Source organism: Cornus florida, unplaced genomic scaffold (genome assembly GCF_030987335.1).
Source record: "Cornus florida cultivar Cherokee Brave unplaced genomic scaffold, ASM3098733v1 CherokeeBrave_3.0.0_Hap2_Chr06, whole genome shotgun sequence".
NCBI classification, from domain to species: domain Eukaryota; kingdom Viridiplantae; phylum Streptophyta; class Magnoliopsida; order Cornales; family Cornaceae; genus Cornus; species Cornus florida.
In genome coordinates this window covers 100,781,830-101,070,187 of record NW_026775576.1, presented here as the reverse complement: position 1 = coordinate 101,070,187, position 288,358 = coordinate 100,781,830, and the positions used below count along the sequence as shown (strand labels likewise).

Sequence of the window (288,358 nt, the reverse complement as noted above, 5' to 3'; positions counted from 1 at the left end):
TGCCAACTTAATGTACTCTAATCTGTGCCTGGACCTAGTATAAATTAAGCTGTCATGGTGTGTTGATGACGTGCAATGACATTAATAGCATTAAGGAGAGGGTGCTTGTGTAAAGTAAAATTGCTGCTTTTACTTCGTTTGCTTCTCTATAATTAACTTATTTTATTTGCTTAGCCTCGTTAGGTATGCGTTTTGTTTTTGCTGTTTTTGTTTTTGGGTTACTATAGTGTCGCTTTTGGTAACAAAAGCATGTTTGGTGCAGCCTTGTTTTATTTTACACAGTGCTAAAACACTTCGTGAACAGTACCTAAACTCAAAACAAGAAATTGGTGTTTTTGGATATTTTAGTACTATAGCGAGCCAAACACAATTGTAGCGGCCGAAGCAAAATTATACTTATTGCAACATTTTGGCTCACGTACAAAAGCAAAAGTTGAAACATTGTATCCCATTTTGCCCTAGATTTTCTCTCTCCTTTGGCTCTGGCGATTTTGGAGGCGACCGCGATATGTGAAGAAGACGCTTAGTTCATAAAAGGTACAAGTCCTCTGTAGCCCTAGACGTTTGATTTAGTGTTTTTGTAAGTGTTCTTAGGTTTCAATTTGTTCAATTTTGTCTTCGTGAGCAAAGGCGTCGATCTCATTGATCACCTGAAGTCACTTCTCTCCTCCTTCTCTACTCGAGGTCTGTCTACCGGAACTACCGATGCCCTCATCGTCAATGGCAAGCTCTCTAAGCTCCGAACCAAGCATGTGCTTTTTTTTTTTTTTTTTAATCTTTGCTGAGTTAGTCTTGATTCTTGAAATTAATCCAAAGAATTCTTGAAATTAGTTCAAAAGAGTTGAAATTATTGTTTAAGTGCTAGAAATTTCTTCTATTTGGTTGTTGAGAAAATATTTGCAATAAGATAAACAAATAAATTTAATCTATTTATTCTAATGTAAATAGGAGGAAACATAATGGAATTGAAATTTTTTAATGTATCATGTTATATAATTTTTTATTTTTTGAATTTTATTTTGCTGGGTTAGTTTTGACAATAGTTCAAAAGAATTGAAATTATTGTTTAAATTCTTATGTTTGGTTTCTGAGAAAATCTTGGCGAAAAAGATGCACTAAGTTTTTTAATCTAGTTATTCTAAGAGGAAACCGAATGGAATTGAAATTTTTTTAATGTATCATGTTATATTATTTTGGATATGTTAATGTATCATTTTTTTTTTTTTTTTTTTTTCGGTCTTGAAAATAGTTCAAAAGAGTTGAAATTATTGTTTAAAAGTGAATTCCTCTGGTTGGTTGCTGAGAAAATCTTTGCCATAAGATAAACAAAGTTTTTGGATTTCTTTATCGTATTGTAAATAGGATGAAGTGGTATGAAATAGAAATATTTGTTGGTATCATTTTTTTTTAATTGGGTATTTACCCCAATATAGGGGGAATTTACTTTTAGAGAATGTTCGCAAAGAAAAGAAATTAAGTATAATTTTGATATGGAGTGTGAGAATATATTTTGGTGACACTTGACATTGATACAGTGTATGTAACACATTACCAAGAGACATGCACTCTATTGATTGGAACATATATATATGGAAGGTGTTTTTTTGTGCGCGCGCGCAATATGGTTTGAGCTCATTTACCATAAATATCTTAATCCAAAATAACACTTTGAGCTATTATGTGCATGTGCTTCTTATAGTGTAATACAACTGTTATGTTGGGAACTTGGGGTTCAATTTGAGGTCCTCTTCTAAACTTCGGAACTAAACTTGAAAAAAAATTAATCATGTTTCAAACTTACATTACTTCATTGTTTACTGTCATATGCTATAGACAATTGGGTAATGTTTAACTTATATTCTTGGCATGTGCTCTCTGATGTGTAATGTACTACAATGATGGGATTCAATTTGAGGTCATCTTCAAAAATTTGGAACTGAACTTGAAAAAAAGGTATGCGTACTCTAAAGGCTCATAGAATTTTAATGATTGATTAATATATGCGTCTGACCAATGGAGATAACTCATTCAACTTGACTTTTTCATTTCCAGGTCCACTATATATTGTAGACAAGCTGGACTAGTGCTTTTGAGATGTGTTTTTTGCTGCAGTTAGAAGAAAATTGTAATATTTGCTACCATGTATTATTTACAGTTTACCTCTTGTAATAGATAATACAATTGAAGAGTTGTGTATAGAGATTCAAAACAGATTTATGTCAACTTTTAATATAGGTTCGATTATTTGTTCATTATATACAGGTTGTATTTGTATATTGTCATATTGTTATATGCAAGTAACTAGTTTTTATACTCTATTCATACAAAGAAGAGTAGTAGTACTCCAATGCCACAAGTCAGTGTTATTTCCGGTGCCATTGTCAATCAGTTTGGCCATTGTCATCTATGTATTGTTAATGCTTTGCTCCAAACATTTTATGTAGAACTTAAACTTGTTTAATAAATTTGTTGGTTGAATATTTAAGCACTTGTAAATGATTTACTCTCTATTCCACTTATGTTTGCAGTTGGGTTTGTTCTTATTTTTAATGTTGTGTTGGACTATACGGATAAAAAAATTGAAGCAGGTTATTGCAAACAATTTGTAAATAAGTTATTGCAAAAATAATATATATATATATATATATATATATATATATATATATATATATATATATGTTTGTGTGTTTAAATTTATCCATATCTATTAAAAATATGATTATTATTTATATATAAATTAATTTATAAATATACGTAAAATTTATAAAAATAAATTAAAAACAATGATAACCAATTTTTTTTTTTTTTTTTTTTTTTTTTTTTTTGAGTAACCAAACATATTTTGTTTTCAAAATTCTTGAAATGCATAACCTACCAAACATGTTTTTGTTTCCGATATTTTCATAACAAAATATCGTTTTCAAACGTGCTTCTAATTTTTTTTCCAAAATACTCTTACAACAAAAATACTGTTTCTATTTTAGCCAAAAACAAAGCTCATATCAAACGGCCCTTATGCTTCACTTGTTTGGCTTCACTCCCTTCAACAAATTGAAATTTGGTTGTTATTTATGACAGAGTAAGAAGTATATGCATGTGGATGTGGTGTTATAATTTTTCTCATCAGTCGGTAGTTGTAGCATGGAATTGTAATAGGTGAAAGATGGTTACTTTTTTTCCCTACACTTTTGAAATTGCTTTATAAAGTACAATCTGAAAATTGAAAACACAATAGTAAATTATTAATGATATGACACATATATTTTTCATTATATTTCAGAATGAAATTTATCATCTTTAGTTCGTCACTGTTGGTTTCAAATTTGCAATGTACCATTTGCCCTAAAGTATTTTCGCCATGGGATGCAAGGAGAGAATTTGAGTTATCATCCACCATACCATGTAACTTGATTAGCTACTTTCTTCGCAGAAAGATGCTGACCACCAAAAGAAAAAAGATGCTCCAAAGGCTTTTGAGCTTTCAGCTATGTCTCTTCAGACTCTTCTCATGTCTTTTAATTTGCAATTCACCCTTTACGCTCCAATCTCAGTCTGGTTGTAGGGAGAAAAAGTGGGGAGGATATGAGAAAAGTTAGAATGTTTTTGCAGTTACTAGACCAACAATGTAAATAAAAAGTGGTCATAGCGTAAGTCTCATTTGATGTCATCTAATCTGATTGCAAAATAAGCAAGAGATTAGAATGCTAGTGATATTTGAATATTTGAGTGATTTTACATGCCTTCTTAAAGGGATATTTGAATATTTGGTACTCTTCTTCTTACTAATTAGAAAAATAAGTGGCTATTTATATTGGCAATCTTAAAAAAATTTACATGCACTACCGAAACTTTGAAAATATAATATGCATATAAATAATCTCTGAGTTTTGAAATTTGACAAATTAGCTCTGTTTGTCAATTTTGACCATTTTTCTTATAAAAATTCCAAAATAATCTTAAGGGAATTTTAGATTTTTTTAATTTAAAAAAAAGAAAATTTAAGTCAAATAAAATATATAACAAAAATAAAATAAAATATATATTTTAAAAAATACCCTTATTTTTTATCTTATTTATTTATTTTTTAATTTTTGCTTTTTAATTTTTATGCCACAAGCACTAATCAAGTAATCAAGTATTTCCACCTTCAAGGAAATAATAAGCTTGTCCCCACAATTTTTAACTCTCTTTTAAATTATATTAGTTACAATTTAATTTTTGAATAAATTACACTCACACCCCCCCAAGTTTAGGTTAAAGAAAGGTAGTTACAACTTAGGCATTGTTTAGACAATGACACACCCCTAATTTGGTAAATTAAATAATGACACCTCAAATTAAGATAAAAGTACCTTATTGTCATTTGACTTACAAATTTATTAGTTTAACCTTCCCAAAACCGTTTAGTGAACACCATTTTAATATGAGTAATGATAGGAGAGTCGAAAAGGAATCTCCGAATTAGTATCGAATTTGACGTGGCGTGTTAAACAATTATTTTTTAGATACTATTTAAGTAAATGAGGTAAACAAAAACACGTCGGAAAAATCTTTCAGTGTCCTATCATTTTCCTTTTAATATATCTCTCTGGTAGAGCTCCTCATGTTTCTCTGTCTACATATATATATATAAATATACAAACACATGCATACTGATTGATTGGGAGATGCATCAAATTTAAACAGGCGTTAGGAAGCTTGATGTCAGTGTCTGGAGCTTCAAACACAGTGCTTGAAGTTGTGGTCTTTTTATTCAAGAATGTCCATGATCCAATTGCTCGGAAAGGTCATTTTTTCATAACTCCCTTCAAATTGATAGTCATCCATTTTTCTTTATATATATAATTATGTATATCAACTATAACATTAATCCTCACCTTAATTAAAATTTTGAAAATTTCATGTCCAACAGTTTATTCTTCGTTTAAATCATACACAATATTATGGTAATTGCTATCATTGTTTTATTGATTTTTCTATGTACCTTTTATTTTTATTAATAAATTTTCAAGGTTCCGGCCCAATTCTCTAGTCGCCAAACTGTGAGAAAATGGGATTATTGGCGCATATATAATCGTGCACAAAAGCTCTCTAAACCAGGTTTACGGTTTACCTTATCATTTTTTACTTAAACAAGTTACTTTTTTTTTGGAAACTGTTAAATTACTGTTGAGATATGAGTTTTGGACTACAAGGTATTACGCTGTTATTCCATTTGGTCTCTAGAAGTATGTATTTTTATTTTTTCTTTTGGGGTCAAGTAGTTGGAAATGGAAATTAACAGTTTATGGAGTTATATTATAGTACATCAACTTGTCTTGTGATCATAATTTGTGTACACTACTACTGTTATTATGTAATCATCGGATTCATATTAATTTAAATAAGTGAATTCATAAATTAAAGGATAATAAAATGCTTTTACGTTGATTTGGGGTGTCCTTCAATTTATTAAATTTAGAGGTGCCATTGCTTAAAAGGTGCTTAACTTATGACCACCTCTTTAACCCAAATTTGAGGGTGCAAGTGTAATTTATTCTTAATTTTAAATTTTTATTTTTTTATTGTTAAAAAAATTATACTTTAATAAAGACAGTCTTCTACTGAAGAAATAAATAAAAGATCAGATCATTAAACCTGCTCATTTCTTTTAAAATTTTCCTTAAACTAGTGCATAAAAAGACACTGCACCAACTGAAAATGACAGACACTTCCCCTAGAAACGACATTTCTCTGCCGTCCGAACCCATTTTTATATAGCGAAATTAACGCTCATCGCCATGGCCACTTCCTTACTCACTCAATTTCAAGTCTTCAACAAATACCAAAACCATTACCTAAAACAATTCACTTCCAAGTTCCATCCATTATCTCCATTCACTCCTCACAAAACCTAGCTTTCCCTTCAATGGCGTGTTTTTCTTCTTCGCTCTCTTCACCTCATTTTCCAACCGATTCGCTCAAGCTCCGCCGTAGGAATTCGCCGGAAAATCTCTTATCTGTTCGGAGAAGTGTTGTTTCTCTGCCGTTGAATGTATCGGTTAAGAGTTCTTTGTCGCTGAGGCGATGGTGTGGAATTGGAGTGACTCGCGCCTCTACTGAGGTTCTTGATGATCAAATTGTGGAATTGGAGAAGGGGAAAGAGAAAGGGAAGATTCTGAGAGTAGGACTCATCTGCGGAGGTCCCTCTGCGGAGCGTGGAATATCACTCAACTCTGCAAGATCAGTTCTTGATCACATACAGGTATATATATATATACATATTTATATTTATACACACCTAGAAGCCCTAAACAACACAATTCTTACCGGTGAGGTGACGAGGGATCTCTTCCGAAAACAATACTTCCTCCTGCCCTATAAGCTCTGTTGGGTGATGTGGACCAAAGATAAGATGACACGTGTCATAAAGTTAGTATAATATTAAAAATCTTTTTTTGGAACGATATAATATTAAAAATCTTGACGCAATGATTGAATGATACGTTAATTTTGAATTTTAAATATAAGAAAAGAAAAGGAAAGTTAAATTTTTTTTTTTAATATTTTAAATTAAAAATGAACAGTATTAATTCCTAAAAAATGATTTTGTAAACTAATTTTTTTGGTTTAACTATTAATTTAGCAATTAGAAATTTTTTGGTCAATTTATAAATTTTAACTGTTAAATGATTGGTTAAATTTATGAATATATTATAAAATTATCCAAATGTTTTTTCAAATAAAAATAATAATATATTACTATTTTATAGAATGAAGTTTTTTTTTTTTTTTTTTGGAGAAAAAATTAAAATTGACTATCAATGTTCCGTAAATTGCAATTATATAATTATAAATTATAAGGGATAATTAGGAACTAAAATGCAAAATTTTATAAAAAGCTGATAATAGAATTTTTTGGTTATTACAAGGATAAAGTAGGACTTATCCGTGGAAGTATAGATATAAAACCAATCTAGTAATCTGATTCTTATAAGTAGTGCTCTATTAGTTGTTGAGAAATTGAGTAAGAAAAAAAGCAAAAGGAATTCGGAGTACAAGACTGGGCTGAGTTAACTTTTTATATTTTTAGTAGGCCAAATGAACGGAATATAAAAATGGAGCACTTTGGTGTCATATATTCTATTATTAGAGACTGAGGATTAAGCTCTGATTCTTTGTAGTTTATTTGCAGTAAACACTGAAAAATATACTTTTGGTATTTTGACTGTGTGATATGATAGATAAGCAGTAAAGCAGGGGACTGATTCTCTTGTATTGTACCAGGGGGGTGATTTGCATGTAAGCTGCTATTACATTGACTGCAATCTTAATGCATATGCAATATCCTCAGCTCAGGTTTGTTTAGATGCGTTTCTAAAACAATATACATTATCAAGAAATGGTTTTCATTGGGAATTTATATTGCTTTATTGGGAGATTCTGAATTTGAAAACGATAGACAGACCTGTTACGGCTTATTTGAAAACATTTATGTGCTTGTAACTTGGGCATTAAATAAATTAGGTTGTACCAAGATACATATTACATACAGGGTCAAATTGTCGGATGACTTGGTGTTTGCTGGGGAAGTTTTAGGATGTATATGGTGTGAATGCAGAATCCGTAATTTTGTTTTTAAGCTTATATTTGGCTGTAGTTTCACTCTAATTGTCTACTAAATCTTCCATTCTTGTTCATTTTTTGACAAAGCAAGTTTTTTAAAACTCAAAAGTAAAGATAGTATTCTCCAGCTCAGCTCTTGCTTAGTTTTCATGGTCCAGTTGATATTAATTAATGGTATGTGTTTGGCTTATATAGTATTTGTTAGGCCTATCATTTTTGTGTTGCAGTGCCCATTTGAATTTTCTATCTAGTGTCTACTCTTTTTATATTCAGGCAGTTGCTGCTTAATAAGTTTCATGGCCATTGGTAACAAGCTTTCGTTAGATTCAATCCTCTCAAGATATAGAGTAGCCATCTTTTTGGATGATGATTTTTTATTTGAAATTCTGATCGATGGCATGGATATCTTTTTCTTTTGTCTCTATTTATTATTATTATATTATATTTGTTCTTGTTTGTAATTTGTATGAAACTTCTATAGTACTATACAAATCTTTTTATTTTTTGCGTGTTAAATTTTTACTATAGGTATATTCAAACACTCCTGCAGATTTTGATTTCAAACTTGAAAGGTAAGCTGTTTTAACTTTGGTATATACTCTGCAGTTTGTTATTTAAATTTTGTGGATGGCTAATTTTCTGTTTTTGCAGCCTTGCCCAAGGTTTTCAGTCTTTGTCCGACTTTGCAGAACACCTTGCTGCCTCTGTTGACATAGTTTTCCCTGTGATACATGGTCGGTTTGGTGAAGATGGTGGCATTCAGGTGTTACTTATAATGGAACTTGAAAAAATTTATGCATGCTGCAAAATTTTCAAGTCAGAAAAGTGGCAATAATTTACACGATCTTTGTACATGTGGACTTTTTAGGAGCTATTGGAAAAATCAAATATCCCATTCATTGGCACACGTTCAAATGAATGTCGTAAAGCTTTTGACAAGGTAACCTCCTTTAAATTCTCTCTCTCTCTCTCTCTCTCTCTCTCTCTCTCTCTCTCTATTCGAGTACACCATCATTCTCAAACAAAGATAATTCAGAAGCAATGTTTAATCTGAGCCTTATAACAAGTTTTGGGTTCCTAAGCACTGTGAATGGTGGTGGAGGAAGCGTCATTTAATGACCTCAGTTCAATAGATATCAATGCAAACCTATTATATTCGATTAATAACTTCCTTCAAGACTTAATTGAATATCAGGTCTACTTTCATTTTACATGAGAACAAATTGAATGCTTAATCTTACATTTTAGTCCGGAAAAATAAACCATGTCTGATGATGTTAATGTATTAACATGGATCGTATTCCTATTACATTTACCCTTGCCATATTATCTATTTGATTAGCTGATGCCGATGTTTCTTTTTCTTTTTTAACTGTGCAGTTCGAATGCTCATTGGAGCTTGGCAGACAAGGTTTTATTACGGTTCCCAGTTTCCTAGTGCAGGTATTATCTTCAACTGTTTCATGCTTTTATTGATATATATTGAACTGTTATTTCCATATTTCTATTTTTTCTTGGGTCAAATTCGTATGTGTCTGCTATGCATTGGTAGAAATGATACTGGGTAATACTCTCTCTCGCTCATTTTTTACATGTCTGCCCTGTATCGGAAGTTGATATTGCCTGCAAAGAATTGTATGCGACCATATTATGATTTTTGATAAGAAAACTGGGTTGGTTAATCAGAGTTTGCAGATGCAAATTTTGGGCTGTGAAACGTAATAGAAACGGGTGTGGTTGTGAATTTTTTGACCTTGCACATAGGACCCAAAACGCACCAATACACAAAATTTTACCAGGGAATCCAATAAAAATGGATTTCTAATGAGTTTTAGTGATTTTTGTTGAACTTTTAAAGATGTTTTAATACAAATAATGATTTATACATGAATTTTAAGTCTTTTTTGGCAGTAATAATTTACTTTTTACTAAATTCACGAGTAAAAATTCACTTGAACATGAAACAAATGATAATCTATGACATAAAACCCATTAATACATCTTACAACTACATAGTCTCAAATGAGAAGGGAAGTAAAACAATACCTGAAGTGGGGAGGTAAGTTAAGGTTGAAATCACCACAAAAAGGAGTGGCATAGAGGATCTGATCTTGCTGCATATGGGAGTTGCTTTCATCGCGGGTCTACCAAATGGGAGTAAATATGTTCCCATGAAGTAAGACATCATCCTGTCGTGGTGGATCCTGCTGAACATAATAATATGAGGCCATGTCCATTGTTGTGCCTAAGGGATAGGGGTAGCTCTGCTGTGGGCGTGAGTGAGTTTCTTGCCAAAGGTACAAAAAGATATATCAAATATTCAACCCTATCATATTTAAGTCTATTCCTTGACTTTGTGGGGATTAGATTGATAGTTCTCCAATTGGGCTCGCAATTAGATTAATTTGTAGTTTGATAAATTTCTCTCATTCCGTCAAGGCACCATTTAAATGTTATCGATTCTCCCCAAATGTAATCATTCAAATGTTATCGATGTTCTCCAAATGCTTGATATGCTCATTATCTGTATTTGTGTTATCTCCTAGTTGGAAACCTATTGCCGTGCTATTTCTAATTGTATCCTGATATCAAATGCATTAATTTGTCTCTATCTATTTGGTATATATTCACCAGTAGTTGATACTGATAATATCAAATTTAATGCTCTTTGTATTCTATTTCAACGGGTCCAGCTCATGTTAGTATTGAATTTAATTTTGTATGGGTAACGAGTCAGAGCGTCATTTGATATTCAATATAGAGTCAAAATGTAGGAAATGAATTATGCGGTTCTGTTCCAATTTTGTCGTTTCTGAAGTTCAATGTTTCTGCTTACACTACATTTGGCTACAAATGGGCTTGTAGGGAAATGAATGGGAAGAATCTGATCTATCAAAGTGGTTTGAAAGAAACCAACTGGACACTAGCTTTGGGAAAGTTGTGGTAAGCTTAATTCCTTGGTTTTGTGTTTACAATTTGGTAACACTGATGCTGAGATAGTTAAGCCTTTGTAAAGATTCAGGCTTCTTCCTTGTATGATTGCAGGTAAAACCTACGAGAGCAGGGTCAAGCATTGGAGTTACAGTTGCATATGGTGTTATTGATGCTCTCAAGAAAGCTAATGATATTATTTTAGAGGTACTCTCTCTCTCTCTCTCTCAAATTATTCTTGACAGAATCCCCATCTCCTCCCCACACCCCTTCTCAAAAAAAAAAAAAAAAAATCAAAGTTCAAGACAGAAAACTAGGCTCATGCCATTGATGCTATCTAATAAACTACTGATTCTTCTTCTGTTTGGCAGGGAATTGATGATAAAGTCATTGTAGAAATTTTTCTTGAAGGAGGGAGTGAGTTTACTGCCATTGTCCTTGATGTGGGTTCAGGTTCTGACACCCTTCCTATTGTACTACTGCCAACAGAGGTATATTTCCTCTCAACATTTAGCTATTGATTTCATGTCGCTGGAATTTGAAACCCCTGGTTTAGTTTATCGGGTGACATTTATGTAAAATGCATGTCATTCTGAGTTGTGTGTCATGAACATCTTCATGGCTTGGGTCTACTCTTTTGGGATGCCTACATCCACATTCAGATATCTAAAAAGGGAATTGGCATGGTCTTAAAGAGCAGAAAGAGGTAGGAAGTGCAATGTCATTTTTGCAGCTAACTTCTTGAATTTGCTCTAAAAAGAGTTAACATAGAAGTCCCAACGTCCATTTTTAGTTGAAATTTTAGTTCTCCTATTGGAAAGGAACATTTAGTTGATGTGCCAAACTGGTGTTCTATTCCAGAATAACACCTGTATATAGATATGCACATAGTATACTATCTTTTACGTAAAGGATTTCCATTGTAGTAGTATATGTATTATTCTTCCGTTGGTGGCCTACAGATCCTTATCATGGACTTGAGTCTGTTCCATCTTTTTCATGGGTAAGTCTATCCTAATTATAACTTAAGTTAGTTGGATCTTCACTTTTCTAGTGTTCTCTTCTTGGTGATCAATGGTCGTTATTATAAACCTCGAGTTAATGGAACCACACTCTAGTGCAGCTCTCTTAACAATGACCACCAGATTACTTATTAATTGAATTTGATGGATAGACACAAAATAGCTATTGGTACGAGTTAAGGACCTGTATAACTCCATTCCCAGTCTCATAAGCTCTTCAAATCGAATGTTAAAATGCTCTGCTCTTTATAAAGCATTATAAAGTGGCGTTTCCTATCTCCAACTTTTGTCATGTATTTGTTAATATATGTATGTATGTAAGTACCAAGTTCACTTTCGTCCTTTCATTGCCTTGTGTATCTTCTGGAAATTTTTTTCTGTTTCTTTTTTTGGATAGGTTGGATACGACAACAACAAACAACCAAGCATTTTTTCCAAACGACTTGGGGTCGACTACATGAATCCTATGCTTCCATTCCAATCTGTTTAAGGCCATAATCTCAGTCAATCCACATGCTATCATATCCTTCCTTGCTAACTCTACCCATGTTAACTTTGGTTTTCCTCTTCCCCTAGAATGACCCTCAATGTGGACTATGTCACTTTTTGTAACTAGCGTGCTTAAAGGTATTCTTTGCACATGTCCAAACCATCTTAACCTATTTTTTCTCATTTTATATCCAGTTTGTGCTACTTCAACTATTTCCCAAATGTGATCATTTCTGATTCTATTGTTTCTATTCTTTCCGCACATCCATCTCAACATTCACATTTCCGTCACATTCACTTTATGATTATGTTATTTCCTAGTTGCCAAACATTATTTGCCATAAAGTATGGCTGGTCTAATAGCTGTTCGAAAGAACTTCCCTTTCAGTCGTAAGGGCCTATCACAAAATATACTAGATGCACTCCTCCATTTAACCTATCCTGCCTTAATTCTATGATTAACATCATCTCCAATTTCTCATTCATTTTGAATAATTGAGCCTGAATAGGGAAATTGTTCACTATTTTGTACTTCTTGATTCTCAATCCTCACTAAATGCTCACTTGTATTTCTAAATTTATTAAAGTTACACTCCATAAATTTAGTTTTAAATTTTTGTTTATCTTAAACCCTTTTAATTCTAAAGCTTCTCTCCAAACCTCCAATTTGGCATTAATCCTTCTCTACTCTCGACCAAAACAATATCATCGACAAATAACATACACGATGGAATGTCATTTTGGATGTGTTTAATCTGCTCATCCACAGCCAAGGCAAAAAGGTATGGGCTTAATGCAGACCCTTGATGTAAGCCTACAGTAATTAGGAGTTCACTTGTTTCCCAGACATTCTAACTATAGTCACACAACCATCATATATGCCCTTTATTGTGTCAATGTTTCCCTTTATGACTCCTTTCTTTTCTAAAACCCTTCATATTAGATCTCTAGGTACCCTATCATAGGCTTCTCCAAATCAATAAAAACCATATGGAGATATCTCTTCTTCTCTCTATTTCTTTCCATTAGTCTCCTCACTAAGTAAATAGCCTCCATCATTGACCTTCCCAGCATGAATCCAAATTGATTCTCCGACACTTAAGTCTCTCGTTTTCGGGAGATTGGATAAATTAAGAAAATTTGAATCTGTCCAAAATATTTGGATTGTCCTTAAATGGGCAGAAATTTAATGTGGTATGAAATGTGTTGCTGCTCTTTATTCTCATTGGAGTGATAGATTGCCACCGAAAATAATAAAATTGGCTGCTTTGGTTGCAATAGCAAAAATAGAGTATTGTCATAAGCTTGAGGTTCAACGCATTTGTAAAAATGAATAGAATGCGAATGAGCAGTGAAATGTAAGTTATGCTAACCAGTTATGAGATGGAAATCTATGTCGGGTTAGTTGTGTTGTGACTGTTGTATCAGTATATTGCAAAGCTCGGCATTTTATTTGGTTCCTTTGAACACATAGTTATGGAGAATTTGGATTTTCTAGGTTTTTTTTTTTTTTCAAATATTAGACATGTTGAATTCTTCTTGCGATAAAAAAAATAGAATTTTTTAATGTAGTAACACAGTGATATCTTGTGTTCATTTAGAATGGAATGAAAAGTGTTGGAGATAAATTGGCCCTAAGCAGTGTTGTTATGTAGGTCTGGTTTGTAATTAATTTAGTCACTTGTGTTGTTTTGTAGATCTAGTATCATTCATCACAAGGATTAATCCAGTCACTCTATAACAATTACACCCTTACAAGTTGAAACCCTGACTTTTAGTTTCTGTTTCAGAATTTGACATCTACGCATTTTACTTTACGCATTTTACTTCGATTGTTGAATTGCCACAGAGATGGGATTAATATATCAAATCCAAAATAAGTTCAAAATCAAACTGAACTTTATGCATAGGAGGTTTAAATCAACACTTGAGTAAATCCGTGTCACCTTGGAAGTGGAATTCAATTTTGGAAATCTTACATTATTATTATTTTTTTTTCCTAGTTGGTACTCACACACACTTGTCTCTTCTAAGACTTGAACCCCTGACCTCCATTTATGAAGTAAGAGGCTGATACCGCTAGGCCACTGGCCCGTTGGTGAAATCTTACATTATCTTCATCTAGTCTTATATAACTGGGTCCTTGTGTGTAATTGCTACAGCCTAATGGATGATTTATATTTAATTCTATGGCATGGATAATCAGGTGGAACTTCATTCCCATGGCAGTGCTGATGTCAATGAGAAGGATGCCATATTCAACTATCGAAGGAAGTATCTTCCTACACAGCAGGTATAGCAAGAATTGCATCCGAACGATATCTACTGACATTGTTGGTTCCCACATACAATATGTATATATTATTTCAAGGGTGCATGCAATTGTTGCACTTTATTTACAAATTATGCAGTCTGTTTCTGTACTCTAAAATTGATGAGTCCTCATCACTTTTGTTTAGCTGCTGGGATTTTATTTGGACTGTATAGTATGTGATATATTATAGTTTTTGTGCCTTCATTTATTTGCCGTGTGTCTAAAAGGTTCATATTTTGCAGGTTGTTTATCATACTCCACCTCGTTTCCCAATAGATATAATTCAAAGTATTCGTGAAGGAGCATCTATGTTATTCCAACGGCTTGGTCTACGCGATTTTGCTAGAATAGATGGCTGGTTTTTGCCACCTTCTGATCATATATTGTCTTCGTCAGAAAATACATTTGGAAGAACCGATTCGGGTACTGTAATATTTACCGACATCAACTTGGTGAGATGGCTGTCTGATACTCTAGATGTGTTTGATTACTATTAATGATTTTTTGTATGTTACTTTATTAATAATTTGTCGTCTCTCTAGATTAGTGGGATGGAGCAAACTAGCTTCTTATTTCAGCAAGCTTCAAAGGTAATCTCAATTCCGGTTTTGTGTTGTGGTGAAAATTGTAGATTTTGCAAGTCATGGTTCAACACCAGGCCAATCCGTTTTTGATAGTCCCTCTGTCCCAAAATAAGTGTCGCACTTTGGCACTCCAAATTTTTAAGGGGACATATATTTAATCCGTTGCCCCCCTTCAAAATTACAAAACTAACCCAAGAAAATATAAACCTTTACTTTATTGTTTTGAGAAAGTTTTCAAAACCCAAGGACCATTTGGGAAAGTTCAAATTTGGAACATTCTAACAAGGAATGTGGACATTTATTTTGGGACATCCTGAAAAGGAAAGCAGGACACTTATTTTGGGACGAGGGAGTATTTGTTTATCGTTTTCTTCTTTTTTACTTATGAATTATCCTTTATTATGCCACCATTGCATCTTAAGAAGACTTCTTACATTTAGGTTGGATTTTCTCACTCAAACATCCTGAGGACCGTTATTCAACATGCTTGCCTGCGGTTTCCGAGGCTTGCTTCATACTGTAGTGTATCTAGTCCTTCGTCTGGAAGATCAAAATCTTCATTACTCACAGGAGCAATGCCCAAATCTCAAAATGTTCAAAAAGTTTTTGTCATTTTTGGTGGTGACACTTCTGAACGGCAAGTATCTCTTATGAGCGGAACTAATGTTTGGCTCAATTTGCAAGCATTTGATGATGTAAGTGTTCATATTTAGGAGCCGTTAATTTATATAATGTTCAACTGACAAAATGACTGGGTTATTGTTAAAGGTGCCATATGGTATGCAAGTCTCCAATACTATAGAAATATTTAAATCAGTATGAATTGTTTTATTGATGGACTTTTCTAAAGCTGCATATTGAGTATAGTCAACTCGATTCAACTCAACATGGCCTTGTTTCAACTATTTGGGTTAGAATTGAATCATGTGTTTTTTATTCTGCTCTAAGGCCATGATCCCAAATAATTGGGAAAAGGGTTTTTGAGTTGCTCGTACTTGGGAGAAGGGTTTTGAGTTGCTCGTACTCAATACACAGTTTAAAAAATATATATTAAGATTTTAAATTGGTGAATAACTCGATCACTTAGCACATTCATAGAAGTTTCAAATTTTCCATTTGAGTGATGTAAGATGGCAGATACATAGCTATGCACATTAATAATTCACGGATGATGTGAGTTGTCATCTCTATTGGTCATTTCTATTGGAGCTCCTGGGAAAATTGAATATAAGGTTACTAATCACTCTTGTAAATCATGGATTTTCAAGCTTTAGAACACGATGCTCTGTGCAGTCACATTCAATAATTGCTTGTCTTTTGACTTTTTTTCTTTGCTTCTTTGATGTAAGATTTAACAGAGTTATTCTATATATCTATTTGCCAATTTTTATCACCTGTTAAGTCTAATTTTGTCTAAAAAATATTATTGATTCGTAATTAAAGTTACGCTACTTATAAATAAAAATCAATGTGCTAACCTTTCGAATATACCAGTTTAGTTTCAGTATATAGATTGGAAATGATACATACCGATGTCTCCATTTAGATAATTTGGCTTTATTGGGGGAACTCCTTTTGCTAAATTTGAGGCCTTCTCATCAGCTTCTAATGATTTGGTGCTTCATATATATTCTTTTGACGAGTTTTATAACTTGAAATTAAAATAATAATTTTGGTTGTTAAATTCAAAGCCATAATTATAAAAATATAATTGTGATGAAATTTATTAAGAGAGTTCTTGATCAACTTGGGAACATCTGACTTTCATTTGTGAAATATATGTCTTGGTTTTATACTTTTAGCAGCCCAGTCTATTGAATGTCTTGAGAGATTAGAATTGTTTTTAATTTTATGATTTGTGCCTTTCTAATTGATCACTTGAGTCATTGCATTTAACTTTTAATATGGTATGGGATTTGCATTTCTAAAAGGTGCATTTTCTGATTGATGATAATATGTGATTGTCAATTTTGGTGGCTACAGCTTGAAGTAACTCCATGTTTGCTTGCCCCTACAAATGGTTATTCATCTGATGTGAACTCTGATAAGAAGGAAATGGATGTGAGCTCCAGAACAGTTTGGTCATTACCGTAAGTCTGAATCTTCTATTGCTATGCATATACCATATCTTACTGTGATTGGCAATGTTTGCTTGAATACAGATGGTCGTATGTGTATCTTGTTTGTGGTTCTTTGAATTTTATCAAATGATTTGAACCTAGAATAAACTACATTCAATGTGGTAGAGAATTCGGGATACAATCTTTTGTCTAGAGTATTGATATTTCTACAAAGGAATAAGTTATTTAGGTTGAAGAAAATTGTTAGATATTGAGTTTCTCTACCTTTTCCTTCAGTCAAGTTAGTCAGTCTCAACTGTGTTGCATATTTTTTTTTCCCTCTTGTATCAATATAATTTAAAGTATTGTTCACTTAGGGGTGGGAGGGAAATTAAAAGAGTGTTCCGAAAAGTGGACTGTACCTGACTGGTGGGTTGGACCCTGAATGTTGGGAATAAAACTTGGTATGGCTGCTTCAACACTTCAACCACCTTTTTCTTTTTGACCAAATTTTTATTTACGTATAGTTTTTTATAGTTTGATATTTTATCATATACATATGTTAAAAAGGGACTATTGCTTGGTGCAATTATAAAACTCTAGATTGCCAAGTGCGAGAGCCTCAGTTTTAGTCTGAGAGTAGGCACTTTGTATGCAATAATGACAAAGGTTAGATTGTCTCTTGTCGACTTCTCCCAAAACCTTGTCTAGGTGGGACCAACACTTAGTAATGGCCTTTTAATTCTTTAAGAATCATATTTCTCTAAACTCTGCCAATCTTGGCATATCTTATATTTAACAGTATAATGACACAATTTTGAATTTTTTAACTAAGGATTTTTTTGGGTTGGATATAGCTTTACAAGGAGTCGACTAAGACAACCTATGCATGCAGCCAACCCGTAGATGGGATTAAGACTTGTTGAGTTGAGGTTTGTTGAAGACTTCATAATTTATCTATTAATGGTGTCATGGGTTGGATGGTTGAACTTGCTTGGCCTAATGGTGAAGACTTCGCATCCCCTTATTTGGGAGTGTTTTTCTGCTTTCTGGTCTCCTCTACACACTACTCATAATTACCATTGAGACAGATAAGCTACTTCCATATAGATTGTAGTCCATTTGTTCGGGAAATCCCAATGGACTCCAGTTTATGGGAACGTGTTTGAAATCAGAAAGGAAGCATTGGGGATGTCTTGTGACTCCAAGAGGGGTGCTTTGCTTGGGCAGTTAAGACAAGTTTTAATGATGCCTATCTTACTAACCAAATGATAATTGTTCCTGCTGGAGTAGGGATAATCAGATAGATAATATAGTGGTGGTGATGGTTTTGGTGATATGATGGTTCTGGTGCTTATTATGCTATAATGATGCAGTAATTATGACAGTGATGATAATTATGGAAATGATTCTAGTGTTCTGATAATGACAGCAATTACGATTTTATGATTGTGTTTTCACTCAGGGTTATCCACATTACACTTGTAGGTTACAATTTACAGGGCAACAGGACATATTTGGTAATTATTTTTTATCTATTATAAATCTAGGGGGTTCGAGCCTCAGTGGAGGCATGTGTGTGTGAGTACAACTAAGAAAAAAAAATTTGTATCAATTCAGCTGTGAGTATCTTTTTGGAGAAGGGTTGACTGGTCTCTCTCTCTCTCCAAACCAACCCCCCCGGCGCGGATGACAGATAAATGAGAAATTTATGATGAGTTGACTGGCTTTTTTGAAAAGATCCACTCCTAACCTTATGAGTGTTTGTTGGAAATGGTATAATGGCGGTTAATATGTGCCAAATGCATGTTTCATAGACTAACCATGAACTATCTTCATGATCAATCCAGCTGAATCTGTTTCTAAATGGTAATTATAAATGAGATGATAATGCCCAAGTATTAGATTTTTATATTTGAAAATGACAAATGGGTGAGACATTAATAAAACTAATGTGATAATCAAACGATAAGGAGTTTTAATGTTCTAATTGCATCTTGCTGGAAAGGTTGCAGGGTTCATGAAGTATGTGGAAATAATACCTTTTTGTATTCCTTGTTGCTGAATTTATACATCTAATTGTGTGGTCATCAAGAGCGCCAGTAATGCAAGATTTTGGATTGAAATTAAGCATGATGGATGTCTGATTGAAATTTGATTATATGAAACTTTTTGTATCACCATGTTCTACTCATTGTGTGAGCATAGATAAATTTGTGGGTTTGGCTCTTCTCCTATATCTATGTTTTTGTTTAACAATGCTCTTTGTTTGGGTATAGTTACTCCCTTGTGCTGAGGCATACTACAGAAGAAGTTCTTGCTGCATGCATTGAAGCAATTGAACCTGCTCGGGCTGCATTGACGTCTCACTTACGGAACCAAGTGATGGATGAACTTATGGAAGGCTTGAAGAAACACAGTTGGTTCACAGGGTTCGATATATCTGATGCACCACCAATGAGGTTCTCACTGGAGCAGTGGATTAAGCTAGCCAAGGAAGTTCAAGCAACAGTTTTCATTGCAGGTTCCAATTTTTAGCCATAAACTCTTTTAATACTTGCTTACGGATATAGTGTCTATTTTAATATGTGTGTGTCTATTTGTGGTACTTTAGCAATTTAGCTTTAATGTATTTACTGTATCAATACATGTGTTATATTAATTCTGGAATTTTCTGCATTAATGCGTCCGTCATGAAATTTATCTAGTGCGTCATATACTCTGTGTTAAGAACTCTTCCAAGAGGAATGCGACATCTTTATATTTTGATATTTGAAATCAGGGAAGATGAGAAAACATGCTTACGAATAACAAGGTATGGTTGCATATTTTGGTACCACAGTTTTCAATCATTCCTCTGGCATCACTTCCAACTTGGTTACATAGGTATCATATCGGTGATATTACACGTTTCGGTATCTTTAGGTACTGACTGGGTGTTTCCATTTATTATTAAGTACAAGACCTTAGTTGGATAAAAGTTTTGGGAGGGGGGTTTTATGTAGGAGTTATTTTATTTTATTATTGGTGAATAGTAATTATATATTATGCACTTCTCAAGTTGGTTTTTTATGTGGAAATATTCTGTGGCTGATTAATTAGAATCATGTTGAAAATGTACAAGAGCAGAATGTTATGTTTTCTGTTAACTGTGCTGCCTTTCACATGCCTAGTCTAGTCAATATTAATCTCGTGTATGATTTGATAGATTGTGTTGTTCTTTAAATATAAAATCTCTGTAGTTTTAATTTTGATTTTTTGTTTTCTTGACTTGTATTTATACAAACTTTCTAGGAAATATTGAAAAACAGGTGAACGTAGTGGCTAATGTCAATGCTTTTATGGACACTAGTTGAAGCAGGCAAACTGGAACTATTTGTAGTTTAAAGCAATAATGAAATGAAATTTTAGATCGATCTGATTGATTTGTGGTAGGAAGATCTTCAGGCTTTATCTTGCTTTTAAATCTTGTAGATGCAGTTTCATCTTTCAATGTGGCATGTAATTGTGCTTCTTATCAAAAAGTGCAATTCACAGGAAGGCACTAAAGCTATTTTTTCTCCATAATTACTAAAGCTATTTTATATATCCTTCATTCTTTCTAAATCTCATTGTGGTTATGTTGAAGTTAATATGTTTCAAATTGACCTCTACTATAAAAAAGAACTAAATTATGGATAGTCATAGCATTAATAAGGGGTAATTGCTTGGTGCAGTAGATTAGTGGTGGGTGATTGGGTTGCCAATTGTGACAATGAGGGTTCAAGTTTAAAAGTAACCATTTTGTGCAAATAATGTCATATATTATATTTGAGGTCTGTATCCAGTCTGCCCCACCCCCAGGAGACACTTTCGATTGATAGGGACTACACTGGGCAATGTCTTTTTTATAGTCCTAGCATTACTTGGTTGGACTTATTGAGCTCTGGCATAGTAATAGTGGGACTAGGAATCTAATTTTCAATATATTCCGAACAGGATCAGCATTAATAGAAGAATTTCATTACCTTCGCTGGAACTGAGTTCAAGTAACAAGCATTAATATATTGTCTATTTAATAATATGGACAGTGCATGGAGGCATTGGGGAAGATGGTACACTTCAGTCTTTGCTAGAGGCTGAAAGAGTTCCTTATACAGGTATTTTTTATTGACCTGTAGTAGAACATCATAGCTTATGTCGGTGGTGTATAATTGCTTATCTTCTATTTCATATGAGCTGAAGGTCCTGGCATTGTGGCTTCCAAGACCTGTATGGACAAAGTTGCAACATCTCTGGCACTTAAACATGTATGGCAACTATTTATGCATATCCCTGAAGGGCTTTTTTGATGTTTACTTTTTTCATCGTAGTGATATCAACTTGGCTATTATCTTTAGAATTTGACAGTGTTAGGATGCATTGAGATATTAAAACATGAAGAACACAAGAATTGGTTCAGCCACTAGGGCTTAAATCCACGACACACAAAGCCCAAAGGGCTACATCTCTTTCATTACATTCTCTCAAAATTTTGTTTACAATAACTACCTCTATTTATAGGTGAATTGGGGAAGACTTGTAGCTAGAGAATAGAAATTTCTTGCTCTACAAGTATTTTATAATAAAGGAATTACACAGAAAGTCAAATACAAATTTGGCAACAACTTGTTGCCCAAGTATAGCAACGTTTCTGTCAAGGAGTGATTTAAGGGCTTAAATCACTAATATAAATTATTCTCCAACATAAACTATAAGATAACATGATCTGAAAAGGTTGCAATTTTAGCATGAACATGTTATAGAGAAGATATTTATACTTATTAAGATGAATTTAGTAATTATGTCAATCTCACAGGAGCTCATCTTATTATACGAGTCCAAAATTATCTGGATGTACCATAGCTCTACTTCTGGTTAAATAATAATAACTCATAAAAGTAAGTAAGTAATTATTTTACAGGTCATAAGGAAACTAAACAAAAAATTGTTCTCTAACATTCAACTTAAATAATAATGATGCACTGAAAGCACTACATATCCTATTGAAGTTCATTAATATTGTTGGCAGTTCCAGTATTTTCACTGGGGACCACTGTAGCAAACCTTTCTAGATGATTAACAAAAGGGAAATACTAGGATAGCTAGCAGTGTTTGCTATAGGCTTAAAGCTTTATTTCACAGCTATTGTATCTTCATAGCAAGCATTAAATCTCTGTGAATGAACAGCTTGGAAACTTCGGAGTTCTTACCATAAATAAAGATGTACGACGAAAAGAAGACCTAGTCAATATGGAACCATTTGACATTTGGCATGACTTGACCTCAAAGCTTCAATGTGAAACATTATGTGTCAAACCCGCTAGAGATGGATGCTCGACTGGAGTTGCACGGTTATGGTTGGTTTACATCACTTATTTCTATTTTTTGTTTACTGTTAAATGTCTAGAACATTAGTTAAGTTACTGTTTGCTTATGCCTATAATGAATTCTTATTTTTGTCATTTCATTGTCAATCATATGGTGCACACTTGTTTGTCTATACAGCTGTGCTGAGGATCTCTCAGTGTATGTAAAAGCATTAGAGGATGGGCTTCATCGGCTACCTTCTAATAGTTTATCAAAGGTATGGATTCATCTAATCGTTAGAGTGATGTATCCTGTTACTACTTAAATGGTAGGTGCAGAGTTCAAGTGTTGGAATATGGGTACATATCTATTCCCTACTGATAAAGAGAATGTCTCTCGTATCTTCAAATTATGACTTCTTTGCAATTCATTTAAATCATTAATTAGTTATTATGATGTTTACTACCATTCCCTGGAAACATTTGGTTGTTGTTCATTATCATTTTTATTATAAAACAGAATCTACTGAAATAACTATAATATTTTCAATTGATTTGCATATGTTCATAGTATCTTTAGATGGTAGGAAAATATAGTAAATTTTTCAAAATTTCTGTGCTTTAGCGTAATTTAAATTCCATCTTTGACTTACGTTATCATTCAATAATGTACATTTCTCTTACTGATTCATTTAGGCACATGGAGTAGTTGAGATGCCAAACCCTCCGCCAGAGCACTTAATCTTTGAGCCTTTTATTGAGACCGACGAGATAATTGTTTCATCCAAATCCACAAATGAAAATGCAGATCATCTATTGTGGAAAGGACATAGTAGATGGGTAGAGGTAACCGTTGGTGTTACGGGAAATCAAGGATCAATGCACTCGTTGTCACCTAGTGTTACTGTCAAAGAAGCTGGTGATATATTGTCACTTGAGGAAAAATTTCAAGGTATGTCTTCATTCAAACTATGAATAATTGTCACACGGATCAGCATGGTACCTTCTCTGGTGGTTCTGTACTGTTTTTGGTTGCTGCTTGGATGCCTTTTATGCTGAACAAATGGCAACGTTGACCTGTGCCTGAATTGGTTTAAATTTTTTATTTTTTTTTCCCAAAAAGAAAAAGTGGAATAAAAAATTAATGGATATGTGTAAAGAGGGTGATGGATTTTTTCACATGGATGCCAAAATTTGTTCACTTAAAATCTTTACTTGCTATTCTGTTTTAGGTTACTGCTTTCATGTTGTTACTGATACAGATAAATTGACGAGTTTTGAAATTATACTTGTATTTAGAAAGAAAAAAAAAAAAGACTATGCTAGCGGAATTGCGTATTAAGATTGATGCATCAACCTCATTCTTGTTAACATGCTGTTCAACTTTGAATGAGTGTTACTGGCCTATTTTGTGAGTGTTACAGACTTACAGTTCAAACTTGAAGAACGCTTATTTTTTACAAGAGATTTATTCTCCTGCTTATTTTGAAAATATTACATCTGTCCTGAAAGGCATACTTCGTCTTCTTATGTAGTTAATATTTGTTTCGCAGGTGGAACTGGCATCAATCTGACTCCACCTCCATTATCAATCATTCGGTGAGTCAATAATCTTCATTCTACAGAGACTGAATTTCTTCCATGGTTAACAGCTTCAATTATGAAACATCTTATGCTTCTAAGGTAGCTTTTTTTTGTCTTGTTATTTCTTCTATGGCATCAGCCTGTGTACAAAACCGAGAATTTTTAGGTTGTGTATTAGTCAGAAAAAAGAGGTTTCTATAATGTTATGCATGCCATGACAATATTGCCAGAGTTTTATGTTCTGTTGCTATTGCTGATGATGAATTAGATATGAGAATTTAAATTTTCCATTGGTTTCACTGAGGTTGCGTGAAAAGCTTAATTTCCATACAACTAGGGCGTAAAATAAATGGTTTGAAGGTGGACATGATTCCATGCTCCAACATGTCTTTTACGGTGTTAATAGATATTTTTGTAGGAGGAAAATTTGAGGACAAAAAAATTGTTGTTTATTGTATTACGTTGAAAACGATTCCATGTGAGAAGGTTCAACATCTACTTGCATACACCGTTTCTTCTTTTTATATCTTATTTCTGTTTTTCCACTTACTTGAATCAGTCACGACGCATTGGAAAGATGTAAACAACGTATTGAACTTATAGCAAACACTCTGCAGTTAGAAGGGTTTTCACGTATCGATGCATTTGTTAACGTTGACAGTGGTGAGGTATGTTGATTTCCTGAAGGCCCTGCACACACTTCTGCTTTATCTATTGTTGAACCACTTACTTGGGCAAGTTTCATGCGTAATTTTACATCTTTAAAATAAAAGGAAGTTCCATCCTAGGCAATGATCCTAGCAGCCTTGCATTGCTTAAAGTAGTTTCCCAACTCTTCTTCACAATGTCAAGTCATGAATGCATCACGTAAAATATATCTGATGGTGTATCATGTGCTTTATAAAGGGCCTCAAACTCAAAGGATGGTGAGATCCTTCAAATTTCTGGGTTTTGGATGGACCAAAGGAAGGGACACTGAATTCATTTAGTGTTTGTGCAATTAGATTGCATTAATTTAAAGAATTAAGTAATGGTTATGAGCGGTCCCTTTTTTGACTTCACATCATGACCACTCTGTTTAATTGCAGGTACTTGTTATAGAGGTTAACACTGTGCCCGGAATGACACCTTCTACTGTTTTGATTCATCAGGTAATCACCGGATCTCTAACCACCATATATGATGTAGCATTCATTTATGTTCGGAAATGAAATTCAAATGTAGAATTTGAGATGAGATCATTTACTTTTCTTAATCACAATTTATTTAAAATCCAATGTAAAAGAGGGATAGATTGATTCAGTTTCTAGGCTACTCTTACAGATCCCCCACGACTACTATCTCTGCTAATAACCCCTTATCTGTTGGATATTGTGTGTCTCCCAGGCACTAGCAGAGCAACCTCCCATGTATCCTCACCGGTTCTTTCGCACACTGCTTGATTTGGCATCAGAAAGGTCTATGTAAAACTTATTTCTTGTAAGAATAACTCCATTGTTTATCGTCTTTTACAGAACAAACTGTCCTGCAACATTATGAAAACATAAATTTTTTATTTTATTTTATTTTTTTTTATTTGGAGTGAAAATGTAGATGTTAAAATGAATCTCATTTGTTTCTCTTTTTGATGGGAATAAGAACGGGATGTACTGCTTCAAGGATTGTCTTGATCCTTTATTTTCATTTCCTTTAAACATAGGAATAGACGCAGGAATACTGAAAGGTGTAAAATAATTAAACCGATCTCGGAAATTTTGCGTTGTGATATTGGCAATATTGTGTAAAATAATTAAATTGATCTTAGAAATTGTGTTATGATATTGGCAATAATTTTTATTTAACCCAAGTGTTCATCTTTGTTAGAATGTGAACTTCGGAGTTTGAATCTCATCCTCATTTCAGAAGAGGTGAGAAATTAGATGATGAGAAGAAAAAGGTGCTCTCTATATGTCAACAGCTTTAGTATAGCTATTTTTCTCACCAACAAAGGTCATCATCTCTCCATGTCAACAGCCTTACTACAGCTATTTGCTCACCAATAATATACCTTTACACTAACAGACAAATAAATCTCTTTCATATTTCACATTCCTCCTTGTCAAGTTAATTTAATCAGATAAAGTAAAAAGTATCCTTACCTTGTTGAATTAATTTAGTTACATAAGGAGAATATTTTTGTCCGATTTAATCAGATATTTTTTTAACAAAGTTTTTATAAAAGAGTTCTCAAAAACTTAACCAAGCATATTTTTCTCCAATTTTTTAATATTTAGTTAACAGAAATTAGAAAACTATTCTCCAAAAGTTATCTATTTACATCTCTTCTTTTCAGAATGGAATGTAGAAGGTGTAAAAGTTATTTATCAAAAAAAAAAAAAAAACTACTGTAACTAGATCTATTTTTCTGACCGTAATACATTGGTTTTTATTTTTATATTACTTTTTTTGGTATGAAATAAAAAATAAAAAAATGATGTGACACTATACCATCACTCGTCAGAGAATGTATAGTATACTAGCTGGCTCGCTCATTAGTGACGTTGCTGAGAGAGCAACTACCCATACCCATACTTCACCAGGTCATAAAAATGGACGCTACTAAAGAGAAAACCCGAGTCACTTAAATGCTCTGGTGTACTACATCCACTTGAGATGTGACATAACACAACACAGCATGAATTTTCGTAATACATATATGTGTGTGTATATATATTAATCGATTAAGAAATATTCTGATAATGCTACAATAATCTATTTATCATTTGATATTCAAATTGTAGGAGTTATAGATTTACATGCACTTTTTTTTTGGAAAGGGGGTCTAGTAAAACAAAACTAAAATTTCATGAATTAAAAAATTCAGACATACATATACATAATTATATATAGACTAGTACATGGGTGTGTGTATATATGTGTGTGTGTGTGTGAGAGAGATGAAACGAAGAACAGAAGCATCACATTAACTTGTAGTAGTGATACAATATATCAATCAGATTCGACCATTTTCTTGAGGGTTTGCATCATATATCTCACCTTCATCTTCAATGGTTGGGACAGTCAACCACTCATCTAAATATGAGCTTTCATCACTTATTTCATCGAAAGAAAGTGACTCGCCGAGCTTTGAACCATCCGGGCACGGCCTAGGTTGTGGTACCTCGTTGTGCTTACCATCTAAGGCCTTTAGAAACCCTAGCCACCAAGTGTGTGAAGAAGCTAGGTTTTCAGACCACTCAAATTCCAGAGCTTCCATGGGAGGTGATGGTGTGGCAAGCACTGAAGGTGCAGTGGTGGACCATGTAGGCTCAGGGAGAGGCAAAGTGTCCAATAATGAAGAGCAGGAGGAGTAGCTAATTATACCATGGTTGCAACCATTTCCTCTTATAGTAGACCCCCACTTTTGATCAAAAGATGATGCTGAGGCTGATGATGATCTATGAAGCTGCAAGGCATTGACAACCTCTCTCCTAGCTTCAGCCATTTTTTTTTTTCGAAGGTTTGCTTCAGCCATGTTGACAAAACAATCTTTTGTACCTCTTCTTTTATCAGACCTCCTTTCTATGGGCTTTCTTGTGGAGTAGCTTCTCTTAGACTCCATATTTTCATAATTTCTGTAAGGAGTACTTGATAGTTGATAATTTGATACAGATATAATATATATATATATAGAGAGAGAGAGAGAGAGAGAGAGAGAAGAAAACGGGAAAGCTGACAAATGCAAGTGAGGAAGTTAAGGAAGAAAAGATGGGTCAGCAAACGATAACATGTATGTTGACACGTCTTGGGAACTCTGGACACAACCAGCAACAATCAATTCGGTTGTACCTTGTTACCCTTTTGCTTTAATGGCTGAAGGTACAATTTGGGCTCGATAGGCCTCAGTATAGCCCATCCTGTCCATATTTAATTTGGGCAGGCCTCTCCAGCTCAGACTGAAGGTTGGGCTTAGCCTAGCCCCATTAATAAATTTATTGGACGTCTAATAATTCTAAGTGGCCCAATAATTTCCCAATTTGATGTTAGATTCTAGGAGTGGTCAATATCTTAGTTGGGAGTTTTTACACACGTATGGGCTTTGATATGTTTGATACAGGAAGGGATAGAATGTTGAAATAAAAAGGGCATGGGGTTTTCTTCTTAAAAATGACTTAATGTTGCCTCCTCCTTCTAATTAAAAAAATTAATTAAATGGATTAATGGTATTGAGACAATTAGGACACAGACACAATTAACAGCTCCATCTTTTTTTGTGAATTGGTAAGTAATCTAAAAGTGATTACATGCTCAAATGGCTGTGGTGCATGATAATTAAAGTGGATGCGTGGTGTTAAAAACACCCAATTTATGGAGGACTTTGAATAGTAGAAGACAGATCTACAACAACTCATTTGTGTGGTAAAGTATGTTGAGCTTTTTTGACGGGCTTCCAAGTCTAAAAGGAAGTTCAGTAGTGTTGAATTCGCTAGCTGTCCCCACAACCCTAACCACTTTCTTGGAAAATTCATCAATCAATCTCTTTACAATGCACGCCAGTTTAGAGAGAGACAATGGAGTGAGGGATTTTGCTATATCTTGTGAAATTAGGCATTAAAAATTAGCAGATACTACGAAGCCTCACGTGGGTGACTATATCTCCAACCCACATGACACTGTAAATTGTCAATACATACATGAGAGGGAAATGTGGATTCTATATTTGAATACGAGACTCTGACTAAAAACACCTATATATTTGTTGTATATTATTCTGACAAAGACTTAAGATGTATGTGCTGTTAGATAGTTTGATCATTGACACTTGATTTCTACATATATCTATCATTTTATCTTCTGTTTTTCATTTGAATATTTATTCCAACTGAATCTGTAATGTTTTCCCATAACACTGGAAGAACATAGGAATTACATACACTTAGTTGCCAAAAAATAGGAACCTCATGTGGTTTCGAAAGCAACACCGAACAAAATAGTATTTTTCCAATTTTCTAAGGCTATTTTTCAGCAAACAAGAGTGTACAATTTTATGATAAGCGAGGTGTTATTCAGATCTAAACCAAAGACAAGATCAATATTATATTTAAAACTGAAAAGAAGGTTCTTTTTATTAAACATTCCATATATATATATATACACACACTTCATGGATGAATTAATTGACATTGGTTCTTTTAGATAAGATTGTATAACAACTCTCTTCCAAATGAAAGTCAGGAGTTTAGGCAGACAATATATATTAAAATAAAATCTGAAAATATACAAAATATATTGCACTTTGATATAATAAATTTGTACTAAATCAAAATACACAAAAGATAACCATGATCATGGTTAGAGTTCCCTTAAAACAAGAAGCAGCAGTGACCTAAGGACCAATTCAAATATTATTGAATAAATGGTATATCTACAGACTAATTAAAAAAGGATGGTCAGTGTCCTCATTTTCAAGAAGATCTTGTCAACTTTCTTCCCAAGGAATCAAGGATTCATATCTTTTGGTTGATATGGGATCATGAGGCCGGTCAACAATACAGCTTAAATATATTCATTCATTCATTTAATTTAATTATTCATTTGTTTTTTGTTCCAATTAACCCAGCTCTTATTTTAAGGTCATACGTATGCCGACTTTGATTATCACCCTTTCCAACCATGTTCTGTATTGTATTTACTTTGGAGAATATTTCATGATTAACTTATAATATGTGGTGTTAGTGGGGGGAAAACTGCTGATTAGTTGAGCAACATTGCTAGCTAGCTGGTAAATATATATGCATATACATGTGTGTACGTGTCTGGGTATATGTAACGATCATGATCCTTTTTATTAAATAACCAAATTATTGGCGCTTATAGTACTAGGCAACTATCCATGTGCTTAATATATTTGTGCTTAACTATATAACTATACATGTACTTATGTATATATATATATATATATGTGTGCGAACACATTGAGTACCATAATAGAGAAGTAAAAATATATTATAAATATTAGGATAAAGTACAGTAACATCTCTCAAGGTTTGGCAAAAAAGACATCCAAACGAAACTTACATGTTTTTTTCGACAACGACACCCTTTTACATGAAAAATTGACCAAATTATCCTTTAACCGTTTAGAAGACTTTTTTTAACTTTACAATTTAATAAATTGGACCAATCTACCCTTATGAATAATTTATGTATAAAGAAAAAGAAAAAAAAAACTTTATATTGTTCACTTTTTTTTTTTTATATACTTTATAAATGTCCCAACTTTTTAAAAATGTAAACTTGATTTTTTGATTCAATACATATATTTCGAATAAATTATATTTTGTTATTACTTCTTTTCTTTTTCTTTTTCTTTTTAAATTAAGATGTTTAATTCTTTCATCTAAAAAAATTAAACCTATCTCTTTTCCTTAAAAATAAAAAATAAGGTACCAATATAATTTTATCCATCTTAAATTATATATCAAATATTATGCATTTTTCAACATAAAAAAAAATAAGTATCATCTTAACTTTCCTCTTAGGACACTCTAGATTACTTTATTTTTCTTTTTCTTTTTCTTTTTCTTTTTTTGGAACAAATTACAATTAATAAATAATAAAGAATAAAATGTCAAATGTGATAATGAGTGACACTAAAAATGAGTCCATCTTTAATGAGATTTGGAAATTGACATTGCTGAAGCATACATGTCAATAACAGTACCTTGAAATCCCTGGATTATTGGAGCTAGGTAGATGGTGGAGGAAAAATGTAGGGTTAAGTTTGATTCCACCACTTTTAATTAGTACAGTAGGTGTCAAGGGGTGTCTCGTGAGTCCAAATATTAAGCAACCTATAGATTAATCTGATTTTGATCAGTACGTACCAAATTAAATAATAATAAATAATATACTTGAAAAATGAGGAAAGTCCAACTGGAGGTTGGAAAGCTCACTCCACTTTACAGAATTCAACCATATAAACCACACACAAGCAACCCTCTCTGACCTGTAAATCTTTGAAAGGGATTTCGTCGTGATTCATGCCCAACTCTAGAGAGAGAAAGCAGAGATTTTGGAGAGAGAATCTATCCTCTCAGATTTCTCCTACTATTTGATAATGTTAGAATTGGTCAGCATTGCGAGGCAGCTAGTTAAAAAGGACTTCTTGGTTACATAAAGTTTGACCTTGTCCATGAAATTAAGGTCACATCTCTAGGAAGGTTTAATTCCAACTAGATAGATAGATAGGTAGATAGATAGATAGATTCAGTACTCTATGTTGGACTCATTCAATTTTAAACACCTCTCTCTCATTCCTTTCTAGTCTCCCAATACAGGGAATCGTGGTGACTCGGGGAGTCGGCTAAAAGTACTTTAGAAGGCCTAACCTTTTATTTTGTCCATTTTTCTCCTCCAATTTTTTTTTTTTTTTTTTTTTTTCACTCCACTGCCATTCTCTCTCTAAAGCTCACTACAGATAAGTTAGATTTAAGATTTAGTCTCAAATTAATACGCCCCACACAAGATTTAATGCCTATGTTTTCTTTTAAGTAATGATATTTGCGTTAATTATATTGCCAAATATAAGATGTAGGTCCCCCTACTTCCTTATCTCATGTATTAATGATCAGGTCTAACAATTCTGCCTAACTAGTCATATTTCCACTAAGTAGTTAGGCAAAATTGTTAGATCTAATATATCTGATTAGTCAATACATGACAAATATAAGAAATAGGGCCCTCCACTTTCTTATCTCATGCATTAATGACCAATCAAATATAGTAGGTCTATCAATCCTGCTAAACTATTCGGTGCAAATATCATTACTCTTTTCTTTTTTAAGTTTTTGATTCACTTGGTATATTTTATATTATAGTGTTTTCTGTAACAAATTTTGTTAATTTCATATTATATACTCTATTATTGCTCATTTGATGATTTAAATAACAAGTCTAAATTATTAAGCCTTTCTTGCTCTTGCTAACAATGATTTAAAAATTCGTGTATAGGTCAATAAAAATATTAAATTGTCTTGATTTTGATCCGATCAACTGCAAACCGTGGCAACCCCTCTCATACAATTCTCTCAGTTCGTCACTTTGCATATACAAATATTTATGTTTGGCTTGTACATACAATTCAAAAGAAATTTTCTATCAAAAAATAAATTGTATTTAAATATGAAAAAATTTCAACTACAAGCCAACACAGTTCCTTGAGGTGGTAATCCCACCATCCACAACAAGGTTATGACCACTTACATATTTGGACTCATCACTAGCAAGGTAAAGAGCAGCCTCAGCTACATCTTTAGCCCTTAAAGTTGGACCTTTCAAGTTGGCCAGATCTCTCACAAACTCCTCCATCTTCTCCACTTGTTGCTCACAAGGTGTCCCAAACCTCATGCATTCTTCCTCTTCTCCTTCTTCATCACTACTACTCCATGCATTCACAAGCATAGATGTGGCCACCCCAAATGGAGATATACAATTAACCCTAATACCGTACTTCCCCAACTCGCAAGCCGTGTTCTTGGTTAGCCCAACAATTGCATGCTTTGAAGCTGTGTAGCCGTGTGGACCGAGCCCTCCCATGACCGCGGCTACACTGGCCGTCGAAATGATGCACCCCACGCGCCTAGGAATCATCACACGCGCCGCATGCTTCATTCCTAGTGCCACTCCTCGGACGTTTATTCTCATAACTTGATCGAATTCGTCTGGATCAAAATCAACTATGCTCTTGTGCTTTGATTGATTCCCGAGCACCCCGGCATTGTTGAGGAGGATATCGAGCCGGCCATAACGAGAAATTGTTGAGTTAATGAGGTTTTCGATGTCCTCTTCTGAACTAACATCACAATGAACATAGGTGACAGGAGGACCTAATATGTCAGCAAGCATACTTCCAAGAGTGTCCTCAACATCAGCAATGACTACCTTAGCACCATGTCTTGCAAAGAGTCTCACTGTTGCCTCTCCAATCCCCTTAGCACCACCTGTGACAATTGCAATCTTTCCCTCCAACCTACAACATATAGACAAATAAAAAATTGAGATATATACATACATAATATATATATATATATATAGAGAGAGAGAGAGAGAGAGATGTAAAAGAAGCAACTACCTTTTGTGGGAGGGAGAATCGTTTTCCATTGCCATGACATGACTTCCTTGGAAGGTTTTCTCAGACATCACTTGGGCAGGCATGATTAATCACACTACAATAAATGCCAACAAAAACGAGAGAGAGAGAAGCACTAAGAATGCAGTTGGTTAGAGTAGAGAGGGAATTTATAGGGCAGTGGATGGGATGATCAGTAAGGAGGGGTCAGTGGGTTGTTTTTGGGTGGACTAATCTATATTCTCAAGGAAACTTCCTTTGCCAGTGGGTTGTTTTTGGGTGGACTAATCTATATTCTCAAGGAAACTTCCTTTGCCAATCAATGTCTATCCACTTGTCCCTCCAGGACACATATGCATGTCTTGACAATGCCAGTCCATATGACCAAACTACCCTCCATAACCTTAATTCTTATAGTTCAAGAGTTCATTAATTCATCTCCCCAGAGGTAATCTTATATATGAAATTCTAATAATCAAACTCTCTAATCTACAAATAATTTGAACATGCACTAATCAATGAAATGATGATCCAATTTCATCCATCAGAAATGGTTATACCAAAGTGGTAAAGATAAATAGAAGATATCAAATTTTCGAAAGAAATCCGGAGTACGTAAAATATCAATCTTTATATGTGTATTCAAGTTATTTTTTGGAAATAATTGTTTTATGCAATAATTTACTTCAATGGAAAATAAACTTTTATGGAACTTGATAAAAATAGTTTTGACAAGAAATGTAAGTTTTGCAAAAATGAAATTAATGAGAATATTATTGTAGTTTTGTATGCAGTAAATATATAGATACGCATATAATGTAGTTGTTACACGTTATGGATAATGAAATAAAGCGAATTAAATATTAAAGATAATTCAAATCAGTCCTAACGACTCTTCTACGTGCCCGATCATACAAAGAATCAAGTTTTGAAGTTGTCCACAGACTCCACACAAATATATGGATAGAAGGTAAAAATAACAATGAGAGTGAATATTGTAGAGAGCAAGTGTGTATGTCTATCAATCAATTGCTCTCTTGGGCTAAGCTCGCATTTACAGGCTAATAGGCCGGGCTTATGCTTTAAATTCAAAAAAACAAAACTGGCAGAATAAATAGGCCTAAAAACTCAAATGTTAGTAACTCATAAAGTCTATTAACTCATCAGTATAAAATAAGAAAATTTAAAATTTAATTAAATTTCAACACCGTAGTTAAATTTTACCTTAAGGAAAATAATTCTTAGGTTTAATATGGTGCCATTGATAACTTGAAGTGAGGCCTAAAACAAGGTCTCACTTCAAATTTTTAATATGTTGCCATTATATCTTCATCTTTAGATTTTTTAATGGAAGCAATATGTTCAAGAGTTAATTAAGAATACAAAATCTTCTCCGTCTCTCAAAAAAATCAGATATGCTTAAGGTTAAGGATGCCTATAAAATATAAGCATTGCCATTGTATTATTTGAGCTGACAAAAATAATAAAATTAATTAAAGTTCTTCCAATATCCACCAGGAATCTTGTAACTAAGACATACATAATACATAATGTGTGTGTGTGTGCAAGATCTTGATATCAATTTCCAATAAATTTGCATATGGTCAAACTGCATGCCCAATTAAGATATGTTCATCCCAACTGTCATTATACCAAAAAAAAAAAAAAGACACCCAACTAGCTAGTTGATTTTATATAGATTTGAAACTGTTATTTAAATGGATTAAATTCTGCTAGCTAGCTAAGTTTGTTCTTTTTTCTAGATCAATCGAGATCATGATTCATACAGAGTGTATATTCCTTCTTTAGGTACAGTATTAGTACTGGAAGCCGTATGGCCTAAGCACGTGGGGTAGCCAAGATGAGAAATCAACTTGATCGCCTTCATTAATTAACAAGAAAATATGCACAGCTATTCTCCCTAACTTTAGCTAATCTGAATTTCATAGCGAAGTTGCTTCTGTTGTAACAGGGTCATTCAATGATTGATGTGTGCAAGTTGCTTCTGTTGTAACAGGGGGAGAGTTACTGGAGAAAAAAAAAAAAAAAAAATTAGTACTACTATATATCAGTTTACAGTTTAATTCATATGTAATACTATTCTTCCTTTTAACACAACCATATATAATACTATTTTTCCTCTTAACCCAATTCACTTTACAATCCTGGTTCCGCCCCTAATTGTAACTTTAGTTAACGCAAATAAGAAACTCTCCGGTATTCAAGAAATTCATGGAATCAGCTGTTAGTTCCTTTCGTGAATTTGCATACTAGGATGCAATGTGGTGGGAGTCAGAGTGAATCTCACTGTTTAGCAGGAAGGCGACTGAAGTCTTTTACCTAAATATCATTTTTCTTCTCTAATTAAAATGATATAAAATCGTACGAAAAGTTAATTAAGACAATACGTTTTGATAAACTCCATGAAAAAATTGTAGTACTTAAAACATAGTTGTTGGCATCTCTCACTAATTCTAACTTTTATGATTTTTTAAATCACCATGCAGATGTGGTGTTTTTTTTAAAACTCCAAGAGTAAACACTTTTCTCTGACACACAAATTTTGAGAAGAAACTCTCAAAATTTATTATTCTGGTTTTTTTTTTAATATATATAGTGAAATTAGTTGTAGTGCATTGATGTTAGGGTTAAAGGTTTTTTTTATTTTTTTATTTTTTTATTTACAGATTTCTCTCATTAAAATATTTTTGTGTCTCTATTGGGAAGTTGGTAGTAGAGAAGATTATGAGAAATATTGGAGATTCAGGCCCCATATGTATTGACATTAACATTGAAAAATCAGTAGTAATGAAAGTTTGTAGCCATAAAAAGAGACCACAGTGCTCCAAGTTGTTCAATTAAATACAAACACATGGAGCTAAACTAACCATTTCCCTCTAATGCCACTATTAAGGATTTGTTGATTAATAATGTTGTAATTAGGTAGTTGTTAACAGCAATGTTTAACCAATAATTAGGAAAAGATGCGATGCTATGGACGGACCATTATGTTTTGTAAGTGGACAAAGCTTAGTTTATGTAGTGACGGTCTTTATATATTATATATGTTTCTCTTACTAATATATCACCTTAATTTACTAATTACATATGAGACCTAAAATTGGTGAAGTGAATGTTCTTAACTCTATGCTTAATTTCTTTTTCTTAATTAATCTTTCTATTAATTTTGAAAGCTGCTCACCTTTTACTTTCACAAAGAATTAATGTAATTTGTTTTTTTGGTACATTTATACATATTGTTCCCCAGTCCCCAGGGGCGTAACGGCGTTGACAGGGATCCGGGAAGTAAGTTCTTGATGTCTCGCTTTCGAACCGCACTCCTAACTGAAATGGTGCGCATGTTGTAGGGCCGATACAAGTACTCTAAAAATAAATTAAAAAAAAATAAAAAAAATAAAAAAAAAAACAAATTGGACCCATGAATTCCACTCTGCGGAATTGGTCCATCAAATAATTAGTGCCAGTCTATTTTCAATTAGGTCACATTAGATATGCCATTAGTTAATATTACAGAGCATAATCTGCACCTTTCGCGTAATTAATCATATGTTTATAAATTACTAATGGTCCCCTATTAATAAAATTCCACTCACAAAAAAGAAAAAGGAAAAAAAGGTACCACTAACCCTCAAAGCTGATTTATGTAGGTGAGGGTTTTTGTGTTATTAATATTTCTAACATCATGATGATGTTAGATTTTTTTTGGGGGGGGGGGGGGGGGGGGGAGTCAGTATATATAACCAAAAAGAAAGATGTACAGGGTTACCCAACTAGCCCAAGAAGGCAAAAACAGCCCGAAGGCAACAAAGCAAAAACAGGCCCAACCCAAGCAGCCTGAAGCCAACCAAAGAAACATCTTCCCTCCCTCACACTCAGGAACAAAAAATCAAAACAAAGAAGGAAGACAACAAGAGATCAACATCACTCAGATGAAACCTCATCGCCATTGATCAAACTAGGGATTCCCCATTCGGCAGCGATAACTCTCGAGCTGGTGGAGTCCTTAGCCTTGATAGAGAGGAAACGAGAACGAACACAGTCCTCGATGATCTTCCAAACAGCTTGAGGGGGGGTTTTTAAGCCCCAGCACAGGTACGATTATTCCTTTCTTTCCATATAAAATATATTGTAGCAGAGAAGCATAATTTGACTGTGATTGCCTTAATCGATTTACATTCAGCATTCCAAACTGTTCCAATCCATTGTCCCATGAAAAGGAAGCTTCGATCACCACAATACACACCACACGTGTGCTGAACATAATCCCAAATAAAGGAGGAAAACCTGCATTTAAAAAATAAGTAGTCATGGGTCTCCATCTCTTCCATACAGAGAGAGCAGAGGTTATGCTTATCCGATGTCAACCAGACATCGGATAAGTTATCTCTAGTATAGAGTCTGTAATTTAAAGCAAGCCATGTAATGAAGGCATGCCTAGGGATATGTTTGGGAAACCAGATAATATGGTTCCACCTAGAGAGATGAGCTGGTGGTAGAAGGGCATTGTAAGTGTGCTTCAAACTGAACCCCCCTGTAGGAGAGAGAGTCCACACTGCCCTATCTTGTTACCACCATTAATAGGGGGAATGGTTTCATTAGCACCAATAATATTCCTGAAGTAGTTTGGGATTCTCCATTGTCCATGCCTGATCAAACAGCTGACCTTGGATTTAATATCCCAAAGGTGATTAGAGATGGTTGCAAAATCCACTCTATTCCCTGCATGGTGTTTGATAAAAGCCCTAGCCATGCCCTTAAGCTTGAGCAACCTTCTCCAGTTACAAGAGCTAAGTTGGCTAGCCTTAATTTTTCAAAAGCTACTATCCTTGATTAAGTTAGAGTGAACCCAATCATACCAGAGGGATTGGCCATTATCACAAAACAGATTCCAAATGTGCTTGAGAATTGAGATCCTATTAAGGGAAACAATGTTAGGAAGGCCAAGACCACCATAGTTTTTAGGCTTGCACACTGCATAGCAGTTAATCTTTGCTTCAGTGTCCTTTATCTCCTGGCCAGTCCAAAGGAAGTTCTTTAAAACACAATTGATTTGCTTAGTCACCTGAAGAGGAAGCATAAAAATGTTACCCCAATAGGCATGGATGTTGATGAGAATTGATCGAATAAGTTGTAATCTTCCTGCATAAGAAAGAAATCTGGAGGCACAGCTGGAGATTCTAAAAGTGATCTTCTCAACCAAGATTCTACAATCATTAGCAAGAAGCCTAAATGTAGATAGGGGAACACCAAGATATCTAAAAGGGAAGTGCCCAATCTCGAACCCAGAAGCTGTGATCATACCACTCACTGTCTCCAAAGGAATGCCAGCTGTAAAAATGTTGCTCTTGTTCAGGTTAGGCTTGAGGCAAGACAAGCTAGAGAACTTATGAATACTATTAACTAAAATCTCAACGGAGTGTGGGTCTCCATTACAGAAAAGCATAAGATCATCAACACAACATAAGTAAGAAATCTTGTTACTTTTACATCTCCAATGGTACTTGAATTGGGGGTTCTCAGCAATGGCTTTGTTGATAATAGATGAGAGGACATCCATCACAATCACAAAAAGGAAGGGTGATAGTGGATCCCCTTATCTAAGGCCCTTAGAACCTTTAAAGAAACCCTCAAGTTCCCCATTGATGGAAACTGAGAAAGCAGTGGAAGTGATGCAGGCATAAATCCACTGAATGAAATCTGGTGGAAAACATAAAATCCTTAGGCAATCAATTAAGAACTCCTAACAAACAGTGTCATAAGCCTTATGAAGGTCAATCTTAAGAGTACACCTAGGAGTAGAGGTAGTTATACCTTTTCATGAGTTCCTGGACAATAAAAACTCCATCTCCAATCCTCCTATGCTTTATAAAAACTGTTTGGTATTTACCAACAATGTGGGGAAGAATAAGTTGTAGCTTTTTTGCAATAATCTTTGAGATGACTTTATATATGGTGTTACAACAAGAGATTGGTCTAAAGTCCTACATGGATGTTGGGTTAGGAATCTTGGTGATACAAGTAGAGTTGATCTCTCTTAGGAGTTGCCCATTCACAAAAAAATCCCTGACGGCCAAGGAAATGTCATTGCCAATCACAGACCAGGCCTTCTTGAATAAGAGGGCATTTTACCCATCAGGACCAGGAGCTTTTTTATTACTTATAGCAAAAAAACACTTTCTAATTTCCTTAAGGGAAGGAATACCGGTGAGGTTATCAATGATATTTGTAGGTATAGCCTTGTTAAACACCTCTCTGAGATTGTCAATACCAGGATAAGTGTGGGTTTGGCCTCCAAGAAAATTTTGGAAATGGTTGACAACCTCACTCTTGGTAGCTTGAAGAGACTCAGTGGTTTTTCCATTTGCCAATTGTAGCTTTGTAATCTTCTTCCGATTGCATCTGGACCAATTACTTCAGAAAAATGAAACTTAATTAGAATCTCTTGATGTTGGTTGGTCCAATAAAGGGAATTTTCTAAACGAGCAGTCCTTTTGTTCTTTTCTTTTCTTTTCATTTTTTCCTTGTTTTTTTCGATTAATACATATCGTTGACTATAATATATATATTACTAAGAAATTTTGTATACTTTTAATGTGGTTGTTGATGTGATGATCCATTTACAGCATAAATTTTAAAAGAATCAAAAGTTCCTCTTTGTTGCAATAATATATGGTTTAAAATGACAAGCATATTAGAAAAGGATATTATATAGATTTGAGCAGTGATTATATTGATATATGCATGCAACACTTCATCATATTATAAGTTACGAAATTGTATCAAACATATGATTTATTTTTTCTAAAAGTGCATGGCTTGCAAGAACCGATTCTCTTTCTTGAGTTCATGTACGTTGTTGTTTCACTTTTTTTTTTTTTTTTGGGTCCATTATTGGAGTGAGCATAAGTCTAATTCTGCAACAAAGTTTGGTTCATATGAAACTATGCATATCTTGACAACTACAAAGCAGAGTTTGTATATATATATTTTAAATGCCTTTATTTTTGTGGCAGGAACACAATCAAAACATGCTAATAAATCAATAAAAAATATCTTCATGTATGTTCGCCTGCATAAATTGGAGCTTTGGAATTGAAGTGAAATTAATTAAAAAAAAAAAAGTTTAATTTTTGAATTACTTTCTTCAATTCCACCAATTTCAATTTCAATTTCAATTTCAATTTCAATTTCAAAACTCTAATTTCATACACCCGAATATAACCTTAATTAACATAATACCGCATTTAATCATATATAAATGACGAAAACTAAAATTAGAATTGCAACAGGTGTGGCTGAGATGGTGGCTATCTTCCTAAGCTTCTCTCTGTGGAAGTTTGATAGCCACACTTGCATTCAAAGTTGTAGTGGGTTGAATCATTATTGGGCCGACTTGAAAGGACCACAGTTCAATTGTGTGGTTTGTCCACACCTATTTTTAGCCCAAGAATTGACTACCCATCTCTCACCTCAGAGGATGAAAAAAAGTGTGAAAATGATATATATATATACATATATATATATATATATATTAAACGACGGAAATGACTGCTCGGGAAACTAACTGATTTTATAATTATACCTTCACATATTAAAGCAAGGATGTTGCTTGAAGGACAAAGGTGCAGAAAAGAAAAGAAAAAAGGGAGGAGAGCACATTTCCTTTCTCCTTTGCAACTTTTGAACAGAAAATTTTTTGTGAGCCCAAAAAAAAGTCTCCCTCTCTCATCTTCCTTTCCCTTTGCCTTCCTGTTCACCCATTGCTCTCCTTTTCCTTTGTCAAATTCCTTTCGCGCAATTCTCCCTCCTTCAAAAACAAACCATATGACCCTCACTAGCTACATGTTTTGTCCTACGAGAAAAACTGATAGTAAATTATAAACATCATTTTATGAGGAATGTTAATTGCAGTCGCATTGTCATTTCACAGTCGTTGTTAGAATTGGTTAGTTTTAAATACACTAATTACTTAAGTTTCTATTTTAATGAAACTCTATAAACATTACTTTTTTAGACAAACATACCCTTTTAACTTTCTAACCTTTCTTCTTCTCTCCCTTTTTAATCTATTCGTATAGAAATGTGTGCCTGTGTATATATATATATAATAACTTCTTCTATGTGAATGAATTCTGAAAAAGAAAATAAAACTATAGATAGGATAATCCATTCTCAAGAAAAAAAGAGCTAGAACAAAATTCGAAAAGAAAAAAATAATAATAATAAAAAATAAAAAAGAACTTGAAAAGAATCCATATACAAGATAGATTCTAAGAATTTTTAAAAAATACAAAATTAGTTATATATATATATATATACACACGTATATCTATCTTGGTGAATGAATTAATTGTTTTTTTTTTTTTAAAATCCATTTAAACAAGGATAGTTGTAAAAATAAAAAATAAAAACAAAAAGAAACACAGTGTGTGTGTATATATATATATATAGGGAAAACCAAAAAAAAAAAAAGAAGAAGGAAAGAATTCATTCACTCGAGGATAGTTGTAAGAAGAAATATATAATCGATCTCACAATCCATCTTCTACATGGATTCTTTTTTTCTTTTTCTTTTTTTACCTTTCTTTTTATTATTTTCAAGATTTTTTTTTTTTTCAGAATCCATCCATCTCTTATGAATGGATTATACTGTCTACATTTTTTTTTTTACCTTTTTCAATATCCATTCACATAACAGTAGTTATTATATATATATATATATATATATACAATTATACACACACACAGGCACACATTTCTATATGGATAGATTAAAAGATTTCTATATAGATAGATTAAAAGGGGAGAGAAGAAGAAAGGTTAGATAATTTAAAAAGATATATTTGTCTAAAAAAGTAATGTTTGTAGAGTCCCATTAAAATAAAAACTTAAGTAATTAATGTATTTAAAACTAACCAATTCTAACAGCGACTGTGAAATGACAGTTGCTTACGGCGATTGAGATTAGCATTCCTCTCATTTTATTTTTAACGCTTTACAAGAATTCTTACCGTTAAAAGACTGTCATTTGTTTAATTGGATCGTATTCCCCAATATCGTTCTCACCTGGCTGTTTCTGGGCTTGGCCCTATTGTGTTTAGCTTATCAAAAAAGAGGGCCTCGTAGTTAGGCAAACCTGGTCAGAACTGAAAGAGAGTGAAAATAGGCCCATCTAGCTCAACTAATATGAGCTGGAGTCAAACTGGGCTGGGCTGGGTCAAAAAAAAAATGTGGGCTATAATGGTATTTTCTTAATGAGTGCGGGTGTGTGATTGTGTTTCTTATTAATAAAAAAATAAAAAAAATTACCAGAAAAACATTTAAGAGCTTACTTGCTACTTGAGAACTTGTCCATAGACTCTTTAATAGAGAACACACATATATTTATGAATGTGTTATAGTAAAATATTAATGCACATGTGGTCTGCAACTGCACGCTGTTGTTGATAATTGATGTGGGTTATCACTTCATATTACAGTTGATGTGGCCCTTTCACACTAACTGTCGCCTTTCTGTGTAACTTTAATGGAAGGCCCTCACTCCTAAGTGTACTGACACAGTTGCCACGTAAATTTTGGACAAAACTAATAGGTAAACCAAGTTCTGTTTCCTTTTTACAATGATAAAAGGACAAACAATGTTATTTAAAACGAAAATTTAAACTGAAAATGTTTATCCTTCGAATTAGGTGTCAAAGTCCGTGAGAGCACGTGTCCAAATGCTTAGAGGGCTCACAAAACCTCTACTGATTTTTAGTGATTTAATTAGCTAGCCTTTGATTTAGTTGACTTTACCATTTTACCCATATAAATTATCCCAATTTGAATGTGTCATCTGCTGAAAGTTTCTTTGTGAAGCAATCTCAAACTTCAAATTGCAAACAATGGCATTGGAATTTCCATGTGCACATTGAATCCCCCATTCCCCTTGGGACTAAAAATCAACCATATAATACTCACAACTGAAAGTTTCAGTGTGAAGCAATCTCAAGCTTCAAATTGCAAACATTGGCATTAATGGTGCATATTCAATCCCTGCTGTTCCAGCTTGTCACTAAGAATCCCATTTTTCACCAAGCACTCAAGTACAAGAAGTTCCTTTTTTGGTAAATAAACTTCATAACTACCAAAATGGTTAAAAATAGAAAGAAAAAAATAGGGAGTTAGCACATTCTAGTAACCGTCTCTTCTCAACGGTACCCACCTATGGCTTTATATCAATTCTTAAAATAAAATAAATTTTTTTTTTTTTTTTTAAAAAAAAAAAAAGGAGAAAAAAACCTTACCTAACAAGATATTCACGAAATACCTATCTCACCCTTGTCAAGATTAAAATTTCCTTTTACATTTTTTTTTTGGTTCGCTTTACACTCTTTTAAGTTTTGATAAATTACGACCACCTTCCTTAAAGTTTAAACAATTAATATAGTATTAGACCGTTTAAAGTTTGTTATTTTAACCTCTTCTCAGATTTGGCATATGTGCTTTGACACTCTAAAATTTTCTTTCCAAAATACCTGTTAATCAAATTTTATAAAATTTTGTCTTTCCCTTATCCAAAATGTAATATAATATATTATATAATACAAAAATTTACTGACTTCAAGGAGGTACCCTTTTGCATTTCTATCTTTCAGGTCCCCCACTACTTTCATATATCTAAATGCCATTTGTTGCCAATAATACTATCACTTTGGTTGTATATGTCAGTGTGTGTAATGTTTAGCTGCTTTCAACCGGCCTTGAGTTAGATTTACAAAATGAGTACTAGTAATTTATGCCAAATACAAGTAAGCCGATGATCTCTTCTTTATTTATTACATAAATAATTAATTAAAAGTAATAAGGTTAACAATTCATTGTAATAACTTGATGCAAAAATTATTTTTCTTACAAAATTAGCTGTTAAACAAATGTGCATTCCGTAATTAAGCTCCTATAGTTTGTTAGACAATTAGTTGTATAAGAAGTTAAACAATTAAAAAGTGTCCCAACATTGTATATCAAATTTTAACACCAAGAGCAAATGCACAGGATAAAAACTTAAATTTAGCACCTCCTGGTACCATCATTGATCATCATCATCAACAACAACCTCAAAATCTTAAACCATTACAAAATGTATCCAACAATGCATGTCACTGTCTCCAACCGTAACATAAGTTAAACCTTATATATATATATAAAATTCCAAAGTCATCCCTTAAACCAACTTATATATATTTAAACCAACTCACTTACCTGAGGCTTACAAGTCATGGCCATGAAAAAGCTTGGATTGGACCCTAGCTAGCAACCTCCATAGCCATTTGATGTTAAAATAAATAATAATTGGGACTTTCATGTGTAACAAATGATTGGTGGGACACAGTAATACTATGTAGCTAAATACATCAACAACTCCACTAAGAAATTAACAAATAGAGAATTCAAAAAAATTGTGGAGGTCCCTTAAAGAAAATCATTCCTACCACATCAACAAACACATGGCGCAAGAAGTTACTTGGAAGTTTTTGAAATTGGTCTGCCAATGGAGAAGGTTTTGATTGCCATTTCACAAGAGTTAAAAGCATCCCAACAATCAACCAAAGCTTTGAAGCAAAGATTACTTGATTATATCCACGTCAATGGGTTAAAAGTCCTTCAACCCATTATTCATTCTATACAATATTAATATTTCTATATACATTTCTATATAACAATATATATACTATAGTTTATTGAATACATTAATGATACACTTTTTTCATTAATTGGTATACTTAATTTGGTTGTCGCTCCTAGAACAGTGTAGCATGTGTCATTCACCTTGGCCATTGGGTAAAATCAGGACATTTGTCGCTTGCACACTGGGCAGAGAGCCTCCGTTCATTGATTTCTTTATATTTTTACATACATAAACTAATTAAAAAAATTCGGTGTAACAAATCACTTTAAATAAATCAGTTAAAAATCGTTTTCCTTATTTCTACTTTCCTCTCGTATTATTGGAAGAATGAGGGTATTATTTGTGTACAGTGGATTATTGTTTGTTGCATTGTAAAATGTTATATTTGAATTTGAATAGTCATTCTATGCCAAAAAAATATATATATATTTTAATATAAAATACTTTTCTTTTCTTTTTAATAGTTTGAATGTGTGTATGAACATTGTACATAGGTACACACAAATTTAGACTTCATTTAGTAAAAAGATTAGCTCAGTGCACGATATTTCAACGAATCCACTACGAACATGAAAAGATATGCAATTTAGCCTTTCATGAGGATGCATAAAGTTGATTCCTTATTCAAACCATGACCTCCAATCTCTCTATTCAATGTTGGTGCTATACATTTTTCTCGGTAGCTTAATCTTAACAAAGTTACAAAGCAATATACAAAAATTGTGCTTCATGGTCTCAAAGATTCAGATAAGGACCCCATTAGAGAGGAAGAAATATGAGAACCCAAAAAGTGGTAGAAGCTAACAACTATGAAAAAACAAGGAAGGAGCTTGGGAAAAGGCAACTACTACTACCTTTTAAGCAAAAAAAAAAAAAAAGGCAACTACTCATACAACAAAAGCAAAAGACAAACTCTTTTGAAAAGCATGCATTAAGACAACTACCGGACCAAACTTTACAACTTTCTCCACTGAAATTGAAGCTTCCTCCGTCCTCTTGATTCTTTCACACTAAAAAAATCAATTTGTCATTTACATCCCATAAAAAAAAAAAAAAAAAAAAAAAAAAAAAAAAAAAAAAAGAAGAAAAATTTGTCAGTTGTCATTTGTCATTTGTCATTTGTCATTTGTCATTTGTCAATCACTTCCTACCCGTGACTGCTATATTCCAAAGTTTTCATTTATTTTATACCATGTACCCCGTGATCATCAAATCTAGGTTCCTAAAATGGTCACTATAAATTAAGAATTCTTATTGCTATATGGGTTGTATTGACAAGGATGAATTGCCTTACAAACTTGATATTCCACATTATGTAAACAAGGCTACGTATCTAAAACACCTTTAAAATTTACTTTTTAAGCAATTAATATTTCATTTTTATTTTGAATATATAATTTTCTTAAAATTTTAAAAATGTTACTATTTTATAGTCAACCGTTAGAAATGTATCGTTAACAAATCACGTGACTAGCACATGATTAGTTAATTATATTAAATACCAAAAATACCCTTATTTGATTCCAAAAATGCCTTTACCCTCTTTTTATATATATATAAATCTCATCCTCTACTAACATGGTCGTTTAATAAAGGCCATAATAGTCATTTTATATTAACTGAAGTTTTTATTATTTTTTATTTTAATTGTAGAAAGGGCATTTTTTGTATTTCTATCCCTCCATTAACCGGGGAGATCCTTGTTCTCTCCTAAAATAAACTTTAGGGAATTTTTCGAACCTATAAGAAATTATATGAACTATATATATATGTGTGCGCGCGCGCATATCAGGGGTGTTAAATGCTCATTAAACAAGTTGCATGCCTTAAATTTGGAAGTTTTGATGGGCTCTGTTTTATAAATAAATTGCATTAAAATATTAAACAATTTGATTTCTAAGTCACTTGTAGCAGTTATCTCCATATTTTAGTTTATCCATATCCTTTAATTTGTGTGAATTTTGAACTTTTTAACCATTTGAATATTTCTTATAATAAGATATAAGGCTAAAAACATAAAACCCTCTTATTATTTACAAAAACTACATATAACTCCATCAATTATTAAAAAATTCCTTGAACTAACATAAACTATCACGTTGCCCCATTTCCGTTACAGAACCGCTGAGTGATTGCAAAATGACAAAAATGCTCTTGATAGTATATTAATATTTTATAAAAATAAAATTGTGAATTTTAAATGACAATTGTGTCTCCATGTGAAACGATGTCGTATTAGGGTGTATACCCTTCATGTGAAATGATGTCGTGTGGGGGTGTATACCCTTCGTGTGAAATGATATCGTGTGAGTTGTATAATCTAATAAAACGATTTTATGCCCTAAATTGTTGTGTTGTGTTTGTATGTGTGCGCTGATTGTTATGGAGGCGAGTGTTGAGTGCAATCACTGAAAGCGAGTATTGTGGGTGTGTCTTGTGTGTGTAATCGCTCAGTGCTCAAAGATCTTGGTGGATTCTAAGTTGTTCGTGTCATTTTTCTTAGACAAAATAATTCCAGGTATGGACAAACTTTCACCCATTTTCTCGAGATCTTGCCGAATAACAGATTGTATGGTGAAAGAAGACATTTGGACTTCGGCTGATTGCAGTTTAGGGATTAGAATAATCAACTTAGGGCTGACATGAATTACGATTTAAGGCTTCAAATAATCAATTGGGGACTTCAATCGATCAATTACGGCTTCAATGAAGGACTATAACTTCTGTTGCTGCTGTTATGGAGGATACCACACCACTGAAACGAAAGAGAAGAAGATAGCAAAACTGAAACTTTGATCTGTAAAGGCCCGTGCAATTTGTTTTATACTGAGAAGGGCAATTTCGTCATTATGAGAGAACAAGGGTATTTTGGTTAGCATAATGTAATATGTGATGCACGTGATGATCATGTGATATGATCTCGTTAATTTTAGACGATCAACTAATGCGGAGGGAGTGATATGATATACTTTTAAAAATATAAAATGATAATATGATAGTTTATGTACTTGATGGGGTTAGTAGATAATTTTTTTGTAAATAATAGAGGTTTTATGTTTTTAGCCCTAAGATATATATATATATATATATATATAAAACCAAATTTGATCCTCATATATCTATATATATAGATATATTATTTTGATTATATCTATATATATTATTTTGACTCTTGTATCTAACCTAACGCAGGCTTAATAGGTTCACCACCGGATATCTTAATTCCGAATTTTTTATCATTCACATATTTGAACATGGACTTACTATGGAAGCCATTACAATGTATGAAACCTCACAGTCACATTCCTTGTCTCAATCTAGCTGGCCCCACCTTTGTTTCTCCAGTATTAGTCAGCAATCATGAATCGACACGATGAAATGATCATCCCGCGTCTATTGTTTTGTCCCCAGTTCACGTTGTGGGCCCACCATCACACATAAACACACACTCCTAATTTAATAATGCAATATAAAAACTAATCAAAACCATGCCTCCTCAAAAGTTGATTTTTTCTTTTTTTTTTTTTTTTTTTTTTGGTGTTTACCATGTGATATGATGATAGGACTCTAACAAAATAAAATTAATCAAAATTATGCCTAATTAAAAATAAAGATCAATCATCTCTCTTAAGTCCATAAAAAATTATCAGAAATTACACAATAGACCAGCCTCAAGTGAATAAAAGGGAGAACTGGTACATTCATTCCACTTATATAGTCGAGTACTTATCTATTTTTTATTTGGTAAACAACCAATACATATATACATTTCGTTTTACATAGGGCTGTGAGTCGTATCTGTTTTGTATTTTTTATTTTTTTAGTGTATTATAGTGAAACAAAAATACAAAACGTCTTTGTTGTGAATTGAAAAATACTGAAATATTTTTGAAAAATAGATCAAAATCAAAAGTATGAAATTGATGATTCGGGTTGCTTATGTACGGTAACAAAAGTACTGTTCACAAAAAAAAAAAAGAAAAAGAAAAAGAAAACTCTAAAGTGACATTTTTACCTAGCCACTTAATTCTTCAAACTTGCATCATATATTTATCAAACATATTTTTATATTTTTACTTCTAAAAATCTTGCAACAAATGTACCAAACTGGCTTCCATATAGTATTGAACACATTTCCAAATAATATTGAACACATTACTTTTACTTTTGATCAAAGTAAAAGTACAAAATAATTGTGGTTGCCAAATGAGCCCTTAATTTTTTCCTAGGTCCGAATGAGAATAGCTTATTGGCCTGATTTTGGTGTAGAGGCCATCTTCTGTAAAAGTTAATATTCTAGTAAAATGTAAATGAAAGAAACTTTAATTTTTTAACATGCATTTAATTAAGATAAAAAAAAATCAAGAAAAGTTGTGGAAAAATACTATTTAATGATTTTTAGATAGAGTAAAAATATTATGATTTTCCTAAATTGTTCTTTTTTTTTTTTTATTGGTTGGCAAAATTGTCCTTATTTTTATTAAAATAATGGTATAAATAAATATTTTTGGTCTTTTTGAAAAAATAAAACTAAATAAATTATTATGACATTAAACAACCTCGTTATAATAAGGTAAAGTTATATATATATCTACAATAGAGAATCTTACGTTTCATCATGTGTTGCTTCATGTGCTTTTACATAACTTATGCAACAATTCATATCATTTATGCAATAATTTCACATTATTTCTACAACTACTTTAAATCACTTATACAACAATTATATTATATTATTATGTTATAGTGTTCCATTACCTTATTAGGTTGTTGCACTACAATATAATGGATTGAACTAGCAATACAAGACGCAACATAGGATGCACCTCTACAAGAGGGATTCAGATTCTGTACATGTCATCATCTCCTCAGACTTTCAATGGCGCACCTCTACAAGAGGGATTCAGATTATGTACATGTCATAATCTCATCAGACTTTCAATGGCAAGAACTTCATGCACTAGGCTAATCTCTATTAAAAAATAATAATAATAATAAAGAGAGATAGGAAGGATGGAAAGTTTTAGTTTTTCTCAATTTTTTGTCTCTCTATTATTTATTTAAAAAAGACTACTGCAGTTTTTATCTAATCGCAGGCTTAAAGAAGCTAAAAGGTCTTATATTACCTGTCCATTGATTTGCTGATTTTTAATAGTGCATTCAGTGAATAACAATCTATTTCTACTTCTATTATTAACATTAGCAAAATACTGTTTCCAAAAATGAGTGAGAATTGATCATGGTCCGAAGGTGATATCACCGGAACCAAGGATAGAAACATTTTAAGTTACGTATCATCATAATTCAGATCGAAACATTTTAACTTATGCGTTATCATAATTCATATCACACATATATATAAACACACACATACACATACAAGTAATTTTTGTATTATAATACAAGTAATTTTTGCATTGTAATTTATGAGACCACATTAGATACATGATCCAATACAGTGAGAGAGCATAATAAGCGGCACGATGCGCGCTATGCACATAGGCGTACTTTAAGACCACTCACCGTTTCTTTCATTCCCTACAAAATTCTCAGATAAAAATTTAAAATCCTTTTTGTCATTAAAATACACACACATACACATACAATACACTCTCCTGAGTCTTGAGCCTCCTAACCTCTCCGTGAGTGTGTATATATTCATTTCAACTCCGCACCCCGATAAATAAATTCTCTCTCTAAAATTATCTCTCTATATCGATATATGTATCACACATATATATATATGTATGTATTTCGAAGATTATTCATGATGGAAATGTAGTGTAGGAATTGAAGAAGAGAGAGAAAACGAAGTACATATTAGGAAAATTTCGGTTCTGTATCTGATCGGAGAATCGAGAATGCCATTGACTCGGTATCAGATAAGAAATGAGTACAGCTTGGCTGATCCAGAGCTGTACAGAGCAGCTGATAAGGATGATCCCGAAGCTCTGCTTGAAGGCGTGGCCATGGCCGGTCTCGTCGGTGTTTTGCGCCAGTTGGGTGACCTAGCTGAGTGAGTCTCTTTTTTCGTCTCTTGTACTTTATTAGGGTTGAATTAAGTTTGAGTTTTGAAATACTTTGTTTTGAACCAAATGCTATGAAATTAGGGTCTGAATTTGGGTTCGTACTGATAATTGCACAATTTTGGTAATTGAACAATTTGGGTGAAGAAATTGGGATTTTGTTTGGAGTGTGGATTTGAGATCTGTTGGAGTTCGATTTTATTTTTAATTTTTAATTATTGGATTGAATTTTATAATTGGAGATGTTGGCACACTTGGGTTGGGGCTTAAACTGTGGAATGAATCTTTGTTTTGTTTTTGTTTTTGTTGTAATTTGAACAATTGATTGTCTTGCATGAAAAGTTTTTAGAACTAAAGTGGCAAATTAACCCCAAGAAGTAGATTGGGAAACTTAGGGAGACATGCCTTAGGTTTCAGGTGTTTAAAAGAAAAATTAAATTGGAAAATTCAAGCTCCTAATGGCCCACATGGTCGTATTTATAAAGATAGATATAGAGATTGAAATTTTCCATTTAGCATGCAATTTCTCCTATTTATGTTACATTGTTTTTCGGATGTATGCTACAGAAGTTGATGATTTTTGGGTTATTTGATATCGAAATTGATGATATATAAGTGCTGTGATGTCTTGTCTTTTATCTTTCAATATTATGCAATTTTTAATCTCCCTAATCATATTTTAAAGTCCCTTGTAAATTGGCGGAGTTAAGCTCTGATACAAATGCATGATGTCATTTCACCGTATAACATGAGATGGCTCATTCGTCTCCTTTGAGACTTAAGATATCCTTTGAAGGATCTTACTCTACCATAACAACTCAGTTGAGACATGTCTTGCGCAACATCCAAAACTTAATAGTCAGTTGGGTCTTCCTGTTAACCTTATCCAACAAGGTCAGTTGTTCTCCCACCCAACTGCTTAAACTTCATATAGATGTCTTGTTTCTTCCGCACGGCTCAATACACCATGTCCTTTTCCTTTCCCAACCATCAAATGCTAATCATTTGTGGGTTCTTGGGCTGTGACTTAGGTTCCTTCAACAGAATAAAATATGTGCGATTTTTTCTTGTATTCAAGTTATCTAGATTTTCTATCTTGGATCTATGAGTATCCACACATTTATTAAATATTTTTAGAAAAATAAATAAGGTAGTTATAGATCTATGATATGCTTATCTAGAAAAAATTAGGAATCATGTCTTATTACCAGAGGAGCGTGTTGAGAAAGGCAATTTTTACTTTAAGTTTGTATATATAACAGTATACTAATTCAGCATCAGTCTACCTTTGCCTTAGTGGCGTTGGGCCTTAACTCACAAGTCATACGTCCAGGTTTCAAGACTGGTAGAGAGAAGAAAGAAAAAAAAAAAAAAAAAAAAAAACTACTACTTTGGCAATTATTATATTGATCCCTTAGACCTTGTTACCTAATACCTATGCTAGATGTTGGTATTTTGGATTTATTTTGTTGATTTTAATTTTCAAAAGATGCAATAATTCGTTTAAAAGCTATTGAGCCTTACATCAAGCGTATCATTGCGTATTACCCGTCACTGGTCCACAACACGGCAAACAACTCTTCTTAATGGCCCCTGAGTTAATGAATGTTACTGCGACTTTTAACCGTGTCAGTAACTGAGACATGGACTTTGTGTACTTATACAGTGTTCTAGGATAATGTTAGTCCGCCTTACCAGATTAGGTCCCCCCTTTCGAATTATTTTTCAAAAATAATTGGACATTTCTATTGCTTGAAGGTTTCTCTAAGCAATAGTTTGTGAGAGATGGCTGAAGTCTCAAAGGGCTCCCTTATGTTAGCTATCCAACACACTAGCTTCATGTCATTCAACTCACTTTAGCAAATGTCATTGTCATCATAATGTTCGTTCATCTATTTGTTTTAATTTTCAGTTATCACATTTGCCATCGATATGAAGCGACTTACAAGTTCAGTTCACTTATTCCAGTTTCTATTATTAATGTTGAGAATCCAAAGCCAAGCAAGGGAGAAACGAGTTCAACTGAGGCAGACCTGAGGTTATTCTTGTTTGGTTCCTTAATTGAACAAGTTTTAAAGCCAGATCTTAGCACGCTTTGGCTAATAAGAGAATGGGCTACTTGAGAAGCAAAGCCTGAGAGGTGCTATACATTGAATTCCATACGGAAATCAGGATTATGTTGCACAGTATATCATAGGTGTTGCAATATACATAGAGTGCAATACGTGAGTAATGCCGGAAAGACCAAGAAATAAGAGGTAACACAAGTGAACACTGAAGGGATGGAATAGCTTGCCACCCAAAGGAATTCACCCTAGGGATAAAAGAAAGGATACTCTCCACCCTACGGAATGCACTCAAGGGTAAGAGTAAGGATAATAATAAGAAAAACTTTTTTTTTTCCTAGTTGGTACTCACACACACATGCCTCCACTGAGGCTCGAACCCCTGACCTCCCTTTGGGAAGTAGGGGCTTGGTAACGCTAGGCCAAAGTCTCAAATATCACTAATTCATTAAAAGTTACATTGTAGTTTATCAACAAGGGTTTAAATAGAGTTGCATGGAGGATTTCCAAAGCCATTAACACTTTTCAAAACAAACAAGACAAGTTCCAAGCAAAGAAACTGAACAGATGCAAGATTATTTTGACCCAAAACTAACTATGTTTAAATGAGGCCTTAGGGACATGAAAGCCATCAAAAGTAAGTCTAAAAAACCAGAATAGTAAACTAGAAAACTGATCAAAAGGTGCTGGAATCGAGAAGAGAAGTGAGCTGCTCCAGTTAGGTGTGTAATTCCTGGGAACAGATTTCTCGGTCAACAAAAACGACTCTTACTAAAATAAGCATAACTCACTCTACAAAGGTCCGAATTGAACACTTTATTTATTTATTTAGAAAGTAGACTTATAGAACTTTTTAACCATATACGGATCATCTTCTAATTTATTTCCAATTGAATTCGGCATGACCATAAAGTTACAAAAAAATTGCATTCTGTACTTTCTGAAAATATAGACCAATTAATTCCGGGTTGATTGGGCTTTAGCAAGGGACGCTCCAGCATCAGTGAGATATACTGCTAAAGTACTGCCACTTGAGAATCTCGTTGTTCGTTAACTATGATCTAAATATTGTGTCATTATCATACTTCCAGTGGACAACATATAATGATAAAACATTACATGATTTCTTGACTTCCTGCATTGAAAATTTATACTGTTGAGATTATAGCTTGGTACATTGGTAAAATGCTTGGGCTCTCAAGCATAAGAATGCATGTTCAAATCCTGAGAGCAACCACTTTGGGCAAATAATATAAAGGTTAGGTTTGTATCCAATCCACTCCTCGTTACACCTCTTGTCCTTCCTTGATGGATCTTCAAGTCTCTCTCTAGAATAGTGTCAGAGGCATGTATCTGCAGTGCAGATGATTTGTTTCAGTCATCCTCTTCTATGACATTAGTTTCATTCTCACAATTTACTGCAGTTCAATTCTGTGATAGTTATTATTTTAAAAGTTCTGACATAAAAATCTGTATGATTTCCTTTTGTTTGTGATTGCTGAAGGTTTGCTGCCGAGATATTCCATGACTTGCATGAAGAAGTGATGGCGACTGCTGCAAGAGGCCATGGTCTAATGGTTCGTGTGCAACAGCTTGAAGCAGATTTTCCTTCAGTTGAGAGAGCTTTTCTGTCCCAAACCAGTCATACATTATTTTTTTCCAATCCAGGTTAGAATACTCTCCTAATGTATCTGCTCAAATTTTAGATCTTGTGTCCTTGCCTCCTTGGGGCAACCTCAATATGTTTTCATTTTTTTATCTTAAAGCAGTACTTTTTTTTTGTGTTCCTTTTTGTCTCATTGCACTTTGCTCCCATCTTAAAATGGCCTTCTGCTTTTAAATTAGGGGTAAAATCATAAAACCACCCTTAGCCCCCCTATACTATAAAAAATATGCACATAACCCCCAACAGAATCAAATAACCTCCAAAACTAACAAAACTTATCATGTTACTCCATAATTGTGCTAAGTCGATTGTGAAATAACAAAATTGACCTTACTATTTAATGTTAAATTAAAATCATTATAATTGTTATTTTAAAATTACAAATCTAACCTTCATGGGGTCCATTCGAATTGAAAACAAACACTCACTAAATAAAAAAACACATTAAATTTCAATTGGAATGGACCCCATGAACGTTAAATTTGTAATTTTAAAATAATAATTATTAGCATTTCAATTTAACATTAAATAGCAAGGTCGATTCGTCATTTCATTACCCAGTTAGTACGGATATGGGTTAACTTGATAAGTTTTGTTAGTTCGGGGGTTATTTGATTCTGTCAGGGGTTATATGCATATTTTTAATAGTGGAAGGGGGTTTTATGATTTTTTTTTTTTTGATAAGTAAAATTTATTAAAAGCGCTCAAAAGGGGAGCAAAACCCAAAGAAACACACGAGGCCAAAAGCGCCTCAAGCCTTCAAAGAGGCCAAAAAAACAACAATCTCCTCTACAGATCGATAATCTCTCCCTGAGACCCAACAAAAAAGAGTGAAAATAATAGAGAACTTAAGCATAGAGATAGGCTTCTCCTTTCCATTGAAATATCTCCGATTTCTCTCGAGCCAAATGCACCACCAAATACAAAGAGGCGTAGCCCTCCAGGCGTTCCGAATGAGAGCCCCCACTGAAAAGCCTCTTCAAGCCTTAATCAACCCTCTAGAGGATCTAGGCATAACCCAAGGGATCCCAAACAACCCAAGCATCAAATCCCAACAGCCCCTAGCCATGGTGCAATGTAATAGAATGTGATCCACTGTCTCCTCATCTCGCAGGCACAAATAACCGCGATTAACTACCACCTGATTCCTCCTTCTCAAATTATCTTGGGTTAATATCCTACTCAAGACAGAAGTCCAAGCAAAGAAAGCCACCTTGAGAGGAGCCTTGGAGCGCCAAATAGACTTCCAAGGGAAAGGGCCTCCAGAGCTAGCCGTAAGACACATGAAAAAGGACCGAACCTCGAAGTGACCCCAACGATTAGGATCCCAAAGCCAACAATCAGAATCCCCAGCTGTAATCACCTGACGGTACAAAAGCTCCAAAAAATGAGTGACCTCCTCAATTTCCCAGTCCTGAAAGTGCCTCCTAAACTGAACATCCCAAGTCAGTCTCCCGTTATTAAGATGATAACAATCAACCACCATGGCCTGCCTATGAGAAGCAATCCTGTAGAGTCGAGGGAAAGCGAGAGCATGAAGCTGATCAGCTTAATGTTATGCAAGTGAATCCATGATTATTTATTCTAAAGCACATTGATTGGGTCTATTGAAGAGCTTTCTCTTGTCCAAAGAAAAACTAAATGCATCATATTACATTAGAAACGTCATAGTAATGCGGATGCATAAATTTATTGCAGGTGTTGACTGGCATCCTAATCTGCGTATGGATCAAAATCTGATTTCACAAGGAGATTTACCTCGATTTGTAATGGACTCTTATGAAGAATGCCGGGGTCCTCCTCGGTTATTCCTTCTCGACAAGTATGATGTTTGATTTGTGTTTACCTGAGCAATATCACATAAAGTAAAAGCACGTCTTCGAGAATGAAAATCTTATAAAAAATTATGTGGCTTGTAACAGGTTTGATGTTGCGGGTGCTGGGGCATGTCTCAAGCGCTACACTGATCCGTCATTCTTTAAAGTGGAAGTATCATCCTCTGGAATGACAAATGCAGAAATTCAGAGGGAGAAGAAAATCCGCAAAGCTAAGGTAAATTAATGAAAAGAACATCTTAATGGACACAATATTTGTTGCAATCACCGTGACTCCAGAAAGTAGTGCTTTGCTTCTGGTTCAATTTTCTGCTCCCGCCCCTTTCTGCCCAATTATTATCCTTGGTCTGTTTGCTTAACTCTCGAAAATGAGTCAAAATCTTCTTTACTGAAATCACCAGATCTATATTTCTGTAATCAAACAAAATCAAAGTAAATTAAATCAAGCCACATGAATTCTATCTTGAGAATATATGTTCCAATGCTCCTGGTGTTAATTACCCTGAATACCGAGGTTTGATTTGACGAGATCTCTCTCATTGGTAAATTAAATCAGTTTTTACGAAAAACAAGAGTAATTTGTTCTCCCAGGATTAAAAGCTATTTGCTTTAGCAATGATAAGGAAGTATCACATGCCAGATTTAGTTGATATAATCTTATTGGCAATCCTGTTTGATCTTGAGTCTCACTCAAATGACTCGGTAAATCATCTATGGATTAATATGTTACATAGATTGCCTAATTCTATCACTATTTGTAAATAATATTTTATATTATAGCATATAGATTATTTGTGTCTCTTATATACAAGGCTCAGTCTATGAACCTAAATCATTCATCAGGAAACTGTGGGCCTAAATCCATCTCATGGATCTAATAATACACAAATTACCCATGGTATGCATTAATGACAATAAATAGTAAATCTTATTTATTAATTAAATGAAAAGGTCTAATACATGAATGTCATTAAGGGCATTCAATCCCAACATAAGGTGATTAGATATTGTCTCATTCTTTGAGGCTTATCGTCAAAAGTGAGCCTCAATGAGAACACCTCAAGGTTTAACCTTGAAACGTAAGCAACCTGCACTAGGTATTTGACTCACATCTTAATGTCACAGTAAAATATAGGTCAGTAGGCATTGTGTAGGGAGGGTAAGATTGGAAACAGACTTTATATTTTTAATTATTTTTGCACAAAATGGTTGCTATCATTCTTGAACCCACCTCATGCTTTATATCCTAGCAATGACCTCTATGTTACCATACTTAATCTATTTTAATTAGATATAAGTCTCTTTTGTGACTTAGTAGGATTAAAATTTTTACAGTTTGGTTTTCCAACTTAGATTTTTTAGTGAAGGTTGAATGAGCACAATGCACCACAAATGACTTGCAACTTATGTGGTTTTTAAACAATTAAATTTATTGCATATATTGATAAGTTTTGTTGCTTTTTCATTGTAATTGCTTATTTTTGTTCCCATTTTTCTAATTTATGTTAAATAAAATCAAGAAATTATGATTCTGTTCTCTTAACTGCATAAGCTACCGTTTAATCTTGTTTGATGATAACAAACTTCACCTCTGCCTCAAAATTTTCTGAACTTCTAATGCGATTTGTTATATAACTTATGGAAAACATATATGCGGTGCTTTATTGTACTCAAATTGTCAATTGTCTGAGAACCTTTAGTCTTTCCATTTCTCTTTTGATTGACGAAAACTCTGGACATGTATTCTGCCATTTTTCTTGGTCACTCTTAATTTTAGATTAGTTCATATGCGGCTAAAGGAACTTTTTGTTCCTTGTTAATTCTGGGAAGTATTGGTTTACGGGTTTGGCAGACCAGTTCATTAGATTTTTCTTGTGCAAAACGCATCTTGCAACTTGAGAATACAAAGTTCTTTAGTGTTCAAAATTGTAATCATTGCAAATATCCAAAATGCATATTTTTTCCTTTATTTTTCTGCTAAGCTACTCCTTTATTGTTTCCAGAAGAAAGGATCACGCTGGAGAAATGGAGAAACACCCGACATTTTACCAGCATCACATGCAAAGTGAGTCCTCCATTTTTACATGCGTGAAGATATTTCCTTTGGATATTCTACTGCAAATGTTTTACGTGCATATGTTTTTTTTTTTTTTTTTGACTAATATCGCATTGTGATTGTGCAGACTGCATCAGTTATTTCTAGAGGAGCGTGTTGCAAATGGTACTACTGACCCTGCACGTCGTGTGAAGCTGAAGAGAAGGCTCAATGGATTTCCATTTGATTCTAGAACTGGGAAAAGTTACATGGAGAAATTTTTGAAGACTCCTTCACCCGAGCATAAGGTGGTTCATGAAGTCACTGTTAGTTCCCCGCCCTTGAAATTACCATCCCATATTACTAATGAATCAGGGCTTGAAATAGTTGAAATCAGTACAGCGAGTCCTCATGAAGAACCATTGCAGAGAAAGAGAAGTCCATATTCATCTCCTCATATAGAGGAGACTATACTAGAATCATCAATGAGCGAGTTGAATGAGGAAGTTATGGATAGAATATCAAAGGTGCACAACCTCAGTTTTGAAGCGGATAATATTCTTTCTACACTTGATGAGGTGGTAGATGAGAAGGAAATTGCAGTTGATGGGGAAAGCAGAACAGAAGACAGTAGGGATAGTTACCAATCTGATGACATTGCAAGTGAGATAGATGCTTACATGGATGCCCTTACTACAATGGAATCAGAAATGGAAACGGACACCGAGTATAAAGCCAAGAATGAGGTAGCCATCTTAAATATTGAAAAGCAGGGGTCAGATTCTGACGGAAATGATAAACAGGAGCTTCAACCTCATTTTTCAGATTCTCAATCATTAGGGAACTCCATTGCATCTGATGATGTGGTTAACTCATCCAAAAAAGAATTATCTAGTTTTTCCTGTTCTGATTCTCTAAGCAATTTGGCCGAGAATACACCATTGGATGTTGATGTTTCTGCTAAAGTTTTTCCATTCACTGAAATTTGTGAAGCTGAGGTCGTAAATATGTCATCTGACCTGCAATTTGTCAAAGAGGAAACTCCAGAGACCCAACTAACAGAGCATGTGGTCCCCAGTGGACCATGTGTTGAGATCCCAAATTACAGGTCTGAATTTGGAGAACCATCTTCTAGTTCGTGTCTTACAGATGCAACTCCAACCCTTCTGCCTGTAGATCCGGGAGCAAGCTGGAGGGAATGTGCAGTTGTGGAACCAGAATTGGATGAAATATCCTCTGGCTGTAATGAACCTGCTGCTGAATTTATTTGTACTGAAGAAAATACGATAAATATGGGTGATAATTTACCATGTACACCTAATCTTTCTGATGTTCCTTCCCAGACAAGAGATGATTTGCTCCCTATGGTGTCCACTGAAAACCATCCTCTGGACGAGTTAGATGATGAGGATCCGAACGTCTTTTCTGATGCTTCACTGCACTTCTTGAACATCTCAGAGCTGTCTTGTGAAAAGAAAAACAGTGAAAGTTCATTGGACTATGTTCTCCAAACAGAATACTCAGAAGACAATTGTAGCAAAAATTTGGTTGATGGTCAGATTAATTCGCCACCCTCGGTTACTTCACATACAGAAGAACAGGCTCTTGATTCAGCCTTGCCAGAACTAGAAAATTGTAATTCAGATGCAAAGCAAGGTGGCATTGTTCCCAAAGTAGATGATGCTATTCCATTAGCTGGGGAGATAACAATGAACTTAACTCCTGTAGGAGATAATCCACAGGCTTGTAACGTCACAGAGCCGCAAATCATGGAAAGAACAGATGATGTTTCGCCATCTGAACTTGATTCAGCGGAAGTGTGCATTTCATATTCTGGGGAGAAGAATCTTGATGGCGCTTTTAGCACTACAGGTGGTGAGGAAACAGATGTACTCTCCCTCAGCATTGATATGGTTGGAAACGATGCTGCACCTCTTGAATTTGCTTTTGATTGTCCTAAATCTCCAGATCCTGCACCAGATATCAAGGTTCATATACCCTTAAATGATATAGGAACTGAAACAGCTCAATCTGAAGCTGTTGCTGTGGATTCAGCTGCTGCAAGCACTGATGATGATAATGATGGTGAAAATTGTGTTAATTATTTCTCTACCAATCTCACAGGGTCCCAAGAAGTTCCTCTTTCTGGTCTTGGGGATTCAAATCAGAATGGATTGGAAAGCCACGAGGCATGTCTTCCAGTGCATCTTAAACAATCAGACGGAGAGAAGGAAGTTGATCAACAGGCAATTGCTTCACCAGAATTTGACTCCATTCCGTGCAATAAAATCTTTTATGATCATTCCTACGCAGAATTGATCGATGATGTTTCTGATTCATTTATGGCTGCAGATACTGAAAATGGTTCCCACCCTAATGATGCTGCTGCAGTCCTATCATCTTCAAATCAAAACGGCCGAGATTCAAAATCTCTCTCTCTCCAGCAGAGTAATATGATCGAGAATTCAGTAGATTCTCTATCTTCACTGACCCATTACCTTGCTGAGCTAAGAATTCCTGTGGAGCAAAAGGTTGAGTTACAAGCTACTCAGCTTGATAAGGAATGTCCACATGCAGGTGAAGCTAGTTCTGAATCGTCAATTCAGTTGGAACAGATACAACCTCCAAATCATTTGGATCATGAAATATGCATTGATGCTTCCTCTGAATTTCATCCAGCACATCCTCCAAGCCAGCCTTCACTGTCAGAGTTGTTACCACAGTCGATCTGCAAGAAAGACATCTCTGAGCAAGACAGCGATCCATTAATTTCAGTCTTTCCAGCATTTGGCCTGTTTCCTGAGGCAAATCAAATCAATTTAGAGGAGATGCCTCCATTGCCACCTCTTCCCCCTGTCCAATGGAGGACAGGAAAGACTCAACATGCTTCCCAAGCTTCGGAGAGAGACTTGGTGCAGAATAATATGGAACCATTTCCAACAAGTTTGCCATCTACAGCTTATGAAAAAGTTCAATTGGGTTATCCGGCAGTGAAGGGAGAAATTACCCAACCTTCAAACCCATTTTCGCCACTGTCAGCTGCAAAAGATGAGAATTCTCAACATGTTTATGAAAACTTAGCGGGTACTATGGCGCATTCCAATCCATTCTCATTTCAAGTGCCAACCATTGTTGATCATGGGAATAGTCACGATGATATCCACACTTCAGGAAGAACACAATCCATGAACCCATTCTTAATGTTGCCATCAATATATGATGAGAGAACGCAGCGTGGTTTCCTTGGTTTAGAGGGTGCAACAGTACAACCTAGTTTGAATCCTTTCTCAACTGTAACAAGTGTTGAAGATACAGCTTCTACACATGCTTCCAGGTCTTTGCAGGAAAAACTAATCCAGCCTCTGGATCAATTAGCACCAGAAACAGGCTCCTGTGTAATTTCGAATGTGAAAGTGATGAATCCTCCTGACACCGCTGTGCCACCACCAGCGACGGAAGAGGAGCAGCCCCATCATGTCTTCCAAACTTCAGAGAGGGAAACTTCATGGTCATCAAGTATATCCATTCCACTTACGGCTTCTGAAGATGGAAAGGCAAACGAAAATCGGCCAATTAAGCTTCCCAGACCGCGAAACCCTCTCATTGATGCCGTTGCTGCCCATGGTAAAAGCAAGGTAAGATATGGTTGCAGTACCCCTCCTTTCGTCACCTTTTCCAAAACGAGCACAAGGTTTTGCTACGAGGTACATGCTTTCTAATGATTTGAGTTGTGCAGTTGAGGAAGGTAACAGAACGAGTTAGGCCTCAAGTTGAACAGAAGGTAGATGAAAGGGATTCACTACTGGAACAAATACGAACCAAGGTAAACCTGACAATTTTTTTTAAAAGTTTGTTATTTACATAAATTCTCCATTTTAAGACCAATTATGCGCTGACAATCAAACTTAATCGGGTTCCATCAGTCTTTCAACTTGAAACCTGCGGTGGTGACAAGACCCAGCATTCAGGGTCCTAAAACCAATTTGAAAGTTGCTGCCATTTTGGAGAAAGCAAATGCAATTCGCCAGGTCTTTATCTTTCTCTCTCTCTAGAGTTTCAATATGTTCCACTGCATTATGAGAATGATGAATGTTTATTGTAGGCATTTGCTGGAAGCGATGAAGATGATGATGCAGATAGTTGGAGTGATTCGTAAAAAGTTTTGCTCTAGGGCTACTCTTCCACTGAGTTTATTGCCATGAAGTGTACAGGAATGTGATTTTTTAAGCTCCCAGCTTTCAGTAAGGGTTTTTAGCCGTGTCAATTGCCATGAACATGACGGAGGATATTTGTTCTCTCCCTTGCATGGATTGGAAATTTCTGCAGTATGTTGTACTCTCTCTCTCTCAAGGAAGTTTCATTGTTGGTGGCTGTGTCCTGCCCACAGAAATAATGTGGGGGGTTAAAATACATTTGTGTGTGACAGATGAGGTCCAGCGTGCAAGCGCTTAATCGCTCAATTTCTGTTTAGGTTTTAGTGGGTATATATATGGTGGCACAAGATATGATTTGTAAAATATGTCGTATGCATTTTTGTATCTGGTATATAAACACTGCTGTAATTTGGATTCTCTAATCCATGCTCCTCTTTTCCACCCTTTTAAGTAATTCATGCGCTTCTTGCCAAGAAATGGCTTCCCATTTCTGTAGATTATACATATATGAATGTCCCTAACTATTTAATGCTGCAGAAGATTGAGTTTTTGTTCATTCATTCGGATAATGATGTAGTTACTAGTTGGTGTCTGGTTAATTATTTACATATATATGTATATATATATAATAAAAAGTGTAATTACAGGAGAAGTTATTTAATACACTGTTCTGTTATATTTTGTTACCTGAAAACAATAAAAACTACAGTGTGTTTTCTGGAAACAGGGAAAAAAGAAAGTATTATACTACGTATGTAATATCTCTACCTTTGATTTTGTGTTAAAAAATCATTCAATCAACCAAACGAAATTTCAAATTATTTTTATTTTGAAGGAATTTTTTTTCTTTCTAAAATGTTTGTTTTTTTACCTGAAACCCGCTTAATAAGATTGACTACCTTTTTATTTTTCGAAAGATAAGATTGATTACTTGGCCACCACTGGCCAGTTGGCATTGCGCCGTCTGAGAAGAAAACAAGCCTAATAGGTGAGAAATTATTGGGTGTATCACTATACTTCTTCTCTTTCCATCTTCTGTTTTGTGTCAAGTCAACGTTATCTGTACGACGTCGTCTCTCCTCCTTCCTTGCAAATTCAGCTTTTCCTTTGAAAACCCGTCCAAGATCCCAAATTCTGTACAAAGTATTCAAATCTTCTTCCCCATCAAGAAATACTCACACAAATCTATATATATATATATATATATAATATTCATATACTTTTTGGTCTTCTTTCTATATATATATATATAGATGCGTGTGTATAAATTTCTCTTCATTTTATGGGAAAATCATTTTCCATATTTGTAACAGCTAAGCTACAACAACTCACTGGAACGAGAGCACAATTTTTCAGCACTTCCCAACTTACAGGACCCCCACCGCGGAACCGATTGACTTCGCCAGAAACAGCCGTAGTAGGCGGCGGAGCGAGGCGGCAGAGGTCCAAGAAGAAGATGGAGAACAGCAATAGCAGCAGCGGCGGTGAGCCACAGAGCCACCGTATGCCGCTGTCGCAGGTGGTTTCCGATTGTGTGAAGCGGTGGTTCCATGACACCCTCAAGGAGGCCAAAGCCGGCGATGTATCCATGCAGGTGTTGGTGGGTCAGATGTATTTCAGCGGTTATGGTGTCCCCAGAGATGCCCAAAAGGTCAATTTTTCTTAGTTTCTTTTTTATTTCATAAAAAATAATTTACACATACATGTTCATATTTTTAGATATAGGTATATATGTAAAAATGTGTGTATATTATATTTCTGTGTGTGTATCAAGTGATTTAAATGTATATTATGTGGTTCTGGAGTTTGGTAGTTCTTGTTTTTGGGCTATTACGGAGTTCATGTAAGACGTTAGACTCTGTTGAATTGCTGACAAAAATTGACTAAAAGACGAAGATAATTAAAATTTTAATACTAAATTTTAATGTTTCTTTTAGTTTCGTTAGAATAAAATTGTGAATTTCACTTTTACCTCCAATTGGTTGCTATGAAAAATGAGGGCAAGAAATAGAGTTAAAATCTGAATCTTGTATTCTAATTTTTTATTTTTGGTTAAAGAATTGAATGACCCCATGCCAGTGGTTGCATTAGACTAAGGTGTTAGTTTGGCTTTGATGTCCTAGGTCCCAAATAATGAGATTTTTTGGCTGTAAATTACAGTTACCTCCCCTCCTATTACACGAAATTACATAAACCTCTCATACGTGTTTAAAAATTACACTGCCCCTCCTTGTCAGGCATTGTTGGTGGACAACATTAATGAATCATGTTTTAAATGGTTTCTTTTTTGAGTTATTAAACATTGTGAAAAGATCATAATGCCTTCTCATTAATAATGAGAATAATTGCTAATGGATACTCAGAGAATATTAGGACTAGGGTTTATTGTTTGGAGAGAACGATTGAGAGGGAAAATCAATGTGATAGGATTTGTGAGGAGTAAATCAATGTGATTATCTAGTAAGAACTACGACAAGATTGATTATTTTAAAATTAAATGTGGTGGTGTTCGTTAGTTTGGCATTGACACACAAAATCAATGGCAGTGTCAAACAATTCTCGTGTTAACCGAAACATTCAATCAATAGTGAAGCACTCAAATCATTGAAGCATGCATTAATCTATTCCATAAACATCACAATTTAATAACAATTACCAATTTATTAGCTGCAACTTTGTTACCGTCGCCATGTCCAATTCATGACAAGTGACAACCTTTGTGAGAACTTTCAAGAACCATTTTGGTAATTGGAATGGTGGTGATAGTTGCTTGTGATGGGTCCGAGTGATATAGAATATTGGATTGTTGAATGGTAATGGTGAATTTGGTGATGGTGGCGTCGGAGAGATGGTATACTGTTGGTGGAGCATTCAGGTATGGTTTATCTATGGGTTGTTGTGTTGATGAGAGGCCAAGTATGTGTATTTGGATTCTTTCTCTCCTCCATCTCTCTATCCACTCTTTCTATATCCTATTAAGGTATGAGTTTCTCTCTGGTTCTTTCTAGCAAATGATTTTGATTTATGTTCTCTGAACAAAATCTAATTACATTTGTACATACGCATGCACACGCGCAACTATAATATTTTTACATATCTACAAAACTTGTGTCTTTTGGCCTGAACTATAGGCTTTGGGTGTGAGAGATGGAGGGCCTTAGAAATTGAGAGAAGTATCAGAACCCAATGGTTTCAATGATACTTATCTTCTGTTAAAAAGAAGGGTTAATGGTGGTACTCACAATAAGAGGAGAGAGAAGTGAAAATGATTGTTGTTATCCTCACACTCGTTTTAGGGGCATATTTGACGTATGAAATCATTTTAAATGAGGTTAATATGGTCATTCTACTTGAGTCAATGAGGACAGTAGTATCTTTTTACACATTTCAGGGAAAAATGACATTATACAAATTTTTAATATGGTCATTCTACTTGAGTCAATGAGGACAGTAGTATCTTTTTACACATTTCAGGGACAAAATGACATTATACAAATTTTTACAATTTTACTGGCATAAGCAAATCATATTGTTCAACAGACAAAGTGTGACAAAAGCATAAGCCTCATGGATAGCAAGTGTAATTTCTTAATTCATAGGGGAGGTCTTTGTAATTTCGCCTTACCAGATGAAAGGTCAGTTTAAGTTAATCTTTTCTTTTATAGGGTTAATGGACAATTTAAAGAGTCAAATTTTTTAAGTTTGTATAATTTCTCCTACTATTCCACATCAAACAGAAGGGCAATTTTGGGTTTGAGAATGTTGTATTTTTTATTTTCTTATCATTTTTATTCTCTCTTGTTTTTCCTATTTCATATTTTCTTATTACAATCGACTTTGAACTATGTTCATTTCTCATTACCGGCTTTATGTTTTTGAACTATTTTTGTTTCGCGTATTGATTCCATCTGTGGGATTCAGGGAAGACTTTGGATGTCAAGAGCTTCAAGAGTTCGATCTTCGGTTTGGAAAGTTAGCACTAAACGTCCAGGTAATCTCTCTCTATCTCTCACTCTCTCTCTGGTTTTGCTGTTATTAATTGTGTTATGTTTGATGCTTTTTTTCTGTTTTGTTTTTCTGATTGACCTTTGTTAGGTTATAATGCAAGTGATTCCGATTCAGATGAATCGAAAGGTGACTCTTGATAAGACCAACTTCACATTTCTGTCCAATACAGTTTGAAAGTAAGTTAAAATCTTTAGTGTTTCATTTGCTTTTGGCTTCTTTTCTTTAATTTTATTGTTGGCAAAGCATTCAACTTAGTATTGCATGAACTCTGAGCTGATGACTCCTACTCGGTTGTGTTGCTTATTATGTGTTTTGATAATAGCCTTTTGTATATACTACTTATTGACAACTAAGTGCATTCAGGATTTACTTTCCAAAGAAAAAAAGTGCAAAATCTGTTTGACAAGCTATATGCCATAATTTGTCTTTGTTGTTTTGCCTTCTGTGTGCTCCTGCTGTTGCAATTCAAATTTCCTTTGTATTTTGGTATTTTAAATTTTTTTTGCGTTAGGTACTATCTTTATACCTCTGCTGCTGCAATACTCATGTTCCTAGGGAGGTGGTTCTCCTAGTTTCTTCCTGAGATCCAGGTGGAAATTTCTGCTATTACGCAGCCAATTCCTTAGTATCAGAGTGTTCTTTGCTTCAGTTTAGGTGCCCCATGCATGATATATTCAAGTATTTCTTCTGTTTGAGCTTGCAGTTATTGTTTTGTTTATTGGTTATTTGGTTGCTGCTGGTAATGAATTGTAGCAATGGATAAAACTGCATGTGAAGTGTATATCATTTTCATATTCTATTGATATAGAAAAGGTAACTTGCAATAAACCCCCCAAAACTATTAAGTATATTTGCAAAAAAACCTCCTTGAACTAAATTTTTAACGGATAACATCCTAAACAATTCAAAATTTGGCAAACAATCCCTTGTCGTCAGATGTCAGTTAAAAGTATAACGGAATTTAGTCATGTACTGGGCTCACGGCTAAACATTTTACTAGTATGACTATTATACCCTTATATAATTAATTTGCCCATGGATGGCCCATATGTAATGATGCAATAATTGTAGATCCAACTCATTTCCTATTCTTTTGATCAATCAGAAAAGTCGACTTTACCCTTAATAAATTTAAAGTCTCTATATTACCCTCATTATCTTTCTATTTCACTTCTCCCTTGTTAGAATCAGAGAACCAAAGATGCCTTGCTTGGTCTTCTCTCTGCTTTCTCTCCCTTATCTTTTAGTTTCTCTCATCAAACTTTCGAAACAATTGGTCCAACTTTTTCATGTTTCTTCGCAACGAGAACCAAATAAATGTGAACTGCAAGCCTAAAATATGTTCTAGTGTCTATATATCTTCAAATTCGATAGAGTTGCAGAAGGCCGCGGTGGGAAGGAATGGCTAAGAAGAGAACATTTGGGTACTGGAGATAAATATAGGCATGTTGTCTTGGGTTCTAGGGAGAGAAAGCTCTCCAAAAGATTTCTCAGGGTTTCTTAAGGAATAAGATGAAATTAAACTGGGAAGTTTAATGGGTATGCTAAATGGATCGGTTAGTCTTAAAACAGGTGGAACTTTCTATTTTCTTTTTTAGTTGAAAAGTTTTAAAGACACAATGCAAAGTTTAATTGTATGACTAGATACTAGATCAAAAAAAATTAAAGAAATTAATAAAATGACGTCGTTTAATTAAGGTTATTTTAGTAATTTCTCATCACACACAATGACAATCTAATGCAGTGGCCTGATTTGCGCAATTTGACACTTTAGGGGGGTTATTTGCAACATCAGGGTTATTTTTTAATTTTTTTTTTGTAATTTACCTTATAATACTTTAATGTTCCTAAGGTATTACTAGAAGTACTTTAATAATACTAACAATATATATATTTTTAAATATCTCGTGTTATTAGAAGGTTCTATAAAATACCTTCACATGAGAAATAAATTACACTTAGTAATTTTAACAATGCTTGATTGATTCATAGGAAATACTTTAATACCAGGATGGTGTCCTCATTTGGTGCCTCTCACTTGTTCATTTGGTGCCACTCGCTTTTTCATCCTTGATAAGTAGCTTTTTCATCCTTGATAAGTAACTTACAGATAGTTTGATTCCTCCCCAGGCATTCAAATATAGAGAACATTTTAATTTGTGATCTGGGGAGTCTGGGACGCTGCTTCCGAATGCTGTGGGTTAGCAAATCCATGTGTATGTATAGACACATAGGGGATTTGCCAATCTACTTTAGCTTTTAGGGATTAGTCGAGTTCCATTACCAATAAAGGAAAACGGTCTTTTTGCAAGAGGTTTCAATTGCTATTAGTTTTGCTACTTTACATTTTTATCCTTTTTATTTCCCTCTTAAATCCCGTCATCTTTTACATTTCTGAAATCTCAGTCACATTTATGTCATCATGAAGTTAAAAAGGGGAAGAGAGGTAAAAAGTTGGTTCTGCACGGCTTGCCTGAATTTGATGACGAGTTCGTTCAGCAAAGGAGTTTTTGGTTCAAGAAGAAAAAGATTTCCACATGCAGGATTCTGGATTGGCATGACCTTTACAATTTCAATCTCAACAATTTAAGGAGCAAGTTTAGGTCATACATATTGGAAAGATATAGTCAGATTTCCTACTGAAATTTGCCATAACCTACTTTTCGGATGTGATGAGTCACCTAACATCTTCTTTCTCTTTCTCTTTTTGTTTTGTTTTGTTTTGTGTTTTGTGAATTTTTTTTTTTTTTCTCATATCTAGAGTTTCAACTTATGCTATATTGTCTATTTAAAGCCATAAAATGAATCATGCTTCATCTTTTACGCATGAATATTTATTTTCATGCAGAAAGCTTGATTCAACGTTGTAATATATCTTTGCAGCTTTCACTGGAGGTAACCTGGCAAATGGCTATTCATTACTGAAAAATTAATCCCAATCGGATAAGTTGATTTTTCTGTTGTTTATAAGGAAAACCCTAGCATCCTGCCTTGAAAATCTCTAAACTTGGTTGCTTTTGTTAGGAACATTAGGACAATATATCCTTCCTTCATGGTTATACATCAATTCTCAAATATCCATATGTGATATTTCTTCTGACTGAGGTTGCAGGCATGATTGCGTACTTAGTGTTTGAAATTATATTTGCAGTCATAATCATGGCTATTATTTCTCCTTTGAGACCGAATGTATGTAGCTAAGAGGGATCATGTTTATGATGCACAATGCTGAGCTGTCAAGAAACCACAAAAATGGGTGTGTGTGAGAGAGTTGGATGCGGAAGGTTTGAGCGTTTCAAGTCTTCCTGGGAGCTATAATGGATGTGTATGTGAGAGTTGGATGCACAACTTACCTACCGGGGAAAAAAAATAATAATAAAAAATTGAATGATTGCAAATTAAGTTGGATGGGTGGCAAGATAATGCAGCATAAAATTAGGAGTGATTGCAACTGTGTGAAGTCGAGAGATGATACTGTTGAGGACGATAAGGTGCAACAGTACACTAATGACCTTATGATTGAAGTGCAGCGAGTACTTGAGGAATTTTTTTGGAAGTTCTTGAGGAATTGTGGGAACTGGGGGGTTCCATTCAACTATAGTCCAATAGGAAATCAGTCTCAGCAGGCACTAAGGGGGAAGCTTAGAGATGGAATTGGTGTGAAGATGGGTGGAGGGAAAGAAAGATAGTGGTTCAATGTTGAGGGAATTTAAATAATGGCATTTGATTGAATACTGAATAGAAGAAATGTGTCTTTATATGGTTGATTGGTGACAATGGACTGAGTAAATTCTTGCAGATAATTGAGACGATACTTGATTGATTTCAAAATACTCTTTTTGCTTTAATAAACTGTGATTCAGTTCGTACATTGCTGGGATTAACAGATCATTATCTCAACTTAGTTTTAGCTGCGTGTCATGCATAATCATTGGGGGTGGCTCATCTTTTGTTATAAGGTGTTTATTAAAAGAAAAAGAATGTGGTATTCAAACACCAGAAAAAGCATAGCATGTTATGAGAATGTTGAGGGAGTGGAATGCAGGAAGTATTTTTTGAAAAGTGAATATTTTGCCTAGCTTAATAATCATACATAAGGATAATTCAATCTTATATGAGTCTTCTATTTTGCAGGGTCCATGGCTGTGCGTATGTTCGCTTACCATGAAGGTGCCTGTGGCGATCTCCGTACATTCTGTTAAATTTGTTTGTTGAATCCAGATTTATATGATGTGCAGATATGTTATTGTACAATTATTTAGTTTCTATCTCATAATGTTTACAATCCACTTGATGAGCAAGGGTTTTTGGTAATATTCACTACTGGTGGATTGCTACTGGTGATCTTTACCTTGCTAAATGTTAATATATATCATATATGTTGGGGATGGGAAATGTGTGAATTTGATTAACAAATGATGGTTGATATCATTATTGATGAGTGAATTATTATTTTAAGCCGGGAATATATATATATATATATATATATATATATATATATATATATTATTTTAAGCATTATTGTCTTTCATCATGTTATATATATAACAAATGATGGTTGATATCATTATTGATGAGTGAATTATTATTTTAAGCCGGGAATATATATATATATATATATATATATATATATATATATATATTATTTTAAGCATTATTGTCTTTCATCATGTTATATATATATATATATATAACATGATGAAAGACAATAATGCTTAAAATAATATATATATATATATATATATATATATATATATTATTTTAAGCATTATTGTCTTTCATCATGTTAGTGTTTGACATGTTCAAACAGGAAACAATAAATAGCACGAACTCTGCTAGTTTGGGTTTTGGTGATGATGTTACACACTATCAACACAACTCAATAATATGATTCTTATTTTTTCATTCTACTCCATCCAACGCCATAATATTAGCAAATAACATCTTATGGTATCCTTGATTACTAATTATTGTCAGGTTAACTTTGGCTTTTTCATTCTCCTAGGATTAGCAACGGTCTTCTTGACTAACTCAGTTGGCCGATCTTTTTTGTACACGTCCAATTCGTTTCTCTATGTACCATACGATCACTAACCATTCTGTATAATGGCCTTTATAGTTTCCATATTTGATTCCAGAAAAGTTAGGTGGGGCTTGAGCTGTGGTATTTTATTATTATTATTATTATTTTATTTAAGTAAGCTGTTTTTAGTTGTCTGGTTTTGGTGCCGTGTAAAAACTGTAAAGCACGTAATAATACATTTGGAATCTTTTTTTTCTTTTCTTTTTTTGTCCTCTTGTGAATCATTATTTTGATTTTTTAACAATTTGAATTTACGTCCATTAAATTTGAATCTTTGATTTTTTACTTTTAAAAATTAAAAAAGTAATATTTCTCCGTGGTGTTTCGCAAAGGATGACAAAACCCTTTTTAATACCGCGGGGACAGTGTTCTCAGAGAGGATGAAAAATACACTGACAAATTGACAATATTGATTACATGTGACAAATTGACAATTGGGATTTACTCACAAAATCCAAGTTGTGTTAAATAAGTAATATTAAAGAGAGTAAAGAATCAATGTTGTGATTAGCAGTGGCATTAATTTATAGTAGCTGATTTGACTTCAAATTATATATATAATGGGTGTGTATACCTAAGTACTCTTGTCTCTTGTTAATAATCAGTTGGCTTCAGCCCCATGTGAGGCCTTGACCATTGTGTTCCAAAAGAAAAGATCAAGAAATGAATTTAACCCAAAAAAAAAAAAAAATCCACAAATGAATATAAAACGGCACTCATAATCCAACCACCCAGTCGCTCATTGGAGTGAAATACTAAGAAAAGCGAGAAACAAAATACGGTAAATAAATAAATAAAGGACAATATTTATGTTTTTACGAGTGTGGGACTTACACAACCGTCAATTACATGTGTGGTACAATCTTATTAGATTATTCACAAAGCAATTTTTCTTTTTTTGACTAATGATATAGCAAAATGGCTTTGCTGTGGGCTTTTTATTTGATAGAATTCACATCAAATTTCACACAGTCGAGTAACGTTTGAGTTCACATATTAAGGACTCAATGTGTATATTTTTGTATTTTTTTAAAAAGTAAAGATATGTAAGACGAATAATAATATAATAAAATAGAAAGTAAAAAAAAAAGAGTGCAAGATAGAGCACATCAACATAATTATTGACATAGTGAAGAATCAACATTTGGTGTTACACATCAGATGCAATTATTATAATCTTGTTATATGACACATTTATACTGATACTCAATAAAAGATATTTATTATTATTATTTACAAAAAAATATAATGTGTGGTAACAAAATTATGTCACATGAGGAAGATGGTGCAGGTGTCACTGGTGATATGGTTTTGTTTTAGATTGAGCACCCACATTGCTCACGTTAGAGTGGACTCCAAATTTTGGCCTCGTGTTTTTCCAACATGCACCACGTTACCCCATTGCGTTCTTCTGAAGCTGATCAAAATACTACATAAATGGATCACCTACTAGAGGTGTACAATAATCATTATTCACGAGTCAACATCAAAACCCGAATCATATTCACTAGCATCACGAAGAAGACAAACAACATTAGTGGTGTGAATACAATTTCAGAGTGCATGTTCAGGCTCAGGAATCAGAAGAAAAAGAAGCTCCTGAGTGTTAATGATGAGAGACCCATTGCTATCCCAACAACAGACGCCACCTTATCCTTCGTCCCTTCTCACATATTTATATGTTGGCCACTTCTTAGCAAGATGGGGTGCAAGGTCGATCTCTCTCTGTCTCTCTAAAAGTTGGTTTATTTTTTTGAATCATTTTCTGGTTAGGGTTTACTTTTGTTCTTTAATTTTCTCAATGATACTGAAATGGTGTTTTGATTATGATTGTTAGGCCTGTGTTATTATTAGAGTGCATTTTTTTATTTTTATTATTATTTTTTTTACTAATTTCATTCAAATTTGATGAAATAGTTTTTGAGAATTCTTTTTTATTTTTGGAAGGATTTATTTCACAATTGATTTATTTGGGATTTTATTTTTAATAATAATTTGTGTTCTCTTCTTTCTCGTACAACTTGTTTATTTTGTTCGGACCTTACTTTTGTTGTTTCCTTTCGTTTTTATTTTACCATATATATATATATATATATATTTCACAATTTACGTTTTGGAATACCTTCAAGTTTGGACTGGGTGTATTCGTTCATTTTTGCCCTTTTTCCCACTCATTATGAGTGAATTATGGGTGAAAATCAATTTGAGCCCTGAACTGGGAAAAAGCATCCTCTTTCATTTTTCCCAATTTATGACTGAATATTGAATTACAAAATTTGATATGATATCAGTGGTTTGGACTAATTTGCAAAAACCTAGAAGGAAAAAAAAAGGAAAAATAAAAAAAACACAATATGATGATGTTGACACTACAGTTTAATCCTTCTGAATATAGTAGTTTTTACCCAAAAAAAAAAAAAAAAAATGAAAAAAATTGATCTTCAGGAATAAGAAGATGAACCTGAGGATCTTCCTTTCCTTATACGTGTGCACAAGAAAATGAAGTGAAGCACGGGAATCACAGATTACCTTGAATTTGATTCCACTGAATTCTTCAAGTAAATGGTTCTGTGAGCCATTTAAAGGTCATCCACCTTAATATTTCGTTCTAGTCAAATGAACTCGATGGATTCAATGGCTAGGATCCTTCAACTCGGGCAATTTTGTCTATAACGTCAATCCTATGCAATAACTACCAAATGGATTCCTTGCGTACTTCCAATCTTCTGATATTCAATGTTGGATTCCTTTTGAATTTCCTCTTGTTTGCAGAATGTGGGAATTCTCTGTTGGTTTATACATGATTAATATTTGGCCAGACTCTTTACTTCTTACCGCTGTTTATGGTGTGGTGGAATCTGCATCTACTGCGTTGTTTGGCCCCCTCATTGGACAATGGGTAGATAAATTGACATATGTGAAGGTTTGTTCCGATGCTTTTTTAGTGACCCCGGACATTATATCAAAATTTTAAATTTTATTCTTATTTGCTTCAATGTCACAATGAATTAGTAAAATTTCAAAGAACTCTTGGCATATCACAGAAATTTTGCTCGAGTTATCAAGTTTATTGAAATTATTCAAATTACTCAAAAATAAAAAAATAAAAAAAATAAATGGCCACATAGAAAATGAACATACATGAATAATTCATGGATTTAAACTTTGGCACTTCAGTGGGGTTCCTGTTAATTGTTGACTGCCACTCTTGGTCTGCGGTGTTGAAAAAATTTTCTATTGGTTTCTTGAACGTTCATGTCTCCTTGCCAATAGGTGCAATTAAGTGGACCAGTGACAGAAGCAATACAAGTTTGGTCATCTCAAGGATAGAATTTTGAAAAATAAACAGTTTTCTGAAAATTTCTATTGTATAATGTTACAGACTTGGGTTGGTTAGATATACTGAAGACAAATGATACAATTGAATTTCGTATTGGCAGGTTCTCCAACTTTGGCTGTTAACACAAAATCTCTCATTTATGGTAGCTGGAGGCACAGTAATTGGGTTGCTGGTTTACCCAAACTTGAAGCTTACGAATTTAACGGCTTTCATCTCACTTGTCATATTGACCAATATCTCTGGAGCTGTTGGTGTTCTTTCCACTCTTGCTGGAACCATTTTAATCGAAAGAGAATGGTGACTCCATTAATAAGTTTCTATGAACAAAAAATTGAATACAGATTGACTCACATAGTATTGATTTTATCTTGTTTTCTTAATATTAGAAGTTTGATCTACAATTGTACCTATCATTATATACCTTATTTCCTTTTACAAATTGGATATCAGTTTAACATAACCAGCATTTTCAATCTTACAGCAACCATTTTGCCCCCAAATTGTTGCAAGAATCCAAGGCTTCTTTTTTCTCCTTAGAGAGCAGCATTTATGTTTGAATCACTCTAACGCAGCCAAACTTATGTTCAAATTGCAGGGTGGTGGTGTTATCAGAAGGCCACCCTCCAGAACTACAGATAAAGATGAATACAGTTATCAGACGGATTGATTTAGTCTGCAAACTATTTGCACCTGTGGCTACTGGCTTCATTATTAGCTTTGTGTCATTAGAAGCATCTTCACTGACTTTAGCACTCTGGAATGTTATATCTGTTTTCGTGCAATATTGGCTTCTAATGTCTGTGTACAATGGGATACCGGCTTTAAGCGAAAGAAACCAGAAAAGGATCTCAAGACTTTTACCAGTTGATGTGGAAGAGAGCCCGTCTTCTTCGCAGGAGAAAAAGAGCTTGATTTCTTATGATGGAAATGATTTAGAGTTGGATAGAAACTGCTTGAAAAGGAAAATAATTGTGTGGTTTTCCAGTATTCCGTATGTTGGTGCATGGAGAGTGTACTTACAGCAAGATGTGGTACTCCCAGGATTAGCTCTTGCTATATTGTATTTTACCGTCCTCAGGTGAACCACTTAACAAAATTGATATGTGAAAGGAAATATATATATTACATGTTCTGTTTTAAGGGTGTGCCAAGAAACAAAACTTCAGGATAGGGTGACTTCTTAGTTCTTATGATCTATTTTGAATGTCTTATAAATAACTTAGAGAAACAAAGATAAAATGTGAGAAATGTGGCATTGGAAATAACATTTTATGAGATTCCTCTTTCAAATTTGCTTCCTAATGTCCTCCCAAAAGACAACTGATACTGGCAGTGTTATAGCATCAGAGTTTAATGGTAGTTTAAAGTTGCTTCCTAATACACACAAGATAATTTTTTTCTCTCTAAAAATATTTGTTTCTTAATGCCTTTGGGATTGAACTCACGATCCTACTAAATTTGCTATTGCAGCTTTGGAACCTTGATGACTGCTGCATTGGAATGGGATGGTATACCTGCATATGTTATTGGGATTGCTCGCGGAATAAGCGCTACCATAGGAATAGCTGCAACATTTCTGTACCCTATCTTACAATCTCACGTCTCAACACTTCGAACAGGACTCTGGTCCATCTGGTCTCAGGTATTAAGTTCGCTGGACAGGGAATGAGGTCATTGTGATCCTCTTAGAGACATTTGAATAAAACCAGTGGGAAATCATTGCTGTTTCCATGTGAACCCTTTCTTTGTTCAATTAATTTCTAGCTGATCCCTAGTTCTATCAATTTTTATTTTTGGTGTCTCTGTTGTTCTTGTGCAGTGGACTTGCCTCTTAGTATGTGTTGCTTCAACATTTATCCAAAATAACCTTATAGCAGCGTATATTTTGATGGGTGGAGTAGCATTATCACGCCTCGGATTGTGGATGTTTGACTTATCTGTCATTCAACAAATGCAGGTAATGAAGAGAAGAAATCATATCAAATGACAATTTCTCTTTATATGATCATATGATTCTCTTTCTTTCAATATGAAGAAAAGTCATGTTTACTTTCTTTTACCTACTTGGGTATAGGACCAAGTTCCTGAATCTGATCGTTGTGTTGTGGGAGGTGTTCAAAATTCACTGCAGTCAGTTTTCGACTTGATGACTTATTTTATGGGTATAATCATCTCCAATCCCCAGGTGATTGTCCTTTGGCATTATTATTATTATTATTATTATTATTTGACAATTTAAATGGAATGCTAATTTATGCCTGCTCATAGTCTCGAATGGTTGTCCCTGTAGTTTTGTGTTCTTATGATGTAAATGTACAAATAGGTTAAACAACTACACTAAGACTTGCTAGCATCCGTGCATATACAGTGTTCTTAAAGGCGCGCTTAGGCTCCAGGCGCAACACTAGCGATTGTTGTGTGCCCATTTGCGCCTTTGACAACATTTGTGCCTTTAATATGGAGTATGAATATGCTTTAATAGTAATTTATTTTTTCAATTGTGCGCCTCGTTTCACTCAGTTGCGCTCCTCACCTTGTGCCTAGCGTCTAGGCTCCAAAGGACCTCTATTGTCTTGGGCCTTTGATAACACTGCTACATGTGAAATTTGTGCACGGATTATAGTGGAGAGCAAGGCGTCCATGCCTCCCCGCCCCCCTTCCCCTCCTTCCAAAATAAATAAATAAAATGGAAAACACCTTGTACATGGAGACACTAGAAGGATTTTCCACTCAGCCCCCCAAAAGCCCATTAGTCCATTACTGATATAAGCCTGACTTCCTATGATCCTTCCTTTCTCATTGTCAACATGCACTTTTACTTTGCAAGTTGCTATATGAGTTGTGTATGTAAGTTGCTATATTTTAAAACTATAATGTTCCAAAATTGATAAAAATCTGCATGAATTCCGCCAGTATCATTTTTTCCTTTCAGAACTAATTCATTAATTCTTCATGAGTTTTGGAGATTTTAAAAGGGTAAAAAGCATTATAGAACAATAACAACAGTAATTGAAAGCAAAAGCTGAAAAATCCTTTATTACAATTATATGAAGAAAAAAAAATGTTTTAAATCCGTAGTTCTTTGCTGTGGAGAAGGAAATGTATAAATTGTATTTTCATTTGCATGGGGGAAAAAAAAAAAAAAAACTGGTGAAAAATGTAAAGCCTCATAGGGATTATGAGGGAATTGAACATCCCGCCAAATTCGAATTATAGAAAAATTGTAGGCTGACATTCTAAAGTTTATTCTTAACGGCAATTTTTAAATCTCATGGTTTGCATATTTTTATTTATTAATCTTAAATTGGCTACTTCTTACCTGTGCCATTTGGCCTATTAGCTTTTGCTTTCTCAAAGTACTCGCACCCGCTTCCCCTTTTAGTAACTTTGAATCTAAACATTAGACATCAATGAGTTGTAACAAGATTCTGTGTGTGTGTGTGTGTGTGTGTGTGTGTGTGTGTGCACATAAGAATCATGAATTGCTTGATGACATTCATAATGCATTCAAGTAACAGTGGTTTCAAGTTTTGTCTTAAAATAAATAGTGAGAAGGACAAAGAACAATAAAACAAAAGCATCTCATAAACTTTTTGGGACTTAATAATGTGAAATCATCTCTCCTGTTTCAGAAGTACAGTCATTCTTGAAAGTTATTATCACTTACTTTCTGCTGCTGCACTCTTACTCAGGATTTCTGGGAGTTGACAATGTTGTCCTTTGTGTTGGTGACAATGGCTGCAACCCTCTACAGTCTACACATCTATCTTGTCCGGAAGCACCTCTTCCACTTTGAGAAGCTTTTACTGTTGTTCCATGGTTTGTAAGATCATCATAGATTCATATTATAATAAAAATTGTAAATCTCTTGATCTTTGTGGACATGAATATGCAAGCTTGTTTTAATGATCCATGTTCTTTGTATGTAATTGACATAGTATTGATTCTATGCAATAGTGAAGGCTTTTGATCAAGTTGTTCCTCTTAATCTATATTTGGTTTGCAAATTTAGTCTTGCAAAGTAAAAGACAATGTAAAGCATATAATTTTCCCCTTCTTGGTTCCCATGGAAAACAGGGACCACAAGAGAATATGAGAAAAGGCAATGTGAAATTTATTAAATTTTTCTTTTTCTTTTTCTTTTTTTTTTTCCTAATTTCAGCCACTTTTTGAGAAATTGTTACTTTCTACCTTGATTTAAGCTAATTATCTTCGTTTTGCTTAAGACGGGATGCTAAAATTTGGTGTAATTTTGTATAAAATGACTGCTCGTAGACTCGAACATGCATATTCATACTTGTGACCGAGTAATGTTGCAATAATAAGGAGCACTATTTTGTTTTTGGTTTTGCCTTTTCTTTTTCCTTTCCTTTCCTTGTCCTCACTATATAGTTTGCCTTCTTATTTTCCGTTTCCTTGTCCTTACTAAATTCCTTTAAAAAAAATTGGAAAGGAATTATGTGCCTGAGGTAGCTGAACTTTGGTATAATATAATGTGTTAGGTCAGATGGACAAGCAACTAATCCATGGAATGAAGATAACAAATGTTTTTAACCTAGAGCAGTTCACGGTTGACTTGTTAAGCCGACTTTTAAAAGTACTAAAAGGCAATGAATTAATAAATAAGAAAAAAGAACTTTTGGGAAATGTAACTAAACAAATACTTTAAAATTTGAAGTGATCTTTTAATACCACAATTTAACAAATAAATGGTCTGATAAACAAAACCATATGTTAACATAAAACAATAACTAGGTAACAAAAGTACAATAAAAAAAGACGGAAAAACCTCATGGCGGGGTAGATTTCTCTAATTCTTATATATTAAGAGTAATTACTTGATCCAGGTTGCTTTAGAGCTGCATGTATCTAAACTTCATGTGATGTGATTTTTGGTCACAAAATTTATTTCTTTAAGGTTTATCGACAACTAAAGTTTGACCTTTTCTTTTTGGCCTTCTTAATGCTACCACCATTAATCAAAATCTATATATATATATATGTGTGTGTGTGTGTGATAACTTATAATTCATAAAACGCCCAGGCGAATCAATTTATTCTTAATTGACTTAAGCTTCCAATATTTCCTACAATATTTTTAAAGATAGTAAAAGCAGTATTTGAAAAAGAGAGAGTATTATATATATATATATATGATAACTTACAATTCAATAAACGTTGAGTCGAATCAATTCATTCTTAACTGACTTAAGCTTTCAATATTTTCTATAATTTTTTTAAAGATAGCAAAAGTTGCATTTAAAAAAGAGAGAGTATTTAAGTCAACATCTGTTGAAGAATTTAAATAGTAAAATTACAACTTCTTTAATCGCTTAAGTTTTTAGCTAGAGACAACAACAAACTACTTAAACCACTGTGGTGCTAAATTCATCACCTAGGTTTAGGGTTTGGCCTAAATGAATTGATAGTATATTGTAGGATTAGAGAGTGAATAAGTGGTGTCTCAATCTTGAAGCTTCTTGACATTCAACTCTAGTAGAATTTCTGCAACTCTTGCATCAGTTAAACCTACCTTTTAATTGCTGCAAATATGTATTTTACTGGTCAAATTGATCCACTTTGATCCCAGGAAAATAATTTAAAAAGTGTGACAGTGAGTATCCTGGGTATCAAAGTAAGTCCCAACTGCTTTTTGATTCATATTCAGGTAATGACTCAATAGGATATAATACCAAAAGAACATGACAAGATCATATACACTTTGATAAAGTGTGTGTGTCTATATATATATATATATATATATAACTCAACTGTTTTATATATATATATATATACCACAAGAAACAGCCCGTGCAGATTATTAACTCAACTGTTTTAAAATCTTTGGGTGTTTCCCTTAGGTTTTCTGTTTGAAACTCGATAAAAAATGATTTTAAATGATGGGCATGATTTGTGAACGAGTCCAATGTTAAGAAAAAACAATTACAACTATGATTATGCTTAGCAATAAAAGGAAATGTCCTCTCGTCATCAATGCCTTATCTTGAGTGTATCCATTGGCAAAAATATGGAACTAGGTGACTTTCAATATGTAAAATCAAATTTTGTTATATTTATAATCCATTTTCATCAACTGATTTCCCAGGCAATAGATCCACAAGTACCCAAGATTTATTATTTTGTAATGATGAAAGTGGTCAAAGTGAATCCAATTGGAATTTATCTAAACCATAGAGGTTGGTTCAACTCTATTAGTCACTGACTTGGTTTCGATTTCTAAAGTAGTGCAATTATTAGGATTAGTTTGGTTCGTAGTTTATAGATTCAAGCTAATCCCTTCAACTTGTAGCGCTTTGTAATTAAGTTTCTTTTAAATATTTTTTTTTTCCCAAAAAATTCCTCAACTAATCAAGGAATATTTTGAATTATTGTCAAAAATGCTCCCACCAAGTTAAGGAGGATTCGCTCAATTCTGTGAATACAGTTAAATACATGCAAAAAGTCTTATATATTTATTATTTTTTTGAACTTTTAATAGTTGCACTCATAACAATGAATTTTAATTATTTTTTTTAACTAAAAATATGATGATACATATAACAAAAAATATAAATTCAAATATTATTATACAAATAAAAAAAAAAAACAAAAACTTTTAGCTAAATTTATGCCATGGGCCGAATTATAATAAACTCACTCATGACTGGACTTGGTGGGGGTATTTTAGTAAAAGTAATCCCCCGGGTTAAGTTGAGGGGTTTTTTTGACCAATAAATAAATATATAGGAATTTAATGCAAAACCCTACAATTCAAGGAAAGTTAAAAGCAATTTACTGGATTAAAAAATTTTAATTTATCCAAATCGAACCCTAAGTACTTATACATGTGAATATTTATTTTCATTTGATTAGATGGTAACTTGTTACCATCAGGTTGGCCCTTGCACTACATTGACTCAAGGTGTGTGTGTGTATTTTCTTCAAGTTTAATAACTTTTTTGTGATAGCTAGAGTAATGACGGGATTAAAAAGTTATTTTGTTTAATATATATATTGGTATTTTATAGGTTTCACTACTCACTTTCCTATCTAACCAAGCATGTAGTCCTTTGACGTAGTCCTCTTCCTTATCCATTATAGTAGCAATTATGATACCAACATTAATCGATAGGTATCTTCAGAAATTTGTAAATTTTACTTTTGCGTAGATTATATTTTTTAGAAGTGTAATGATTTCACCAAAAGAATCCAGAGAGCATTCTCGTGTGCTCATAGCATTCTCCTGTGCTCATAAATTATTATAATAACCTTTGGATATCTTTTAGCATCTTATTCATTATCATATAGATAGTTTGTGTGGTCCTCCTTGAATTTTTCATCTATACTTTCGATATTATATATACTTTCATTATCATCATGAGAATCATAAACACTAAAATAAATAAAGATTCTATAGGATTTACAAGTTTTACTACAAACAAAAAATTAACCAATATATATATTAGACAAGAAATACCTAACGCCACAGGTATTACTAATACCATAAATGATGACTATTTTTTGTTGGAGTTTTTATTTTTTTACCCATTCACACCAACTTCATAACATGAGTGAGATTTAAGTCTCAAATTTTCGCAACGAAAAAAATTCAAACCCGCTCGACACACTGAATATAGTTCGCTATACTATCCAACTGCGATATGATCACATAAGCAAATTGGCAGATTTTAGAAAACAAGAATTATAATTTTGAGCTGGCATTGTTTAAGATTGATTTGATTTAACTTTATCCATTAAATTCGAACCTGTAACTTTCATGGCTTGTTATCAAAGTGGTCACAAAAGCAACTTGATTGAATTTAGATTTAATTAATGTTGCTTACTGCATGGATGAAAACTTACTTAAGCAGACAATTAGTTGACTTAAAATTGTATATAATTACCAACAGGCATGTAACTTAACGATGTAGAGTTCGAATTTCAGTGAAGGGTATGTGAGTACCAATTAAAAAATAATAATAATAATAATTGTATATAATTACAATTAGATGAAAATTGTACACTATATTTAATTATTTACTATGCCTAAGCTCTTTTTGTGAAGTTTTTGGGCTTTATGTCTTATTTTTTCAGCCCAAGCTCAAAGCACACATTGTAAATTACCATTGTACTTATACAACCACACACCCACCCACCCACCCCCACTCACACACCAAAAACAAAAAAAAAAAAACCCGTAGATTAAATTTGATTTTTGACATAAAATATGCATTTCTTTCCCCTGGTCTAATAAGGTTGGGAGGATCTTATAGCACAACTACTTACAAATTGTCCCAGCGTTTGTGCCATTTTTTTATATTATTTTCTTCCCACTTTGGTATTCAGAAGTGTGAGAATTTTGGGCTTACCAATCATATTTTATTATAAAATACTAACCGGTTGGTCAAGTGACATTACAAGTAAGTGCTCCTAAAATTTGTAAAACATATAAGAAATCTTTCTAAACTAGTAGGCTATAGAATAATTCATTAAACATATTTTTTTATTGAATTATATTGATACTGGTAGAATTTCAGTCTTATACTATGTTTGGTGGAAAGGAATAATTGAGGAAGGATAAAATAGAGCACGGATAAAAGAAGGAAACGAAAGAGGGTGGAAGCTTCTCCCCTCACCCACGCATACAAAATAAAAAATAAAAAAAAATCCCTATCTATTAATACAAAATATCATTTTTAGCCTTAGTCATCTACAAAATTATAAATATTCAATTTCTTTCTTTCCAATCAAACAAAATAAAGTGTTGTATGTTATTCATTCCATCTAACCAATCAAACAGTGATATTGCGTTTGGTGTGCAGGAATAAAATGAAATACAAGTGGAATGGAATGTGAATGAGAATGATAATGAAATAAAATGTTCATTCTCATTCTATTGTTTGGTTGTAAATATGAAATGTGTAGGAATGAAATGATAATAACCATTTTAGTGTTTAGTTGGACCAATTTAAGATTTAGAATGGAATAAATTTCAAATTGAGTTCTTTAAAATATCCCTCTTAGTAACAAATAAATTAAATTAACAAAATGAAATTTTTCTATGAATTTTTGGAAGGCAGTGGAGGTGGAAAGTAGTAGTGGTGTTGTGGTGTTGGAAGGCGGTGGTGGTGGCAATGTTGGAAAGGGGCTACAGCGGTATTGGTGGAATACAGTGGCAGTGGTGTGGTGGTGGTGATGGTGGAAGAAGATTGTGGTATAGATGGCGATGGTGGAAACCAATGAAGGTGACTGTGGTAATGGTGGAAGGCAGTAGAGGTGGCGGTGGCGAAGGCGATGGCGGTGGTGGTGGTAGTGGAGAAATGAGTGGTAGTGGTGGAAGGTAGTGGTGGCAGTGAAAGGTAGTGGTGGAAGGCGATAACTGTGGTGAAAGACGGCAATAGTGGTGAAAGGTGGTGGCGGTGGTGAAAAGTGGTAGCGATGGTAATGGTGGTGGAGAAATGAGTGGTAGTGGTAGAAGGCGATGGTAGCAGTGAAAGATAGTGGTGGAAGGCGTTGGCTGTGGTGAAAGACAGTAGCGATGGTAAACAGCGGTGGAAGGTGGTGGTGGTCAAAGGTGGTGGCGGCAGTGGTGGTGGAAGACGATGGTTATGGTGAAATGTGGTGGCAGTGATGGTAGTGGAAAGTGGTGAAAGGCAGTGGCGGCAGTGGCGGTGGAAGGCAGTGGCGGTGGTGGTGGTGGAAAGTGGTGGTGGGGAAAGGTGGTGGCAGTGGTGAAAAGCGATGGTGGTGGCGGTAGAGGTGGTGAAAAGCGATGGTGGTGGTGGTGGTAGTGGAAGGTGGTGGCGGTAGAGGTGGTAAAAAATAGTGGTGATGGTGGTAGTGGTTACAGCAAAGGAAGGTAGTGTCGGTAGTTAAATGCAGTGGTGGTGGAAAGCGGTGGACGATGGTGGTGGTGGTGATGAAAGGTGGAGGTAGTTATGGTTGTGGTGGAAGGTAGTTGTGATTTTTGGACTTAGAACATGAGGATTATTTTGGGAAGTCGATTTAAAAAAAAAAAAAATGGAATTATGTGCCTGAGGTGGCTGAACTTTGGTGTAATATAACGTCTTAGGTCAGATGGACAAGCAACTAATCCATGGAATGAAGATTTTATATGTTTTTAACCTAGAGCTGTTCATGGTTGACTTGTTAAGAGGACTTTTAGTAGTACTAAAAGGCAATGAATTAATAAATAAGAAAAAAGAACTTTTGGGAAATGTAACTAAACAAATATAAAATTTGAAGTGATCTTTTAATACAACAATTTAACAAGTAGATGGTCTGATAAACAAAACCATATGTTAACATAAAAACAATATGTAGGTAACATCATTCCAAAAAATATATATGTAGGTAACAGAAGTACAATTAGAAAGACGAAAATACCTCATTGCTATCCAGGTTTCTCTGAATTTTTAAATATTAACAGTAATTACTTGATTCAGGTTGCTTTAGAGCCGCGTGTATCTAAACTTCATGTGATGTGATTTTTGGTCACAAAATTTATTTCTCAAGGTTTATCGACAGCTAACGTTTGACCTTTTCTTTTTGGCCCTCTTAATGCCACAACTATCAATCAAAATCAATCAATAAATAAATATATATATATATATATATATATATATATATATATATATGATAACTTACAGTTGAGTCAAATCAATTCATTCTTAAAACCTATTTAGCTGGGCTTTCTGTAACCTCAAAACGGGCTTCTAAATACAAAAAGTCCTTTACTAATAATAAAGAGCGTTTGGTAAAATTTCTGAAATGGACTTTTAAAAAGTCTCAGTGGTTTAGAAGCCCGATTGACCAAAGCCAATAAAACATGCTTCCTAATCGACTTCCCACAAAATATACAGTTTTTTAAGTAATAAATATAAAATTTCAATATTGCCCATTATTTAATCTATTTTTATTTCTGAATTTCATTGCAAACTTTTATCTTTCTATTTTTGCATCATCTTCTTCCTTCGTTCTCTACCCAAAAATTTTAAAAAATAATGCTGAGCAAAATTTCACAGGACTTCATTGAAAAAAATATTATTGAAAAACGATTCAACAAAGGAAGAACAAAAAGACTGAGCAGTTGTAGGAAAAAATAATATTGCCTCCTATTTGACTTCATAGTCTGAACAGTTCTAAGATTTATAAACTCTCATCCAAACTTTAATTCTATGTAGAATTTTAAATAATTTTTTTTCCTCTCAAAAAAAAAATACACACACATATATATATATACACACACACACACACACACACACAATATATATATATATGTGTGTGTGTGTGTGTGTGTGTGTGTGTGTGTCTATATAATTTTTCTTTTTCTTTTTTGAAGGCTACCCATTCCGCTGTTAAAGTGATTTATAAATATAAATAAGAATAAAAATAGAATATTTTTGCTGCCATCTCTCTCTTTTGTTTATTTTTCTTTCCTTTTCTTTTTTCCATCTCTTTCAACTTCTATCATGTAGTCAAGGAAAAAAAAAAAATTCTACCATGTAGATTGGGTTAAATTTGTATATCCTGATCTTCAGTATACTAATTAATCGTTGCTATATCATTTGCAATTTCACTCCATCACTTTAATTATGATTTCTTTTTCTTTCATTCTTTGTACATTCCAATTAAACTCTTTACTATTATTCATGGTGTTATTCATGGTTTATTAAGGATATAATTATCAAGTTAAATTATGTTAATTGTTAAAAGAGTTTCAAAAAATTTATTTTAGAAAGAGAAAGCTCCGCCAAACAGGGCGTTAAACTTCTAATATTTTTTACATTCTTTTTAAAGATAACAAAAACTGTATTTAAAAACGGGAATATTAAGTCAACATCTGTTGAATGATTGAAATTGTAAAATTACAACTTCTTTAATCACTTGTGTTTTTAAAGACAACGACAAACTACTTAAATCAGTGTGGTGCTAAAATTCAATAATGAATAACTCATCACATAGGTTTAGGGTTTGGACTAAATGAATTGATCGTATATTGTAGGATTAGAGAGTGAATAAGTGGTGTCTCAATCTTGAAGCTTCTTGACATTCAACTCTAGTAGAATTAATTTCTGCAACTCTTGCATCAGTTAAACCTACCTTTTAATTACTCCAAATATGTATTTGACTGGTCAAATTGATCCACTTCGATCCCAAGAAACTAATTTAAAAAGTGCGACAGTGAGTATCTGGGTATCAAAGTAAGTCCAACTGCTTTTTGATTCATATTCAGGTAATGACTCAATAGGATATATATATATTTATATATATATATATAGACTTTCTTTAGTAACACTCCACAAGAAACAGCCCGTGCAGATTATCAACTCAACTGTTTTAAAGTCTTTGGGTGTTTCCCTAAAGTTTTCGGTTTGAAACTCGATCAAAAATATAAAGTCTTTGGGTGTTTCCCTAAGGTTTTCGATTTGAAACTCGATCAAAAATGATTTTAAACGATGCGAATGATTTGCGAGAGAGTCCAATGTGGAGAAAAAGCAATTACAACTATGATTATGCTAGCAATAAAAGGAAATGTCCTCTCGTCAACAATGCCTTATCTTGAACATTGGCAAAAATATGGAACTAGTAGTGACTTTCAATATGTAAAATCAAAATTTGTTATATTTATAATCCATTTTCATCAACTGATTTCCCATCCACAAGTCCCCAAGATTTATTATTTTGTAATGACGTAAGAGCATCTCTGTAGCTATCTCAAAGGGCCTCTCAAAGTCAAAATATAACAGGTAAATGAAAATAATACACTCCATTGAACTCTCAAAAGACCTCTCATATTTTCAGATTGTCAAAAATATTGTCATATATAACAGCTTTTAACAATTTTTAAGAGGTCACTTTTTTTCTCATACGGTGTTGTTTACCAAATTATAGCAGGTGGATGAAAATAATATATTCCAAATAGCATTTTGGATGAAATGCATCATTGGAACAAAATTGCTAAAATATAATATTTTGGCACTGTAACTCCTCTCAAAATATAACTTTGGCATGAAAAAATAGCATTTTTACATTAGAAATGATCTAAGTGGTCAAAGTGAATCCAATCTGAATTAACCTAAACCATATAGCTTGGTTCAACTCTATTAGTCACTGATTTGGTTTTGATTTCAAAATTAGTGCAACTATTAGGATCGGTTTGGTTCGTAATTTATAGATTAAAGGTAATCCCTTCAACTTGTAACGCTCTGTAACTAAGTTTCTTTTAAATGTTTCAAAAAATCCCTCAACTAATCAAGGAATATTTTGAATTATTGTCAAAAATGCTCCCACCAAGTTAAGGAGGATTCGCTCAATTTTGTGAATTCAGTTAAATACATGCAAAAAATCTAATATGTTTACTTATATTACTTTTTTAAACTTTTAATAGTTGCACTCATATCTATGAATTTTAATTATTATTTTATGTTTTTTTTAAATTAAGAGGCTGTTTGGCATGTGTTTTGTTTTGTTTTAGGCCTGCTACAGTAACCCCTTTCAAGCCTAAAACATGTTTGGCTTGGTTTGTTGTGTTTTAAACAGTTTTTAAATAATTTCAAAAATGGGTCCAAAATATGAAACACCATTTTGGTGTTTTTCGTTACTTCGGTACTGTTTGGGCTATATTACACTGTGGCGGAGGAAACAATCTGCTCATTTAACTGTAGCAGAGGAAACATTTATAAAAGGTAAATTTGGTCATTTTCTAGGGTTTTGGGTGCAGCTTCTCTTTGGCGATTTTGGGTGACTCGCAAATCATCTCAGCCTCTCGAATCGCCTCTAACTCTATTCTCGTTCTCAACTTTGAACTTGCCCTTTCACTGTCTCTGCAACTGTAAACTACAAAATCTACAAGAATCAAAAGTTCAAAACCCATATACTTCAGTTTATCTATCAGTTTGCAAAAATCAAAAGTTCAAACCTATATCAAAACCCATATCGGCATATCATTTCAGATTGTTCAAAAAATCAAAACCCGTATCTTTTAGTTTCCATCGCCCGCTGTTCTAGTTCGGGTTTGCCGTTAAGAAGCTTCAGCCACTGGCCCGCTGTCTCTCAACTCTCAAAACCCATATCGGCATATCATTTCAAATTGTTTTAATTTTTTTTTTTCTAAATCAATTAATCAAGGTCTGTAATTCTTGTTTTAATTTTTTTTTTTTTTTGGCTAAATCTATTTGAAATCAAGGTCTATAATCCTTGTTTTAAATTTTTTTTTGGCTAAATCAATTAATCTATCGAAATAATTTTTTTTTTTTTGGCTACATCTGTTTTAATTTATGATCTTTTTCATATAATTTTTATTTTATTTTATGAATTTTAGTTATAAATATTTGTGAAGATAATGACTGAAACAAGGCAGGATTTGTAAATAACTTGTAAACAAGATAATAAAATTGAAAATAGGTTATTGCAAAAAAAAAAATTAGGGCTTTTATATGAAAAAATATTGACAATATTTGAATTATTAAAATGTGCTTTCTAGACATTTTTGTAAATAAATTATTAAATTTAATGATATAAATTTACCATTTCATAAAATGTGACATTGTAACACTTAGAGTGACCAAACATGTTTTGCATGTTTTTGTTTCTGATATTTCCACAGCAAAACATTGTTTTCAAATGTGCTTATGAATTTTTTCCAAAACACTCCTATAATAAAAACACTGTTTCTGTTTTAGCCAAAAACAAAGCGCAAGCCAAACGGGTCCTAAAAGTATAGTGATGCATATAACGAAAAATATAAATTCAAATATTATTATTCAAGAAAGAAAGAAAAGAATATATATATATATATATATATATAGGAATCCCCGGTTAAGTTGAGGGTTTTTTTGACCAATAAATAAATATATAGGAATTTAATGCAAAACCCTACAATTCAAGGAAAGTTAAATGCTATTTACTGGATTAAAAAAATTATAAAAAAATTAATTTATTCAAATCGAACCCTAAGTACTTATACATGTGAATATTTATTTTCATTTGATTAGATGGTAACTTTTGTTACCATAGGGTTGCATCTTGCATCACATTGAATCAAGGTGTGTGTGTGTGTATATTGCTGGGGTTTTTATTATTTTTTTCTAAAAGACAAGAAAAATCTTTTTACTAGTAACAAATGGAATTCGAACCCACACTTAGCTGAATTTACGAAACAAGAATTATAATTTTGGGCTGGCATTGTTTAAGATTGATTTGATTTACTTTATCCTTTAAATGGAACCTGTAACTTTCATGGCTTGTTATCAAAGTGGTCACAAAAGCTACTTGATAGAATTTAGATTTAATTAATGTTGCTTAGTGCACGGATGATGTTGCTTAGTGCACGGATGAAAACTTACTTAAATAGACAACTAGTTGACTTAAAATTGTATACAATTACAACTAGATGAAAATTGTACTGTATATTTACTTTGCCTGAACTCTTTTTGTGAAGTTTTTGGGCTTTATGACTTGTTTTTTCAGCCCAAGTTGAAAGCACGATGTAATTGCCATTATAATTATACAATTTGCTTTAATTATTCGGGGAAAAAAAAAAAACTTAGATCAAAATTGATTTTTGACATAAAATATGCATTTCTTTCCGCTGGTCTGATAAGGTGGGGAGCATGTTATGGTACTACTTATAAATTGTCTTAGTCTTTGTGCCATTTTTTATATAACTTTCTTCTCACTTTGGTATTCAGAAGATTGAGAATTTTGGGCTTAGCAATCATATATTAAGAGAAATATTCGGAACATTGTAATAGCATGTACTTCCTTAAATGGCATAAAAAAATGATTTTGTTATAGAATACTAACCGGTTGGTCAAGTGACATTACAAGTGGTCTTAAAATTTGTAAAACATATAAGAAATCTTTCTAAACTAGTAGGCTATAGAATAATTCATTAAACATATATTTTTTATTGAATTATATTGATATTGGTAGAATTTCAGTGTTATACTATGTTTGGTGGAAAGGAATAATTGAGGAAGGATGAAATAGAGCAAGGAGGGTGGAAGCTTCTCTCCTCACCCATATACATTGAAAATAATAATAATAATAATAATAAATAAATAAAAAACACACACACTAATCTATAAATACAAAATATCATTTTTAGCCTTAGTCATCTACAAAATTATAAAAATTCAATTCCTTTATTTCCAATCAACCAAAATAAAGTATCATCTTGTCCTCTTAGTTATTCATTATATCTAACCAACCAAACAACGGTGTTGCGTTTGGTGTGCAAAAATGAAATAGAATGAGAATGAGAATGGAATGAAATGGATATTCTCATTCTATTGTTTGGTTGTAAATATAAAATGTTTAGGAATGAAATGATAATAATCATTCTAGTGTTTAGTTGGACCAACTTAAAATTTAGAATGAATAAATTTCAAATTGAGTTCTCCAAAATATCCTTCTTAGTAACAAATAAATTAAATTAACAAAATGACATTCTTTTATAATTTTTTTAAAAAAAGAATAAATGGTGGCAGTGGCAGTGGCGATGGTGGTGGCAATGGTGGAAAGCGACGACAACGATGTTGGTGGAACGCGATGAGAGTAGTGTGGTGGTGGAAGGAGATAGTGGTGTAGATGACGATGGTGAAAACCAATGGAAGTGACTGTGGTAGTGGTGGAAGGTAATTGGCGGCGGCGGCGGTGATGGTGAAAGGCGGTGGAGGTGGTAGAAGGCGATGGCAGTGATGGTGGAAAAATGAGTGGTAGTGGTAGAAGGCGGTGGTGGCAGTGAAAGGTAGTGGTGGAAGGCGATGGTTATGGTGAAAGACGGTAATTGTGATAAAAGGCGGTGGTGGAAGGCGGTAGTGGTGAAAGGCGATGGTGGAAGACAATGGTTGTGGTGAAATGTGGCGGCAATGGTGATGGTGGTGAAAGGCGATGGTAATGGTGTTGGTGGAAGGTGGTGGTGGGGAAAGGTGATGGCGATAGTGGTGGTGGTGGTAACAGTGGTGAAAGACGAATGTGGTGGTTGTTTAGGGTAAAGGAAGGCAGTGTCGGTGGTTAAAGACAGTAGTGGTGGAAAGCGGTGGGCGATGGTAGTGGTGGAAGGCGGCGGTGGTGCTGAAAAACAGTGGAGGTGATTGTGGTGGAAGGTGGTGATGATTTTTAAACTTGGAATAAGAGGATTTTTTAAGAAATTAACTTTTTTAAAAAAAAAAAAAAATTATTTAGGAATGAAATAATCATTCCATATATTTAATTATGAAATGAATTTTCATTTCAATAAAATAGTCATTCTCATTTTAAATTGTATAGTAAATAAAAGCACAGTTGAAATGGACATTTCATGAGAGCAACACTGCTTTAGCATTTTTTTTTTTCAACTATTTTCCTCTCTCTCTACCGCAGAGCATCAATAAAAAAATTAAAAAAGAAAAAGGTAAATATCATGGGTGGGCCACTGATTGACATATACTATGACATACTTAAACAGTACTTGTTTTTGTGATAGATCCTTTGCAAATGAAAATGAAATTATATAATTAATTTGAGTTTAATCTCAACTCCATTTTAGTTGTTGCCTAGAGTTGGCAGTTGGAACCTGCATGAGTCGCCACCTCCCTGAATAAAAGTTGTCCCCTTCTCTTTTTGACTCTAATTAAGCCTGCCCTACACCCATCCACACAACTAATATTCCATCTCTATCTCTCTCTAACTTTCTCTCTCTAGCCGCTCTTATCAGTGGGTAAGGTTGGTACTCTCGCAACGTCATTCATAGGTACGGCAATACCTCCCCACAAAAATAAAATATCTTATTACCATTTTGGTTAATAAATATATATATATTGGCACAGCTCAACCTTATGCTTATGACCATCAAAGAAAATATTATATCATATATACACATATAGAAATATATTCTGTATCGACGATCGTACCGTCCGCACTTGGATATGTCCTTCCCCGAATACTTTCTCCACCGCGTGAATGGGTCTACGTGTGACCTAACATGAGAAAATGACATTTCCACGTCCTAAACTGCCCCTCTCAACATCCCTTATTTACGCTGCACACTTTCTGTCCTTTTGCCGTACGGAGCTGTCATTATTTCTCAAAACACGCAAATACCCCTACCCCTTCTCACCAATTACCAAATTTTTTTTGAAACATTTAATAAGGTTCATAATATTTCAATTTAAAAAAACGTAATTTCAACTAAGTTTATAATTTCATGAATAATATTAGTCTTTTCAAGTTTCAACATTGTCCTTTCTCATTAATGACTTATAATGCTATTTTCTTATTCAAATACTAACTATGCCTTTTAGCTCTAATTTATAATTATTATCAATTTACAAAAATAATAAAAATCATATAATTTTAATTGCCACCACAATAAACAATTTCCTCAAATATTTAACAAGTTACTTAAATTTTAACCAATTATAATTGGAATAAATAAGTCCAAAAAATTCAACAAATTTTTTCCCATAAAGTGTAACTAATGGGAGATGAGCTTATTATACAATCTTTTTACTATTTTTTTTATAGTCTATTAAGATTAAAACATATTATTTGACTTTTTTTCTCACAACAAAGATTATTATTTTATCAATAAAAATTAATCGAGATGATATAATTTTTTTTTATAAAAAAAATATAGTGTTTGAACTTGATTTTTTCTTCTCCCAATAAAGATTATTATTTCATTAATACAAATTAATCAAGATGATGTAATCTCTTTTAAAAAAAGAGATATTAGTGTCCCAATAATATTAGTACGTTTGATTAATTTCTCAAAAATAATTATCAATTTTGTATTTAAAATCAACAAGAGATGATGACTGGAGAAATATTGGATTTCACTCTCAGGGGTCAATTATGTCTTTACACAAGAGGTAGGACATCCCCATACGGTCCATACCAAACTTTTTGAAAAAGCCAAAAGGACAATGTTGTAATTTTGAATATTCTTCTTCCTCACTCAGTTATCAACTGCCCCGCCCATATGCCAGTGTTTTTCTGTTAACAGTTGCATCAAATTCCTCCAACGTCTCTCTGTTAGTAATTTACCCATAGAAATTCCGAAACACCTCAAGTACATATACCTATGCATATATCTTGACCATCTTCACCATCGTATTCTCCTCCATTTCCTAAACCCCATTACCCGACTTTTCTTCAACACCCTTTTCTCAGCATCATCAACAGAGTCACCAACTTTCAGCTGTGAAATCCTCAAAAACCTTGGTCAAAGTCGTTCAAGACCCTAAATCTTCGATCTCTATAGCAATGAAGAAGCAAAAATCAAATGATGGGTTGATATGCAACCACTTTGATCGTCTCTCTGAGGAAATCATTTTATCGATCCTTGATTGTCTCAATGACAACCCACTTGACAAGAAGTCATTTTCTCTTGTATGCAGATCCTTCTATGGCATCGAGTCTCGGCATCGAAAAACCCTAAAGCCACTTCGTTCCGATCATTTAACCACGACCCTGAAACGGTACCCCCATGTGACCAAACTCGATCTCTCTCTGTGTCCTCGAATTACAGACGATTCACTCACTATTATATCGGTTTTTTGTAAGAAAATGTTAAGGTCGATCGATCTTTCGAGATCCAAGTTTTTTACTCATCTGGGTGTGTCGAATCTGGTTATGTATTGTCCAAATCTGGTTGAACTTGATCTGTCAAACGCGACCGAGTTAAGGGACACGGCTGCGGCTGCGATTGCCGAGGCAAAGAATTTGGAGATGTTGTGTTTGGCGAGGTGTAAATCGATTACTGATATAGGGATTGGGTGTATAGCTGTTGGGTGTAGGAAGCTGAGGTTGATCAATTTGAAATGGTGTATGGGTGTTGGTGATTTAGGTGTGGGTTTGATTGCTGTTAAATGCAAGGAAATTCGCAGTTTGGATCTTTCTTACTTGCCGGTAATTAAATTCTCTTTTTCTTTTGGATTTATGTTTCATTATTGTTGTGCTCTGTCTGTGTTCAACTTTTATAGTCTTCCGTCTATGATTTTTTTTTTTTTATTTATTTATTTTGTATTTTTGGTTATCTAATTTGAATCCAACATGCCTTGTAGGTATGTGTTTGCATTTCATTCCTGATTAGTTTTTCCTTGGCCTTAGTCAAATAGATGCTTTAAATTCATTCCATGGTATGTATGATTAGTGGAGATGCTATGTCATTTTCTTTTTTGAAATATTGGAATCTATGCTTTATGTTGAAAGATTGTTGTTTCTATTTTTGGATTTTATTGATTTTCATTTGCTACAGTTGTGTCCATTGATTTAATGATTGAGTAAGCCAATGGTTATATTTGTGTTTTCTTACTCTCATTTCGTTTGCATCATATGTCAAGATGATCACTATTTTACATCATGTCTAAAGATTATATGTATCTGTCGATTCTGTTATGTTGATTTCTTATGTTAAAAATAATCTTGGTAGTAATGGTCATAATAGTTGGCATGCATATATTGAAATTGGATGTGCAATGGAGTATCACATTGCAACTCAATCTTATTGCCTTTCCATTTTCCATTTTCATAATCCTGCTGCGCGGTGCTAAAGTTCGCCATGATGTCTGTTTAGCAGGTTCATGTATATGAACTGAAATCTGACAAATGTGGATAAACGTTTAACCAAATAGAAAATTTTTAAGTTTTAGACGGTGACTCAACAGGCTAAATCCAATTTTTTTTCTCTTTTTTTTTTTTCTCCTAAATTTCTCTGGCTATATGTGGTCCATCTTTTAGCTGAACAAGTCTTTGTCCATCTCTTTCTTATTTACTACTGGATGTACTGTGTAAAAAACTTGTATGGGTTTTTCTTATATGTTTTCTTGTAGTGCAGATTACAAATAAATGCTTACCACCGATCTTGAAATTACAACATCTTGAAGATTTGGTCCTAGAAGGGTGCTTCGGTGTTGATGATGACGGCCTTGCAGTCCTCAAACAAGGGTGTAAATCGCTAAAGGTATCTCTTTTAAAAAATTAATTGAACTTGTAATGTCCTGACATATCCCTCTTTTCTTTTATGAAAAAATTGCATCACTTTTTCTTTTTTCTTTTTCCTAGTTAATAGCATCACTATTCATATATATATATGTATATATATATATTTCCTAAATAACTATTCATAATTATTATATCTGAAATCCAAGCATGAAGAAGTCTCAATCAAAATTATCTATTATGGGTTATGTGTGTAACCCAGTGTGTGCAAAAATGATATGACCTTTCACATTATGTTGGGGAGAGTTACCCATTGGGGCTCTTAAGTATTCTATTATTTGTTCTCTCTTTAGTTGGGGTATGGGGAGAGATTGTTCTTCTGTAGAGGAGTTTTTGGATTTTTTGGGGTCTTTAGATCCTTAGGTTTTCTCTTTTCTTTTGCTCTTGGTTCTTGTACAGCCCTTGGGATGCGTTCCCCTCTTGAACGCTTTCTAATACAATTTTACTTATCCAAAAAAAACACATTACGTTGCATAAAGTTGCTGCTTTGGGACTCGAACTAAAGTTGTCACGCCTGTTAACCTGAGCTTTTACCAGTCCACTAAGCAATGACCTCTCATTAAATATTAGTTTATGCTATTTGAAAAAAAAAAATTTGGTTATGGTAAGCATGAAGTTGTAAGGCCAACCCAAGTAAAGGCTTACAGCCAAATGAAGGAAATGGCATAACTGATTCACTGTTTACATTACATACATAAATTTTTTTTGATAAGTCACTGTTTACATTACATATTCCCAGCAACATTGCAAAAAGCACAGCTTAAGGTACCAAATTTACTTCTGTAGTAAACATTGTCATTGAATGTATATAATTGTACATCTTTTGGTTTGTTTATTTAATATGATGTAAAAAACCTAGCAATTATATCCAGGAAAAGTTTTATTTGCATCTGATTGAAATTCAACTACCATTCTTTTGAAAATAAGTATTTGATCATTAACTGTTAACTTTACGTTTCCTTCAACAGACACTGGATATGTCAAGTTGCCAGAATGTCAGTCATGTAGGCTTGTCTTCTTTAACAAGTGGCACTGTATGTATACAGCAACTTATCTTAGCGTACGGCTGTCCTGTAAGTTTCTTTAACTCCGTTGCCTTCCAATATTGAAAGGTTCTTTTTTCACTTATCTTATACAATTTGGTGGTGCTTCAGGTAACTCCTGCTCTTGCTGATAGTTTGCAAAAGCTTTCCATGTTGCAATCAATCAAACTAGATGGTTGCATGATCACTTGTTCTGGACTTAAGTCTATAGGAAATTGGTGTGTATCTTTGAGGGAGATAAGCTTAAGTAAATGCTTGGGAGTTACAGATGAAGGTCTCTCCTCCCTCGTGACAAAACACAAGGACTTGAGGAAGCTAGATCTCACATGTTGCCGCAAGATAACCTATGATTCGATTTCCCACATTACAAATTCTTGCACCTCCCTCACTTCCCTCAGGATGGAGTCATGTACAATGGTTCCAAGAGAAGCTTTTGTATTGATTGGACAGCATTGCCATTCTCTTGAGGAACTTGACCTTACAGATAATGAAATTGGCGATGAAGGTACCCTTTCTCCATACAATAGTTCATGTTGGAACTAGAGTATCTATTGGCGTACTAATACCATTTGTGCATGCAGGTCTGAAGTCCATCTCAAGATGTTCCAAACTCTCGAGCTTGAAACTAGGAATCTGCCTTAACATAACTGATGAAGGGCTTACCCATATTGGAATGCGCTGTTCAAAACTTATAGAACTCGATTTGTACAGGTTTGAGACTTGCAATCTTGACTTTTATGGGTTTCTAAGTTTATTTTAAGGAAATATGGCCTATGGTGCTTAGTGTAGTGAACTTTGACTTCTTTGGTACTTCCTATGAGTGTCTTTGTAATAAATAGAGAGTAAAATGGTAAATTTAGAAATAATTGAATTAAGGGACATTTCTATTACTACATTATACATATTAGGATATTTATCCTTACATAATTGGTTAAATTAAGATTTAAAAGTTTGCCTAATTAAAAAATATTTTTAATAAATTAATAATTTTGTAAGATCAAAGGTATGAAGGAATCCTACATTCTCCAATTATGGCGTTGAAAATTTTGTGTTGGTGTAACACCTGAATAATGCTCAGGGATTCTGCATAATTAGGCAAGTTAAATTTAATTTGAAATAGTAACTGAGTTTTGTAGAGATCATTGATTTGAAGTGATTTATTATTACTCCATTGTCACTTCTCAGTGCCACCTTTTTCTGTTCTTGCATAATCATTTGCATGTGGTTCTTTTATATAGGTCAGCAGGAATAACAGACTTGGGCATTTCAGTAGTTGCTCGTTGTTGCACTGCACTTGAAATGATCAACATAGCCTATTGTAAAGATATTACTGACAGTTCCTTATTATCATTGTCAAAATGTTCGAAGTTGAGCACACTTGAAAGTCGAGGATGTCTTCTTATCACATCTTTCGGTCTAGCAGCTATTGCTGTGGGATGTAAGCTACTCACCAAGCTAGACATAAAGAAGTGCTACAACATTAATGATGCTGGAATGATTCCACTCGCGCGCTTTTGTCATAAACTTGGACAAGTAAACTTCGTCTCTTTTCCTTCCTTGTTCGGGAATACAACGGGCTGACTGCAAAGGTTGACATCTAACAGTTAGAGGTTCACTTATTTGTATGCAGATAAATTTGTCATATAGCTCTGTCACAGACGTGGGACTCTTGGCACTTGCCAGTATCAGCTGCTTACAGAGCATTACCATCTTACACTTGAAGAATTTAACTCCAAGTGGACTAACTGCTGCATTATTGGCATGTGGAAGGCTTACAAAGGTGAAGCTCCATGCATCCTTTAAATCATTGTTACCAAAACCTCTTCTCCAGCATCTAGAAGCCCGAGGCTGTGTTTTTCAATGGAGAGATAAAGTGTTTCAGGTATGTCCCTTTTACTTGTCACGGTGTCCACCTTTTCTTCTTTTTTCTTATAATTGGAGTTTTGGGGGATTAAGCCTAATTTGTTTGTCGTTATTGTTAGAATAGGGGAAAATATGAAAATCAACTGTCCCTTAACAACTGTTATTTTAGTATTGATGAATGATGATTGTATTCATTAGTGTACTTTCTCTATATGATATTTCTACACAAATAGAGGTTCATATGTTGTAATCTAAAGTAATGGATTCTTAGTTGTTATTCAAATGTTAGTTTGCAAGTGCAAGGCTTGGACAATCATGTCATGCCAACCTAGAAGCATGCCAAATTAGATGGACTAGTTTATACAACTATGATTGTCATTATAGTACTTACCAAAAAAAAAAAAGAAATCATTATAACATATTTTATATAATATATATGTGCAAGGTTATGTTATGATATTGGAATTACTTTGTTTGTGATTGGCAGGCTGAATTAGATCCGATTTGTTGGAAACTACAGCCGCAAGATATTTATTAAAGATGTGCGAAAGGTTCTATCAGTTGAGAAGGTTCACTCTCTTGTAGATGAAGACCCACTCTGAAAAAAGGCAAAGCCTAGAGTGCATGTATAAGAATTTGGGGTCTGTTCCCTTTTTCACTTACAAAATTTGAACACGTGGCCTTCAATCAAAGGTACCAAGAAGGTCATGAGAATAATTTGTTTGGAAGAATTATGTTGTCCAACCTACTCTGTAATTTACTGTCTAATTTAAATACATGTCGAATAATTTGTTTGGAAGAATTGTGTTGTCCAACCTACTCTGTAATTTACTGTCTAATTTAAATACATGTCTATACGGTTTTTATATTCTTCAAAATTGTTCTGTAAGCAGAGGAGCCATTTTGCAACTAGATGCATATGCAGTTTCTACTGTGTGGGACCATTTTGTTGCATGTCTTTGGAATAATTATATATAGAAGTCAAGGTTTTGAAAAATAACAATCATTTTTATACTGTATCCTCCTGTGCTTATCTGCAATGTCGCGGAGAGGTCACATGGGACAGCAAAAATATTCCTTCAAGAACTTGGAATAAATCAAGTTCTTAGCCATGTGCTCAATCATGCATATGCATTACTTTACTTCACAGTTGCTAACCTGAGCACGATAAAAGGTCAAACATGCATGTGCATTTGTCTGTGCGGAGAGAGAGAGAGAGTGGCATATGCAAAACGAGGTGGCATCTCTTCACATGAATAACATGCAGATCAAGCGAGAATTTTGTGCAGAACTTGTACTACATAGAATCTGACTCGAGAATTTGTGGGTGTGCATAAGTGTGAATGATGTGGACCGTTAAATGCGATACAGAATCCGAATTTGAGAATTTGTGGGTGTGCATCAAAACCACGAGGTCTTTCTAGAAAGTGATTATATCTGTTCCACTAGACGTTTTTGGTCCGTTGTCTGCATCAGTACCATTTAATGATGGTAATAGAGTTTTAGTTGCACCAGTGATGACCGGTCCAGAATTCCAGTCACCCCTTCCTCCTCACTCGTCCAATGACTGTTTCTAATGTGGTTGGTAGCCATTGACTGTATCTACACAGAGTATAGAGATAAGTTTGGCTTACAAAGTTGATATCAGCCCTGGTTTGGATTTGGAGGAGAGACAATCTTTATGTGAACACAATTTTTTACTTCATTTGATCCCATTTTTAAACTCAAAAAATCGAGTGAAACACTGCATCCTCATCAAGCAACACAGCTTCTTCATCCTCACTCCCATCACCATCACCATCACCACTACCAACTTGAACTCCATTCTATCTTTTCTCCAACCTCTTCAATTCCCTCTTTCTCTCCTCAAAATTAACACCACTTTTTCTATATTTCTTTAATTCAACTTTAATTTCATCCACATTCTTCATTTCCTTGAAACCCTTTTCTAATTTCCCATTTTTGATCTTTGATTCACCATCAATTTCAACTCTACTCTTACTTTCTTCAACCCAGGACTCTCTCTCCCCCATCAACAGAAACATCCCCTTTTCTATCACCTAAATTCACACCAGTCTTTACAACTTCTTCAACCACCACATTCTTACCACCACCACCACAGCCAGAAACAGCCAAAAACTCGGAATCGGAATCAAAAGCACCAACAGACCCGGAATTCCCAAAACCCTCAACCTAGCCCTATCATTTTTATCCCATTTTTTCTCTGTTCTCAGTCAAAGACAAACCACTACCTCAGACTCCTAGCCGCCTTCTTTTTGACTCATTGTACCGTCTAACTTCGGCTACTGCCACTTTGCTATAATCCATCACTCAACATCATCCAAACCACCTATCCTTCTCTAACAGAGCACACATCCGTGAAAATCAAATCAAATATATATAATATTATATTTTGCAATACCACACACACTCTCACCATCTCACTCAGTGTGTGTGTGTGTATATATATACACCGGGGGATTATACATACGTGTGTTTTCTCTCCCTAAGAGCAGGTTCAGGGCTCGCTGAAGTCCAATTTCTGCAAGTCAAAGGCTTTTTGGACGCACAATGCCCTAGCTAAAATAGTGGGGCCCAATTTCCCTCGCGGGCCGGCTCACGGTATTCAGTGACCCGGCCCGCAATCGCTGAATTATTTTTTTTAATTTTTTTTCGGCATCAAAATGGCGTCGTTTTTGGTTGTCTGTTATGTTTTGCTTAAGATACTGTTTGGCAGTTTTTTTTATAAAAAAAAAAACCTAAAAATAGGTTATTTTGAGCTTTTCTTTTAAACTAAAAAATAAAATAAAATTTATTAAATAAAAAATATATTGTTTAGGCTTTGTCTGTGAAAAATAAATTTTATTTGGGCCAAAAATAAATTAAAACTGCTTTTTTTTTTTTTTTTCCCCTTAAAATTTTTTTTTATATATTTGTTTGCTTTAAATTTTCAATGTGTTCCGCAAATAATGCATTTGGCCGTTAAAGCACTGTTTAACTGACACAAATAGTGCCTTAACGGCTATAATTTTTTTAAAAATATATAAAAAAAATTTTAAAAAAACTTTTTATAAAAAAAATATTTAAAATTACAAATTCATCTACTTATTTCCATAGGATTTTGTAATGATTATTTTCTTATTCCAATTCCTTATTTTTAATCTTAAAAAACCATTACATAATAAAAATTTTAGTACACGAAATGTCGTAACATCTTAAAAGCAAACAAAATGCAACATAAATTAAACATTTTCATCACCATCGCAGTTCCACAAATTTTCCATCAAATCATTCCTCAATCGCGTATTTGCCTCTCTGTTGCGAATCTGAAGTTAGCGAGATGTGTACCGCTGAAACCGATGGGCATTGACTTAAAGTGGGAATCGGGATTGCATCCTCTTGTGGCGAAGTCCATCTTCCAACATTTGTGTGACGTTCATCTTCAATGATCATATTGTGAAGGATGATGCACGTTTTCATTATGAGGCGCAAGTCATCTTTCTCCCATTAATGCATTAGTCCTTGTGTTATTGCCTACTTGATCTGCAATACCCCAAAAGCCCGTTCCACATCTTTCATGCATACCTCTTGTTGCTGAGCAAACAATTTTTCTTTTCCAGTGGTTGGGTACGGGATGGTCTGCATCAAAGTTGCCTACTTAGGGTATATACCATCAGACACGTAATACCCCATTCTATAGTGATATCCATTCACTACATAATTAACCAGAGGTAATTGGCCATTGATGATACCGTTGAATACTGGGGAATGATCCAATACATTTATATCATTGTGTGATACGGCATTCCAAAGAATGCATGCCAGATCCACAAATCTTGTGAGGCAACTGCTTCCAATATGAGAGTATTCTTGCCAGATCGTCCCCTATGCGTGCCATGCCACTCCACTAAGCAATTCTTCCACTCCAAGTGCATACAGTCGATAGAACCAAGCATACCCGAAAATCCTCTCTATTCCCCTTCTCTGCATACACAGCAACAATAGTATTACAAAATGCCTTCAAGCATTTAATGGCAGTGCTCTTGTCGATTTTAATATACTTATCATAGTGATCGGTTGCACAACCATATGCGAGTATACGAACAACAGTTGTCATCTTCTGTATAGAAGACAACCCCAGACGACCAGTTGCATCCTTTTTTTGGACAAAGTAATCATCATAAACTTTGACATCATTAAGGATACGAAGAAAAAGTTCTCGTCGCATCCTGAATCGCCTGTGAAAGTACTCCGGTGGATATGTGCAATTCTCGTTGAAGTAATCTTTCATTAGCTGATAGTGACTTACCTCTCGATCACAATGAATGTACCACTTCTTTTTACGGACTTGAAATATTTGCTCAACTATCTCTGGATTTACTGAATTCATAATCTCATAGAATTCGTCTTGATCCTGTTGAATCAACGCCCCAAAAGAATCATCTTCCAAAGAGGATGACGAGGAAGATGAAGAATTAGAGTCTGCCAAAGGAAAAGTTTGTGATGCCGAAGCCATTGGAATTTCAAAATTAAAAAAGATGAATGATGATAGTTTGCTACAATGGAGAAAGATGAATGTAGTAATGAGTTTCAGATGAGCAAATGAGTATTCTTTATATAAGATGAAAAATATAACCGTTACGAATATATCCGTTTAGGAAAAGTTAAAAAAATATTAATTTTAATTTTTTATTATTATTATTTTTTAAGAGCAAAAATTTAGAGAGTCTGATAAAGTGCATATTTCTGGAGAGTGAAAGTTGACGTGGCTCTTAGAATTACTGACGTGGCTATGAAAAAAACTGATGTGATATTTTTAGAGAGTCCAAATTCGGAGAGGCCGGTGCAAATGGCTTAAAGAAAAGTCTCACTTAATTTTTCGAGAAAGAGTTTGTGTTCTTAAATATGAGCATTGAATGAAGGGAAAGTAAATGGGGTTGTTGAACCCAGCTACCACAACCGACGATCTGGGACAGATCTATAGTGGATTTAGTGGGGCCCGAATTCTTTTGTTTTTGTATTATATGTTTCTTAATTTTTATTTTTTTTAATTACATATTTATAAATTGTTAACATTTTTTTTTTGGTTAAAAATAAATTTTTAACATTGTTCTTACAAAAAAAAAAAAAAAAATCACTATATAAATTTGTCAGTTCTTATATAGGATTTTAGGTCTGCGGCAACCAACTTTCAGTTGCTCTTGTGAGGCTACCCATCGTCAAAAATATAATTTTATCTCTTTCTGATTAGAATTGTGTTTTGGAGAACAAATCTACTGATCCGAAAATGAAACACAATGGGCGTTGGTGTTAATTGAGCTCACATCCTTTGCCTTTTCATTTTGATTTATTTCTCAAGGAATGTAACTGATGAAATTTTTATTCACCAGAGACGGGCTAAAATTGCATTACTGTTTTTAAGGTTATAAGCATTATGTTTGGTATGTGTTGTGTCCATTCTTTATAATACTTTTGATGTACATGGCATGGTCAATGCTATAACATGACGAATTAGATCCATTTCCTTACTTTTCTTTTCTGTGCACAATCCAAACGTTCACGCATTATGGAAGCTGATGTTTTATCAAACAATAGTCTGATTTTGAGAAGTCAAATTAAAAATTTATCAGAATGACTTGATGTGTAGTAAATTATTGAATATACAGTACACCAGAGAATAAGCAATGACAACTTTCGATCCTATGAAAATTTGTTACTTAGGGTATGATCAATACCATACAATCAGGGATAGATTATCAAGAGCAGAGCGAGGGGTTCAGGCTGTTCAGCCGCCATTGATTTTTATTTTGTTGGCTCTATTTGTTTGTTTGTATGTAAAATATTTTTAAAACATTATTTTTTAGATAAAATATTTTTATTTTTTTTATATTTGACAAAAGTTTAAGCCGAAATTGAAATTTAGCCCATCTAGTAAGATGTGTAAAATAATTTGTTTAAAATTATGATAATAGATAAGTCCTAATAGATAATAGACGTATATATAGATGAGTCCTAATTTGCTAGCATAGATACTTATGTGAAACTTATCCAGAATAATTGTAAATGTAGTCAATGAATCAATTAATGTAAATTACTTTATTTATTATAATAACATAAAATATATATATTAATTAAAGGTCTGACGAGTAATGTTTTGACAATGGAAGTAGATTTATTATTATTATTATTATTATGGTCACTAGCGTTTAACACCTTGTATAATATGTATATATTATCTCCGTCTCAAATTAGATATTTTATTTGGGGATCCATGATTCACAAAGGACATTTTTTTTTTTTTGGATAAAGGGAGTAATTCATACAATTCTTTATGGGTTCGGAGGATTCCGTTTCATTTTAATGAAGTAATAAAAATAGTAAAAAATTTAGTTAATGTAAAATGACTATTATGGTCTTTATTAAACAAATTCGAAACGTTATTTTTCGCGAATTTAAATAGTAAAATATAGTAAAGAAAATTTAGTTAAAAATTAGTAAAAAATTCAGTTAAAAAGGGATATTTTTGGTATTTAATATAATTAATTAGTCATATGCAATTAATGAGAGACATATGATTTGTTAACCCTACTTTTTTAATTGTTGGCTATCGAAAAATTTTATTTTACAATATTTTTAAATTTTTAAAAAAGTCATATACTAAAAGTAAAAGAAAATAATTATTTGTTCAAAAAATAAACCTGATGGGCGTTTTATCATTTAAAATTAAACAAATAGTTATGTGTTAAGCCAGGATTCTCCTGGATCGTTTTTTTGGGTCCCAAAAAGTAAAAGGAGAGAGAGTTTACTAGTTCTTCTAGATCATTGACACCGAAAATTGGATGAGCGGATGAGCTTGTATGGAGAGATTCTTCTAGATCACTTATCAGAGCTGCAGCTACCTGGAAGGTCCCAGTCTTTGTTTATGTCCACGTGGTGACAACATATCAAATGTCACAATGACCTTTATACCCTCAAAATGAGAGAGAACCCAACCGGTCTCTGCCATCTGTAAATATGTTAATGGCTGTGCTTGAAATCTTTGAAGTCTATGTTGTAGTAGTTAAAAGTCAAGACTGTAAAAGTTTAGGAGGAAAACAAGTCTTTCATTCCAAAATCTTTCAACAGACACGTGCCACAATGTTTGTATTCGGTATTCCCCAATAGATTGAATGTCGCTCCAGACTTTCCCAATAAGAATAATTTCACCAGTGAATCTCATTTGGGTGGTGTGTGTGACACCCTGTTCACTGCATTGAAAGCTATAAATTTCTGTGTGTGTGTGTATATATATATATATATATATATATATATATATTGTCATATATTGTTTTCGTTCATTTACATCAACATAATAATTTTAAATCGTCAGAGTTTTACATTGACAATTCACAAACAATATAAGTACGTTCAATTTTTTATTTTAATAGGATTATAGCATTATAACATAGTGTAATATATTATAGGACTGTTGCATTTTTAATAGGGTTAAATGTTAAAATTCTCTTTATAATATATAAAATGTGTAATTCACCTCTATTGTTCATAAAATTCCCCTATATTTTAGGGTTTGTGCAAATTGCAATTCACCTCTATTGTTCATGAAATTAGGTCAATTTAGTAATTGAAATGTCCAAACTACCCATATAATAAAATAAAAAATATATAAAATACAATAATAAAAAATCAAAATATCCACCCTCTACTCTAATTTATTTTTTCTTTTTTAGGAATGTCTCTCTCTCCCCTTTATTTCTCTATGTGTTTTCACTTTTTAGTAGGACTCTCTTTCTAGCAACTTTCATATTTGTTTGACGTCTCTTTATCTTCTCTTTTTCAGCAACTTCCATATATTTATTAATTTTGTTATATATATATATATATATGAGATGCAAAATCTTCAAGAGAGATGCAATCAACCCATAGTAACTAACTTTAGAAGCACAATCTTTCTCTTTCTTTCTCTAACATCTGGGAGTACTTAGAAGCACAATCTTTCTCTTTCTCTCTCCAATATATAGGAGTGGGCGTGGTTGCAATGGTATATATAACAATGTTTAAAAAATTTAGGGTAAAGTGCAGAAAACCCCTCATCAACTTGTAACTTTTTCTAGTAAACTCGTCTAATATTTTGTCAAAGAACCCTCTCGACTTGTAGCCGTTTCCAATAGTCTAATTTTTTAACCAAAAAAACTCCCATCAACTATCTAAGAGATAAAAGAGTTGATATTTGGACCAAAATACCCTTTTATTTAAATCTTAATTTTTCCGAACTTCAAAATTCATATCTCACAAACCATACATCCAAATATTGCAAGTAATATATGCACGGAAAACTTCTAAAACAAGGATTCCAAGAATATAAGATTTGTTTAACAAAACTTTATAACCAAAGAAAAAATAGACAATCTAAAAATCTACTATAACAATCTTATTTTATTTTATTTTTTATAAAATATTTGCAAGAAAATTTTCAGAATTATTCATTTTCATATGGAACATAACATATAAAAAAATTAGTCCCAATAGAGACCGAATATTTATTTTTATTTTTTTTAAATGGTGAGTTTATAAAAAAAAAAAATGAAAATACCTTAACGCAAAATATGATACCTCATGAAATCGATTTCTGTTGGGACTAATTTTTTTTATATATTCGGCTCCATATGTAAATGAATAATTCTGAATTTTTTTTGCAAATATCTCAAGTATTTTATTTTTTAAAAATAAAATAAGATTATTAGAGTAGATTTTTAGATTGCCTATTTCTCTCTAGTTATGAAGGTTTGTTGTACAAGTCTCATAAATTTTAAATGTACGGTTTGTGAGATAAAAAATTTTGAAGTTTAGGAGAATTAAGATTTAAATAAAAAGACATTTTGGTCCAAATATCAATTCTTTTACCCTCCTTTAGATAGTTGAGGAGGTTCTTTAGTAAAAAATTAGACAAGGGAGATTTATTGAAAAAAGGCTACAAGTGAAGGAGGATCCTTTGGTAAAAAAATAGACAAGAGAATTTACTGACAAATACTACAAGTCAAGAGGAATTTTTGGAATGTAAAAGCTACTAGTATCAAAATGATACTTTCGCTCAATCACTATAACATCCAATCACATGCACCGATGAACAACCAAGAGGGGACACTTGAACTTATGCATCTCAAGATCCATGGTCATAAACTAAAACTTAAGCAAATTGAAATGATGCCAAAACCAAAAACCAACACAATATTTATCTTATTTCAAAAGTGTACACAACACATATTGAAAATAATTATCTTCAGGAATATCAATAATCTTTATATTTCAACTTCTACAAAATAAGCAAGTTCATTGTTTGTCATCTCCATGTCTTCACCAATTAAATATTTCTTGGTATTAGTTTCGTGTTATATATATATATATATATATATATATATATATATATATAATCTTGAAATTTTACATAATTTTTTTTATTGAAGTAGTAATTTTCCAACTATAATACATGTTTTTTTTTTTTTTCCTTTTCTTGTCAAAGTAGAGATTTTTCGACGAGAGTTAATTGGTTCTTGCTCAAGTTGAAATAGACGCGATGAAAATGTGTAGTAATATTCTATACGTAGAGAGAGAAAGAGAGATGAGACACGGGTTAGAGAGAGAAAGAAAAAGAGACATTTTCTTTTTTTTTTTTTTTTTATCTTACATTAGAAGGGCATTTTAGGATTTTTATAAATAAAAAAATTGGTCAAAATTGATTATTAAGGAATAATTTACTTTAAAGGTTAATAATACTGGGATTTATATGCACTTAATTTTGTTTCTTTTACAGCGAGAGAGTTTTTTTACACTTAATCCTTTTTAATAAAAATTTGTTGTATAACTATTATATTATTATTATAAAAATGATACATATGGTTATATAATGTGTTGCATTGTAATATAATCTGTTGTATAGCTAATTTACTAAAAGACCGAGGAAAAAAACAAAAAAAAATTTCTAAAGACCGGAGAGGTTCAGGTGTTGTGTGGAGTCCTATAATGTATATAGGCACACTGCTATGCATATGGTGTTACACGTGTGCTGGTGCACTGGGTGGTGGTGTTCTCGTATGTAGAAAATGAATTCTCCTCCCGTTTGATTCAGCCGCCAAGTCAGTCAAACCCACAAACTCTGACCAGAAATATTTTCCACGGTCAAATTAAGTTCTCTGAAGAAGTTTGATCAAGACCTTAACCACTGCGCCTTCTCTTTTAACCCCCTCCCCCACCCCCATCCCTTCTCTATAATTTCCATCTCTCTCTCTCTCTCTCCCTCTCTCATTTCTCTCTCTAAACTACAATACATGGGTTCCTCGGGTGGCAGCAGATTGAACACTTCTCCTCCCACCTTCTCTTTTTCATCCCAATTCTCATCTTTCAGTGACCTCCTTGCTAGTGGAAATAGTAATGAAGATGATCAGAAAACTACATTCGGTTGGGGACTTTCCGATCGAAACGACGTCGAAATTCCGAAGTTCAAGTCTATTCCACCTCCCTCACTACCCCTTTCTCCTCCTCCTGTCTCTCCTTCATCTTTCCTTGCTTTCCCTCCTAATACTAGTAGTCTAAGCCCCACTAATTGGCTCTTGGATTCACCTGCTTTCCTCTCTTCTAATGTAAGCATATAATCTAACTTTTTTGTATACTTTTTCATGGTCTCATATATATATATATATATATATATATATGTTATGGTACTTGTTTTCAATTTTCTATGACTTTTTATTGTTGCTGGACTAATGGGTTTCTGTTTTTTGTTATGTTTGTTTAGATTCTTCCAACACCAACCGCTGGGGCTTTTGCTGGTCTGGACTTCAAGGATGAGGAAAAGCGCTTTTCTGATTTCTCTTTCCAACCCCAAACAAGGCCTAATTCTTCATCTTCAGCATCCTTATTTCAGTCATCTGCCAAAATGGATTCATCGGTATGTTTCATTCTTTCCTGCTGTTAAATTTGTATGAGTAATTTGAATTCTCTAATTCACTATTTTTGTATCTATTATTTATGTTTGTGTTGTCAAATTCTTAAATTTAATCGCTATTTCGTCTCTATTACATGCGTGTGTTGTTCTTGAGATTCCGGAGAAGGCCTTTTGTGATGGTTTGTCCATGCACTTTTCAAAAGTCAACCTTGTTGAATTTCCCGTTTTGTCACTACAAAGTAATGTCAATTTGTCTCTATTTAAATAATAACTATATGTGGAATTATCCTTGTTATACAAAGTTACAAATTAATTGAGACGAACAGTGCAGTCTCACGCTGTTAAAGGGATTAACTCTTGTTTGTTCATTTAAAAAGCAAGTCAAACTGGACCATAATTGTGAGTTTACTTATTAAATGAATCATGCTTAAAAAATCATAGACTTTGGTAAAGTATTATGACCACGTGCACAAGGACTGAGTCATAATTTTTATTCAGAAGGGCACATTGTACATAATAAATACATATAAATTAATATTTATGTAGTATATATACAAATAGGTAAATAAATATAGATAGAGGTTGATATTTTTGGAATGAGGTAAATTAATAAATTACATATATAAAATATAATGAAACAATTTAAGAAAACATATAAAGTATGCCAGGGAAGGAGAAATTTGAGAGGGGCACTTTTACACATTTTCAAAAAATATATAGCTGTTTTAGGAAAATACATATATATATATATTAAATAAGGAAAGGAAAAAATCCAGGAGGGGCACGTGCACCCGATCCTATACTGGCTCCGTCACTGCACACGCATAATCATTTATTTATTTATTATTATTATTATTTTTATTTTGAAAGATCTTCATAGACACAGATTGATATAGAGGAAGAAAATAAAGTATAAATATGAAAATTTATTTTTTTATTCTGAAAGATCTTCATAGCCACTGATTGATATAGAGGAAGAAAATAAAGTATAAACATGAAATACATTAAAATTTTATTAAAAGTTTAAATGATATTTTTAAAAGCTCAAAAGACTTGAGTCATCTCACGGTGCCGAGTCCAAGATCATTATTCTAAATTTGTTACAAGTCCAAATTGAAACACCAAGTTCAATTACAAATGAAAAAGCACGAACAATCTGGAGTTTAGTTTGACTGAGATTCATTTGTACTGTTAATGCTTCAAAATTGCAAATCATAATTTTGTTTGGAGTATTATAAAATTTTAAATTGAAGATGGGGAGGTTAAATATGCTTTTCATTGAGAGATGTAAAAAAAAGTTCATTGAAGTATGAAAGATATTCTTTTCGGTAATTTACATTATGAAAAGATCCAAAGTTGGAATTAATTTATTACATTTATATATTCCTTTGTTAAAAAAAAAATATTGCCTCTAAGAAAACCTACATAATTATCCTTGAACAGGAAGAATCTCTCAAAGGAAAACCAGAAGGATGGAGTTTCAATGAATCAACAAAACAAACAGAATTCACAACAGAGAGAACCAAAGTGAAACCAGAATTTGCCCCGAGTCAGAGTTTCTCCCCTGAAATCACCACAACCCAAACAAACATGCATAACAATGCTGCTGCTCTCCAGTCCAACCATGTCCAACACACTCAACCATCAATGGGTATTAGAGAGCAAAGAAGAGCAGAAGATGGATATAATTGGAGAAAATACGGACAAAAACAAGTGAAAGGAAGCGAAAATCCGCGCAGCTATTACAAGTGCACACACCCTAATTGTCCAACCAAGAAGAAAGTCGAGAGAGCTATTTCGGATGGACATATAACTGAGATAGTGTACAAGGGAAGCCACAACCATCCCAAACCTCAGTCGACTAGAAGATCATCTTCACAATCAATTCAACCTTCGGCATATGCCAGCTCAGAAATGTCGAATCAATCAAATTCACTACTTGGAAATGGACAAATGGAGTCTGTGGCCACACCAGAGAATTCTTCAGCTTCTTTTGGTGAGGATGACTTCAATCAAGGCTCTCCAATGAGTAAATCAGGAGAAGACAATGAAAACGAACCGGAGGCCAAAAGATGGTAGGCTTAAAACTTTGTTAGTTTGGAGTGCTTTGTATTAATGAAATTGGAATGTGTTTTAACTAATTCTTGTTTACGTTTGCAGGAAGGGAGAGAATGAAAATGAGGCTATATCAGCTTCTGGGAGTAGAACCGTCCGAGAACCTAGAATTGTTGTTCAAACAACAAGTGACATTGACATTCTGGATGATGGATATAGATGGAGAAAATATGGACAAAAAGTAGTCAAGGGCAATCCGAATCCAAGGTATACATTCTGTTTTATGAAGAATAAATTCTGATGGATACTTCTCTTATAGAGGCCATTTAAAACTTTTAACCAACACTGACTGTTATGAACTTGGTTTCTTATGCTCTGCAACTTTTCCTATCTGCAGGAGCTACTACAAATGCACGTATGTGGGTTGTCCGGTGAGGAAGCACGTTGAGCGAGCATCCCATGATGTGAGGGCTGTGATAACCACTTACGAAGGGAAACACAACCATGACGTTCCTGCACCACGCGGTAGTGGTGGTTATGCTGTGAATAGACCGTCCGGTAATGGCAACTGCAATGCGCCCATGGCCATTAGGCCAATGCCAGTAGCCAATAATATGAACCCTACAACAAATTACTCAAATCCCCTTCTCAATACAAGGATGCCAACAACAAAAGTTCAGGCACCATACACATTAGAGATGCTGCAGAGCCCCGGGAGTTTCGGATTCTCTGGGTTCGGGAACTCGACAGACTCCCACATGAACCAAGCACAATTTACAGATAATGGGTTCCCCAAAACCAAGGAGGAACCTAAGGATGACTTCTTTGACAACTTTCTGTGCTGAGATTCCTTGGGAGAAGATTCTGGAAACAATGAGTTTCATCAATGACTTTAGTTTTTGTAGTGTGTAACCGCATAGGATTTTGGCTATGTAAAGGATAGATCTCCTATAAAAGGAGTTGAGATTCATTTGTTCATTTGTTTTGAGGTCCTCTTAAGTTTAGAACACTGGGCCTCTTTTACTTTATGTTAGTTATATCATGTTCAATTCTTGCATTTTCATATTGCAGATAATAATTTGTTAAAAAGCCTCTATTTCTTGGTATTTCTTTTCATCTGTCATGCTTGTAAGATTTACACACTTGCAAGTTATTGCTAAATAATTACTACACGCTAATCTCTAAAGCGTGACTAGATTACTACAATTTTTCGCGCGGGCACACGCGCACAATTTTTTCTTAAATTTGAACAAAATTTTCAGCTTTGGGTAATAACATTAAGAAGACGGTTGTTAGGTGCATGAACGAGTTTCTGAATCATACCAGGGAAAAGATCCAACAATTCGTGACAATTTTTTAATTGACTGGACAACTTTTTGTGAGCAACTTCGGCACACATAAAAAGTCGCTGCAAAGATTATAGGGCAATAAAGAAAGAGAGAGAAAAAAATATAGAGAAAAAGAGAGAGAAGTTCCAAAACGACACATTTTAATTGAACAAAGTAACTTCATAACATGATGAAAGTTCTACATTGTGAATAACTGCACAGGGAAGGACAAAAATCTATCCAATCATGAATCACAGAGGAAGAAAATGGGTGACATCGAATCGACACTCGAAACAGGTATGAAGAACAACCGCAAAAGCCTATATGCAAAACAAATATACATAAACAATGTATGGAGTACGTGGACGACACAAATCAAGGAACAGAATACACACAGAATTGTCAAACAAAATAGATTACTTAGATGTAAGACCGGTTTGATAGTTTGTATCCTGAAATGATGGCAGAGACTGCCAGTACTAGGAATGCCAAGAATTCCATGCTAATTGCGGCTGCTGAGGAGTCTGTGAATATGTTGTCTGTCCCCTCTCTCATCCTATTTGTCATGGGAACCGCCGACGATGCTGCAGATATTAGCAGGTATGCCACAATCTGCAAACGCAGAACTTGCCAAATTCGTTAACATTTATTTAACACACGCACACATAAATATAATAATAATAACAATAAATAAAATAACATGAGTCCAAATATTAATGATAGTTACTATGTATAATATGCTATAACTAAACTTACAAACTAAGATAAATGAGGTAGTGAAGCAAATTTATATAACTGACTCAATTGAATTACAACATTTCCGTACATAGATTGGTAATTTTCAAATAAAAAAGAAATAGAAAAGGAACTTTCCACCAAATTTAAACTTCAATAATCAACTCCGGCAAATTATTTATATATGCATATAATAATATATACGAGAATACTTTTGCCTAGTTGCCACATGCCAATGATAACTAATAACGGAAAAAGTTGGAAGTAACGAATCCGGTTTGCCAGTTGTCATCATCATGAGCTTAACTCTTTCTGTTTTCTTGTTCCTTGTGATTGTAGAATTCACCAGAAATACAGGTGTTGTAGGTCCAGTGGGCGTATCATGAGTTGGGTCCAGTTTCAGACCAACTGTATAGCCGTCGGATTTACCTTTTTTTTTTTTTTTTTGGGGGAAGAAAACTCACACATCTATTTGTTCTCACGCCAACTTCAACTGTCGCCGTTCCAAAGGTTGAGGACATACTAATAGACTACAACCTTTAGGGTGATCCTTTTGGGACGGATTCACATTCACCCTCTCATCAATTGATGAAATTATTTCGATGGACACAAAATCCATGAAAACAAACTCATTGTCTTATTAGTTATTACCCATTTCTTATTAGTGCAATAGTACTGTAAATAAACCAAATTGTACATTAAAAAATTCAAGGTCAAATCAATGGTAAGTTTGCACAAATTCGTTAATTTAGGAAATAAGTTGATTGTGAAGGCAATTAAGACAGTTGGGTACTGTAGAATCATGAAACGATTGGTGGGCATTTATGACATTTCAATTTTCCGGGAAAAGATATTTCCTTTCCAGTAAAGCCTGAGTGACTTGAAATTCCAGATGTATCTCTCCAAAAATCAAAAGCCATCCCAAAACATTGTTCCCATAAATTCAAAACAAAAATAAAATTTCATTGAATTCGATAAATTGATAGAGGAAAACACCAACCTGATCACCAAAGAAGTCGACCAACGCCATATTCCGCCGGGAAAATGATTCTTTTGCAGTCCAAAGTTCATGAATTTGTCTGAAAGATTGCGCCCCTGTATATAGGCTGGATAAAATTGCGATGGCCAACACATACCTGTAATTCAATTTCATATTTCATTCATATTTAACATACAACAGTCCGATATTTTGAAGAATCAGACACACATATACATACATATCATTCAAATGTATATATAAATATATTCGTTTAGGGACCTTTATTTTTCATGCCAAGTCTATAATTCACTTCATATTCAATATATAAAAATTCGAAATTTTAGAGGATTCCAAATTATATATCATGAATATATTTATGTAGAATGGTGAAAATGAGTGATTGATTTTACCTATATTCTTCATATTTGTCGAAATCTTTCCAATCACCATGTTGATTAGTGGCCATGATAATGAAAGCGAGCAGAGAGAAAATCAACCCCAATCCACGCAACGCTAGAGACCCTTTCTTCAGAAAATCCTCTCTCTTCCATCGCCTCACGATCTCCGTCACCCCTTGCCCGCCTTGCTCAGTCGCAGGCGTCTGGTTCTCTACGTCTACAGACGGTGGGGCCGACGGCAGAGGCTTCCCCGGCGATTTCGGAGCCTTTTCCGATGCTGGGTTGTCAAGATTCGACATCTTCGGTTGATTTCGAGCGTTAACTGTTAACTGTACGAAGAAAACTACGCTTGATGTTGAAGAAATATCGAAGAAGAAGAAGATAGGACAAGTTGTAGTTTTGAGTTTTGACGAGTCCGTGAAGACAAGAAATGAGAATTATACTTTAATGACAACTTAGCAGTTTGTGTATATATATATATATTTAATATATGTACCCACCCTGTTCAGAAGCTACCATGAAATTAATCTAATGGTGACGTGTCAAACTACCAGGTGTAGGGTACAGTAATAAGAAAAATTATTAGCTGGTCCGGCAATCACAACATGGATAACAAAATACTTAATAAAACTATCATATTTACTTACTTGAAGATTTTGGTCAAAAAAATATATATAATTTTGAATCATTAAAAAAAAAATTTCAAAACCTAATGTCGGTAAAAAGAAAAGAAGAGGTGTGAAGAGAAAATAGGAATGAATGAACAAATTTCTTTTGTTCGTTAGAGATGATATAAGGAAACTTTTAAAAATATTCATCCGCTCAAAAATGGGCAGAAGAAAATAAGAAAGACAAATGAACTATTATAGAAGTTTTAAATTAAATACTATTTTAATTTATACAAGTTTTAAATTACAGTACCATACTATATAAATTACAATATTATAAATATTATTGGATATAATGATAAAAACAATTACATTTTTTTCTTTCCTTTTCTTCTAACGAATATAGTAAATTACAAGCTTATTCTTTTCTCTTCTATCCAATTGAACAAAAAGATAAAAATATATAGTGATGTCTCATCCATCCTATCTTTTCTCCTTGTTTTCTTTCCTAAAGAACAAAGCATTAAATCAAGTGTGGGAGTATGCAGTATGCACCATGTAGTACCCACAAAAAATGATTAAAAGCTCACATTTGTAGATGATTCACATGTGTGAACAATTCCAGCCATCTGAAACAATACGGCACCCTATTATTACACCATATCAATTTACAAAATAACAAGAATAACTTTACCACAAGCGAACGAGTTAAGTGGGAGTGCTCTTTGGAGTAGGCCTTTTTTTTTTTTTTTTTTTTTTTCGTTTTATATAGCAAACTTTGTTTGACACGGTCCAAGGTCTAGAGGGTTCAGAACTAAAAATTGGCGAGCTATAGCAAAATAAGGTGGAGTGGACTTGAGCAGTTCGGAGTTATGGTCACTATTGTTTACATTATATTTGGAAGCATGAAATTAACATTTTAAATTTAGAATTAGAAAAAGATTAATTCGAACTTTAAAATTTATTTTCGTTTACTATAGATATCATGACAACAATTCCATGCTACAAATGTTCATAATCATAAATAATATTCGTTTTATTGAGTTGGATTCCTATTAAATTGAAGGGTGTTGTGCAAAACAGCAAACTAGAGGCGATTTCATAATTGGTTAAAGGCTCAATAGATGGATGGGCTGGCCCATGTAGGTTGAATTTTAGAAGCCTAGTCGACATAAATGAGCCTTAAGCCTAGTTTGTATCCTAAGGGTCGGCCTTAGAAAACTAATCTCCAAGCCCAAATTTTGTGCGCCATGTTGGACAACTTGATCTAAACTGTCAGCTTGGGCTCAGGCCCAGTTAGCCAATCTATTTTTGAGAAGCTACAGATATTTATGGGAACCATTGTTTAGACTTTAGCCTAGTGGTATAACATGGATTCAAATCTCAGAATTCAAAGCTTAAGTTTGTAGTTAATCCCACTTGTTCCTGCTGAAAATAAACTTGATTTTAGAATTTTAATAGTAATTAGTATTTTCAAGTATTTGGTATACATGATGCATGTATGCATTTCATGTTAGTGGGGTAGTAAATAGTCTTGATGGAGAAGGTTATGTAAAGACTAAGAGGGATGGAAATTAAGCCTCCTCCTAAATACTATGTTAGTAGGAGTTATGATACTATGGTTATGTTAGTGGGAGTTACGGACATTTAAATGTAATTGGTTATATATGTTTAATTCTATATAAACTCGTGGACCTATTTTACATGATAGTAGAGAATAAGATGATTAGTAAAAGTGAAATAAAAATATTTTCTTCCATTTTATTCTCTTCCGAAATATTGAGTGTTGTGTGTCTAGCCCACTTATTTCCAACAAAGTGGTATAAGAGCAAAAGCCAACAAAGTGGTATCAGAGCCAAGTTCCATATCAGATTCAGGTTTCATGTTCAGAGCCTAAACGATCCTGAAGGCCTGACAGAGTTGATCCTAGAAGTTTCAACATTTTGAGAAACACAGAGCCAAGTTTCATGTTCTGAGTCTAGACGACCTGAAGGCCTGACGAAGTTGATCCTAGAAGGTTCAACATTTTGAGAAAAACATGTTTCTCCTTACTTATGATGTTGAAAAGGGAAAAATGTATTTTCTTAGTGAGAAAATGATGTTTTTTAATTACAAGAAAATGAGAATCATCATGACTTCATACCTCAAAATATGTGATTTATGGAATGTTGTTAGAAAAGAGCCAAAGAATAGCATGTCTAACAAGCTTCGTGTGAAAAAAAAATATAAAACATTGGTAGTATTGCAAAAGGTAATACATCAAGAAATTTGGGAGTATTTTGAAGAGTACAAAACCCCATGTTGTGTTTGGAAGATGCTCGAGACCATCGTTTCTAATCATAGAGGTGAATCACTACCCATGGAGTATTGGGTACAATGCTTTGAGGATGATAAGTTTACGAAGGTTGATTATGAAAGTTTAAATGACAAATTTATGGAGAATGAAGATGCATACAACATAAATGAAATTGAAGAAATTGAAAATTTAAAAGTTGAAGGCCAAAGTGAAATGATGAATAAGGAAGAGATAAAGAAAGGTGTTGAAGAGGAGATTGAAAAAGTGAAAGAGATTGAAGGGGAAAGAGAAGTTAAAGAAAAAGAAAGTGCTAAAGAAGAGGCAAAAGTTGATGAAATTGGTGAGTTAACAATTTCAGGTATGGTTCTAAATTCGAATTTCAAATAAGTTAGATATAACTTATTTGATAAAATATTGATTTTTTCATATTTATCTCAACTAGAAAACAAAATCAAATATTATGATAATTATGTTCATAATGTGGAGAATGACAAACTTCACTTAAAGAAAGTTGTTCCAAAGAAGTTTGTGATTGAAGCTCAAGATGATAAGAAATTCTCAAATTATTTTTTAAAAAATAGTTTAGAGAATTTTGTAATTGACACAGGTTGGGTGAATATGGAGTTATTTTTTTACTCTAAAGAAGAAGCATATGTGAAGTTGAAGAGCCAAAAAAAATTCAAGAAAAAAAAAAAGATAGATGATGCATTTGTATAAAGAGGATGATATATGATTATGTAAAGATATCAAATAAACATTTGAAGATTTTTCACAAGCCATATACATTAATGAAAATGGCCAAGAAGATTGTTGTAGTTAAAGGAGGTGGAATTCAAGACAAAGTAACAAACTTTTTATCGAGCCCCCAAAATCAATAAGAAGCTTACTTTCAAGTTACAAAATCAAGTTTAAAGGGGGTGTTGAAATATTTTAGTAGTAATCAGTATTTTCAAGTATTTGGTATACATGATACATGTGTGCATTTCATGTTAGTGGGGGTAGTAAATGGACTTGATGGAGAAGGTTATGTAAGACTAAAATGTATGGAATTAAGACTCCTAAATATTATGTTAGTGAGAGTTATGCTACTAATGATTATGTTAGTGGGAGTAATGGGAGTTATGGACATTTAAATGTAATTGGTTACATATGTCTAATTCTATATAAACTTATGTAATAGACCTATTTTATATGAGAGTATAAGAATAAAATGAATTAGTAGAAGTGAAATAAAAATATTTTACTCCATTTTATTCTCTTCCTAAATATTGAGTGTCGTGTGTTTACTTAGTCCAACAAAGTGGTATCAGAGCAAAAATCAACAATTCCAACGCCATCGATTAACAAGAAACAGACGGCATAATGATCTTTTTATTATTATTTATTTATATACCATTCTTGCTGTGTAAATTATAATATTTTGGCTAATTAAAATTGAATGACTACAAGATTCATTTTGTTGTACAATAAAAAGACATCCCTATATGTATAAACAACTAAATCGCTCAAACTTGATTAAATAAGTTGAACTTTTTGGTAAATATAAGGGTTAAGTGCAAAAAAACCCTTGATATATAGGGTTTGTGCAAAACTAGTCCCTACTTTTTGAAATGTGCATGTTAGTCCATAAAATTCAAAAAATGTGCAAATAAGCCCCTCTGACCTTTTTTTGATAAAAACTATATATGAAAAACTCTATTTTACCCTTTTGATTTCCATTTTGCCCCTCACCCATATGTGCATGAAGATGGGCAATGCCCATTTTTGCAGGTTAAACCCGTTTCTATTATCAGTCAAATCTCACACATATATACTCTATATCTTTCTCAATTTGTCTCTCTCTCCTGTTCATGATTTTAGGGCCTTTGTTCATCCTCAGCTACCTCGACGGAGATTTGATTCCACCACTCACCCATATCTTTGTATTAAATCTGAAAAGCATTGCTCTATATATAAAACGAGTGTGTATTTATTTGATTCCACCGCTCATCTATATCCTAGACAGATGGGAACCAATGCTTTCTTTAGCTGGCAAAGAATCAATTTTTTTTTCCTCTTTTTTTCAACCACAAGCCTTAAACCAGTTTGTACTTTAGGCAATGGTAACCGGATCTTCCTTTGGACGAAAAGAGCAATACTTTAAAGATGTAAACAACATTAAAGTAAAGTTATTGAAGATGTAAACAACATTAAAGTGGGCATTCAACGCTGTCTTCAACATATTCACCCCCACATACTCAATTCAGAACCTAAGTTATAAATGATTCAAGAATTCTCTTTCAGACCAAATGTGCAATGTACTCTTGAATCACCAAGTACAGGTACACCACTATCTCCAAAAATCATCATGGCCGTGGTCACCACCGCCGTGAGCCACTAATCATGAATATGCCGTCGCCGTGAACCACCTCACCGCCGTGATTAAACCTGAAACTCGCCGCGAACCAACCTCGCCGTTGCTGTCGGAGTTACTGCGATAGCGCGTCAGATCTACTCGCACCAACAACAGAGGCGCGTCACGTTCACGCTTCGCCCTCAATATCACGCACGTTCACGCGTCGCCCTCAATATCACGCACGCGTCGCCATCTGCCGCTGCTCTCTGCTATTCTCGCCCTCAACTCCGCTACGACTGTTCACACCACTCCAGAACCCTATTCATCTTCAAATAAAACCTCTTCTTTGACGGCGCTGGCTCCGAGCTCTCCTCCATACCGCCAACTTGCTTACAGATCCAAGATCCTCCAAGAACCATCCTTCACCGTCCTCATCTCTGTCGGACTCTTGCATCATCGTTTCTCTTCACCGTTCTCACGAACAGGAAAGATAAACAGTGAGAGAAAAAGAGAGAGAGATAGAGTTGATACTTGTGAGATTTGAGGGGAAACGGGTTTAACCCACAAAAATAGGCAACATCCAACATAGGAATTTGTTACACAATTTGGACAAAAGGGTCATTTTACATGGTCTGTATTTATAATCATTAAATTATTCAACTGAAGTGAGGGTATTATTGTCATTTTACACCACTCAGAGACCTATTTGCACTAAATTGATAGTATAATAGGTTTTTTACCACACAGGAACTGATATGCACTATATCGATAGTAAAAAAAAAAAAAAATTACACTTAACCCTAAATATAAATTGGTTCAACTTCCTTCATTTTACCTTTTTAATTAATCTGAATCTTGATAGAAACTATTTTTGGTTTTGAACTAACTTTCTCACCTTATTAAGCGCATTCTACATATTGAAATTAATTTATTATATATATTTTTTTATTGAAAATATATATATATATATATATATATATATAATCCTAACTTTTTCGTTTTTTTATCTTTTATTATATAATATATGTATATATATATATATATATATATATAGTTTTTGATTGTTTTATTATGGTGTACAACTATCTCATGATTTGGCTTTGTCAAGAACAGTGGTGGCTTCCAAAGCCAATGCATGTTATATACGTACAAACATATAGTATTGTATTATTTATAATTTTACATTATTTTATCTTTCGAAAAAAAATAATAATAATTTTACATTATTTTGTTATAATGTAGCAGCACTATATGGTTTAGCTTGTCAGAATGTCACGCCCCAAAATCTTAAATACATGACTTGTCTAGTATTTAAATCTGGCATGACTTTCTTTACACATCCACAACTTTACAAAAAAAAAAATAATAATAATAATAATAATAATAATAATTAAATAAAGAAGTATATGTAAATCACTCACTAATTTATTAAATCGATACAACTATAGTAACAATCAACCTTGTCACAATAATTCATGACAACTGGACAAAATAAACTAAAACCCAAAATAAATCGTCATTCTTATTACAATGCGAAAATTGAACTAAACCAAATAATACGAAAAGCTAGCCAAAATCCATCACCATTATGTGATCCCATCACGTTCATACTCAACGTGTACCTGAAATGTGATAATGGGGTGAGCTCACAAGCTCAGCAATAAATGCTAAACACAATCATCTTTCAGCAAATTAACCTTACATTATATTCCTGTATATATAAGCAACTCAAATAAGTTCATTATTCAAATGTGTATAACCCAGTTAATTATAAACTTAATAGATAACCATCTTTTATTTTTAATAAATCTGCTTATCTTACATGAGCCCCAGGCTCCAGTCCAATAAAGTGGTGTGAATCGTATAGTCCCTGACTATCAAAAACACACGTGTGGCTGGATTGTACGTCTACTCCCCAGATGATCCCTGATCACATCCACACAATAAGGGCTCATTAGACCCATGGCCATAACAAAAGGGTAGTTCACTCCCGTAGGCGGTCCTGACCGTGTTCAACAAATTCATCATTGGGTTACCCCTTGACTATAGCTCCGTTAAGTTCAATTATCCCAATTAAAAACCAAAGCATTGATTAATTTAATTAATGCTCTTTAACCTTTAAAATAATCATAACTCATAAATTCATGAGTTCACCAAACACTGTAAATAAATAAATAATTAATTATCGTATACATCACATACCTAAAATCTTAGTTTCCTATCCTACAGTCAACTCTAAAAAAAACTACAATAACCTCCCATTGATTTGCTATTTAACAGCACTCTCATTCACTTAACCTAATGATTACTAATTCTATTCACTAATAATGATTCAAGTGCTATAATTGAGTCTTTTGATTCCTTAGTTAAAAAACTGGTCACTATGGCATATATGTATCTATAAGTAGACATCAATGGCTTATTTAATTATACTTAACACCTTCCAACTGCTCCAACACATACCCATCACATTTATGAAATCAACACATAATCCAGACTACTAATTAATCTACAACTACACCTTTTGATCCATTACGCTCAAGTACGAATCATTGAGATCAATACCTACTAATTTATTTATATATAAGTACATAATGGTAATAACAATCTACCCTGTCTAGATCATAACAGTGCATATGTAAGACAAGTACGTAAACCCAAAATAATTACTAAGAATTGTTCACCGCTAAAAACATGCTTAAACAATCATGAATTATCCCACATATATATTACTTAAGTTGATCAATCAATCTAAATCCTCCCTAGTCAAAATCTCCACATATATAATACTTCATACATACGTGATTAAAACTTACTGGATAATGAAAGAAAAACACAACTAAAATTTCTCATCCCTTTATTTATTTAAAATAAAATCATATGCATTACTCCACATATAAAAATATATGCAAGTATAAGTACTAATCCCAGTAATCTAATAACATGTAGAATATGTTTCATACATTCGAACTCATCCACGATCAATTCACATTGACTAGTCTTTTCCTTTTAATCCCTTTCTTAACACAATCCACCATTTAACTCCCAAGATAATTGTCTGGATTAAAAAGAAATAAGTACACTTATACTACTATATTCATCATCTTAATGACGGATCATAATATTATAATAATCCTAAGAATATGAAACAAATCAAGTTATAAATAATATATGAGTAAACATTAAGCAAGGTTAACTTGTCTGGGGTAATAATTAATTATTCCCTCCTACGCGAATGGCAGATTATCGTTCCTTTCCCCGGTTACTGCAGACGTCAGATAACTCTCTCACTGGGTCTCCGTCCTATCACGCTGTATCGTGCCAATATTGTTTCTTTGATGAAAATAACGTAGTAAAGAGTTATAGAAATATGTGGTGAGATATAGAGAGTGTGGTGAGATAATATAGCAATTTAAATTTTTTAAAATTTAAATTATTTAACCAACTCTATCACAATATCTTGTTTATATTCAAACAGATATAACACCTAAATTAAATTAAATTAATATATATATATATATATATATATATATATATATATATATATATATTTTTTACACGGGTCTTACACAGAAACAGTGGTAGCTCCCAGAGACAAATGTATATTTTATGGTCACATGGGGTGGGGACATGTACTTTTTATTGTTAACCTGTCATGGGCCCATGGGCCAACAATCCATGTATTTCGGTCGGTCCGGCATGACCATCTTTGTCAGTATCTATGGGACAATACTATTACCGGGCCCATACGAGCCCAGCAACGTCCAACCATATTTTGGATTTTTTATCTTCCATTTCCGAATTAGGAATATTAGCTGTAGTTGCAGGGTGTCTATCACATGGACAATTTAAATTGGGATTGCCAAAAATGTTGTCTCATAACTTTCTCAAATTTTCAATTAATGGCCAAAACTAGTTCCTTTTTTGCCTAATGAAACGTTATCAACGTTTCCATGAAAAATAAATAAAAAAATGAAACTATTCTATAATGAATTTCATGAAGAAAAAAAAAAGGAAAAAAAAAACTCTTTGTGACTATTCTTTTGCAAGTTTTCACCCTCTTTTAGATTAAGAGTAATGTAACATGTGTCTCTTAATTAAATAATTGAGTATTCCGGTGAGAAACACTAACTCTAATATCAATTGTTACTCCATTTGGCAATAATTTGGGAGCTGGTAATGAGGAAATAAAATAAAAAGAAAGTGACAATAACAATTTGTTCTTTTTATAAAATTACGAAGTGATAAAGTGATACCTAATCTCTCTCTTTTTATTTTTTATTTTTCTTTATAAAATTCTAAAACAAATATACACAGAGCCATACTATTGCTCTAACCGACATCACTTAAAAAAAGAAAGAATCATACTATCTAAATTAATATCCATTCATTGATAAGTGTTTTTAAATTTATTTCCCTTCTTTTTGTTCAACCAAACATATACTTCGTCACTTAATTGTACCAAGTTCTGAAATATATATTTATTTTAATAGAATTAAATTTTTGTCATTTGTTACAAAGTTGGAGGTCCCAATTTTTTATTTCTTACTCTATTTTACTAAAATTATATTCTTAATTGCTAATAGCAAACTATAAATCTGATTAATTTAAAGATGTAGACGTAACGGCATCGATAACTGTCATCAATTTACTTTACAGAGGAAAGAGCAGTTTATAATTTGGGATAAGATCAAAGGGTTGGATAACAACTAAATAAAATGTGGGTCCACTCAAAATCTAATCTAATCTGTAAAGCACAAAAGAAATGCAACGACAAGGCCTAGAACTTTCTCTCCTTATTAAAGAATAATATGATTAGGATTAAGAAAAGAAAAGAGAAGACGCAAGAAATTATTAACCAAATAAATTGTTTACATCTTAGGAACCATATTCTCATTAGAGGGCCCCATTTTCTCTAATTTTGATACTTTGTGTCTTGTCTTTTTTAGTCCAACTTGTTTTGGAATGGGTTAACTTCCACAAGCAATTTTCTACTTGGCGTTTGCATCAAACAAAGTGTGGTGATGCGTTTCTTTTCGTTTGCTAGTGTTTTCGATGTGCTCGAATCAGCTTCATGCATTTATAGCAAATGGGTTAGCAACTTGATCGGTGGAAGGGGAGTTGTGGTGGGGTCAAGGCATCGAGTCGGCTGTGGAGTCTTCTACCTACACAAAAAAAATAATCACAAAGGATCTGTCAAATAAAACTTTTTTATTATTATATAATTAATGCAAAAGTCTTCTTATTGAATGAAGAGATTGAATAATGGCAATTTGTGTTGAGTTAATTAACTTTTTTTTTTTTAATTCTAATTTTTATTTTTAAGATATTAATTCAATTTTTTCAAACATAACAATACTAATCTTTCAACATTTAGGGAGCTAAATCTTTCATATACTCATCTAATTTTTTTTTTCTTTTCTATAAAAAGAAGTATAAGGATTTGTTGAGGGCAGCAGAAGCATAAGAACATAAACATCCAAACACAAGATGTACGTGTTTGATTAAATCGGACTTACCTTCATAAATGAGAAGATTTTATAAATAGTTGAGAAATTTTCACTTGTACACAAACTATTGATTCAAAGTTCTTTTATGTGTGTTTCAAGAAACTCCCTCTCACCACGGTATTCACCCTATGAAACTCATAACTCACTCTATCCATTAACTCCTCCTTTCCTTCTCATAATCAAAATTTAATTTCTTACATAAGAATTACAATTGCCTAATGCTCAATACTTGTCTAATAAAAAGTTATCAAATAAAATAAAATTTTAATATAAAATTGGAAATTGAAACACAATACTTTATTTTGCTAGTCCAAATCACAATTAGGACAAGTGTGACTCAATTTCTAACAAATGAAGAGCAACAATGGTGAGAGTCGTCCTTCAACTTCCGAGAAGGCACAGTCGCAACTGCTGAGTAGCATTCTTCCTAATAGATGTATGCATACCATAAATGGTCATAATTGGGTATTGTAAAAATTTAGATAAAATGGTATATATAGTCGTGATTGTGAGGGTTTGATTGATTGTTTGTATCTAATTCCAAATTCCAAAGGTCTGATCTCATTCACGGGTGTGGAAAACGGAAGCCACATTAAAAGAAGAGCAAACATCAGAATTCAGTAGCTGATGAGATCCATCACGACTCTCTGCACTGTACACTTCGAAGCCATTCTTTGTTTGTTTTCAGTGATAAGCAAACAGCAGATTGGTATCAACCATTAAAATGCATTTGAAATCCCCTAATGTCCACCGGTGGGGTTTTAAGTCATTTCCTTTCTCTAAATCAAAGTCTCCTTAACTAAATGTGATCATTCAATTAATTGAAGTATATTAGTACTATTATTTTCATGACCTTATTATTTCTTTTAATAGGATTATCAATGCCCTTAAATATGTACTCCAATCCCAACATTTCGAATCCCCTTTTTCAACAACTCACAACCATGTGTGGTGAACTGTGTGATAAGGACATCAATGGAGTTCCACTCACTATAACTTGCGGACATTGTAATTTGTAACCAAATATTTTATCAATCTTTATCTTGAATTTGGTTTTATGAAAAATAAATAAATAAATAAATGGTAAAGTTTTAGCTTTGCTTGACTTGTAAAAGAGATAAACTTACTAATCCTGTCAATAGAGTTAATTTATGACAACAGCCATAAGCATAACTTTGCACATTTAATTATTAAATTAAAATAATATTTTTAAAAAATAAAAATAAAAAATTAGGTAAAAGATCAAATGAATCATTAATGTATTTTATAAAGAGTTACAAACTTTTGTCACACCAATTTGTTACGGTGAATTGCCAAATTTACTTATCTTAATTGATTCATATATGCAACAAATAAAGAAATGAGACCCTCCACTTATTTGTATTATATATAAATAATCAATCATAAATTTTAGATAAGGTAATTCACTGTAATAAATCGGGAGCGAGTATCACTACCCTTACCTAAATAACATTACTTTTTTATTTTATTTATTTATTCTTGTTAAAGTTAAAAAGTTTAGAACATTAAAGGTTAAGTTCTTATAGAAACAAAATATTAAAAAAAATAATAATAAAGCTAAAATTTATCATCTACTTTTTAGGGTATGGACAAATTCTAATTTGATAAAAATGATTTCCAAATTTATTCTTTTACGTAGTATTTGTTAAAAAAAATAAAAATAAAAATTTGTCCCACTATATTAGCGAATGGGAATCTTCAATAATTACTGAAAAGAATTGGGATCTACAATTGCATTTGAAGTTTAGTGTAAGGTTGAGAAAAGGGGTTTGACTATTTGGAATCCGAATTCTCCTCCATCCCATCAAAGGCAGTAACAATTAGTTGCCGTGATGAGAGGGAGACGAACGCACATTGGTAATGGTGTCTCCCCCACTGTATCAATCTCGCGCCGGACCACATAGAAGTTGTTGAGAGGCGTGAAAAGCAATTACTCGTAGTCTGAGATGGCCGTTGAATCCGGTATACTGTGTGTGAATGCACGTGGACCCACACGCTGCCACTTTCCTAACGGAACTATTAAAGACAACGAATTTCTAGAACCAAGTGGCAAAAGCAAAAGTGGGACCAACGTTTGTTGCTCACGTGGCACGCGTATGACAGCTGGGAAACAACTTATCATTCGTGGATTTATAAGAAAAAAGAAAATAATAATCGGTGGATGGAAGTAATAAATTCTCTCCCCCCTCTCCTTTTTGTCCTTGTATTTTCTCCTACTAAATGACATTGGCATTACCTTTTTTTTTTTTTTTTTTTTTTTTTTTGTGTTTGTTCAATATAAATAAAATTCCCAATTTTTTCGAATTGTACTCATGATTATAGATTTTTCATTTCTCTAAATAAGCTATTAATGACAAGATTGATTTGTTTTTCTCTAGTAATGCGAATTTTTGAAAACTTTCAAAAATAAAAAAACGACATTTTAATATCATAATATGTAGTGTATTGATAAATATAATATGTAATATATTATTATTAAATAATATTTATTTAAAAATTGTCATTTTTGCTTTTTTAATACAAAATTACTAATTAAATTATTATATTTAAGTTTGGTTAAAATATTCAAATATATATATATATATATAGACACACACGCGCGCGCGAGTAGTGATCTCTTGCTTTCCATGGAGTAAGAAAATTCTTCCGCACATTCTATAGTGATGGTCACATTCCAAATCCACCTTCCTTTTAATATAAAACTACTATCACTATTTTTAGTTTCCAAATTTAATATTTACCAATAAAATTAATTATAACAAAAAAAGGTAAGTACTAAAAAATAAAAATAAAAAATGATAGTATAACAATAGCAGTATTAAATAAAATAATAAGAAATATAACTAATTTACAAAGGAAATCTGAAATTTCATAGAATAATAGTTTGTTTTGTTGTGAATCTCCTCATTAAGTCAATAAACTTTTGTTTTTATAGTAGAACTAGAAAAAAATTATTGTGCGACTTACTATGACAGAAGAAAAATTGGAATGTATTTACAACTAGTTAGAATTTGTGACAAAGGGTAAGAAAATTCTTCCGCACATTCTATAGTGATGGTCACATTCCAAATCCACCTTCCTTTTAATATAAAACTACTATCACTATTTTTAGTTTCCAAATTTAATATTTATCAATAAAATTAATTATAACAAAAAAAGGTAAGTACTAAAAAATAAAAATAAAAAATGATAGTATAACAATAGCATTATTAAAGAAAATAATAAGAAATATAACTAATTTACAAAGGAAATCTGAAATTTCATAGAATAATAGTTTGTTTTGTTGTGAATCTCCTCATTGAGTCAATAAACTTTTGTTTTTATAGTAGAACTAGAAAAAAATTATTGTGCGACTTACTATGACAGATGAAAAATTGGAATGTATTTACAACTAGTTAGAATTTGTGACAAAAGGTAAGAGAAAAATAGATTGAATTTCTAATTTTTAAATAGCATGCATTTAGGAAGGTATACAATAATTTAAATTATAATAAATTAATTTTTTTATGGGTGAAATGTTATGCAATAATGCAAATTACAAATTACATTACGTTGATCAAGTGTATAAAAAAGTAGAGATTTTATTTTCGATGTTTCATTGTTTTGTATGTCAATAGTAAACATACAAATTTATACTAACAAAAGTTAATAAAACTAAAAATAATTAAAGAAAAAAAGATAATAGAACCCGAGTTAGAAAACCCTATAGAATAAAAGCTAAAAAAAGAATATGAAAAGTTTCACCACCTTCCTAAATAAAGGTAAAATACATATGTAATATTTATTGTGGGTGTAACTTAACGAAAGAAACAAAAAAATTAGTGTTGTAAAAAATGGGAATGAAAAAGAAAAAAAATGTTAAATTATTTAAAAATGAGTAGTGATACTCACACGGAAAACTTCCAGTGAATTCCTAATTGAATTATTTTTCATTGGTTATTGATGTTAAATACAAGTAAAAGTAAGTGGATGACCCCACTCCCTTATTTGTTGCATAAATGACCAATTAAAAATAGTAAGTCTAGCAATTCACTACAACTATTCGGTGCAAAAATTATTTTTCTTTGAGAATATAAATCTTTTGTGTCCAATATTAAGTTTTTGTATTGGTTAGGGTTTAATAAAAAAAAAAAATGGATGAGGAGAGAGGTTAAAAAAAAAAAAAAAGAGTCATTCAATCATATAAATTAGTCTTTGGAACTAATATTAAATTTCTATATTGGTTAGAGTTTAATTAAAAAAAGTGAATGAGGAGGAAGAGAAAAAAAAAAAAAAAAGGAAGAAGTTATTTTAGGATATAAATCCTTTGGGTCTGATATTAAATTTATCTATGGATTAGTTTTTAATAATATTAAGAAATAAATATAACATAACTTATACAAAGAAATTATAAATAAATAAAAATGTGTGTGTGTATATATGTAAATCTGATGTGTCATAATAGATTTATACAAAAAAAAAAAAAAAATTAGATTATTTATTTTTAGCTCCAGCAATTGTTTTATACTTTTGCGTAAAAATATATCTCCCAATAACATGCCACCAGTGTCATGTCTGGACCCCACATAATTTTTACAAATCTACTTAATATATGGTTGAATGTTGTATAAATTATACAATAATTTTACACATTGGTGATGTGGCAGTGTGTCTTAACAAACTGGTGGAGATAAAAAAAATTTACATATCATATGTGGCCGTGTATATTTTACACAAAAGAATATTTTAATATACACAAAAGAGTATTTTAACATACTACTAGAAATGCTTTTAGTCAACCGTTTAAGTCTCCTAAAGCTCCAGTAAGCAACGAGTATGCCCGACTAATCTGGCTCGGAATTTATTTTCGTCTCTATTAATAAACTATTAACGAGGAGATAAAATTTGTTTTTTTCTTTCTAGGTAATGTGAATTGTGAAAGATTTTTAGTATGACCAAGAGCATTTCCAGTTGTTGCGTGTGTGTGTATATATATATATATTTGTATAAATCTGATGTGTCATAGTAAATTTATACAAAAATTTTGGACTACTCATCTTTAGCTCTGGTGTTAAAATGTATATGCGAATAACAACCAACCACTTGTCTTGCTAGAACACTACACAACTTTTACAAACTTACTTAATATGACACTACACAACTTTTACAAACATATTTAATATAGAGTTGATTAGTTAATAAAATTAGAAATAGTGAAGAAAAAAAAAATGAAATATGCTGATGTGGTTGAGTATAAAGATTATGTGAAATAGACGACAATTTTGCACATTGGTGATATTATAATGTATATCTTAACATATTGCTGGAGATAAAAATAAAAAATAAAAAATTACACATTATACCTTACACAAAAGAGTATTTTAACAGACTGCTTGAAATGCTGTAAATAAACTATTAACGAGGAGATAGAATTTAGGGATTATTACATATAAATGGTACTAATGACCAATATTTACCCGTCGATAGAGTCAATGTCTTATAGTTTCTAAAAAATGAACACATAAAAAAACATTGTTTACCCCAAAGAGGTACTATATTTAGGTACATAGGTACCACTTTTTGTGCTCCACAAAAAAGTGGTACCTGATGCACAAGAGTGGTACCTATGTGAATACAAGTGGTACCTTTATTTCTAAAATAAAAGTAGTACCTAATGCACAAAAAGTGGTACATATTTGTAGGGGTAGCAAATTACGACATGACCCGCCAACACGACTCGAACACGACACGAGATAAGCGGGTTTGGGTTGACCTTAAATGGGTTTGGGTTATAAACAGGTTGATACGATTAACCCGTTTACTTAACCGTGTCGAGTTAGGATTGAGGAAGTTCAACACGTGTAACCCGTTTAACTCAACATGTCATAATCATGAATATGACCTATGTAATATGTTACTTGTTTAAATCCAATTACTATAGACAGTTAAGTCATTTTAACATAAACCTTGACTACGCCTTATGATCATGATTATGACCAGCGAACACGAATTGCCACCCATACCTCTGTGATATGATAGTGAATAGTATTTTTTTATATCCACCTCAGAATTTTGATCAATTTTATTTTTTTGAAACTATGATTTTAACTTCATCAAATAATAAATTTGAGCCATTAACACTATTTATATGTAATAATCGCAAGAGTTTATCTTTTTCCTTCTGAGTAATGTGAATTTGTGAAAGATTTTCAGCAAGTCTGAAATTTATTGTCGTTGCTATAGATAAACTATCAATGAGGAGATGAATTTATTTTTTCTCTTTTAAGTAATGTGAATCATGGCCAAGTGTTCCTTGTGCGTGAGAGAATGAGCCAAGAACGGCAGTTAAATAAATAACTTTTGTTCCTGAAATTGGGTCATCGGCTAATTCTTTATTTATTACTTGGGGGTTGACTTTAGTTAATCTAATTTATAATTTTTCTTTATTCTTGCGGCTTGCTTATGACCTTCCATAATTTCACAGTTGGAGATTAATTAGTGCATTCTAATTATAATTTACTTACTAGTTAGTAATTTAGTATCATAAATTCATAATATAAGCTTTACCATTTTTAATGAAATTGTTAAAAATGAATGGTATAAATTTTTTTTTGGAAAAAATTATTTCATTCCTTTTAATGATCATTCTGAAGTGTTTTTTTTTATTTTTTTTAATTTTATTTTATTTTTATATATTTTTATTAATGATAAAATTCTGGTATTTATTAATTTCACAAGAGTAATGCTAGACTTCCCACGGATTTTTCACACTTCAATCATCTGTTTTACAAGGACTCTTTCTCTTTATTTGGAACTAAATTCTTTTTAAATTTAAATTTAGATTGTAATTAAAAACAATTATATTTTGACCGTTTGGAACAGATTGAAATTTGTAGGAAAGAATTTGAATTTAAATACATTTTGTCTCTTTGGGATAAAGACACAACACATTTGTAAATGAGATTTGCAAAAGTCGTTGATAAAAGAATAATTTTGTACTACGTAATTACATTCCAAATCCCCTCAAGTACTAGTATCATTTTACTCCGAATTTCTTTACCTTGCCAAATTTTCTTTTAAATCTCATACATTTTTAAAATCCACCATTCCAAACAAGTTAAAAATAAAAAAATAAAAAAATAAAAAAAAAAATTAGCTGTGTTTGGAACTGGGGATTTCATGGAAATTGGATTTCAAAAGGGAAATGACTTGCTTGGAATGGTGGAACTTTAAAAGGGAATGGGATTTTATGGGATTTCAAAGAAAATTTTAAAATGTAGAGAAATTCTAAAAAAATAATGGTAGGATTTGAAGGGATTTGGTGTGTAATACCAAGATTATCTTTCAATTCCTTTGTAAAAATTATCATTCTAGCAACTTTCTTTATAATTGTCACATCTCTTAATTCCAAATAGTATAAAATTTAGGGTAGTGATACTCACACTGAACACTGACAGTAAATTGTCTAACTAAATAATTTAACCATCCACTTCCTTCTTTGTTGTATAATTGACTAATTAAAAGGATAAATCTAACAATTCACCTAGATTTACTGCAACTATTTTGTGCAAGAATCATTTTCCTAAAATTTATTTTATTTTCAATTTCTTTTTATAAATTCAATATGAAAAATGATTATAATTACAATTAATTGCTAAATCTACTAATTTAATTGATCAATTTATACAATAAATAAAAAAATAAAATCCTACACTATATTTGATATAAATAGTAAACTAAAAATTATTTGACAATTCACTGTTCAGTATATATCAAACGTCAGATAAGAATCCTATTCTATTTTAATTACAATCCAAATTTTATTTTTTTATTCCAAACAAAGCGATCCTAGTGGTCATCGCGTGTCATCGAAACAGTCCAGGTGTAAATGTTGAAGATTATTTTTGAGAATTTGACTCCTACACAAAATCCATATGTTTTCTTAAATAATCATGGCCCCACCTTCCATGCAAAGTGCCAACGTATCAAAAACGTGTGGGGACCACTTTACCGAAATGGCAAATTTAGAATACCCAAAATACCCCGCTATTTCTCAAGAAATTTCCCATAAACATATAATAGTATATAATACGGAGTATGTTAATACTAAAAAAAAATTCAATTACTACTATTTAAGTGTTTGTTCTATTGAATATATTTGATTTTTTCTTTTTCTTTTTTTTAAAAATTACACTCAGTCTCCCCATTTATTTAGAGAGAAAAAATTATAATAATACCATTTAGACTAGTGGATGGTTGATAAAATAACTATCTCGTAAAATCAAATAAATTTTTTAGTGATTCGAACTCCAATTACCGTTGTACGCATTACACTTAAATTTAGAAAAAAATAACAAAATAGTTATCAATTTATAGGCCATTTTTAAAATTTCACCTCATCAATTTTAATTTTGTTATGTAAGGTTTCCATACTTTGATAAGGTGAGGTGGCAATTTCGGAAAGTGAAAGTTTCCTCTACATTTCTGTTTCAAGTCCTTGCGGTTACAGGCTGTTCCGGTCACCCCGTCCGCGTCGTCTTCTCCGCTTATAGTTATATCTTCTCTCATTGCCCTAACCGCTTTCCGCTATTCGTTAACCCTAAACCAGCAATCGAAGCCTAGAAGAGAGAGAGAGAGGAGAGAATAGAGATTCGACATAGATGAAAATCCAAAACAACCCATGAGATCGAGTTTCTATACAAAACCCGGCATGTCTTCCCGTTTCGCCCCTCAAAATCTTCTCCATTTGCGATTCTGCTACCCCCAATCCCACCGTATCCTCGTCGGCGCAAACCACACTTCCGCCCGATTCTGTTCCCGCTAAACCCCCTTTCCTTCTCCCCCTCTCTCTAGAATTTGCATTTTCTGATTGAATTTCTGCACATACACAAATACACACACATATACATACAGTTATACAAGGATAACAATGGAGCCGGGTACGGGCAAGCCAAGCTTCCTGAGAAACATCACGGTTCGAGTTTTCTTCTTTTGCGTCCTCATAATATGCCTTCGATTCGCTTATGTTGTCACTATAAGAGGCGAATCATGCGATCTCGGTGATTTCTGTTTCTTCTCTTTGTCGGAAAATCTCAACCTCGTCGCCGTCACCGGCGTCGAACAGATTGCCACTTCTTCGGCAATTATCGGAAACAACATCCGATTAGCTTCCGGCGAAGTCGTCCGGGGTGATTTGTGGGCCACCAGGGACCGCCGAAAAGCGATCCAGTTCTATTCATCCGTGTTTCAGGATCTGATCGCCGACGGCTATCTTTCGCCGGAGTCGAAGTCACTCTGCGTCGAAACACCGGTCGGAGAAGACGTGGTCGCTTTGATGGAGATCGGCGTTTCGGACTCGATCGGAATTTTCAAGAAGGCGTCAAAGCCGCTGGTGATTTCAGGTCAGGCAATTCGTCAGCCGTTCGACGAAAATACCTTTGATTTCATCTTCTCCGGTGCCGGCGGTCTAGATAAATCGGCAAAACCAGGTGAATTCGCGGCAGAGATAGCGAGGACGCTTAAGCCCGAAGGGTTTTTGGTCGTCCACACGGCATCGAAAGATACGTATAGCTTCAATTCTTTTATTGATTTGTTTAATTGCTGTAAATTTATACGGTCTCGTGACATTGACGGATTCAATTCATCAATGCCATACATTCGTGAAATAGTTATGAAGAAAGAAACTGATATTTCTGGTCATGGGTTGATCAAACTATATGGCAATTCTGTGAACAAGTGCTCTGTTCCTGGGTACAAACAAGAATTGGTCCGGAAAGCTGAACCATTGATTAGAGAAGAACCCTTGAAACCATGGATTACACTGAAGAAGAATATAAAGAATGTAAAGTATCTTCCATCAATGGCTGATATTAATTTTAAGCCAAGGTATGTCTATGTTGATGTTGGAGCTCGTAGCTATGGCTCGAGTATTGGGAGTTGGTTCAAAAAGCAATACCCAAAGCAAAATAAAACCTTTGAGATTTATGCAATTGAGGCTGATAACACTTTTCACGAAGAGTATCAGCACAAGAAAGGGGTCAATTTGTTGCCATATGCTGCTTGGGTGAAGAATGAGACATTGTTCTTTGAGATTAATCGAGACCCCGGTCAGGGGAAGGAAGCAAAAGGTAGAGGAATGGGTCGGATTCAACCGGCAGAGTCATCATCAGCTAGTTCTTCCAATGCCGATGTGGATGAGATCCAGGGGTTTGATTTTGCGAATTGGTTGAAGAACACCGTATCAGAAAAGGACTTTGTGGTGATGAAGATGGATGTAGAAGGGACTGAATTTGATTTGATACCCAAGTTGTTTGAGACCGGAGCAATTTGTTTGATTGATGAGATCTTTCTTGAGTGCCATTATAACAGGTGGCAGAGATGCTGCCCAGGTGAGAGGTCATCCAAATATCAGAAGACATATGGTCAATGCTTGGATCTGTTTACTTCTCTCAGAGAAAGTGGAGTTCTTGTTCATCAATGGTGGTGACCGGTACCAATCTATATTGATCCTTATTTTACAGTGAATAAATTGTAGCCTTTCAATTCCTTTACTTGTAAACCAAGCTCTATTTTTATTAGATGTTTCCCCTTTACCTTGGTTTTTAATGCTTTATGAATGTTCACTCAGAGGAAATTATTTTTAGATTTGATTAACATAATATACTTGGATTTAAGGCAATACAAATGAAAGTGCAATTTCTATATTGATAATTTGATATTGATCATTGACATTCATGTATATCCCCTTTGAGAGTAATGCTATCGTAACAGTTTTTTGAGATCTGTGAGTCATTTAATAAATCTTTCAATTATAAGGGTCTCACGATAGCATTATAGGGGAGCTGCAGAGGTTGGATTTTCTTGCAATCAGATGGATTCAAATTCTGATGCAATGTCTCTTTAGAATCTCATTCTTTTGTTCTGTTAATGGCTCTTATATGTAGTCTTCTTTCCAACCGGAGTGATAGAGAGAGTCATTGTGCAGGTGAAAATCCGAGTTCTGCAAATTCTTGTCCATATTTATGTATTTGAGAATGTGCATGATATTTTTGCCCTGTTTTGATCTAACTCGAGTTTCAAACATGAGGTCTGGTCATTGTATTAACCTGGTTCTGTTCAAAACAATGCACCCAAAAGACAACACTAAAATCCCAATTAGAACTTGAATCCTCTATATCCATTTGAAAAAATGAAAAAGAGGATTCAAGTAAACGACCAACTGTTGATCAAACAAGTGTTTTGTAATTAGGCAAATTAGTGTATTTCTCTCCAGTCTTGAGTGCTAAATATGACCAGGCAAATTGGTCTATAGTCTCCATTGCTAAGTGGTTTCTTCGAATCTGGGTGAGGAACTCGTTAGAGAATAGGTAGAACATTCATGTTCTTTTAAGATTATCTATAATTTTTTTGGCACGTTCACTTAACATAAATGCTGCAAATTCTCGCTAAGAGTTTCATAGAATTTCAGCTGGACTTTCAGATTTTTTACGTTAGCATTGAGGCATGTTAGAACGAAGTGGCAATGGAAGGCCAGGGAAGGTGGGATATTAAATGATGTGTGTATGTGTGTGAGAGAGAGTATTGTGAATCACAAAGTTGTTCCTATTAAGACTCATATTTGTTTTGTATGAGAGCAAGAGAGAGACCGAAGGGATTAAGACTTATATTTGTTTTGAATGAGAGCAAGTGAGAGACAAAGGGATTAAGACTTATATTTTGTTTTGTATGAGAACAAAGGGATTAAGACACATTTGTTTTGTATGAGAGCAAGAGAGACCACAGGGGGTCCAAAATCAACAAAGACAAAGTGATCCTTTTAAACATGGGGAGTTCGTTTTTGAACATGGTAAGCTATAGTTACAGATATTTGAATCATAATATTTAGATATGATGGGTGATTGTAGGTAGCCGGCTGGGTGAAAGGAAACCATATATATATACTAAACTTACATCTTCTTAGACCGAATGTGTGACCACATGTCTGTATCCAGCCTGCTCATTTTGGAAATAATTTGTGAACAATAAAAAAAAATATTTCATTTTCAATCCAATTATTTTCTTTACTTTTCCAAAATTTAATTCCAGAAGAATTTGTTTCAAAAAAAAAAAAAAAAGACTTCCCTCACAATGCCTTTTTTATTTTTTTGAATAATCAATTAAAAATTTTTAAAAGTAAACAAGTTCTAAAAGATAAAATATAACCTATTTAAACACTCAACGAAATCACTATAATTTAAGGAGATAGAATAGTTGGTTAATAATCATATAGTAAATAAAATTAATTTTATTGCCATCCCTTTAGCCTTACCAAATAACCTATTTAAACACTCAACGGAATCACTCTAATTTAAGGAGATAGAATAGTTGGTTAATAACCATATAGTGAGTAAAATTAATCACTCTAATTTAAGGAGATAGTGTTGGCTTTTTCTCTGATACCGCTTTGTTAGAAATAGTGGCATAGATACACACACAACACTATAATATTTAAGAAGAGAATAGGATATGGAGGAATACTTTTACTAGTAAAATGGAGGAAAAATACTTTTATTTCACTTGGTTGAAAATGGGTAAAATATATGGGTTTATATAGGCTTCAAAATATAAATGTAAATGAAAATTAACACCTCACTGACATATCATTTAGTAGGCAAAACTCCCACTAACCTACTAACCCACTAACATGACCATTACTAGTTGTAACTCTCATGCCCCCCACTAACTCCAATAAAAAAACTCACATAAATATAAAATTAAATATCAAATAAAAAACATACATAACCTTCAAAGACATTTAAAAATATAATCAAGTTTAATTTCTAACACCCCCGCTAAACTTGATTTTTTTTCAACTCCAAACAAACTCCTTCACTTGTGAAATTCTGCAAACTTGAGGGCTTGGTGAAAATATCCACAATTTGATCTTGTGACTTGATGAACTTGAGCTTCACCTCCTTATTGGTTATACATTCTCTAATGAAATGAAATCTTGTATCAATATGCTTGCTTCGTGCATAAAACACCGGATTCTTGGCCAAAGCAATTGCTGCTTTGTTGTCCATAAAAATCTCCGTTGACTCTTTTTGTCGCATGTGCAATTTCTTCAACAAATTCCTCAACGAAATTGCTTGACAAACACATGAACTGGCTGCAACATATTCCGCTTCACAAGTTGAGAGGGTGACAATGGGCTGCTTCTTTGAACACCATGTAAAAGCAGTATTTCCCATGGAAAAACAATAGCCCGAAGTACTTTTTCTATCATCCAAATCTCTGACCCAATCACTATCATAACAGCCCACAAGCTTGGAATTATTAGAAAATGAATAGAATAACTCAAAATCAAGAGTACCATTGATGTAACGAAGAATCCTCTTAGCCGCCTTGTAATGAGTTATGATGGGTCTTTCCATAAACCTACTAACAAGCCCAACAGCAAATAATATGTCCGGCCTTGTGCATGTTAAGTATCTCAAGCTTCCAACAAGACTTTTGAAAAATGCTGGATCCACCATCTCTTCATCTTTATCTCTCAACAATTTAATTCCAACTTCCATGGGTGTGTTCACCAATTTACAATCTTCCATCTTGAATTTCTTGAGAATTTCCTTAGCATAACCTTCTTGGTGAATGAAAATTCCATCATTCATTTGCTTGACCTCAATACCAAGATAACAAGTCATGATGCCAATGTCCGTCATCTTGAACTATCGAGCCATAGCCTTCTTGAAATCTTCAAACATTTTTGGATTGCTACCTGTGAAGATTAAATCATCCACATACAAGCAAACAAAAAATACATCGCCATTCTAACTTACTTTGGAGTAAAGAGTATGTTCATATGGTCACTTTGAAAAATTATTGTCTTGAAAATATTTGTTAATTCACTTATTCGACGCCCATGATGCTTGCTTCAAGCCATATAAAGCCTTCTTCAATTTCAAGACTTCGTTTTCTTGCCATTTTACAACATAGCACATGGGTTGTTGAACATACACTTCTTCTTCAAGAAACCCATTCAAGAAAGCTGATTTCACATCCATTTGGTGGATTCTCCAATTGTTTTAGGCTGCCAAAGAAATTCACAATCTAATTGTTTCCAAAAGAGCTACGAGTGCAAATACCTCATCATAGTCAATTCCGGGCTTTTGGTTGTACCCCTTAGCAACCAATCTTGCTTTATATTTTTCAACTTCACCATTTGCGTTCTTCTTTGCTTTATACACCCATTTGACACCAATTGTCTTTTGCTCTTTTGGAAGTGTTGCAAGCTCCCATGTGTCATTCTTCTCTATGGATTTAATTTCTTCATCCATAGCATTTCTCCATTTTTGGTCTTGTGTCGCCTCTTTAAATCCTACGGATTCACAATTCGTAAAGAGACAAAAAAGTGTTAGATCACTTAACCTTTCTGTTACCTCATCCATTTCATCTATATGTCACGAAGACTCTTCATGCGAAGTGGTGGTGTGTCACTTGAACTTGATGATGATGGAGTTGATTGATCTTGAATTGATGGTGGTGGATGTGATGTTGGTGGAGAAATGGGCTGTTCCATGCCTTCAATTTGCGTTCTTCTTTGCTTTATACACCCATTTGACACCAATTGTCTTTTGCTCTTTTGGAAGTGTTGCAAGCTCCCATGTGTCATTCTTCTCTATGGATTTAATTTCTTCATCCATAGCATTTCTCCATTTTTGGTCTTGTGCCGCCTCTTTAAATCCTACGGATTCACAATTCGTAAAGAAACAAAAAAGTGTTAGATCACTTAACCTTTCTGTTACCTCATCCATTTCATCTATATGTCACGAAGACTCTTCATGCGAAGTGGTGGTGTATCACTTGAACTTGATGATGATGGAGTTGATTGATCTTGAATTGATGGTGGTGGAGGTGATGTTGGTGGAGAAATGGGCTGTTCCATGCCTTCATTTTCTTACTCCTCATCCGAAATTGGAAAAATATTATAATCTTCATTTGGAGTGTTCCAATCCCATATGGCTCCCTCTTTGAATTCAATATCTCTACTAATGACAATCTTTCCATTGCTTGGATTGTACAATTTGTAGCCTTTGGACTTGCATCATAGCCAATGAACACCATTTTTTCACTTTTGTTGTCTAACTTGGTCCTCCTTTCATCCGGTATGTGCACATGGGCAATGCTCCCAAAAACCCACAAATGAGAGACACTTGGCTTTCTTTCGCTCCATATTTCTTGTGATGTTTTGTTTTGCACACTTCTTGTGATGGCCCTGGTTTTTCAAGCCAGTGTGTCATGTGATGGACCGAAGATTGACCCAATAACGGATCCGAATGCGGAAGCGAAAACAGCAAACAAGACTCTAAGAAGTCAAAATGACCTTCCATGAGGTTGTGGAACTTAATGAGAACTGATGCGGAAGCAAAAGATTGAAAATATGAAAAATAAGCCCCCAGGGGCAAAATAGTCATTTCTGAAAACTGTAGATTCGGGTCCCACCGAGCACACCGCTGGAAGGACAACGAAAAACTAATCAAGATAGACTCAAGAATTGCATGACGACGAAAAACGGACACTTAAAGCTTTAAGGGAAAACTGGTAATTATCCAGAAATATCCGGGTGTAACCAAGCACACCGTTGGACAGAGGACGAAAAATTAATCAAGTTAAAAAAAAAATTCACTTGAATCGGAGTCCAGACGAAGGAGAAAAGCCCAAAAGAAGAATTGACGTCGCGGCGGCCTGACGAGGGGCCATGACAGCCCCATGCGCACGCCGCACGCGCGCGCCCATGCACGCCGCACGCGCGCTGGGTGTACCATGGCTTGCAGCGGCCCATAAAGCTGCTGTGTTTTTTTTTTTCCAGAAAATTTCAGAACAGAGGCTGAATTTGGAGGCCTAGATGAATTTTTTTATAAAAACACAAAGAAGAAACCCCCCTCAAAATTGAGTTTTCTACGTGACCTTCGAGAGAATTAAAAAAAAACTCACTGCAAAATGGCCAAAATGCCCTCCCAAGAAATCTAGTCAAAAGAGCTAAAAAATTACTAAAATAAAACTGGAAGCTGAAACTTCACGAGGGATTTTCGGTACCAAGACGATGTTTTCTGGAAAAACACGAAGAAGAAACCCCCCCCTAAAATCACGTTTTCTAAGCGACTATGTCGAAAGAAGAAAATAAAACTGATATGAAATGTCTATAATGCCCCTAGAACAGATTATGCAACAAAATTGAAAAATGATTCCATAGGCTCAAATCACAAAGGAAAGGGTTTTTCCCGTAAACGATCATGCACGCAGACGTAAATGGAAACTAAAATTGACAAATAATTTCAAATTACCGTTTGCCCTTGGCCAAACTTCAAACATGATTAATGAGATCCTACGAAAGAATAAAAATGAAATTCCCACACTCGATACAAAAGTTATGACACAATGTCTAAGCATTTTTCAACATTTTCATATTAAGCCTTGAAAACGAAAGTGCATAGAAAGCAAGCTACATGTCATTGGCTTCCGGCCTCATCTCGTACATGTTAAATACATTTTAAAGAGTGTACTTATGTACACATTACAAAAATAGAATCAAATTTACATATTTTGACATATAAAGCTATAAATGGTATTTCAAGCCAACATTTACAAGAAATGAGAACTTCAAGTCTACAAATCATCCAAGCATGATGTGAATCCCGAATCTTGATCCCGGTACCTAAAAAATGTCCCTACTACGTGGGTGAGTAACATAAAGTTGCTCGTAGGAGATGAACATGCATCGACCTAGCATTTTACAATTCTATCATCTTAAGGTGAAACATGTTAGAGGGGCTCATGCCACCTAACGTCTATGTCAAAGTGAGACTCAGGGATCATCCTAAGCTACTCATACAATTGAAATGAACTACGGCATACAAGTATACATGCTCAAATACACTAAACCGTATTAAAACATAATACACGACATTCAAGTACACATGCTCACAAGTATACTAAATCATGTTAAACGGGATAAGCAATATCTAGCATACATACACAAGTATAAGATATATGAATAGAGTACTCATAAATCAAGTATATAAACATAAGTATACTAAGCTAAACACATATGCACAAGACAAGTATACATGGCACAAGTATACAAAAATGAAATTCGCACACACAAGACAAGCATACTAAGCGTAAATACTCTAGATAGAGTTTAGATACACCAATAAGGATACAAGTTCAAGTATACAGTTTCAAGTATACTAAATGAGATCAAAATATATAGGCAAGCACCAATTCTCAAGTTACAAGTAATCCATGATTAACAACTTGAAATTAAATGCCAAATCAAAGTAGAAAGACTAGGACATGTGGTCACTAGACCAAGCAAGTCTTTCCAGGTAATTACGACCCACAAGGCACCACTTAATGCGTACATGCATAAGTTATTCTAGGCAATTACGACCCACAAGGTATTACCTAGTGTGCACTTATGACTTAGAAGACTTTTATCTCCGCACTAGAGCCAAACCCTAGCTATCACGTGAAATATGTCCTTACAAGCTTTCCAAAATCAATAAATCCAAAACTTATACAAAAATTAATAAGTTAGACCAAACTTATACCAAATCCACTAATGCATAAAACCATCTTCCATGCACAAATAAGGTTGAATCCACACAAACCATGTCCTATAATTCAAGTCTAGATAGCATATGACATGTCAAGCCTCCAATATGCAATTTATACACCAAACAAGAATATTTTACAACAATTGAACCACATTACCACACTAAGCCACAAGTACTAAATAAGTCCCAATTTGGTAAGTAACTTCCAAGGTAAACAATTGTAATATTCTAACAAGTTATACACCTACAAAAGATATATCTAAACAAGCTATGCAAGTCAATGATATTCTATATCATGCTAAGTCTAATTACCATTTCAAGAGGTCTCAAGTACTAATTCTACATCAAATTAGTAACATGCTCACAAGGTGATTAAATAGACTACATTTCAAGGGATTATCAACCTATTACCTCCAATATCAATTTAAGTGACCAACACACTTAAAATAAAATTAATTAAGCTCATTAATTAATTTTTCTCTAGATTTTCAAACATATCCAAATGTCCTCAATTTAATATATGTTAAAGAACTCACCAAGGCCTACATTAATATCACATTACAAGTTGGTTTCATACTTGATACAACTATGTGAATTAATCTTTCACAAAAGATAAATATTAAATAAGTTTTGCAATTCTTACTCAAATGCTCCAAATTTAATATATGTTACACAACTTACCAAGGCCTAATTTACTAGCATGACACAATTTAATTCTAAACTATATATCATCATTAGAATTAAATCCTAAACAAAGAAAATAAATAAATTAAATTCTAAAAAGTTGAACAAGGTATGCTTACAAATTGTATATGCTTATAAAACAATCAATACAACAATAATATAAACCTAAGACATCCCCTACCTCAATTTGAGATGAAAATCTCAAAAGCCCACCGAAAAAAAAGTGCTCCGAATCCGACTATACCGAAGGGTTTTGTCGGGGACAACACGATCTACATGAACCCACAAGAAGCCCCATCAAAATCACAACTTGACTTCAAACCCGAACTCAAAATTTGGCGAAAAATGGGTTCTAATAAGGGGGAAAGATGCGCGTGGTCAAAACAAACACAAAACGCGAAGGCACTTCGACTTTTTAACAAAGGGAAGAAGGTTCAAATGAAAGAAGAAGGGTGGCAGCCCCATTGGGCTGCCATAACAGGTTCTGATCGTGCATGAAGTGGGGAGAAGATGACTTTTTTATTTTAAGTCCCCCTAAAAGTGCCCCGAATAGGTCCCGTCGGGTCCGGAAAAGTAAAATTTGAGCAGACGCACTCAAACGGCAAAACTTCGTGAACGAAAAAGATTCAAAATGAGAAAATATGAACAACGGAAGAAACGGCGTCAAAAACTGAGTTCCGAACAGAGAGATATGCCCTGAACAAGTTCGGCGCCAACCGGGGCCAGAAACCCTAAAACTGAAGAAAAACAACCAAAAGGAAATTCCAAGAATTTACGAGTCAACAAAAAGTGAAAATGAATCTCGTATGAGGATCCAGGCTCCAGACGAAATATTTTACGATAACTTTCATTAATTACAAAATGGCCGCTCCAAAAAGGGTTAACTGCACTAATGCCCCAGAATGAAAATATTTTCCAAAAATATTTTCTTAAAAACCATTGAAATAAAATATCTTCAAAAGATATTTACGAAAAATACCCCAAGAAAAGAAAATAATTCCAAAGAACTTTGCATCCATACCCCTATGGACACTGGGAGTAACCAGAGTACTTTCTTACAAAAGTAAAGATACGTATTTCGTGGCAACCACTTAGAATGAAGATACGTGAAGTCAAAAACCAACTCCGAACACAAGGAGTTAGGTTACGCCAACAAAGTGACAAACGGGGAAAAGACAGAATAGGGAAAATGACAAAACATGGAAAAGGACGAAAAGTGAATAGTGTCGGAAAACAAAAAATATGGAAATGACTCGATCCTCAAAGGAAGTTGTCAAACCAAAGGAAAAAGTCTCAGAAACCATTTCCGAGCACTCAAGACGACACTAAGCGACGAGAAACTGAATTCAGACAAGAAATTTCAACGAAAAAAATTCATCCGTGAAATTCTGAGGAAAAAGAAAAGAAAGGAAATGACCGGGTCATTACACTTCTAGCGGGACACCGGTTGGACAAGTACACTGCACAATCAACCGCTCCAGCCTAAAATTCTTTAGGCATTTCCTTACTTTTCAACATGTTTCGAGCCATATTGAGAATAGTTATATTATTCCTTTCTACAACTCCATTTTGTTGGGGCGATCTCGGAACCGTTAAAGGATGGTGAATTCCACTTTTTTCACAAAAATTTTTTAAATTATTTGATGTGAATTCACCACCTCTATCGGATCGGAGAGCTTTTACATCATAACCACTTAGTTTTCAACAAGTACCTTAAATTTCTTAAAAATTCCATACACCTCTGATTTTTGTTTTAGAAAATACACCCATATTTTTTAGCTAAAATCATTAGTGAATAATAAAAAATAATTATTTTTACCAAATGATGATGGAGAAATTGGACCACAAACATCCGAATGGATAAGTTGTAGTGGCGCCGTAGCTCTTGTGGTAGCTTCTTTAGGAAAAATTTTCCTTGATTGCTTTCCAACAAGACATCCTTCACATAATTGATTTGGATTGTTAATGAAAGGCAATCACTTCACCATCTTCTTTTTGGCCAAGAACTCTAATCCTACAAAATTCAAGTGCCCAAGTCTCAAGTGCTAAAGCCAAGTTAAATCATTAAAACAAGCCTTCAAACATTTAGCCTCGTCAGCTTGAATATTTAGCAAAAACATCCGATTCTTTGTCATTAGAACCTTGGCAATCAAATTACCCAATGGGTCTCTTATCAAAAGACTACAATCCTTCATGAAAATATTGTAGCCTTTTTCTAAGAGTTGTCCAAAACTCAAAATATTGTTTTTCATGTTAGGCACATAATAAACATTAAAGATAAATTGATGATGCCCATTCCTCAAACGAATCAATATTTTACATTTCCCTCTTACCGAAATTTGTGATAAGTCTCCAAATGTCACCTTGTCATTTATTGACTCATCAATATCAACGAACTTCTCGTTACTACCACACATATGGTTGCTAGCACTGGTGTCAAGATACCACATATCTCCTTCACTCCTTTCACCTTTATATGCCAACAACAAAGTAGGCTCCATTTTTTCATCAACATAATTAACCTTTTATTCAACATCGTTAGCAACATCTATACATTTTGAAGCATAATGACCATACTTTTGACAATTATAACATTGAATTTAAGACTTATCATACCTTTTTCCATATGACCTTGAGTAATTTCCTCTACCACGACCTCTTATTTTTTAAGAGTCATGAATTTTTTCTTCATTGTTGGTTATGTGTTGACCACTTCTTTCTCCTCTTCCACGGTATCTTCCTCTTCCTCGGCCACATGCATTTCCACTTCCTTGGCCCCTTTGTTTTCTTCCATGTTTTTAATTTTTTTTTCGTTCAACGAAAACTTTATTTGTAACACTTGCTCCAAAGTTTCTTGTTTCTTCACCACCTTTTTTTCATAAGCTTGCAACGAACCCATGAGTTAATCAACAGTCATGGAATCCAAATCCTTTGACTCTTCAATGGCTACAATAATGTAGTTGAATTTGGAATCCAATGACCGAATGATCTTTTCGACGACCCTTGTATCAGTCATGGTGGTTTCGCCATATCTCCTTAGTTGATTTACAATAGCCAGGACCCTCGAAAAATAATCTAAAAATGATTCAGATTCCTTCATATGCAATGCTTCAAATTCACCTTGTAACGTTTGGAGGCGAACCTTCTTCACTTTATCAACTCCTTAGAAGGAATTTTGAAGAATCTCCCATAGTTGTTTTGCATTTTCTGCACTAGCAACTTTTTGTAGCATTCCATCATCCAAACAATGATGGATGGTCATCACCACCTTTTGGTCCTTCTTTCTCATGGCTTGTAAAACATCTTTTTCGGCTTGAGACAAAGTTACCTCATCTTCTGGCTCATCATAACTTTTAGAAACAACTTCCCACACATCTTGTGCTCCCAAAATTACCTTCATATGGATACACCAATTTTCATAGTTATCTTTGGTGAATCGAGGCATTTGAAATGGAACCGAATTGTTTGCCATTTCTTCTCTCTCACACAAACTATCTCTGATACCACTTTGTTGGAAATAGTGCCCTAGTTACACACACAACATTATACTCTTTGGAAGAGAATAAAAATGGAGGAAAAATACTTTTATTTCACTTAATTGAAAATAAGTAAAATACATGGGTTTATATAGGTTTCAAAATATAAATGTAAATGAAAATTAACATACCACTAACATATCATTTAGTAGGCAAAACTCCAATTAACCCACTAACATGACCATTACTAGTTGTAACCCACTAACATGACCAATACTTGGAAAATTATTTCACTTCTACTAATTCATCTTATTCTTCTACTCATTCAACTTTTCTCCCCACTAACTCCAATAAAAGACTCGCATAAACATAAAATTAAATATCAAATAAACAACATCCATAACCTTCAAAGACATTTAAAAATATAATCAAGTTTAATTTCTAACACCCTTCCTTAAACTTAATTTTTTTTCAACTCCAAGCAAACTCCTTAACTTGTGAAATTCTGCAAACTTGAGGGGCTTGGTGAAAATATCCGCAATTTGATCTTGTGACTTGATGAACTTGAGTTCCACCTCCTTTTTGGTTATCTATTCTCTAATGAAATGAAATCTTGTATCAATATGCTTACTTCGTTCATGAAACACTGGATTCTTGGCCAAAGCAGTTGCTGATTTGTTGTCCACAAAAATCTCTGTTGACTCTTCTTGTAGCATGTGTAATTTTTTCAACAAATTCTTCAACCAAATTGCTTAACAAACACATGAAGTGGCTGCAACATATTTCGCTTCACAAGTTGGAAGGGTGACAATGGGTTGCTTCTTTGAACACCATGTAAAAGCAGTATTTCCCATTAAAAAATAATAGCCCGAAGTACTTTTTCTATCATCCAAATCTTCGACCCAATCGCTATCACAATAACCCAAAAGTTTGAAATCATTAGAAAATGAATAGAATAACCCAAAATCAAGGGTACCTTTGATGTAACGAAGAATCCTCTTAGCCACTTTGAAATGAGTTATGGTGGGTCTACTAACAAGCCTAACCGTAAATAATATGTCCGGCTTTGTGCAAGTTAAGTATCTCAAGCTTCCAACAAGACTTTTGAAAAATGTTGGATCCACTATCTCTCCATCTTTATCTCTTGACAATTTAATTCCAACTTCCATAGGCGTGTTCACCAATTTACAATCTTCCATCTTGAATTTCTTGAGAATTTCCTTAGCATAGCCTTCTTGGTGAATGAAAATTCCATCCTTCATTTGCTTGACCTCAATGCCAAGATAATAAGCCATGATGCCAATGTCCGTCATCTCAAACTCTCGAGCCATAACCTTCTTAAAATTTTCAAACATTTTTGGATTGCTACCTATGAAGATTAAATCATCTACATATAAGAAAACAAAAAATATATCTCCATTATCACTTAATTTGGAGTAAAGAGTATGTTCATATGGGCATTTTGAAAAATTATAATCTTGAAAATATTTGTCAATTCGCTTATTCCACGCCCTTGGTGCTTGCTTCAAGCCATATAAAGCTTTCTTCAATATCAAGACTTTGTTTTCTTGCTCCTTTATAACATAGCCTATGGGTTGTTGAACATACATCTCTTCTTCAATAAACCCATTCAAAAAAACCGATTTCAAATCCATTTGGTGGATTCTCCAATTATTTTGGGCTACCAAAGAAATTCACAATCTAATTGTTTCCAAACGAGCTACAGGTGCAAATACCTCATCATAGTTAATTCCGGGCTTTTGGTTGTACCCCTTGGTGACTAATCTTGCTTTATATTTTTCAACTTCACCATTTGCATTCTTCTTTGCTTTATACACCCATTTGACACAAATTGCCTTTTGCTCTTTTGCAAGTGTACCAAGCCCCCATGTATCATTCTTCTCTATGGATTTAATTTCTTCATCCATAGCATTTCTCCATTTTTTTGTCATGTGCCACCTTTTCAAATCCTACGGGTTCACAATCCGCAAAGAGACAAAAAAGTGTATGATCATATAACCTTTCCGTTACCTCATCCGTTTCGTCATATATGTCACGAAGACTCCTCATGCGAAGTGGTGGTGTGTCACTTGAACTTGATGATGATGGAGTTGATTGATCTTGAATTGATGGTGGTGGAGGTGATGTTGGTGGAGAAATGGGCTGCTCCATGCTTTCATTTTCTTACTCCTCATCCGAAATTGGAAAAATATTATAATCTTCATTTGGAGTGTTACAATCCAATGTGGCTCCCTCTTCGAATTCAACATCTCTACTAATGACAATATTCCCATTGCTTGGATTGTACAACTTGTAGCCTTTGGAACTTGCATCATAGCCAATGAATACCATTTTTTCACTTTTGTTATCTAACTTGGTTCTCCTTTCATCTGGCACGTGCACATGGGCAATGCTCCCAAAAACCCGCAAATGAAAGACACTTGGCTTTCTTCCGCTCCATGTTTCTTGTGGTGTTTTGTTTTGCACACTTCTAGTAGGACACCGGTTGGACAAGTACACCGCACAATCAACCGCTTCAGCCCAAAATTCTTTAAGCATTTCCTTATTTTTCAACATGCTTCAAGCCATATTGGGAATGGTTCTGTTCTTCCTTTCTGCAACTGTATTTTGTTGGGGTGATCTTAGAACCATTAAAGGATGGTGAATTCCATTTTCTTCACAAAATTTTTGGAAATTATTTGATGTGAATTCACCACCTTTATCGGATCAAAGAGCCTTTACATCATAGCCACTTTGTTTTTCAAAAGTGCTTTAAATTTCTTAAAAATTCCATACACCTCCGATTTTTGTTTAAGAAAATACACCCATATTTTTCAGCTAAAATCGTCAGTGAATAATAAAAAATAATTATTCTTACCAAATGATGATGGAGAAATTGGACCACAAACATCCGAATGAATAAGTTGTAGTGGCGCTATAGCTCTTGTGGTAGTTTCTTTAGGAAAACTTTTCCTTGATTGCTTTCCAACGAGACATCATTCACATAATTGATTTGGATTATTAATGAAAGGCAATCCCTTCACCATCTTCTTTTTGGCCAACAACTCTAATCCTCCAAAATTCAAGTGCCCAAGTCTCAAGTGCCAAAGCCAAGTTAAATCATTAAAACAAGCCTTCAAACATTTAGCCTCGTCAGCTTGAATGTTTAGCAAAAACATCCGGTTCTTTGTCATTGGAACCTTGGCAATCAAATTACCCAATGGATCTCTTATCGAAAGATTGTATCCTTCATGAAAATATTGTAGCATTTTTCTAAGAGTTGTCCCAAACTCAAAATATTGTTCTTCATGTTAGGCACATAATAAACATTAGAGATAAATTGATGATGCTCATTCCTGAAACGAATCAATATTTTACCTTTCCCACTTACCGAAATTTGTGATAAGTCTCCAAATGTCACCTTACCATTTATTAATTCATCAATATCAACGAACTTCTCTTTGCTACCCCACATATGGCTGCTAGCACTGGTGTCAAGATACCACACATCTTCTTGATCACTCATTTCACCTTTGTATGCCAACAACAAAGTTAACTCTACTTCTTCATTAACAAAATTAGCCTTTTCTTTAACATCATTAGCAACATTTTTACATTCCGAAGCATAATGACCATACTTTTGACAATTGTAACATTGAATTTGAGACTTATCATACCTCCTTCCATATGACCTTGAGTAATTTCCTCTACCACGACCTCTTATTTGTTGTGAGTTGTGGATTTTTTCTTCATTGTTTGTTATGTGTTGACCGCTTCTTTCTCTTCTTCCACGGCCACGTGCATTTCCATATCCTCGGCCCCTTTAATTTCCTCTATGTTTTTCGTCTTTTTCGTTCAACGAAAACTTTGTTTGTAGTACTTGCTCCAAAGCTTCTTGTCTCTTCACCACCTTTTCTTCATGAGCTTGCAACGAACCCATGAGTTGATCAACAGTCATGGAATCCAAATCCTTTAACTCTTCAATGGCTACAACAATGTAGTTGAATTTGGAATCCAACGACCGAATGATCTTTTCAACGACCCTTGAATCAGTCATGGTGGTTTCGCCATATCTCCTTTGTTGATTTACAATAGCTAGGACCCTCGAAAAATAATCTGAAATTGATTCAGATTCCTTCACATGCAATGCTTCAAATTCACCCCGTAACGTTTGGAAGCGAACCTTTATCACTTTATCAACTCCTTGGAAGGAATTTTGAAGAATCTCCTATAGTTGCTTTGCATTTTCTTCACTAGGAACTCGTTGTAGCATTCCATCATCTAAACATTGATAGATGGTCATCACCGCCTTTTGGTCCTTCTTTTTCATGGCTTGTAAAACATCTTTTTCGACTTGAGACAAAGTTGTCTCATCTTCTAGCTTATCATAACCTTTGGAAACAACTTCCCACACATCTTGTGCTCCCAAAATTGCCTTCATACGTATACACCAATTTTCATTGTTATCTTTGGTGAATCGAGACATTTGAAATGGAACCGAATTGTTTGCCATTTCTTCTCTCTCTCACAAACTAGATTTGATACCTCTTTGTTGGCTTTTTCTCTGATACCACTTTGTTGTAAATAGTGGCCTAAATACACACACAACACTATAATATTTAGGAAGAGAATAGGATATGGAGGAATACTTGGAAAATTATTTCACTTCTATTAATTCATCTTATTATTCTACTCATACAACTTTTCTCCCCACTAACTCCAATAAAAGACTCACATAAACATAAAATTAAACATCAAATAAAAAACATTCATAACTTTCACAGACATTTAAAAATATAATCAAGTTTAATTTCTAACAGAATCTTAAAAACAAAATATCTATGGTGTGTTACAAAAGCCGCTACGTCCCTCCCCCACCTTCGTTTTCATTCTACAGGGAGCTTTAAGAAGCCTAATCCAGATACTCGCGGAGACCCAACAAGAGCTTCGTTTTCCGTCACTTTTTAAAATGCTTGGAATTGGTTAATTAAAATGCTTGTTTGTGTGCTTTAATCTCCATTTTCCAGAGAATGTGGGTTTCTTATTATTCTGTCACAATGCTTTACGGATGTTACTTCCCATATCAAAGCAATTTACAAGGCAAACAGAAAAAAAAAAATTAATAATAATAATAAAATTTTTAGAGAGAATGCAAATACGCACGTGGAAAAAAAAATTAAAGATATAAACCATAAATAGGATTCTTTACAAAAAAGGGAAAAAAAAACTGAATGATCTTTGAAGTCCATGCAAGGACAAGCAAGGATCCAAGGCCAATGAATTTCCAGATCAACACTTACAGTTGCAAAATAAATAAATAAATAATCAGGAAGTGAATCCAATCAAGGTTTATAGAAGCATTTTTTTTGGTAATAAATAAATAAATAATCAGGAAGTGAATCCAATCAAGGTTTATAGAAGCATTTTTTTGGTAATCCATAATTCCGTATGACAAGAGCATATGCGTAGCCATTTCTTCCGAACACTTTGTTATATTAAGAAAAAATATTTTGTTTGAGCCAAGACCTCAATTCGGGCATTGGAACTCTTTGGACGATTGCTTCATTCTGTTACTTACCATCCTTTCCACCCCCAATCTTATTATGGATGTCACATCGAGAAATGATCTAATAGATATATTTTGTTGATATATTTTGTTGAATTTCTAGAGAGAGGAGTGGAAGAAGGGATTTTGTTGAATTTCTTGTAAACTTTTATATATGTACACATATATTTTAATGGATATTTTGGTAGGGGTACTTAAGTCATTTTATAAATAAAAAAATCATCAATTCAAAGTCAAAGAGACAACAATGTCTTTTTAAGTTTTGGGTGTAAGTTAAAAGATGGACAAAAATTTTAATATATCTAATAGTAATTTTTGAGAAGTGATTTAATATGATATTTGGCCGATGTCACTAAAATTAAAATGTCACTAATTTTTTTTGTAAATATGTCAAAATTTTAGAACATTGAAGAATTAATTTGTAGAAGTTGGTAATTCTAGAATAGTAGGAAATTTTGTAAAATATGTAAATACCTAGATATTTAGATAGATATTTAGGTAATATATATATATATATATATATATATTCTTTAACTTACAAAGAATCCCATTACATATAGGTTGGAGTTTCATTTCTAACTATAAAATTTTGAAAATGTGTATAAGTTGGAGTTGAGAGAAATGACTATATTTATACGTCGTATATATCCAAGAATAGTTTGTACGTAGTACAACATATCCTAAATAATATTAACACGCAGAAAGTTGTCTGTTACACTGTGGTCTTAATGATGTAGGAACTTGTAATGACACGTTTTTAGTATTAATATACTTTCTATTTTTACTTTCTATTTATTATTTTTTTTAGTAATCTTTGTATCATAATTCGATCTTTCAGAACCAACAAATTTTTTGTTTTGAGCGATAAACTAGTATTGTGTGATTGAAAATTAACATAAAAAATAAATAAAAAACACAAAGAAAAATGAAACAATAATTTATATGCGACATCACAAGTAGGGATGGCAATGGGGCAGTTTGGGACAGGTTTCCCATTCCCCATCCCCGCCCCGTTTAATTTTAGTACCCCAAAACCGCCCCATAACCAGTTCATTTTTTCCCTCTAATCTTCGTAACCGCCCCCGCCCCATCCCCACTTGCCCCGCCCCCGCCCCATAACCGATTAGGGCAAATCATTTCAGCCTTCCCAATGGCTTCCATCTTTATTCTCATTCTCAACTCCCCTCTCTCTCTCTCTCTCTCCAATTGCAAACTACAAAATCTACAAGAATTAAAAGGTCAAAACCCAACTCTGAACTTGCCCTTTCTCTTGCTCTCTCTCTCTGCAACTGCAAACTACAAAATCTACAAGAATCAGAAGGTCAAGACCCATATATTTCAGCCTTCCCAATTGCCTCTATCTCTATTCTCGTTCTCAACTCTGAACTTGCCCTATCTCTCTCTGCAACTGCAAACTACAAAATCTACAAGAATCAGAAGGTCAAAACCCATATATTTCAACCTCCCCAATCGCCTCCATCTCTATTCTCGTTCTCAACTCTGAACTTGCCCTCTGTGTCTCTCTCTCTGCAACTGCAAGCTACAAAATCTACAAGAATCAGAAGGTCAAAACCCATATATTTCAGCCTCCCCAATCGCCTCCATCTCTATTCTCGTTCTCAACTCTAAACTTACTCCCTCTCTCTCTCTCTCTCTGCAACTGCAAACTACAAAATCTACAAGAATCAGAAGGTCAAAACCCATATATTCAATGATGGGTTTGAGAGAGAGCTTAGAGTTGCACGGCTGCCGAGTGCCTCCTCAATAACAAAATGGAAGTGATGAAGTGTAGGGTTTCCATTAGATAGATATATATATATATATATATATATATATATATATATATATATATATAGTGAAGGTTAATTTGGTAAATATATTAACATAGGTGGGTAAATTAGTAATTTAACATATTAAATGGGGCGGTTGCGGGACGGGTTTGGGTCGGGGATCTTAGTCCCCCGCCCTGCAACCAACCGGGTTTTTTTTTTTTTTTTTTAACCCCATCCCTACCCCATTTAAGTAAACGGTTCTCCAAACCCGCTTTAAATGGGGCGGGGGCGGGGCGGTTCCTCACCGGGTTGAGATTTTTGCCACCCCTAATCACAAAAGGCATAGTTAATTCAAACTTTTAGAAAAAAAAAAAAAAAAAAAAACAATAATTTACATGCGAAATCACAAGAAGCATAGTTACTTCAAACTTTTTGGAAAAATAAATAAATAAACACACAATCAATGGTAGAGTCCCAGTAAACCTATCCTTATTAGGCATTTGAAAGGGGTCTGAGATGAGATCAGTTCGAGTGGCCAAACTGGGGCCTCTCTGTGAGTTTGTGGAAAGCCTTGAAGGCCACGAGGCATCGAAGAATGCATTTTGAGACTCTTCTCCTTAAGCAAAGAGGATCGAATACTTGGTTTGCCGTAGAGGACGAGCTGCAGAGAAATGAAACAATAATTTACATGCAACATCACAAGAGACATAGTTGCTTCAAACTTTTTGGAATAATAATAATAATAATAATAATAATTCACCCTAAAGATTAGACCGAACTTGTCTAGTTAATGAAATTAGGTGTAACAAATTGGAAGCTTGAACCGGCTAATTAGGTGCCATTTAAAAATAATAATAATAATAAGGATAATAAGGATAATTATAACCATAATCAAAGTGAACGGAGAATATCTAAGGAATAACTAATTGATGTTGGGGGTTCATTTCAAGTTCTTAGGCATGCTCTACACAATTATTCTCAGAGGTTCTTTCTTATATCATAAAATATTGTGAACCCACTATGCACACAACCTTAGCCTCAGTCCAAGACTCCAAGGTCCAGGGTAACCAAACGTGCATTTATGCAATTTTAACACGACAAGATAGAAAACAACTTAATAATATCACTTGAGAGAGCTTTGTTAACATAATTACAACGGTGATATATAACCATTTTGAGTACAATTTAGATCAAGCATCTTGGGCATCATATATGTTTAAGTTGTTGCTATTAAAGTTTTTGCAGTTGGACATTGAGCTGGTCTAATTGATCCATCTCCCGTGCTCAAGATCAATCACTATTCGCGCGCTTAATATGTGTTTGAAGAGTTGGAATCTCAACGGTACAACATGGTGCTTACCGTGCTTGTATGCCAGAAGACTTTTAATAACTATATACAGTCACAGAAGTGACATGGTTTATTACATGCTACATGTCATCTATGCATAAACTGTTGGGATTTATATGCCCTAGTATAGCAAATTCCCATTTGGATTATAGTGACATATGTTTCTGACGTTTCTGAAATATTTATGCTTTATACAATGTATTATGTTTCGATTCATTATAGAATTGAAAGTGTCCACTTGATTACAAGACATGAATATAAATAGTAATCATAAATTGTTCATAGTCAGTAATTATGGATGAACTCATAATTAATTAAGACTTGAACTGGATCCGCGCTAGGTTGAGATATATTGCGAGAGTCATCGTATGCAATTGCTCTCTATCACTGTCATTACATTTGACTCTTAAGCATGAAAAAAGTATAGACTCTTTTATTAATTAATAATTATTTTGATTTGTTCGGCGGATACTTCGGGATTCTTAAACCGACACTTTGGGTAGTTATGTAATTAATAGTTAGAGGGTTATATTTTCAATATTTACATCATTGCTACTTGTATTTATTTTGTATTGATTATGGTTGATCACAATGTAAATTCGAAAGCCTTCGTGTGTTTTTAGACAAAATGATTTATTATATATTTATATATTTAAATTAGTATTTTTGTCAGACAAATGTTTTATTGTGATCGAGTCAGAAATAATTAAAGTACCAAAATAAATATATTAATTAAGTAGTCGAATTGATGGCTTTATTTATCCGATAACTAATTATGCATAGAGGTCAAAATGCAACATTGACTTAGAAGTTATTTATTATTTAATTGGAGTTCAATTAATTTCTTTTAGTGGAGAAGAAATTAATTTATGAATTAATTGAATTGAGTCCATGTACCGAGCAATTATTAATTCATTGTAACCAATAAAATAATAAGCCTAAAGGATTCTCACTCATAACCCAACTTGATATTGGAATCATATTAGATTTGAGACATATGAATTAGAGATTGAGAAGGATTTATTGTTTCATTTTTTTTATCTTTATGTTGCCTATAAATATACATGGTCTATTTATATTTTAGGGGTGATTTTTTGAAGAATGAAAAAGGAATCTATTTTCTCTCTCTAGAAAATTAGGGTTAATGTTCTCATCTAATAGAGGCTCCCACAAGCCTAATTTTCCAAGGTCATTCATGGAGGCTTATGAGTGATTCCTAAAGGCAAAATAATAACCAAGAAGATGGAGATCCAAGGAGAAGGCATCTTACTAACGGATCTACAACAAGCGAGAACATTCACTTTAGAGGAAAGATTTGAAAGTTTACTCAGACCTTTGATGTAAATATTCAATCTGTTAATTGAATGCTACATCATATTTTATTTTTGCATAAAACTTGTCTCTATGTGATGAATCAAGATCTATGAATCAAATTCACTCGAAAAGTTTTTAAAACTTGCACGTTTCCCAACATAAACATTACAAACACACTTGCACAAACATGGTCCTATATAGTTACAGGATCAGATGACTATTACCTTAATTTACAGTCTACTCTAATCATATCTAAAGTCCAACTACATACACCCATTTTATTTTAAAACCATATATAGGCACATCGTTTATTATTAGTCTTCATTGTCCCAGAGGGCCAGAGGTCTTCCACGCTCCTAAAAGGCCCATCAGTTTTGTTCACAAAGAAACTTTCACCATCCACCACCCGTTTCTGCACCCATACAAATAAATTAATGACATCCATGAAATGCCATTACTACTATATCACACATACACACACACACACACACACACACACACACACACATCATCTGTTCAGTAATACCTGATCTGCGAAGTTGCTAAGAATTTGGAAGTCTTGCTCTGGAATTTCCCACCCAAACACATTAATGTTCTCTTTTATCCTATCGGGGTTGCTTGATTTGGGGATCACACTTGTTCTTCCCTGGAGAGCCCACTTAATAAGCACTTGGTCAGGGCTCTTGTTCAGCTTCCGTGCTATCCTCTGCACCGTCGGATCATGGATCAGATCTCGTCCACCTTGCGAACCTAAGGGTGAATATGCCTGAAAATATGAATTACACAATAAGAGTAACACAACTGTGCTAATATATGATTTTTATACCATAAAATACCAGATGATTAGCCTAGGTTTGGTGGTGGGAAGTGCGACTAGAGCTACCCATTTCATCAAAATAATTACATACATATATAATTATTGATGAAAAACAGAGTATGTTTCATCTTATTGTGACATGGATGCCCCTCTCCTTGCAAGCCTCCAGCATCTTATCGTTCCTCCATCCCGGGTGCATCTCCATCTACCAAACAAAACAAGAGTGTGTGTGTGTGTGTGTGTGTGTGTGTGTCTATATATGAGATGTGTTGGGAAATGTGCTAGTTTTAAAAACTTTTTGAGGGATTTTGATTCATAGATCTTGATTCATCACATAGAGACAAGTTTTATGCAAAAATAAAATATGATGTATCATTCAAATAACAGATTGAATACTTACATCAAAGGTCTGAGTAAACCTTTAAATCTTTCCTCTAAAGTGAATGTTCTCACTTATTGTAGATCCCTTAGCAAGTTGCCTTCTCCTTGGATCTCCATCTCTTTGGTAATTGTTTTGCCTTTAGGAATCACTCATAAGCCTCCATGAATGACCTTGGAAAACTAGGCTTGTGGGAGCCTCCATTAGATGAGAACATAAACCCTAATTTTCTAGAGAGAGAAAATATATTCCTTTTTCCTTCTCATAAAAATCACCTCTAAATTATACATAGACCATGTATATATATAGGCAACATAAAGATAAAGAAAAGGAAACAATAACTCCTTCTCAATCTCTAATATACAAGTCTCAAATCTAATAGGATTCCAATATCAAGTTGGGCTATGAGTGAGAATCCTTTGGGCTTATTATTTTATTGGCTATAATGAATTAATAATTGGCCCGGTCCATGGACCCAATTCAATTAATTCATAAATTAATTTCTACTCCACTAAAAGAAATTAATTGAACTCTAATTAAATAATAAATAACCTCTAAGTCAATATTACACTTTGACCCCTCTATGCATAATTAGTTATTGGATAAATAAAGCCATCAATCCGATTATTTAATTAATATATTTATTTTGGTACCATTGATTATTTCTGACTCGATCACAATAAAACATTTGTTTGACAAAAATAATAATTTAAATAAATAAATATATAATAAATCATTTTGTCTAAAAACACACGACGGCCTTCGAATTTACTTTGTGATCAACCATAATCAATACAAAATAAATACAAGTAGCAATGATGCAAATAATGAAAATATAACCCTCTAACTATTAATTACATAACTACCCAAAGTGTCGGTCTAAGGATCCCAAAGAATCCGTCAAACAAATCAAAGTAATTATTAATTAATAAAAGAGTCTATACTTTTCTTATGCTTAAGAGTCAAATGTCAAGATGGTGAAAGGGAGCAATTGCATAAGACGACTCTCGCAATCTATCTCAACCTAACGCAAATCCAGTTCAAATTTTAATTAATTATGAGTCCATTCACAATTACCGACTATGAATCATTTATGATTCCTATTTATATTCATGTATTGATCGCCATCACATACATATATAAATATCTCTTGTAATCAAGTGGACACTATCAATTCTATAATGAACATAATACATTGAATTCACCAATTGTATAAAGTATAAATATTTCAGAAACGTCAGGAATTTATGTCACATTAATCCAGAGAGGAATTTGTTATGCTAGGGCATATAAATCCCAACAGCTCCGACTTGCCCTCATTGCCAATTCAAATTGCATCTAACTCTAATGTTATCCAAATGACGATCAAAATTATTGATCAATGACACCCTTATTAATAGATCAACAAAGTTGTGTTCCAATGCAATGCTCCAGCCACGAGTACATTTTCTTGCCGGACAATATCATGTAGAACATGATACTTCCTCCCAGTGTATCTTGTTCCTCTATGGAACCTTGGGTCATTGGTTTGGACTACTCCTACACTATTATCGCAATATAGCTCGATAGGTAGGGTAGTATGCTGCACAACCTCTAAATCAGTGAGATCAAACCAAAAAAGCTTCCATTGCCACCTTTAAGCCTGCAATGTACTCCACCTGCAGGTTTAAGTCAGTAGTTGAAATCTGCTTAAACAATCTACTAACTGATTTCCCTTCCATTGAGTGAACATACACTAAGTCATGAACCTCATAGTATCTATTTCTGATTGAAAATCAGAACTAGCATGCCTGACTAGGACCATATCATCACATCCACAAATGAGTATGATATCATTGGTTCTCCTTAGGTACTTAATAATATTTTTCACAACAGACCAGTTATCAAGTCCAGGATTGGACTGATATCTTCTGACTATCCCTATAATGTAGTGGATGTCCTATTTGGTATAGACCATGGCATATATGAGACTCCCATATGCCAAAGCATACAGTTCCAGTCTCATTTGCTCAATCTCCTCTGATAGTCTTGGAAAACTACTTACTAGAAAGAGCAATCCATATCAATAAAACAAAAACTCATTCTTTGAGTTTTGCATACCAAACCTGGTCAAAACTTTATCAATGTAGGATTATTAAGATAAGCCTATTTTCCTTTTAACCTGATTTTGCAAAAGCTTGATCCTAGGAATATAGCTTACATCTTGAAAATCCTTCATTTAAAAGTAATTGAACAACTACCTCTTAATTGATGACATCATTCTAAATGAGTAGGATGTCATCAATATATATATATAGAATCAGAAAAATAATGACATTCCCTTGTACACTCATGATTTATTCACTAAGAAATCTTCTGGTATCTTTTTGTAGATTAACTTGCCTTCCATAGGTATCACCCTACTAGAATGTTCTACAAGATCCCAGAATTTATTAGAATACATAGATTCCAACTCTGATTTCATAGTAACTCGCCAAAACGATCTGTATCCATATCGGTTCACGCTTCCGTGTAGCTTACTGGGTCCAACTCATGTTTAACAGGGATGTCCATAATGGTCTCACCTAAAAACATGATTCTATCGGATTGGATGATAATCCTCCCACTACCTCAACGAACCGATGCAGGAATCTGTGTACTAGAAGATACTGACGCATCAATAGGGAATTCATATATTATTCTCAATCTCTATAATAAGTGTGTTCATATATGGTACATCTGGTACTCATACCATATTTTCTAACACTATGCTACTAGGTATGTGATTCATAATATGATTCTCCTATAGATAAACAGTGAGTGTAAACAATCAACTTTTATCATTGAGATTATAAAATAATCCGTCCTAGTGACTTTTAGAGTAGCTATCAAATCTATCATGCGTATGATCTGTTTCCAACTTACTTGTCCATATCAAGCGCACATGTGCTAGACTACCCTATATGTGCATGTGATTTAAACTAAGATTTAGTCAAAAACACAGCTCAAACGGTATCCTTGAGACAGACTAAGATGGAATGCAATTCATAATGTGCATCGATATCATTAACGCTAAACTCTTAAATGAGAGAGATAATGTAGCATAACAATTCATAGATCTAACCATGTTAAGCGGAAATTTTGTTATTCCTATTTGACACCTCAATCCATTGAGCGTCAATTGCGGAAAACTGGTACACAATACCCTCATTGACTATATAGTCTTTGCACTATCCCAAGAAATACTCATATCCACGATCAGATCGAAGTGTTTTGATAAGTTTACCTAATCTGTGCTCCACGTCAGTCTTAACACTTTTGGAATATACCAAAAATTTAAGACTTGTGTTGCATCAGATAAATTTATCCAAAATGTGAGTAATCTTGCTTGGATGTTCATAAGACCACACGTGTCTGTGTGCACCGACTCCAATTGTCCTTTATGTCTATTTCATCTGGCTGATTAAGCCCTTAGAGTTATCTATCCTTCAAAACAGGATTCACAAGTTTGGATTAGGCTCCTCTGCCTCACTAGGTAATAAACCTTCTTTGACCAATCTTTGAATCTTATTTTGATTGATTACAACCCAATAATAGACACTAAAAATACAATGAGTCAGGAATAACAATTTTTCTTTTAACATTCAATCTAGAAGATGCAACATTAGTTTCTATATCCTGCAAATCTTAAGAGTTTGTGATTATAGTACATTAACCATCTTTCAATGCACCAGAAGTAATCGCATATCTATTCAATTTTATAAAACCAATATTACAAAATAACAATCCAGTTTTTATAAATCACAAGTGAAACAAGAATTAGATAGCGTCTAACTTCTATGCATAAAGATAGTTCTCTAATACTAATACTCTCTAATTTCATATGTAATACTCCCACTGACTTAGCTACAACCTTGACATCAGGTCAAGTACAAATATATTCCATATCATCAAGGCTTTTGGATTCCTGAAATCCTTGCAACGAATTGTAAAAATGTTTAGTGGCTCTAGAATCTATCCATCAGGAATTAATAGATGCAACCACATAACATGGCTCATTGATTAAATATATATTTTTCTATGCCACGTCATTGCTTAGGCAGTTCGTCCTTTAGTGTTTTAGTTAGCGACAAAAGAAACAGTTTTCTTCGCCCTCAACATACACTGCCTTATTCCCTTTAACTTTTTGGATACCTATGTTTTGTGCTAGCCTAGTCCTATTATCATCCTTCTTCTTTACTTTGCCCTTCCACTTGGGCCTAGAAGAAGATGGTATAGACTAGATTAGATTGATAAGAATGCCTATACTTTTGATTATCCCTTTATTTGTTACCAATTCTATAAGAATATCAGCGAGTGTGAACTCAAATTAATTCCTTATTTAGTTCACTCTAAAAGAGCCGAACCAGTTTGGTAACAAGGCAATAATCATGTCAATTTGAAACTTACCACCCAAGTCAGCCCTATAGATCTCCAGCTCATTTTTAAATAATAAACTATCATTTTCCAAAATTCGATCTCATACTGGAGTTCCTTAGGCTATCTTGATGGTGTTCAAGTTTGACATAGTACGTAGGCATACGCCCTATCTAATCTCACTAAAACATCTCATTAAGTATCTTAAAGTAAATGAATTAAGTATAGGAGTATTAAATACATTTTGTACCCTTACGTTGTGAATAAAATATCTAAGTTCCTTTTCCAATCATTATAAAAAAGGTCCACATACATTGAATATGTTAGCAAGCAGATAACATGGATTAGACATAATTAATCTGAATATAAATGCATTCATACAATATGTAAGGTGAATTATTAATACTGTCATGTATATTTAAAATTAAAATGAGTTTGTTAACCACATAATATAATAAATCTCAATTTAATAAGATTTCATTATCACTATTGGTGAACAATCCATTTTAATTAATGCGGGTCCCTCAACTCCGTAGCATCATAAATCACACAATCAATATGTCAATCACTTAACCTGATGGAGGAGTTCATTATTACTATTGTTGGGATTCATTTGCTAGTAAGTGAGCACTTCCATTAAAATAATAATATATGGGTCCCTTAACCACTGCATGAAAAATCAGATAACCAATACGCTAATAACTTATTCGGTTGGCGAAGTTCATTATTGCTATTAGTAGGAAAATCCCATCATCTCCCATATCTCTTAAGACAATGCCTTGTCTATCTATATGAAATGATTCCCGATTATGTTTAGCCTTTCTAAAATCACATAGTGTAGACCACTCCGTTGGGGAGCTAACACTATTTATTTTAGATTGAGTGTATAACTTTATTAAAGCTCTAATGAAAAATAAAAACATTAAATATCTTGCTATTATAATCTAGACTCTTTAAATCATGCGTAGGGCCTTATTTTTAAAGATCTAATTACAATGAACATTTAATATTTTAATTTTCATGAGACAATCATTCTTGTAATTTTAAGACTCTTCAAATCATGCGTGGGGCCTTATTTTTGAAGATCTAATTACAATGGTTTTAATAACGAAGGCCATAGGGCAATGTATAAAAATCCCCACTCCCACTCAATTTTTAATCAATTATAATTAGGGTTTTCATTTTATTCATTTACATGATATAATGCATGCAAAACGTCTTGATTTTAATCCAATTAAATTTAGAAAATATTTGGACTTTAAACGATTCACTAATATTTAATTTGAGGCACACTATTAAAAAATAATTTTCAAAAATAATTTTTCGTTTCCCAATAAGTGCCCTCTAATTAATTAGTAATCAAATCCAATTAATTTTCATAATTTAATTAATATAAATCAAGTCATTTAATTAAATATCATGGATCCAATGCATGAATAATTATAATAAATAATTAATTATTCAATGCATCAAATAAATAAATAAATAAATAACTGACAGAAGCAATTTAAATGGCCAATGGATTCAGCTTTTAACATTTAAATACTATTCTAGTTATTCTGGCGACCACTAACGGCTGGTTTACACCTGTAGGGAGCTTGAACGCACTAGGAGAAGCAAAAAACAGCGCTTGGGAAGCGACCGGAGGACCCTGCACGCGCTGGCACGTGCTAGAGGGTGCAGTAGGGCGTGGCACGCGCTCCAATGCGCCTCCACGCTCTCACGCGAGCCTGGAAGGGGCTGCAGCGCGTGTGGACGCGCCCCCACGTACGTGCACGCGCGCGTGAAGGATGAAAGCTTGCATGGCGCGTGCTCCTCATGCGGCAGAATGTTTCTTTGTTGCGTTGACTCACACGCGTCGTTATTGGGCGTTCATGGCTCACCATAAACCAGCACCTCACTTGATCCGACCTCTCATGTTGATTTCAATCAGTGGCTACCTCATGTGATTGCACCTACTTGTGGTGTTACGCGAAGCACTGAATCATTTGACATTCCTTCCGGTAGGACCTTTACCGCCGGCGAGCCTCCGGTCACCGAAAATTCGCCGAAAAATTCCAGAAAATATTTTAAAAATCCCAGAAAATTAAATTAAGGCCCTAAAAATTCCAGAAAATTCCGGAAGCCTAATATAACCCTTTTGGACCTTCTTGAAGATTCATAACATCCTTTGATGAAGATTACATGGCTTTAAATAAATTTACAATTTGAAATACAATGGAAAAAATTAAATTACATCATTGAACTTTCAAACGGCTAAATCAAAGCCTTAATTACATTTATTCAAAGATAAAATTACATTCAATTGACCTATAAGTTTCATCCATGGCCCAAACACACATCATCATCCATTCACAATTATACATACATCATCATGTATCAATATATTAAATCATACATCAATATATATATATATAATTTGGATCCATGATGATGATTTTGATAAAAATATAATCTCTAGTAATGAATCAAACCATGCTCTGATACCACTGTTGGGAAACGTGCTAGTTTTAAAAACTTTTTGAGGAATTTTGATTCATAGATCTTGATTCATCACATAAAGACAAGTTTTATGCAAAAATAAAATATGATGTATCATTCAAATAACAAATTGAATACTTACATCAAATGTCTGAGTAAACCTTTAAATCTTTCCTCTAAAGTGAATGTTCTCACTTATTGTAGATCCCTTAGCAAGTTGCCTTCTCCTTGGATCTCTATCTCCTTGGTAATTGTTTTGCCTTTAGAAATCACTCATAAGCCTCCATGAATGACCTTGGAAAATTAGGCTTGTGGGAGCCTCCATTAGATAAGAACATAAACCCTAATTTTCTAGAGAGAGAAAATATTTTTTTTTTTCCTTCTCATAAAAATCACCCCTAAAATAGACATAGACCATGTATATATATAGACAACATAAAGATAAAGAAAAGGAAACAATAACTCCTTCTCAATCTCTAATATACATGTCTTAAATCAATAGGATTCCAATATCAAGTTGGGCTATGAGTGAGAATCCTTTGGGCTTATTATTTTATTGGCTATAATGAATTAATAATTGGCCCGGTTCATGGACCCAATTCAATTAATTCATAAATTAATTTCTACTCCACTAAAAGAAATTAATTGAACTCCAATTAAATAATAAATAACCTCTAAGTCAATATTACACTTTGACCCCTCTATGCATAATGATAAGTGCTTAAATGTTGCACATTTCAGAACCTAAGCTAGGGTATTTCAGTCTTTGCATCTATCTTAAGTTTATGTTTTAGTCCTAATTTATGTTTATGTGTATTTCAGGGCAATAAAGTTAAAATGAGTTAAGAACGGTCCAATTAAGCCTTTTTGGAGTTAAGCAAAGATTTTCAGAAAATGGCACAAAGCGGTCAATCTCGGGCCTTTGATGATGTTCCCAAAGATGGAGAAGCAAACCAAATAGCCCGGGGCAAAAATGGAGCTGAATAAGGCTTAAAGGAATTTTCCAACCCTGGGGAATCGATCCCCCAGGGTGGGGGATCAATCCCCCAGGACTTGGCAACATTGCATATTTTTATTTTAATGTTTGGGCTTATTTTGTAACCTAGTGGGCTTTAATAGGTTTATTACTTAAGCCCAGTAAGGCCCATTGTTTTTAGGGTTAGTATTTATTAGTTTAGTGATTTATTATTTGGATAATTAAGTTATTTTTATTTCTTTTTTTTAATCTGTATCGTGATATCGTTCTCTCGGGAAGAAAACGAAAGGAAGAAAAAAAGCGAGGGTTTCAAGAATATTTTTTACAGAGGCTTTGTCTATAGTTGAAGGAAGAAGAAGAGGGGCCAAAAGATGGAGATAGGACTTGTTGACACCATGATCATCTCCTCCATGAGCTAGTTCTTCACTTAGGGCTTGGATGAGCCCTAAGTTCATGTAACCCTAACCTTTGAATTCTTTTCTTGGGGAATTATTATGTTGTAATTAAATTGTTTGGCCTTACGATTTCTTAATATATACATGCTTGATTTGATAAATTAGGGTTTGTATTGATAAATTCTTCCATTGAAATCTCCAATTGATTGTATGTCTATGTATGATTAATTAGGGATTTTATTCTTCATTAGATGATTAGAATTTAATTCTTCCATTGATTCTATATGAAAATTGCATGTCTATGTGTGATTGATTTAGAATTATACTCTACACTAGATACTTCTTTTAGTTGTGTTTAGTGATGGCTATAGCATGAGACTTAGTTGATACAACTGTCAATTAATTTGATGGATAAAGGCTTAATCATGATAGATTGTTTTACAAATTAGCTTATTTGTCATTAGTTAATTGTAGTAAAGTAGGCAATCTGTGCTTGATTATTTTAATCCATGCTTCTAATTACAATTAGTATTATCTTCTTGATTGATATGTGCTCTTATTGGATACATTTGTGAATGTGTATGGTGGGTTATGACGTAGTCTTGAATGGGTTCTACACTTTAGTTTAATTGTCATTAGGTAGACAATTCATTCTTGATGTTGATAATCTATGCTTACAATTGTGATTTGTGATGATAATGTGACCACATCTATAATTACACTAATAAATTCCCCATTAATTGAAAGCATATGGTTAATTGCATGGGCTTAGTGGTGAATCCTAACCCTAAGACTCTCTTCCTATCTCTTTAATTCTTAGTTTAATGTCATTTCTATTTTCATGCTTTTAATTGAATTTTAGTTTAATCACTCTACCAAAATATTTTTCTCTCACACTCTTTCTCTCTCTCTCTCCTCTCTTTTGCAATCTAATTAGCATTAAAATCAAGTTTAGTCCCAACACGTGTTCAATCCCTTGGGTTCGATCCCTTCTCACTTCATACTACATAGTATAAGTGTCTAGCGGTTTACAAATGCAAACTATGATGCCCGCTTGATACCATTTCCAAAACCAAAGTGTTGTGCATTATTTTGTGCACACGCTCGGGTCGCATCATAATTTTGGCGCCGTTGCCGGGGATTGACGGTTTAGTTGGAATTAAATTAGGCATTAGGGCTAATTTAATTGTTTTCTTAAAATTACTATTTTCTTACTAATCCCCCTTGTTCAATTAGGTACTTGAAAAGAAAAGGAGCAAGCATTGGATTTTAGCACCTTCGTAACAATGTTGCTAGGGACTTTTGTAAGCTTCCTTGAATTTCTTTTATTATAATTGTTCAATTCTCTGTATGCTTGCGAGATAGCCCTTGTCGAGGCTATCACATTGTTTAAATTCTTGTCCAAGCATAAGCCCAAAAGAAGGCTACTACTTTCTTGATAGAATTGGCCCGTGTGGAGGCAATTTAATTTTGTGCATTGATATAACATGAGAGTATGGGAACATCGTATGTGGAGGTGGTGAATTGTTGTTGATTTTTGTTGTAGTTTGTTGTGAAGTTGTTGTGGTCTAATCTTGAATCATCCATTCGGTGTTAGGAGGTAGTTCTAGGAGAATTCTTCCCATTCTTGATTATCCCACACTTAATGGAAAACCAATTTTAATATCTAGGGAATATGGATAATCTAGGTGAGTATTACTCTCTTAATGGGCATCCACCCTTGAGAATTCCCCATCCTAATGTGTTGCCACAACCCAATCAAGTGCAACAACCTCCAATAATGCCAATCCATCTTCAAGATCATGTAGTGAATCCCCCCAATCATCAATTATCTCTTCGGGATCACTACACTTCCAATGTATACAATGCATCAACATGCATCCGGTTGCCAAACTTTCGGGCAACCCATTATGAAATTAAGCCCGCAACCATCCAAATGTGCCCCATTTTCTATGGGGTAAACAATGAAGAACCATATAAACATTTGGATGAGTTTTTGGAAGTTTGTTCAACCGTGAAAATCACGGACCTTCCGGAAGAAGTCTTAAAAATGAAGCTTTTCCCTTTCACTCTTCGGGAAAAGGCTAAATATTGGTTCAATAACTTGAGGGCAAATTCAATCACATCTTGGGCTCAACTACAATATGAATTCCTAAAAAAATTTTACCCTACAAGTAGAACCGATGCTATGAGAGCTTCTATCCGTGAATTCTCCCAAAATGAGGGAGAACCTTTGCATGAAGCATGGGAGCGTTTGAACGATTTGCTACGGAAGTGTCCACATCACGACATTCCTAAGTGGCAATTAGTTCGTTGCTTCTATGAAAGCTTATCCGATACCCAAAAAGGTATGGTTGATGCTTCATGTGGAGGAGCCTATTTGGACAAAAATGAAGATGATGTGTGGCATCTTTTTGATCGCATGAGCGAAAATTCAATGCATCGTTCTTCATCATCCCGATTTGGCCAAAACTTGAATGAAGGAGGGAAGAAAACCTCCAGTCTTTCTCAAGTGGAAAGTTCTATGGAAATTGCCGCCGAAGTCAAAAATCTTACTCAAAGGTTTGATAAATTTCTTTTGAGCCAAAACTCGGCAATTCAATCATCCAACTCTTTCCATTCTCAAAATGTGATGTGCATGACTTGCTCTAGTTATACTCACAATACTTTCAATTGTCCTCTTGGACAAGTTTTTCCGAGTGAATATCAAGAACAAGTCAATGCTGTTTTCATTCATCCGGGAAGTAATCCAAATTCTAACTCCTACAATTCTGGATGGAGTGATCCTAACTTTTCTTGGAGAAATCAAGGAGGAGGTATCATTCCTCCTATTCATAAAAATTCCCAAGAAAAGTATGTGCCTCCCCACCTCCGAAATGCAAATTCTCAAGCATACCACTCTCCATCTTATCCTCTTCCAAATGTGAATCAATTCTCTAATTCTCATTCTTCAAATCATCAATCTTATTCTCATCCACCTCAAGAGCCTCCTAGGAATCCCACTTTTGAGGATAAGGTTTTAGAAGCTTTGGGTGATCTTCAAAAGGAAAATCAAGTGTTTCATTCACATTCTCAATCAATTGCAAAACTTGAAGCCCAAATTGGGCAAATGGCTAAATCAATAAAAAAAAAAAGGGCCTATTCAACCTGAGATTAACCGAAAGGCATACTCCATTTCCACCTTGAGGAGTGGGAGAAAAATTGATAATAAAGTTGAGAGACCTAGTGAAATAAGTGTTCCAATGCAACCAAGTGTTAGCTCGTCTACAATTCCCAATTCCATTCCTACTTCACTAGAGTCAAATGGTCACATTAAGGAGCCAATTCCATCATCATCATCTTCCTCCCATGCAGAGAAGCCTTATGAGCCAAAAGCTTCATTTCCTCAAGCTTTAAACTCTACTCCATTTTCGAGGCAAGAAGGAAAAATCCATGACATGATGGAAGTTTTTGAACAAGTTAAAATCAACCTTCCTCTTCTTGATGCTATTCGCCAAATTCCACCATATGCCAAGTTCTTGAAGGACTTGTGTACTCAAAAGAAGAAGAACAAGGGACCAAGCCCAAAGAAAGTACTTCTCACGGAGCAAGCAAGCTCTATCATTAAGCTTAGCACCCCACCTAAGTTCAAAGACCCTGGCGCTCCAACCATCTCTTGTACCATAGGGAACCATGAGGTAAAAAGGGCACTTCTTGACTTAGGGGCTAGTGTTAACGTTATTCCTTACTCCGTGTATCTTCAATTAGGTTTGGGAAATCTTAAGCCAACTTCGGTAGTTATTCAACTCGCCGATAGGTCTACAAAACAACCAAGGGGAATTGTTGAGGACATCCTCATCAAAGTCGACAAATTCTATTTCCCAGTTGATTTTGTTGTGCTTGACACTAAGCCGGTTCCCAATCCAACCACTTACATTCCCATCATTTTAGGAAGACCATTTCTTGCCACCGCTAATGGGACAATCAATTGTAGGTCCGGCATTATGGACATCTCTTTTGGCAATATGATGGTTAAGCTTAATGTGTTTAACACGAGCCAACATCCTATCAATGAAGGCGAGTGTTTCATGGTGAATATCTTAGATGAAATTGTTGAAGAAGTCATTCCTTCCATTCCTTCTGAAGATCCTCTTGAGGCATGCCTCTCTCACTTCAACATGGACACATTTGACATTGAAAGCTCTATATATGAAGTGAATTCTCTAATGGATTCTGTAGCCATCTTAGACTTCCTGCCATGGAAAAACTCAAAAGAACCTCTCCCTTCAATCGCAAGTACTCTTTCTTATCAAGAAGAGGAAGAAGTGGTAAGTACGCCAATGTCCAATCCAATTTATGAGGACATTCCTTATAATATTGAGCATGAAGTCATTGAGGCGACCTTAGTGAAGGAGGAGAAAGTGATCAATGTGGAAGTTGACAAAAATGATGAAGAGATTGAGTTTCTTAATAATCTAACCGAGCCTTTGAAAGACATTACCTTGCCAAGTGCAAGGCCGCTCATTATGGACTTTATTTTCAAAACCGTGGATGAGAGGAAACAAATTGCATCTTTCACCATTTCTTTCCAAATCATTCTTTTGGGAGATGTATTCATTGTTGCGAGAGAAGATCCATCGGGAAAAATAGATAAACGAATCAATGAGGATGTCTCATATCCAATTTTTGATTCTTTCGACTAGTGAGTCGCCCCAACGTCTTGCTAGAGACGTTAAACACTAGTTGTTCGTAGAATTTTTTAAAAAAAAAAATAAAAAAAAAAAATACATTATATTATTATTTTGTTTTCTTTTCCTTTTGTACATTTATGTATTTTTAAATTCAAAAAGAAAAAAAAAAAAAAATTGTTGTGATGGATAGGATAAGTTGGTATTTGATTTTATTTTAATTTTTAGTAGTATTATTTTAATTTTAATTTTTATATATATTTAATTTTAGTATATATATTTTTCTTTTTAGTTTTACTTAAAAAAAAATTTTAAGTTGGTAAGTGATTTTATTTTAATTTTATTTATTATTATTTTTATTTTTATCTATTTTTCATTTCAGGGTATATATTTTTTTTAGTTATTAATTTTATTTTTATTTTTTATTTTTAGTGTATATATTAAAAAATAAATAAATTAAAAAAAAAAAAAAAAAAAAAAGCAGCAAAAGATGGATCACCATCTTGGCAGAGAGCAACAAAAAAATGTCCCAAGTAGATTGATCCCCCAATCACTTGGATCGATCCCTTTTTACCTATGTCGCCACTTTCTCATTCCGCAGTGAAGGGCCAATTTTGTGTCTAAAATTATCGATCCCCTTAACTGATGGATCGAGCCCGTTAGCTTGCCTTCCCATCTCTCTCTCGTCTGCATTCACTGCCAACCCTCAAATCTCTTAACCCAAATTCTTCGACCATCCTCTCTATTCGATCCTCTCTGTTCTATCCTCTCTTGCGCCGTGTTGAAGAGGTCGTTCAACCGCGTCACTGTTGGGTGGTGGGTTATTTCCCGGCGATTTTACTTCGCCGTTCTCTGTCGCATCTGGGCCAGCGATCGCCGCTGGGTTTTTCTCCGAGATCGCGGCTATACAACTTTCCAGCGTCGGCTGGGTCTTTCCGGCGGGTGTGTTAATCGCTGTATTTCTCCGACGAGGTTGGGTCGCCGAGATTACATCGCCGCGGCTGATTTTTCTTTTCCGGCGCGTTTGGCTTGGTTCTCTGGCGTCTGCGGCTGTTGGGTCGCCGAGATTACATCGTCGCGGTTGGTTCGTTCGCCGGCTTGTTCGCTTCACCGGCAGTTTAGGCGTTGGGTTGTGGATTTCGCCGACTGTGGGTTACGTTTGAGGCTGTTGGGTAGAGATTTCGCCGGCTTGTTCGCTGCGCCGGCGACGCGGCTGTTCGTCTTCCGGCGTCGCCTCTGTTCGTCTTTCTGGCGTCCCATCTGTTCGTTTTCCAGCGATTCGCGGCTGGGTTCGTCAACGATTCGCGGCTGCTCGTTCTCCGGCATCGCGGCTGTGTTTCTCTGGCAATTTCGGCTGGATCTCTCCGGCGCTTTCGACTGGGATCTTCGCCGGCGAGTTTGCAGGTTCCTTCCGGCCGTGCTTCATTCTCCGGCGAGCACGTGTTGTCAATAAATAAAAAAAATAAAAAATAAAAGAAAAAGAAAAAGAAAAGATAAGAAAAGAAAAGAAAAAAAAATTAAATAATAATAAAAAATGAAAAAAATTAAATTAAATAATAATAATAATAATAATAATAAAAAATAAGAAAAAGACAAAAAATTAAAAAAAAATAAAAAAAAAGTGTTAAATTGATGATTAAAAATAAATAAATAAAAACAAAAAAAAAAGGACTTGATTATTTTTAAAAAAAATGTGCATTCATGATAAAAAAAAAAAAAACAAAAAAAACAAAAAAAAAAAAAAATTTAATTAAATTGTTGACTCAAACTAAATAAATAATAAAAAAAAAAACCAATTCAGTAGATTTTGAAATAATGTTTTTATTTATTTAATTATTTATTTTAAAATGTCCAAAAAAAAAAAAAAAAATCAAAATTTTTCAAAGTCGCATTCCGTCTTACTAAAGACGTTAAATTTAGTCCATGTTATTTATTTATTATGTCTTGTATACTTATTCTTTTTCACAAAAAAAAATAAAAAAAAATAAAAAATATGTTACTAGTGTACCCTTATGCTTGGTTATACATGTTCATCTTTTATCCAGGGTTTCATCTCATATCTCTTTGCATCCTGTTCTATATTGTTTTTGATTGTATGCATTGCTTATCCTATATGATATTTGATGTAAGTTTGCTAGTATGGTTCTACGGCTAAGTTTTTGCATCCAAGTTTGAGGGAGACCTCTTTCGTCATGGATCATTGCCGGGCGTCATTAACTTTTGCCATCACGGTATACTCTTTCCATTTCTTTCATTGTTCTCATTGCACATTGAGGACAATGTGCAATTTAAGTTTGGGGGTAAGGTAGCCTTGTTACATTCTACTTTAAGTTGAGCTTTAAATGCATGATTGAGATTTGAGATGTATTTGGCAATGATTTTGAACTTTTGAAGCATAGTACTTTTAAAAAAACAAGTTGTTAAAGTCTAATACTTCTTGTGTGCTCTAGGATGCCATTTAGGGGTAAATTTTTAATTTTTGATATCATGTTTGGTCTTGTGGTACACATCATCTTGTTGGTTGAAAATGCTTTGAGAGTTGATTCTAGAATTCTACATTTGCACTTGCGCACATTAGCATTCAATTTGTGGGGTACATGCTTAGTTGATTATTGTCTTGGTTTATCCCAATTGAGCTAGTATGTTTTGGAAGCTTTCATTCTTGATAAAATGACCTTGCAAAGAAAAAAAATAAAAGCACTCACCAAAGGTGAGGAACAAAAAAAAAAAAAAAAAAAAAAAAACTGCATTCTTTCAACATGTCAACTGATTAAAAAGGAAGACAAGGAAAGAATGTAAGATGTATGATTAGTTTGAGTTCGTAGCCTAGTCATTCCGAGTCATTACGCCCTTAGGAGTGTCTTTACACTTAACGCCCTAAGACCATCTGGTTTGGGAGTCGTTCGCTCAACGCTTGTTACATGGGGTGATTAGAGAGCTTAAGGAACTTGGACATTGCACATGGTCATACATATATATATATAAAATTGATTAAATCAAATAAAAAAAAATGTTTGATTGAATAACAAGGTTCATTCAATGTCTTGATGTCTGGTACTATATCTGTATGCTAGTTTGAGGGTAAGGCTATGCCATTACTTTGATTTGCTAGGATAGCAACACATTTTGATGCCGGTTCACTAAAAAAGGATGATAAAATTGATTCAATTTGCATGATTAACTTGCTTGATGTGTGGAGGACCATTTTTGCTTACATGATGTTGAAATATTGAGAATAGCTTAGAAATGGCAGAAATTTGCATACTTGAAGTAGTCTACTTTAAACACTTATTTGATATGTGTCGTTACTTCTCAAGTAAGAAAGAGCTGTTGATGTTTGTGGGTACCATTTCTGAAAACCCTCACGAGACTTCACTCGTCCACTAGGGGTAACCTAGGGGTTTAAAAGGCTTGTTGCATATGCTAAATGCAACCGTGATCCCTACGAAAGTGGTGTTATCTTTATTTGCTTAATTAGTTCATAGTTGTATATATGTTTGTTTCATTTCCATGTTGTAGTTCATTGCTAGGGACTAGCAATATCTAAGTTTGGGGGTGTGATAAGTGCTTAAATGTTGCACATTTCAGAACCTAAGCTAGGGTATTTCAGTCTTTGCATCTATCTTAAGTTTATGTTTTAGTCCTAATTTATGTTTATGTGTATTTCAGGGCAATAAAGTTAAAATGAGTTAAGAACGGTCCAATTAAGCCTTTTTGGAGTTAAGCAAAGATTTTCAGAAAATGGCACAAAGCGGTCAATCTCGGGCCTTTGATGATGTTCCCAAAGATGGAGAAGCAAACCAAATAGCCCGGGGCAAAAATGGAGCTGAATAAGGCTTAAAGGAATTTTCCAACCCTGGGGGATCGATCCCCCAGGGTGGGGGATCAATCCCCCAGGACTTGGCAACATTGCATATTTTTATTTTAATGTTTGGGCTTATTTTGTAACCTAGTGGGCTTTAATAGGTTTATTACTTAAGCCCAGTAAGGCCCATTGTTTTTAGGGTTAGTATTTATTAGTTTAGTGATTTATTATTTGGAGAATTAAGTTATTTTTATTTCTTTTTTTTAATCTGTATCGTGATATCGTTCTCTCAGGAAGAAAACGAAAGGAAGAAAAAAAGCGAGGGTTTCAAGAATATTTTTTACAGAGGCTTTGTCTACAGTTGAAGGAAGAAGAAGAAGGGCCAAAAGATGGAGATAGGACTTGTTGACACCATGATCATCTCCTCCATGAGCTAGTTCTTCACTTAGGGCTTGGATGAGCCCTAAGTTCATGTAACCCTAACCTTTATATTTCTTTTCTTAGGGAATTATTATGTTGTAATTAAATTGTTTGGCCTTACGATTTCTTAATATATACATGCTTGATTTGATAAATTAGGGTTTGTATTGATAAATTCTTCCATTGAAATCTCCAATTGATTGTATGTCTATGTATGATTAATTAGGGATTTTATTCTTCATTAGATGATTAGAATTTAATTCTTCCATTGATTCTATATGAAAATTGCATGTCTGGGTGTGATTGATTTAGAATTATACTCTACACTAGATACTTCTTTTAGTTGTGTTTAGTGATGGCCATAGCATGAGACTTAGTTGATACAACTGTCAATTAATTTGATGGATAAAGGCTTAATCATGATAGATTGTTTTACAAATTAGCTTATTTGTCATTAGTTAATTGTAGTAAAGTAGGCAATCTGTGCTTGATTGTTTTAATCCATGCTTCTAATTACAATTAGTATTATCTTCTTGATTGATATGTGCTCTTATTGGATACATTTGTGAATGTGTATGGTGGGTTATGACGTAGTCTTGAATGGGTTCTACACTTTAGTTTAATTGTCATTAGGTAGACAATTCATTCTTGATGTTGATAATCTATGCTTACAATTGTGATTTGTGATGATAATGTAACCACATCTATAATTACACTAATAAATTCCCCATTAATTGAAAGCATATGGTTAATTGCATGGGCTTAGTGGTGAATCCTAACCCTAAGACTCTCTTCCTATCTCTTTAATTCTTAGTTTAATGTCATTTCTATTTTCATGCTTTTAATTGAATTTTAGTTTAATCACTCTACCAAAATATTTTTCTCTCACACTCTTTCTCTCTCTCTCTCCTCTCTTTTACAATCTAATTAGCATTAAAATCAAGTTTAGTCCCAACACGTGTTCAATCCCTTGGGTTCGATCCCTTCTCACTTCATACTACATAGTATAAGTGTCTAGCGGTTTACAAATGTAAACTATGATGCCCGCTTGATACCATTTCCAAAACCAAAGTGTTGTGCATTATTTTGTGCACACGCTCGGGTCGCATCACATAATTAGTTATCGGATAAATAAAGCCATCAATCCGACTACTTAATTAATATATTTATTTTGGTACCATTGATTATTTCTGACTCGATCACAATAAAACATTTGTTTGACAAAAATAATAATTTAAATAAATAAATATATAATGAATCATTTTGCCTAAAAACACACGAAGGCCTTCGAATTTATTTTGTGATCAACCATAATCAATACAAAATAAATACAAGTAGTAATGATGCAAATATTGAAAATATAACTCTCTAACTATTAATTACATAACTACCCAAAGTGTCAGTCTAAGGATCCTGAAGAATCCGCTGAACAAATCAAAGTAATTATTAATTAATAAAAGAGTTTATACTTTTCTCATGCTTAAAAGTCAAATGCCATGACGGTGAAAGGGAGCAATTGCATACGATGGCTCACGCAATCTATCTCAACCTAACGCGAGTCCAGTTCAAATCTTAATTAATTATGAGTTCATCCATAATTACCGACTATGAACCATTTATGATTACTATTTATATTCATGTATTGATTGCCATCATATACATATATAAATATCTTTTGTAATCAAGTGGACACTATCAATTCTATAATGAACATAATACATTGAATTCACCAATTGTATAAAGTATAAATATTTCAGAAACATCAGGAACTTATGTCACATTAATCCAGAGAGGAATTTGCTATGCTAGGGCATACAAATCCCAACAAGATGATGATGCCACTTTGTGGGTTCAAGTAATGAGAATCTTCTATTCTTCGGTCTCTATTACAAAACTGAAACAGGGCTTTAATTAATCATCTCACTTGACACACAGAAGGCATTGTCTGAGCAAAACTCAGAAGTTTATTGAGCTTCTTAATCGTGTAATTGCATATGCCAATGTCTCTAACAAGATTTTCCTTGACAAGCTTCTCCATTTCTCTCCAAACTCCTTCCATGTCGAACTCCAAAACTTCGCCAGCCTTTGGAGGCATGCTGGCTCCATCTTTCAGATGAACCGGCCAATGGATCTGTAGGGCAATCACAACACACTCTTGGTTCTCAATAAAGAGCTTGCAATAATCATATATGAGAGAGAGTAAAAAAAAAAAAAAAAAAAAACAATTTATAATTTTACCAGATAGAGATCAAGGTAGTCAAGTTGTAGTTCCTGAAGAGTTTTCATCAGTGCAGGTCTAACCCCCTCCGGAGACAAATCTGTGCACCTATATTTTACCATCACAAAAATTCACAAAATGCGTCATTAATTTGCACTCTACCATTCAATCTATAGAGCAACTTAAACTGATTTAAGAGTGGGATCAATCTGTGTACCATATCTTAGATGTGATGAAAAGATCCCGCCTCTCCACTCCTGTGTTGATGGCCGCCTTAATTGCAAACCCTACCTGAAATATATATATATATATGCATAGAGAGAGTATCATGAATCACAAAAGTGACAAATATATATATATATATATAGGAATCATAAAATATAGATATTGAGGTCATTATATGCGACGGTAGACAGATGAGTGAAAATAAACTATATAGATAGATACTAAAACTTACGTCTTCTTGAACTCCATACACTGGAGCTGTATCCACATGTCTGTATCCAACCTGCATTCATATTAAAATAAACAACCGTGTTATTACCTCTCTTATGAAATAAGATTATAAACATCAATTTGATTCCAAAATAATTTCACTCCAATCTCAGGAGACAGAATAGTAGGTTAACAACTACACCATACAGTGAAAAGTCTCCTTCTAAAACAAGATTTTCGTATCACTAATTACATGTCCAATTAAATAATAAAAACAGTTAATCTATTTTCTTAATAAAGGGTTGAGAAGAATTCTGCAGAAGGAACGGAGAATTTTATAATATTGTAGAGTTTGTTGCTAAAAGTTGGTTGATTCTAGAATAGCATAAAATTTGTACATATGGAGATATCTAGACGTCCATTGTATAATGTATATAGGTAGAGTCTCATTTGAGAGTGAGTGAAAAGTGAAAATTTTGCAGTCACCACTTTTAGTGAGAAAATACCTCAACAATAGCAGTGAAGACGGAGTTAGCGGCTTGAGCACCAGATCTCCATGTTCCCAATCCAACAGCAGGTATGGTGTGACCGCTGGGTAGTCTAAACGTTTCTACATGTTAATTCTGTGGAGTAAACGTTGCCTTAGACATTCTTTTCTCTGTGACAGAGTCGTGAAATTTTATATATATATATATATATATATATATATATATATACACACACACACGATTATGAACACAGTCGGTTCTAAATCTATATACAGAAAAATTGGTAAGAAAACATAAATACACCACGAACAGAAAAATATTGCATGGAGGACACGTTCGAAATTAAAATGCCATGTTGCACATACTAACATACAGATGTCCCTTTCAACACGCTGCCTGCTTCTTTTATCAGAAAATATTATACACCGACAACTTGAATCTTGTCAATTTTTAATTTTATTTTTTTTAAGTACACAAAACGAGGTAATTATCAGTAGGGATAGCCATGGATCAGATTAGGCATAAATTTTAATCCGATCCGCTCGTAACAGATTGGGAGATTTCGAATTCGCCACCCATCCGTTAGCCTACGAATCGGATCGGATCGGATCGGATCCAATCCGCAGATCTCATCTCCATCTCCATCTCCATCTCCATCTCCATTTTCTTCTCCAATCTCTCTTTGGGTTCATGTGGTTACGCAATCTTTTCGCATGCGTCTAATCCACCGATTTTCTTCTTCTCCGATCTCTTCTTAGGGTCATTCTTTCTTCTTCAACTCTCTCTCATCATCATCATCAACAACAAATGAGACCCAAACCTTTCCATCACGTTGATTTTCTTTTTCAAATCATTCTCAATCTCATCGATTCATCATCAACGAGAACAAGAACAATCAGCTGTTGGTAGTCTCTGATTTCTTCGGTCGCAACCGAACCCTAAATCTGAAAGAAATTTAAACCGATTCAACGGACTCTTCACTAGCCATGTGACCTTGGTTCGCTGTGATCTCCCTCTCGAGAGAGGACTTGTTCAATTCCAAGCAACACTGTGGTCTCCAGATGCTTATTTCAGATCCAGATGCTTAAAGATTATTTCAGATTCAATTACTGGGGACTTGTTCTAACACTGAAAAGATGAAGCTAATAGCTAGGCTAATAGCTATGTGTGCTTAATGAATTGTTTTTCTGATTTCTCTTTGCTCTACAAATCTGTGGGTGGTCCACTGGTCAACTCCCAAAGTAATAAATAATTAATAATTAATTATATTGTATAATATATATATATATATATATATATATACATACGGATTAGCCACGGATCGGATCGGATTTTTGACAGGATAATCCGTAATCCGATCCGTGAACTACGGATTCACATTTTTTTAATCCACCACCGATCCGTGGGTTTAGCAATCCGATCCGATCCGTACGAATCAGATCCACGGATTCGCGGATTTTTTGCCCAGTCCTAATTATCAGTTATGTTTAAATTAACTAATTAAAATTTGAAATAAAATTATAAATCAATTACAATGTAATTTTTTAATAATAAGTAGTATTAGTTTTTGGTATATATTTTGAGAAAAATATAATTTGAAAAATGAAAAGAAAATTTACAACCTTAATAATTAGAAATGAAAAATTAACAAGAAATATGAAATACACATCAAAGAGAAAATGATAAATTGAGAAAAAATATTGTGAAAGAGTTAATTTTTAAAGATTAATGATACGGTCTCACCTTGAAGGTTAGCAACGAATGGTACCATTTTGGGGAGGAAGTAAATCCACAATGAAGGTGAACATAACAAACAGAGAATAAGTAGCTAAGGACAAAACAATTAAGTAGTTGATTGATGTTGGGAACACCATCCACTTTATTCATTTCAATTTTTTATTTTTTATTTTTATTTTTATTTTTATTTCTCTCATTCTGTCCAAAACTCACATATTTTCTCATTAACCAAACATTATTGTGTAAGCTGTGGGAAAGTATGATGTACTCTTTTAGATAATGCACATTTTGATTGATTGTTTATCTTTCTAGAATTTGTTTTATTTGATTGACTGGGAATTTGTCCTGCAATGCCTTTTGGGAAGATGGATTCACTGTCATTTTATTTGGAGCTTATAAAAGGGACTGCAAAGTTCAATGTTACGGTGTTAAAAAAAAAAAATGTTTATTTTCAATGTTTGTAGCGCCATGAGAGGATGAACATTTACTTAATTTGGGTAGATATTATGAAGTCTATAAATGTAAGCCGGAAGAAATAACAAAGGTTAGGGACTCGGCATATGAATATCGGACACGTTAGTACATGGAAAAACGAAGTATCATCCATGCATAATTAAACATTACAAACACAGTTACACAACAAACATTAATAAACGTTCCTCCGTAGTTACATTATCAGACAGACCACTACTTTTACATTCCACTCATGTCTAAAGTACCAAGCTCCATACCCTCCCAGACAAATATATAAAGTATCATGAAACACAAAGTTACAAATGTGCACCGACGGGAAGAGCTCCTGATCCATGTTGTAGAGGCGACCTTGGTGATTCGATAGTGGTGAAAATTGCTGCAAGGGCCGATGCAAAGGATAGAATGGCAGTTGAACGTGTGGCTGGAAGAACTCCTGATCCATATATGGTATTGAAAATCCAATGGTGGCATGTGGTATTGGATTCCATATATTGTATTTATGGAATGCCCTTTATTCCACTTCTCTTTCTATGAATCAAATTCCCATGCCCACACACCACCATCGGATTTTTTATACAACATGGATCAAAAGTTCTTCGGCCACTCAGATTCAAGAGCCATTCTATCCTTTGCAACCGTCGCCTGCAGCAAATTCCACCACTATTGAATCACCAACATTTGTGTTGCCCGCACAACATGGTTCAGGAATTCTGCCAGTCCATTTATATTATTTTGCTAGACTTCAAATCGGTTATATACATTTTCTTGAACATACACGCCGAAGCTGTATCCACGTGTCCATCCACCCTGCATTCATATTAAAACAAGTCATTTTTTCACACTCTTACCAAATAACATGATAAACATTATTTTCATACCTTTATAAATTTATCAGGAAGTCTTATGCATAGTCGTACATGCCAGCTAAAAAATTCTAGAACATTATAAAGTTTTGTAGACTTTGTAAATATATATGTGAAAGAATTCTAGAGACTAATCTTAGCTATTAATGGTCTCTGAGCAAGAGATTCATATATATATATATATATATAAGACAGAAGTAACAAGAAGCTACAAAAGTGAGACTGAGAGTGAAATAAGATCATTAGTACTAGGTAAGAGATTAAATAGCTGGAAATACCTTAACAATCGTTCATCTTTGTACCAGATCTGTAAGGTGGAAAACTGCAAATATGATATGAACGATAGTATAACCGCTCTTTCCTATTATTCTGTAAACAGAGAGGTTCAAAAACTAAATACTTCTCTCTGTATTAATATACAAATCGAAAGCATAACATTTCTACACGTAGCCTTATATGTGTCAAAAGTTGACATAACATTTCTACACGGAGCACTATATTTGTGATGTGTCAAAATACACTTATATATTTAGTTGGCCCATTACCGCACAATTATTTTCAAAGGTTCCAACTTAATCATAATATTGTAAGCCCACTAGCTTCCAAATTCAAAACCCAACCTGTCATGGGGCATAAAATAATGGTAGCCCAACTGGCCAAGGTCCAGACCAGGTGTACCATGAACTCCAATCTATTCAATCATATTAAAAAGCTGAATCAGGGTATGTGTAGCCGTTTTAGTATTAGCACAACTTTCACATCTAAGAAAAAAACAAAAAACATTCAATGTTATCACTTGATAAAATTTTGTTGGAACATATTTACAATGGTGATATAGAAGCTTTGTTTTTTTAGTACAATTTAAATCCCTTTAAGTAAGACTAAGTTGGTATCATATATGTTTTAAGTTGGTATCAAAATTTTATAGTGGCCTTGAGTTGGTATGATGGATCCATCCTACGCAAGATCCATTAATTCCTCTGCGATACAAACATGGTTGTTTGATGCATGCACATGTATTATAATGGTAAGAGGTATATCCATATCAAATATGTCCCTCCCAAAGGAGCGTTAGGCCTTTTTGCTAATGCTATGTTTGATTGAAGGGAATGATTAAGAGACCACAGAAACGCCTGTATTCAACATTCCACATCCAATGGGAGTGTTATCAAGTACTATATTCCCATGGAAATGAGAATGCCTTCTTCAATGGGAGTGATGGGGACAAGAGGAGTGTGGCTATCATCATGTTGACGGCATTCTTCCACATCCAACGATACAGAAGAGCATGCACTAAAGAGGATCATAGAGAGTACACAACATCCCTTTTACAAAAGAGAAAACAACATTTGCATTGGAGGCTGTAACAGTTCCATGATGCTTGAGAGAGATATAATGAGCTTTTAAGAAGGTGTCCACACCATATTATTGCACAATGGCACTTAATATAGATTTTCGGAACATGGATAGATGAGATAATAGAAGGATGAAACTTTTTGTGTTTGGTTGGAGGGAAGTGAAGAGAAGGAGGACCTTTCTTCAATTTTTTTTTTTTCTATCCCTTCAATTTTGAGGGGAAGGGAGGAGAGAGAAAATGAATAACTACCGATAAATATACAATTTTCAATTTTAACATTTTAAAAAAAAATTCAAATAGATATTTAGCTTTTTTTTTTTATGGAGTTATCCTTTTATTATTTTATAAGTGAGGTTAAATTGATAAACAATATATAAAAACTCTCTTTCCTTTCCTTTTAACCAAAAAAAAAAAAAGCATCATTCAATACATCCTTTCTATTATCCATTTCATTCAACCAAACAAAAAATGAGAGAGACACATTCTCTTTCTTAGGAATTCCTCATCCATCCATCCCCCTATCTCTTCCATCAATTTTTCCATCCCTCAAACCAAACGAAACATAACTGTTTGGCGAATAAGATTAAGCCTCCAAAGGGTAAAAAACTATCTTGCCTTATTTTTTTCCATTTGATATTTTAGTTACGGTTCTGTTTCAGTTTGCTTAAATCTTGAACATTATCAACCACTTTATGAAGTTATAATGTCTGGTACTTTCATTTCCCATTAAACTTCCATGAAGAAACATTGAAGTATCATGTAAAGATTATTTTGAAAACTTTGATTCTTAAGAAACATTGAAGTATCCGAAAACTAGAGATTATTTTTTAACTCATTCCTTTGAGCAGTGTGTATATACGCCAGGGCAATACTATAGCTAAACATTAACAAACTATTTAATGGAGATAAAAACTCGGGTGGAGATTAATGGAATTAATTACTGTAGAGATCGAATTTTCTACCCGATGGACTCAAATTCTGATGCAATGCCTCTTTAGAATCTCATAATTTGTTCCATTAATGGCACTTATATAGTGTCTGTTTCTCATTTTTTTCATTTTTCGAATTTATTTATTTTCTCGTTTCGTTGTACACGTCAGACACTGTGGAATATGCCGTGTGAGTTCTGAAAGTTGGTACCCTTTTCTTGCCCGATGCCATGTATGAATATTACATGCATATCAATGCCATGAAGATTCACACATTTAAACCACAATCTTAATTACATACTTTAGAAATAATTAACATGATAATTTCTCATACAATCAACTCATCAATTATAGCATTTTAAATATGTAGAGCATGTAATAACATCATTCAAGCATATATCTTCATAAAACTACAAGTAACATATAATTCTACATATTGTCACATAAACATTGATGTTATACCTTAACAAAAATCATAATCAAAGCATGTTATAACACAAAATAGGAGAATAACTCACAAAAACCCAATGGATTGAATTTTAGAACCCCTACCTCAAAATTAGAGAAAAGCCCTAAATCTAACCCCAAATCTCAAAATTTCAAAGTGGTCCAAATGACAATCGGCTCCAATTAACTTGAAGCTTTGGTCATGCTCTTTAACTTTGTCTTTCAGTGGCAAAGTCAAAATCTATAAGTAAATAGATGAAATCAAGGCTTGATTTTAGAGAGTGAGAGAATCTGTGGCTGGGAGAGAAAAATGAGGAAAGAAAATGATTTGGAAATTTGTTTGCGAAAACCAGATGGCAATGAGTTGTTTTGTATCTGTGGCATTAATGGGACCTAGAGAGAATTAGGAAAACTGCTCTAGCGTGATTGAGCTACCTAGGTCCCAAATGACGCTAAGGAGTTGTCTAAGATCAGGAATAGTTAGCTAATCCTTCTCTTATGGTGCCATGGGCCGGGTTGGTTTGAAATTGTTGGATTTGGTAATGGTTTGAAAAGTAACGGGAGTGTCATTTCATTACATTGGCATTGCATTATATGGCATTACGTTTTCGTAGGTTTTGTCGGATTAGTATGGTGATTTATCTTCCCCAAATGAGGATGATCCCTTCTCTATTTTCTATGTTTTGTTTGGATTCACGAAATCATTAAGAGATGGATTTTAGGCACTTCCTGCTTAACCGTTGTACTCACCCAATTATAACCATTATTCAGGTCACGGGAAAAAAATGGCGGACGACATTCCTTCACAAGCTTAAGTGGGACTAGATGATTATTTTTGGCATCTTTTGTAACCAGATCTTAATTTTGTAAAGCCTTGGCACATGACATGTATAAGCTTTGTAAATTGTGGCATTGTAAATGTAACTATGTACCTTTTTCTTTTCTTTTTTTATGTAACTTTAAGTCTTGTAATGGCTATTAAAGTATGCGTGAACCATGTTGCCACTTTGGGATGAATTGAATGAAAATGAACAATTTTAATGACCAGATGTTTAACCCAAATAACAAACATATAGAGCGAGAAAGAGATGAGAAATAGAATGGGAAAATTCTTATCTGAAATGGGTCTTTGTTTTAAGATTCTTAAACAGAGAGAGAGAAAAAAAATATAGAGAAAGATGAGGGTTCGAAATGGGTCAAGTCTAAAATGGGTCTCTCAGCACATAAATGTGCCCTGATTCTGCAAATGGTGAGAAAGAGAGTAAATTTCAGATTGGTAATGGTTAGAGAGATGAGATGGAATTAAAAGTAAGAATCGTTTAGTTAATTTTAGAAAGTATTTAAGGGTAATTTGGTCTCCATATATTCATGATCAGTAAAAGTTGACAAATTTGTAATTACTTCTGCCTAAAATATTTTTTGATGAGTTTATTTTTTGGTGTTTACATTCTAATAAGTAAGGCTTGCTAATGTGTTTTTTATTAAATTAACCCTAGAATCTAACATGAAAGCAAACCAATATCTACCTAATCTTTAATTGATTTTTTTTTTCCTTTTTTTCAGAAGTTATCTTTAATTGAATTGAACATAAAAGAGAAACCTAAGTTACATAAATTGAAATTACGTACCATAGTTCAATAATCAGGTAAAAAAAAAGCTTGTTTTGTTTTAAAAGGGAATAGTAAAAAGTATATTTTTATGTGATTAAACTTTTAAGTAATAGTATATAATATAATGTACATATATTTACCATGTATGTTTGTATATATATTATTCCTCTTCATCCTTAGATTAAATATAATTATCAATGTTATTCAAAAGAAATTCTAGCGTATAATATTTCTCTTTTCTTGTGGAAAAAAAAAAAAAAAAAAAAAGAAGGTGGGAGAAGAATGAATTGGAATTCAATAATTAGATAGACAATTATGATATTAAAAATATAAAAATTAAGTATTCTTTGATTTTAAATAAAATAGAAAGTGGAGAATCTTAGTATATTCGTTAAGGGCTAATGTCTGCTCCCTATAACCATGAAGATAACGAGTTTTTATTTATTTTCCTCTTCTATAACTATGAAGATTATGAGTATTTTTATTCATTTTTCCCTTTTTGTTTCCATTTTTTTTGAAGGAAAGGTAAATAGATGGACATAAAATTGAAAGATACCCTTTTTCCCCTTATTTCTCTAAACAAAATTCTCAAAGAACCATTTCCTTCCTTGATTGACATTTTACTCTCTTTTTTCCCAGCACTCTCTTGACATTATCCTCTTCCCAAACACAGTAGAAAAATTCAAGCTCACACTAAAGCCCGTGATCTACCTGATACGCTATCCCAGACCTTCCAAAACCCGCCCCACCAAACTTCAGCGACCGGTCAATTTCCTCCTTCCGCTTTCTTCTTTTCGATAACCCAAAAAGTAAGCAAAGCAACAGATTTCGAAACCACCAAACAATCCTTTTCTCTTTTCTTTTTTTCTTTTTCTTTTTCACATCCACACCTCTCTCTCTCCCTCTCTCCCTACTAAAATTTATACATTACATCAATATTGCCATTAAAATTACATTGTGCCAAACAAATAAAAAAATTCATAATATATAGCAGTACTAGAGGCCGAATTAGTCGTATGAAAATAAAGTTAAAAAAAAAAAAAAAAAAATTTATAATGCAATACTTTTTCCAACAAAAGAATTCTTGTGAAGATATAGATCTAAGAAGATTATATTTATTATTGATTATATAATAAATAAGCGTATAAAAAGAAATAAATAATAAAGAACTACTATATTTATAATTTTTGAACCAGAGTATGAACTTCCAAAAACAAGGATGTCCCCAGTCCCCACATAGTTCAGGCTCTGGTGGCCACAATCTACATGTCCTAACGATAGTTGTCAACTTACTTGAAATGACGAAAGAAATAATCTATAGTGTTATATGGGTCATCACAAATGATGTGTCGTCATCATACAGTTGGATGTATCAATCATATAATAACATGTCAACTGCCAAAAAAAACTGATCAGTTTTTTCTGAGAATGTTTATTAATCTTCAAATGTTTCTCTTTACATGTATTGTTCATGTCCTTAAAACTCTCAATCCAACAACTATAAATAACTGATGCCCTAGTCATAGAATAATTTGTGCAAATATATGTTGGTATGATGGTTCCCAGAATCGGTTCAAAACGATTTAACCCTAAAACACTGATAAACCGCATACGGAATCAAATCCAACTTGGTATATACGAGATGCGTGTGGGAAACAATCCAAATATGAAAGGCTATAGCATTTGGTTCGCTTAAATTACAAAATACATACATATTCCAATGAAGAGAGAAACACATGCACATGCCTGATCAAAGTTAATTTGCTTTTCTTCTATATTAAGCGATATGATACCACCATTTTATACATCATAGTAGTACAATCAAGTAGGTAAAAAGTTATTGATAAAAGAAACTAGATTTATATATATATAGATTAAGTTCACATTTCACAAGCATAACTGAACTAAACCCCCCAGATAGAACAAAACACGAGTAAACAAAAGGTAGTTAACCCTAGTTCTTCATTAAAAGCTACTAGATTGTTGTGGATTTGCGGACTACGTATCTGTAAGCTGCAACCTTCCTCTTCCTTGAGCCGGTGTTATCGACGGACAACACCATTTTGCCAGCCTCTTTCGCAGTAAACGAGTTGTGAATTGCCTCTTCGGCAGGGGCAATCCTCCTCGGCTTCTCGACAGCAATGGTGTAGCTACCTTCCGCAATCGGCACAAACTCAGCACTGTATTCCAAATCCCAGCATCCCACCACTATGTCCCATGTAATTGTTGCACCGGCCTAATTACCCAAATAAACAACAACAATCATAATTAGGAACAAATTTATCATAAGCTGTTTCAGGTTATTTATCATACTCTCAATAAAACAAACTATAATATTTCAATTGTAACAAGCACAAGAACTTATTCCAGCTGGCAATGTGAACTCTTATACTTTAAATGGGTAGTTTAACAATGCGAATAAATACATGTCCTCTATTAGCAAGTTTGTTCAAATCATACCAAATTATTATGTTGAAATTAACAATGAATGCAAATCAATGAAGGGATACAGATGAAGTTAATGAATACAGAAGGAAAAATGATGGAAATTCAAGGCCCTTTGATGGAAGTTCAAAATTTATGAACCTCGATGCCCTCAATCTGGATGTTGACTTTCTCTCCACCTTTGACCGTGAACTCGGACGCTGGTTTTGGAGGACCATTCTGCAAATCACTGGATCGACTCAGTCCACCATATTGAACTGGAATATCCTCTGGTCTTATAAACCTGAACCGACAACAAAACTCTCTTCAAATTCCATTCAATTAAACCTTAAAATGGAGAATAAACCAATTTTTTTTTAGTAAGTAACACATCCAAAGTTAGAACCTTCACCCTTCTTCAGAAGGGGAAAATAATAACAATAAACAAACAAATTAACCAGAAGAATTTAAAAGGCCCATTCCATGTCATACACAAGAAAACAATACACAAATGTATATAGAATATATATAGAGAGACAGAGAGACAGCTCTTAATTCTTTCAACAGATTAGTAAAAGACAAACCTAGAATGAAAAATATACAAGCATAAATTAATTGAATCCTGCAAGTGGGAAATTTCAAAACAAACCAGATACGAGCAAAGTAATTAATGATATGCAGAAAACTTTTTTCAGATCGAAAATGTTGTGAGAAATTAAAGTAGAATGAGTTTAAAAAAAAAAAAAAAAAAAAAAAAAGTCTTACTTGTAAAGGCTCTCCGGAACATTCCCTTCCTTTGAGATCACGAACTTGCTTTTAGTTCGCTGAGTTAGGAACGGACTGAACATTGAATACAACATACTAAAGTACCATGGAACATTGATGAAAATCTATACCCAAAAAACCCACCAAAGAAAAAGAAAATAATTAGCAAATCAGATAACAAATTTAAACAGTGAAAAAAAAAAATTAAACTAAAAAAACGTGGGTACCTTACGGGCGACCATTTCAGGGTAATTATCTTGGAAGAGAGAGAGGATGTGATTAGAGGCGACCCTAAGCTCTCTTTTGGGCATGTCTTTGAGATCAGTGACCTGAATGAGGGAGTTAACCCCACCTGGCTTGAAATGCAGAAGCTTGATCCCTTTCTCAAGGACTTGAACTCTCCATCTCAGGAATTTCTTGAGCTTCTCATCATCCCCAAATATCCTCTCATACATGTCCTTGTCTTTGAACACCCCATAAGCATTGTAACACACAGGGTGTCCCTCTCTGTCATACCCATTCATGTACGCCACGACCCCTTCGAGCTCTTTGAAACCCAAGTCTTCGTCCACAATGTTATCTGCATTGAACTCTTTTCGCCATTCAAGGCACTTGAGAAGCATCGGAAGCGAATCCGAGACCCTGAAGTCTCGGGCTCGGAGAAATTTGAGAAGTATCACATCTGCTCTCTCGTCTCCACCCAGAAGAGGAACATCCCACATCGAATCGGGGCCGTGAGCAGTCATGAGCTTGTCTTTGAGCTCTTGAAGTGCTCTTCTCTCTGAGGATTTGAGGTGGGAGACGAAGTATGTGTCTTCTTTGAATGATGGGGTGCGTAGTGTTGCAGCCTCCATTAGAGAAGTGACGAAGTTTTTCTTGAAAGGTTGAGGCTTTGGAGAGGACTCTGGTTGTGGGTTGTCTTGGAATTGAAGGATTTGGTGGGTTGAAATGGGCGATGGGGCTTCCATTGATAGATTTGGGAGAGACCCAGATGGAAGGACTCTATGAAGATCAAGAACAAAATTCAGATTGCAGTGAGAGAGAGAAGGAAATAAAGCAATGCGTTGTTGTTGTGTTTATATGTGTCTGTTCAAAGATAAGAGCTCAGAGAGACATTGCTTTCGAATCAGTTCTGAATTGCAGAGGTTTCTCCTAGTGTGATTGCAGGTAATGAGAGAGTGACGGATGAACAGAGCCAAGCAGGGACAGGGAGGAAGGGAGAGAGAAAAGAGAGAAATTTTCTAGAGAGAGAGAGAGTATTGTCCTTCAGTAAGGAGTAGAGAGAGAAAGACAATGGGTTACCATGAATTATTGTGCTCGAAGTGACATAATTATAGTGTAGTGTTTGTGTGTGTAGCCGCGAGGAAAGTTTGAAGTTTCAAAAGCGGCTTTAAAACAGAGCGATCACATGAGATGTGCGAGCGAGGCAAATTTGAATGGAAGACAGTTGTTTTCACGCTTTGAGAGAGCGCGTGATTGGAGGCTTAGAATTAGCCGAGCCGATAGTGGCTTAGGTGAGCCGTGACATCAAAACAAGTCAAAATTACCGTGGAGAGTGAAAGGTGTCATCGGCGGCTAGGATGGCAAGTTGGGTTGGCAATTGGTGTTCGCAGGTAGTAATCCTGTCGTGTCTATATAAGAGTATTCTACTAAACAGTTCAACTCGAACACAATCTATTTAATAATCGTGTCAAGAACCTTCAACACTAACTCGACCTGTTTATTAAACGAGGTACATGTCTAACTCGTTTAATGATCAATTTAATAAATTTAAATATTTTATTATTTAAATTATTAATAATACTCTATAAAACATTAAATACTAGAAAAATATAAGTATCAATCTAACCAAATTACTAAATAGTCTCTAATCTACAAAAGAATAAATTATAAGATAAAAGTTTAGATAGTTATTTTCGAACTTAAATAGAAATTTGTTTATGACACGTACAATTAAATGGGTACAAATAGGTTATGCGGGTTCAACTCCTCAACCCAAACACGATACGATTAACTAAACAATTGTATCGACTCTTTTATGACCCAAACCCATTGAAGGTCAACATAAACCCGTTTAACTCGTATCGTGTTCGAGTTATGCTGACAAGTCGTGTCAAACTTTGTCACCTCTAGTTTTAATTATTTTATCATATTCGCCCTAAACACATTTATGGGATTACCAAATCTGTCCTATAAGAGACAGATCGGGAGAAATTGTCATCCCTGTAAGCTTCTTTAGGTACAAAAAGAAAACACAAAGACACATAATGTGATTAAGTGAACTATGTATGAATTTACAAGTAAGTATATTTTGTATATAATATTTCTTTAACAAAGAATGAATATTACCTTAATCAAATGTGGTATCCCAATTTTACAAGAAAAAAGAAAATTCATTGAAAATTTTGATAATATATTGATAATTGAATGAATGATTATATACAAAATCTCTTCTTTATGAAAGTTGAAACCATTCAAAAATAATTGGGTCCACCTGCCTGTTTAACCTTTTGACGATCAAACGAACCTTTAAACTACATTTGCGAAAACTGAATCAACAGCTTTCTTAATTTCTTTTATTTTTGTACTAAATTTCCTTCAATCCCAAATTCAAATTACAGGATTAATTTATTCTTCTTATTGAAATAAAATATATATAATAAAAAAAATTATACTAATTTGATGACATATTTTTTATTGAATTTGTATAAATTTACCTTTAATTTTTTAATTAATTGTTTAAATAAATATCTTAAGTATAAAATTTTAAAACAATTTAAGTAATTTTTAAATTTTTAATGAATACATTGCATAAAAAAAAAGAACGTATTTTTTATTTAAGTAATTTATTAATTTTTTATGAATACGAAGTATGAAAAAAATAATAATAATAAAATAAAATTTACTGTAAACTTTTTTAAACTAAGTATAATAAGTTTTTTTTATAAATAGTAAAATTTTAATAATAAGTTAATATTTTAGAAAATGATAGTTATAATTTTTTTAATGATAAATTGATATTAATAATAATAAAATAAATAGTATAATTAATATTTAGATAAAAAAAAAAAGGTTAATAAAATAATTTGATAATAAATAATAAATTTAATGATAAAAAATAAGATAATTTTTTTATGTTGAGTTTAAATAAAATAATCGTACAAGGGTTTTTTTTTTTTTTTTTTTTTTTTTTTAACCCGACACAGAATAGTATAGGACAAGCACATATATGTATACTATAGGGAGAAAGAAAGTTGGAGGTGGAGTGAAGAGGAGGTGATAATAATTGACAATGGTACCAGTTTTCAGGCATAGGGGTCAGGAGCCCTAACCCCTCAAGCACGGGTGTTGTGTGTCGTTTCTGTGGTTCCCTCTCTCTCTCTCTCTCTCTCTCTCTCCTCGTTGGTCTCAATTGGGGTCCACTTTCTTTGAATACATACCCAAGTGAACTTGGTGGGGGCAGGGTGAGTAAAAATTAGATTAATATTGTAACGACAGTTCTCTTTCTTCAGGGTGCGCGTGACCGGCTGGTCGGAGCTGTACATATTATACAGATTCAATGAGTCGGTGCATTGTGCCGCCCGACACACCCAATATTAATTTCATAAATAAAAGGAATAATTTTTTTTTTTTTAAGTTTAACATGAAAATAGATTTTTTAGAATTTATAAAATGTCAAATTAATTATTTAATAAATTTTTTTTCATTAAAAGATTTTCATGATAATTACTCCCTCAATCCCAAAATACATGATTATTTTAAAAATTGTGACTCATATTTTTTTAAAACAAAGCAAGTATTAAAATAAAATTTTATTAAATATATGATGCTGGCCAATAATATAATTTGACATGTCAAATCTCATAGAAATAAAAGTAATAAATATTAAATGATATATCAGTATCTAATAATTAGTTTAAAATTTCAAAAGAGATGTATGTAATTTATTTTAAATTTTGTATACTATATTTATTTATTTTATTTTTTAAAAGATAATTAAGATATATTAGCCCGAAAGAATCACTGTGATAGTATTATTATTAATTTTGTCCTATACAGTGTATTTGATGTAATTTTGTTTCATATTCTACTATGATTAAAGTATTGTCCTTTTTAGGTTCAACCTCCATCTGGATTCTGATTGACGTACCACTCGAGTAATGTTGGATAGTTTTCATCATCTAATTTGTTTTCACCATTATTTGACTGTGAGTAGCGAGTACTAATTGCTATTTCTCGTTTATTTCAGTCATATTTTGTTGTTTCTTTACCGAAAATACACACTTTATTCTACCTTAGTCTTTTACAACTTATGCACACTTTATCATGAAAAGATGTATTTTCTTTGTAAAATTAGTGTATAGCCAAACCTAGGACTACAATCCCTTGAATCAAATTCAATGTTATTTTAGTTTTATTTATTTATTTTTGACTCAAATGAGATTTAAACTAAAGTTTATGCAATTAAGCTCAAATTAATTAGTTAAGGTATTCGTCCGCTCGTGCTTGAGTTTGCAATACATATTATTATTATTTTTTTACATTTTTACTAGCTTATGTTATTAATAAATGAATAATGATATTTAAATATTAAAAAAAAAAACCCATACTAAATATGTATTCCTGAAAAAAAATTAGAATACCATTATTCATAAGTTTATTTATTTGTTTATTTATTTTTGACTCGATTAGACTTAAGAGTGACTTCAAATTTATAAGTTCAGGTGTTGGTTGGTCATGTTTGAGCTTACAATTCATATTACTTTATATTGTTTACTAGCTTATGTACCAATAAATTAATAATAATTTTTAAATATTAAAAAAATACCTACTTAAATATGTATTATCCAGACAAATGGATGACCATAATTGGAACTCTGATTTTTGAAGATTTTTTATTTGTAAATTAGCTATTTTTGTATGTACTATTTCACATGCTCTTTTATTTGACACAATTATGAAATAATTATACCTTAACCTCTTGGGTTAGGAGATATGACCTAATGTTGTGCTAATTACCAACTTCAGGGACCTAGCAAATTGATTAGGGAGTCATTGGTTTGAGTTCTAATTTGAAATGGTCTTATTACTGACAGCGAAAGAGACCTTTCGGCTCATTTTTGGAGGTAAAGATAGAATATTTGCTTTGGATTCTAAAAACAAGGGAAAAAATGTGAAAATGTTTGCGGATTGGGATGGGAATATTTGGGGATCCGAATAATTAAAGGGAAAGGCATGCGGTTAGGGTACTAATGCTTGTTTTAGGACCCATTAATCATTTTACTCACCAAAACCATTATGGGTAATTACCCATTTTGAATATTAAAATATGGGTCTAACAAGTGAGGTGATAATTTTTTTAAAAAAAGGGAAGAAAATACCGGCATAGTTTTAGTACTCATGGTTAATAATTTTTCCTCAAGCCTACAAATTTTTAGAGAGAGAAAACTCTAATGAGGAAACAAATCTCAATTGATTGACTTCGATTGTGGCCAACACTGCTTAGTGAGATCAAAACTAATATAATTGCGATCAATATTCCAATCAAAAGAAATTTGTGATTTAGGTTCCACCATCTTAACATATATTAAATTTTTTATTAACTTTATCAATTCAAACTTTTATAATTATATTGTAAATTATAATTATTCGTGTCAAGTATTAATCACAAATAAACATACTATAATATTTGTGCAAGAATATTAAAACACAAATCATAATCAACCTGAAATTCAACTCATTATTTTCAAGTGTTTATAATACATAAATAAATAGTTAAATATAAATTTTTCGAAGATAATAAATCTTGTAGTGATCAAGTCGGTGTGGAGATGAGTTTCTCTCTCTTAGTTTTTGCACATGTGGACATTATACGCCCATAGGTGTTCTTTAGTATGTTTACATAATTGATGTGATATATGGGTTGAGAAAAGAACAAATAGAAAAATACTTTTTTAATATTTAATTATTAAAAAAATAATTTATAATTAAACTAAATAATATAATACTAATTACATATTTATTTACTTAGCCATTAAATAATAAAAATATATCACATGTCTAAATTAAGGACACAATTAATAAATAATCTTACATTATTCTTTACATATATAACTAATACTCCGTATATAATATCTGACGTCGAGAAATAACCTAAATGAGATGAGGTGTAGTGGTGTACCTCGAAATATTCATTATTCTTTTCGACCTTTTATCACGAGAATATCAAATTACCATTTATCTTTATTCATTTTATCTCTATTGCTCCTCTCTCTCTCTCTCTCTCTCTCTCTATCTCTCACACACACACACACAAGGGATAATATATTTTTATTAAAATAAAAATTAAAAAGAAACAAAAAAAAGAAAAAATTAAAAAGTGAGCTGTTCGGATAGGTACAAGCCCAATGGATCATGGAAATTGATGAAAAATTATACAATAGTTTCAGCTTTAGAAGAAATTTCGAAGTACCCTTTCATCTTTGGCTTCCATGTCTTGCTTGAATCAAAATTACTTTTGCCTTTTGGACAAACCTGGGTTGGTTTGCTCCACTTTAATCATCACTTTCAAAAAAGGTTATTACTGTCTTAATCATGTTGAATTTTAAAGCCAAAATATTTAACTTTAATAATCACTGGTTAAAAACTACCTGCAATATAAGCGTGCTATGTGTCTAATATATTATTATTGATAATAACAACAAACAATAGTAATAATTAATAATGATAGTAAATCATTGTAGCACAGTAACATTGTTTCTCAACCAGTTATATAACTTTTCTTTATTAACATTGAAAGGGCCTTAATTAACTCCAACCATCAACTATTTCTCTTAATTCAACATTTTACATAGAACAATTATTTCTCTCCCATGCGGATATGATGATATTGATTAGGAGATGGCTTCATGGTTTCATTGTGTTTATGTAATCCCATCAGAATATTTCAAATTAAAATTAAATTCTACTTAATTATTGCTAGTAACTTTGAGAATTGTAGATTAAATTCACATGGAATAATCTATGTACGTTTAAAATTTGTAATGGAGTATCGATTTGAAATTTTGAAGGCTTTCGATATTGATTAGGGCGTTTGGACCGGTCTAAAAAACTCTGTTTTATTGTTTTGCTATATTATTTTTAATTCAACATCAATTCTGAATTTCATTGATTTATTTGGTTATTATTCTTGTTATTAGGGTAAAGAGCAAAAAAAAAAAAAAAAAAAAAAAAAAAATTCTTAAACTTTTGTTTTTTTGCAAATAATCATTTTAAACTAGACTATTGATTTGTTGTAATTAAGGACAAATCCAAGATTATTTTATCCTTTCTTATTAAATTATTTTTATCATCTTATGTCTTATCTAAATATTAATCATACAATTAATTATAATTTTATTATTATTATCAATTTATCATAAAAAAAATAATAATAAATTTGTAACTACTATTTTCTAAATTAATTATTTGATTATTAAAATACTATTTATGATGAAAAAATTATTATACTCGGTTTTAAATTTTTTAACATCAAAAAATATTTTTTTTCATACAAAATAGTCATAAAAATTAATAAATTACTTAAATGAAAATACATTAATTTTAATGCAATATGTCATTAAAATTTAAGAAATTACTTAAGTTGTTTTAAAATTTTCTACTAAAGATTTTTATTTAAAAAGTGAAAGGTAAATGCACACAAATTTAAGGGATAATATGTCATCAAATTAATATGAAAATATTTTCATAATTTATTTCAATAAGAAAAATAGATTAAGTACAATTTAATAAGAAATGACACTATTGTCATTTAATGAAAAATAGTCTAGATATTGGGACATTTTCTAATAAAATGTGATAGTTTGGGGGTATTATGCAAAAAAATATATTTTAAAAGGGTTATTTGTAAATTCGGGCATAGTTAAAGAGAATTTTTTGCACTTTAACTTATTATTATTATAATTATAATTAATACTAATATCATTCTTTAAAAAAAATCGTAATTCAAATATATAGCAAGAGACTTGAACTCTTAACCTTTTATTTAGAACTCTTATTTGTGGAGCCAAGAGACCGTACTTAGAAATCTTTTATACGAGTAGCTTTTTAGGCCATCTAGTCACGACTTAGGGGTGGCCATGGATCGGATCGGTCGTTTTTTTCTCTGCTCTTTTTTAGTTATTTGAGTTATTTCATATTTGGCTAGATTTAGGTTTTGTTTAAATAAAAAGTCGATTCTAGTAATAAATGTTATAAAACTAATTGTATAATCCTTGCTAAAAAAAAAAAAATAGAAAAAGTAGGATACATTAGGAGTTCATACATACACACACACACATATATATATATATGCCAATTACTAAAAAGTAAAATATTACTATAATATTAATATATATATATATATATATAAATAATACGAATTGCCCACGGATTTGCCATGAATCAAATTAACGGATCGAATCAAATTTTTAATGGTCTAATTCATGAATTACGAATTTAATTTTTTTAAATTCGCAACTAACCCATGAACGGAGCGATCAGATCCGATTTACGAATTGACGAATTTTTTTGCCCCACCGTGTGAATGGAAAGCAGTGAGGTGAGAATTTATTATGCCAAACTCGGAAACCTGAACAGCAATATCATTTCTTGACGAAGGAAGGAGAAATATCAGTCGTACCGAATGAAATCAGTGTAGGGTTTGTGTGTGAAAGCATTGCTGAAAAGTATGGCCCATGGTACTTATTTCAAAAAAGTGATTCCAATTCTTAAGCAAAGTGTAATTACTAAAATGAATGGTCTAAAAGTGAAAGATGAATTTTACTTTTGCAGCAATGGCAGCTGTAGGACCCTGATGTCTTTTTCTTTTTTGTCACGATTTCATGTACCATGAGATAAGTGATAGTTAACTATTCTGCATCTAAGTTAAGAATTTAATCCGAAAATAAGTTAAAGTTTTTTTTTTTTTTTTTTTTTTTTTTTTTTTTTTTTTATGGTATAAATGATGCTGAAGTAGCATAAAGTGTTCAACAAAAATAGTCAACTTGTTTTTAATTTTTTTTCAAAAATCAACAATCTAAAAAAAGAATATATATATATATATATAGATATGTATGGTTAATAAATAAATTCCCTTAAAATAAAATTAAGAGTAAAAAACTTTTGATTATTTAAGAATTCAAAAATAAAACAATGAACATTATTCCAAATGTGATGATCTCTCTTTAAGAAAACTTAAAACATCTGGTTTTGATAGGGACAATTTTATAAATATACATTTATTTGAACCTAAAAATGAAATACTGTAAAAAAATCCAAATTAAAGAAATATTTTGAATAATCTAATAACCACATAAGTTGATGAGATGGGTCTCACCTCGATTACACAAGACTCTAGTGAACGAAACTAGTCACAACTACAATGGTAGCGATAGTAACGAATGCAACCATTTATGGCAAAAAATAGAAGTAAATCCACAGTGAATGTGAACAACATTGCAAACAGAGAATCAGAGAGATTCATAAGATGTATGGGACTAAACAATGAAGTGATTGATTGATATTGGGATACCCACCCAACTTTATTCATTTCAAGTTCCTAGGCCCATCACCACACAATTATTTTCAAAGGTTCCTTCTTAAATTATAATTTTGTGGACCCACTAGCTTTCAAATTCAAAACCCAGCATCACCCTCAGCCCATAAAATAATGGCAGCCCAACTGCCCTAGGTCCAGGTGTACTTTGAACTCGTATAATATATCCAATCTTATCAACCAAAATATCCAATCTTATCAACCAAAAGTTTGAAGAAACATTCTTAAAGTATATTTTGCGTGACACTTCTACCTTTTATTTAAAAAATTTATAAAAAATATTTCTAATCTTTTTATATTGTGCAAAAATACTCTTTCTGACATAAAATAGTACTGTAATACCCGTTTTACCCTTTTATTCTTTCGAAAATGTCCAAAGGGATATATATGCTACTAATTTCATAATATAGAGGTGTTATATGCACATTACCTTATATATATATATATATATATATATATATATTTTTTTTTTTTTGAAACTTTTTTCTCTATATATATCTCTTAACATTTTTTTTTAAAACTTTGAGAATTTGTAGAATAATGATTTGAATTTTTTAGATTCCAGTTTACTCTTTTCTACTAAAATCTGTTTTATTTAGTTTGCACTTTATTTTTATTTTGTAATTTTATCTTTACTTTTCTTTTATACTTTTATTTTTATTTTATATTTTTATCTTTACTTGTCCATTATCGGAATTCTCCAATAGTGTCATTTTTGGTTATTTTATAAAATTATTTATTTTTATATATCTTACAAAATGGTTCAGTAAGGGTTATTTAGTCAACTTATAGTTTAAATTTGTCAGATGGACCTATTTGCACCAAATTGAAACTTTAAAGGTGTTTTTTGCATGAAAGGGCGTTCTCCAATCCTTGTTAGTCATTTTACAAAATTATTTATTTTTATATATTTTATAAAATGGTTTAGTAAGGATAATTTAGTCAACTTATGTTTAAAGTTGTCAGAAGGACTTATTTGCACTAAATTGAAACTTTAGGGGTGTTTTTTGCACGTGAGGGGTGTGATATGCACTATAAATATACTTTAGAGGTATTTTCTGCACTTGACCCAAAGTTTTATATCCACACAATTTTAAATATGCCAATATATAAAAAAACGCAATGTTATCACTTGATAAAGGTTTATATATATATCCCTCGGGTAAGAGTAAGTTGGGCATAATATATGTTTAAGTTGTCATTAAAAATTTATACCTATGAGTGGTGGGATTCATCTAATGTGGTATAGCGTGGAGAATCTATACAGAGCTTGAACATTGTATGATCCTAATTTAGTGAATAGGGAGATCAAGAAAGAGGTCAAAAGCCTCATGTCTACATTGTTTGGACTACCCAATTTAAAACATTTGTGGGTAAGTAAGTTAAATTTGCATGTTTATTGGGGGAATGAAAAAAAAAAAAAAAAAAACCTTGTGACTACATGGATATGGCCTATCTTTGATGTGGATTTAAGGGTAACTTTATGTTAATTTTGTTGATGACTGCATTGTATTATTATAAGTTTTAATAATACGTGCATTTCATGTGCCTTTTTTTCACCTATTTCATAACACTGTTAATTTCTCTTTTTTAAACCGACTTCCTCCACATCTACATGCGGTGCTCCTTCTCTCTAAATACAAGGACTTGTCGTATAACTCGAAAGATGCTAAAAAAAAAAAAAATTATTTTTATTTTTTTTCTTTTCGGTAGGTAAAATCAGAACAAATTACTTTTTTCTAATTTTCTTTCCTTACCTTTTAAATTACCAATTGGTGTACATAGCACAAATAACTCTTTTCTCCATTCCAGCCATTGCAATCAGATGAAATCTTAGTCTTTCATAATAAAAATAAAAAAATTACCTTACATAAACATATATTTTTTATTTTTATTTTTTTATCTCTTGAATATCTACTTAATACATCTAGTTTAAAATTAATATGATTATAGAGTTAGCACAAAAAAAAAAATTATTTTTTGATTTTTTTGATAGCACGTACATTGCACGTGTCGCTTTTCTTCTATTTATAACACTATCCATTTCTATTTTTAAATTGACTTCCTCCACATCTGCACTTATATATATATTTATATATCCACTTAAGGTCATTTTTGGAGTTCTAAGAGAAAAGAGGGCTACGAGGTCATTTGATAGGAGAGAGGGCATAAAAAGAGAAAATTGGATATTTTAAAGCAACACATAGTATGAGCCAGCCATCTCTCATTTATCTACTCTCTCTAAAACATTTAAGATTTATTTTCTCTCTCTAAAACCTTTGAGATCTACTTTCTCTATCTCTCTAAATTTGAGTCCCTCCAGGTTCAATTTTGGAGAAGGTGCAATAGGAAAGTGTTTTGGGCTCGTAATTCTCCACAATACCACGATTTCGAAATTCAATTTGGTGATTTTCATCTTGATGGTTGATTTGAGTTTGCTTCAAAGTTTGAGATAGAGATGTGTTAAGTAATTTAAATTATGGTTATTTAGATTTATGAGTTGGGTGTGGTGTTAAACATGTTATATGATTAATTTTGAAATATTATATATGTATGATGAAAACATACTTTATACTTGATTAAATTATCTCACACGATTTATTATGATCATATATGATCTAAATATGATTTATAGTGAGTTTTGTATTGTAAATTAGTTTTGATGTGAGCTATGTGATGGATTTTCTTTTTAGTTATTTTATTTTATAATATGAGCTTTAAAAATACTGTGTATTGTTGAAATTATCATTAAAAGGAAAGATATAGGGTCAAGTGCAAAAAACACTCCTATAATATGCTTATAGTGTATATTGCACCCCTCCAGTGTAAAAAGCACCCATAAACTATGACATTTGTGCAAATAGGTCCTATTTATAAAAATTGGACTAAAATGCCCTTAACAACACATTTTATAATATATATATAAATATATATTTTGTGAAATGACTAAAAAAGGCTTGGCCCTACTTCTTCTTCACCTTGGTGGTTGCTAAGGGAAGAGAAGACTGAGAAGATACATATATATACAGATATATATACACATATACACATTCTGGGGGACTAATGAATAGCTATTTTAGAATGAAAATAGACTTTCATAACTACATAATAGAATATAGATGAAACCAAGATCGCACTTCCTTTCTTTGATTCCTGAGTTTTGTTTACCCAGTTCATCTCTCTTCTTTCTTTTTAAGACTTTATATCTAGTGAGAGTGGCCCACTTAACACTAACCCCATCTCGATTTTCCTAATGCTTATCAATTGTAAAAAATGAAAAAGAAATATCCATAGCAGGCAATGAGTTTTTAAACAGAAAGGAATCTAAGAAATAAGAGTTCACTGGACAGCTACATATTTATTGTAAATTTATATATATATATATATATATATATATATATATATATATATATATATACTGTGATGTTTCTGATTTTCGCAATTTTTACTTTTCAAAATTTTGGTCGTTACAAGGGCATTTTTGTCTTTTGCCGTTTTGCGTGCCAAAAACTGTGGAGTGTGCCGGTTGTGTCCGAGAGCTGTTTGGGACATTTCACTGAGTTCAGGACTCTTTGAAATGCAAGAGTGATCATTTTTGCATTTTTCAATTTTTCGACCGAACGGTCCCACTCGTGTGGGACCCGTTACCAGAATTGTCAAGTATGGGGATTTTAGTTGGATTCATTTACACCATATTTATTTTATTTAATGTGTTGCATATGGTTATGATTTAATGTGTATATATGTATGTGTGTGGTGTAAATAAAAAACAAAAGAAAAAGGAAAAATAAAAAGAAAATGGTGGGACCCACCAATATCAAACTTAAGTCTAAGAGACCATTAGTTGGTCTCTCATTTCTCTGTTCTTTTCCGCTGGTCTCTCTCACTCTCTCGCAAGCTTCTGTTTTTCTTTTCTTTTTCTTCTTCAAACTTCAATCCTAGATTTCTCTTTCAACTTTTGGTATTTTTAAATGCCGTTTGTGGCAAAATAAAGCTCACAACGAGACCTTCAAATCCATACCAGTAATTTCAGCTTTTGGCCACTCTAGGATGTCCGAAAATTGGGACCCATTTTGAGGGTTTTTGCATCCTAAGAGGTAGGGGTCTCTAATTCCCATTTTTCTTGCACCTGTGTGAATTTTCTACTATAATCCATGTTAAGTATGTTTAATTTGAGTTGATTGTTTTTTTAAAAAAAATTGATTTACTTGGGTATGTGAAGCATGTTATTGGGTGTATTGTTGAATTTGTATAGAAAGTATGTTTAAATGTTAATTTTTCATGCTTATTATGTTGTTGAATTGGCTAGAAATGATATATGAAAATTTAGGAAAATTTCCTTAAAATTACTTGTCATGCTTCATTATTGATTTCTATATGTTATTGTGTTGACAAAATTGCTAGAAATGATACATGGAAGCTTATGGAAATTTTCTTATAATTATTGTAATTTCTTTATGTTATTGTGTTGACAAAATTGTTAAAAATGATACATAGAAGCTTATGAAAATTTTCTAAGAATTATTGTAAAGTATGCTTAATATGTTAATAACCCTAATTTTAAAAGGCTATTCCTGGAATTTAGTTTATTGTTTATTTGCATTTTATATGATTATTTGCGTAATTATTTTATTTAATTATTTGCTTAATGGTTTTATTTCTTTAATTAGTCATGTTATGTAATTATTTGCTTAGTTGTTTTCATTTAATTGTATTTAGGTAATTATTTATTTAATTATTTTTATTTAATTGTGTTTAGTTAATTGTTTAATCGATTTTATTTAATGGAAATGGAATTTAGTTTTTCTGATTTACATGTGAATTTAAGTTTGCAATTCACATGGGTGGCCGACGTAGGTATATATCCTAGGTTGGTTTATGGGCCGAGATGAGCTCTGGCTTTAAGGTTAAAAGGATTAGGGTTCAGAGTTAAGCTTATAAATATATCACATGCGGTAAGCCTAGGGTTTTCGATTCATAGCAGTTAGCTCATAGACGTGAATTGAGTTCTGTAAAAACACAGAAACTATGAGGTACAGAGGGAGAACAGAGAGAGATAGGAGATGAAGGCTAGGTGGGAGTAAGGAGGAAGGAACGTGGTTTGTGGAACAGCAGTGGGGTGTTGAACGGACAATACAGAAACTGGGAATTAGAGTTTCAAGTCTGAAATTCAAAGGCAAGTTCTTTTCTTTCTCCTTCCCTTTGCCTGTGTTCTGTGCACCTAGATATCCTCTAGGGGATTAATTGGACAATAAGTGAACCATGTATGATTGTTGTCTGATATATTTGATTTCCTGTTGTCGGTGAAATTAATCTGAAATTGTTCTGTCATATATGGTTTTGTATGTCTCTGTTTCTGCATAAAAACGTTCATCTGTTTTAAATCTTTTATTGAACCTTCTGCACTAAACCATGAACTTAATCATCACTAGATGTAAAATAAGACCTGTAAGCTCAAAGTAGAGGAGGAATAGTAGGGTTCAAGTAGCCGGAGACGGAGGGGATGAGTTGAAACAGAGCAGCAGGAGGTCGGAGGCTCTCAAAAAGGGGTGAGAGTTGGCTCCATAGATATGGGAGCCAGCTCCCACACAATTAGAGCCGGCTCCAATGACCTTGGAGCCGGCTCTAAGCATTCTAGAGCCTGCTCCCACAATTTGGAGCAGGCTCTCTCTCAAATAAACTTTCTGATTTTTTTTTTTTTTTTAACGAGTAATTTGAGACTGTAGGAGTTAGGGACTATTTGGACTAAGCCTGGGACTTCACAGAATGTTTAAAAAGGTAGTCTTAGGTCTTAATAAGACCTTTAGTTGATGAAAGTTTAATTCTAGTCAACGGAACAACGGTATAAAATTATTGGGTTGCCTATACTGTTAACGGATGAAAGATGGATTAAATTGCTTAATTAAATTTTAGCAATGTATTAGGAGGTAGGATGTTTATAAAACCTGTTTTAAATGCATTATAAGGTCCTTTATTTATTACTTGTGATCTATACATGCTTTGGGATGCTAATTGTCGAAATAATAAATCTTTTCTACAATTAAGTGGATTACGGTTGAATTTCAATTGTTAGAATAATGAAACCTTTTATGCAATTATCTGGATATTAGTTTGGACTGTAAATTACTCAGTTATGATTTGTATGTTGTAAATTTACATGGATATGGAGGATTGTGTGCACCGGTATGGGACGGTGGCACACTAGGGACGGTTTGGCTTCAAAACACTTAGACCGAGCCTACCGGATTAATGGAATGGATTGTAAAATATTGAATCCAACCATGTGTTTGAGTTAAATCAACTGACTAAGTTGAGACTTCCTAGATTAAGTGGTTGTAGTTAAGCCACATCAGCTGAATAAGTTGAGTACTTATCTGGATGGTGTTTAGTATGTCTTCTCAATAAATAATTGAATGACATACTATGGTTTCGGATGGATTTTAAATATATGATTATGGTTCCACGATATGAGCTTGAGTCTTAGAGTCATTGGTTATGGTGCGTATATGTAGTGGGTGCGTAGCTGGATATAATAGATAGGTGTACCCTGTTAGGTCTAGGTACTCATGCCCACCTTTGGGTGCGTTTTCGCGTGATACCTTCTATTCAGGTTGAGACCCCTACTGTAGTCCAGTGAATGTCCTTAGTGTGGATATATATGTATATTTATGGATTATCTAAATATGTTGAGGGTATCTAGGGTATATCTGCGTATCGGGCACTGTATGGATTGTAGTTAGATTAGGACTTGCATGTGGGCCTGACCCACTCTCTCATTTTTCAGGTGCTCTCCAGTTCCAAGGTTAGAGCTTGGTCGTGTTGGTCGTGCAGAGCAGATACAGACTTCCATTCCACCGACTACGTAGGACTGCTTCTTTATTTGCTTTGGATCTTGCTTTAGTTATTTTAGTTTTCAGTTTGGATTATTATTAGGGGTCCACTAGAGATGAATTCCCGAGTTGTAATCATGGAGGTTTTGGCAGTTGGATTTTATTAAGTTTTATCAGTTTGAGGATTTTACATTAGTATTCTTTTCAACTTTTAATATTTATTCTTATTTCGTTTTTGTAATCTGTGTTCGTTTTTAAATATTAATTGTTTGATATTCCCTCGGGTTTGGCTCTGGGCCTGATCAACCTGCATCTCGGATCCGAGAGGTATCTCACCTATGGTGCTTAATAATTTATTAAAAATTTTATGTGGAAGTATGTTAATTGTGTGATAATAATTCTTTCCATTTTCATAGTATTAAAGAGAGATGTGATATGCATTCATAGTATGGGCATGAAAAATGGTACAAAGAACTGTTTTGAAATGAAAAAGGGGTGTTGGAAAAAAAAGATTTGAGAAAAGAATTTTGTGAAAACCCGGACGCCAAGGGGGTACCGAAGGTCCATGGCGTTAATATAGCCTAGAGGGAATTAGGGAGCTCGCCCAAGCTTGGTTGAGCTATCTGGGCCCAAATAACGCCGCGGGGGTACCAAGGGTCAGGAACAGCAGCCAATCATTCTCTCGTCGCTGAGGGGTTACCGAAGGGGGTTACATTAATGATTTGAAAAGTGAAGAATGGAAGTGATTTTAAGTATGGAGAGCGACATTTATGGCATCACATATTATGGCACGGCATTGTTATTTTGAAATTGGATTTGATGTTGTATTCTTTCCCGGCTTAGTATGATCCCTATTTTCTATTTCTATTCAATGTTTGGATTCACGTGACTACAAGAGGTGGGTCTTAGGCGCTACCTACTAAGAAATTTGCTCACCCCATTACATTTAACATTTTTCAGGACACGGATGGCAGGTGGCGAACGACGCTCCTCTACAGGGTTCGATGGGTTAGTAGACCATTTTGACATACTTTGTACTTATAATCTTATTTTATTATTTATTTATTTATTATTACTTATTTTTTTTGTAAATCTGGAATGACACGTATAATAAGTATTGACGTAGGAAAGAATACTGTTTTCCCCAGTTGACCTCGGGTTCGGTTAAGGACCCGGCTAACGGTTCGGACCTACGGGTTCGGGTCATTACATATACATATATATACACATATATAGTCGTTACATATACACACACACACATATATATATATATATATATACACACACGTCACCGGGGAGGGAGTGAGGATATCAACGTCGCCGGGGAGTGGAGGAGATAAAGATGAGGCGTCACCGAGGATGGAGATAAGACGGAGGCGTCACAAGCTCACGGCCAAACCAGTCCTCTTGATAGCCGATCACTGGAATTGCTGTTTGCTGCCATCGCCACCAACCGTACTATTCACAGCAATCCTAGATTGAAATAGTTTATGAATATAGGCTAAAATATAAAAGATTAGCCACTGGGTTACTCGAATCAAGGGAAGTTCAAGAAATTGAAGTGGCCAATTTATAAATTAAGCAATCACTACAAGACTGGGAAAAAACATTCAAGTATAAATCTGAAAGCTAGAACTGCTGTGTAATTTGCCCAGTGAAACAGCTGCCAAAGTGAGCATATCTGCCCAATGAAACCAAAGAAACCCCAAATGAAACTTTATTAGACAGTCCAACTCAACCACTTCATCAGGCTTATGATTGTTGTGAACCTCGTCTTTCTACTTCTTCCCCAACCACAAGCTCTAAAACGCCATCAACCTTGTGAACACATACCTCTTCGGCAACCTCTTCCGACCGTCTGCGACCTCCACCTCTAACCTTGGCATCAACAAAATCAGTTTGGTAGGGGATTTTTGGAAGAGTAAAAGGGTAAAATGGGCATTATATTAATTGAGGGGTATTTTCGCACAAATTGAAAAGAATATGGGTGTTTTTTGCATACCTTTTTAAATAGGGGGTAAAAATGCTATGAAAGGTATACTTGAGGGGTGTTTCTTGCACTTACCCCAAAGATAAATCACGTGAGAGCGCTATATATAGAATTAGCTTGAAATTATATGCATGCGATGCTTAAATATGTTTTGATGTTCTATTGTGCGCAATGTGTTTGTTAAAATGTTTAAGAGGTATTTTTTAGCCATAAGTGTTAATACAATGAATTGCATTGAACTTGCCTTGTATTGGAAAGCATACCACGGTATTAGCATATATAGAGCACGTGCTAGATGTTTAATTGCATTGAAATGTGCTTGTGAGATGCCTTAAATGCGAATTTTGTGATATTGTGTCGCTTTGTGGAATTATTTGTAGGTTGTGTTGTTGGCTATTCAATTACTTATTGTTTATAGAATAAGCTGTGAGATTACAATAAACCAGGACATCATTATTGGTCATTTAATTACTCCTTGTGATAAAATGAGGTTTGAGATCTTAATATGATTACATTGTTGATAAAATGTATACTTACTTACTCATCGTTATTGACACGAGTCTTGAGGTTTTAATATGTGGATATTGACGTTGTATATGTATTAAATTGCTTATCGTTGATGAAATGAAGTAGTTATAACTCATAAATATCTACCTTGTTTAAATACTTGAAATTGATGCTTTGGAACTATAGCCGTGACGTTGAGTGAGAGTATAATAATCCACTCTGCCATATAGTATGATATTATTTGCTTTGGGCCTGAGCATGCACGATTTTTCTCTTGAGTTTTACCCCAAAATGCCTCATACTATTTGGAGATAACATGACCACATATTAGCACTTCACATTTCCCTTACCCAAGCGATGTGGGATTATGCAACTTGTAACTCGCCTGGTATAGTAGCTCGCCCAGTGCCTATTCACACTTGCCTATATCATACCCGCCCACATTGGTCATCACATAGAGTATATGGTGCATGACCCACTGTTGCATTGTTTGACATGATGTATTGTTTATAGATTCACGAGACATAGGTTAAGTTGTTTAATATATATATATATATATATATATATATATATATATATATATATCTTACTGGGCATCTTTGCTTACCCTTTCACTTTTTAGGTAAAGAAGCCTTTACAGAGGATATTCTAACTTGTTAGAAATGGTTTTTGCTTCTTGTTGTTTTGTGGACACATGTTACTCTATTTTGGATATATTACGATGTAGGTGGATTTAATCCTTTTGAAACTTATTATAAATTTTTAATATTTGATCTCCATGTTCGTAGCCTTGTGGTGACAATTTCTCAATTTAGTTAAGGTTTATAATGAGGCCGTAACAGCTCTTCACTTCTATTTGGCGAATGTATGAAATAGAGATGTATTGTTGCTTATTACTGGTTTACAACATGTCTTAAATATAATTTAGTCCATTCATGACAAGTTAGAAGTGAATTCATTAAACTAGCATGTTATGACTTGAAAAAGGCCTTGTTGGTATCTCATTTAGGTTTATAATTACATGGAGTTGTACTATATTCTTGAGACCATTTTTATTCTTGATGATTCTCCATATTTAGGAACTTGTCAAGGTCTTTTGAATGTCTATTGTCCATTAGGTTTGGTTCATGTTAAGATTGTGTTGGGATTGAACACATTGTTTTTGGTTGAGATGGAGATACAAAAGAAGTTACACTCGATTGTTGGGGAAAGACAATCAGCTATAAGTGGTATTTCAATATTCCAGTATGCACGTGTTTCCGAATTTAGGGGACAATTGGTTGTCCTCAAAGGACAGTCAATTGTACATTATTCATTATATATTTGTTTTTGTTCTTTAAACCCATGACTTGGAAGCTGTTTGGGAGGGGGAGTTGTCTAAGGACCCTATGTGATACCCCTCGGATCCGAGACACTGGTTGATCAGGCCCAGGCCCAAACCCGAGGGATATTAAACAATTAATATGTAACCGAACACAGAATACAAGATAAAAATAAGAAATAAAAATAATAAGCTGAAAGAATGCTAATTGAAAATCCTTAAAATAATATAATTATTGAAATCTGTTAAATCCAAACTCCATAGGTTTACAACTTGGGAATCTATCCATTGGACCTCTTATTAAAGATTTTCAAACCGGAACTAAAATAATGGAAATAAAATCTAAAGCTAGCATAAAGAAGACTCCTACATAATCGGAGGAATGAATATCCGTATCTGCTCTGCACGTCCAAGCTCTAACCCTGGAACTGACGAACACCTGAAAAATAAAGAAGTGGGTCAGGCCCACATGCAAGTCCTGATCTACTACAATCCATATAGTAATCTGATACGCAGATACATCCTAGGAAGACTCAACAATATCTAGAGTAGTCCATATAAGTATATAGTAAACACTATAGGACGCTCGCTAGTCCAGTAGGTCTGTATCAGCCTGAATAGAAGGCAACATGCAAATACGCACCCTAAGGTGGGCATGAGTACTTAGACCTACCAGGGAACAACACCTATGTCCAGTTATCCATCCTAAGCGATATACGTGCCCTAACCATGGTCATGAGACTCAAGCTCATACCACAACACCATATAATATATATATAAAGTCCGTACTCCTCCTAATATAAAATATCATCCAACCTTGTAGTGGTTTGATATAATGTATAACGCATTCATCCTGAAACCAAAAGTAGGTCACTCAATTCACAATTGATATGACACATGTAGGTGAAGGACTTAACCTTACAATTAATCCATACCTTAATCCAAATTAGGTAGAATTTAGTGTTTTAACTAGTCCATACCCAGTATGTCACTGTCCCATACCGGTACATACAGTCCAATCCATCCAACATAATTATTAAGATAATTACTGTTATTTATCAACCATTATCCCAAATATGCATAAATACAATTTAATACATATCACATGACGTTAAGAAAATCATTACAGAACCTAAGCATCACATTCCATCCATTAAAGTTGCTAATATGAGTCATAGCACTCAAGTCTTCCATAAGATCCATAAATTGATAGAATTTACAAAGTATACTTATCAATTTATTCCATATCAAGAATAGATGAATTCAAGTATTTATTATTCTTATACTTCTGTTTAAATACAACCAAACAGTAATAAAATATATATGCCAGAAAAATTCCAAGTTCCAGTATGTAGTTTTAAATGTTCAAAACAATTAGCAACTCCCGATATTTCTTAAATTTAATTTGCTCCAATCCTTAACCCAATCATGGATTAATATTTCCCTTAGTATAAAAGGTTTATTCTAGACCCAACAACAATTTAAAACAATTTAAATAAAGTTCCAAGAACCTATACAGACCAAACAGTGCACAGAAACCAAATTTAGTGCGTTCAACTGAGAGCAGGCTCATTCAAAACAAAGAGCCTACTCTTTTTTTCAAAAGAGCCTGCTCCATTGATCTAGGAGCCGACTCCTAGATGCTAGAGTCGGCTCCACCTTCCTTTGGAGCCGGCTCTAAGGTAGAAAGAGTCGGCTCCTCCTCTTCTTGGAGCCTGCTCTTCTCCCCTTAGTTGCCGTCGTCCGTACTGCTGCATCTTCTTCGACTGCGGTGTTTTCCAGACCTCTGTAAGGTTCTTAATGGTTGTTCTAGGGTTCAATATTAGTTCTAGGGTAATCTTAACCCATGGTTAACCAATCCTAACTTGTATAGAACACAACCCTTTTTGAAACAAACAATTACAGAATTCTTAGTTCTAAACTAATTCGATTCAAAATAGATTTCTTCGATGAAATTTGAATACTGTTTTTACTACTTGATTCAGAGTTTAATCTCAGTCCCAGATTAATTACTAATCATCAGTACACAATCATGATCTCAACTTAATCAAAAATTAAACATAAACACCGAGAAGAACAAATAACATAAAACATCAAGGTTTATGCAAATCTCTTATTTCAATAAGATTAATATAATTCATACATGCATACAAGACTTGATATCATGTTGGTTTAATCCGTTTTTAGCCTTTAATTAATCCCTGGAGTCTAACCAGGCATGCACAGAACACGAATTAAAGGGAAAGAGAAGAACAAGACTTTCCTTGAGTTTCAGACTTTGAAACTCTAATTCCACAATTTCTGTATTCTCCCTTGAACTGCTCTGCCAATTCCCCAAGGTCACGCTCTGTTTCTTAGCACCCCCTTGTGTTACAGACGTAACCTTATGTTCGTCTAAAACCCTAAACCCCACTACGTGTATGTATTTATAGACTTAAACATTAACCCTAATCCATAAATAACTTGGCCCATTGAACAAACTAGGTTTAAAACAGTGTCGGCTACTTATGTGTATACCATATATGCAACCAACCCTACTGTAACGTGAAGTTAGAAAACAATTACTTTTAATTAAATAATTTCATACCATTAAATCAATAATTAACACAATTACATAAAATAAAAAAAAATAAATAAATAAACAAATAAAAATAATTAAATAAATAAACAATTAAAGCAAAACAAAAAGCCAATTAATAAACAATTAAAGAATTAAAAAAAATTCAATTAAAACAATAAATTAAATACCAGGACTATCCTTTTGAAATTAGGGGTATTACATCCTAAAGTGAGTATTTTGGGCATGTTTTGGGACCTAATTGGGGGTTGTTTAGTGACAAGAATAAGCCAATTTATCTTTCTTTAATTGAGTTGTTTTCAAACCCATTTAAGCTTGCATTGTGAAGGAAAATAGCTCATTTCAATTCGATTGTTTTCAAATGATTACGAAACTTTCCAATGGTATTGTGAAACATAAAAATGGTTTACTCAAGTTACTTTGAGGTTGAAAACATTATTTTCCGCACTTGCCCTTTCTTCTTTATTTTATTTCCAAAGGAGATTTAAAATGACCCTTTCATGTATTTTATTTTTCCATGCATGCTATGGTGTAACGTATGGTTGTTAAATGAATTTCTCCTCTTTGTAGGAGTCCTCCTTCCCATAGGAGTTCCCCTTCTCGTTAGAGTGATCCATATCTCCTTTTTACTGTTGTGCTTTATCGCTCCTTCCTTTTCCCCTTTCTCATCCTTTATCAATTCCACTGTCTTCGTGTTCGATTTCTTTTTTGATCTTTTCTGATCTTGTGTGATTGAGATGAATTCTTCTTCTCTCTGTCTCCCCTCTGGTTTGTTTGGCCGGAAGGGTATAAGGAAGTTGTGGGATTTAAAGTTGAGGATTTCGCACAATGGATGGATTGAGACCTAATCTTTGCTGCTCTTCTTTTTTGATCCGGGTATTGGGCCTCTTTCTTTTGTTTTTTTGTCTATTGTGCTGTGTTTCTTGGTGTTTGTTGTTTTCAAGGTATTATACTTACCTTGTTTTTCCTCTTCCCGTGGTTTTTCGGTCATCGCAATAATAGGCGATGTTTGTTTTGGGAGGTTGTTGATTATGGGGATGCAGAATCGCCGAGGCTGTATTTGTCCTTGTTGTATTGGTGTCGGCGACGTATACTAGCTAATTATCCACGTCTTTTTGAGCACATCTGGCCGCCAATGTTAATCAATCTTGAGAGGGCCATGTTTATGTTTCATTAGATTTGGAGTTTTAAGGCCTATGTTCTGTTGGTTCATGGCCATAATGCAGTAGTTTGTTTACCGGACCTCTGTTCTGCCCCAATCAGCACTATGCTTATTCCGACCGCCAGTGACTATGGGTAGTGGTGGACGTTGCCGGACTGAATGGCCAGGTTAGTACATACTCGATGTGGATATTTGTTGTTACTAACTATGCTTGGTGGGGGTACTATGTTGTAGATGGAGCTCATGATGATGAAGCCTATGCGGATGCCAGCACGCCGACGATCTCTCGATCTATTTCGTTATGGCTATGTGCTGCACTGTTCCGTTGTCCTTGTTTGTCGCCTCGTCCTGTGTGGTGTTAGTTATGGGCCCACCTGTCAAAGATAGTAATGACGGTAATAATAGTGCGTGGGGAAGACGCCATTCCAGCAATTTTTGGTGTGTTTGGCCCATTAATTGTGGTTATTACTGATGTTGTTCAGTATATGGATGGGCTGGTGGCGTTGTCCAATGGGCTTAATGATTAGTTATTTGTGCTTTTGGGTTTGCAATGTATTTGGGTGTATCTTTTATGGTGGCTTTGTATGTGGGCTGTTGTTGGGTGGATCCCTTATTTGTGTTTACAACAGCTGAACTATTGATAAGCGCTGAATACTGTATATTCAAGCGCCCTAAATTACATTAACAAAGTCCATTAAGTGATTATTTTAGGAAGATTAACTCCATTTGCATGTTTTTGTGCATTTTCAGGTTAAAGTGCAAAAAGGAAGCAAAAATGATGCCTTGTGGAATTTTGAACAAAAAGGGGTGCCATTTCTGAATTTCTGGCAGCAGTGATCCTGACTTTTGTCGCCATTTTTGACCTAGCAAACTCAAGAACTGGACTTCTATCATAACATGAAAGATGTAGATCTCTGAATTAGCTTTCTAAATCTTCAAGCAGATTATCATTCAAAGTTCGGAGCAGAGAGTTATGATCTTCTTAACAGAGGTGCGCAGAACTGCCTGGCAGCACTGAAGTACTGCCTTTCTCCCCATTTTCGAACAACCAGAATTGAGAATTGGGTCTTCATCAAAACATGAAGTTTTTAAAGCACTGAATCAGCTCTCCAAATCTTCAAACAGATCATCATTCGGAGTTTGGGGCACAAAGTTATAGCAGTTTTACCAAAGTAGGTCAGTGCTGAGAAAGAAGAGCATGTTGCACATTGCACTAATTTAGAGTGCTCGAGACCACTTTTCGAGTGCTAGAAAATCAGGCAGATTGCACTCGGAAATGGCTCAATTTCAGCCACTTGCACATTGGTTTCCTCAATGCCATCTTCCTTCTTTATGAAGTGGTTGGAGGTGTTCCTTGGAGGAGAGAGAGGGTTTTGTTGGAGAATAAAAGGCTACCAAAGGCCACACATTTGTTATGCTTCATTTTGGGAAGATAGAGGAAAGAGAAGAGAGCAAGGAAAGAGAGTTCTTCAAGCTAACAAAGGGAAGCTCGAAAATTGGAGATGGAGTTCAAGCTTCTTCTTCATTCTAAGGCTCCAATGGGTAACTAACTCTTCTTCTAGGGAGGTGATGAAGCCTCCCTTGTAAGCATACTCTAGTTTTGTTCTTAATTTGGGGAATGAAGTATGTATGTGGTATTTTTTTCATAATCTAGAGCTCTACACATGTTGTAATGGATCTTAAATTCTATTAATGATTATGTTGAGTTTTATCATCTTGTTTTAGGTTATATTCTCTCATGATTTTATAGCTTGCATCTTCATAGTGGGAATGGAGATGAGATTATGAAATGGTTTTCTTGGCATGTCTTGTGAAGGTTTTGATAGTCCATTCCTAGGAACGATGAACCATACTACACCCCTAGTTTAATATAATTAAGTAGATGGTTCATACCAACCGTGGATGGATTATACTTAGTCTTTGATTACGTGTGCATTTACCATACAAAGTAAGGGATTTGATAGGCCATTCCTAAGGGATTATACTTAGATGGTTTATACTTAGCTCTTGATTGTATGAACTTCTTGAAGATAGTGTAGTTATCATGCATCTCTACATATCATGGTCATTTACATAAGTAGCTCCCCAAGTTAATTGCAAGGTAGCATGTTTATGAGGTGTGTGGTGGATTCATTTCCCTAGTCCTCTCCACCTAAGTTTCACTCCTTTTAATCTCCTTCCATTTATTATTTTATGCATTGATAAGCGCCGAATATTATATATTCAAGCGCCCTAAATTGCATTAGTAAAGTCCGTTGTATGTTAATTTATGTAGATTATCTTCATTTCTATGTTTTTATGCATTTTCAGGTTCATTGGCCAAAATGGAACAAGAATAAGGCCTTGTGGAATCTTGAGCAACAAAAGGTGCCAATGCTGAATTCTGGCAGCAGTAGAACCTGGACTTTGCTCGCCATTTTGACCTTCCAAACTCGAGAACTGGACTTCCCTCATAACATGAAAGATTTAGAGCTCTGAATTAGCTTTCTAAATCTTCAAACGGTTTGTCATTCGGAGCTCGGAGCAGAGAGTTATGGCCTTGTTACCAGAGGTGCGCAGAACTGCCTGGCAGCAATGAAATTCTGCCTTGATCTTCATTTTTGACCAACCATCCTTAAGAATTGGATCTCTACCAAAACATAAAATATTTAGAGCTCTGAATTAGCTTTCTAAATCTTCAAACGGTTCATCATTCGGAGTTCGGAGCGCAAAGTTATAGCTGTTTAACCAAAGTAGGTCTGGGCGGAACAAGTGAAGCATGGAGCTTTTTACACTAAATTCGAGTGCTCGAGGCCTTGCTTAGAGTGCTCGAATTTTGGGCAGAATGCCCTTCGGAAATGGCTCATTTCAGCCCACTTGCACCTTGGTTTCTTCATTTTGTTTTCCTCTTTAATGAAGTGGTTGGAGATGTTGGTTGGTGGCCTTTTGGTGGTAGATAAGAGGGATAAGAGCCACACAATACATTAAGCTTCATATTCTACAAGATTAGAGGAGAGAGAAGAGAGCAAGAAGGAGGAGTTCTTGAAGCTTCAAGGAGGGTGCACGAAAATGGAGATGAGGATCAAGCTTCTTCTTCAATCTAGGGCCACCATGGGTAACTAAACCCTCTTCTAGGGAGGTGATGAAGCCCTCTCTAGTAAGCATGTTCTAGCCTTAGTTTATTTTGGGGAAAATGATGTATATATGTGATTATTTCACAATCTAGAGTTACACTTGATGTAATGAACATAATTTCTTATAAATGATTATGATGAATGTATTATCTTGTCTTAGATCATATTTTCTCATGATTGTATGCCTTGCATTTCTATAGTGACATTGGAAATGAGATTGTGAAATGGGTTTCTTGGCATGTTGTATGAGAATCTTGATATTCCATAGCTTAGGACCCTCCTTTGATGGACTATTCTTGACTCTTGACTTCATGTGCTCCTATCATGTGATTAAAGGCTTGATAATCTCTAACTTAGTAAGCATGTCCAAGGCTACACACTAGTTTAGGTAGTTCAAACATGTGCATCTTTGATAGGTTATACTTGCCATTGATTTCATGAATTTCTTGAAGGAATGTAGCAATTTTGGTTGTAGCATTCCATGGTCACATATTTATGTTGTTTCCCCAATTTAGCTCTAATCTAGCATGTGTTTAGGGATGGAGCGGATTCATTTCCTTAGGTTTCTCTACTTGTATTATATCTCTTTACTTCCTAGCACATTACTATTTTATGCATTCTAAGTTCTAAATTTAAGTGACAAACAACCAATCTAAATTTTTGCCATACTCTTGCTTGTGGAGGCCATTTTAGTGCCAAAAAGACCGTTAACAAAGTTCTTCAAAGCGGATTCTTTTGGCCTACCTTGTTTCGGGATGCATACAATTTTTGCAAATCGTGTGAACGATGTCAAAAACTTGGATCCATGTCCCGTAGGGACATGATGCCCCTCACCAACATTTTAATTGTTGAAATTTTTGATGTGTGGGGGATTGACTTCATGGGACCATTTCCATCTTCTTATGGCTATGAGTACATCCTTGTAGCGGTGGATTATGTGTCTAAATGGGTTGAAGCCGAGGCTACCAAAACCGATGATCATAAAGTCGTGATCCATTTCATTCAGTCTCACATCTTTAGTCGTTTTGGTACGCCCCGAGCAATCATTAGTGATGGCGGATCTCATTTCCGAAATCGTTATCTAAAATCCGTCCTTGCTAGGTATTCCGTCATTCATAAGGTTGCTACACCTTACCACCCTCAAACGAGTGGTCAAGTAGAGATTTCTAACCGGGAGATTAAGCACATTTTGGAAAAAACGGTTAGACCGGACCGCAAAGATTAGTCAGTAAGGCTAAACGATGCGCTTTGGGCTTACCGGACAGCTTATAAGACACCCATTGGCATGTCACCATATCGACTTGTCTTTGGCAAAGCATGTCATCTCCCGGTAGAATTAGAGCACCGTGCTTATTGGGCCATAAAAAGGTTCAATTTTGATCTCAAACAAGCCGGCTCTAATCGTGCGTTGCAATTAAATGAACTTGAGGAATTACGTAATGACGCGTATGAAAGCGCAAAAATTTACAAGGCAAAGACTAAAGCTTTTCATGACAAACACATCGTCAAGAAGTCTTTTGCCCCGGGACAAAAGGTCTGGCTTTTCAATTCCCGCTTGAAACTCTTTCCCGGTAAACTCCGGTCAAGATGGGATGGTCCATACATTGTCACTACCGTCTTTCCTCATGGAGCAATCGAACTTCATGATCCTGTAAGTGGATCACTCTTCAAGGTAAATGGCCAAAGGCTTAAGCCTTGCATTGACGGCACCATCCTAACCCGAAAAGTTGAGGAAATCCTCTTGACGGATCCAATTTATGAGGATTAGTGCCTGATCTAGCTTTGTCTAACTATCGACAATAAATTTAGTAAAGCAAGGGAAACAATTCTTTCAATTTCCAAGCTTCCTTCTCTTTGAAATTGCTCGTGCCTTGCAAAATTTTCTGGGAAACGGTGTAGAAATGCCAAAATTTAACTTTCTCTGGAACTATCTTAAGTTGTGTTCCACATTTTTAGACTGGCTTCTTAGACCTTCTTCATTCTTGTTTTCATTCCCGGAAGTTTTTGGCTCTATCAGGCAATTTTCTCGGACTTTCGACATGGCTCTCACATGCATAGCCTCTTATCTTCAATGCATTGTTGGATCATGGTTTCTCAAAATCATCCATGCATTCGAGAGAAGTCGAAAAGTTTTCCAACTTTTTCTCAAAATCATCCATGCATTGGATTGGAATAATGTGCCAAGTTTCAAATTTTCCATGCATGGCTTGAATTTAGGACTGACATGCAAAATTTTCAAAAATTCTCTATGCTTGAAATATTCATTTTTGAGAATTCCATCCATTTTGCATCATGTTGCAATGTATCAAGGCTTGGAAAGTTTTCCATTGATCTATATAAAAAATATATATATATATATATATATATATAAATCAATAAATAAATAAATAATCATTAATCACCTCTTTATATATATACATATTTTTATCATACTCATAATCATAATGCATGCAGCTTTGATGCCAACATGATGCACAGTTTATTCATGCATGCAAAGGAACTCGCATTGTATTAAGTTCAGGTTCCAGAACTTGCATTGCATGAAATGGTCAAGAAATGTTAGAGTTCAGGTTCACATGTTGCATTAAAGCACCATTGCATTGCATTCATGCATTGTTTTAATCCTCATGCAAGCTTTGAGTGCTCCAGTTTTCCTCCCAAGCTTCATTCATCTGAACTCCTCCTCCCCAACACTCAAGCCACTGCATGCAACATCTTGATTGCTCTTCAAATGCCCTCATAAACTTTGCACTCACATGCACTCATCAGTGGAGCTCACTGTCCAGGCTTCGAGCCCTCGAAGTTGAGCTTCGAGTGCTCGAAATTCTCTCACCCACAGACCCCAACTCTCTGCCTTACTTTCGAGCAATCCCAACCCCCTTCCGAGTGCCCAAGTTTCTTAACCCAACTCACTGCCCAAATTTCGAGCACTCGAAGCCAAGCTTCGAGTGCTCGACCTCCATCAACAAACCACCCCCCAACCCATGCAGACCAACTTCCACAAACCACCAACCTGCATCCATCTTACAACCTCTCTCGGCTGCCTTCAATTCGAGTGCTCGCAGGCTCAGTTCGAGCACTCGAATCAATCAACCCACAACCCTGCATGCATGCATGCAAGCCCATGCATGCATGCCCCTCAACCAGCCACCCTCCAATCACCTCACCAACTCCACCTCAACCCCACCTCCCCATCCCGACATCATCTCTCTCCACACCACCAAACACACACCTCTCGGCATTCCCCAACCCAACCCTCACCACCCTGCATGCCACCACATATCCAATGCCATGCATGAACAACCTTCCAACCCTCAACCCCATCAACCATGCAACCCACTCCCATGCACAACCTCACCCCCACGCTCATCAACCAAACCAACCCAACAACCCACCTCCATCTCCTCTCAACCCACATCCATGCATGCCCATGCATGCAAGACCACCCAACACCATCCCAACCCCATGCACACACCAACACAAGCAACCCACCCTCATAACCATCTCTCTTCTCAGCCTCCACCAAACCACTCCATCTCACTCTCAACTTCAACCTCACCCCTACCCATGCATTGCAACCCACCTCTCTCTCTCATCAACCCACTTAAACCAACCACCATCAACCTACCCCAACCCTCCTCTTCCCCACAACCAAAACCAACTCTCCTCCATGCAAGCAACCATGCATTGCAAACCCTCTACAAAACACCACCCTCACCACCACCTCGCCTGTACACCCCATGCATGCAACCCACCTCTCACAATACCCACTTCCCTCCCATGCATGCAACACACCATGCCAACCATCTACACAACAAACCCACCACACCAACCCAAACCAAACCCTCTCTGCCGATTTCTAGAGCACTCGAAGCTAAGCTTCGAGTGCTCGCCATTGCCCGACCTCTCTCACCCAAACCAGCCGAGGCCACTGCCCCTATTTTGAGCACTTGAAGGCACCCTTCGAGTGCTCGAACCAAGCCTCTCTCTCCCTCCCTTTTAAAACCACACCCCCTCACTCTCACTCACCCCTCTCGCCACCATCCCCCCAACCACCTTACTCCCCTTGCATGCAAGCCCCATGCATGCACCTCACAACCCCCTCATCTTCCATCATCCACCCTCACCATCTCTCGGTTTCTCACTTTCCAACACCCCCAATGCATGAACCACCCCATGCATTCCTCTCTCGGTTCTCTCTCTTCAACATCACCCACCTCAACCATTTTCTCAACCCACATAACCAACACCCAAACCAATCCACCCCTTCTCTCTTTCATCCCCACCACCCCATCATCTCACCTCCCTCTTCCTGCCTTCTTTCTTACTCTCGGATACACTGAAATTCAGGTCTGTGTCCTCTTCATTTGTTTTTCTTTTCCTTTGTTCATTCATGGTGTTTTACAAGGAGGATGGGCTTGTAATGTTGGAGTTTAGTTCTGTTGATGCTTTGTTGTTGATTTGTTGATAATAGGGCTTGTTTGCTTGTCAAAAATTTTGGGTTTCATCATCTACCCCACTCATTTTCACCTTCTCCTTTTTGTGGTGCACGCCAGGTGTTCGCTGAAATTTCTCAACCAAGTCCACCTCTCTAAATGTCTCGTGCCGGTCCTTCTCGCCCTCCTAGACCCTCTTCGGGTGCCCGTGCTGTCACTCGTGAGCGACCACGTGATCCTTGGGATCGCAAACAACTCAACTACGAACTCTCATTTCTGCTCACGGATGCCTTTGACATTCTACCCACAACTTCGTGGGCTGTAGCCGAATTGACTAACCGGCGTCTGCAGCACATTTACGCACCCCTTGCCAGGGTTGCCTACCCCCGTGTAGTGCGCCTCTTCTACCAGAATCTCCAATGCCCTGAAGAGCCACCCATTTCTCTCACTACATCCATTGATGGCACCACCTATGCTTTCACTATGACTGACATCATTCAGGTTTCTGGTTGCCCCATTGAGTGCCCTGATGACATTGTCAATCGTGAAAATCTCCCTTTATATGAGGAGCTGGATACATTAACTGTGGAGCAGATTGCCGCTGCCCTTTGTCCTGTTGACGATCCTACCAGGCCCCGGTCTTTTATCCGCAAACCAATCTTCCGGAACGCCTGTGGTTCATTGAAACTGTCTTCAAGCACAATGTCTGCCCTTTGGTGCATAGCACTGAGCGTCGGGGCCTCCTTTTGCAAGCCTTATATGCCATGGACCAAGGCCAATGGTTCTCCATCCCAGAGCTCATTTGGACCACATTTATGAAGTTTTGGCATGATGCTCATAATGCACGGGTTCCGCGAGTTGAAAATCGAAAATTGCCTTTGCCGTTTTTCATCACTCGGCTCCTTCAGCACAAGGGTTTCATTGTTCCTCCCCATGAACCAAAAGGCGAAAAGATTAAAATTTTTACCCAGCGCCGGTGGATCAATGTTCTTAGCCATTCTAGTACCCCTCAGCCTGCTGCCCCCCTGTTCATCCACGCTCCACCTCCTCCTCCTTCTGAGGATGTTTCCACCGCCACAGCCGCTACAAGGGTAGAGCCTCCGGTCGACTCTCACCAGGACCAGGCTTTCATCCGGGCTAGCTTTGCCGGTATTCATGAGCGACTGGATCGTTTTGAGAATTCTTTGTCCGCGTACACTCGGACTCTGTGTGAGACTTCTTCACGTGCTGAAGAAGATCGTTGTCTTGCTGCTGAAGACCGCCGTGTCGCCACTGAGGAACGTCGTTTGGCCTCCGCTGAACGGCGTTAGACTCAATCTCTCCTCCATTCCATCCTCGCCCGTTTACCCTCTGCACCGTAGCTTGTTGCGAGTGTTGGACCTTATCTTTTTGTTTCATATGTACCTGTTTCTCTTGTATCTTTTGTTTTCCTTTTGACCTGTAAGAATTTGCTATGTATAGGTTGCTCTAGTAGACATGATCCCTGTACAGCTCTTTTTTGTAATCATGTAAACTCTTTTTGCAATACAAATTCTTTCTGTTCTGTTAACTTTCGGTACATTCTTTTTTTGTATTTATGCTTGTGCTATTAATGCTGTTTGTGGTTGTTTCTTTTTGTTCTTCATGTTGCTCTCCAGGTTGCGCAGTCCAATTCAAGTTTGGGGGTTTTTGTATCAAGATGCCGTTTCCTCCCCCTGGGTATTGTTGTTCCTTTTTTTTTACTCTTTGTCATTTTTGTCTCTAACTTGCATCCATGTCCCACATTGAGGACACTGTGTAGTTTAAGTTTGGGGGTGCATCAAAGCATTCTTGGCATAGTTTTGGTATCATATTTTTGTAAAGCAATGATAGTGTAACTTGGAACTTGTCGGAGACAAAGCATATGTTTAATACCTTGTGTATAGAAGCAATTGAGAAATTTTTAAAAATAAAGAAATTTGAATTTGATGTGATCATGCAAATACAATGTATTCTGTATAAATGCCTCAATTAGATTCTTGCTGGATTTACACTCTTATAAGCTTCACAATGCACAGATGCACATTGGAAACTTAACTGTGAGGCATGCAACTTGATTGACCTTGACCTTGGCCTAGTTAATCTGATTTGATGAACCTGATAGATGAATACCTTTGGCATGTATCTAAAAAAAAAAAAAAAATGACTAGTTGAAGTTCGTAGCCTTTCCAACTCGAGCTATTAAGCCATAGGAGTGTCTCTACACTTAGCACCCTAAAGCCATCTGGTTTGGGAGTTGTTGGCCTAACGCTTGCTACAAGGGTTGGTTAGAAAGCTTAAGGGACTTAAACATTGCACGGTCATTCAAAAAAAAAAAAAAATTGTAATAAACATGGTTCGTTGGAGTTCGTAGCCTTTCCAACTTGAGCTATTAAGCCCTAGGAGTGTCTCTACACTTAACACCCTAAAGCCATCTGGTTTGGGAGCTATTGGCCTAACGCTTGCTACAAGGGTTGGTTAGAAATCTTAAGGGACTTCAGCATTGCACAACCATCTTATGTTTCACTTCTGAGTTACAATAAATTGTCAACAAGCAACAAAAGTTGTCTTGTAAATAAAATCATGCCTTAGGGACCTCATTTAAAGGGGAATTCAATGATTTGAAAACTTGTGCTTTGGAATTGGAAAAGAAAGTAAAAGCCGCATGTTGAGAATCCAATTCACTTTCACTGGAGTTTGAGTTATTTCCATTTAAGAGATGACAATTGAATTATTTATATGGACTATGATGTTGATGCATGCATGTTGAAATGTTTTTTCCCAATTTTTGTATCAATGCTTCATATATGCAAGGTAGTCTTCCCAATGATCCCGTCTCCAGCTCTTTATCTGTTTCAAGTTGTATTTGAGCTATATTTATGTTTATCTTTGCCATGGTGAATATTTTTGTAATAGCATTCCCATGTTTTCATTCCATTGAACTTTGCATTTTGGTTTTGCTAAGGGACTAGCAAAATGTAAGTTTGGGGGTGTGATAAGCGCTGAATACTGTATATTCAAGCGCCCTAAATTACATTAACAAAGTCCATTAAATGATTATTTTAGGAAGATTAACTCCATTTGCATGTTTTTGTGCATTTTCAGGTTAAAGTGCAAAAAGGAAGCAAAAATGATGCCTTGTGGAATTTTGAACAAAAAGGGGTGCCATTTCTGAATTTCTGGCAGCAGTGATCCTGACTTTTGTCGCCATTTTCGACCTAGCAAACTCAAGAACTGGACTTCCATCATAACATGAAAGATGTAGATCTCTGAATCAGCTTTCCAAATCTTCAAGCAGATCATCATTCGGAGTTCGGAGCAGAGAGTTATGATCTTCTTAACAGAGGTGCGCAGAACTGCCTGGCAGCACTGAAGTACTGCCTTTCTCCCCATTTTCGACCAACTAGAATTGATAATTGGGCCTTCATCAAAACATGAAGTTTTTAAACCACTGAATCAGCTCTCCAAATCTTCAAACAGATCATCATTCGGAGTTCGGGACACAAAGTTATAACAGTTTTACCAAAGTAGGTCAGTGCTGAGCAAGAAGAGCATGTTGCACATTGCACTAATTTAGAGTGCTCGAGACCACTTTTCGAGTGCTCGAAAATCAGGCAGATTGCACTCGGAAATGGCTCAATTTCAGCCACTTGCACATTGGTTTCCTCAATGCCATCTTCCTTCTTTATGAAGTGGTTGGAAGTGTTCCTTGGAGGAGAGAGAGGGTTTTGTTGGAGAATAAAAGGCTACCAAAGGCCACACATTTGTTATGCTTCATTTTGGGAAGATAGAGGAGAGAGAAGAGAGCAAGGAAAGAGAGTTCTTCAAGCTAACAAAGGGAAGCTCGAAAATTGGAGATGGAGTTCAAGCTTCTTCTTCATTCTAAGGCTCCAATGGGTAACTAACTCTTCTTCTAGGGAGGTGATGAAGCCTCCCTTGTAAGCATACTCTAGTTTTGTTCTTAATTTGGGGAATGAAGTATGTAAGTGGTATTTTTTCATAATCTAGAGCTCTACACACGTTGTAATAGATCTTAAATTCTATTAATGATTATGTTGAGTTTTATCATCTTGTTTTAGGTTATATTCTCTCATGATTTTATAGCTTGCATCTTCATAGTGGGAATGGAGATGAGATTATGAAATGGTTTTCTTGGCATGTCTTGTGAAGGTTTTGATAGTCCATTCCTAGGAACGATGAACCATACTACACCCCTAGTTTAATGTAATTAAGTAGATGGTTCATACCAACCGTGGATGGATTATACTTAGTCTTTGATTACATGTGCATTTACCATACAAAGTAAGGGATTTGATAGGCCATTCCTAGGGGATTATACTTAGATGGTTTATACTTAGCTCTTGATTGTATAAACTTCTTGAAGATAGTGTAGTTATCATGCATCTCTACATATCATGGTCATTTACATAAGTAGCTCCCCAAGTTAATTGCAAGCTAGAATGTTTATGAGGTGTGTGGTGGATTCATTTCCCTAGTCCTCTCCACCTAAGTTTCACTCCTTTTAATCTCCTTCCATTTATTATTTTATGCATCTTTACATTTCTAGCTTAGTGACAAACCAATCAACAACTCTTTATTACACCTTATCACTCTAAAATGACTCTAGACAATTAGGTTGTCATAGATTAGCGCAGTCCCAGTGGTTCGACTTACCCGACCAATAGCCCTATTTTACAATGATTCGTGCTATTGCGAAGGTTGATGTATAGTTGATCAACCGATCAACTATGTAATCCTCATGTGATGTAATCTTGTCTTGTTTGCCAGGGTAAAAAAAAAAAAAAAAAAAAAAGTACGGTTGCTAAATGAACGAATAGTGAGATTCATTGTCTCATGTGTGATTGGGGATTTTGTCAACCCCGTAGGTTGAAGAGGTAAGGTTTACTTCCGCATTAGGTGACTCGGGTGTTAGGTTTAGTTTCCTTTCATTTTCACTCATATACTAGGTCTTTAGGATTTGTAGCGTGACAAATATATTTAATACTGTAAGAATGCATACACATGTGTGTATGTGTTTATAAATATACATCTAGATACATAATAGGATATTTTTTTTATAAAAAAAAATTTATGAATTGATTGGTATTTCTATTTTATTGTAGTATATAGGTTCATGAATTGTTACAAGGTAACTTTTCTTGAATTAAGTCATGAATAATTTGGTGGGTTTTTCAGGGCACTGAGAGATTACAGGGGTTTTAGCGAGGGTAAAGTTTGTATAAATTTCTTTTGCAACCTCATTTATCAATTGTTTGAATTATTATGTTTCTTGCTCTCTTAGTCTGTGTCAATTTCACATAGTACTACAAAATATATCATTTAACTAAATTTAAGAGGTTTGAGAAAAAAAATTATATGAATGATTTAGCAACAAAGAACATGTGACCAAATGGGCAATAGCCCAACTGGTACAAACCCATCTCTTCAAAGGAGAAGTCGGGGGGTTCGAGCCTCAGTAGGAGTATGAGTATAGACAACTAGTTCACATATAATTTGGATTCTTTATCAACAGTTTACATTTTTATAACTAAAATTGCTAGGAAAGGAGCACAATGTAGTAACTAAAAATATATGGTAAATAATAGATAATTGATACTTCATTTATTATATTTTAAAATAAAAAATTGACTTCAAGTTTCACTTTCTATCAATTTTATTTTGTTAATTATTCAGTAATTATAGGGTATTTTGTTAATTATTCAGTAAATTTCTAAAGTTTTTATGGGTGCAACATTTTTTTTAAAGACAAATACTAACGTCCACAAGTACTCATTATGAGACTCCAACCCTCGTATCTTATTTAGAAAAGAGTGGTTATACCAAATGGACTAATATTTTACTTCACTTGTATCAATTAATCATTTGTAGATTTATATCTTTATTTAAATTATTAATATTATTGTATTAGTTTGTCAATATTGTCAATGGTACACAATATATATATATATATTTCTAAAATTTTCAAATTCGAGATCAATTATTTTCTAGAAATTTCAAATTCGAGGTTAAAAACACCAACTGAAAATACAATAGTACAATGTATGTTTCCACTTTTTCAGGGATTAATATAACAAAAGCATACCTGCCCAGCATTGGCCAGCAGCCCAAGTGCTTACCAAATAATGGGCGCGAATCCTTTCCATGGCACCTCTCACTGGATGGTGTCCATAGCAGATCCAATGACTCTGATGAAGCCATGTCACCCACAGTTGCCTTGTCATTGTCCAATAAGCGCCAACTCAGCATGTGAATTAAAAAAGTTTCTAAACTCAATTTTGTTTTACCATGTACAAATACCGTATACAAAAATATTTTATTCAGTTATATATGGGACCCAATTCAGTAAAAACTCAATTAACTTTTACTTTTTCTCTTCTGTTCGTCTTCTTCATGCTTCTGTTCTATTCTTCTTCCTTCATCCTCCTCTGATTTTTCACCAACACCAAATACCTTCATCCTCATGTGGGTAATGGAATTGACTAGATAAAATAATGGAATTGATTTCAATTGATTTTATGTTTCCTCCTATTCCCATAAATATATATATATACACGTTTTAAAGTGGAATTGATTTGTCTGATAAATGATGGTGACCACAAAAAACCCATGGTTTCTTCTTTGCATAGTTGGAAAGAGAGAGACAAACGAGAGAACCAGATTTGGGGAAGAAAGATAGGGAAGAGAGAACTGGGTTTAGATCGTTAAGGCAATGTTTGTCTTGGCATTATTTCCCTAATTTTTTTTTTATTTTTCATTTAACTGAAATATGATTTCCTTTTTTTAATTGGTGTGGCCCAATTTTGACCGCTAGATCAATTAGCGGTAATGATGTATACTCATCATGAGAGATGATTCTGGTTTGGTAATTAATGGATAATGATCTTGAATTTAAAGATGGTGATCAAAATTTGGGAGGAAATATGGGATAAAAACTTATTTATTGAAAAATAGATCTAAATACCAAAGGAAATTTTGTGTATATGCATTATATATCTCAATCTTTTGACAAATTAAAATTTTGTTTAATTACATTAAAAAAAAATAAAAATAAATTTTGTGCAATCATTCTATTTACAACACAACATATTTAGAATTACAACAAATTTACCTATCCATTATGCATCTCAAAACATATTTGAGATGCATAATCGATAAGTAAATTTAGAATTTTAGATTACAATAAATAAGAATCACAAATTCTTACAACATGTATCATGTATGAATTGAATATTGTATCATAATATTTTCATAATACATATCAAAAATAAATTTAGAATTTTAGATTACAATAAATAAGAATCACAAGTTGTTACAACATGTATCATGTATGAATTGAATATTATATCAGAATATTTTCATAACACATATAAAAAATATACTTCACAAAGTATCGTCTTCCTTTCAGTTGTTGATTAATAAAATTTGATTTTGAAAAAAAAAAAACTATTTTGCTAACAATGAGGTAAAATAGCAATTTTAAATCAAGATATGTATAGGTAAGTATTCATTATGTTTTAGACATTAATTTATATGATAAGTGAAACGTGTTACAAGTAATTTGTGATGCTAGATATAATTTACGTTTGAAACATGTTAAGCTTAAGTTGTGTAACATGTTTTCACTTTTGACAATGGGACAATCTTCCACTCATAAAAGAAAGTTGATGGATTTATTTTATCCCATTCTTTTTTATATTATTGTTGTATTATAAACTTCATAAATGATATATGTTACAATTAAGTTGAGATGTATCATATAATTAATTTTTGAAACATTATACTTTAAAGTTGTGATGTTTTCAAGATATGTTTGTTTAATATTACGTAGTTTAATGTTTGTTTAGCATGTTATTATTTTTTCACTTTTTTCTACTTATTTAAAAGCTATCATTACCAAAGGAAATTTTGTATATATGCATTATATATCTCAATCTTTGACAAATTAAAATTTTGTGTAATTACATTCTAAAAAAAACAAATTTTTGCTACTTGTTTAAAAGCTGTCATTACCAAAGGAAATTTTTGTGTATATGCATTATATTGTATCTCAATCTTTTGACAAATTAAAATTTTGTGTAATTACATTACCAAAAAAAATAAATTTGTGCAATCATTCTATATACAAAACAACATAGCCTCAAAACATTCACTCCCCCAAATCTTGCCTCAATTAGTTGGAATCAACAATTCAACCAAAAATATATATATATATATATACAAAAAATGAAAATTTCAAATCCACAAGCTACCCTCCCCCATATCTACAATATCAACATCAAACTACCGACCAAAAAAAAAAAAAAAAAAATCAAATCAAATCAAAGAATAGCATTCACAATCAACGCCGATTTCTATTCGGTAACCCAGAAACTTGATTCAAGTTTTTGTGACCAAATCACAAACTCTCTGCTGCAGTTTTAGTCCATTAACGAGCCTTCCAACATCGGTGAGCAGAACCAACCAAACCAATCCCAGCAACCTCCATTGTTTTTGGCCAAGCTTCATTCACATCATTAATGTTCGGCGAAGTTAATGATGGTGGTCCACGGCGAAGTTAATGATGGTGGTCCATTGTTTCCGGCCCAGCTCCATTGACTTCGATTTCAGAGGAAAAAACACCTGAACGAAGCTTAGTTATTTGCCAGATAGATAGACAGAGGGATAGACTATTTCAGAAGCTCCGGATTCTTCATGACTTCAATTTCAGAGGGAGAGAGAGCTAAATTTAAGAGGAAAATAATTATACAAAAGTTGAGGATAAACATTTTAGCTTTGGGGGGGAAATAAGAAATCAGTTTTGGAGAGAAATTTAAGATCGTATGTATACAGAAGTGTATAAAACTCTTGTACAGATACATAATTAGTATTATATACATAAGAAATAAATATTATATTTACCAAGGTGCCACATCACGAAGTTATTAAAGCAGCCACGTCAGCAATGGACACCCTCTAGTGAGAGGATGAATTTTTTCCCCAAATAATGGGCCAAAGTATGGAAACCAAAACAAGATCATTTTGACCTGATGCTTTTAAAGAATAATGTATTACAGTCAATTCAAATTTGGCATCACCTCTAATCTGGTATGATTCCTTCACGTATAAGATGTGAACTCCATCTATAAGAATTAAGTTTCAATGTCTGCCTTTATCTTTTTTGGGATAATATCTTTTAGAGTAATCAATAATTCGCCATGGATCGCATATAATTTTTCAGTTACTAAACCTATGGGAGTGCCAAAAAAATTAAAAAAATAAATGTCTCACTTTTTCATATCTAGCTATCTCACAATAATTGTGCCACCTCAAAAATTTGTGTTTAATATTTTACAGTATTCCAAATTTAGACTACTTATAAAAATAATTAAATATCAAATATTGACGCCTAAATAAATTTGATAATTTATTAACTATCGATATAATAAAAAATATTAAACCTAGCGTTAGTTTGCAAAATAAGACGTTAAATACCAGCCATGCCTTTACCACAACCAATAGTTTGTTTATTTTCCAAAAATGACACGAAGCCTAGAATCTTCTCTATCCTTCCACGTTTCCACCATTCCCCTCGAGCATTTTAACTTGATCCTCTCTATTACCAAACACGTTTTCTACTAATAGTCCTACTACTAGAGTGTACTGTGTACATTGCACACAAAACTACAAAGTTGATGCCCCACACTACACTGCGCCGGGGGTGCTGCTTTTCACCGCCTCTTGATTTCTATTACTGTCATCTGTTCCGTTCCGCGATTCATCTGACAGTTTCTTCCCCTCCAAGGTCATTTCATTGAACTTCCCACTCAGGTTAAAAACAGTAATCTCTCTCCCCCCCCACCCTCTCACTCTCTCTCTCTATATATAAAACATATAATGCATTTGTTCTTTCAAATCGGTAGGTTGTTTAGCAATGGACTCGTTCTTGCTCTGATAGTTGCGGTGATTTTAAATTTTTAGGGTTTTGTGCATTTGTCATTTGGATATCAAAATCAGATTGTGAGATACGCTTTTCCTGGTGTCTTACTTTACCTTTTTTTTTCCTTCGATTTGGCGGGTTGTTCAGCACGGTCTTCTGCTTTGATGTCCTGAAATGAGTTCTAATTTGATCATCGTCTACTTCTAGGGTTTATTCAATGTGTATTGAATTATGATTTTCAGTCTTGAAAGCTACTAAATACGCCTGGGAAACGCATTTGTTCTGTTTATATACATAAAGCATCAAAATATGTGTGTGGTTTTGGGTGAGATGATGCTTGTAGCAATCCCTTGTTCGCTGGCACTTTTTTTTTTCCCCTCCTGTACTTTCCCTTTTCTCCTTTCTGGTTTAATACTTTTTTATTTGCTTGCTAAGACATGTAACAATGAACTCAGATGAGAAAGAAATAATGAGATTGTTTTGTTTCACTTCAAAGAATAGAAGAGTAAATATATAGAGACTTGGAGGAAATAAGGGAAAGGATGTGGCTTACTGCTAACTTAGGCTTTTTTATGATGTCCTTTGACCTTGTTCTGATGCTGTTATTGGTACATGAGACGTTGCGGAAGATTGAATAAGATAACATTGGAAAGGTCTCGGTAGATGATGGGATTTGGCCGCATTAATATTTCCAAAAATTAACAACAATTGCTTCTAAATCTCCATTGATTGAAGTTCTGGTAATTATATGTACATTGGTTTGAGCACTTAAAAATCCTTTTGTTTACGGAAATATAATTTCTAATGTTTAGAGTCCAGAGAAGATCTGGTTTGTAGGACTTTGTAGTAATCAAAGTTAAGTTTAAAACAATGCTTGTGAAAGTGATTTGGAGCTATTGGTTTGCAATGTTGTCTCTGTTGATTTCTGTGACTGTTTGTTTTTATCAAATTATGAAATGTGGACTTTTTGTACATAATGGTTGTATCAATTGAGATGTAATATCTACTCTTCTATACATTATAATTACCAGTAGGCATTGTAGATGAATTCAATAAAAAGGGATGAAAAGGCAGAAGATTTAGGCATTTGTGATTATTATGGTAAAGATGTGCCTCTAGCAAATAGGATTTTCTTGAATTTGTCATGTTGAACTTCAAGTTCTCTTATTGAAATTAGTTATATGGTAAAATTGAATCACAACATTTCATACGCGGAGGCATACAATTTTTTCTTCCCCTGAAATAGTCAACTCAAATTCCACATTGCCTTTACAGCATTCCTAACAAGGAATTCTTTATCAGAACCTCATATTTGTTTGTTTATTTATTTTTGATGTTTGACAACATATAGAATAGGAAGTAATGCTCATGTTTTATATCTTAACATATCCTTGCACACCTTTTGAGACATTAATTGATAATTGTGTTAGTTTATCCATATATATTTTTTCCTTGGCGATAGTTTGTAGTATGCACATTTGCGAGCATCAGAAAATAGAGTGCAGTATGCACATTTGCGACTGTATTGCATCAGAATACTTCTTTTTTCAGTTCAGGATTATAACAGTTTCATCTTTTGCAGGATGGGGGCAGCGAGAAGAACACAGAACGTAATACCAAACAATAATGCACCTTCCTCTCCATCCCATGCAACCAGCCTTGCATCCACTAGAAATTTGAGCAAGATTCACCTTGGCGGTGTCATTTTTGGTTGCACTAACAGTACCAAAAAAGAATGTCTTTTCAAACAACTCTTTGGTCAGTTGACAATATTCAGTTAGCAACTTATACCTTCCATTTGCATACTAATCTTTTATTTTTAATGCTGTCAAAGCGTTTCTATGTAGGAATAATATGAGTTGTGCACATCATTCTATATTTTATGAGCTTAGGTTTCTTTTCAGCAGCATGATAAATGCTACTTTTGCTTTAGTTCCTATTTCTAGCTCCAGGACTCATGAATATGTTCCAAAAATATCACAGGCTTACCAGTTCATCACTTTTCATATGTAAAGAATATTGATCCAGGACTGCCGCTGTTTTTATTCAACTACAGTGATAGGAAACTTCATGGCATCTTTGAGGCTGCTAGCTCTGGTCAAATGAATATTAATTCATATGCCTGGGCTGCAGATGGTTCAGAAAGAACTCAATACCCTGCTCAGGTATAATATGAGTTTTTTCCCTTACATGGTTGAGTTGTTTATTGCTTTCTAATGTTATGTCTGATACATGCTGGGTTGTGATCAAGTGAATGCTTGGGCACTGATAATTTTCTGTTTATTCACTAAGGTTCAAATCCGCATGCGGCTACAGTGCCACCCACTTTCTGAAGACCAGTTTAAACCAGTAATTGTAGACAACTACTTCAAGCATAGCCATTTCTGGTTTGAGTTAGACCATGCTCAAACAAATAGGTTGTTGTGCTTACTATCAGCCTCAGCAGTTGCTCCGAGTACCTCTGCACCACAGAATACAACGAAGTGGAGGACTCTATTTCAAGCCCCACAATCACCTGATCGGAGAAATGAAAGTGAAAGCTTTAGGCTTCCATCTGAAGAGGTTTCTGGTTATTCCTATAATTCAAATGGGAGTTTGGGTTCTTCAGATGGCAACAACCAGCCATTGGAAGTTTGCTTAGAGAAGCAGGTGGTTGAGAAAGATGAGAAGGACCTTATATACATGAAACTAAAAGAACTGGCTCTTAATCGTGAAAGCTCTAATTCATCTTTAAGTATGACTGGTAGTTTGGAAGATACTGTTGCTGTAAATGACATGCACTTGGATCTTGAGGCACAGAAAATTTCACAAGAGAAGAATGAAGAAAGTCTTGTCAACTCATTTGATTATCCTTCCATCATATCTCAGGTACTTCATGATGGCAGTTCTGCACCTGCGCATAATTCGTATCACGGCCATTTCTGTTATATTTTGTTTTATTTACATATGTTATTTATTTTTATTTTTATATGTATATATGCAGTTGATTCAAGAAATGAAAGAATTGAAGGCTTTTAAAACAGAACAAGTTCAAAAGATGGCTTATTTAGAGCAGAAGCTGGTATATCTCGTCATGTCATTGATTTTAAATTTTGCAAGTCTCTGTAAAGTTTTTCTGCCATTACTCTAGTTGACAAATATTAAATCACAATTGCACAAAAATTTCTGTCACTTTTCCGGGCCTCTTTCCATGATTGGCGACATAAAAAAAAAGTGTACAAGAAGAAAATTTTGTGACTATTCAGAATTAGGTTGAGAAAGCTAGAGATGAAGGTTGTGGTGGCCATGGACAAACATTAATGTGGAACTGAAATAAAGATAAGTAGAGCAAGAGAAGATATACAAAGATGATTGGAAGAAAAGCAGTTAGTCAAAAGGTTGATCTTTTTTAAAGTGGATACAAATGGCTGAAAATGGCTTTAATTGGTTATCATAGTGGATGTAAATTTTTTAATCTCAAGTAAATGATAGAATCTTAAAGAAGAAATATTGTGGTACCTAGAAGTTTGGATGAGCAATAATAGTTACTATGGGATCAAAATATACATTTGTAGAAAAGGGTTATAAAGCTAACACCAAGACAGAAAACTTGAATTTTTGAAGATTTTTTGGCTTTATCTCATGTATGGTGCTATTGTTCTCTTCAATTTATGTGGATCTTTCATATTTATTTTCAGTTATTGCTACTGGCATAACTTGTTTGGAGCCTGTGGATGATATCAGTTGATTATTATGTTGTTGGAGATTGGGAAAACTCCTTGATATCTTTGCCTTGCAAATTGTTTTAGGATGAAAAATGCTAATATCAGTTTTGTTCTCGCTTTTAAGGCTTATGACTTGAGGTTCAGCTCAACACAAGTTGCAAGGCTCAAAACTAGGTTTAAAAAAAAATATAATGAGGCTTAAGCAACAGAAGTATCTTTAACATGCTTTGGTCCTTGAAACTTGTCTTATATCCGAGCCTTTGAGATTTACATGACAAACAAAGGGCACTTTTATCACAAACTTGAGACTTGGATACATACTCCCTCTCTTCTATTCTTAATTTTTCTACTGTATGCCAATCAATGATTCTAAGACCAAAAAAAATAAAAAAATAAAAAAAAAATCACTGGAATCATAAGTTTTTGGAATTTTATGCAACTGGGTTTAAAACTAAGGTTATTATATATTTTCTTGTAATGGCTTGTTTGAATCCACATTCACGATGATTATCTGATAGTAGGTTTGTACCGCTGTAAGTTTATCACCCCAAAATTTTTTTAGCTTCACGCTGATAACTTATTTGTCAAACTTGCATTGGTTGTTGAAATAGCCAATGAAACCAACCATACAAAAATAAGTGTGATCCTTAAAGTTTTGGACTTCAATTTAGTGCCATAACTTGGGTTTATTTTTTTGTAACTTATTGTCGTTCTTCATTTGATACAATTTATTGTCCTTTAATTTCTAATTTCTAACTGCCTCACAATAATTCAAAATTATGGTACTTTTGCCCTAGGCTATGTGCTATTATTTGCTTCATACAAGGACAAAGGTTTTGACCCTGTTTTTGCCTTGTAAAACTATGTATGCTATGTTCCTATGTTGTGGTTAAGTGCTGCAAATCTATTGCATGCCTCCAGTTATGTTTTAGATGAAACCTCTTGCGCTGGCATTGCAGGATTACTCAGAAATACAAATTCGACAGCTAAAAGATCGATGTATGATGTTGGAATCTACATCAAATCCTTCCATAGAATTTGTTAATGAGACGGTGATGGAGTCTTTTAATGAGCTTAATCTGGATCTTGATGAATGGATATTTCTTGTGGGGGGATATGATGGTGTATCATGGTTATCAGCACTGAATTCCTTCTCACCATCACATGATGTGATAAAATCTTTTAAGTCAATGAATTCGCTTCGTTGTTATGCCTCAGTTGCAAAGCTGAATGGTGAGCTTTATGTATTTGGTGGTGGAAATGGATCTTCGTGGTATGACACAGGTATTAGAATGTACCTCTCTTCTCTCTCCTTCCCCCCCCCCCCCCCCCCCCCCAACACACACACACACTTAAATATTTTTTCACTGACCTTGCTATTGTCTTTCTATGAAGTCGAATCATATAACCCAGCTAATAATCAGTGGTCTTGCCGACCTTCGTTAAAAGACAAAAAGGGAAGCTTAGCTGGTGCTACTCTAAATAACAAAATTTTTGCACTTGGTGGTGGAAATGGGATTGAATGCTTTTCAGATGTTGAAATGTTTGATATAGATGTTGGGCGTTGGATCTCTACACAGTCAATGCTACAAAAGGTAATGCCTATAATTTCTTATGGTGCATCATTTAGGTGAGTTAATGTATCCACTTCTCAAAATTTAGTCTAATCGTAAAGGACAAAATTTCAAATTAACTATATGGAAATAGTCGGCCATGGATTTGAAGAATTTTCTGCCTGAGTTCCTGTAGAAAATAAAGGCTTCACATGGCCACTGTGACTTCTTGCTTGCTTTACTTACTAGAAGTCAATCCATGCTTGAGAATGCTTGCTTTTAAATCAATTTTATTTAGCGAATGTCATAACCCTTATGTCATATTGAGTGGTATCATTTTAATTCAAATTTGGTTTATGGACATTCTCATTAACCAAATTTTGGGCAATATTGTAACAGATGATGGTAGGAAACAGAAAAACTGTAATACTGTTGGTTCATGGCCCCTTCGATGTTGTGGCCTGAATTTGGTTTTGGGTCGTGTTGTGACCATTTTCGACTGGATGACCCATTGTATTTTTTTGGACCCCTTTTTTTGCCTGCGATCGTGGACCCTGTCTTAGTACTCTCTTGTAACCCGATACATAAGGGCCTTTAGGGTTTGGAGTGGGATATTGAGAGACTGAAAATCGCAAAAAGGAGAGTGAGAGTCAAAGCTAGGGTTTGGGAGTTGAAACTTGTAATCTTCTGATTTTCACATAGTGAAACCTTTCGCCGGATCTTCACCGTGGATGTAGACACGACTTGTGTCGAACCACACTTTATTTTTGTCGTGTTTTGCGATTGTTTCTTGGGTTCGTTGCGTTTGTAGTAACAGCCCCAAATATTGGAATAAGTAATTACTCAAGGTATATAACTTCTAAGAAAATATGAAATTCATATAACTTTTAGTGCCACCACAAGCCCATGTTTTCAGGACTACCTTGACATGGCAATTAAAAAGCAATAATTGGAGGATTTAAAAACAGTAATCCCCAATAGTTTCCAGCCTTGCAACTTCTGTGCTCTTTTTCCCCTTGATTTGTATTTTATGAGTACTTCATTATTCTTTTTTAGTTCACGTTTATTAACCTGTATATACTTTCGGATGCCTTATTTTTGTATTCAGATTTCATGTTTGTACAATCTATAATATGTAGTCCTTTGGTATGCTTTACAGCGATTCGCTCTTGCTGCAGCGGAGCTCAATGGCGCACTGTATGCTGTTGGTGGATATGATGGAAAGGATTACTTGACGTAAGATATCAAGCCACTTTCTTTATTGTTCCTCTTGCTGAACTGTGCACATGCAGGGATGCAAACACATTCATGTATATTCATTAATATATCTTCAGATGGCTTGAGTTTTGAATATATAGGGGCTTGGTACCTGTTTTTCCTTGCCATAGTTATTAATAACAATGCATCATGACCGTGGGGTGATCTAATTATTTGTTGCTGGCTGCTCTACTCTTCTTTAAAGACTTACAGCCAAGAGTAATAATTATGCAGCATACTCGATGAATCATATTCTTTAACCCTATTGAATATTCAGTGTAATTCATAAGTTGACTGTTGATTACTTTCATTAAATACGTGTTATGCTTGATTCTAAATGTTTGCAATAATATAGTATATATTTAAAATGCACATGATTATAGCTTTTCATCATTGTTCTATGTAATGAAAGAACATATGTGCATTGATTTACCTGACCCTCTTGGTTGATCTGCCAAAATATCCATTTTTTAATTTTTTTATTAGCTTTCCATTGCATATCTTAAATCGTTTCAATTGTACATTGATTTAATGAATTCATATGCAAATTGGAAGGAGATTTGTACATTGATTTAGCTAATCCACTGAATTTAGATGCTAAGAAATTCTTTTATTTTGATCTTCACTATTGTGGGCTTCTCTATTACTATTTTTTTTGCATATCTTAAATCGTTTCAATTGTACATTGATTTAATGAATTCATATGCAAATTGGAAGGAGATTTGTACATTGATTTAGCTAATCCACTGAATTTAGATGCTAAGAAATTCTTTTATTTTGATCTTCACTATTGTGGGCTTCTCTATTACTATTTTTTTTCTTTCTATTTTTTTATTTAATATGTATTATTAATGCAAACATGACTTAGTTCAATGAGGGTCAAGCATTGCGCTTAGGCTGTAGGAGACCTTGTGATGGAGACCAGTGGCAGCAACGGATAAATGGTGTATAAAGGCGTGGAAAAGAGAATTCTAAGGCCCAGCCCAGACTTGGCATATGCTAGATGATGTGGGATCCACTTGGATCACACCTCTCATATTTGTGAATTACTTGCAATGAAAATTCATAAGGCATTTGTTCGTTCATTCACTGATTAAACAAAGATTAAACCCCGTTTTTTTATAGAAATTCTACTCATGACTCAGAACTTTCACACAGGTAGTCCATAAGACCAGAACACTTAACGTGACTTTTGGACTTGCATCGTAATGGAGGTAATCAATAAGGCTATTCCTTTCTCTTTGAGTTTATATCTATATTTCTACCATTAAACCTCATACTCAACCCTGATTGCCTGAATTATTAGTTAAGTTAAGCTGTTTGTGGCTCCTTAAAAGTCAGACATCACCTTGATGCTGGAGTGTGCCTTGAACCTTTAATAGCTATGGTGGGATAACTTTTGGCATTATATGCACAAAGTGGATACTCGCAGTGTTTGAACCCATTTTATCACACTTGAAACCCATGCTTTTACCACCGTACCTAAGTCAACAATTTTTCAAACTTTCTTGGCATGCCAATTGTATGACTTGAATCCAGAAGCTTTTATTGTTTGTATTCAGCTACGTTTATCGTTGAAAAGTGAAAAGCTTTATGTCATGCCTCACAGCATTTTGGAAGGTTATGCCATGCAGAAATCACATGGGTGCATGGCAAGTCCACTCTAGAGTCTTTTGGATTAGTATAGGGGACACTTCATAAATGTGGAAATATCTAAGGTATTTTGTAAGATTATGAGGAGTTGGGAATGTTATTCTTATTAGCATTGTCTGTCTGGTCCAAATCTGATTAGTTTTATAAAGTTTATCTTAGTGCGTAAGTCGCTAACTGAGTAGGTAGATACAATCCTACTAGGTTAGGTTATCTTGAGGAGGTGGAAATGTTCTTAGCACTCTCTGGTCCAAATCTGATTATTTTTGTAAAGTTTATTATAGTCATCCGCTGAGGAGGTAGATACATTCTAGTAGGTTAAGAAATCATTTGCATCCATGCAGGGTCCCTAGTACCAAGACCTGCAAATTGTAAAGATATGTTGGGTAATACATTTCACAGAATATATAATTGTGTCGTGTTTAGACAGATGGGGTTTGGGTTGTACATCCATATTTGTCACATGAATGGTTGTTTTGGATATTTTTTTGGAAACATATTATGATGACAAATCCATCAACTTGAACCAAGTTGAACGGAGTCATTAATGAAGTGGTTGATAACTCACAAATGGTGTAATCTTAGAAAGATCAAGAACAAAAAGTCAACCTATGTCTTCTATTGCTGTGAATATCTATTTTTTCTATGTTTTTCACCTTTCGAGGCTATGGAATATCACGTGAGTCCATTCCTCTAAGCTCTACTCTACATTCAAGAGAGCTCCAGAAAAAAAGGGGAAAGGAAAGATCATAGTTCCTACTCAGTGTTTAAAGGACACAAGCAATGAGTGGGAGACTTGGCAGAGATATCCAAGCCCAAAATCGGACCTGATTTAGGGATACCATTGCCCTATAATCTTTTATATTGATCTCAACCATTCCGCTCATCGGCCATTGCGTAGTGGAATAAAGGAATCAATATCTAGTCAACCGGTTTTCAATTTTATTATTACTGGTTCTACTTGTTTTAAACATGATGAAAGTTCTATTTGTTCTGAACTAATATAATATAATCTATATACACACACATATATATGCAGAGGGAGAGCCTTCTATAGAAACAAACAAGCCCTGCAATGGAGGCCTCTAGGATAAAAAATGATCGTCCCATTAGGCAGTCATTCTATTTTTTATAACACGAACAGTTCTCTCCATTAGCATCTTTCAAAATGGTTTCTGAAAATTTTCTACTTTCTTTAGGTCTGCTGAAAGATTTGACCCCAGAGAACATTCCTGGACCAGAATTGAGAGTATGAACACCAAGAGGGGCTGTCACTCATTGGCTGTTTTGAATGAAAAACTGTAAGTTCATTTATTTATTTGTTATTTGTTTCACTCTACTATCACTTTTTTTTTTTTTCCTTTTTCCCTGCTGGATGCAACAGCAAGGGCTACACAGCAGAAGTTTACACTTTACACTTGCCCAGAAATTTACCATGCCCATCGTGTTCTTCTATCACGACCTGAACTTTGTAAATTTCCCCAAGGAGCACGCGATACCACCTGAGCTTTAGACGAATGGTGGTTCACTCAGCTGTTTGGTTGTGCTCAATTAATCACCTTGCACATGGGTGTCCTTGAATTTTCTTAGATCGTCCACTATATTAGATTCAGAACTTTTTTTCATTTCATTTATATGTTTTTCAGAGTTTGAATTTATTACACGTTGAAACATCTAGCACACATCCTGCAAGGTTCCATCCATATTTCTGTTCTCTTTGGGTCTGTTTGGCATCCGTTTTGTGTTTCTGTTTTCATCCGGAACAGAAATAATGTTTTTGTTGTCAAGTGTGTTCAATAGTGATTGGAAGCTGTTTGAGAGTTTCTTTCTTTGTTTTTTTTTTTTTGAGCGGGAGGGGGGGCATTGTTCACCGCAACAGTGCGAAAAATTAGGAAACACCTATTTCTTGTTTCCGATTTGGGCCTCTTTTTGGTAACAAACATGGTACTATTCAAATTGCAACAAAAGTTACCAAACGCACCGCGCGCCGCGGTGTTTTGCTTCGCTACAATACACCACCCGCAGCACTAAACACGAAACAAAAGCGGTTGCCAAACAAGCCCTTGGTCTAAAATCTCAGAACTGTACTGTTTCCAGTTCTATTACTTCTTGTAGTAAAAATAAAAAAATATGGACTGTCATCTTTATTGCTGCCAAGTGGCCCAAAGAACACCCAAAATTAGAGAGGTAAATACTTATTCTTCAAATTAGAGAGGTGTTTTGCTTTGCTACAATACACCACCCGCAACACAAAACATGAAACAAAAGCGGTTGCCAAACAAGCCCTTGGTCTAAAATCTCAGAACTGTACTGTTTCCAGTTCTATTACTAAAAAAATCTGGACTGTCATCTTTATCGCTGCCAAGTGGCCCAAAGAACACCCAAAATTAGAGAGGTAAGTACTTATTCTTCAGATTGAGATCACAATAATGAGGAAAGGGGATATAGCCTATTGGGAATTCTATATTATCATGGATTAGAAATTTATAGATAAATTGTAAAAAGCATGTTTGTGATGAATATAAGATGGACAAATCCTTCTGCAGATACGTTATTGGTGGTTATGATGGAATGGAAATGATTCCAAGCATTGAAATATACGATCCTCGTCTAGGGTCATGGATGAATGGGGAGCCAATGAACCTATCCAGGGGGTATTCTGCTGCCACTGCTTTTAAGGAATCTATTTATGTAATTGGAGGGGTTAAAGCTGGCGAGAACATTGTAGACATAGTACGTCAAATTTTTCCATGGCTTTTTCTTTGAGATTTTGTGTGGCATCAGTCTTGTCAGCTAATTTGTACCTTGCTATTATGACAGGTTGAACGTTACGAGGAGGGCAAGGGTTGGCAAGTAACCAACCTAAAGGCCATTGGGAGAAGGAGCTTCTCCTCGGCTATTGTTTTATGATGGAAAGGGAAGCGCCATAATGAGAAGTTGCCTCATCTTCATAGATGCAGTGACACTAATCCCTACCTGGATCTAAAAATCTCCATTGGAGGACTCAACTCTAATCTTTCAGGAGGTTGTAATTTGGGATGCTTCCATGGATCTTTTTCACAACTCTTGAACAAACAACTTTCTTGGCATTACTCATCTGCAAAACATACTATAGATTTCTACACAATTACACTCGAGATCATCTGAATCTGAATCTTTGCACATGAATAAACCATTTTGTGAAGTAAAAACACACCTGATTTGATAGTGTAATTTGTTTTTCTCTTCCCTTTTATTCTTTTCTTGCTTTTTTGATGAAATTAATGCTCATTTCCTTCATTGGCCCCCCTCTTTCAATTAAAAAAATGCCTACTTTATGGCGTTCTATTAAATGATTCATTTATTGACAGAAAACTCCCAGGTGAAAACAATGTTACCAAGGTTTTAGCAAACAGTTTTACAAGTAATAATAGCAGTATATGAATCTGAGAGACTGCAAATGCAAGCTTTCTGCCCTGAAGATGGGCTTCTCCAAGATTTATTGAATTTTATACAACTATAAAAATAAATTAATAAAAAATATTGTTTATGCAAGAATTATATCATACATTTTTTGTTCCTTTAGCTTGCCCAAAATGAGGCTGTACAAGTAGAACAAAAAGAAAAACAGAACTCATCTGATCTTAAAATGCAAGATGAACTGGTCCTCTTCTGGGCTCTTCGGCTTTTTGGTAGGGAGTTCGACTTTTGGTAGGCAAGAAAGGAAAAAAAGAAAAGACAAAAAGAATGCAAGATGCTCAGGAGCTGTTACCAAAAAGGGTTTTGGCAATGAATCTACCATAACATGATAACCACCAGTTTATCGGCTCTATCAGCTGATCTCCATAGCACAGAGATCAAGCTTGGGAGGTAAAAACAATATAAACCAAGTCTGAACCCAGAATGCAGCCAATCTGGAGGCCCAAGCAACATTCTTGATCACAAAAATCATAACAGATGCTTCTGCTATATGATGACGTGAATACAAATAAGTTGTGTAGCACAAGACTTCTGCTTATGTGGCAAGACTTTTTCAGCGTCCTTTAAAACACAGCACCATCATAAAAAGAAATTAGTAGATGACATCAAATCAAATAAATTTCAACACTACAATTTTAAGAAATAAACTGAGCACTTCTGAATGGATTGTGGAGAATGAAGAATAAATAAATAAATAAATTTTATGTCAGTTCCTCACAAGAAGCTGCTGCAATGCTGTTCTAACCTTTGGGGTGAGCCAACCTACCAATATGAAAATGCAGGGACCACATAATATCAAATTAATTAAAACACTCCGAAAAAGTAATAATTGTCCCCTACACTTACCCATTGAAGAATTAAACAGCAGATATGCAATTGATGCAAAAGTCTCCAAGCCCTTCAAGGTCTCACTAAAACTTTGCGAACGACAATTTTCAGACAATGAGAAGTTACTGCTGCGCTTATTTTTTAAACATCATCATTCTGGAAAGAAAGAACCGGCAACTTGAACTCCAACTGGCAACTTGAACTCCAACTGACGAAATAATATCAGTCATCACTAAAAATTCCTCTCTGTTGCCCATACACAAAGCAAGAATATTTTTAGTCCAAGAAGCCATTATTGGCTGATATAGACCCCCTCTCAGGATAAAACATGGTTTTATCACCCTTCATTTAAGTGGTAAAAGCACGTGTTTCTTTTCATTGCACTCTGTCTATCCAAGCAACATAAAAGTGACACTTACTATTTAACAGCCACAGAAAGATAGACTTCTTTTTCCTTGCAAAGATACGTCAGCTCACATTTTGGCCCCCAACAGCCATTAAACAAACCCACATCATCCTCGGATGAGCATTCCAAACCTACACAAACTCTCAAAGCAAAAGAACTTACTTTCGGGGTTTTGTAGAAGGGCGCAACATATGTAAATTTCCTGATTTTATCACAACCTCCAAATTGGTCCAAATCCAGAAAAGTAAATTCAGTTAACTCCTCACACACAGTCATTCTCAACCACAACCGATTCTCACTCAATATATTATACAAAGTGATCTCTAAAGGTATGCCAACGGGTAGTCCTGAAATGAAAGGAAATGGATTTTCAATGTCATTATCATGAATATTCAATTCTGCCTTTATATGCTTGAATTTTCCACATAACACAAACTGATTCAGAGAAAAAACCCCAGCTAACTTCTGAAACAGAAGTGGACTGTGGGAAGACCCATCGGTAAGGGTACCAAAATCACACAACAATTTCTTGAGCTCAATCACAAAATTGGAAGGTTCGACAGATCCTTCTCCATGGAGAAATTCTACCTGCGAAATTGTAGAATACAGTTTCTTCAAAGCAGTACCATTGAAGCAGGCTTCAACACTAGATAGTCTCAGTGTACAATATAGAAGTATCAGTTCCAACACATGCAACTCCTCTTCTTTACTCAACCCAATGAACCTATACTTCATTTCTTTAAGGCTCCTGTCTAGTTTTGCCAAAACAAGGGCCAAATCTCCTATTCCATGGGAGCAGTGCTTTCTTGGAAACACAAAGTGCACCCATGTCCTCGCAAGCTGTTTCATGAACCGTAGATATTGTAATGTAAAAAATACTGCGCTGGCAAATGGGCCAACGGTAAATGTGGCCAACTCCTCCTTCCAACTCCTGCATCGCATGTGCCATAGAATCAGAACAATTAGCAAAACAGAAACATGTAGCAAATCTGTCCATATAATAGATGCACATTATAGAAAGCGGCATGAAATATAAGGCCCACCAAAGGCACCTCAAAAGTGAAAAGAAGGGTGGAACAATGATTACATATCATAACATATAGAATAAATAGAGAAATTTAAATATTTGATGCTTAGGTTATAGAATGAGGTTTATATGTTTGGCCATCATGGTCTCTGCTGTGGTAGATGTCACTCATACCACAAATGGCCGAACTTTTGACCATGGGCCTGAAGCAAAAACATAGATGCATATATTTTCATCTAGAGAGAAGTTCGGTACTTGTATTTTTCTTCATTGAAACCAATTGACTGCAAATTTAGTGGGGAAATAAGCAGGATAAAATGATTTTTTTTCAGATCAAGGACACTACAAGGACTATGCAAAATGTAAGCCCTAACCTAAAGTAAAGCCAAAAGAAGTTATGTAGAGGATACAGAAATAATTTATTGCAACCTCAACATCTTTAGTACTTCATCAGTGTATCCAAATTGTATCAACTGCCACAGATCTTCGACCTTTGAAAAGATAAACTTCACAGACTTTGTTACTTCATGATTTTCCAACTGGTAATCTACAGGTGAAGTTGCTATATTTCTTGGTTTCCATGTTTTCCAATAATGAATTTCTGAGGCCCCTTCCCCTAATTGCTGCAAATGAATCCCAGCAGGACTAACTATTGCAGCATCGGTATTATTACCAACACCACTTTCAACCACATGCAAGAATGGCTCTTCCTCTTTGAAGTAAAATTCTGCAGCAGAAAAATCTTTGCTTCTACTGCAATGAGACAAATAAGCCAAAAGGGTATTCTGGTCCACAACATCACATAAAGCACGAGAGATCCTCCCTAACAGTGTAACTGCATAAGAAAATAGTATAGGTGGAATACTGCAAATATGCTGATCACTCGAGAGTGGAACGGAGATGCCCAGAACTAGCAATGCAGCTACTCTTGCACTATCAAATCCTAACTTGCCTTCACAAGAAGGCCCTATCTGAAACATATACACAAAGGAAAAAAGAGAACAGAAATCATGTCAGTTAATCTGATATGCATCAGTGTAATAACCTGATATGAAAGGGGACAAAAGGAAACATGAAAAGGTCTTAAACTTGTTGCACACATTCTAGCATTCTTACACAGACAAGAACTTAAAGAGATCAGTAGGGAAGACTAAAACTAAATAGTTCATGGTTTCCTCCACAAGTAGCTAAACAGAATGTTCTCACAATTGATTTTATTATTAATCAAATATATATTTTATTCAGCGAAGAGATATACTATACATAATATACTACATATGCTTGATTGCTGTCACATGAATTTGACCATACTCTTTTGCAATACTACTTCATATATTGTCGTGCACAGATTTGATTTCCCTTACTAAACCAAACTTGTATAACCAACCCCACCTTCTTTCCTTAATCCACAAAAGACAAAAAGGAGGAAAGATGTAGGCTAGTGCAAGGAAGGCTACATTAACATCCACTAAAGTAATTCTAACGGCTCAAGCAGCAGGTCATGTAGCTGAAGGAAACCTGTTTACCTCATGTCCAAGACAAACATTAACCTTATTAATATATTTAGTCTTATTAAGCATGCAACTAGTTGTTAACTCAAATCTAATATTAACAGGAAATTAGACCTACAGATTAAATACTTTCATAAAGGTGACAACACTTGAACAAAATCTTTTTTTCAAATTTTATTGGGGCATTAAAAAGGCCATAGGAGAAGCTAATCGAGGATTTGATATTCACATCCAGCCAAAAAAAAGAGTAAAATATGAAGTGTCAATCTAAGCATCACACAAATAGATCCAGAGATAGCATTAGCGGAAGCATACTAACCTCATCATAAACCTCCTCTATAATGCTGACAGCAAAGCTACCATGATGTCTACCAGTACTAAACAAAACAGAAAATACATCGGCTTCATCCTGACAAGAGAACCAAAATTAACACTTAGCTAACTTATTACAAGACCTATAAATAATAGTAAGGCTGAAAACGACCAGTTCATAGTTACTAGAAAACACAAATATCCTGGCAATCCCTTTTATGGTATATGTTTTCTATAACATGAAATGCTTCCATTCCTAAACACAATTTAGTGATCCACGGTATCTTCCTTATTCTCTCCTTAGCTTTCCTTTTAAGAGAGAATATCAGAAAAGTGCCATAAGAAATCAAGAGATCCAAGTAACAAGGTTGTAAAATGTTTTCATTGTCATTTAGTAAAATGTTTCTATCCGATTCATTTCATCATAGTTGAACTTCCGCGCCATATGGTTAACTTGTACACTTCATTAATACTGATTTCATTGTCATTTATAAGTACATGAAAACCACTCCTATGAGTAGAATATCCCCACCATTTAGGGCTGTTTTCATTGTCATTTACAAAAATGTTTCTATCTGATTCATTTCATCATAGTTGAACTTCCGCGCCATACGGATAACTTGTACACTTCATTAATACTGATTTCATTGTCATTTATAAGTATGTACCACTCTTATGAGTAGAATATCCCCACCATTTAGGGCTGCAAATGAACCGAGCTGTTCCTTGGGCTCGGCTTGTTAAGATCTTTGCTCGGGCTTATTCGTTTAGTAAACAAGCCGAGCTCGAGCTCGTATTTCAGGCTCGTTTATTAAACGAGCCAAGCTTGAACAATTGTGAGCTCGGCTCGCCAAGCTCGCGAACATGCTCGTTTAGTTAAAGGGCCTATATTTCAAATTTTGCTATTAAATTTTAGCCCCAAAACTTGTGAGTTTTTAAAGGTCCATGTAGTTGTTTGGTGTTTATAAACCAGTCCTATATCCATTCCACAAGCCCACTAACCCATCCATTTATCACAACCGTTGGATTACACTTTACTATATATGTTATAACTAAAACTATTAGAAAAAAATAGAAACCATAGAAACCCAAACTCTTATTGTAGACGGCAGCCACAGGAAACCTCTCAAAATCCATCGCAGATCCAACAACGGCAGCTACTCAATGGCGACTGATGCGACAATCTTACTCCAACAACAACTGCAAGGTTATTACTCCCTCCCTCTCTCAGCCATTTTCTCACCCTCTTAACTATGTTCTCTCTCTTTCACAATCATGTTGTCTCTTGGTAGTCATTTTTATTTTTTCTTCTTTTGACGGAGTTATGAGAGGATGAAGATGGACTGATTTGATGACGAATATGGACTGATGGTGGAGATGGAGGATGATTTCCTACAATACAAAGCTTGAGCCGAGCAGAGCCTGAGCTCGTTCAAATATTGGCGAGCTGAGCTCAAGCTTGGCTTAGCCAAGCCTGCCTGAGCCCGAGCACCCTTTTGACCTTGGCGAGCCGAGCCCGAACAAGCCGGCTCGGCTTGGCTCATTTGCAGCCCTACCCACCATATTCCATCTGTCATTTATACAAAGCTACAACTATCCTACTGCATCTAAAACGTACAGCATGGCATAAAACTGTTCCTCTTCCACACACCATAATGAGGAGTTCCAAGTGGGGCCAACCTATTGAGTAGCCATTGCAGTTTCAATTGAAGACAAGTATAAATTAAAAAACAAAATTCTAATACTAATAATAGTTCCAAATATGACTCCAATTAATTTAATAAAAAAAGCATCCAATGAGTTTGCAAAACAAGAAAAAATTAAGGTAAAAGACACGGACCTGTGGATACATTTCCAAATTCTCTAGAAGGCCATAAACAGATAATTTAAAAATCGCTAAATCTTGTAGCTTCATTGATCGAAGTACTCTCCGTACTGCAGATCTTACTAAGGCATTATTGTCAAATAAAGTGCCAAGGAACTGCAAAATTAAACAATGATGGAACATTAGAAAAATATGTACGCAAGTCACTTCTTTCAAAGTGGAAAATGGTTTGAAAAGCAAAATTACATGTCTTAATTTTAAAATATCATTGGGTCAACATTGTTCCAAAGAAAAAAAAACTAAATGATATTACCATGAACAGGTTACATTGAAGGAAGAATAAAGGGTTAAGAATAATTGGGACAAAGGTTGGGGAAGGAAGCCCTTGGGACAATGTTGCAAAAGGTGCCTCATGGTTTCAACATTTAAAATAATAGAAGCAACTTCTTTAAAGCAAGTCCAAGAGTAACGACTTCTAGATATCAAACCAAATTTAACTGGCCTTGATAAATAAATTATAACACCGAGATCCATCAAGCTCAGTGGAACACTAAGAAATCTCAGAATGGACTGGAACACTAAGAAATCTGATCTATTAGGAGGGAACATTATAATGGTTTGATCCATCCCAATTGTCTGAGAGAACACATCTAGCACTGATAAAAGTAGAACGAACCCATCCACAATCAAAATTGATATATGTTCAGTGATTTTAAGATAGATCAGAAACTTACCATGGGCATGTGTGTTTCTTGCACCTTCAAGAGGTTATAAATTGCCATATGATGCATTGTTTCCAATGCTTCTGCACGGACAGCTAATGAATCATCATTAAGCACATCAATTACTATATTTAAGGCTTCACCAGCAAAATCGGCAGAAAGGATGGTGAGTGTTCGCAAGGAATGACAGGCTGACCTTCGTACCTTCATAAAAGCAGACAATATCATAATCTTAAAATTTTAAAACTTGCAGCAAATTGCGTTGAACCATAAAAAATAAGGTAAGTGTAATCCCAAACAATCATTCTATATGCATAAACCGTACTTATTATATCTATTCAACGTGTGTCATGCAGTTGTTTAATATAGATCTGAATGAAAGATTATGATAGTGAGTCCAGTGACTGGTCTACCTTTGTCCTAGTGGCTTAGGGTCTTAATTCTCAAGTCCTAGGTCAAGGTTTTGAGACCAGTAGAGAGAGAAGGAAGTTAAAAAAAGATTATGATGGTGAACATGAGGCAAAACCTACCAAATTAGTCCTCCAATCTACTTGCAGGGTGTTGATAAAGTTTAGTTGTACATGAAGCTAGGAGAAGACATACTGCCATCTCAAAAAGATATAAGATCAAGCAGAAGTTACGGAACAACAAAGTTCTTAGAAGTTACCTCATAGAATTCATCCTCCAGCCCATGTATGAAAGCTCCAGCAGCACTGGATAACGGTAATTCAAACAGCTTCGCAGAGTACTGTCTAAGATCTTTATTCTCTTTCGTTATTGCTAGGACTTTCTTAGATAGGGTTTGTAACAGAATATTTTCAGACACCATTTCTATCAGCCCAAGGGCATCGAAAGCTTTGACCCTGACCTCCAAACTCATGTCTCTTACCATAGAACAGAGCTGCAAGAATATGTGAAACAAAGAGATGAGATGTCAGGGCAATGATTCTATGCAGTTATTAGATATTGATGTCTATTGTTGCAACAAGATGACAGGAAGAGGACATCCTACCATGTGCCTGATGTAGGGTTAGCTTGATGATTTCCTTGTTCTCCTAGACAAAACTTGGCCAAATCCGATTAGCAAAACCATACATTACTCAAACATTTAAATGGGATGAAATAAAAAATAAATGTATGAGATTTAGGGGAGTTATGTGTGAGGCATAGTTACTAAAGGCGAGACTAGGCGCCAGGCGCATCAAGGGCGAGAATCACGTCTGGCTGATGCCTAGGCGAGGCAACTTTCTAAAGACACATGCCTTAAAGTGAAACTCACAAATCACTAGGCTCATTAAAGGCGTGCCTCACTTAAAGTCAAATTCTTTACCCTTTAATTGTATTCTTTAGTACCGTCAGATACTTGTGCCACATAGTTAGACAGTAGTGTTCACTTGCTAAATTCTTTTAATATAAAATGTGAATGTTAAGAGTACACAATAGTCTCATCACTATTTACCGGAAAAAGAAAAAAAAAAGTGTCATCACTCGCACAAAGAAGTGCATTGCGCATCTCTCTTTCGATCAGCAAAACTCTTAATTTACATGACCAAAGGGAAAATAGTCACTTATGATGGCGACTTGCCTTGCCTTGCCTTGCCTTACCCCATGAGACCTTTAAGGTGGTTAAAAAAAGATCCAGGGGACCATGTTTCGATGTCTAGGGCAGGATTTAGGCACCCTAAAAAACATATTGTTGTTTAAGTTAATAAATTGAAAATCACAAATAGTTTCTTCCTGTCTCCCTATCACAAAATATTCATCATTCTATTATATGCAAAATCATTTATAACAAGAAGAAATCTCATGAACCAATATCATACAATTCTATTCACCATAAATTTATAAAGATAACAGCAGCAGTATCATCAATAAATCAATGCAAACTGTTCCATAAACTGATTAAAATTCCATCCTCTAACATTAAGTATAGAAGTAAAGAGCTGCTGTATAGATAATACCTGGAGAAACAATGCATCTGACCAATCTCTCTTATTTTTGTCTTGACTGGACGCCACAAGCAATTGTCCCCACACAGAAACCTGTATTCATAATGTGAATAAAGCCCATGAGCATTTTCTCTCATAGTTGTGCACATGCCCGGCATGACATGAAATAGAACATCTTCCTAAACTTTGGCCTTCTCCATTTGTTTAATGGAAGGGGGAAAAGAATTATTTATACAAAGGAAACTACTACATAAGCACAAAAATAAGTGACTTTTTAGCAAAGAAAGTTCCAATTGTTCAAAACCTTAGGGTTTGCATGGTTTTCAGAGAAGTGTCTTTTATAGTTCTTTGAAAACAGTTTTATGTTTTTGGAGTTCTTGAGAACTGTTTTCTGAGTTACAAATTAAGCAGACCCATAAATTTTTAAGGAAGTCCAACAACTTTTCTCACGTGCAAACCCCTCCCGCACATGAGGAATTTGATAACAGACTAAAGTCTACAAGCAAACACACATATAGAACGGGGAACAGTATAAGTTGGACCTTTTGAACCAAACTTTGATACCATATTATTAAGGATTTGAGGCACATATATATATAAATGTATATGAAGCTCTAGCAGTTGAAATCGTGGTAGTTTAGCTTTAATGACACTCAGTTTTGCGCCATGCCCTCAAGAAACTTTATAGTTAAAAATAAAAATAAATAAAATTTGCAAACGATTCAAAATTTGTGTGTTTTACATAGAATTCAAAATGAGTTTATTCGTTTTTAATAAAATTTAACACTTAAGTTTTTGTTTCAAATAATACCAACCATGGCTAGACCAATACAGTAATCAAAGTGCAACTGTATGTGTGCCAAATTGTGTCTTAAAGTACTAATCATGACCATGATGGAGTTACGTAATAAGTTCACAGTTCTAGCAAACATGCACATAATAAATGGAAAAAATCATACAACTACTAATCGCATCTCACCACGCAAACTGCAGCACACCTTACGCAATCCTCCGTATCGGATAAAAGCTCAACAGCACGGCAATAACATCCCTCAATCAAACCATGGTTCTCAACAAGAATGGACTTACACAAACCAACTAATCCATCCAAAGCAACTCTCCTCACATACGGATACGGATCCTTCGTAAACCCTAGAAACAATGTGAGCAAAAACTGCGGCGGAACATTCAACCTCTCGGCGTTCAACAGCAACCAATGCCGAACAGACACGCAGGGCCGAAAGCAAAGAGAAACAAAGAAACCCTCACTGATTGAAGGAAGTAGGGTTTGGTCAGACTCGGCGATTGAGATGAGAACGGAGAGAGCTTGGGCAATGGTGCGAGTGGGAATGTGTTCGCAGAGGAGAGAGGAAGAGCGAACGGTGTTGAAGATGCGGTGAGAAAGGTGGGGGTGGTGGAGGGCGAGGTCGGAGAGGAGAGAGAGGGTGTGGTGGAGAGAGAGGGGGTTGTGGTGGGGGGGTTGGAGAGAGCGAGCTAGGGTTTCGAAAATTGAAGAGATGGTGTGTTCGGAGGTCGAAGGGTTGACGATTAGTGATCTTGCTGAAGATAGGGCTACGAGAGAGGGAGTGTTTTCGGACACATTATTGGCGGCTTGGTTAAGGATGTGTTCGCAATTGGCTTGAACTTGTTCCTCCATTGTCGATGAAGTTTAGGGTTTTAGTTAGCTCTGCAACGGCTGGGTTCGCTTTAGAGAGGAAGAAGAAAGACCGACTCAGTTTCCATAACTGAAATTACTAAAAAGCCACCCATTCCCTTCGTTAAACGAAATAAGGTGCCTGGGGGAACAGACTGCGTAATCACAAGCAAGGTTGACCAAATCACCAAATCCCTGTGATCGAGTAATATTTTTGTTACAATTTTAGAATTACAAAACACTTTAGAAGAGATATCATTGAATTGTAATAAATAATAAAAACATTAAAAAAACAATACACTTTAGAAGAGATATCATTGTAATCCTCCATGTAAATAATAAAAACATAAAAAAATTACAAAGTTTTTGTGAGTCATCTTTTAAATTTTGAAGTCTGAATTAAATTAGTTCATTAATTATTAAATAATTTTTATTTGTATTGAATTGTAATCCTCCATGTAAATAATAAAAACATAAAAAAATTACAAAGTTTTTGTGAGTCATCTTTTAAATTTTGAAGTCTGAATTAAATTAATTTATTAATCATTAAATAATTTTTATTTGTATTGAATTGTAATCCTCCATGTAAATAATAAAAACATAAAAAAATTACAAAGTTTTTGTGAGTCATCTTTTAAATTTTGAAGTCTGAATTAAATTAGTTCATTAATTATTAAATAATTTTTATTTATTAATTATTTTTTTAATCACATGATATGAATTAAATTTAACTGATCTACCACGAATGGGCAGCTAAAAACCATCTAATAATTTCTAGTATGAAAATTGTGAATAACTAACCAACACTAAGGGCCTTCTCGATATTTTACCCGAAGGGCATTATCGGTACTTAACTTGGTCTCTATCCATTGGCACATTATATACACTGCAGGTGGATGACGATAAATCGATTGATTTGTTGAATCGAGTCTACGAGCGAGAGAGACCGAGGAGAAAAGTTTTTGAGTTTTTGTCCGGACCAGCAATAGCAAGAAGATGCCTTGCTTGAACCTGTCCACTAACGTGAGCCTGGAGGGCATTGACACCTCCTCCATCCTCTCTGAAGCAACCTCTTCCGTTGCCAAGCTCATCGGAAAACCTGAGGCTGTATAAACTCTCTCTCTCTGTTTATACACTCACATATATGTTATTCTCTTTTTGCTTGACTACATTTGTTGTCACCTGTTAGTAAATCTTTGTTAATCTGCGAATCTTAATTTTCTGTTGTTATTTATCCATATATTTTTCTCAAATTTCAATACAATTTGTTTGTGTTAAAAAGCGCTATAGGTATTAACCAAACACCAATTTAGTACTCAGTATATAAAAAATTGAAAACTCAATTCTAAGGGACTGATATGCGAAGCTTGATCACTTTTTGTGGGTTATGGGTTCCCAACAACGTATCATATATTGGGGATATTAGCTTTTGGACATGGTGACCTAGCTTTGGCTATGTTTTGCTCAAATTTGAATGGGGATAATTTTATAGTAATGTTCAGTAAGGTTGTGATGAAGATCTTTAGTAGGCTGATTTTGCCCTATATCTCACAACAGTGGTTTAAAGATGCAATTGGCTGTTGTTAAGAGCTGTTCTAGGAGGTTTCAGTGACTTCACTGTCAAATTATGGCTCAGCGAAGACAATGCACCCATCTTCCGTGGGTTCAATTTAGCTGTTTATAACTGAAGATTATCAGAGAACTTGTTAAATGCATTTGATTCTTTGAGTTCTGTGCAATACATGCCATTTTTGCTCCTCAAGTTTGATTGATGCTGGTATTTTGTCAACCCTGAGATAGGTGGAAGTATTGGTTGTTCACGTGTTTAGTGCTTGCTGTAAACTATTTGGAAGTAATTTGTCTGGGTTAATACTGTCCACAACAGGAGTGGATGTTTTAGTGGTCTAAATGGGTGTTCCTTTTGTCATTTTATTTATTTATTTATTTTCTCTAAATTCCTTTTGGCACAAATTTTTTTTTTTTTTTTCCTAAATTCGTTTTGACACATTATTTAAAGAGTAAAACTGGAGTTTTCTATTGAAGCCTAACCAAGTTTATCATCTTGGACGTGCTATTTATTTTTTCTTTCTCCAATTTGATGAACACCATTCCTAAGCTAAATGACAGTCTTTCTTAAATTGCTCTTCCTTTGTGTTCTTCTTTTTTATTCTTCATGTTGCCCTTTTGTTAAGTTTCTGGACTACTGTCGTCCTCTTGAGCCTGTGTGAACATTGTTCACTCTTAGCTTATCCCCCACCACCTTCACTTCACTACCAAAAAGAAAGAACAAAAAATTGTGGCCTATCATAATTATCATCATCCTTGCCTTTATTCCATAGAATGGGGCCAGCTACATGAATTCTCTTTCCCATTCATTTCCATTATAAGCGATGTCCCCTAATTTAATTTTTGGAATAATTTCACTGACACCCCCTGAGGTTTGGCCAAATATCAGTCTCAAACATCTTTCGAAAATAACCGTCACTCACATTATAAACGTTTGTTCCGTTTTTTATTCACACCCCAAAAGTTAGTTGACATTGGTGTCAGACCACTTTTTACATGTAAAAAGACATTTTTATCCTTTGACTTTGGTTTGACCCACTAAATTGTTTCTTTAATGATTAAAATCACATGTTTACCCTCATTTGACTTTAATTTGACTATTCAAATGACATGTTTACCTTTCCTTTTTCATATACAGAAATAAATAAAGTCATTTTATATTTATATTTGATTTTAATTAGGATTTTGATGGGTTGATGATAAATGGGTTGGTTTATATTTTTTCATCATTCTTTTGATCATTGTTATTGCAATATAATTTGTTCAAATTGGGTTAATAATATATTCTGGATCAAGGGGTTGGTTAGCTTGAAAGCACCAGTGACTTAGAAATGGTTGGGTTGTTGAAGAGCAAAGCTTTCCAGTGGTCCTAAAAGAATTGGGATAATAATATATTCGTTAATTGGGATATATATCTATATATAGTTGAAATTGGGTTCGTGTAATCATCGTTCTGGGTTATATATATATAAGTCTATATAACTGGGTTTGGAGGTCGTCGGAATAGGTGGTGGTGGGGAGGGAGAAGGAGAGGAAAGAGAAGAGTATATAGAATTCAAGTGTTGTACATGTATGCCCACGGCCCAAATGCTTTTGGGCAGCGATTGGTCGGTGTGAGGTTAATGACCTCGCTTTTTCTTCCTTCCAGTCCTCTAGTGGTACTTTGATTGGTCCAGTTGTGTGCCGGTGGCACCGGTGGTGGCAAGGGAGGGAGGAGAGGTGACATGGTATATATATATATATACAAATTAGAAGTTGGGGTTTGTTGAATGGCTTGGACAGAAATTGGGGTCTGTTGAATGGCTTGGGCAGTGGTGCGGTGGTGGGTTGTCGGAAACTCCATGTCTATGTAAGGGTATAGAAGTCATTTACATTATCTAATATTTTGGAATAAATGTAATTAAACAATTAGGGGCAAACATGTCTTTTCCCATACTTTTAATGGAGACAGTAACGGAAAAGTGAAAATGGACTTAAGTGATAGTTATTTTCGAAAAATGTTTGAGACTGATATTTGGCCAAACCTCAGGGGGTGTCAGTGAAATTATCCCTTAATTTTTTATTGCTTCATTTTGTGTTAGTTTTGGTTGGTCTCTTTGTCTCTTTCATAATATGCAAGCTAATATTAGTCTGCTTACTATTGCATTTGTTATCCATAAATAGCATTGTGGAATTTTGCAGTTCCCAAAATATGTTAAACAGGACGAAGCATGCACTAATAATTTTGTACCAGAATTACATCTTCTAAAATCGAAAAATCCTAATATCTTTTTGGTGATTTAGTTCAGTGAAACAGATCCTTGGTTTTACATTTAAAACTGTGTTTTTCTTTTTCCTGCTGCAAATATATTGACTTGAATTTTTTAATGAACTCCAATCTTTTTTTACCTATTTCCTTCCCCGTCACAAGCTGAAGGGAAACATGATATTATGAGCTTCAATTTACTCATTTTTTTAAAAAACAATCAACTTTTTGTTTGCTCTTATGCAGTATGTCATGATCGTGCTGAAGGGATCAGTACCCATTTCGTTTGGTGGGACTGAACAGCCAGCAGCCTATGGTGAATTGGTGTCCATTGGAGGACTTAACCCTGACGTAAACAAGAAGCTGAGTGCTGCAATATCTGCGATACTTGAAACCAAGTTGTCTGTTCCAAAGTCACGATTCTTCCTGAAGTTCTATGACACCAAGGCAAGCCCTTCTCAACTTTATAAGTTGTCCCTGAGTTGGGTCATTGTCAATCTTATTGCAATTTTCCTTTTTTAGGCGCATCAAAGGCAAGAATATGCACAGTGTCTGCATGCTTTACACCAGTAGTAAATCATGTAAATAAATCTTTACCTTTTGAAACCATGATTTTGTTTTTATCCGTATCTCAAGTATTTTTCATTCATTATTTTTTTGATTTCTCAAGTATCTTTGTATATTTGCTTCATCCTTTCATGCTTTAGGCTTTATTTGGAGTATTTTAATGTAATTTGCTGCCACTTCTGAGTTCTGATGACACTGATGGCTTCATGTTTTTGTTCAGGGCTCCAACTTCGGATGGAATGGGTCCACTTTCTAAATTCTGCTTTCCCTTCTGTGTTGTCTTGAACTTTTTATAAACTGAATGCCATGGGTGGAAGCAATTTACCATATGATAATTGGCCACTGCAGTTGCTGTGGTAATACAATGGAATATGTCATATATTTTCTTAGTTTGTGTTATTATGGTCCAGACTATGTGGAATGCTATCAGATGCCTTTCTTAATTATTTGTTTGTTTATAAATGACTTGTATCAATCTCTAGGAGCTCTTCTAGGAACTTTTTTATTCAGAAAGTAGGGCACTTTGGGACTGAACTACATAGTCTACATTATACTTGCCAATGTAGTGTTATACCTGTGGAGCACATTTGAGGTCCGGGAACAAAATTATGTTATTTTTCAACTGTTTGCCATCTGTTTAGTTTCGTGTGTGCATACGAGTATTCCTCCCTACATTTTCTACGCCGATGAAAGTTTACGTTAATCACAAGTGAAATCCTAGCTCTGTTTAGAGTGTCTTTCTTCTACATATTCTTACCCCGCAGTCTCATGCATTTTGTATTCCAAAGTTTTCCGTTACGAAGAAGACTGTCCTATCAGGTAACCAGACCTAACTTGAATAGGTAACTGTTTTGAGATTACATTTTCAGAGGTTGTTCTAACTTGGTGATGGATGAAATTGAGTTGTGCTGTTCTTCAATTCTGGTCCTCTTCTTTCTTAGTCCTTACTGAGGTTGTCTTGTGATTATCAAGGTTGGTGAGGTAGGTGAAGGGGGCCTTTGTAGTTTTGTCAAGCTCCTACCTATTCTTTAGATTTATTTTCTTTTGAGGTACTTGTTAGTTTTGTTGATGCACAGAGTAATATGTTCCTTTCGACAAGAGTCATATTTTCTTGTATTCTTTCAATGTGGAACCAACCTTATATGGACTGCTCATTTGCCTAGACTCCATGTGCCCACCCTAATATGAGTATATATGCATAGTCAGGGATGTTTCATGCAAAAAGCTTACTTCAAGTGGTATGTTATGTTCGTCCAAAATGTGTGGGGTTTCAAGTCCTTACTATAAGCATTTGGGCGAAGAAGATGGTAATCTAATTATTATTATTATTTTTATTATACAAAAACTCACTTTTTATCCTAGCAACAGGCTCACACACTTATATTTCTCGGCGAGAATTTGAGGCCTTCGACTTTCTATTTTGAAGTGTGAAGAATACCCTTGACGAAGTGTGTTTGCTTGTAGTCTTTAGACACGGTTACTTGGGTGCAAATCAAACATCACCTAGTTGACCATTCTTGAGTGTCAATGTGAAAGAACCTTCCCCTTTTAGTAACACCGTGTTAAAGTTGGCTGCTCAATTTGAGCGTGTAACTCGGGAAGGCTGGCTACTCAATTTGAGCGTGTAACTCGGGAAGGCGTTTGTCCAAAATAATCACACTACCACCTTATAATAATAATCAGGCAACTTCTTGGTCTCTTCTCAAATAATCTTAAAAAGGGTAAAATAAAATCTAATTTTGCAAAGGCGAAAAAAAAAAAAGAAAAAAAAAAGAAAAGAAAAGAAATTTATTAGTATTGTTTATTTCAACAAAATTGACTGTTTATCATTTACAGAGGCTATTTGTAACAAAATTTTGTTTACGAATTTCACTCGGCGATCGGTCAACGCGCATATTGCCCCCATCACCTTTAGATTTAAAAAATTTACATTGACACCCCTTCAAACCTCTAACACGTTATGAAATGATCCTTTAATCCTTTGACTTGTCAACAAATACATAAAAGATTAAACTAACATTCTCTTGTACTCTTACTCGTTAAGGTTCCTAGCCAATGTGTGTGTGTTGTATCCAAGGACCGTCCAATTCCACCCCATCATCATATGATGCTCTTGGAGACCCTAGCCACACGGCAAGGCCATGAGATCCCGACAATGGAGACTTAGTGGTCGACGACGATGACGAACGACAAGAGAAGATTTTGGCGCTGTCATTTGATGGGTGATAGTTCCATGGTGATTTCCGACCCCGGCGGTAGTGATCAAGATCAATGGTGTATGGAAATTGACTTGTAGAAATTGAAGGAACACAACAACGGAATCGAGAAGAATGCCAACAATCATTTAGGTCATTTGACAAGCTCCGGTGTCATTGTCCAAAATTACATTGACAGCTGAGTAATATTAACCAAAAACTAGTGAGGTGTTACTCCAATTAACCCTTGTATTTATCACATTGCTTTAGAAAGAAGATTAATGTTAGTTAAGAGAAATGTAAAACTAATTACCTTCCGGGAAAAAAAAAAAAAATGAAACTAATTTGACGTGGCGAAATGTCATTTGGTTGCTTTAGGAGACTGTTATTGTGTCCCATACCCGTCAGATCCACCGACGAAACCCCTGTAGCGTAACAGTGAAGCAAAACGCATCGCAGAAAAAAAAAAACCCGTTTATAACTCTCTCTTCCCCTTTCTCTCTCTTAACTATTTCTCTGCTAAATCTCCTCCTCCAGATCTCTCTCTCTCTAAATTTGTTCATACCTCTCCTAAATTCCTTCTCTCAAACCCCCAAAGAATCAATCATTCAACAAATCAATCAATGGCCTCCTCTGCACCTCCCGTCCTCCCAATCTCCAATACCCAACCCATCACCGTCCCCTCCGCTGTCTCCGGCGGCACCGCCCAATCCCAGCCGCCGATTGCCACCCCTGCCTTCCGCTCATTCATCAACAACATCAGTGAAACCGTCCGCAACGGCCTCTCCCAACGCCGCCCCTGGTACGAACTTGTCGACCGCTCCGCCTTCTCCAAACCCGAATCCCTCTCCGACGCCACTCTCCGGATCCGCAAGAACTACTCCTACTTCCGCGTCAATTACCTCTCTCTCCTCGCCGTCGTCCTCGCTGTCTCTCTCCTCACCAACCCCCTCTCTCTCATCCTCCTCCTCGGCCTCCTCGCCGCCTGGCTCTTCATGTACCTCTTCCGCCCCTCCGATCCGCCCCTTGTCCTCTTCGGCCGCGCATTCTCCGAGAGGGAAACCCTAGGGGTCTTGATCGTGTCGACCGTGGTCGTGATCTTCCTCACCAGCGTTGGATCAGTTCTCATCTCCGCTCTCATGGTTGGAATGGCCATTGTTTGCGCTCACGGCGCTTTTAGGGTTCCGGAGGATCTGTTCCTCGACGAACAAGAACCAGCTGCCACCGGATTCCTATCCTTCCTTGGTGGTGCTGCCTCCAATGTCGCCGCCTCTGCCGCACCTGCTGTTGCTGCGCGTATCTGAGGATCCGATCCTTGCGTTTGCTAGGAGGATGATTTGGGTAATAGGTAGTCGTTTTTCGATCAATTCGGACATTTTGGTAGAAATTAATAATGGAATTCAAACAATTTCAAGATTCTCTATACGTGTAGATTGGGTATATGTAATTTTGCTGGTGGATCTATCAATTTCTTGTTTTTGTTACTGATGGATGATACGTTAAGCGTTATAAATTGACAGAATTGTTTATTTTTTTAAAAAAATAATATAAAATAGTTGGTTTATTGATTTAAACTCCCTTTGTTCTTGTTAAATTTATAATAATGGAATTCAAATAATTTCAATTCCCTTTACATGTAGATTGGGTATATGTAATTTTGCTGGTAGATCTATCAATTTCTTGTTCTTGTTTTGTTTCTACTCTAGGCGATATGTATTCAGAAAAACATGTGTTTATTTTTTGAAAAAATAATAAAAATCGTTGCTTTATTTATTTAAATTCCCTTTGTTCTTAGAAAACCTTCCATTTTTCTACAAGAGGAAAGCATATAAGTAATATTGGATCTATTTGTTATTGGTTATTACATCTCTAAAAAGTTCATGTTATGTGCTTTTAATCTGTTTGTTTGATATATATATATAATCTGTTTGCAAATACATCAAGGTACATTTATCTATTGATTGAAGCAGCCCCAAAAATAGATCCGATATAGGTAATGTCGGATCTATTTGTTATTGGTTATTACATCTCTAAAAAGTGCATTTCATGTGCTTTTTAATCTGTTTGTCTAATATATATATTATCTGTTTGCAAATTCGTCAAGGTACATTTATACATTGATTGAAGCAGCCCCAAAAAAGTGTAGTCTTTGTTGTAAGAACTTTGTCACATTTATAGTAGATGTCATTCTCATGAAATGCAGATACCTTTTCATCCCTAACAATCCCAGCCTCTTGTGTCATTTCTTCTTTGAGTTCCTATCCATTTGAATCATTTGTTTTTGTTCACATTAGTGTAATGGTGTTTCGGGAATTCTAATTTTTGGAAATCTTGCATTAGATGTCTGCATAATGTGAGGAGTATTACTTTCTTATACTCTTACCTAGTTGACTTAGTAATCTTCACCCCCTTCATTCCCATATATCATTGAGAAATCAATGTGAATATCCATTTGGAAAAAAGTATTGTGCCCATTTCTCTTCACCCTAATTTGATCTTGCCCTTTTTATGCTGGCATTGTTTCAAAACCTTATTTATGCAGATTTTGTCCTATTTATTTATTTGTTTTGGGGGAAGCATATCCTTTATAATTCAAAGGGAGAATTAAACATATGGGCATTGGATCATGACTCAAAACCATGAGGTTGGCATATTTTTTTTTTTTTTTTTTTTGTTCTTTTAATCTCATATATCGGCATACATTGTTAGTAAAGGTATCTTGATTACCAACAAGAACCTCACCCTTTTGAGTAAAATAGTTGCTAATGCTAGTCATGTTCTCTTATATATCAACACATACTTCTAGCGAAGTATGTTGATCACCGTCAACTAAGTGTACATTCTCACACTGTGTAAAAAATACTTGGTGGTTGCTAGAGTTGGAATGGTTGTTGATAATTTGATTTTGGGTTTAAACTACAAAAGCAATATTTATTTAAGATAAGGTAAGAGTGAACTATAGAAATGTAACAAAAAAAGAAATATATTAGGAACTTTTTATAATGAAAGTTTGTAGTTTATGATATGCAAAGCTTTCATTACTATTACTATACAGTTATCCTCATAATGAATTTGTTAAGTTTCGGATATGTATGGAGACAAACCTTTTTATTTATTTATACGTGTATCATATATATATATATATCATCTTTTTTTGTTCATCTAGCAAGAAACTACACTTTCTATTCGTCTCTATCGCCTATGCGACTTGAACTCCTGACCTTTCTACTTTGAAATGTTGTGAGAAACTCCTGCTAGGCTACAGCCATGGTGTAAGGCTCAATGGACATCTAGATTTACTTTGAGATCTAGGCAAATGCAGAACATTGACTGCATTATTAGTAATGTTAGGCACTCTCAATGTGCTGCATTTGTTATGGTACTCTGAAGAATTCTTGTGGAGAATGAGTAGATTAACATCATATGATCCGTGGTACATCTGGGAGCTTAGCTTTGCTTGATTAGTCTCAGTTGAAATATTTACAGTACTGCATGTGTGTTGATTACTAATTGCATGCAGTGCTCCATAATAATATAGGGTGGCAATTGCAAAGAAGACTTCTTTGTTCAAATAAGCTTATTAGGAAAAAGGTGGATTACACCAAAAAAAAATTCCTCCACCCCCCAGTTATATTTGTTGATTGGTTGGAATGGCATTGGCGCCATTATTTGGTGCTGGTGTTATATTAAAATAGTCGATGGTCTGACATGAGCATGCAGGTTGAAGTCTAAGATGAAGAATGGTTGCTTGTTTGGCTAAATTATATCAAAAGTTCAGTTTATTTTTTCGGCTTTTCCTTCTATCAATCTGTATGTTATTAACAAGGAAAAATAATGTGCAATGAATCAAACATTTTTGGATTTAGCCCCCAAACAAGTGAGAGCTACTCTGAGTGTAGAATCAGATGATAGAATTCATACGGTTGTTGGGATGCCATTTCTCTCTCTAATAAGACAAGTTTTGCAGCAAATTTGATAAAATAAAATGAAGGGAGCAAGGACACAAGAAGGGTGATTCTGATTAGTGTAATGATGTAGGGAATTCTATTTATTTGAATTCTGATCAAACTTATTACAACTAATTATGCTCGCTCTGTTATTTCTAATTCTATATAGAAGCATCATGGTCATCTGAAATCAATAGAAATGATGTTTTAACGCCTGTATATTCCATGCCCTTTGTAGGAAAACATCTTTTGTTAAAATCAAAATCAAAATTATGCGAGAAATAAATCTCACTGTCTCTATCGTCCACCAAAACCATTCTGATATTCTTTTAAGGAAATTCTCTTCTTTCAAACACCTACCAATAGTCTCGACAGTGTTACGTTAAGCCAATATAACTCCTTTACCATTGTGTTATGACCCAACTTTTTGTTGGAGGGTTCTCTAATTTTTGTGCTAAATTCAACACCGCTTTTTTACTTTAAAAAAAAAATTAAAAAAAATTGTAAAGGAAATTAAAGTAAATAAATGGATTCGTTGGAATGTACAAAGTACATAGTGCTGTAGCATACTATCTTCTTCCCGGTTGCATTTAAGAATTGGTCAAAAGGCTATAACGGTCATTTAAAGGTGACAGTGGCAGGTTTGTAATTTTACTTTGTAGAACGGCAAAATACGTAGTCGTCCCACCATATGTAGCCGTTGGGGAAGTCCCCCTCAAGCAAGACCAGGTTTTTCAACCCAAATTAACGACTCTTCAGAAACCCAAATTAACGACTCTTCAGAAACATGTCCTACGGCGAAAAACTAGCCGTTAGGCACAACTAAAACAAAAGACACTGATACATACCCATCCCATTCTATTACTATACGTACTCTGTCTCCTCCCCAACCTCTCTCTACCCCAAGATTCCCTCACTTTCTCTCTCCTCACTGTGATTCTCACATGAGATCTCTCTCTATCTCTCTCTTATTTATCTGGAGGTTACTCTCCAACCATATATTTTGTGTACTGAACTTGCAGTGATAGAAAAGCGAACAGAAAAAAGAGGAGGAAGAGTGATCTCAAGTTCCATTCTTCCTCAATCCTCTGTTTCTATATTTCTTCACTCCTTCAGTGTTTACAATAGTGTCAGCTCATGAATCAATCACATAAATACCCATTTCAGTTTATGCTTCTTATTTCACATGGAATCGGTCATCCATGCCGGATTTCAAGTGACAAGAAAGAAAAATGGAAGAATCATTCATATAATCACCTCTTCTTGTTTGTTTTTGTATTGGGTTTCGTCTTTCAATTTGCTTCAGCTGCTCATCAATTGGATGGGGTGCTTGTGACCCAGGCAGATTATCAAGCACTCAGAGCATTCAAACAAGATTTGGTCGATTTCAGAGGAGTGTTGAGGAGCTGGAATGACAGTGGTAATGGAGCTTGTTCTGGTGGTTGGGTTGGGATCAAGTGTGTGCAGGGGCAAGTCATTGCTATCCAGCTTCCATGGAAGGGATTGGGCGGCCGAGTCACCGAAAAGATCGGCCAGCTTCAAGCTCTTCGAAGGCTGAGCCTCCACGACAACGCTCTTGCCGGAGCTGTACCTACCTCTCTCGGGTTCCTCCACAATCTCAGAGGGGTTTATCTGTTCAACAACAGGCTTTCAGGTTCAATTCCTCCAACAATTGGGAATTGTCCTAGTCTTCAGACTCTTGATGTCAGTAACAATCAGCTCACTGGGACAATTCCTCCTAGTCTTGCGAACTCAACAAGGTTGTATAGACTCAACTTGAGCTACAATGCAATTTCAGGTTCTATCCCTGTAAGTCTCACTCTGTCCCCTTCTCTCACTCTACTTGCTCTCCAACACAACAATTTGTCTGCTTCAATTCCTGATACTTGGGGTAGAGGAGTAAACAAGTCCTATCAACTCCAAACACTGACCCTTGATCATAATCTTTTCTCTGGAACAATTCCAATCTCTTTGGGCAAGTTGAGCATGCTTGAAGTGGTTTCCTTGAGTCATAACCAGATTGATGGGACTATACCCAATGAACTAGGAACTCTCAGGATGCTCCAAATGCTAGATTTGTCCAATAATGCTATCAATGGAAGCTTTCCTGCTACTTTTTCCAAACTCTCCTCCCTTGTTTCATTGAATCTAGAAGGCAATCGCCTTGGTGACCAAATCCCAGAAACCATTGACAGATTACAGAATCTGTCAGTGCTTAACCTGAAGAACAACCACTTCAAGGGCCATGTTCCAGATCAAATTGGGAACATATCAACCATTTCCTATCTCGATTTATCGATTAACAATTTTACAGAGGAAATTCCGACTTCACTTGCCAATTTACCCAATCTCACTTACTTCAATGCTTCCTACAATAATCTTTCTGGTGCCGTTCCATCTCCCCTTTCCAGGAAATTCAATTCAAGCTCCTTTGTAGGGAATCTTCAACTATGTGGCTACGGTGGAAGTCCATGTCCTCCCCCACCTCAAATTCCTCCATCTCCATCACCCGAGGCTTCAAAACGTGACCACCACAAACTGAGTACCAAGGACATAATTCTCATAGCAGCTGGATCTCTCCTTGTAGTTCTTTTCCTACTCTGCTGCGTCCTGCTCTGTTGTCTCATAAGGAAAAGAGCTGCTTCAAAAGCGAAGAATGGTAAAACTGCAGGCACTGGTGCTGCCGGGAGAGGGGAGAAGGCAATTCCTGCAGCTGGGGCTGAAGTCGAATCAGGGGGTGAAGCCGGTGGCAAGTTAGTCCATTTTGATGGTCCATTTGTGTTTACAGCAGATGATTTGTTGTGTGCTACTGCGGAGATAATGGGCAAGAGCACTTATGGGACGGCATACAAGGCAACCTTGGAGGATGGTAACAACGTTGCAGTGAAGAGGTTGAGGGAGAAGATTGCGAAGCCCCAAAAAGAATTTGAAGCTGAGGTTGCTGCTCTTGGGAAGATTCGACATCCGAACATCTTAGCCCTCAGAGCCTATTACTTGGGACCCAAAGGAGAGAAACTCCTTGTCTTTGATTATATGCCTAATGGGAGTCTTGCATCCTTCCTTCATGGTAAGAAAGCTCATCTAACCCCTGAATTCCCTATACTGACTCTGCATATATAGGTCTCATAATTGTTTACTGCTTGGTTTGTTTAGAATTTGATATATATATATATTTATCATAGAAACAAGTGATATGTGTGTGTTTCCGTTGCAGCTAGAGGGCCTGAAATCACCATATCTTGGCCAACAAGGATGATTGTAGCCATGGGTATCACAAAAGGCCTGTGCTTCCTTCACACCCAAGAGAATATGATACATGGGAATCTCACATCAAGCAATGTACTACTCGACGAGCAAATCAATGCCAAGATTGCAGATGTTGGCCTCTCCAGGCTCATGACCAGTGCTGCCAATACAAATGTGATTGCCACTGCAGGCACACTAGGCTACCGGGCACCAGAGCTCTCAAAGCTCAAGAATGCCACCACGAAGACCGATGTTTACAGCCTTGGGGTGATATTGCTCGAACTCCTAACAGGGAAATCTCCTAGTGAGGCAACGGATGGCGTTGATTTGCCCCAGTGGGTGGCTTCAATTGTAAAAGAGGAGTGGACTAATGAAGTGTTTGATGTGGAGATAATGGGGGATGCGTCCAACACAGGCGATGAATTGCTCAATACATTGAAGTTAGCTCTGCATTGTGTCGACCCCTCACCTGCAGCCCGGCCAGAAGCTCAGCAAGTTCTCCAACAATTGGAAGAGATTAAGCCGGAGCTGGCTGCAGCTGCCGGTTCTGGTGATGATGGTGCCAAAGACCCATCAAAAAGCGAATAAAAACAATCCTCTTATGATTCCATTTCTCATTAGTTTGTTATTGAAATTCCTATTTATTCTTAAAGATACAAATCATAATAGCTGGTTCTTTATTTGTTAATGTATATAAGCCTATGCAAGTTCAATTCATCTGGTTTCTTCAGTCTATGTTGTAATAGATTCTATATTCATCTTCCTATTAACATAATAAAAGAATTGTTTGTTTTATTTATGAAGTTCAAAAGAATTTAGTTTCATCAATTACTAGTCCTTTTTCCTTACTATGTACAGTAAGTTTTTGTTCCCGAGTTTTCACGTTATAATACAGGTTGTGTTTGGTGGTAACTTTGGTTGCCTTGATTTTGCGGAGAATGAACATAGTAGCTCCGAAGAGAGTTGTTTGTGTCTTCAAAGAAATCTTTTCTACCCGAAAAACGATCTTTCTTGGGTTTTCTTACTCTGTTCACTATGGATGAAATAATTATTTTAAAAAAATTATTAGATGGTCTCGATTTATTCAACACTTGATCGACTCATTCAATAAAAATTATTTAATCATGAAATTTTATAATTTATTAATACATTATTAGTGTCATTTTTTCAATCCGAAAATTTATATTCAATTGATCCATCAAATATTACGTGTACTCTCTCTAAAATTTGTACAGTCTTCTGTGTTGCCTAGATTCTGTAATACTGGCATATTTGTTGCAGGAAAACACCTTTTTCCGTTATGATGAAATAAGCATGACAGGATTGGAAAAAAAAACATCTACAAGAAATGAGAGTCCCACAGAACGAATCTAGCCAATTTGGCAGTAAATATATAATTAAATAGTTGGAAAAAAAATAGGATATTGGCACTTTTCTCAAGAAGGAAGCTAATATAAGACGTTTGGTCCTCCATAGTGTACCTAACAGTGGGTACAATATTAAATTCAAACGACGTCGTAGATTAATTATAGATGATAGATCATCTCTAAAAACTCCATTGGCTGTCTAGCCTGGACAAACTTCACTCCTCCCTCTGACTCTGCAACACAAGTCTCTCTCTCTAGCACGGCGGCCATGGATGACCTTCCATTACAGAAGATACAAATATCGGGCCCCACGTTAGCCTCTTTGATCCAACGTTTCTCTTCCTCTCCAGGTGACGTAGATGGCGTCCTCTTCGGCCACGTCACCCACATCACTCCCTCCTCCTTCTCCGACGACCCTGCCACCGTCGCCGACGCCGCCACCACCTCCTCCGACTCCCCCACCCTCGTCGCCACGATCACCTCCTTCTTCTGCTCCACCTCCACCTCCACCTTCTATGACTCCACAGGTCACCTCAACGTCCTCTCTCTCCGCCGCCTCGTCTCCCCCGACCGAACCCCCCTCATCGGTTGGTTCTCCGGCCGCCGTAAAACCCCCCTCCGCCCTTCCTTGCGTGAGTCCTCCGTCACATCCTCTCTCTCCTCCAAAATCCAATTTTCTTTCCAAATCGAGAACTCCCCCAAATCCTACACTCTCTCCCCATGCATCTTCCTCCTCCTCACGACGCCGTTTCAAGATCAACTGATCCACACACATGAATACCGTGCATACCAGTTCCGTTTATCCACCGACTCCTTTGAGCCCAAAACCCTAGATGTGGTCAACATTGGACCGGCATTTCGAGGGCATTACGGTCTGTTTTGCCCTAATTCACCGTTTCCGTCGTTGTCGTGTGAATTGAGGAATGTGAATGCATCATCGATGGTGGTGGAGGATGGGAAGAGTGAGGCTGAGAATTTGAAGAGTGTGAAGATGGGTTCTAAGGATCAGAAGGAGTTGAATATGTGTGCAGAAGGGTTCGAGGTTGCTCGGTTGAGTCGGCTGATGGGGTCGGAGGCAACAAATTATACAGCGGAGTTGGAGGAATTGTACAAGAAGATGCTATCGAAGCTTGATGGGTTGGCGAGGCTTGTGGAAAAGAGTTCAGCTAAGGTTCTTGAACAGGTGACAATGTGGTATATTTTGCAATGAATAGACTAGGGTTTGGCTTAGGCCATTATTAAATTGGTCAATTGAGTTATTGTCACTACATTTCCAATAAGAACTTCTCATGTAAATAGTTTTAGTGCAACTAAAAGGTTCAAGTTCCATATTTTGACAGGAAAATCACAATATGAAATTGAGACACAAAGTTGCTGCCTTGGAATTCAAAGTTGCTGGCTTGGAATGATTATTTGCGGCTTAGTGGTGTTATATTTGGTTCTTTGAAGGTACAGAGATATGTCATTGTTAGATATTGAGGGTAATTATCTTTGATAATCATTCACTTTACTTCTTTCAGCAAATTCTTATTAAAAGAAATGAGATTGAATATAATGAGGTGTTATTACAACTTTGCTCTGATGAAATTGATGACATATAACACACATAATAGTGTTCTGGTATAGTGTGTCCTGCTTGTTCGAATCTTTCTATTGTGTATTTGTGTGCAAAGTTGTTACTTTGGATGAAGTGCCAAATTTATATAACTAAATCACATTTCTAACTATGTTTTAAGAGAGAGAGAATACTTTAGATATATTAAGTTGAACCCAAATTGATGTTAGAAGCTCTCTAATAGTTTATTAGCCTCAACCAAAATATTTATACTTCTATATTTCTACCACCTCATATGAAATAATTGTTCCCATGCATAAAATGTGTTTCTGTTTTAGGTCCTTCTTCATATCCTTATTTTTCATTGAACGCGTTTAGACTGCATTGCAGTAAATACAGCAGTCCCACGTGTTCCTATTTTTAGCCTTCTTTCAATTATCTTGTGTGGGCATGATATTGGGTTGCTTTATTTTAGTATGAATCAACCTCCTCTTTAGCTACCGTGAAAATGAGAGGATTTCACAAAGTAGTAATTCAAGCGTCTACTTTCTCTAGAGTGCGTGAATATGCTTCTTTTGTTTCTATCATTCAAAATTAGGTCGAAATGAGATCATTGTCATGAGCGTGTGAATATGCTTCTTTTGCTTCTATCATTCAAAATTAGGTGGAAATGAGATCATTGTCATGATGGAGTTCTTTCATGGATGTAGTAGCAAATTATTGCTGACGCCCATCTTTTTATAGGTCCATACTTGAGTTCATGTCAACAAACGCTTAATTACTTATTCCCAAGTGTTTATTCCTCATAACGTCAGGGATACATTTTTGGAATAACGATTTGTTGAGTTGAGTGTTTGTATTCCTCTTTTATTATTATTATTATTACTTTTTTTTTAGCACCACCCCGTAATGAAGGAACTTTTGTTTATCTTTTTTTTTTTATTGATAACTGAGGAACTTTTACCTACCTACTTGTAATGCATCCATTTGTTGTAGACACATTGCTTCTAGGGGCCATTTAGCTAATGTTCACTCGTTTCTATCCAACACAATGTGTAGCTTTAGGAACTGGCTCAATATTGCAACTTTTCTGTTCATTGAGGCTTGCCTTAATGTTTCATGCTAGTTGCTCGCCTAATTCAACCTTTACCTTGTTTGGGCGAAAAAATGGATGGTCGGATGTTGGAGACATGAAAAACATCGCAGTTGGAGTATAAATGACAAGTGATGGATGATGACATGAGCAACTGAGGTGAAATTGGATGAAAAGATCTAGAATGAAATATAAAATTAGAAATAATTGGATGTTATATATAATACATTTGAACTTAAAATTCCTGTATTTCAATGAGCAAATCAGTGGATCACTGGTTTGCGGTTCTGCATGGTGATGGTTGTGATAAAGAAAGTGGTGAGGACTGTAATATCCCACTGGGCATGGTATGGCAGTGGTGAAGGGGGGTGGTGTGGTGCCAATAAATGTATTAGCAGCTGTAGTTGTGCGACTAGCCGGCATTTATTTTTTACTGGTGATAATCTATTACCCGCCCCTAGGGATTTGTGCCACTGAATTTCTTTTCTTGAATCTGTTGTACGATTGTTCAAGTTCAAATCTTCTTTTGTTGTCTTGCATCCATAGAGGAAACAGATTTCAGCTGCCCCAAATTTTTTCTATAATGAAAAAGTTGCCTTTTCACTGTCCAGAGTAGTCGCCTTGACCGAATACTTATAGAAGTGAAGTATGGGGAAGCTCTAAGGGCTGGTGAAGTGTTGGTTTAAGTTTGGGAAAGTGAAGATACTGCTTTTCAATTGAAGATGACAAACTGAGAATTTTGTGTTCTTTTAAGGGAGTTTGAGAATGTTGTATATATTTTTTTTCCTTAAAAATAGATTTTCAATTAGACTTAGAAGGCTAAAAACTCCCTTCTGTTCCTTTCTGTTGTCAAAACAAAACTTCACATTCCCCTCACTAATGACCTCTGCCACTGTCAATTTCCCATTCAACCCCCTCTCAATTAAAAGCCATTGCCACTTTCAGTCTCTCTCGTCTCCCAAGTGTTTAACATGGAAGACACAACAAGATCCCAAAAATAAAACTTTGGAGATCGGACACAATAATTCTATGTAAGATGTAAGACTAAACCATGTGAAAAATCTAAATTGAGATATTTTGTTCCATTACTCATTGGGAATAGATCTGGTATTTGTGTTTGCTCGGTTGGTTTAGAAGCAGAAATTGAAAAACTAGAAATTGAAGAGAAGTGGCAAAAAATGAGGATTGTAAATGAAGCTTGCTGAAGCTGTTGTTATGGTGCTGTAATGTGTTTGTATGGTACATTGCAGTTGTTATTTCTAAGTAAGATTGATATATCCGTAACACGTTTGTACTCTCGTGTTTAACGGCCGGTATTTAAAACCATATTTAGTGTCTTGTCTTTCACACAGGTCTAAAGCATATAGAATGAAAGAGGATTGTGGTGGGAAGGCTGCCTATCTAAAACTTGCAGTCTACCTTGTGAACCTGGTCAGTCTTTGTCAATTTGAGTTTTTTTTTTTAAATTAAGACAACTTTTTCAGTATTGTAATGCTTCGAACTTGAAGCAGACTACTGGTGACTCGCTGAGTGTTTAATTATTTTCTATGTATGCATGCATACATCTTCGTGCTGTGTAGCGGCATTAAAATGAAAAGATGTATCAGTTCTCTATAATTTGCTGCCCTTCAGGCTTTTGTTTTCTCGTCTCTTATTTTTGCTATTTTCTTGTGCATCCCTAAAAACAGGAAGGTGCCCATCAAATCTTGCAGCTTGGCTTGTTGAATTCAATATATATAAAAATTATGCTGTTAAAGCTTCATGAGTTTGGATTTTTTGGTGTATTCAAGATGAAGACGATTACCTTGGAGTTATTTTGTGTGTACACCACCTGTGTTATTGTCATCATTTGTGTTCTATATGTTTTCTTCTTGGTTTGGTGCTTATATGTTGAAAGTGACAGAAAAATGGAATGGAAAAATGGACTTTTGGCTGTTCCGATCTCTTTGCTCAAATAATGGTTTCTTTATTGCCTGGGATCCGAGGACTTGTGCAGATTCACTGATACTGAAGTCTCTTTCTTATTTATTATTTGTTTTTCAAATGGCGGATGGTGACCGGGAAAGCCGGCATGAATCCATCAACCTAATATTTAAGTATGAGTATAAAATCTTCAATTTTAAAGAATGAGAAATTAAGGATGGTTGGTTAATACCTGTTTAATCTGTTTATTCTTTTTAATGATAATATCTACAATCGCTACAACAGCCAGTGCAACAGAAATTGAGAGTCTCAAACCAATTTCCCAAATCAGCCAAACAATTGTTCTCATGGGGGCCTGTTTGTCCACGGAAGAAGAATAAACGCCATCTTAAGGTTTCCACAGAATAAATCAATCCAAATTTGATGGGTCCTATTAGATGCTGCTAAGCTGGCATGCTTGACCAAAACATATTGGAAACACAAACATGCAATGTAACTCTCCACTGAGCTGTTCAAGGATACAAAGGAGGACTTAAAGATTATATAATTTTAACTTCGCAATTCAATCAGGATTCTTTTTTTCCCTAAATAATTCAATGAGGATTTATTTGAGAGCAAATAAGATTCTGCATCATCCAACAACATGAGGCCAGCATGTGACCAGTCCAAACTAATTGGGGATACAATTTTTAGAGTAAGATGCGAATACCTACTAATAAATGCAAAAACTTAAAAGCCCATTACCAATTACAAAATTATATGCCAGTGTTAGAAAAGCACTAAATAAAAATAATAATAAATAAATAAAAAAGCAAGTACTGAAACTAGATATGATTGGTTGCCACTTGCCACTGAAACATGTAATAATCAATTTAACAAGCAGTTGGTAAAAAATATTCTTACATTTCGCGGAGATCAAGTTGACGGATGTTGTATTGTAGAAGATCTAAACAATAAACATGTTAAGCCGCCAGAGAGTCTGGAGAGAAGCAAAAAGATATTCTGATCTAAGAATCTTTTGTTTTTCCTATTTGGGTCAAATCTGGAAAGTAAGAAAAAGTGGGTTCAAATCTACCCAATGATGACTAAATTCTGGAAAAGAAGACATTTGCCTCTAGAACCATTTCCACCACCTCTTGACAGCATTAAACATTTAACATCCAATATTTTCATAGTGGCCGCAATATATCTTCCCGATAACCGACTAGCAGCTACCTAAAAGCCATTCCCACCTGTGGAATTGGCTAGCCCCCAAGATATTGTTATGTAAAAACCAATAGGCATTGCTGCAAGTAAGTTGCCTGATACGAATAAATATATGGACTGCTTCTCATGTCATGCCCAATGGCATTGACCATCATGTGCAAACAATGGAAAAAACTGGATGGTCAGTTTATGCAGATCAGACACCTTCCTGAAGCAATTTCCATGGTCCACCTTTTCTTCCTAATCTGGGATGTAGAAGCAAGTATCAGAGAAAGATGCAGTGTAGGAATAAATTAGTGTTTTAATTGCCACAGCTTATTACATTGAAACAGAGTGAATCAGGATTAAAGTTTCAATAAGTCATTCCTCAAAAGTAACCAATTATCTTACACTTTGAAAAGAGACATGAGAAACAACAAGGACAATATCATTAGACACCCCGTCCCTCTGAAACTTGAAGGCCATCCCCCAACAAAAAGTGGATGATCATGCAAAGGTAAGTCTCGTGTATTCTTATGTAACATTTCGATAGTTATTGCATCATCAACTATATTCTATAAATTAGAAATAAAAAAGAGCAGAGATCAGTTTACCTCCAGATTCCAGCTACTACACGCAAAGTCATGAAGAGAAACAACCCTGCCCACACTCCAGCAAGCCCATATATGGGAGCAGCCACAAGTAAGAACACTGAAGATATTATACCGACAAGCACCTGCTCATCATGAATAAGGAGTTAAGAAAGAAACAAATAAAATGGAGAAACTGAAATACCATAAAGCTAGGGAAAAGTGGCACCATGGAGTATGCAGCGTATCCAAAGTCTGAAACCCCATAGTAGAGCCCATCGAGAACAAAAGCAAGAGCATTCAATGGCTGAGATCCAGCAACAAACTGCAAAATAAAGTCGAAATCAAATTTCATTTCTAGTGGTAAGTCTATCTTGGCATGAGCTTGACATGTATAACGAAATCTAGAAAATTCAGAAAAGAAATTCATGAAGTCCTGTTTTGAGATTTCCCTGCCAAACCTGTCTCCAGAAATAGATAATATCAACCATTGGTCTGTTGCATTACATTCCTTAATAAATATAATTCCAAAAGCTGGAATTACATAAATAAATGGAAAGGAGAGACCAAAAATCCCAAGAAAATAATGACAACGATCATCACCAGTATTCCACTTTATTTTTTTCATCAGTGAAACAGTGAACATGATTATGTGCAGCGTTCAAGATCATCTCACTGAGAAGGGCAAATTTATTGTTATCACTGAAGGAAGCAAAAAAACCTTCTACACTAGAGAAATCCCGTAAACGATGAATTTAGACATAAGAGACTATTTAGAAGGAATTGCCTATATAGGCAGCAATTCACTACACTGGCCAGAATCTAATATTAAACAACCACCTTTTTTTTTTCGGAAGTTAAACAACCACTTGCCAGAAAGGATTAAGCTGTCAGGAAATTAAGAGGCAGAGAGACAGAAAGAAGTTATAAAACAACAAAAATGTGACAGAATAGGAAACGTGCAAATGGAGAAACATGATCCCAACAATATATATCAAGTTCTACATTTGTAAGATAATAGGTGTATGAAGTCTCCACCCTACCCAAACCTGGCCGAGTCTGCCCAATTGACATGATGAAACTGAATTTTTTTCAAAGAATCTGTAAGTAGTAGTTTCTAGCTGTTGTTGAGGAACAAACTATCTAGCATGTAGGCTATAAAATGTGAATACGTTTACAACAATAATATTATGAACAGATAAAATAACAATAATAATAATAAAGAAAATAAAAAACATTAATGTTGAATCATTGACTATGAAGCACGACACAAACATAGGACACAAGTACGATACGACACGGACATGATGATACATCAAATCTCAAAAAAATTGGACACGGATACGGCAATAAAATATTATATATATATATATATATATATATATATATATATATATTAACTAATTTCTTTTTCACTTTCTCTGGGCACACTAGCATTCCATAATTATTTAAAGAATATAAGGGTCCATGGGTCAAATTTCACATACGGGTCACAAATAAAGAAGTATTCTTAACCTCATATAACTTTGTTTACAAAAATAATAGCCTTAACCTAGGGACCAAACACAAAAAGTAGAAGTTTTAATCTAGGAACAAAACACGGTAAAAGGAGATAAGGTTTTACTTATCCCCTCCCTCTTTCTCATTCACGAACTTGGATGCGTATCTCACTCTTCGGGTGGTCCTTCTCCGGCCCTCATCTCCTCTGTCTCTTCAAGGTTTTTCATCTTTTCATCAGACAAAGGTTGTATAGAAGAACAGATCTTCGGCAAAGAAGAACAGATTTGTAAATTTAATTGTATTATTTCAATTTATAGTTGAATCTTCTCCATGAACTCTTTCTTGTGTATTATATATATATATATATATATATATATATATATATATACAACAAATATACACAGATCTATATATATATATATATAGTAGTGTTCAATTGCTCTCTGGTGAGTAGAGAGTTATATACTCACTTTTAATAGTGGCCTTAGGATCTAATCCGACGGACAACCTTCCTTTCACTATCTTTAGGAAACTTAATAATTCTATCAATTACCATCCAATTGAAATGACGAAAGTAGACACCCATTTAAAGAAAACAAAAATAAATTTAATTTGCTACTATATTTGTCAATTGAACATTAGGAATCAAATAAAACACTGGCAATTTAGTGTTTGACAGAAAATCAATTAAAGTCTAAGATGGTTTAAAATTATTTAAGTTTGACAGCATAGTACTTCTTTTTTCTCAGTTCATGGTTAATCTGACCTGTTTTTTTTTTTTTTTTTCTTCCCTTTTTTTTTTTTTCCCTCCTCCTCCTTTTATGAAGTCATGTGTTGTGATTTGTAATATCTAGGGTTGTATCATCTCTAACATTTATTATTCATGTGCCCAAAAAACGTAGATTAGAATTAGGTTTAAAGAACACAGTATCTTTATTAAAAGAACTCTAACCATCAAAACCTCAACCACAAATTCTTGTACTTATTAGTGATATGGCATCGAAACTGGCTACAGTATTTTTAGTGTAATTCAGAGAAGTCTTTTTAGTGTAATTCTTGTAATTTAGATTTTTTTTTTTCTTTTTTCTTTTTTTTTTTTTTTTTTTTTTCTCTCTCTCTTCTTTGCACAAAGTACACAATAATCTCTAATTTTATTTTTTGGGCAGAAGAGGCTTGCTAATTTTTTATTTGATTCCGACGTGTTCAATTGCCCAAATTAGTTATAAAATATTTTATTTTTGTTTCCTTTAAGGGAGTGTCTACTTTTGTCATTTCAATTAGATGGTAACTGAAAGAATTATTAAGTTTCCTAAATACAATGAAAGGAAGGTTATCCGTCGGATTAGATCCTAAGGTCACTATTAAAAGTGAGTATATAACTCTCTACTCACCAGAGAGCAATTGAACACTACTGTGTGTGTGTGTGTATATATATATATATATATATATATATATATATTATCATCTTCTTCTCTCTGTACAATATATAGATATATATTACAGCCGTGTCCTGTAATGTGTCGCCGGCGTGTCCTTGGAAGTGTCCGTTTTTTATTATTAGAAAAAAATCCCAGGAACAACATAAGCTAATCTATTGCAAAAGAGATGAGTGGTATCAGCTTCTTACCTACCAAAGGTTCTTACCTCCCAAAGGGAGGTCAGGAGTTCAAGTCTCAGAGGAGACAAGTGTGTGTGAGTACCAACTAGGAAAAAAAAACGTGTCGGACACGTGTCTAAGCATCCGACACGCATGTCCGACACAGACACGTTGGGTCACGTGTCGGTGCTTCATAGATCGTTGATGAACATTATTTAAGGTCAACATGCCAAGCGAACATGTAAATATCAAACCCAAGACCAGCCTATGAGTGAGCTATAAAATTAGGTGCGGCCAGCTAGATGGCTGTCAAAGTGAACTTAAGCCAAGTTCTAAGTGGACCAGACAGACCAAAATATGCCAACTGATCCCAACACTTTCAGCACAAGGGGCACAAAGAAGGCAAGCACCAGTGTTTCATTAGTAGATACTTCTTAGAGTGTAACCAGAAGGCACAAAGATCATCAACAAGACTCCATTCAAATGAGTGGCTTCTTACCAAGGTACCAGACCATGCAATTTCCTGAACTTCCGAGTCTGTGGTAAATAAGCTAGAGATTGCTCCAAACCCCAGGAACAACATAACAGCCAAGGCAACTCCCGTTACTAAGCCAATCTATTGAAATTGAGATGAAAACAAAAGAGTCGGTGGGTTAGTTACAAATATTATCTCACCAAATAATTGATGCTAACTTACAATCACAATAACAATGAGAAGGTAGGAATACAGTTAACCTGTAAAACTTTATAAATCAGTTCGCGTGCTTGACCATAATTCCCTTGGGAGTAAGTACTGGCAAGAAGAGCCTGTGAAAGGAACATCAATACAGTGATTAACAGAATCGAAGAGTTTTCAACCACTAATACTAAAACATTGTGCATATGATTGGATACGTATGACCGACCATGAGACAAAAGAACAGATATAGAAGAAGCCTTTTTCCTACAACTATAAAACTCTTCCTTCCAAGCTAGTTTGAATTACTTCCACAGCCATTATTTTCAGAGCTTCTCCAGGTTTATTGACCTGACTTTTATTTCAGTATATTGGCCCATTTATTGTATTTCGTATTTTAACTATATCCTCTAATAAAAACAAACTCTTTTAGAATCTTAGTTATTAGTTCAACCATTTCCCTAACGTGGGCCTCTCAAGAATGCACCATCATTACAAACAATTACATATTATCAGAGCGCTGATGAGGTTCGAGCACAGGACCTTCCTTCCATAATTCCACATCAATAACCAATTACTCTAAAAGTTGGTAACATGGTACCAAAACAGGTAAACCTTGGGTTAAAACTCTAACACTTCCATGATAATATATAATATATTCATGTGATTGGCCCACTTATGAAGTATCAAAATTAATAAGTGCACATAGACATTTAGAGCAGTGGCATCTATTTTGGGCAACCCAACCAAGTTGATAAAACTTGCAACAGAGACATGTTGAACCCATGACCAACTACACGTCAAGGGCACAATTAACCACTTGACAACATCACTGCTAGTGTTGACATAACTACCTTATATTACTTATCCATTACTTCAGCATTAAAATTTCTTGATATTTTCATAATACTAATTTGATAACAATAGATACTACACTACCCAGAATACATCTTTACATATATGTATATCTAAATACATAGACATATTTACATGTATGCATATATGTATTATGTAGGCACTTGGGTGCCAACCCAGACCCTAAGTATTTCAAATTTGATGCACTTTACGCTCTCGTTCCTCACCTTGCATTATTGGTACCCAAACTCAGCACACTCATTTGTCTATATGTGTATGAAATGACATAATGCTTAGTCTATGTTACATGGACTCTTCAAAAGTAGTTGAAGTACCGGTGTAGGACACATAATACTCAAACAGGGGTATGAGATGTGTCCGACACTTTTAGTTGGACATGCACCTAAAAAGCTTATTCAATGATTTTATTTTATTATATTAATGTCTCAAAGCAAGTAAAATGCCTATACTAAACACCATGTACCATATAGAAATCATTTTAATCTATAAAATAAAGCTCAATTATGAACTAATGTGAAATTTTAGCAGTGTTTCTGTGTTCATCTGTTTGGGAATTTGATATCTCTGATGCTTGGATACATAACCACAGCTGACACGCGTAACAGAGTCCAGGTAACATACGTCGATGTACAAATTCTTTACCTGCCCTGCAAGTGCTAAAGCATCAGTAAGCAAAGATACTGCCAACCAAACTTGTAAGCAGATCTGATGACCAGCCATAGGTATGGGGCCCTCCCTTGCAGCCATAGATGTAGCTAGCGTCAAGGTTAGAAGCACTGCCACAGTCCTGCCAATTAAAAGTCCACCTGCAAAATGAGAGGATTGGATCTCGCATTTAAGAGACTTTGTATATAGCATTACATGATACTTCCAAAATAGCTTTGCATCTACAACAAGTGCAGACAATATGATCATCATGTGTTCCAAAATAACATATTTCCTTAACTGCGAAAAGTGTTTGACTAAAAAAACTATCATGATTTAGGATACTTATATATTTTTTATATATGTATGTATCTATAGAGAGAGAGAGAGAGAGAGAGAGAGAGAAAGGAAGAAGACCTAGACAAGAGGTCTACATTAAACTGATTGAACTCAAATTTCCACGCTAATTTGAAGGCACACATAGTGATGACAACAACACATCAACCTCCTATGTTGACAGGATCAACTCTGCAAACAGCTCTGTTAGCATATAGTTTTTGTAAACTCTTTAGTTACACTTGAAAGCAGTCTCATGCCCCTTGATGGTTGGTTTCCATTCAATTAGTAGACCATCTTTTACAAGTGGAATTAGTTTAGAAAGAAAATTGACAAATTTTTCTGCACACCCACCATTTTAATCTGTCTATCAAGGACCACATACTGATTATTGACTAATTGAATAAAGCATGAGATATCAGATGGTTAAAGTGAAGTCAGCCAAATTAAATTTTGATTGCAAAACAGTTGCATTCTCCAGACAAGCACGGCCTGAATCTGATTTTCAGGGTCCTGTCTTGTCTTTGACCAATAACTGAAAATCACTTGGTGACACGTCCACCATAAATCTGTGCAACTGTGCAAATAGCCTACTGTGCTAAATTAGATGAAAAATGATACCCACAGATATGCATGTAAGCAAGCCAATGATAGTGATGTGGATGTGGTAGGATGAAAATAGAGGCACAAGTATGAAGAAAAACAAGAAAAATCAGCGGCTATAATTTCTGAATCAGTATTCCAACCCCACTAAAAACAACAATTCCAATAAAGAGTAGATTATCCAATAGACAATCCCCAAACAACTAAGCAACCAAAGAAGAACAAACGATGTGCTGAAAATAAAAGAAATTTTGTGGAAGAACTTCAAAAAATTTATTTCCTTGTGATGCAATAGAATTGCTACCTGGAAACTCCCAACAGATTGATATGGAATTGCCGTATACTTATAACTAGATTATTGTGATAATATACACTAGCATTGACAAAATTATGTGACAACAGAACCATGGATTTACACACACACACAAATGTCCGAAAGTTCATTTTGTCTACATCTATTATAACAATTCAGTACCAGATGAACATGACTAACAAAACCAAACCTTGTTGCCAGATATTAAGTAAAGATGCAAATTCATCAAAAATATGAAATTTGTTGCATTAGTTGATTCAAAAAAGTTAACACATCTCAAAATTTGAATTGCATTTCCACTTTTTCATGGTACCCATAATCTAGGAAGCACAGATACGGATACGAATATGATACGATACGGGTATGGCGATACAGAAAATCTCAAATAAACAGGATACAACGATTAAAAAAATAATAAATTATATTTTTATATATAAAAAATAATAATTTTTGGTCAGTTTTTTAAAATATTACAAATCTAAATTCAATCACTAATATAACTTAGGGGTTGGTTTCACAAAACATAAAAAAAGTATCCCTGGTGATATATTTTGAACTTTTCTTAACAATTATACTATAATATTATTGTTTGAAAAGTTACATTTTAAGTTCAAAACTTGTTAAAAATGTGTTTTGAATTATTTGAAAAGTATTGGATACGTGGTCAAAGTATATAAGATATATCAGATACGTGGTCGAAGTATTTTAGAAGTATCAGATATAGGTTAAAATTAAAAAATATAATTTAAAATTGTGGATACGTTTAAGAAGTATCGGACACGTATCCGATAGTATCCAAGTGTCGGTATCTGATACAATACGGATACGTTAACCTTGTAGAAGTATCCGTGCTTCCTAGCCCATAACCCATCAGTCTTCTCCCAAGAAAACATTATTATGTTTAACCTTTTCGGATTTTCTCTTTCACAATGTAAACCTATCAGTCAATCTATTTTCCAATAGTTAGCAGAACTCACAATAACATGTTTCAATTAGTAACAAATGGCCTTTTAAAATTCATACAGAAAGGACTCCTTGGATTAGAAGAAGAGAATGCAAGTCAACCATCACTTTCTTCCATGTATAACTTGGGTTTCAAGAGACATACCAGATTTTAGATACCGGGCAACTCTTTTCCCATCAATATTTGGAGAAGCAAGTGATACTTCATCATTCAACTTCCATAGAAGGATGAAAGCAATCAAATATCTGACATGAAAGATAACAAGAGAAAACCATAAGGAGAATAAGAAATGAGTGCAACTAAAATATTTTCGAGTAATATCACGTGCAGAGCACAATTATATGTGTTAGTTTTACCACATCAATGACGTACTCAGAAATCACAGTAGAAATTGCAGCACCACTAATGCCAAGACCAAAGAGAAAAATCAAAATTGGATCCAATATTGCATTCAGTAAGTTGCCAGCACCTGGGCAATCCAGGGAAGATGTCTGTCATAAACTGAACTAGCCATTTCAACATGATAAAATATCTGTGAATTGGGACATATCTAGCATGAATTTACCATAACAGATTGCATGGAGTTATAACTTGTCATGCAAAGAAGTGTTGCCAACTGGCGACTTGCTGCAACCTTTCCCAATAACCAGTCAACTACTCAACCGTACTTGTTCAGAAATTGTAATATCCTAGTCTAGTAGGGTACTCTATCTTGCCTGGTTCACTTCTAGCAACTTTGCAGATTGAACCAGAATTAGGGAAGGAAATAAGTCGAGCTAATCCAATTCAAGTATTAATGCTTTCAAGTTTCTCTTGGCCGAATTTGGATTGAGCTTTGCCCTGCCCAAGGTTGACTACCTTGTTCAAGCTTGATAGGGATATGTTTGGCATAATTCTATTCATGAGCCTAACCAAGGTTGTTAGATAGCCTACTGGAAAATATGTTTATAGTAAAAATCTACTTCTCCGAACTTAAAAAAGTGATTACAAGTTCATAAAAGAACTTAGAAACAAATGATTCTTCATGACAAGACACTGACTCTATTTTGCAGGTACACATGTATATATGAAATACTTTCTGAAATGGAACCCAACTACAACTTAGCATAAATGAACCATGCTTACCCGTAGACAAGCTCGGCCTGTTAAGCAATCAAGCTTGGAAAATTTTGGAATTGGCTTGTAGAATTTCAGTGAGATCAGCAGTTCTCCAAAACAGTTGATCAGTGATCATCTCTTTGGCAGCTAAGCCCAAGCTGCTCACAAGTAGGTTTGTTCATTGGTAGACCCTCCCACAACCAACATTATCTCAAACCAAGGAGTGACTTGGACAAATCGACATGTGCCATATTCTAAGATGATCATGATGCTTATTGTTGCATAGTACAGAGTTGTGTTACATGGACTCACCTATTTCTCTTCATGCACCCATGTCGAAACAACACAAGTATAGGTATGGGAAATGTGTCCAAAACACGTACCCAAATTGGACACTCCAATTTTTCAATTGTAATGATGGAAGAAGGAAAGGCTCAAATTTATTAGTAGATAAGGATTTCCTAATTGTGAGATGGATGGGAATCTCTTTTTTCAGATCCTGTTTAATTTAAATTCTAATTGACTATACCTTAAAGAACAACGACATTATACATTACAATAATATATAACATATAATGTATTTAAATGACTAGAACAGGTGATGCAGAATGGATAGTCATAACAAGATTTCCATCAATGTGTCTACATAGTCGTACCCAATTTTCGGACACATTTCTTCGTATTGTAAGATTTAATATTAAGGAAGGTCAGATGCTGCATACAGCCGCATCGGATGCTTGTACCCAAGCCTATGCTGCATATTCAAGCAATTTATAGCGTTCACATCCCTGAGTTCCATCAAGGGATCAATCTTGATTAAAAAAGAGAGTATAATTAGCTAATAAAAGTACAATTCACGTAATTATTTCTAAATGTACACTGCTGAGAGTTAACATTGTTCCAAATGATGAATTGAATTGAAATGGGAGGATATATTCTCATTAAAATAAATAAATAAATAAATAAGGAAAAAAAAGAAAAAAGAATTGGATTGTATAAGAACTTAAACTATGATAACTTATGGTTGTCAATCACAATAATGAGTAAATTATTAAAATGCTGTAGTACTTGCCAACTGCATAAAGAGGTGTCTTTGTATCCTTAAATCCACGAAAAGTGCCTTGTGCAGCAAGTGCTATTACAATTGGTGGAGCACCAAAGGCCCTTAGGGAAAGAAATTGTTCAGCTGGTACCCGCATTGGGGAATCCTGCAACACAACAAACCTAGGTGAACATACAAACGATTAATCTTCAGTAATACTTATACATGCAACAAACAAGTTCCAAATTAACAAGAATATTAAACCAAGGCATGCCATCACTTGTACACAATAAATATCGAGCTATAGATCTTTCTTTCTTCACATTGTTAAAGGTAGTAATTAGAGTGACGTTATCTAGTGTGTGTGTGTCAGTGTGCATTACTACATGTTCTTAACCATATATACAGTAATTTGTGTGAAAAGATAAATGTCATTCGCAATTTCCATATAGGGTAAACAAATAATCTCTCTCCCAGACAATTATCATTGAAAACTTCAACTTCAAAGCTCTTCAAAATGCATTTCTTTTGCACACTTACATTTTAAAGCAAACAACCAACTGCCTTTCCTGATGCACCAACAAATTCCTCGCTAGATATGTTTTATAGCTCTATTATATAAATTTCCAAGGTATCAATATAATAAGAGCACCGCCTACAAATAAGAACACCATTGCCTAATGCAGATGTAATATACTTGTGCTATCAAGCCTGATAATGTGGGTCCAAAGCCAAAGAGCAACCACTTTGTGCAAATAATACTAAAGGTTATGTCTGTGTCCAATTTGCGACTGTTTGACCGGAACTTAATGTATGGGTTTCCCTAATTATGGCATGTATCTTACCTGGCTAATAAGGAATTTCTTAAATTATGATATAAATTAATCAATGATGTTTCTCCCTCTACAAAATTCACTTCCATAAGCTTGTGCAGAGGTGTTCCATAATAGTGTGACGCAAGAAGGCTTTGAAGCCATGGAATCTTTCACAAATTCACGATCAAACTACAACTAGAATTCTCCACACTCTAGGGATGGGAAGAAATATTCAACTCTACTCCAACAACCTCACCTTCCTTTCATGCAAAAAGAAAAGGGGGGAAAATCATAAGAAGAAGAAAAGGTGCTAAAAATGAGAAAAGGCCCAAGAGAACATTAATTGAAGTGGTGATAAAGACATGTTCATGTAAGCAGCTACACATAACTGGATCCTTCCTCTCTCTCATATCAAGTTAAGAATAATCATTTGGTAAATACGAGGAAGAAACAAAATGTCAAAGTTTTCATAATAACCCATGTAAATATGTTAAATTCACTAGGTTATAATATTAGAAAGAAAATAAGAATTGGAGAAATATAATAGTCCCATGGTACAGCTAATTAAGACGTACAACAGGTATACCCATGGTATTCATTAAGAAACCCGAGCCAACTGACAGTGCTACAGCTTCTGCAATGCCAATACCAGCAGCTAGTAGTAAAGAGGTCGAAACTGAAGGAATGACTTTCTTGCTTTCTTGGTCAGCCACTAATCTCAACAAACAGCAATGAAACCAAAATCTTTATTAGATTAATGCAGAAGATAATTTTACAAATAAAACTCAGGAATGTTGAACAATTTAAAAATCAAAACATTGTAGCTATTAATTAAAAAATACCTTGGTCAAATTTAACAGACTCATCGTTACCCTTTGTAACTAATGCCTGCTCTTCAGCAACAAAGGACGTGGTGACGTTGAGCAAAGGGACATTAAACAATTTTGACACCAAATTAAATACAGAAACCGATACACCAATTGCTGCCAGTTCAGCCGATCCTATAAAACAAATAGTGGTGAACAACAAACTCACTTGAACCAATAAAGATATAACTCAAAGCAAAAAATGCTGTAGATAAAACTTGAGACTCATTACCATCATCTTCAAATGTAACAAATATTTTTTACATTGCCCACAAACTGTTATGATTAAGAGTCGAGGATACCTCCAAGGATATATTGTGTGCAAAAATGCAACCAGTTAATATGGAAAAAATTATAGACCAAACCATAACCATGAAAAGAAAAAAGAAATTGCCATCTCCAACCCATTATGCAATGGAAAAGAAGCAAGGGTGGTGATTTTGCCATAATCAACCCAACAATCCACTCCATGATAGTAGAATCACACATCCCATGCCAATCCAACCACTTTTGCTAAGCCGACAATACCCACATGAATTATCTCTTGGGGATGCTAAGTAAGAAAATTCCAACCTTGCTTCCAAAGCCAAAAGCTCATTAACCTAAACCTAAAGCTCATTAACCTAAACTAATCAGAAGTCTGGATATAGACACATGATGCAAATTCTACACGACTAGGACAAATGAAAATACATATACAAATTAAATTTTATATAAATATTTTATGATTGTAACACAAACTAAAAACAGGAAAGCCCATTTTTGTCCACTTTGATGGCACTGAGGGCTGTAACCTAGTTGTATCTCCTCTACCTCCCAAAGGGTTTAAAGTACCCATAGGGGCAAAGTGAGTGTGAGTTATTTTACAAGAAAACAAATTCTGTCCACTTTGAGTATCATAGTCCAACAATAAATCAAAATGAATCAACTTATTATAATTAATATATATATATATACACACATATATATATATACCTATTACCAATATAACCAACAAATGATACCACTCTATGAAAAATGAATAGTTTCAGATTTCAAGAAGTAATAACTCATAATAATTCAAGTTTTTCACATATCTAATACAATAAGAACACCCATAAATGAAATAAAATAAAACAAAACAATCAAATTGAGTACCCAAATGGCCAACAAATGCGGTATCAACCAATGACGCGATTGGATCAGCGGCAAGAGCCAGTGCAGCAGGCAATGCAATAGCCAAAATCTCCATTCCAAGTTCATCAAACTTAAGCTTTTCTCTGCAAGCCCAAAAAAATAAAAAATCCTCATGCATAGAATGTTAATTTGTACAGGTCAATTATTTACATCCAATCATGGTAACTAGATTAAGTGTACCTTATTGGACGAAGAATAAAAGAAAATGAACTGGAAAACGATGAATCAGATGCCGAACTTGGGTCAGGTCTCTTGACCCCGTTACGAGATATTGGGGGTTTAGATTCTTGGGCCGAGGCATCGACAGAAGTGTTAGGGTTTTTGTGAGGTGAAGATTTAGGGACTGTCCGAGTACGAAGAGAGCAATTAGGGTTTTGTACCAGTGTTGCTGGAGGTTTGGAGGGTGGAATGGAAGAGTAGCATAAACAACTATTGTTGTGCTGCAGAGTGTGAACACGGAGGAGGTGGTGTGAGAGACCAATCGCCATGTTCAAATTGCTAGAGAGAGGAGAGAAATTACAAGGTTTAGATATGAGTTACGAGAGAGAGATTTTAAGGGGTTAAGATATTATTTGGAAGAACAGCGGAACCAGATGTTAGATCACTTATCTGTTCAACTAATTTAACGGTTAGAATGAGAGTTCAGAATTTTTGTAAATTATTTTACTATGTAATAAAAATTTGAACATCAAAACAAAATGTAAAATAAAACAGTATTAAAGTTAGGAAAATTGCAGAATGAAAAATTAAACAAACAATTGGGCCTCTCAGCATCATGTGTAACAATTGGGCTTCGTCTGAACATTGATTATTATTTTTTCTCAAAAGTAATACAACGGGCTATTGGAATTTAGACTAGCCCAACACTTGAACCCACCAACTGCTGTGGTGCCCACAATTCCTTTAGCCCCTTCACATTTTTAGACTGCAAACCATTTTTCTTATAAGAAAATAGAGGATCAATAAATCCTATAAAAATTGGAGGGGTCCGATGCCTCTCATCAGATGCAACAGTGAATATGTACACATAATATATGGATATAAATACATATATAGACATATATCACTCTGTGTCTCGTGATTCACAAGAAGTATGAAATACCTAAGACAAAATAAAAATAAAAATAAAATAGTTTAAAATAAAATAAATAAATAATAAGGGCATTTTTTTAAATTTATAAAAACCACAATTTTTTTTTTTTTTGT

General features: G+C 34.4%; 20 protein-coding genes across 41 annotated transcripts; 12 read left to right on the top strand and 8 right to left on the bottom strand.

Annotated features, from left to right (window-relative positions):
• The first annotated feature begins 5,653 nt into the window (after window positions 1-5,653).
• LOC132313381 (uncharacterized) lies at window positions 5,654-25,578 on the top strand. The gene is made up of 24 exons (XM_059812122.1): window positions 5,654-6,244; window positions 7,267-7,338; window positions 8,134-8,177; window positions 8,257-8,368; window positions 8,474-8,545; window positions 8,986-9,048; window positions 10,471-10,548; window positions 10,651-10,743; window positions 10,908-11,027; window positions 14,254-14,340; window positions 14,604-14,813; window positions 14,904-14,951; window positions 15,386-15,640; window positions 16,929-17,035; window positions 19,285-19,529; window positions 21,076-21,144; window positions 21,230-21,294; window positions 22,214-22,383; window positions 22,532-22,610; window positions 23,029-23,284; window positions 23,886-23,931; window positions 24,476-24,584; window positions 25,005-25,067; window positions 25,303-25,578. The coding sequence occupies exons 1-24, from the start codon at window positions 5,909-5,911 to the stop codon at window positions 25,381-25,383; spliced, it is 2,880 nt and encodes a 959-aa protein (XP_059668105.1). The 5' UTR covers window positions 5,654-5,908; the 3' UTR covers window positions 25,384-25,578.
• A 6,310-nt stretch (window positions 25,579-31,888) lies between these two features.
• Window positions 31,889-33,251, bottom strand: LOC132315072 (short-chain dehydrogenase reductase 2a). The gene is made up of 2 exons (XM_059813827.1): window positions 33,029-33,251; window positions 31,889-32,926 (listed from the first exon to the last, which is right to left on the bottom strand). The coding sequence occupies exons 1-2, from the start codon at window positions 33,109-33,111 to the stop codon at window positions 32,095-32,097; spliced, it is 915 nt and encodes a 304-aa protein (XP_059669810.1). The 5' UTR covers window positions 33,112-33,251; the 3' UTR covers window positions 31,889-32,094.
• A 3,716-nt stretch (window positions 33,252-36,967) lies between these two features.
• LOC132314729 (uncharacterized) lies at window positions 36,968-38,603 on the bottom strand. Its single transcript, XM_059813551.1, has 4 exons — window positions 37,903-38,603; window positions 37,616-37,815; window positions 37,221-37,330; window positions 36,968-37,096 (listed from the first exon to the last, which is right to left on the bottom strand). Exons 1-4 carry the CDS (start codon window positions 38,601-38,603, stop codon window positions 36,968-36,970), a joined length of 1,140 nt encoding a protein of 379 aa, XP_059669534.1.
• An 11,650-nt stretch (window positions 38,604-50,253) lies between these two features.
• On the top strand, window positions 50,254-62,950 carry LOC132313378 (protein SCAR2). The gene is made up of 9 exons (XM_059812119.1): window positions 50,254-50,730; window positions 54,311-54,474; window positions 56,171-56,294; window positions 56,395-56,524; window positions 58,311-58,372; window positions 58,491-61,977; window positions 62,079-62,165; window positions 62,266-62,370; window positions 62,445-62,950. Exons 1-9 carry the CDS (start codon window positions 50,576-50,578, stop codon window positions 62,496-62,498), a joined length of 4,368 nt encoding a protein of 1,455 aa, XP_059668102.1. The 5' UTR covers window positions 50,254-50,575; the 3' UTR covers window positions 62,499-62,950.
• A 548-nt stretch (window positions 62,951-63,498) lies between these two features.
• On the top strand, window positions 63,499-70,899 carry LOC132313379 (uncharacterized). 2 transcript variants are annotated; one of them, XM_059812121.1, is made up of 4 exons: window positions 63,499-64,147; window positions 66,418-66,487; window positions 66,592-66,680; window positions 69,388-70,632. In XM_059812121.1, the coding sequence occupies exons 1-3, from the start codon at window positions 63,779-63,781 to the stop codon at window positions 66,639-66,641; spliced, it is 489 nt and encodes a 162-aa protein (XP_059668104.1). In that variant the 5' UTR covers window positions 63,499-63,778; the 3' UTR covers window positions 66,642-66,680; window positions 69,388-70,632. The 2 variants fall into 2 exon arrangements, with proteins under 2 accessions (XP_059668104.1, XP_059668103.1); XM_059812120.1 differs by lacking the exon at window positions 69,388-70,632 and adding an exon at window positions 70,639-70,899 and having other exon boundaries at window positions 63,503-64,147.
• A 2,011-nt stretch (window positions 70,900-72,910) lies between these two features.
• Window positions 72,911-78,901, top strand: LOC132313377 (solute carrier family 40 member 2-like). Of its 3 annotated transcripts, XM_059812116.1 has the most exons (8): window positions 73,076-73,300; window positions 74,360-74,510; window positions 75,028-75,224; window positions 75,523-76,005; window positions 76,398-76,569; window positions 76,747-76,884; window positions 77,002-77,112; window positions 78,620-78,901. In XM_059812116.1, the coding sequence occupies exons 1-8, from the start codon at window positions 73,197-73,199 to the stop codon at window positions 78,752-78,754; spliced, it is 1,491 nt and encodes a 496-aa protein (XP_059668099.1). In that variant the 5' UTR covers window positions 73,076-73,196; the 3' UTR covers window positions 78,755-78,901. The 3 variants fall into 3 exon arrangements, with proteins under 3 accessions (XP_059668098.1, XP_059668099.1, XP_059668101.1); XM_059812115.1 differs by lacking the exon at window positions 74,360-74,510 and having other exon boundaries at window positions 72,911-73,300; XM_059812118.1 differs by lacking the exons at window positions 74,360-74,510; window positions 75,028-75,224.
• A 14,988-nt stretch (window positions 78,902-93,889) lies between these two features.
• On the top strand, window positions 93,890-99,689 carry LOC132313376 (F-box/LRR-repeat protein 3). Its single transcript, XM_059812114.1, has 8 exons — window positions 93,890-94,823; window positions 95,752-95,877; window positions 96,884-96,988; window positions 97,070-97,463; window positions 97,540-97,669; window positions 98,197-98,491; window positions 98,589-98,840; window positions 99,309-99,689. The coding sequence occupies exons 1-8, from the start codon at window positions 94,179-94,181 to the stop codon at window positions 99,357-99,359; spliced, it is 1,998 nt and encodes a 665-aa protein (XP_059668097.1). The 5' UTR covers window positions 93,890-94,178; the 3' UTR covers window positions 99,360-99,689.
• Window positions 99,690-109,079: 9,390 nt separating this feature from the next.
• On the top strand, window positions 109,080-112,911 carry LOC132313374 (probable WRKY transcription factor 33). Its single transcript, XM_059812113.1, has 5 exons — window positions 109,080-109,455; window positions 109,611-109,763; window positions 111,204-111,835; window positions 111,921-112,082; window positions 112,213-112,911. Exons 1-5 carry the CDS (start codon window positions 109,144-109,146, stop codon window positions 112,658-112,660), a joined length of 1,707 nt encoding a protein of 568 aa, XP_059668096.1. The 5' UTR covers window positions 109,080-109,143; the 3' UTR covers window positions 112,661-112,911.
• Window positions 112,912-113,287: 376 nt separating this feature from the next.
• LOC132313373 (CASP-like protein 4B1) lies at window positions 113,288-115,698 on the bottom strand. Its single transcript, XM_059812112.1, has 3 exons — window positions 115,268-115,698; window positions 114,879-115,014; window positions 113,288-113,755 (listed from the first exon to the last, which is right to left on the bottom strand). Exons 1-3 carry the CDS (start codon window positions 115,552-115,554, stop codon window positions 113,564-113,566), a joined length of 615 nt encoding a protein of 204 aa, XP_059668095.1. The 5' UTR covers window positions 115,555-115,698; the 3' UTR covers window positions 113,288-113,563.
• An 18,852-nt stretch (window positions 115,699-134,550) lies between these two features.
• On the top strand, window positions 134,551-136,609 carry LOC132313372 (uncharacterized). Its single transcript, XM_059812111.1, has one exon. The coding sequence runs from the start codon at window positions 134,934-134,936 to the stop codon at window positions 136,488-136,490; it is 1,557 nt and encodes a 518-aa protein (XP_059668094.1). The 5' UTR covers window positions 134,551-134,933; the 3' UTR covers window positions 136,491-136,609.
• Window positions 136,610-147,448: 10,839 nt separating this feature from the next.
• Window positions 147,449-149,416, bottom strand: LOC132314727 (uncharacterized mitochondrial protein AtMg00810-like). The gene is made up of 2 exons (XM_059813550.1): window positions 148,523-149,416; window positions 147,449-147,679 (listed from the first exon to the last, which is right to left on the bottom strand). The coding sequence occupies exons 1-2, from the start codon at window positions 149,414-149,416 to the stop codon at window positions 147,449-147,451; spliced, it is 1,125 nt and encodes a 374-aa protein (XP_059669533.1).
• An 8,628-nt stretch (window positions 149,417-158,044) lies between these two features.
• Window positions 158,045-179,399, bottom strand: LOC132314726 (aldose reductase). Its single transcript, XM_059813549.1, is given in 8 exon segments — window positions 158,045-158,173; window positions 158,288-158,527; window positions 158,718-158,783; window positions 178,021-178,227; window positions 178,335-178,422; window positions 178,532-178,605; window positions 178,772-178,822; window positions 179,256-179,399. Coding segments are annotated over 8 exon segments (999 nt in total).
• Window positions 179,400-188,491: 9,092 nt separating this feature from the next.
• On the bottom strand, window positions 188,492-191,162 carry LOC132313371 (patellin-6). Its single transcript, XM_059812110.1, has 4 exons — window positions 190,071-191,162; window positions 189,844-189,968; window positions 189,241-189,382; window positions 188,492-188,890 (listed from the first exon to the last, which is right to left on the bottom strand). The coding sequence occupies exons 1-4, from the start codon at window positions 190,809-190,811 to the stop codon at window positions 188,630-188,632; spliced, it is 1,269 nt and encodes a 422-aa protein (XP_059668093.1). The 5' UTR covers window positions 190,812-191,162; the 3' UTR covers window positions 188,492-188,629.
• A 39,850-nt stretch (window positions 191,163-231,012) lies between these two features.
• Window positions 231,013-242,701, top strand: LOC132313370 (uncharacterized). 8 transcript variants are annotated; one of them, XM_059812101.1, is made up of 11 exons: window positions 231,024-231,174; window positions 232,892-233,067; window positions 233,293-233,474; window positions 233,602-234,177; window positions 234,293-234,370; window positions 235,973-236,297; window positions 236,409-236,608; window positions 237,726-237,802; window positions 240,673-240,774; window positions 242,020-242,206; window positions 242,294-242,701. In XM_059812101.1, the coding sequence occupies exons 1-11, from the start codon at window positions 231,065-231,067 to the stop codon at window positions 242,381-242,383; spliced, it is 2,103 nt and encodes a 700-aa protein (XP_059668084.1). In that variant the 5' UTR covers window positions 231,024-231,064; the 3' UTR covers window positions 242,384-242,701. The 8 variants fall into 8 exon arrangements, with proteins under 8 accessions (XP_059668091.1, XP_059668085.1, XP_059668084.1 ...); XM_059812103.1 differs by having other exon boundaries at window positions 231,089-231,200; XM_059812105.1 differs by having other exon boundaries at window positions 231,110-231,210.
• A 2-nt stretch (window positions 242,702-242,703) lies between these two features.
• On the bottom strand, window positions 242,704-253,312 carry LOC132313368 (protein SIEL). 6 transcript variants are annotated; one of them, XR_009483419.1, is made up of 9 exons: window positions 252,492-253,310; window positions 251,525-251,605; window positions 250,231-250,464; window positions 249,576-249,767; window positions 248,857-248,997; window positions 247,024-247,113; window positions 245,623-246,164; window positions 243,651-245,097; window positions 242,704-243,493 (listed from the first exon to the last, which is right to left on the bottom strand). XR_009483419.1 is itself a non-coding variant. In XM_059812099.1 (9 exons), exons 1-9 carry the CDS (start codon window positions 253,167-253,169, stop codon window positions 243,419-243,421), a joined length of 2,376 nt encoding a protein of 791 aa, XP_059668082.1. In that variant the 5' UTR covers window positions 253,170-253,312; the 3' UTR covers window positions 242,704-243,418. The 6 variants fall into 6 exon arrangements, 4 of the variants coding, with proteins under 4 accessions (XP_059668082.1, XP_059668080.1, XP_059668081.1 ...); XR_009483420.1 differs by having other exon boundaries at window positions 243,779-245,097; XM_059812099.1 differs by having other exon boundaries at window positions 244,755-245,097; window positions 252,492-253,312.
• Window positions 253,313-254,064: 752 nt separating this feature from the next.
• On the top strand, window positions 254,065-258,006 carry LOC132313367 (uncharacterized). The gene is made up of 3 exons (XM_059812096.1): window positions 254,065-254,273; window positions 257,224-257,424; window positions 257,765-258,006. Exons 1-3 carry the CDS (start codon window positions 254,163-254,165, stop codon window positions 257,798-257,800), a joined length of 348 nt encoding a protein of 115 aa, XP_059668079.1. The 5' UTR covers window positions 254,065-254,162; the 3' UTR covers window positions 257,801-258,006.
• A 2,170-nt stretch (window positions 258,007-260,176) lies between these two features.
• LOC132313366 (PRA1 family protein B4-like) lies at window positions 260,177-261,313 on the top strand. The gene has a single exon (XM_059812095.1). It carries the CDS (start codon window positions 260,363-260,365, stop codon window positions 261,041-261,043), a length of 681 nt encoding a protein of 226 aa, XP_059668078.1. The 5' UTR covers window positions 260,177-260,362; the 3' UTR covers window positions 261,044-261,313.
• A 3,121-nt stretch (window positions 261,314-264,434) lies between these two features.
• LOC132313365 (probably inactive leucine-rich repeat receptor-like protein kinase IMK2) lies at window positions 264,435-267,735 on the top strand. The gene is made up of 2 exons (XM_059812094.1): window positions 264,435-266,753; window positions 266,901-267,735. The coding sequence occupies exons 1-2, from the start codon at window positions 264,824-264,826 to the stop codon at window positions 267,518-267,520; spliced, it is 2,550 nt and encodes an 849-aa protein (XP_059668077.1). The 5' UTR covers window positions 264,435-264,823; the 3' UTR covers window positions 267,521-267,735.
• A 673-nt stretch (window positions 267,736-268,408) lies between these two features.
• On the top strand, window positions 268,409-272,886 carry LOC132313364 (uncharacterized). 6 transcript variants are annotated; one of them, XR_009483417.1, is made up of 4 exons: window positions 268,409-269,482; window positions 269,640-269,748; window positions 272,300-272,378; window positions 272,636-272,886. XR_009483417.1 is itself a non-coding variant. In XM_059812092.1 (3 exons), exons 1-2 carry the CDS (start codon window positions 268,568-268,570, stop codon window positions 269,706-269,708), a joined length of 984 nt encoding a protein of 327 aa, XP_059668075.1. In that variant the 5' UTR covers window positions 268,410-268,567; the 3' UTR covers window positions 269,709-269,748; window positions 272,636-272,886. The 6 variants fall into 6 exon arrangements, 1 of the variants encoding a protein (XP_059668075.1); XR_009483418.1 differs by having other exon boundaries at window positions 272,281-272,378; XR_009483414.1 differs by having other exon boundaries at window positions 268,410-269,482; window positions 269,640-269,780.
• An 836-nt stretch (window positions 272,887-273,722) lies between these two features.
• Window positions 273,723-287,768, bottom strand: LOC132313363 (protein DETOXIFICATION 44, chloroplastic). Of its 2 annotated transcripts, XM_059812090.1 has the most exons (13): window positions 287,333-287,768; window positions 287,114-287,235; window positions 285,953-286,111; window positions 285,686-285,822; window positions 284,326-284,461; window positions 282,528-282,624; window positions 282,300-282,400; window positions 279,937-280,100; window positions 278,478-278,549; window positions 278,242-278,358; window positions 274,875-274,970; window positions 274,670-274,791; window positions 273,723-274,321 (listed from the first exon to the last, which is right to left on the bottom strand). In XM_059812090.1, exons 1-13 carry the CDS (start codon window positions 287,638-287,640, stop codon window positions 274,273-274,275), a joined length of 1,680 nt encoding a protein of 559 aa, XP_059668073.1. In that variant the 5' UTR covers window positions 287,641-287,768; the 3' UTR covers window positions 273,723-274,272. The 2 variants fall into 2 exon arrangements, with proteins under 2 accessions (XP_059668073.1, XP_059668074.1); XM_059812091.1 differs by lacking the exon at window positions 282,528-282,624 and having other exon boundaries at window positions 284,322-284,461.
• Window positions 287,769-288,358: the final 590 nt, after the last annotated feature.

Coding starts and splice junctions, on each gene's coding strand:
- LOC132313364 (XM_059812092.1), top strand. CDS start 268,568: ATGGATGACCTTCCATTACAGAAGATACAAATATCGGGCCCCACGTTA. Junction 269,483..269,639: donor CAGCTAAGGTTCTTGAACAG/GTGACAATGTGG, acceptor ATATTTTGACAG/GAAAATCACAATATGAAATT.
- LOC132313379 (XM_059812120.1), top strand. CDS start 63,779: ATGGGAAAATCATTTTCCATATTTGTAACAGCTAAGCTACAACAACTC. Junction 64,148..66,417: donor TCCCCAGAGATGCCCAAAAG/GTCAATTTTTCT, acceptor TGTGGGATTCAG/GGAAGACTTTGGATGTCAAG. Junction 66,488..66,591: donor AGTTAGCACTAAACGTCCAG/GTAATCTCTCTC, acceptor GACCTTTGTTAG/GTTATAATGCAAGTGATTCC.
- LOC132313373 (XM_059812112.1), bottom strand. CDS start 115,554: ATGTCGAATCTTGACAACCCAGCATCGGAAAAGGCTCCGAAATCGCCG. Junction 115,015..115,267: donor GACAAATATGAAGAATATAG/GTAAAATCAATC, acceptor ATTGAATTACAG/GTATGTGTTGGCCATCGCAA. Junction 113,756..114,878: donor TCGACTTCTTTGGTGATCAG/GTTGGTGTTTTC, acceptor CTGCGTTTGCAG/ATTGTGGCATACCTGCTAAT.
- LOC132313378 (XM_059812119.1), top strand. CDS start 50,576: ATGCCATTGACTCGGTATCAGATAAGAAATGAGTACAGCTTGGCTGAT. Junction 61,978..62,078: donor CTGCCCATGGTAAAAGCAAG/GTAAGATATGGT, acceptor TGAGTTGTGCAG/TTGAGGAAGGTAACAGAACG. Junction 62,371..62,444: donor AAGCAAATGCAATTCGCCAG/GTCTTTATCTTT, acceptor TGTTTATTGTAG/GCATTTGCTGGAAGCGATGA.
- LOC132313377 (XM_059812115.1), top strand. CDS start 73,025: ATGGATCACCTACTAGAGGTGTACAATAATCATTATTCACGAGTCAAC. Junction 76,006..76,397: donor TTGTATTTTACCGTCCTCAG/GTGAACCACTTA, acceptor TTGCTATTGCAG/CTTTGGAACCTTGATGACTG. Junction 76,885..77,001: donor CTGTCATTCAACAAATGCAG/GTAATGAAGAGA, acceptor ACTTGGGTATAG/GACCAAGTTCCTGAATCTGA.
- LOC132313365 (XM_059812094.1), top strand. CDS start 264,824: ATGAATCAATCACATAAATACCCATTTCAGTTTATGCTTCTTATTTCA. Junction 266,754..266,900: donor TCTTGCATCCTTCCTTCATG/GTAAGAAAGCTC, acceptor TTTCCGTTGCAG/CTAGAGGGCCTGAAATCACC.
- LOC132313367 (XM_059812096.1), top strand. CDS start 254,163: ATGCCTTGCTTGAACCTGTCCACTAACGTGAGCCTGGAGGGCATTGAC. Junction 254,274..257,223: donor TCATCGGAAAACCTGAGGCT/GTATAAACTCTC, acceptor GCTCTTATGCAG/TATGTCATGATCGTGCTGAA. Junction 257,425..257,764: donor TGAAGTTCTATGACACCAAG/GCAAGCCCTTCT, acceptor GTTTTTGTTCAG/GGCTCCAACTTCGGATGGAA.
- LOC132314729 (XM_059813551.1), bottom strand. CDS start 38,603: ATGGATGTCCTCTCATCTATTATCAACAAAGCCATTGCTGAGAACCCC. Junction 37,331..37,615: donor CATTCCCCCTATTAATGGTG/GTAACAAGATAG, acceptor TTTTAAATGCAG/GTTTTCCTCCTTTATTTGGG. Junction 37,097..37,220: donor AACAGTTTGGAATGCTGAAT/GTAAATCGATTA, acceptor GCTGTTTGGAAG/ATCATCGAGGACTGTGTTCG.
- LOC132313372 (XM_059812111.1), top strand. CDS start 134,934: ATGGAGCCGGGTACGGGCAAGCCAAGCTTCCTGAGAAACATCACGGTT.
- LOC132315072 (XM_059813827.1), bottom strand. CDS start 33,111: ATGCCTGCCCAAGTGATGTCTGAGAAAACCTTCCAAGGAAGTCATGTC. Junction 32,927..33,028: donor GATTCTCCCTCCCACAAAAG/GTAGTTGCTTCT, acceptor TATATGTTGTAG/GTTGGAGGGAAAGATTGCAA.
- LOC132313366 (XM_059812095.1), top strand. CDS start 260,363: ATGGCCTCCTCTGCACCTCCCGTCCTCCCAATCTCCAATACCCAACCC.
- LOC132313376 (XM_059812114.1), top strand. CDS start 94,179: ATGAAGAAGCAAAAATCAAATGATGGGTTGATATGCAACCACTTTGAT. Junction 95,878..96,883: donor AAGGGTGTAAATCGCTAAAG/GTATCTCTTTTA, acceptor TTCCTTCAACAG/ACACTGGATATGTCAAGTTG. Junction 97,670..98,196: donor ATAGAACTCGATTTGTACAG/GTTTGAGACTTG, acceptor TCTTTTATATAG/GTCAGCAGGAATAACAGACT.
- LOC132314727 (XM_059813550.1), bottom strand. CDS start 149,416: ATGGATTTGAAATCGGTTTTTTTGAATGGGTTTATTGAAGAAGAGATG. Junction 147,680..148,522: donor ATGTTGCAGCCACTTCATGT/GTTTGTTAAGCA, acceptor ATCCATATGAAG/GTAATTTTGGGAGCACAAGA.
- LOC132313370 (XM_059812101.1), top strand. CDS start 231,065: ATGCCCCACACTACACTGCGCCGGGGGTGCTGCTTTTCACCGCCTCTT. Junction 236,609..237,725: donor CACAGTCAATGCTACAAAAG/GTAATGCCTATA, acceptor TATGCTTTACAG/CGATTCGCTCTTGCTGCAGC. Junction 242,207..242,293: donor GCGAGAACATTGTAGACATA/GTACGTCAAATT, acceptor CTATTATGACAG/GTTGAACGTTACGAGGAGGG.
- LOC132313368 (XM_059812097.1), bottom strand. CDS start 253,169: ATGGAGGAACAAGTTCAAGCCAATTGCGAACACATCCTTAACCAAGCC. Junction 249,768..250,230: donor TGGAGGATGAATTCTATGAG/GTAACTTCTAAG, acceptor GCTTTTATGAAG/GTACGAAGGTCAGCCTGTCA. Junction 247,114..248,856: donor ATTTGGAAATGTATCCACAG/GTCCGTGTCTTT, acceptor TTCTCTTGTCAG/GATGAAGCCGATGTATTTTC.
- LOC132313374 (XM_059812113.1), top strand. CDS start 109,144: ATGGGTTCCTCGGGTGGCAGCAGATTGAACACTTCTCCTCCCACCTTC. Junction 111,836..111,920: donor GAACCGGAGGCCAAAAGATG/GTAGGCTTAAAA, acceptor TTACGTTTGCAG/GAAGGGAGAGAATGAAAATG. Junction 112,083..112,212: donor AAGGGCAATCCGAATCCAAG/GTATACATTCTG, acceptor TCCTATCTGCAG/GAGCTACTACAAATGCACGT.
- LOC132313363 (XM_059812090.1), bottom strand. CDS start 287,640: ATGGCGATTGGTCTCTCACACCACCTCCTCCGTGTTCACACTCTGCAG. Junction 285,823..285,952: donor GTCTGTTAAATTTGACCAAG/GTATTTTTTAAT, acceptor TGTTGAGATTAG/TGGCTGACCAAGAAAGCAAG. Junction 282,625..284,325: donor GACACCTCTTTATGCAGTTG/GCAAGTACTACA, acceptor TGGATTGCCCAG/GTGCTGGCAACTTACTGAAT.
- LOC132313371 (XM_059812110.1), bottom strand. CDS start 190,811: ATGGAAGCCCCATCGCCCATTTCAACCCACCAAATCCTTCAATTCCAA. Junction 189,383..189,843: donor GTTCCGGAGAGCCTTTACAA/GTAAGACTTTTT, acceptor TTGTCGGTTCAG/GTTTATAAGACCAGAGGATA. Junction 188,891..189,240: donor TCCAGATTGAGGGCATCGAG/GTTCATAAATTT, acceptor TTGGGTAATTAG/GCCGGTGCAACAATTACATG.
- LOC132313381 (XM_059812122.1), top strand. CDS start 5,909: ATGGCGTGTTTTTCTTCTTCGCTCTCTTCACCTCATTTTCCAACCGAT. Junction 7,339..8,133: donor ATGCAATATCCTCAGCTCAG/GTTTGTTTAGAT, acceptor TTTTTACTATAG/GTATATTCAAACACTCCTGC. Junction 14,814..14,903: donor TATTTACCGACATCAACTTG/GTGAGATGGCTG, acceptor TCGTCTCTCTAG/ATTAGTGGGATGGAGCAAAC.